The 288,358-nt window shown below is 42.3% G+C and overlaps 1 protein-coding gene across 1 annotated transcript; it reads right to left on the bottom strand.

Moving 5' to 3' along the window:
- Positions 1–63,668: 63,668 nt before the first annotated feature.
- LOC129820879 (follistatin-related protein 4-like) lies at positions 63,669–281,259 on the bottom strand. The gene is made up of 16 exons (XM_055877954.1): positions 281,000–281,259; positions 273,485–273,629; positions 247,306–247,339; positions 184,572–184,814; positions 129,466–129,656; positions 126,779–126,899; positions 92,145–92,311; positions 88,498–88,618; positions 87,289–87,450; positions 83,679–83,813; positions 82,031–82,057; positions 80,951–81,069; positions 78,899–79,048; positions 77,739–77,846; positions 68,295–68,404; positions 63,669–68,126 (listed from the first exon to the last, which is right to left on the bottom strand). The coding sequence occupies exons 2-16, from the start codon at positions 273,626–273,628 to the stop codon at positions 67,418–67,420; spliced, it is 2,541 nt and encodes an 846-aa protein (XP_055733929.1). The 5' UTR covers position 273,629; positions 281,000–281,259; the 3' UTR covers positions 63,669–67,417.
- Between the last annotated feature and the right edge of the window lie 7,099 nt (positions 281,260–288,358).

The following is a 288,358-nucleotide window of genomic DNA, read 5'->3' as shown; positions in this document are numbered from 1 at the left end:
TTCCAGCAGCAGATTATGATCGATAATGTCTAACAAAACAACCCCCACTGTATAATCGGTTTCTCTCAGCCAATCATCAGTAATTTGTGTAAGTGCTGTGCTTGTTGAGTGTTCTCCCCTGTAACTATTCCCCAGGTCGTTGCTGTAAATGAGAACGTGTTCTCAGTCAATTTACCTGGTAAAATAACGGATAAATACAAAATAAGCATGCTAAAAGTCTGTCAATTTGTTTACTGTAAAATATCATTGTTGGTAACAGGCTGATTGGTCAGCTATTTGAGCCAGTAAAGGGGGCTTTACTATTCTCAGGTAGCGGATTGACTTTTGCTTCCCTCCATGCCTGAGGGCACACACTTTCTAGTAGGCTTAATTTGAAGATATGGCAAATAGGAGTGACATTATCGTCCGCTATTATCCTGAGTAATTTTCCATCCAAGTTGTCAGACCCCTGTGGCTTGTTATTGTTGATAGGCAAAGAAAATCCCCCTCTTCCACACTCGCTTTACGGAATTCAAAGTGACAATTATTTTCTTTCATAATTTGGTCAGATATACTTGGATGTGTAGTGTCAGCGTTTGTTGGTGGCATGTCATGGCTAAGTTTGCTAATCTTGCTAATGAGAAAAGTATTAAAATAGTTGGCAATATCAGTGGGTTTTGGGATAAATGAGCCATCTGATTCAATGAATGATGGAGCTGAGCTGGCTTTTTTCCATAAAATGTAATCGAAGGTGCTCCAAAGCTTTTTACTATCATTCTTTGTCATTTATCTTTGTTTAATAGTGTAGTTTCTTTTTTATTCAGTTTAGTCACATTTCTGAATTTGCAGTACGTTTGCCAATCGGTTGTGCAGCCACACTTATTTGCCATTCCTTTTGCCTCATCCCTCTCAACCATACAATTTTTAAATTCCTCCTCAATCCCCTGGGAGTTAAGAGTTTTACAGTCATTTTCTTAATGGGTGCATGCTTATTAGTAATTGGGAAAAACAATTTCAGAAATGTGTCAAGTGGAATGTCTCTTTTGCTCCTCATTACACACCATAGACAAACAAATATTCTTTACATCAACAACATAGGAATCACTACAAAACTTGTTGTTTGACCTCTTATACACTATATTAGGCCCAGCCTTTAGAACTTTGGTTTTCCTAGATATGGCTACTATAATGTGATCACTACATCCGATGGAGCTGGATACTGCTTTCAAGCACATTCCCGCAGCATTAGTAAAGATCTGATCAATACATGTTGATTTCATTCCTGTGCTGTTTGTAACTACCTTAGTAGGCTGACTGATAACCTGAACCAGGTTGCAGGCACTGGTTACAGTTTTAAGCTTTTTCTAGAGTGGACAGCTTGATAAAAGCCAGTCAATATTTAAATCACCCAGAAAATATACCTCTCTGTTGATATTACATACATTATCAAGCATTTCATATATGTTATCCAGATACTGACTGCACTTGGTGGTCTATAGCAGCTTCTCACAAGAATGGGCTTTAGGTGAGGCAGATGAACCTGTAGCCATTTAACGTCAAGAGATCCTTTCTAATCTTTACAGGAATGTGGTTCTGAATATAAACAGCAACACCCCCACCACTGGCATTTCTGTGTTTTCTGTAAATGTTATAACCTTGTATTGCTCCCACTATCAAATGTATTGTCTAAGTGAGTTTCAGAGATAGTCAGAATATGAATGTCTGTCACGGCTCAGGAGAAGACCCAGATGCAGACAGTTTTGAAGTAGCAAAAGTTTATTACAAAAACGGGGGCAATGGCAGGCAGAGGTCAATAGTCCAGGGTGGTGTGACAAGGTACAGAACGACAGGCAGGCTCAGGGTAGGCAGAATGGTCAAAAACCGGGAAAGCTAGAAAACAGGAACTAGCGACAGAAGCACGGGGGGGAAACGCTGGTAGGCTTGACGAAACAAAACGAACTGGCAGACAGAGAACAGAGTGTGACAGTAACCCCCCCTAGGGGCGCCACCTGGTGTTCTACCTGGGTGCATACCTTGTTAACCGGGGTGCCGGTGTTGGAACTCAGCGATAAGGCCTGGGTCCAGGATGTCCCTAGCGGGGACACAGCACCTCTCCTCCGGGCCATGACCTGGAGGAGAGGTCAACCAGGTATATCCCAGTCAACCAGGTATTGGAATCCTCTGCCCCGCGGTCAAACCATCAGAAGGCGCCTCACCGTGTACTCCGGTTGGCTGCCGATGAGACGGGAAAGAGGGGTGGGCCTAGAAACAGGAGACAAAGGGCTGTGAGATATAGGTTTAATCCTAAACACATGAAAGTGGGATGTATACGGAGGGTACGGGGCAACAGAAGACAAACAGCAGAGGGGCTAATAATCTTGAAGATGGGGGGGAAAGGGCCGATAAAACGGGGGGGAAAGAGTTTGCGGGACTCCACCCGGAGGGGCAGATCCCGAGTGAACAGCCTGCCCGAAATGATACCGGGGAGCCGGAGTCCGGTGGTGGTCCGCTTGGCGTCGATACCTGGTGGTCGTCTTGAGAAGAGACGACTGGGCTCTCTTCCAGGTACGGTGACAGCGGCGGACAAACATCTGGGCAGAGGGTATGCTGACCTCTTGCTGCGGAAAGAGCGGGGGCTGATAACCCAGGGAACACTCGAAAGAGCCCAGTGGCAGAGCGAGGGAGAGTGTTGCGGGCGACTTCAACCCACATGACTTGCTGGTTCTAGGTGGTGGTGTTGGCGGAGACAAGGCAGTGAAGAGTCATCTCCAGGTCTTGATTGGCTCGCTCCGGCTGGCTGTTGGACTGAGGGTGGAACCCGGAGGACTGGCTGGCCGATGACCCAATGAGCGTGCAGAACGCCTTCCAGGACGAGAACTGAGATCCCTGGTCGGAGACCATGTCCACTGGGAGTCCATGGATCCGGAAGACATGTTGCACCATGAGCTGGGCCATCTCTGGCAGAGGGTAGCTTGGGGAGAGGATTGAAGTGGGCGGCTTTGGAAAACCGGTCCACTACTGTCTGGATGGCGGTGTTACCATCAGACGGTGGAAGACCCATGACGAAGTCCAAGGATATGTGAGACCAGGGATGGTGAGGGACAGGCAGTGGTTGAAGGAGACCAGCCAGCGCTTGCTGAGGAGTCTTGTTCTGCGCACAGACCGTGCAGGTGGTGACAAACGCGGAGATGTCTGGGATCATGGTAGGCCAACAAAAGTGTTGCCACACAAAGACCAGGGTCTGATGGGAGTCCAGGTGTCAGGCAAACCTGGAGGAGTGGGCCCACGCCAGGCCTGAGGAGCAGACAGCGTCAGGAACAAACATCCGGTTATCTGAGCCCCCCCCCCCCCCCTCCGGGGTTCGGCTGGGAACGCTGCTCCTCACGGACCTGCTTTTCTATTCCCCAGCTGAGTGCGGTCACCAGGCACGAGGTAGGAAGAATGGTCTCGGGGCTGAGGGTGTAGCCACAGGCTATAGAGGCTTGACAGCGCATCCAGCTTGATATTCTTGGATCCTGGTCAGTAGGAGAGGGAAAAATTAAACCGGGTGAAAAGCAGGGCCCACCTAGCTTGCCTGGACTTGAGACGCTGGACTGTGCGGAGATATTCCAGGTTCTTGTGATCCGTCCACACAATGTACGGTTTTTCCGCCCCCTCCAACCAGTGTCTCCTTTCCTCCAACTCCATCTTCACTGTGAGAAGCTCACGATTTCCCACATCGTAATTCCTCTCCATGGCGTTGAGGTGATGGGAGAAGGCGGTGCAGGGATGTAACTTGAGGTCCAGGGCAGAATGCTGGGACAGGAGAGCCCCCACTCCGACATCCGAAGCATCGGTCTCATCCACGAACTGACGGGATGGGTCAGGATGAACCAAATATAGTCTACCTGGCTGGCATGAAAACGAACCACAGGGAAAGCGTCCTCCATTCGCTATTTGAATTCCCCCCCCCCCCCCTTGCCTCTGTTTTGAGACAGATGCATGATAATGTCCCATTCTAAATCAAAACGATTTTCACACAAAGACTAAATAATATATGTAAAGACCAGATTAAATCAAGAATAGTCTGATGGGTGACAATATTAGCTTATCACATGTGAATTATATATTATCACTTGTGAATGATGCCCAATTTAAGGCAATAAACAAGTCACAAACCGGTTCCGGGATCCCCCCCCATCAAAAAAGCTGACTAGCATAGCCTAGCCTAAAGCCACAGGGATATCATATAATAAAATGTTCGTTAAATCACAAGTCCAAGACACCAACTGAAAGATACACATCTTGTGAATCCAGCCATCATTTCTGATTTTTAAAATGTTTTACAGGGAAGACACAATATGTATTTCCACCATAGCAAAAGACACAACTTTTTTCCCCCACCATTTTTTTCCTGCATAGGTAGCTATCACAAATTCGACCAAATAAAGATATAAATAGTCACTAACCAAGAAACAACTTCATCAGATGACAGTCTGATAACATATTTATTGTATAGCATATGTTTTGTTCTGAAATATGCACATTTTTCGGTATAAATCATAGTTTTACATTGCAGCCACCATCTCAACTCTCACAAAGCAACTAGAATAACTACAGAGAGCAACGTAAATTACCTAAATACTCATCATGAAACATTTATGAAAAATACACAGCGTACAGCAAATGAAAGACAAAGATCTTGTGAATCCAGCCAATATTTCAGATTCTTTAAGTGTTTTACAGCGAAAACACAATATAACATTATATTAGCTTACTACAATAGCCAACCACACAGCAGCATTGATTCATGCACGTTAGCGATAGCGAATAAACCAGCAAAATATATTACATTTTTCACTTACCTTCTCAAAACTTCATCAGATGACAGTCCTATAATATCATATTACACAATACATATATTGTTTGTTCGAAAATGTGCATATTTAGCGGCACAAATCGTGGTTATACAATGAGAATAGTAGCCAAGCTGCAAAGAAAATGTCGGGAGAAATCTTGGGAGAGGCACCTAATCTAATCAATAACTAATCATTAACTTGACTAAAAAATACAGGTTGGACAGCAAATGAAAGATACATTAGTTCTTAATGCAACCGCTGTGTTAGATTTTTAAAATTAACGTTACTACGACATACAGCGTGCGTTAAAGCGAGACCGCACCGAAATTAATGGCGGAATAGTAGTTTTACATTTTTCAACAGAACAACGAATAAACATCATAAATAGTTCTTACTTTTTGATGAGCTTCCATCAGAATATTGGGCAAGTTGTCCTTTGTCCAGAAGAATCGTTGCTCGGTTGTAGATTGTCGCCTTCAACTTTGGAATTAGCAGTAAACATTAGCCATGTGGCGAAGACGTGTCCAACTCACTATAACGCAGCACTAAGAAAATTCCGAAAATCGCAATATACTGATAAACTGATATAACTCGGTTTAAAATAACTACATTATGATGTTTTTAAAACCTATATCGAATAAAATCAGAGCCGGATATATCTAAGGCCTATAACGGGAGCTTTCCAGAATGCCATCCTGAGGTCTGTCTCACGTCATGGCGAACGTTGAAAAGAGTGCACCCCACGTTCCAAGACCCTTTATATGGCCTCAGATCTGCCTAGCAACTCCATTCCAATTCTCACTGCTTGCTGACATCTAGGGGGAGGCGTATGCAGTGCATGTCGACCAATAGAATACATGCAAATTAATAAACTGACCCTGGAACAGACTGCCTGATTTCAGATTTCTCACTTCCTGACAGGAAGTTTGCTCCAACTTGAGTTCTGTTTTACTCACAGATATAATTCAAACGGTTTTAGAAACTAGAGAGTGTTTTCTATCCAATAGTAATAATAATATGCATATTGTACGAGCAATAATTGAGTATGAGGCAGTTTAACCTCTACAGAGTACCTAACCCGGATCCGGGAGCACCCCCCACACCCCCCACACTGATTAGCATCGCTAGCATAGCGTCACAATTAAATAGTAGCATCTAAATATCATTAAATCACAAGTCCAAGACACCCAATGAAAGACACAGATCTTGTGAATAAAACCACCATTTCAGATTTTTTAAATGTTTTACAGGGAAGACACAATATGTAAATCTATTAGCTAAACACGTTAGCAAAATGACACCATTTTCTTACTCCAACAGTTTCTTACTCCATCAGGTGCTATCACCAATTCGGCTAAACTAAGATATTGATAGCCACTAACCAACAAAAAAATTCTTAAGATGACAGTCTGATAACATATTTATGGTATAGCATAGTTTTTTTTTTTTAAATGTGCATTTTTCAGGTATAAATCACAGTTCTACATTGCAGCTGCAATCTGATATAGTGCTGATGCAGCTAGAACAATTACAGAGACCAACGTTATATAACTAATTACTTGTCTTAAAACATTTCAGAAAAAATACACAGCGTACAGACATTGAAAGCCCAACATCTGGTGAATCCAAACAATATTTCAGATTTTTTAAATGTTTTATAGCGAAAACAAAATGTATCGCTAATTAGCATAACCAGGCCAGCCAGAACCGGCTGGACGCGCCCGACCAGTTCACATGCACGACAGATATATGAAATAACATCGTAAATTGGGTCTTACTATTGCTGGTCTTTCATCAGAATGTTGATCAAGGTGTCCTTAGTCCTGATGAGTCGTTCAATCCATTCACAATGGCAACCTCCCCTCTTCATTTAGCCTGGGTACTGGTCGACTGGCACGGTCAATTCCCAAAGTTAAAAAACTCAAAGAACGGAACACGGCAAAACTCCCGAAAAAATTCTAATAATCTGATTAAACTATATTGAAAAAACATACATTACGGTGATATGGTCACATGTAGCAAACAAACTTCGACACGGAGATAGTTTTCATCCGTAACGTCAGCATAACAAAAGACAATGCCACCTCTGAAAACGCGCATCTCAGAAACCGGAAGTTGTCGGTCACGCTAAAGAAATAAGTCTTATTTCACGTCAGTACAAGATAAACAAAAAATTTCTCCTCTGACGTCTTCCAGACACCCGGAGGAAGAAGAAGGAAGTGTCATTCGGGTCATAGGTGGCGTGACCATATATAGGCAGAGCTTTGAAGCGAGCATACACATCTTGCAATCTTTTTCAGGCTCAGGGAAAGTGCTGTGAAATGACCTGTGTTTGACTCAGAGACTCAATTGGAACGGTTTTAGAAACCATAGCTTGTTTTCTATCCAATGCTATATGGTTATATGCATATAGTAACAGCAATAATTGAATAAGAGGCAGTTTAGTCTGTAGAGGCAATTATGCTAATGCGAAATAGCACCCCCTGTATTCTCAAGAAGTTAATTTGGGAACGAATTTTTACAAAGTGAAAACAGCGCCCCCATATTGACAAGAAGTTTTAAGACGGAGAATAGTATGTTCATTACCGGAGATAAATAACGAAGTGCACGCACTCACCAATGCGGGCCACAACACTACAGGCAAAATGGGAGCCACTTAAACGTCTTATGGCTGCAATCCCGTTAACAGGATGATATGACAGCAGCCAGATAAAGTGCAGGGCGCCAAATTCAAACAACAGAAATCTCATAATTAAAATTCCTCAAACATAGATGTATTTTATACCATTTTAAAGGTAATCTTGTTGTTAATCCCACCAAAGTGTCCGATTTCAAATAGGCTTTACAGCGAAAGCACCACAAACGATTATGTTAGGTCACTGCAAAATCACAGAAAAAGTCATTTTTTTCCAGCCAAAGACAGGAGTCACAAAAAGCAGAAATAGAGAAAATGAATCACTAACCTTTGATGATCTTCATCAGATGACACTCATAGGACTTCATGTTACACAATACATATATGTTTTGTTCGATAAAGTTCATATTTATATCCAAAAACCTCAGTTTACATTGGCGCCATGTTCAGAAATGCCTCCAAAATATCCTGAGAAATTGCAGAGAGCCACGTCAAATAACATAAATAGTCATCATAAACTTTGATGAAAGATACATGTTTTACATAGAATTAAAGATACACTTGTTCTTAATGCAACCGCTGTGTCAGATTTCAAAAAGCTTTACAGCAAAAGCACAATATTCAATAATCTGAGAACAGCGTTCAGCCACAAAAGGAAGCCATACAGTTACCCGCCAAATTGTGCAGTCAACAAAACTCATAAAAAGCATTATAAATCTTCACATACCTTTGCTGATCTTCGTCGGAATGCACTCCCAGGACTCCCACTTCCACAATACATTTGTTTTGTTCAGTAATGTCCAAATAGCTATTTTTGTTAGCGTGTTTGGTAAACAAATCCAAAGTCAGGAAGCGCGTTCACTAAAAGCAGACAATGTCAAAAAGTTCCGTAACAGTCAGTAGAAACATGTCAAACAATGTATTGAATCAATCTTTAGAATGTTTTTAACATAAATCTTCAGTAACGTTCCAACTGGAGAATTACGTTGACTTCAGATGTGCGATGGAACAGAGCTCCCTCTCATGTGAACGCGCAGTCAGAGCATGGTCAGGTCATGGTAGACCTGACTAATTCCTGTCTCCTTCGGCCCCACTTCACAGTAGAGGCATCAGACAAGGTTCTACTGTCACGTTCCTGACCTGTTTTCTGTTAGTTTTTGTATGTGTTAGTTGGTCAGGACGTGAGTTTGGGTGGGCAGTCTATGTTTTCTGTTTCTATGTTGGTTTAAAGGGTGACCTGATATGGCTCTCAATTAGAGGCAGGTGGTTTTCATTTCCTCTGATTGAGAGTCATATTAAGGTAGGTGTTTTCACACTGTTTGTTGTGGGTGGTTGTCTCCTGTGTCAGTGTTTGTCGCGCCACACGGGACTGTCTCAGTTTGTTTGTATGTTCGTTCTTTTATGTAGTCAGTTTTCCTGTTCATGCTTTCTTCGTGTTTCATGTAAGTTCGTCGTCCAGGTCTGTCTACGTCGTTTATTGTTTTGTAGTTTGTTAAAGTGTTGTCGTGTTTTTCCGTTTTGTAAATAAATATTATGTCGAATTCAAACGCTGCATTTTGGTTCAATCCCTGCTCCTCCTCTTCGGATGAAGACTGTTGACATCTAGTGGAAGCCGTAGGAAGTGCAAACTCATCCATATCCCACTGTGTATTCAATAGGGGCTGGGTTGAAAATCGACCAACCTCAGATTTCCCACTTCCTGTTTGGATTCTTTCTCAGGTTTTTGCCTGCCATATGAGTTCTGTTATACTCACAGACATCATTCAAACAGTTTTAGAAACCTCAGAGTGTTTTCTATCCAATACTAATAATAATATGCATATATTAGCAACTGGGACTGAGGAGCAGGCAGTTTACTATGGGCACCTCTGGGCACCTTTCATCCAAGCTACTCAATACTGCCTCTGCAGCCATAAGAAGTTTAAAAAACTACAAATTCTAGCTCATTTATCAAAAAACAAGCCTGAAACTCTTTCTAAAGTCTGTTGACATCTACTGGAAGCCCTAGGAACTGCAATCTGGGAGGTATTCCATTGATATTCCCAAAGACAGCCATTATAATGAGTGGTGAGCTCCAAAAAGAAATCCTGGATGGATTCTCCTCGGGTTTTCACCTGCTATATCAGTTCTGTTAAACTCACTGACATTATTTTAACAGTTTTGGAAACTTTAGAGTGTTTTCAATCCAATACTACCATATGCATATCCTAGCTTCTGGGCCTGAGTAACAGGCAGTTTACTTTTGGCACCTCAGTCATCCAAACCTCCGAATACTGCCCCCTATCCCTAAAAATGTATGACTTCTCCAAAAGCTAATTGCAGTCAGCTAACCTGGAGTCCAATCAATGAGATGAGATTGGAGATGTTGGTTAGAGCTGCCTTGCCCTATAAAAAAACTCACAAAATTTGAGTTTGCTATTCACAAGAAGCATTGCCTGATGCGAACCATGCCTCGAACAAAAGAGATCTCGGAAGACCTAAGATTAAGAAGTGTTGACTTGCATAAAACTGGAAAGGGTTACAAAAGTATTTCTAAAAGCCTCAATGTTCACCAGTCCACGGTAAGACAAATTGTCTATAAATGGAGAAAGTTAAGCACTGTTGCTACTCTCCCTAGGAGTGGCCGTCCTGCAAAGATGACAGCAAGAGCACAGCTCAGAATGCTCAATGGGGTTAAGAAGAATCCTAGAGTGTCAGCTAAAGACTTACAGAAATTTCTGGGATATGCTAACATCTCTGTTGACGAGTCTACAATACGTAAAACACTAACCAAGAATGGTGTTCTCGGGAGGACACCATGGAAGAAGCCACTGCTGTCCAAAAAAACATTGCTGCTTGTCTGAAGCAAAAGTGCACCTGGATGTTCCACAGCGCTACTGGCAAAATATTCTGTGAACAGATGAGTTGTTTGGAGAATACACAACACTATTTGTGGATAGAAAAGGGTACAGCACACCAACATCAAAACCTCCTCCCAACTGTAAAGTATGGTGGAAGGATCATCATGGTCAGGGGCTGCTTTGCTGCCTCAGGGCCTGGACACCTTGCTATCATCAACAGAAAAATTAATTACCAATTTTATCAAGGCGTTTTGCAGAAGAATGTTAGACTATCTGTCCACCAATTGAAGCTCAACAGAAGTTGGGTGACGCAACAGGACAACAACCCAAAACAACAACAGAATGGCTTCAACAGAAGAAAATACGTCTTCTGGAGTGGCCCAGTCAGAGTCCTGACCTCAACCCGATTGAGATGCTGTGGCATGACCTCAAGGGAGCAGTTCCCACCAGACATCCCAAGAATATTGTTGAACTGAAACAGTTTTGTAAAGAGGAATTGTCACGCCCTGACCTTAGAGATCCTTTTTATGTCTTTATTTTGGTTTGGTCAGGGCGTGAGTTGAGGTGGGTATTCTGTTCTATGTTCTGTAGTTCTGTTTTGGCCGGGTAGGGTTCTCAATCAGGGACAGCTGTCTATCGTTGTCTGATTGAGAACCATACTTAGGCTGCCCTTTTTCCCACCTGTGTTTGTGGGAAGTTGTCTATGTTGTTGGCACTATAGCATTTAGCTTCACGGTTTGTTTTTGTAGTGTTTATTGTTTTGTTCGGCGTCATTTTTATTAATTAAAGAAAATGTATGCTCACCACGCTGCACCTTGGTCCTCTTCTTTTCATGGCCATGACAGGAATGGTCCAAAATTCCTCCTGACCATTGTGCAGGTCTGATCCACAACTACAGAAAGTGTTTGGTTGAGGTTATTGCTGCCAAAGGAGGGTCAACCGGTTATTAAAATCTAAGGATTCACATACTTTTCCCACCCTGCACTGTGAATGTTTACACGGTGTGTTAAATAAAGACATGAAAACGTATAATTCATTGTGTGTTATTAGTTTAAGCAGACTGTGGTTGTCTATTGTTGTGACCTAGATGAAAATCAGATAACATTTTATTCAGAAATCCAGGTATTTCCAAAGGGTTCACATACTTTTTCTTGCCACTATAGATTTATTAGACTTTTTAAAATGTAGATGTTCCAAAGGTCTGTATCAGTGGCTTGTAGGCTATGTGTGGAAGCCAGGAGTTGCTAAATGCGTTTATGTTAATCAATGGTAAATTACCGTGAGACCGACAGTTATTTGCTTGACAATCACCGGCTGACAATTTCAGGACTGCCGCAGTCCTACATGCGACCATCATTGATTTGCCATGCTCCTCTTGCTGTGCTCCTTCAACTCCATTATCAGATGGGGGAGGAGAGGCAGGAGATGGCTCCCTTGGCAAACGAACACCGGGAAACACTGGCCAGTCGGATAAAGACAAACAATAAGGCGGAGATGCATCCAACAAGCGAGAACGGCGCCCAACCACCGGTGTAGAAAAGGTAAACATTCCACTCTGCGTTTTCCCCAGTTCCTTACGTAGGCTGACGACCTGCGTGATCAAGGAAGCCATCTCAAGCCTATAATCCTCGGCAAGCAAACAAATGCCGCATTGTAACTCTGAATGATACAGTTTGTCCCAAAACAAAGCGCAGTAGATACAGCCCTGGAACCGTTCATTGACTTCTCCAGACTTGGAGGTCTCCATTGGAAAACTCATCTGGGACTAATTTTGTTAGCTTGATGGCTAGCGGTTGTTTCAAGCGGACTTTAACCTCTCAGTTAAGCGGGATTCCGGGACAAGAAATAGCGGGACAAGAAATAGCGGGACAAGAAATGGCGGTCCTAGCTGTTAAAAGCTACCCGCGTTGCGGAATCCATGCAAATACAAGTTCGGTATTTATGTTGAACAAATATTGGTTATGTTTTAGTTAAAAATAACAAACCAAGTGTTTCCAGCATACAGTGTCCAGCTGCGCACTCTGACGTCAGGCAGAACAACAGAAATGAATAAGCAGCACAACCAGATGGACTTTGGATGGGGACAGCCAGGAGTCCTCAAGTCTGGTAGTCCTGAGGGATGGTCATAGGGCTCAGGTCCTCCGGGAGGGGAGAGGGAGAGCGAGAGAGAGATGGGAGGATTAAAGGGAGCATACTTAAGATCACACAGGACACCAGATAAGACAGGAGAATTACACCAAATATAACAGACTGACCCTAGCCCCACAGCACATAGACTATTGCAGCATAGATACTGGAGATTGAGACAGACTGGGCCCTGACCCTCCCTGACGATACCCCCAGACAGAGCCAATCAGGCAGGACATGACCCCACACACTTGGCCAAAACACTGTCCCCACACCACCAGAGGGATATCAAAAGCCCATGCAGATCTCCCCTACCACAAGCCCCCACTGCATCATTCCTTTCCCTCCATCTGTTCCCTTCATCCCTCCTTTCCCTAATTTCCCCACTTCTTTTCCATCCCTGTCATCCCTCCATTCCTTCCACACCCAACACATGGAAATCAGGCCAAGAGATGTACCATTCTCTAAGTCAGGGCATCCCTCCTTCCCTCCCCTCCACTCATCTAATCTTTCCCTCCCACGCACTCTCCTAAAGCTGTCTGCCTTCTGCCGCCATGGGATCAAAAGAGACCTCCTTCTTCCTTCCATGCCAATTCTAATGATCCCAGATCTGTGGGATCAATTTAAAAAATGAAAGTGAGAGTGTGATTTTTCTTTTTAAACTCAGTGTGGTTACACTTCAGTATGGATGTTTGTGGTTATGACACAGCAGTATTGGATGATGCCTCCTTCTGTACATGTCTCCCTACCGAGAATGGAATTGACAGAGACGGGAGGAATGGGTGGAGTGCTGCTAGCTTCTGTACTCTGTCTCTGACTGTGTATTTACTGAGACTCTGCAGCTGCAGACATCGTGTTCAGAAGAGAGACAAACATGAATTAAGCTGCGCAGCAGTATGAACTAGATTAATTTAAATGTTTTGACACCAGAACAAACGTGATGCTAAAGTAATTGCCTCAGCATACCATGCTTGTATGCTCGTACTTTCTGCCGCGCCGCCCTGATAATGCCTCCAATAGTGCATTAGTTGTCTTTGATGTACTGCAGAATAGACAATAGTTTGCTGTTTTCTCACTTTGAAAATGTTCTATTCTGTGTTAATTAACCTCTCCGGGGCATAGCCATTACAACTGAGGTCTGATCATTGTTTAGAGGTCACGCACAACACATTTATAAACTACAGTCTTTCTCAATGAGAACAGGTAGGTGGCATCCCCAAATGGTACCCTGTTCCCTGCATAGTGCACTACTTTTTACCAGAGCCCTATGGGCCCAGATCAAAAGTAGTGCACTGTAAAGAGTGCAATTTAGGATGCAGCCATATTACTCAGCTGTTTCAGATGTCTTTATATCTTCTATCAACTGATCATGTGTAAACTGGGATGTTCTGGTCCGTTGAGAGAAACCATTACATCTTTTAGACAAGCCAATGAGAATCCACTTTTGGGAACGGTCCTCTCCACAATCCATTTTGACTTAAATTATAGTAGTTTAGTGGATATTGATGTCTTGATACTGCACTCTGGGCTAGCTGGGCCTATGGAAGGAATTACCAGCTCTCATTAGATGAGAAGGCCTCCGGGTATGAGAGGGATGAGATATCAGGTACGCGTTGATGAAAAGGTGATTATGGCGTTTTACCTGGATTTAAGGATTCTGTGAAAATCTAGACTTAAATACCAGGGGGAAAAAATGTAATGATCTTCCCAGTTTCTTCTGGACGAAATCATCACCGATACTGCCATGTCTTACTGTACAGTGTCAGTGGTTTAGTATACAGTAGCTGCTGCTACGATCGCTGTAATTTACTGTGTGATGTCACTGTGGCTGACCATGTGACCCCTTAGAGTGACATATCATCTCAGTATTCTGGTGACAACAGTCTGTGCAGTATAGAAGCTGTTGTAAACATGTTTGAATGCCCTTCGGGATTTATGTCTGGTCATTGACCAGCAGAGTGATGGGTGAACCAGAGATGGAGGCTGCTATTAGCTAACAAATAATTAGATTTTTCTGCCCAGGCCCCTCTTAAAGGCACATAAAGCAAGAGGGAGGAGGGAGGGTGGGAGGAAGGAAGAGAAAGTCTCCTCCCCACAGTTGAAGACGGTAAGGCTAGGGGGGAGATGGGTGAGGAGGAGGAGAGGTTGGCTGGACAGGCCTCATGCTGAGTGGACCATAGATGCAGCCGTGTCTTCTGTCACAGTGCCAATATCTTGTGGTGAATCCCAGTGTGGTATTCCATTCCTATACAAAGGCATTTCACAGTTTAGAAAGTGATTTTCCAACTAGCAACTACAGCTCTGCTGGTGAGAATGCATTGCACCAATGTATTAGTGGAGCCTCTTCAGAAGAAGTGGAGGACCATCCTTCTCAGTGAATTTAATCAAAATGAAAATAGTGAAAAATATGAAAAGTTATCATTTTTAGATAAAATGATACTAAATGTATTCACTCACCAAATAATTGATTAAAACACACTGTTTTGCAATGAAGGGCATGTGCTGACCAACTGGCAGGTGTCTTCACTGACATTTTCAACATGTCCCTGATAGAGTCTGTAATACCAACATGTTTCTTGTGCCCAAGAACACAAAGGCATCCTGCCTAAATGACTACAGACCCGTAGCACTCACGTCCATAGCCATGAAGTGCTTTGAAAGGCTGGTAATGGCTCACATCAACACCGTTATCCCAGAAACCCTAGACCCACTCCAATTTGCATAATTTCCAAACAGATCCACAGATGATGCAAATCCTATTGCACTCCACACTGCCCTTTCCCATCTGGACAAAATGAACACTTATGTGAGAATGCTATTCCTTGACTACAGCTCAGCGTTCAACACCACAGCACCCTCAAAGTTCATCACTAAGCTAAGAATGGTGAGGTGATGAGGGTAGGTAGCAACATTTCTGCCACGCTGATCCTCAACACTGGAGCTCCGGGTGCTCAGCCCCCTCCTGTACTCCCTATTCACCCACGACTGCATGGCCAGGCACGACTCCAACACCATCATTAAGTTTGGGGACGACACAACAGTGGTAGGCCTGATCACCGACAATGACGAGACAGCCTATAGGGAGGAGGTCAGAGACCTGGCCGGGTGGTGCCAGAATAACAACCTATCCCTCAATGTAACCAAGACTAAGGACATGATTGTGGACTACAGGAAAAGGAGTGAGCTTGAGAGCTTCAAGTTCCTTGGTGTCCACATCAACAACAAACTAGAATGATCCAAACACACCAAGACAGTCGTGAAGAGGGCACGACAAAGCCTATTCCCCCTCAGGAAACTAAAAAGATTTGGCATGGGTCCTGAGATCCTCAAAAATTTCTACAGCTGCAACATTGAGAACATCCTGACAGGTTGCATCACTGCCTGGTACGGCAATTGCTCGGCCTCTGACCGCAAGGCACTACAGAGGGTAGTGCGTACGGCCCAGTACATCACTGGGGCAAAGCTGCCTGCCATCCAGGACCTCTACACCAGGCGGTGTCAGAGGAAGGCCCTGAAAATTGTCAAAGACCCCAGCCACCCCAGTCATAGACTGTTCTGTCTACTACCACATGGCAAGCGGTACCGGAGTGTCAAGTCTAGGACAAAAAGGCTTCTCAACAGTTTTTACCCCCTCGCCATAAGACTTCTGAACAGGTAATCAAATGGCTACCCGGACTACTTACATTGTGTGCCCCCCCCAACCCGTCTTTTACGCTGCTCCTACTCTCTGTTTATCATACATGCATAGTCATTTAAACTATACACTCATATACATACTACCTCAATTGGCCCGACCAACCAGTGCTCCCTCACATTGGCTAACCGGGCTATCTGCATTGTGTCCCGCCACCCACCACCCGCCAACCCCTCTTTTACGCTGTTGCTACTCTCTGTTCATCATATATGCATAGTCACTTTAACCATTAGTCACTTTAACCATATCTACATGTACATACTACCTCAATCAGCCCGACTAACCGGTGTCTGTATGTAGCCTCGCTACTTTTATAGCCTCGCTACCGTATATAGCCTGTCTTTTTACTGTTTTATTTCTTTACTTACCAATTGTTCACCTAATACCTTTTTTGCACTATTGGTTAGAGCCTGTAAGTAAGCATTTCACTATAAGGTCTACACCTATTGTATTCGGCGCACGTGGCAAACTTTGATTTGATTTGAGGTCTACAGTACGCTCAACAGTTCTGTCTCTGAGCTGTTCTTATCTATTCATGTTCTGTATTATGTCATGTTTGATGTTTTGTGTGGACTCTATGAAGAGTAGCTGCTGCTTTCGCAACAGCTAATGGGGCTCTTAATACAATTTAAATTAAAACAGCACTCTGTAGGGCAACACCATGGTGTAGCCGGAGAACAGCTAGTTTCCGTCCTCCTCTGGGTACATTGACTTCCTCAAAAAACCTTGGAGGCTCGTGGTTCTCACCCCCTTCCATAGACTTGCACAGTAATTATTATGACAACTTCTAGAGGACATCCGCCAACCTATCAGAGCTCTTGTAGCATGAACTGATTATGGTGTCCACCCAATCAAAGGATCAGAGAATGAATCTAGTACTGAAAGCATACGCTACAGCTAGCACTGCAGCGCATAACATGTGGTGAGTAGTTGACTCAAAGAGAAAGACAATAGTTGAACAGTTTTGAACATATTAATTTCTTAAAAAATGAAGAAGCAAGAGAGAGAAAGAGAGCTAGCTATATTTTTCACTTACTTAGCTAGTGAATGCAGCTAGCTAGTTTAGCCTTCTCAAATACCCAACTCAAATAGAGAGTGATGCTATATTAGATAGCTGGCTATAGCTATTTAACACTGGAACTAATCCAAGTCAAGGTAAGCTTTTGGTTTTATTATTTTTTTGCCACTGGGGCCCGCAGGTGTAGCTGCTAAACTGCTTGCTGCATACCTTACTGCATGATTGTATCGGGTATTACTAACGTTTTAGTTCTAGTAGCTATGTTGACTGTGGTGACTACGATGTAACCTGTGTGTTGCGCTTAGCAGTTATGATATGAAGACTTGGCTTGGAAAGATTTTTTCACCTGGTCACAGACAACTGATGTGTTGTGCACTGAAATCCACAAGCGAAGGGAAAAGGTGAGAGGAGGAGAGTGCGTAGATGCAAAATGGAATTATACAACTATCAAAGGGATCATGCTGTTTGTATGTGGCTGCTCTAAAAGTGAACTGTGTTTGCGTGTGATACAGGGATGTATTCATTCGGCCGATTCAGTTGAAAAATGTTTCTTAAACGGAACCAAACTTGTCCAATAGGAACTCTCGTTTGCAACTGTTGGACTAATGATAACGCCCTAGATCAGCTAGATGCAGGCAAGAGTGTGCAAGGCGGTATTGATTTACTAAAACGTCTTTCGACCTGTGCACCTGCGTTGTAAACCTTATTAATTCATAGGCTAGGATGGGTATAGGGAAAATTTGAGTATCATGTAGTAGCCTTAACCTATCGATGTTACATTGTGGTGGGTGAATGGAATACGAATGCCAGTCATGCTGGCATAGAATGCTGTAATAGAAATAAGGCCATGCTCATTAAAAAAAAGAATTGTCCTCCCTCATCTTAAACACCAACCACCATGGATGTAAAATGATTTCCTCCAACGTCCTGCAAATTGTTGGATTGCAAGTCATGTCTTGTCTGTAAATTGAGGACAGAATTGTCACAATTGGTTACATTCACTGAAAAACATGACAAGGGCTCAAACCATTCAAGCTAATTTGTGACCTTGAACAAAAGAGACAGCATGATTTGGCTCATTGAACTGTATAGCTAATAGCAATGAGTAGTACTAGCTGTACTAGTTGTCATTGTTAAATTAAGCAGCATTGTGACACAATATTTCAGCAAACAATGTTCTGCTTTTCAAACACAAGGTTCTGTTCTCAATATCCTCAGACCATTTCCCTTTGTTTTAAAATGCAGAATCTGCCCAAAAGTCAATATTGGTGCATAGCATCACCCTGAGAATGTTTTGTGCCTTTATTTAACTAGGTCAGTTAAGACAAATTATCATTTAGAATGATGACTTACCGAGGAACAGTGAGTTAACTGTTAAGATTTTTACCTTGTCAGTTTTGGGATTCAATCCAGCAATCTCCCGTTTACTGGCCCAACACTCTAACCACTAGGCTACCTGCCACCCCATGATACTGAACTGTATTTCTATCCTTAATCCAGATTATTCTAAGCATTTTTGGCACTGATACGAGTATTGTTTCATTGTTGAGCAAATGGCTCAAGTTGACAGAGAATATGTTGTGCAAATGTGCCTTCTAATCGTAAAACGTATGTTTTAATCCCCCACCGTTTCCTCTGGTACATAAAAATGTTTTTTCTTTAAAGGGATGTACAGTTGAAGGTGGAAGTTTACATACAATTAGGTTGGAGTCCACAAATGTCTTGTTAACGCACTACAGTTTTGGCAAGTCGGTTAGGACATCTACTTTGTGCATTACACAAGTAATTTTTCCAACAATTGTTTACAGACAGATTATTTCACTTATAATTCACTGTATAACAATTCCAGTGGGTCAGAAGTTTACATGCATTAAGTTGACTGTGCCTTTAAACAGCTTGGAAAAGTCCAGAAAATGATGTAATGGCTTTAGAAGCCCTAACCCTAACCCATTTGAGTCAATTGGAGGTGTACCTGTGGCTGTATTTCAAGGCCTACCTTCAAACTCAGTGCCTCTTTGCTTGACATCACGGGAAAATCAAAAGAAATCAGCAAAGACCTCCACAAGTCTGGTTCATCCTCTGGAGCAATTTCCAAACGCCTGAAGGTATCACGTTCATTCTATACAAACAATAGTACTGTTAGGAGTGTGTATCGGAGGAGAAGTCAGGTGCAGGAGAGCAGAGTGTAGTGAACAGGCAAACTTTATTTCGGTCCATAATGACAGCACAAAGTAACATAAAATGTGCCCAAACACGGAACATAGACAAAAAGTAATGCGCGTAACAATATCCACAATTCTAAAATACACGTAACACAAACAATTTTACACAAAGACATGATGGGGAACAGTGGAATAAATACATATGGATGGAATGGAAACCAGGTGTGAAGGGGACAAGACCAAACAAATGGACACATGACAAATGGAGCGGCTAGAAAGCCGGTGGCGCCGACCACCGCCCGAACAAGGAGACAAGTATGCAAGTATAAACACCATGGGACCACGCAGCCGTAATACCGCTCAGGAAGGAGACGCGTTCTGTCGCCTGGAGATGAACGTACTTTGGTGTGAAATGTGCAAATCAATCCCAGAACAACAGCAAAGGACCTTGTGAAGACGCTGGAGGAAACCGGTACAAAGTATCTATATCAACAGTAAAACAAGTCCTACAATCGACATAACCTGAAAGGCCGCTCAGCAAGGAAGAAGCCACTGTTCCAAAACTGCCATCAAAAAGCCAGACTACGGTTTGCAACTGCACATGGGGACAAAGTTCCTACTTTTGGAGAAATGTCCTCTGGTCTGAGGAAACAAAAATAGAACTGCTTGGCCATAATGACCATCGTTATGTCTGGTGGAAAAAGGGGGAGGCTTAAAATGCGAAAAACACTATCCCAACACTTTACAGTTGGCAATATGCATTGGGGCAGGTAGCGTTCTCCTGGCATCCGCCAAATCCAGATTTGTTCGTCGGACTGCCAGATGTTTTCTGGAGTGATGAATCACGATTGACCACGTTTCCTCTGCTCCAGACTCCAATGGCGAAGAGCTTTACACCACTCTAGCCGACACTTTCCATTGCACATAGTGATTTTTGGCTTGCTCTGCCATGTAAACCCATTTCATGAAGCTCCCAACGAACAGTTATTGTGCTGACGTTGCTTCCGGAGGCAGTTTGGAACCCGGTAGAGTGTTTTTTACATGCTACGCACTTCAGCACTCGGTGGTCACGTTCTGTGAGCTTGTGTGGCCTACTACTTCGCGGCTGATCCGTTGTTGCTCCTAGATTTTTCCAATTCACAATAATAGCACTTTAAATTGACAGGGGCAGCTCTAGCAGGGCAGAAATTTGACTAACTGACTTGATGGAAAGGTGGCATCCTATGACATTGCCACGTTGAAAGTCACTGAGCTCTTCAGTAAGGACATTCTACTGCCGATGTTTGTCTATGGAGAGTGCATGGCTGTGTGCTCGATTTTATACACCTGTCAGCAACAGGTGTGGTTGAAATAGCCAAATCCAGTAATTTGAAGGGTGTCCACATACTTTTGTATGTATAGTGTGTATATTTTTTTTTTTGTGTGTGTGTGTGTGTGTGTGTGTGTGTGTGTGTGTGTGTGTGTGTATATATATGTATATATGTATATATATATATATATATATGTATATATGTATATATGTATATATGTATATATATATATATATATATATATATATATATATATATATATATATATATATATAACAGTCATTTGAAGCACAAGTAAAACATCACAAAACACCCAGAAAAGCACAAACATTCCTCCACAAATATGTCCCCAATCAATACATTCAATTGCCAGAACGGCACCAGAATATCAAGATTAAATGTATTTTAAATTTTGTTCCAGCAATACGGTACATTAAAACTAAATGCAGATTTACCTAGCTCGGTGGAGACCCTAGGAGCCCCATGAGTTAACCAATCATGTGAGTGGTTTAGGCAAATCAGGTGTCTATACTTCAACAACAAATTTAGATAAGGCGTATGTTTTATGACGTAGGGCCATGTAAACAGAACGGGAGTAATGTAGAGATCTAAGGGTCTTTGGTGAAGTCCAGCCTAACCTTTGGTGCAGGATGCAGTGATGAGTGTCCAACTTTTCCACCTGTAACAAAACAAAAGGCACTATGGTAAATGGCATCCAAAGGTTTGAAAGTAGTAGCAGCTGCGCTTTGATAAGTAATGTCACCATAATCAAGAACAGGTAAATAGGTTGACTGAATCATCTGCTTCCTTTCTAGTGCTTAGTGAAAAATATGTTTCCGTAGGAACACTGAACCAGCTCATTTATAAAACGTCAAATCCGTATCAATCCAAATGCTCAAAAGTATTTATATGCGGGAACACATTCGATTGGAGAACCATCTAATGATTTGAGTATGTAGTGCATCGGAAACGTTCTTACAAGCGTTTAAAAACCATGTATTTCGTTTTGCTGGTATTAAGCACAAGTTCAAAATCAGCAAGGGGTTCCTGCGTACATGGCCGTGGAAAGTAGAGGTGCTGAGGGTACTGCAGCACCCCCTGAAAAATCTGAATATTTTTTGGGGGTTTGTTTTGTTCGTAGTGCACTGGGACTTTACTGGCCCTGTATTAGCACACCAGTATAGATATAGCCATCTGTAGTGCATACATAATAGTATCATCCGCATATAGGTTAACTTTACAATATTAAACAGATTGACCAATGGTGTTTTATATAAATAGTGAAGAGAACAGGTCAAAATCGACCCCTTTGGTACACCTTTATGTACATCAAGAAATTCAGACTTAAACCTTAAGTCACTAAGATAATCATGAACCACGAACAGGCGTCAGAGCTCAGGCCTATCGAGGACAACTTATTCAATAAAATAGCATGATCAACAGTATCAAAATCTTTTGACAGGTTCTCAAACAAAGCAGCACATTTCATTTTAGTGTCTAAGGAATTGACAAGATCATTAACAACTAAAGTGATTGCTGTGATAGTGCTATGCCCAGGCCTAAACCCTGATTGGTTTACATTCAAAATACATGTATTTATTATATACATATATATATATTATATATTATTTATTTAATTTTTTGAAGGGTGCATGATTATCCACAATAGTATTGAAGACACCTCCAAAAAGGCTGACAGCTAAATCCGGTTCAGGGACAGCTGAACTACAATCAAGGTCACTAAAATAAAGATTGTGTAAAAAAGCCTGTTCACTGAAGTTTTTAAAGTTCCTCCTTGTGATGACACAAGACTTAGATTTTTGTATTCTTACATCTCTAACACAAAGAACTGGGCAATCGTAACGAATATCTCAGGGGGCGAAGACACCGGTAGAACAATATTTCTCTGGTGTATTCGTTAAAATAAGATCAATCAATCAGAGTTGACTTTGAAAGGTAGTAGGCTTAGTCACCGGCTGGGTTAGGTTTAGATCATTACACATGGAATCCTTTCTATTTTTATATATCTATGGTGCGTTTAAAAGCCCAACTTGCGGTGGATGCTTGCTGTTGTATAATCCCTCCATTCACTGAGTACTTGTCCTAAATGTCACCCTACAGCATATGGGCCCTGGTCAACAGTAGTGCTCTATATAGGGAGCCATTTGGGACATATCCACTGTGTTTCTTACTGGGTTAGTTACTAGTCGAGTCCTTATCTGTAGATACGCTGAGTCTTCTTGTGCTGACCTAGCACTGATGGCCCACTGAGTGCATGTGTAGTCAATCTGTCAGGGTAAACCCTTATGTCTGACTGAGCTCAGCGCAAATGTCTATTTCTATCTCTATGTGTTTGCTTTAAAGCTACAGCATGCTAAGTACGCTATGAAAATGTGCATTTTCAGAATACGCATGTTATCACTTCCTGATTAACCAAGTGATTAACCACGTTCTAGTTTAAAAATATAGATGAGGTGGGACTATGAGGCAATATGCTGCACAACCCTGCAAGGTGCCCATGATACTGGAACCGTGAAAGTGTCTGGCTGTCTCTGGGATGGCTGTTGGCGAGACTAACTTCATGCTGTAACTTCCATTCTACACTGGAGGTATGAACTACAGTACACACATTCTACGTTCTAACCTTCCATTCTACACCGGAGGTATGAATTACAGTACACACATTCTACGTTCTAACCTTCCCTTCTACACCGGAGGTATGAATTACTGTACACACATTCTACGTTCTAATCTTCCATTCTACACCGGAGGTATGAATTACAGTACACACATTCTACGTTCTAACCTTCCGTTCCACACCGGAGGTATGAATTACAGTACACGCATTCTACGTTCTAACCTTCCGTTCTACACCGGAGGTATGAATTACAGTACACACATTCTACATTCTAACCTTCCCTTCTACACTGGAGGTATGAATTACGGTACACACATTCTACGTTCTAACCTTCCATTCTACACTGTATGTTCCATTTATGAGGATTGATGCCCAGGTTACAAGTCACTTTTAACTAATAGTTATTGTATTTCAACATGCTCACTAAACTTGGTAAATAGAAGTAAATAATCTTTCTTATACCTCGACCTCTTTCCTGTCTCCACCCTACACAGTGGCCTGCAGTGTCCCTTCTGTTATTTTCAAGCTGGGGAGAGAGCAGAGGTAACCGGCATCATCACAGACCCCTACTGAAAGCTAAGTGTGACTGCTGAGGCACACACCCAAATAAGACCATTACCTGGGAATCACACCTCAATAAGATGACTGATGGCCAGAGCCTAGTGGAGAGCATGAGGCTGTAAAGCCTGCAGTTTTGGGGTCTTGTGTCATCCAGGGAGTCTGGTACAGGGTTATTGAGCCCTCTGCAACAACATTAGGCTGGCACAGGCATGCATCACACACTCTCTTCCCAGCGCTGCAGGTGGAATTAGATCATGTGAATGTTTTGAAAGGGGGAGGATTGAGGGCTCGGGGCAGTGCAGTGCAGAGATTGCCCAATACATCATATAGACTCCATCATAGGACATATGACCCATTAAAGGCTTTATAATTGAGTTCTCCTATGTGTGTATGTGTGTGATGGTCCATCATCTCTATCTTTCATACCAAAACTCTGAGGCAGTTGTTTGAAAAGAGGCACATTAAGATCAAACGAGTGCTAGGATTTCACAGTTGATCACACAGTTCCTACTTTCTTACACTATCAGAGAGGTTTCCTGGCAAAATCAAGGTCTACTAGTGGAACAGAGTATGTGCAAGCGTAAAGTAGACTTCCCCTGAATGTAAAAAAGAAAATAAATTGAATTCTATGCACAGCAGGGCCACTCCTGTAAGCACCGGTAGCGTGGCACGCTACAGCAGTTTCACACTGGGCGCTCTCAGTCTCGAACAGTGCCGCAATGGTGTCTGTCGCTCCCTCCTCCTGCTGCATATGGAGATGGAGTTCGGGAGGCAGATTGACTCCACTCCCAGGCCGCTGGAGCAGTGCGGCAGCACGGCAGATCGGCGGCAGATCTCGAAGCCTCGTCTCCCCGGAGTGTGCTGCCTGAGTGGAGGCGGTGGTGCTTTCGTCACAAATGGAAAACAATGATAGTCGCTGAGGAGTGCCAGGCTCGACTACAACACTACACACTGCTCTAAACAGGAGAAATGGAGCAGTTTGTCAAGAGGGGCTTGAACAAATTGTAACCGATTATCTGTCTAGGAAAGGACTCGATGCATTATTTGGGGCGATGTGGTAGTGACAATTGAAGTTCCTCTCTGTCCTGCTCTAACTTGTGATCCCTAAAGAGAGGCTGTATCACTTTGAATGAATGGCAGGATTAGAGTTTTGGAGGATGCAAAAGACAACCATGTTCCTCACTCTCATCATCCTTAGTCAGAATCGTCGGCGGCGTCGTCGTGAAACCTTTTACAGGGAAGCCCATTTATGAAAATCTGTTCAGTTGTGTTCCTCTCGATGTAATATGTAGGCAATGTCTGAGGATAAAAACAGAGGTCTTCTGTCAAACCACGAGAGAGAGAAGGCTGGACAGGCGGAGTCTTTGTTTTTTCTCATCTTCTATTGCAGCCTTTCAAGTAGCCCCTCCATCCACTTGGGATCTCATGGTCATTCTGCTTGTGTGTTTGATTGGCAGTCTCTGCCGCAGCAACATGAAGCCATGCTATCTGTTCTTGACACTTACCTCACAAACCAGTGACAACCAGTGTTTTAGGGATGAAAAATAGACCGCATGGGCTTCATAATGACCACTTCTACACTTTACTGACCTGAGTATGTGAAACACTGATATAAAATGAAGACAGGAACTGAGTATACTTTATGTTTCTCTGTCTTTTCCCCTGGGACTCTCTTTCCTCTATTTTCTCTCTGACCTGATGTGTGGGTGTTTGTTCACCTCTCTCCATTCAACACCTCCTTGATTTGAAAATATATATTTTTTTTCTTCCAGACGTCTTCATATGATCGTCTCCATCACCTTGAGAAAATGTACATTGGCAACATGAAAAGCTACAAATCAATACTTGTATAATGAAATGTTAATTTCACTCTCTCCCATGGTCTCGGGAGCACAGGAGGAGAAAAGTGCGTTACTGTTGAAAGACCCAGAGGACTAGTCAGACGGAGACCGACCACCACACCCTGTAAGACTATGCTTAGCTGAATAAAGTCTCAATGTACAACATATGGCTAACACAGTGATGACTGACAGAGCTTTCCCTGGTTTCATACTGCACATCTCATACAGGCAATAACCTTGGGCATCAAACATTTGACTGTTACGCTGGCTGCTGAGGTAAAACCAGTCATATAAAATGGGAGATTATGTTAATGTGAGGTGCTTGGATGATATGGTCTAGTTTATGGTGCATAAAATTGCTGTCAAAATATACTGGGAACATTAGCAACAGTTTACTGTTTCTCAGCCTCAAAATCCACATCAGCCAATTAAAATCGTTGGTGTAGTTCCCGTGATAAAACGCCACTTGTTCGCTTTTCCCATCAGATAACCTGGTCAAATTAAACCCTATGCCAACATCACTGTTAGACCAAAAACACAGCTTCATTTCTTATGTAGGCTAAACTTACACTGAGTACACCAAACATTAGGAACACCTTCCTAATACATTTGGAGTTGCACCCCACCCTCTCGCTTGCCCTCGAAACAGTCGCAATTCGTCAGGGCATGGACTCTACAAGGTGTCGAAAGCGCTCCACAGGGATGCTGGCCCATGTTGTCTACAATGCTTGTATCAAGTTGGCTGGATGTATCAAGCAACGCTGAATGGCTGGATGTCCATTTTTGGCTGGTGGCTGATGGCGGACCATTCTTGATATACACACAGGAAACTGTTGAGCGTGAACAACCCAGCAGCGTTGCTGTTCTTGACACAAACCAGTACGCCTGGCACCTACTACCGTACCCTATTCAAAGGCCCTTTCATTTTTTTTCTTGCACGTTCCACTTTCTAAATGGCACACATACACAGTCTGTCTCAATTGTTTCAAGGGTTCAAAATCCCCCTTTAACCTGTCTCCTCCCCTTCATCTACACTGACTGAAGTGGATTTAACAAGTGACATCAATAAGGGATCATAGCTTTCACCTGGATTCACCTGGTCAGTCGATGTCATGGAAAGAGCAGATGTTCGTAATGTTTTGTATACTCAGTGTAAATGTACAACTCTTAGTATGCATTATTATAATCATCTACTCTGTCACACATGCGTTTTGAATCGAGCATTGAGTACCAGCAGTGAACGCTTGACGCAAGGGGGCTCAAACCCAAGTCAACCACTTTAGCAGTGTGTGCCACCTTGAAGCAATGGTTATGGCAAGCAAAAACGTGGGATTTTGTTATATATGTGAAAACGTGAACATTTTGTCTAATGTTAGTACTAGTAGCTTAGTCAAGGATGTATCAATGCAATATTGGCACACAATGTTTTGTTACAGAACAAAAGTAAACCTTTGTTTAAAATATCCCTCTTGTGGCCAGGGTTGACCTATTTTAAATCTGCTGTATGTCATTTTGTGTGTGACCTGACCAAATTCACATAGTAATGTGAGTTATAGATCTGTCATTCACATTGAAAGCAAGTCTAAGAAGTGGCAGATATGTTCTATGTGCGCTATTTCTGTGCTTCCCGTTCTTAAGTTTCATCTTTTTCTTCTTTTAGCAACCAGGAAATGGCGGAACGATTTCTGCATATTGCACCTTTAAGAAATGCCATTGTTTGGTGGATATAAAGACTCTTTGATAGGCTGATGCAAAATGTGTTGTCAATTGGTAAGGTTAAGTCTAATGTGCCAAGTTATCTGATGAAACCAACTATAATGTAGCGTTCTATCACGTGCAAGTAAATTGATTGCGGGGACCGTAGCAGTGACTCTAAATCCTGTGATCTATTTTGTCTTACCTTTTTTATATAATTCTATTTTTTGGTTCCTCAGGACATTACATGGAATTCTCTCCCCATATCAATCAAATGAACAGTAATTTGAGTCAAATGCTCCAGACCAGACAAGCATCAAACAAGCTCATCCCAGTGGACTGGGTCGATACCTGCCTTGTAAACATGCTGTTCATTCCACTCCGACAGAAAGGGTGTGTGAATCATGCTCCAAATTCACTTTGCCAACAACTAAATCACTCTCTTGACATCTTAACTGGAAAACAATGCAACAATACGTTGTTACATGTTGCCATGTAAAGGCTTTGTCCGGATTCAACGTGACATTTAGGAAAAAAGGATTTTATAGAAAAGCTGGATTATTTTCTTCTTGGGCCTTATTTTCGATCAGGCACCAGCCTTCCCTCCCTGGAAGCCCCCGGACTACTTTGTGTGCTCTGGGAGGGCATTAACATTCATAAAAAAACATGGGCTGTTGTGCGCCGGACTCCATTTCAAATGGTACAATGGGCTAAACAAGGTAAAACACGCTGTGCTGTACATTCTCTTGGCCCTCAGAGCTACAAACATCAACACAATTGCCTTCATTAGTCAAGGTCTCAGAATTTGTTGTTTTGCTTGTATTGCTTTGTTTCGTGTGTGTGTGTGTGATTGTGTCTCGCATTGGTGGGAATGGTGAGTATATGTCAAGCCTTCTTAAGCGACTCAAAGTCAATAGAAAGTCCCAATCTCAAAGTCACAGACAATACAACTTGAGAGCATGATAGGAGATGTAAAACAAATCCCTGCAGGCCCGGGCCTCTTTAAATCCATCTGTGGCCACTAGGGTGCAGTCATAATCCCTATCAGGGCTTTCTTCCTCCACCCAGGGCCTGCTCTGCTCATTCTTCCCCTGGCCTGTAATGACTTAATCAGAGGAAAGGCTCAGGCTGCCGCCGCGTGTTTCAATAATGCCGTCCAGAGAAGCTCCACTCTGGCACAGGGACTTATTGCACCATGAGGAGAGGAGGGCGATAGTTGTGTGAGGGAGGCGAAGCCGGCTGAAGGCGAGCTGCTGGATGCTGGAGCGGTTGACTCGAGGCTTATAGGCTGCCTGCTTGCCTGATGCCGTGTTTCTCTTTATTTTGAGGGGAGTGATTGGCTGCAGATTTGATTCCCGAGTGCAGCCATGTGTTGAGAGAGATAAGGCTCACATTGTGACTCATACAATGGGCCACTGGGACAGGTAACGCTCAATTATGGCACATTTAGATCACGTTTACCATGAACGCCCAACTCTTTTCTAATGCCGGGCCATCCTCCCGGCCAATGCCATCCCAGCCTGTACCTCCCATGTTTCTGCCAGTGTTCTCTATCACCTGATCTGATCTCCTCATCGGCGGGCCTTTGTCAATGGCTGTCCCCCCCCCGCCCCTCTGATTACTGGACTGAACTCCAACCAAAGAACCCTGCAGATAAGCTATCAGGCGGTGGCATCACACAGAGAAGCCATCAAACCATGAAATGTGTGTCTGTCTGGGCTCTGTGTTGAGGAGGGAAGAAGGGGAGAGAGGAAGGCTGCATGGGCAACACACTCAGTCTTCCTCTCTCTCTCTTTCCACAGAAGGATGCAATACCCTCTGAAGCCAGCTCTATTAGGAATACATGATGCCCCACAACCCCTCTGCTCCCTCTACCGCCTTTTCTCTCTCTCTCTCTCTCCCTCTCCCTCATCTTCTCTCTCTCTCTCTCTCCCTCTCTCTCTCCTTTCCCTCTACCTCTTCCCCCACCCTATCCTCTCCTCTTTTCTTCTCCCGCTCCTCCTCCCTCTCACTTTGCAGAGCTTCTGAAATATGTTGAAAGCGGCCCTTGGAGGCTTTTAGAATTGGAAAACAAATGGCATAATTCAGGAGAAAGCTCTACAACTCCTGGCTGTTGGCCATCACAGCATTTATTTATTTATTTAAATTTGGACGAGTTCTAAAACTTACCGTTTTGCCACCAGCTGAAAATGAAAAGTTTTGATTGCGTTTTGTTTAATTAGATGTAGGTAGTTGTTGCGTACCAACAGCAGTTGACTCTCTTTTTAATATATGTCTTTCTCCAAAGGCACCCGTGATAAACGAAAGACTTTCAAATGCTGTTGCTTGTTTCATATTGAAGTAGAGGGAACGATTCAGGTCAACATGGGAATATACAGTGCCTTCAGAAAGTATGAATGCCCACTCAGGAACATTCACTGTCTTCCTGGTAAGCAACTCCAGCGTAGATTTGGCCTCGTGTTTTCAGTTATTGTCCTGCTGAAAAGTGAATTCATCTCCCAGTGTCTGGTGCAAAGCAGAACGAACCAGGTTTTCCTCTAGGCTTTTGCGTGTGCTTAGCTCAATTCCATAAAAAAAATGTATCTTGAAAAACTCCCCAGTCCTTAATGATTACACGTATACCCATAACATGATGCAGCCACCGCTATTTGAAGAGTGGTACTCAGCAATGTGTTGTATTGGATTTGCACTTTGTATTCAGGACAAAGTTAATTGCTTTGCCTATTTTCTTTGCAGTATTACTTTAGTGCATTGTTGCAAACAGGATGCATGTTTTGGGAATATTTGTATTCTGTACAGGCGTCCTTCTTTTCACTCTGTCAATTAGGTTAGTATTGTGGAGTTACTACAATGTTGTTGATCCATCTTCAGTTTTCTCCTATCACAGCCATTAAACTTTAAGTGTTTTAAAGTCACTATTGGCCTCATAGTGAAATCCCTTATCGGTTTCCTTTCTGTCCGGCAACTGAGTTAGGAAGGATGCCTGCATCTTTGTAGTGAATGGGTGTATTCATATACCATCCAACGGGAAATTAATAACTTCACCTTGCTCAAAGGGATATTCAGTGTCTGCTTTTTAAAAATATCTACCAATAGGTTCCCTTCTTTGCAAGGCATTGGTTAACCTCCCATGTCTGTGTTTGAAATTCACTGCTCGACTGAGGGACCTTTTTTGTACGTGTGGGGTACAGAGGTGAGGTAGTCATTCAAAAATCATGTTAAACACTTTTATTGCACACAGAGTGAATCCATGCAACTTATGTGACTTGTTAAGCATATTTTCCACTCCTGAGCTTATTTAGGCTTGCCATAACAAAGGAGTTGAATACTTATTGATTCAAGGTATTTCAGCTTTCAGTTTTGTATTAATTTGTAAAAAAATATCATAAACATCATTCCACTTTGACATTATAGGGTGTTGTGTTTTAGCCAGTGACAAAGCATCTAAATTGAATACATGTTCAATTCTGGTTGGAACACAACACAATTAGGAAAAAAGTAAAGGGGTGTGAATACTTTCCGAAGGCACTTGGCTTGGCTGGTCTAGCAGACTGTGCAGTGACACATTGAGCTGCTGTGGTGGAGTCTGGAACTATCCCTGATGCGTGTACTGTAGTATGGATGGGTTTAATGTGCCACTGTCATGTCCAATGTACATGGCTTACATTCTTAGGATAAGGAATCAGTATTTGCAGTATTTACCTTGCAGTCCAACCAACGTGCAATAATTGAAAAACAATTTGTTATGTGAGAGGTAGGCCATGTAGCCACTCTTGGAGAACAATGGTTGTTTTCCAAGACTGGCTACATGTTCTTGATGACAGCTCACACATTAAAGTTATAGGTTGTCATTCCATATAATTTTCTAATGTTTATGTTGGTAATTAACTGTCTTATCTGCACACGGACCTGGAATGTAAAAGCCACATCTAATTTGTTTGACAGCCTGCTGCCATAGCAACAGTTCTTTATATACGCTGTTTGTGAATCAAACCATGAATCGGTTTAATCTCTGTGCACCACTGTTTCCTGATCATCAGAATGCAAAATAGAGTAACAGTATGTAATGTATTTTTTTAATATACTGCAGTCACAATGCTCCTCACATCTGGCTCTCATAATTGAGTTATGTCTGAATCTGTGTTTAGACAGTATAGTAGATGGTACTTGACTTGTATGTAAGCGGTGTGCTGCCTTAGCCACTTCATAGGAAAGGAGAACTGGTGATTGTTTGTCAGTATGCTGAATTGCCCATCGACTGCTCTGCTCGTCGGACCCTACCCTCCCTCCCTCCCTCTGTTGATCTGACATTTCCCTCCAAAAGGCCATAGATGGAACGTCTGTTGGTTGACACTGGGTGTGGGGAAGATTCCACAATTGATGGTATTTCAATCAATCAATCGTAAAATGAGACTTCTAGAGGGTCGCTCTGTTTTCCACTCTGTGTTTTGGTTTTAGTGTACTCCAAAAAATGATTTATTAGTGTCCGCAGATTATCTGAGATGATCAGGTCTTATGTTGATTCACATAAACTGCAGAGGAAGTTATTCATTTACACTTTGGGGGGTTAGCAAGTTTGTTTACATTTTCTATACTTTTGACCATTTCTGTTTAGTTTGAATGAAGCTCACAACTCAATATTTTGTGGGGAATATCATCTCAATATCCCATGAGTGTTATTTATCCCCCAACCTAAAATCTGTGTCAATACAATTTCATCTGAGACCAATCCCATTCTCTAGGATGAAAGTACATCTGCTCTGTGCCCTGGCCTGGTCTTCACTGTTTTCCCTCAGTCAGAGACTAATGTCCAGAGATACCCAGGCGGACCTGGGCAGAGGGAGATCAGGGCAGTGTCCCAAATGGCACCCTATTCCCTATGTAGCGCAATACTTTGGTCGAAAGTAGAGGACAATATAGGGAATAGGGTGCCATTTGGGGGACAGCCCAGGACAATGCTAGCCGGGGCCTCGTGTCTCCCCATCCCTCTCTCTCTGTCAGTCTGGACCTTAGCTGCCTGGCTGGGAGACTGGCACAAAGCAGAGGGCATGGCTGCGGCCTGCCTGCCTGTGGGTTTAGATCAGCTTCTCCATCCTTCACCACTAATCTCCTGGAGGCAGGACAATTGGCCACAGAGCGATGACATCTTACACAGAGTGGGTGCCTGACTCAGTTTGGCGACGAGTCGCATTTTGAGGGATGCGAGTGCTGCACACACTGCACATGATCTGGCTTTGCGTCAGATCGCTCAATCCCGTTGCCACTCGTTGTTGTTTTAGGAACACTGACTGAACAGACTGACCTAGAAAATGGTCTCATTTTTATTCATGCACTTCTTATATGCTTGTTCTCTATACCTGAAGAGAAAATCACCATGTACTTTAACTCAGCAGTAGAAGCAATAACCAAGCATTTCCCCCGCCACTGTTTCGGTAAAAAGCTGAGGGATGGGGCTGGAGAAACGTGATCAATCTCAAATTCATAAACAGAGCTTTGGATGCAAGGTCTGAGCATCCACGATCTCAAACATGATAGTTTTTTTTTATTTTTTATTTTTTATTTTTATTTTTTTATTTTATCCCCTTTTCTCCCCAATTTTCGTGGTATCCAATCGCTAGTAATTACTATCTTGTCTCATCGCTACAACTCCCGTACGGGCTCGGGAGAGACGAAGGTCGAAAGCCATGCGTCCTCCGAGGCACAACCCAACCAAGCCGCACTGCTTCTTTAACACAGCACGCCTCCAACCCGGAAGCCAGCCGCACCAATGTGTCGGAGGAAACACCGTGCACCTGGCCCCCTTGGTTAGCGCGCACTGCGCCCAGCCCGCCACAGGAGTCGCTGGAGCGCGATGAGACAAGGAAATCCCTACCGGCCAAACCCTCCCTAACCCGGACGACGCTAGCCCAATTGTGCGTCGCCCCACGGACCTCCCGGTCGCGGCCGGCTGCGACAGAGCCTGGGGGCGAACCCAGAGACTCTGGTGGCGCAGTTAGCACTGCGATGCAGTGCCCTAGACCACTGCGCCACCCGGGAGGCAAACATGATAGTTTTAACCATGTCGTGAGGCTATACAGTGTTTGTCAGAACAGCCTTGATTCATTAGGGCATGGACTCTACAAGGTTGTAGCAACTGCTGATTGCCTCTTTGAATATCACTCCATGTCTGTGGCTTTGGGATAGTTAAAGAGTAAAAATTCAAAAGGCCCTCGCACATCTGAACTCTCTTTGTTGCAGGTGCATGGTAACAGTTGAATGAGATGAGAAAAAAAGAATCCTGCACACTGCTCTTGCGAGTATCACTGCTCATTTCTAAGCTTTACGTGTCGGCCTCGAGGCCTTCGTCAGAGCTTTCGTGAGTGTTCACAACCTGTGCCCTTATGTAGGCACTGAGTACCAGAAGAAAGATAACATCTTATGCCAATTAAGAACTTGCTAACTGAACAGACGTCAAGCAATAAGGATAAGGAAGCTAACTGACACGACAGAGATCATACAGTGCAGAAGATCAAGGATGACATCCTCTCATTGAAACCTCAGAGTACCAAAACAAATGGAAGAGCCCTTCTGGCTAAATCTTCACAGATTCTTCCCTCGCTCTCTTCAGAGTATTGTAGTTTATGATCCTGCTCATTAATTTTTCTTAGTCTAAACTAGAAATCGACAGATGGGTGCTATCCGTGACGCTGTTTAATGTACTCGCTATTGTTGTAGTCGCCATTGTGCCCCTGATCTGAGCAAAAACAATACAACGTGTTGAGGGAAGTGTGACTATTGAGTTGAGGGAAGTGTGACTGTTTCATTAGTGGGAGGTAGTAGAGCAGGGTCTACTGATGACTGCTCATGTTTAAACAGATATGTCAGATCCAGAGAGATGTGTTAAGCTACACAGACAAGTTAGGAGGGAAGGTGTGAGTGTGTGTTCTCTCTCTCTCTCTCTTACCCTATGATTTTGCTATTAGATGTTCATTGTTTCTTTTGAAAAAAAATGTATAAAACAATTGTAGTTTCACCATATTAAAACGAGAGTTCCGTTCATGTTACAGGGTTGACCTTAAAATGAGGGACAGGTTTTTTTTTTTTTATTACCTTAAAATGAATCACTAATCACATGAAATAAATAATAATCTCTAGGAAATGACTTTGTTGAAGGAACAAAATATCCAAGGCTTTACAATGATGGTGAAAACCTTTTGAGGTTAAGTGGGTTAAAATCCTCCTATAAGTCACAGAGAATGCATAATTTTTGCACTTTAGCAAGTCCTTATTCATATTAAAAAGACTGATTGAATTTTACATGTGATCTTTATTAAAGGGCACTTTTTTTAATATAACAGGCTTTTAAAATTCCATATTGGTGCACAATTTCTACTTAAAATATCAAAGGGACACAAAGGACTCATTTTGTGGATGACCCATTAGCTTCCCGCTTGGCACATACACGCTGGTTGAATCACCACTGTTTCTACATCATTTCAATGAAATCCCGCTGAAACAACGTAGAATAGACGTTAAATCGACGTCTGTGTCCAGTTCATTGCCTTCACAAAATTTTAAGAATACAGAGATTGCTGAGAAGCAGCCTTGGCATACATCATTCAGAAACCATATTAAAGCCCAAAGAAGCCATCACCGAAATTAAATCAGATAACAGGCAGAAAGGTCTGTATATCATGTTCCCCCAGACAAGCCAGCTGACACCCATATCCATCCTTGGTAGTGGATTAGCTCTTACTACTTATAATTCATGGACTCAAACACATTTCTTCAACAAAGACAACAAAAAATGGATGAAAATGTGCGTTGGGAAGACTTATTTTCGCCATATTTTATATACAGGTAAATGCAAACAAATGCATCATCTTCAAACACTGCAAACAAAGCAAGCACGTTCAAATGTTTTCGATTATTTCAATGCAAAGTTTTTGTCACATGAAGTGAGACTGGGCAGTAAGCAGTGCTGAGCAGTACTAGCACACGGATCCTGTTTGTACTTCACTCAGACACCGGTGATTCTCTCCTACTCTGGTGTGTGTTTGGTTTCTCTTAAGAGCAGGATTTGAGAGGCTTAAGGGTAAGGCCTCAAATACAGATGAAAGAATAGTCCCTCTACTCTCTGCACTAACCTGAGTGCTTCCCGTACTGACTGTGGGCTATGAGGATTTCAAAGCAATACAGTCTAGGTTATATAACAGAATTATGTGAGTCAGACAATGATCAACATGACTCCATGTTAATGATGATGTAATTTACTTGCATAGGAGACACCCTCATTTCTTCTTTTTCCTAATCATCAAAACACAGTTGGTTGTGTGCATCTTGTTGAATGTTGTCAAAAGATACCAGCATTAACTATTTACCTGAGGTGCAACCTGTTAATTTACCATTTTTGACATTCAACATGCGTACAGTGCATTCGGAAAGTATTCAGACCCCTTCCCTTTTTCCACATTTTGTTATGTTACAGACTTTTTCTAAAATGTATTAAATACATGTTTTAAGAAATACCTTATTTACATCAGTATTCAGACCATTTGATATGAGACTCAAAATTCAGCTTAGGTGCATCCTGTTTCCATTGATCATCCTTGAGATGTTTCTCCAACTTAATTGGACTCCACCTGTGGTAAATTCAATTGATTGGGCATGATTTGGAAAGGCACACACCTGTCTATATAAGGTCCCACAGTTGACATTGGATGTCAGAGCAAAAACCAAGCCATGAGGTCGAAGGAATTGTCCGTAGAGCTCTGAGACAGGATTGTGTCGAGGCACAGATCTGGGGAAGGGTACCAAAACATTTCTGCAGCATTGAAGGTCCCCAAGAACAAAGTGGTCTCCATCATTCTTAAATGGAAGACGTTTGGAACCACCAAGACTCTTCCTAGAGCTGGCCGCCCGGCCAAACTGAGCAATCGGGGGAGAAGGGCCTTGGTCAGGGAGGTGACAAAGAACCTGATGGTCACTCTGACTGAGCTCCAGAGTTCCTCTGTGGAGATGGGAGAACCTTCCAGAAGGATAACCATCTTTGCAGCACACCACCAATCAAGCCTTTATGGTATAGTGGCCAGACGAAAGCCACTCCTCAGTAAAGTCACATGACAGCCCGCTTGAAGTTTGCCCAAAGCCACCTAAAGGATTCTCAGACCATGAGAAACAAGATTCTCTGGTCTGATGAAACCAAGATTGAGCACTTTGGCCTGAATGCTACACATCTATGGTGAAGCATGGTGGTGGCAGCATCATGCTGTGGGGATGTTTTCAGCTGCAGGGACTGAGAGACTAGTCAAGATCAAGGGAAGGATGAACAGAGCAAAGTACAGTGAGGTCCTTGATGAAAACCTGCTCCAGAGTGCTCAGGACCTCAGACTGGGGAAAAGGTTCACCTTCCAACAGGACAACAACCCTAAGCACACAGCCAAGACAAGTGGCTTCGGAATAAGTCTCTGAATATCCTTGAGTGGCCCAGCCAGAGCCCGGACTTGAACCCGATTGAACATCTCTGGAGAGACCTGAAAATAGCTGTACAGCAATGCTCCCCGTCCAACCTGACAGAGCTTGAGAGGATCTGCAGAGAAGAATGGGAGAAACTCTCCAAGTACAGGTGCGCCAAGCTTGTAGCGTCATACCCAAGAAGGCTGTAATCCCTGCCAAAGGTACTTCAACAAAGTACTGAGTAAGGGGTCTGAATACTTATGTAAATGTGATATTTCATATTTTTTTTGTATAGACATTTGCTAAAATAAAAAATAGTTTTTTGCTTCATCATTATGGGGTATTGTGTGTAGATTGAGGGGGAAAAACTATTTAATCCATTTTAGTATAATGCTGTAACGTAACAACATGTGGAAAAAGTGAAGGGGTCTGAGTACTTGCCGAATGCACTTCGTGTGTATTGAGCGATCAGAGAAGTTCTCAGTCCTGTGGTTGCACAGCCAGACTGGTAATTGGAAAATCAATGAGGAAAATTTGAAATTAACATAATGTGGCGACGTGATAAAGTCAGACATTTGGAAGGTGACTGATGAAGCAGCTTAATTTATAGCAATGTATAAATTAACAGTTCTTCTGAGGACAGTTCCTGTAAGTCTATTTCTGAATATTTTTTTACATTTCTATCTATCTAAATCTTTATTTGTCAGTGGGATCATATTATAGAGTGTGTACATGCAATGTTAAACAGTTATGTGTACAATGCCCCATATATGGTGTCTGTTAGGTTAACAGTAAGATGCTTCTTTACTCTGCAGGTACCATTTGAACAACATCTTCCAGGATTGTCCCATGGCTGCCAATGTCACTAGCCGCGGTGGCCAGCTAATCCTACAGTCTGAGACACACCTGGCTGTCTGAGGTAAGTTTCTGGTTTCCGTGTTCGCAGATGCGTAAGTATCTTTTTGTCGAGTAAAACGATGGTACAAGACTGTGTACAGACCCCTCTGCGCACTCAGTGTATGCGTTGTATAATACTTTGAATTTCCCTGTATTTGGGTGGGAAACAGCTGTGAATGAGCTGTAGCCTATTGCGTGTTTGTGTTTGAGTTGTTCAAGAATGTGAAACAATGTTATGTCTGTTTTGGTGCTTTTCATTAAATCATGTATGCTGTTTCTTAGGCTATGGGATAGAAAATACATTTGTTAATTTTTGCAGAATATTAGGCTTAGATATAGGCCAATAGCCTACAGACATTTGATCAGTTAAGGAAATATACAGTTCATGTGAAAATATTCATATCTGGTAAAAGGCTGGCATTTCTTCTATAAAAATGTGACTATTTGTCAGACAACTATGTAAATGGAGGCATTGTGATTTTAGAGACATAAAGTAACAATAGCCTATCATTAAAGGGTCTGCAGTCAATTTGTTACTGGGCTCACACCATTATCATCATTAGACTATTCATATAATTGTAATTCAACCAAGTCACCTGTACAATTAGATCGCCTACCATTTCTTTCCATTTACATCAGTGAGGAGAGACACATTGGGTCTAACAACATTTATCTAGGGCTATAATTGAATGTTTCTTTTTCATGAAATGGCATTCTAAATGTCCTGGATAATGGAAAGGAAAATAAATATTGTTGGGTGTTGTGCGATAGCCTATACACAATTGCGCACAGTGAACGTTAACTCAATACTTTGAAGTTTTCTTACAAGATCCTTCTGAACATAAAGCAGACAATAGCACTTTTAATCACTTGACTGTCATTCAGAAAATGATTCACTGAATCCGCTGATGACAATATAACTATGTAGGCCTGACTAAACAGCTGGCCACCAACTGCATAATTACTATCAAAACCACATGCATGGGAAGTTGGTTTGAGTAAGAGGTACTGACCGAAAAAAAGTACCTTTTATAATAAAGCATTTCATGCATCTATGCAGACTAACAATACAATTCCTAATGTGATAAATAGCCTAATCGTAGGACATGATCCGATAACAGTATTACTGCAGCCTAATTTAATTTAACTCATGGCTGTTTGCAAAAAAGGTCTTAATACACAGCGTGCACATTTCTTTGTAGCCTACTGCATATTACAAAGGGTGTGTAAGAGAGAGTGTGAGAGAGAGCGCGAGAGAAAACGACAGGGGTGTTGTAACTAAATAAGTAAAGAAGATAAAACTGAGCACAAAAATAAATGGTTTGAGGACCTTGGACAGCGATGGGAGCCGTCAGAGAAAAGAGCTCACCTCTATCCAGCACCGGCAGGGCCACGCCCTGTGTTGCGGGCTAGTGGGCTAGCTACAACTAGATCTCACAGTCTCACATCAGAATTAGATGTTTATCTTTGATCCTCAAATGTAACATTTCTAAGTTGTTCCAAACGTCAAATTTCAAAGTATTTAAGGTTACATTTAGGCATTATCTCCAAACTTTTAAAGTTCGGGTTAAAACGCAAAAATCTTAACGTTAGGTAATAACTCCAAATGGTTACGGTAAGGGTTAAGGTTTGGCAAAGGCTGAAACAAAACTCTCAAAAACAACTTTGTATGGCTGGATTCAAACACACAAGATTTGGCACTAGATACCAGATGCTTATGCCCATTCATCATCTCCATGCCCTAACAAAACCTAAACCTACTTTAATCTAACAGCGTTCACTGTTGCCAATAGTGGCCGGTTTCCACGTCATCTCCCGACGTCCTCAAACATGGATGAACGTCGAATACTGACTTGTATCATGGCTGCTATTACCCTGCATGGTCAATCTGACCTCTGCGGTGGCCGTAGAGCATTTACTGAGATGCAGAAGTCAGAGTATTCTGGGAGCTGTCATAAGCATCCAATACATTGGTCTGCACCGCACCACTCGTAGTGATTTTAGGGCTGATCTCTACAGCCAGCTAGTTACACGCAACTGGCTAAACGAAAAGACAAGACCTTACCTCCCTGAGATTATGGAGTCCATTTCCCGGTGCTTGACATAGGAGCTCAGCCAAGATCGCATGAAGTAAAAAGACTACACAGTTTTCCCACCTGCGTCACCATCCCAAATCTCCCCATTGCCCCCCAGAAAAATATGCCTATATTTAGGCTATTGTTTATATGTGTATTCCACAATATGCTGAGGTGCTCTGAATTTGCATGCGCAAGCCAAGTGCCACCACTATGTTCAGTAGCATTGTCAAAGCCCTAAAAAAAAAGTCTGCAATCAAGTTCAAACAATGGCCATGATGTGTTTACAGTACTGCGTTGGTAATAAACCATCATTTGTTTGACTGAATGGTGATCCTGTTGCTTCTGCCAGCCAGCCACATCCCAGGCAGCGGCACCTGATTCATTCTAGCTAGTAAAAACCACAGAATAATAATCAAGAATTGTCAACATCCATGACAGCTTAGAATCTGGAGGTAAACTGTCTCCCCATATTAAGTTGACTTTGGCTTGCAGTATGACAGCTTGGATACAGATGATATTAGCAGCTTCTGGCGTGTTTAGCTTGGTACCTACAGTAGCTAGCCTAGCACCAATGCAACCAGCCTGAAAACAATGACCAGAAACTGCAATCATTATCAATATTCTTTGCAATAATTTAGGAATCCATGTGACTAAGTATTATCTAGGCAGAAACTTGTTGTTCTCCTATTGAAATGAAACTTCAGTTCATGAAAATAACTAGCTACGTACGTAGCTAGCTAGGTAACGAACTAAACAAGCTAGCCAGCTACCTCAAAATCAAATCTCATTTTATTTGTCACATGCTTCGTAAACTAAAGGTGTAGACTAACAGTGAAATGCTTCTAACAATGCAAAGTTAAAGATTAAGATTAAAAAATATATACAAAATAGTGACCTATCCCTGTTGCCCCAAGCTAGCTTCATCTGGCTAGTATGGCTTGACCGAACCGGAGTTCGGCCATCATCCAATACATTAACAATGCATTAATATGGCATTTTGTAACACAGAAAAAAACTATTAATACATCCCCAAAATGCATTGAATAAAGAAAATTAAATAAAGCTTATTAAACCATTGGTCTTAACGCATGCTGCAGGGCCAGGTGTACCGGCAGTCATAAAACAACAAAAGTGGCCTTGTGCTCCAGGGTGCCGCTGATGAAGGACCTCAGCAGGGCATGTAAGTCCAATGTGTCCAGAATGTCTCGGTGAACTTGGATAAGGGTCAGGTGTTTCAGCCTTTCCTGACTCATTGTCCTGTGTACCCACATATTTAGCCGGCGAAGGGTTGCGAAAGTCCTCTCCTAGGACATGACAGAGATCGGAAGACAGAGGCACAGTTTGATTAGGGTTTCTCCTTCTCTGACGAGACCTCTCGTTTGTGGGTAAACTTTGGCCAGAGTTGAAGTAACCTCTGGGACAGCTGCATGGGGTATTTTAGCCGCGTACCTTTTATATCGTTCCTCCATTCTCCTGTATCTCTCCTCGCACTGTTCCATTGAATCCCAGGCGGGCTCCGGCACTCTCCCTGGATCGATCGACCAACTCTCTATTTCCTCTCAGGTTGTTTTCCACTCATCCTTCTCCCGGGTCCATTTTTCCACAATGCTGTTCCTCCCTTTCACGCTGCTTGGTCCTTGTTTGATGGGTTATTCTGTCACGATCGTCGTATGGTGGAAGAGAGGAGGACCAAGGCGCAGCGTGAAGTGAATACATACTACGTTTAATGACACAAAACGAAGAACACTTGACAAACTAAACAAAACAACAAACCGACGAACATGACGCTAAAGCTAAACAGTGCAGATACAGGCAACTGACATAGACATAGACAATAACCCACGAACTACCCAATGAATATGGCTGCCTAAATATGGTTCCCAATCAGAGACAACGATAGACAGCTATCTCTAATTGAGAACCAATCTAGGCAATCATAGACATACATAGACCTAGACGTAGACACTGCCCCATAAACATACAAAACCCCTAGACAATACAAAACACATACATCCCCCATGTCACACCCTGACCTAACTAAAATAATAAAGAAAACAAAGATAACTAAGGCCAGGGCGTGACAAGATGATTGATTAGAATTAAGCTTACAGAACATTCACTTCTATTTTTAGAAAGTAGATCAGACGCCTTGACTTTTTCCACAGTAGATCTGTATTCTACACTGAAATATCCCATTTACAAAAGTATTCAGAACCTTTGCTCAGTACTTTGTTCAAGCACCTTTGATAGCGAATACAGCCTCGAGTGTTCATGGGTGTGACGCTACAAGCTTGGCACACCTACAGATCCTCTCAAGCTCTGTCAGGTAGGATGGGGAGCGTCACTGCACAGCTACTTTCAGGTCCCTCCAGAGATGTTAGATCGGGTTCAAGTCTCGGCTCTGGCTGGGCCATTCAAGAACATTCAGAAACTCCTGTGTTGTCTTGGCTGTGTGATTAGGGTTGTTGTCCTGTTGGAAGGTGAACCTTCGCCCCAGTCTGAGGTCCTGAGCGCTCTGGAGCAGGTTTTCATCACGGATCTCTCTGAACTATGCTCTGTTCTTTTTTCCTTGCTCCAAACTAGTCTCCAAGTCCCTGCCGCTGAAAAACATCCCCACAGCATGATGCTGTCACCACCATGCTTCACCGTAGGGATGGTGCCAGATTTCCTCCCAACATGGAACTTGGTATTCAGGCCAGAAAGTTCAATCTTGATTTCATCAGACCAGATAATCTTGTTTCTCATGGTCTGAGAGTCCTTTAGGTGCTTTTTGGCAAACTCCAAGCTGGCTGTCATGTGCTTTTTACTGAGGAGTGGCTTCTGGCCACTATACCATAAATGCCTGATTGGTGGAGTGCTGCAGAGATGCGAGAACCTTCCAAAAGGACAACCATCTCCACAGAGGAACTCTGGAGCTCTGTCATAGTGACCATCGGGTTCTTTGTCACCTCCCTGACCAAGGCCCTTCTTCTCCTATTGCTCAGTTGTACGGGCGGCCAGCTCTTGGAGGAGTCTTGGTGGTTCCAAACTTCTTCCATTTAAGAATGGAATGCTGCAGACATTTTTTGGTACACTTCCCTAGATCTGTGCCTCGACACAATCCTGTCTCAGAGCTCTACGGACAATTCCTTCGACCTCATGGCTTGGTTTTCACTCTACCATGCACTGTCAACTGTGGGACCTTATATAGACAGGAGTCTTTCCAAATCATGTCTAATCAATTGAATTTACCACAGGTGGACTCCAATCAAGGGTCTGAATACTTCTGTTACTAAAAAAAAAAAAAAAAAAAAACCTGTTTTCACTTTTTCATTATGGGGTATTGCGTGTAGATTGATGAGGAAATGTTTTCATTTAATCCATTTTAGAATAAGGTTGTAATGTAACAACATGTGGAAAATTTCAAGTGGTCTGTTTTTGTTGCTAAAACAAAAACACATTATCATAATAAAGCTAGCAGCCATTTCACCAAAACAAAAATACATCTTTGACATTTTTGTATTTTACTAGATCGCCTTTTACCTGATAGCTTTCATATAGCCAACAGACGTTTCTCCGTGTTTGCACACGCGGTGGTGAGAGGATGAGATTGAGAGGATGAGTACATCGCGCACTGGATGAGATTGTTGTGGCAGAAGAGGTCTTGCAAAAATGTAGCGCTGCGCTGTACTGCTTCATTCACAGATGATTGCCTCTTTGTTTTTGTGAGCGCTGCTGTAGCTGATGACCAATTGATCACGGCCTCGGTGGTGAATGGCCTAAAAGGTGCTACAACGTTTAGTCTGGAAACTCCAAGTCTCAGCGCCGTCTCTAATTGAAAAGTAAAATGCACAGCCATATTGTCTCAGCTTTTAATTCATTTACACAGGAAAAAGGGGTGAAAAGGCATCATAGACAGGTTTCCTATGTGGGTACCATCACTCAATATTATCTGTGCACTCAAGTTCTCAGGGTATATTGTCTTGTTTTCCAATCCTTTCACCTTCTCTCCCCGACTATTTGTCCTAGCATTGATAAACCGATATCGGAGAGTGGTTTCTCATTTCTTTCACTCAGCCTTGTACTCAATATGGTGCATGTACCTTGTCAAACTAGTGACAGCGTCATATGAGAGAATTTAAATTATTAAGCATATTATGTTTTTGTCCAGACAAGAAATACGTGATGACCCCTGAGACAATGCATGTAGTATTTCCATATTTTAGAATATGCTTTTATATTCATTTGAAAAAACAAGGGTATCTCTGTTAAATGTATTTTATAGCATAAGGAAGTGACATTTCATCACTCTGGTCCGAGTGGTTGAACACCCTATGTGACGTATCTGGCAGGCAAATAGATAGCCTAGATGATAAATGAAGAAAAGTCAGAGACAAGAAGTCACGAGCTTTCATCACACAACATTTTCTGCGATTTCCTAACAGAACACAAGAGCGTCAGTATCTTAAGTGTGAGGGACAAGTTGTTTCTGTCGATGAGCAAACAAATACCTGCCTGTCTGACTGCCCTGATAATGAACAGGCTGAGGAGTCTTTTCATAACATATTCACTGAGACACGATCCATTCTGCCTGCCTGCTGTCAACAAGGCTGTATCCTGCACCTATTAGCACCTTCGACTTAACATGCCCGATTACATTTGGCTTTCTAAATGCGACCTGTGAAAGCACCCGTGTTAACACCTTGTATAGGGTACTCAGGTGTTAATGTGTCTCCATATGAGATACGTTGACATCACTTGAAAAGCAGGTAACTGCCAAAATAAAGGAAACACTTGAGTAAATGAGGGACACAAAGTATATTGAAAGCAGGTGTTTCCACACAGGTGTGGTTCCTGAGTTAATTAAGCAATTAAAACATCCCATCATGCTTAGGGTCATGAATAAAAATGCTGTGTGTCTCAGTCACCAGATCTCAACCCAGTTGATTCTGGAGCGGCACCTGGGGCCGTGTTTCCATCTCCATCAACAAAACACCAAACGATGGAACTTCTCGTGAAAGAATGGTGTCGCGTCATTCCAAAAGACTTCCAGACACTTGTAGAATCTACGGAAGGCGCATTGAAGATGTTCTGGCAGCTCGTGGTGGCCCGACGCCCTATTAAGACCCGTTATGTTGGTGTTTCCTTTGTTTTGGCAGTTACCTGTAGGTCTAAATGGGTTTAGAATAACAATTAAGTACAATTGATCTCATAACACTGTTTTCATATAAATGCTCACATTTGCTGTATTTCTAACGGCTATATTTAATCTGGACCGTGGAAGATCTGCATTAGAGCGCAATATACATTTAAAGATATTTATCTGATTGAGCCGATTTATATGCGGCATTCACAATGAACGCGGACTCCGCGAATGTGGGAACTTTTCCTTGGAATGTTGATTGAGCTGCGACGCCGATCATCCGCGGTCCAGTATGAATCTAGGCCTAAGTGTCTTCAGGTTTTAAGATCTGCAGGAAAAGATCCTTGAATCCTTTCGGCTCTGCAACTTTCCCTACATGGAAGACACAGCACCTGTTCAAAATGCTCTGCTCCATGCCATCCGAGCTACCCTGTCGTGACCCTTTTTTAGAGTCAAGCAGAGAGTTCCTTCCGCTTTTGATACTTTCAAGGAAACATAGTTAGCTGATGAACTTTGTGCTGTCTGTATGTTTCCCCTCCCGTTACTTTCACGTCCTACCTGGCAATCCAAAGAAGACTGCCTGCCAGCTCTGAGGGGTAATTGGTGGAGGATTTTCTTTGAAGATTACACCTGCTTATGCAGCATTGTCTGTCTAGCTGAAATGACACGGTTGAACCGTGGGTCTATCCTGACACACAGAAGCAGCTACTGCAGCAGCAGCGCCGCAGCGGAGAGATGGAGTTAGGTTGTCAACTATTTTGCAGGTGCTTTTGTAGGAACACATCTGACAAACTCTGCAGCACTTTAACGCCACTTTATCCCCATTTTACACCAGGTTATTCCAGCTGCACGAGAGCAACCCTGTCAGAAAATAAGAGCCCTCATCAATTATCTATAGCTTCTCAGAAAATATTTTGGTGAGGATTTTAGCTCCAGAGTACAGTAGCTTCTTGTGGGGTTTTTTCAACTCCTTTGAGGAATTACTCACACAGTTGTACTTTTGACTGTATTATGATTAACCACAGTGTGAAAGGATAATATGTCAGTCCTTCAAAGGATTTGTGATTCAATGGATTTATTTCAAATTGTGAGAATACAATTAACTCCCGACCTGGAATGCCTTAGGCTTTAGGACTATTGTGAAGTGCGTACTAAACCAGAAAAGTCTGATATCCAGAACAAATATATTCACATTTTCCAGAGTTTACTCTTTCACACAATTGTACCAGGTCAATTAGACGAGGAAAGAAAGTAAATAGGGGACAATGACTTCATTACGTACATTTATATCACCCACTGGTGTAATTAACATGCAATTACATATCTATTACACCTCTATTACACTGTACTCACTTACCTCCAGCCTTACTGTGTCCTCATTTGCTCCGTTTCTTCCTCCCCTAATACCCAAATGAATTGGTGATGACAATAAGTGGCTGTCAGTTCAAAGTCCACCCACTTTAGCTTAAACTTCCCTTTCATTTCCTCTTTTGGCGGCATTCATGCATCAAGTCAATGCACTGTGACTCGGCACCGGCAGAGTGGAATCAAGGGTCAAGGTTTTCAATCTTTGGCTGCCCCCTTCGGGATGCCTCAATGCAACACCTCAGCAGCTCCAAAATGGGATTTTGTTCACTAAATCCATCAATGAACCCCCCCCTATTAGTGCCTCTACCCTCTGCTTGCTCAACACCCCTCCCCTTCCCTTTATTCACCACGCCAGGCACAGCTGGGTAAATGCCATGCTGTCAGCGCTGCGGCAAAACATCCTTTTCATTAGGCCCCATGATATTACCACAGCCGGCCTTGTTAAGATTTTATTTACAAATTTCTCTCAATACTAATTTCCCTTCCGTCTCTCCTTCATAAGGATTAACGTGGTGTTTATTGGGGAGTGTCAGATAATGAGCCTCTGACTTGATTAGCGTACGACAGCCGGTGAAGGAGGGGCCAGGAGAGAATCCTTCTCTGCTCATTGATCACTTACCCCATGGCAGCCATATCTGACGCTTGCATCAATAAAACATATGCAGGGGAAAACAGCAACGGAAATGAAGTTTGTTGATATTACAGTGTTCGTTCTCGGCTCAGCCTCACTCCGCTGAAGAATGAAGTCTTCTCGAACTTAGTCACTTTAGAACTCATTTACACAAACGGATTTGAATAGCAATATGCAACGGGGGCTGTAATCCTTATTAAATTCTATAACTCAAAGATTTAATTGAGTAGAAAAGAGAACATGAATCTGTTCATTAAACATTTAAGCCATCTGTTAAAAAATAAAGTCATAATATAGTTCTTGAGGATGACAGTAGCAGCAAGACCATGGATTAAACCTTTATAATATCTAGAACTGCATGTTTTATGTGGGGTACATTGACGTGGTGGTCATTCAAAAATCATGTTTATTCTTAAAAGTCTAAGCTGTTTGGGGGGGGGGTTTAGTACCCCTTTTGGTCTCTAGCTGTACTATAGCACAGAGAAACGCATTGAATAACACATTCATAAATGGCAAAAAGACAGTCAAAATAAATCATAAGAAACGTTTAGGAATATATATATATATATATATATATATATATATATATATATATATATATATACTAAACAAAAATATAAGTGCAACAATTTTACTGAGTTACAGTTCATATAAGGAAATCAGTCAGTTTAAGTAAATTAAATAGACCCCAATCTATGGATTTCACATGACTGGGCAACATGTAAAGACGTAAAGTGGGGAGCCAGGCCCACCCACTGTGGAGCTAGGCCCAGCCAATCAGAACGTGTTTTCCCCCACAAAAGGGCATTATTACAGACAGCTGTTCGGGTGGCTGATCTCAGCTTCTTGATATGCTACTCCTATCAGGTGGATTGATTATCTTTGCAAAGGAGAAATGTGCACTAACAAGGATGTAAACAAATTTGTGCACAAATTGTAACATTTCTAGGATCTTTTATTTCAGCTCATGTAACATGGGACCAGCACTTTACATGTTGCGTTTATATTTTTGCTCAGTATACTGTATATATATATTTTTCTACTCATATTTAACCCCTTTTTTTTGGGTAGGCACAAAACTACCTTCAAACTTCCATTCATCGTGTTCGTGAGAATCTCCCCTTTCCACAGCGGCGTCACATTAGTTTGTAGCCCAAACGGTTTGGACGCCACAAACAGAAGTTGGCACATTGATGGTAACGACTTCAGAGGAGTACCCTGGCACTTGTGGGGGTCGTAGAGCAAAATGGAGACCTCCATCGTGTTCGAGAGAGTATCCCCTTTCCACAATGTAGGACAGACCGTTCAGACGCTACAGACAGTTTCGTAAGAAGACCGATTTTTGGGATGTCTCATGGTCTGACAAACACCACTCTAGCTCTGTCACCTTTCACCGCAGACGTGGAAGTGCGACATCGGCGGATGCCGACATATCTAGGTTAAATTGACAGATTTTCATGGGGATTTGTTTATTATGTGACTCTAAGGGGTTTGCACTATTATTCCACACAGTGAGCCCATGCAAGTTATGTGACTTGTTAAGCACATTTTTACTCCTGAACTTATTTAGGCTTGTCATGACAAAGGGGCTGAGTACTTATTGACTCAAGACATTTGTAGCTTTGGGGTATTGTGTGTAGGCCAGTGACCAAACATCTCAATTTAGTAAATGTTAAATTCAGGCTGTATTACAAAAAAAATGGAAACAGTCAAGGGTTATGAATACTATATGAAGGCCCTGTATACCTAATACTCTGGCTGAATACAATCTAATGTCTAAGCATTTGTAATTAGACAGTTTTAGCTCCTCCAATCCCACATGCAGAGCGGTGCTGGTTTGTAATGGCTATTCCCTGGATGATTGCCTGTTGAAGGGGAAGAAGTCAAACCGCTCAGCAACTCACAATGATCCTGTATCAGAGCCACAGTTAAGGACATCGCTGGGGCTGCTATACTGTCTGTTTTAATATGGCTGCTCTTTTACTGGTTTGAACTGATTTACAGTATTGGTTAAAATATGACCTTATGTTCTTTTTATGGTCTACAACAGGGGTATTCAATTCTTACCCTACGAGGCCTGGAACCTGCTGGTTTTCTGTTCTACCTGATAATAAATTACACATACCTGGTGTTACAGGTCCAAATCAGCCCTGATTAGTGGGCAACCATGAAAAAATGCAGTTGAACGGGCTTTGAGGTTGAGTTTGAGGGGTCTACAGTATGAACATTGCTTGTCGATTTAACGTTGAGCCTTTTTGTGGCCAACTTATTGACAGCTACAGTAGCATAGCACATTGCAATCGGGTTTTGTCGCTTGCTCTAAGAGATAAGGTGACTTGTTTTGTTATCACAGTCATTTACCACGTATAATGGCATTAATGTTAATACATCGATTGACCCTCCTCTCTCTTTCCTTTTAAGAATAACATAAGAGTAATGCTGTCTGCAGAACTACTTAGAGGGCTTGAGCTTATGTTGATGTTAGTCCTGGATGTCTATGGAAATGGGGACATCCATATACCCTTCTATGGTCCTAATGAAGATATAATATGTCATTAGGAAGCATGCTGCTTTACTGCTGCTCGGAAGCCTACATCTAGCACTCGTTCCTTTAGTTCTCTGATATTTCCAGGAAAATGTGTACATTGTCCTTCAGAAACAGAGCACGAATCCAAACAAATAAAACCAGTGGACAATACTCCACGTCAACGTCACAGGTTTAGACTTCATCCAATTCACTTGACCTCAGCATGAAATAGTTACCTTTTAGAATGAAGTATGGTTGGTGTCTTCAAAAGCCAGATCAAGGGTCCTTCAGCAGACTTGGAGAGGAATACAGGCACACTGTTCAAACGCTGCCCTGCTGGTGTTTCTAAACTCAGAAGTATATGCCATATACAACATACACATTAGAGGACCTTGCTTGTCCTCAGTATAATGGAGAGGCAGCATCATTCTCATTCTGACTTGTTTGGGAATGCTGTCTGCTTATTATTACTATTGTCAGAGAGAGACACAGAGAGACAGACAGGTAGAAAGAGAGTGAGAGAGAGATACAGAGAGAGACAGCAAAATACAGAGAGCGAGACTGAGAGGGACAGAGAGAGAGAGAGTGAGACAAAGACAGACACAGACAGAGAGAGACCGAGAGGGACAGAGAGAGAGAGACATAGACAGACAGAGACCGAGATAGACAGACAGAGAGACCAAGAGAGATAGACAGAGAAAGATAGACAGACACAGAGAGAGACAGAGAAAGACAGAGACAGACAGAAAGGTAGACCTATTTAATTCCGGCTGTATTCTCAGAAAACATGGCTGTCTAACCATATCCCTCACCATGACCAGAAAGCCAGAGAGAGAGGCAACAATGGCCGCAGCAATGATCAAATCCGAACTAGGTGCAGCTCTAGGTGTCTCCTCTAATAAGCATAACTTGGTTTCAGCCACGCGAGAGCAGAGAGAGGTTGCTGGAACCAAACCATGTTCTGTCATGGAACACATTCATCATAACGTACCGTTCTGATTATACTGTTCCCTGAAGGAGGGCAACGATGTACGACACATCACTATGGGGGAGTCGCATTCGTGCGACTTTGACTGAAGAACTACATTTACACCTGAGGAGGCCAATGAAAACCGTACCTCGGTGGAAGCCTTGCCTTTCAAGGTCATAAGGATTGAGGATTGGATTCATTCCTTAAATTCAGTACCGCTCTTCACCAAGCCCAGAACCGAGCAGCGCGGGTCCAAACAGGTGTTGTACCTAATTTTCCTCTTTCAGGGAACTGTAGTTATACTCATACCAGTATGTTCCCTTTCAGTCGATACTCTCGGTGAAACACATCACTCTTGGCCCAAAGCCGACCCCAACAGATACCAAATGAAATGGTCCATGGCAGACTGCCCAGACCTCCAACCCGCAAAAAGCGGTAGCATTGGTAACGCGCAAACTGCGTGCTGCCTAATGACAATCTCCTGTTACTTGTCCGCCTGCCGCTAACTCTAGCAGGCTTGTAACCACTCATGCATGTCGCACGTGGCTAGTTGATCAGGGCGAACACTTCATTGAGACAATGCTGAAACATCAATCCTTGGGCAAGTAAGTGCCACATTTTCATTTGTGTCAATCAAAATGAAAGAAAAGTTATCTTGCAAATTCAGCAGGCTATCGTGTTAAAAATACTTTTAGAAGTGCCATCTTTATTTTATTACTTTGGTGTGGTTATCAATGCATGAGCAGCTTTTATCCCACCAAAATAAATTAATGAAGTCACACAAAAGTTTACTGTGCGTGAAGTTTGAAATGCATTTGTCATTACTAAATGTGTAATGTGATAGGTATTTAACACAAAATGTATTAATTAATGAATCTGATTAATACAATATTTAATCAGATATATCTTCCTGAGATGAAGTGGATGATGATGCAATCTTTCCTAGAGGGAGGGAATCTGATTTAATTGGTCCTAAATGTAGTTAGCCCTTAGTTAGACTACCCGGAGCAGGTTAGATCTGAAGGATTCGTTGCTATACAAATGTACCTGGCTAAATGGTGAGACACTTTCGTGGTACCGGTTATCCCAAGTTTACCTAAGAGTTGACCAAAGTTACCTTGCTAACTCTTCAAACTACATTTATAGTATAGGCTCTGGTCACCCAAACGGATATTCCAGATCCACTCAATGTAGGCATGCAACCCCCGTTGAGCAATCGTAGGAGGAGAAAAAGCAAACAGCTCAAAGCTAATGATCTGATGGACATAGGACTTTCGGGGCAAAGGTTGCCATAGGACGCAATGTCAACTATGGGTCTCCAGGGGTGAACTGAGTGGAGGAAGGGTGTACGGATAACGCGTGGAGGTCCCCAACATGTTTAGCCGTGGCCAAAGCCACGAGCAGGGACATCTTGTAGGAGAGGATCTTCAGATCCACAGCCTCCAGTGTTTCAAAGGGGGACTCACACAGAGCATCCAAAACCAAAGCTAAATCGCAAGAGGGAGCAATAGGTTTAGAAATTGGCTCACACCTTTTATGAACCGCACCACCAGGGCATGAGGCCCTGGAGTGGCACCTTCAGTTCCCACATGACAGTCTGAAATAGCCGCCATGTACACTTTCAAAGTGGAGAATCCTGTAGGAACATTAAAATGTCTCCCAGAGAAACTATTTTGGCACCAAAGCTTGCATGCCTGCCACTTATATGCCCTTGTGGACTGAGTAGTAGCAATCCCCTCTAACCATCAGATTGGACCTTCCAGGGCTAAGCCCACTGATCCAAAATCTCTGGCCGAGGGTGCCAAACCATGCCTGGGACAACAGATCCCAACGCAGGAGGAGTTGGCTCCAGGATCCATCTGTATGTTGCCTGCAGCTATGATGTATAATAGGAAGGAGTTGGTGGAGCGATAGAATTTGTATTTCGCCGCTTTGACGAACGTCTGGTTCTCCAGAAGAAATTCTGGAGGACTTTATCGGACATGTCAGACATGTTCTTGAGGGAGGATGTCATTAAGGTAGACGAACACGAACCGGTTCAACATGTCACAGAGAATGTCTTTAACCAGGACCTGGAACACAGCAGGAGCGTCAGTCTGAATGGTATCAGCAAGTTTTCGTAGTTTCCTGCTAGCCGTGTCAATGAAGGTCTTCCACTTGTCCGCTTTCCATATCTGTACCAGATGGTAGGCGTTCCGGAGGTCCAACTTGTAGAAGATGGTAGCCCCCTGGAGAGGCTCGAAAGCCGAGGCGATGAGTGGAAGCGGGTAAAGGTTTTTAACCGTGATGTCATTCAGGCCACGGTAGTTGACACACGGGCCCAGGGTTTTGTCCTTCTCCCCCGCTGGCGAATAGATACCCAATTGAGTCAGGGAGTCCTCAGTGTACATTTCCATCGCCTTGGTCTCCGGACCCGACAGGGAATAAAGCCGCCCCCACGGTGGTATAGTTCCTGGGAGAAGGTCGATGGTGCAGTCATAGGACCAATGTGGAGGAAGCGAGGTGACATAGACCTTGCTGAAAACCTCCCAGAGGTCCTGGTATTCTGCGGGGGCGGTGGAGAGGCTTTTCCCAAGCCCGCAGGAAGATGTCCCGGGCAGGCTGTGCCGACTTCAGGCAATGAGCGTGGCAGAACGTGCTCCAAATCTTGATCAAACTCACAGTCCAGTCAATAAGGGGATTGTGTGTCTGGAGACCTGAAAACCCCAACACAACGTGTACCTGAGGGGATTCGATAAGTAGAAACTAGATCGACTCGCTGTGGTTGTCTGACAAAAGCAGGTTGATACGAACCGTGTTGTAGGTGACTCTGCCAAATGATCGCCCATCCAGCACTCTGACGTCCATGGGAATGGAGAGGGGTTGAATGGGGATTCCTAGCTCAGACACCAGGTTAGCGTCCATAAAACTCTCGTCGGCCCCAGAGTCAATGAGCACCCGGAGATATTTGGACCAGTCACCCCACAGCAGGATGACATGGAGAGGGGTACGGGTACATTCTTTGTAATGCCCATCAGCCTACTCGCAGCTCCTGATGAACCAGGTCTTTTTACAGGACAGGTCATGACCTGTAGTCCCACAATACACACAGCTGTTGGTGTTCAGTCTGTGTACCTGTTCGGCAGGAGGCAATCTAGTTCTGCCAAGTTGCATAGGCTCCGGAGGATTGGTTGGTTGGGGAACTCGGGTAACCTTGGATTCTCTCGGCAATGTCGACACCGAGGACTTCCAGGATTCCTCGGAAGTCGAGTTGGGATCCATGGACGAGCGAGGGGGAGTGGAACAGACCTCTTCTCTCTTCTATGTTCCTGTAGTTGCCCATCGATCCGGATGGTCAAGGCGATGAGAGAGTCGAGATCGATGGGCAGCTCCCGGGCTGCGAGCTCGTCTTTCACCTCATCCGATAACCCGTGAAGGAATGTGTTGAGCAGGGCTCCCGGGTTCCAGGCACTCTCGGCGGCCAACGTGCAGAAATCGACCGCATAGTCTTCCACACTACGGGAGTCTTGACATAGCCGGAGTAGCTTCCGAGCAGCCTCTCTCTCTGACAACAGATAATTAAACACTTTCTTCACCACCGCCATAAACTCCTCTAGACTGAAACACACGGTGGCTTGTTGCTGCCACACCACTGTAGCCCAGGCGAGAGCCCTCCTGGGCATCAGTGTTATAAGTTACACTACCTTAGAGCAGTCTGAGGAAAAAGAAGAGGCCTGTAGGTCAAAGATGAGGCACTGGCCGAAAAATGCCTGACAGGTCTCTGAATCTCTAGCGAAGCATTCCGGAGGAGGTAAGCAGGGTTCTCGGGAAGCCGGGGTGGGTGGTGGGGATACGCTGCTGACAGTGGGGTTACTGAGAGGCTGGGAGGTTACAATAGTGGCTGGCTGTCTAATAGACAATTCGCGGACTTGCCCCAGCAATGTATTTTAAGCACGGTCGTGGCGTTCCGCCAAGGTCTGGAATCCTTCCATAAGACCTCGAAGTAACTCGTCATGTCTCCCAATGGTGGCTACTTGGGAGGAGACTGGGTTGCGGAGCTGGTCTGAGTCTGCTTGGTACTTATGGCTAGTTCGTACTATCACGACTCATGATAAGACCCAGATGCAGACAGTTCGAATCACAGATGTTTATTGTCCAAACGGGGGGCAGACAAAAGACAGGTCAAGGGCAGTCAGAGGTCCGTAATCCAGGGCAGAGTCAGTAAGGTACAGAACAGCAGTCAGGGTCATGGCAGGCAAAGGTCAGTAATCCAGGGCAGTGTCAGACAGGTACAGAACGGCAGGCAGGCTCAGGGTCAGGGCAGGCAGAGTGGTCAAAACTGGAAAATCTAGATAAAAAGGGCTAGAGAGAAACCGTACAGGAAAAACACGCTGGTAGGCTTTACGGGACAACTCGAACTGGCAACAGACAAACAGAAAACACAGGTATAAATGCACATGGGATAATGGGGAAAATGGACGACACCTGGAGGGGGGGTTGAGACAAGCACAAGACAGGTGAAACAGATCAGGGTGTGAGAATTTGACTTGGTGAAAAACAGTTTTTTGGACATAAGATGCTTACCACTTTTTCCATGTGGTTTCTTCCTTCACAGAAATGATGACCTCTTCCTAAATATTTAGTCAAATTGTGAATGTTGTGTATGGTTTCCTCGAAACAAGGGGTGACTCAACTAACCCTTTATCTCAACTTACCCCACTCTCCCCTACCGAGAGTACCGACTGAAAGGGAACTGCAAATTGCTGTACCTAGCCTGGGCGCCCTGTCTGTTTTTGCTTTAGAAAACAAATCTATTGTTCGTTGTCAGTCCATATAGTCACAAATGCTATAGATATGGTGACCAGGCTACACATGTATAGGAGTGATGATGTGTAGGAGTGATGGATACTGTGGTTTAGAGAGGCAACATAATGACCTACCCAATCAAAACTGTATGTGAAGATATGAGAGTGAGTGTAATTACATTTCAATCATAAATGAAGAGACTTGAAGTGATACCTCTCATTTGGAAAGAATTCTATGTACTCTACAGTGTGTCTTTGTACATTGTCAGAATTACATCACACCATAGCCTCATGTTCTCAAACAACTCATTATAATGAAGTATATTAAACATATTAATATGAAACTACTGTACAAAATCCCATTCAGACAAAAACATATTGAATATGGTCTGCATAACTATCCCTACCTACCAGTCACACATAATTGGAGCTTTGCCAAGCATCCACTACAAATCCAGTATTTTCACATATTTTCTTCACATCATCTCAAAGTTCTTATTGTGATGAAACATTTACTTCTTTTTCCCTGGGACCATCACAATCTCATTGCCAACTTTTCCCAGGAGAGCCTGGAAGACTGCATGATGGATCGAACAGTTCTATCCTGGTGATGTTTGGAATCCTGGGAGATGGTGGCGGGATGCGCCCCAAATGGAACCCTCTTTCCTTTATAGTGCACTACTTCGACCCTGCCCTTGTCAAATGTACTGCACTATATTGGGAATAGGGTGCTATTTGGGACGCTAGGGGTGTGAATAGGGTGGTAATTGGCCGTGTGATCAGATTCACATGCTCTGTGGTTTGAGTCGACACACTGATCCGGTCGGCTCTGCCTGGGAAGGGAATGAGTGTCCTGGGAAACCTGATGCTGACGGAGAGGATATTGACAGCGTCCCTCACAAGCACATTGGTATGAGTAATGGACATGGATCGGAGACCATGTTGAGCACCGAAGCCTATATATAACGTGAACTTCCACAGGAGTGAAGGCCATCTGCCAGCCAGCCACCTCAGCAGTGGTCTGAAACTATGAATGACAATGGCCTAGAGAGGGACAGGGACTGAGCTTCTGCAGAAGGGGTCATCAGGTAATTGACTAGTGGCGAAGAACCCGTGATTCATCAAGATTGTCACAGACTCAGAGTGTGAGTTAGACCATTACATTCGGGTGGTCTCTATTGAGTGAATGTGTGCATGCAATTTTTTTTTAAGACCTAATTTAAAAGGTAAAAATGTATTACCTTTAACATAGCATGAACACAACCAGTCATAATATTTTCATCAGATTGTCAAACAAATCACATCAAAAAGTAGGCTACCTGTACATGTTCGTCCACTCCAAGGTATTTCCAGCCTACAAATTGTATGTATACTCGCGTCACTTGATTAATGAGAATAGACATCTGCTACAAAACACCAGAAAGTGTGCCTAATAACATTCAGTGATTGCCATTGATTAGGCCTATATTAATTGATGTATCTTGCTGACAAATCTAAAAAAATTGTACCCTAAAAAGTTGGGACAGCTGAAATGGGGCTGAAACTGTCCCGGGAAAAACGGGATGGTCACCCTAACACACATAGTCAAGTTACTAGACTAGGCCACAATGTGTATTTCAATGAACTTCAAATAGGTCTACCGGTATTTGTATTTATTACAGATCCCCATTACTTGGATCCCCAGCTACTTTTCCTGGGGTCCACCAAAATGAACCCTCCTGTTGTGTTCGTTTCATGTTAATTAATTCTGTGTTCCCGGTCCAAAATGATCGCCCCATTATAGCTGACTCTAAATCCATAATAATACATATATTATCACCTAATGTTGTGTTAGACCTTTTAATCAAATTAAGTTCCTGTGAACGTTACAAGTTTTGAACTTTTATCTGATATTCATTGACTTGAGCTCATACAACTCCTTTTTGAGTAAAAAAAGCATATGGATTATATGTATGGATTATTTTGACAATAACAAATACTAAGATGAAACATATTATGATATTTATCACAAACTTACTTTGTGTTAAAGTTTATCAAGGACTCTCTCCTCCTCACCAGTGTCATAATCAAAGATACAGTCGAAGTCGGAAGTTTACATACACCTTACATACACCTTAGCCAAATACATTTAAACTCAGTTTTAAACAATTTAAACATTTAATCCTAGTGAAAATTCCCTGTTTTAGGTCAGTTAGGATCACCACTTTATTTTAAGAATGTGAAATGTCAGAATAATAGTAGAGAGTATACTTTATTTCACCTTTTTATTCCTTTCATCACATTCCCAGTGGGTCAGAAGTTTACATGCACTCAATTAGTATTTGGTAGCGTTGCCTTTAAATTGTTTAACTTGGGTCAAACATTTTGGGACCCTCCCGCAACAAAGCACCCCCACAACATGATGCTGCCACCCCCGTGCTTCACTGTTGGGATGGTGGTCTTTGGCTTGCAAGCATCCCCCTTTTTCCTCCAAACACAACAATGGTCATTATGGCCAAACAGTTCTATTTTTGTTTCATCAGACCAGAGGACATTCTCCAAAAAGTACGATCTTTGTCCCCATGTGCAGTTGCAAACCGTAGTCTGGCTTTTTATGGCGTTTATGAAGCAGTGGCTTCTTCCTTGTTGAACGGACTTTCAGATTATGTCGATATATGATTTGTTTTACTGTGCATATAGATACTTTTGTACCTGCTTCCTCCAGCATCTTCACAAGGTCCTTTGCTGCTGTTCTGGGATTGATTTGCACTTTTCGCACCAAAGTACTTTCATCTCTAGGAGACAGAATGCGTCTCCTTCCTGAGCGGTATGACAGCTGCATGGTCCCATGGTGTTTATACTTGCGTACTGTTGTTTGTACAGATGAACGTGGTACCTTCAGACATTTGGAAATTCCTCCCAAGGATGAACCAGACTTGTGGAGGTCTATAATTATTTTTCCGAGGTATTGGCTGATTTCTTTTGATTTTCCCATGATGTCAAGCAAAGAGGCACTGAGTTTGAAGGTTGGCCTTGAAATACATCCACAGGTACACCTCCAATTGACTCAAATGATGTCAATTAGCCTATCAAAAGCTTCTAAAGCCATGACATCATTTTTGGGAATTTTCCAAGTTGTTTAAAGGCACAGTCAACATAGTGTATGTAAACTTCTGACCCACTGGAATTGTGATACAGTGAATTCGAAGTGAAATAATTTGTCTGTGAACAATTGTTGGAACATTTACTTGTGTCATGCACAAAGTAGATTTCCTAACTGACTTGCCAAAACTATAGTTTGTTAACAAGAAATTTGTGGAGTGGTTGAAAAACGAGTTTTAATGACTCCAACCTAAGTGTATGTAAACTTCCGACTTTACCTGTATGATCAAGAGCCTCACATACAGTATATCATTTGGTCATTGTGCTGCCACAGAATGAATTGTGAGCAAGGCCTCCAAAAAGCTTTATATATGAGGGAAAGATTATATTGGGAAAAGGTTCCCATGGGGGTTGCCATGGAAGCCAAGAAGGGGAGTGAGTTGTGTGTGTAGGTACTCAAACACACATGCATGTGGGGGTCTGGAGAGGAAGTCTGTCCATCTGGTGAATGGGCATGTGCTTGAACTCAAATTTAGACACTAATTGTAGTCTCATCCATTAATTTCTAATGACCGATCATTTTTGACCAGGAACACGACTGGTGTACAAAAGTTAAATAAAACACCCAAAATATAATGAAAATCATCAAAATGTATTTTGTGCGTTCAGATGCCGTGTGTGGACAAAATCATGGAACTTTATGACATCAGATTAAATGAACTACATTTTTCAGACAGAAAACTTGTAAATCGGTCCAATTCGACCGGAACACAGCAGGAGGGTTAAGGCAGTTTATACAATTGTAAAAACATTACAATACATTGAGACTGTCTGCCCTAAGGCCCCTACTCCACCACTACCACATATATACAGTACAAACTCCATGTGTACGTGTGTGTATAGTGCGTATGCTGTTGTGTGTGTGTATGCGCCGATGTTTGTGTTGCTTCAGTCCCCACTGTTCCTGTTTTTTTAATCTGTTTTTAAATCAGATTTTACTGCTTGCATGAGTTACTTGATGTGGAATAGAGTTCCATGTAGTCATGGCTCTATTTAGAATTGTGCACCTTCCATAGTCTGTTCTGGACTTGGGGACTGTGAAGAGACTTCTTGAGGCATGTCTTGTGGGGTATGCATGAGTGTTCGAGCTGTGCACCAGTAGTTCAAACAGACAGCTCGGTTGCATTCAACATGTCAATACCTCTCATAAATACAAGCAGTGATGAAGTCAATCTCTCCTCCACTTTGAGCTAGGAGAGATTGACATGCATATTATTTATGTTAGCTCTCTGTGTACATCCAAGGGCCAGCCGTGCCTTGCCTTTGACTTTGACAGTTTACAATCCAGGGTAACTCCAAGCAGTTTAATCACCTCAACTTGCTCAATTTCCACATTATTTATTACAAGATTTAGTTGAGGTTTAGGGTTTAGTGAATGATTTGTCCCAAATACAATGATTTTAGTTTTAGAAATATTTAGGACTAACTTATTCCTTGCCACCCACTCTGAAACTAACTGCAACTCTTTGTTAAGTGTTGCAGTCATTTCAGTCGCTGTAGTAGCTGACATGTATGGCGTTGAGTCATCCGCATACATAGACACTCTGGCTTTCCTCAAAGCCAGTGGCAATTCATCAGTAAAGATTGAAAAAGGTAATGGGCCTAGACAGGTGCCTTGGGGAATTCCTGATTCTATCTGGATTATATTGGCGAGGCTTCCATTAAAGAACACCTTCTGTGTTCTCTTAGACAGGTATCTCTTTGTCCACAATATAGCAGGGGGTGTAAAGCCATAACACATACGTTTTGCCAGCAACAGACTATGATCGATAATGTCAAAGGCCGCACTGAAGTCTAACAAAACAGCCTCCGCAATCTTTTTATCATCAATTTCTCTCAGCCAATCATCAGTCATCTGTGTAAGTGCTGTGTTTGTTGAATGTCCTTCTCTAAAAGCATGCTGAAAGTTTGTTGTCCATTTGTTTACTGTAAAATAGCATTGTATCTGGTTAAACACAATTTTTTCCAAAAGTTTACTTATGGTTGGTAACAGGCTGATTGGTTGGCTATATGAGCCAGGGAAGGGGGCTTTACTATTCTTAGCAGAATGACTTTTGCTTGCCTCCAATCCTGAGGGCACACACTTTCTAGTAGACTTAAATTGAAGATGTGGCAAATAGGAGTGGCAATATTGTCCTCTATTATCCTCAGTAATTTTCCATCCAAGTTGTCAGACCCCTGTGGCTTGTCATTGTTGATAGACAGGTTCTTCGCCGGTAGCCAGTGATGTAGTGGAAAACATAGGTGGGTATACTCTGATTGCTGGTCACTGTGAAAAAGTAACGCTCATTAAACTTTCAATACATTTTTCAGAAAAGGGTGGGTAAACCCAGAACAGGTAGCTTACATTCAATATAATACATGAGATGAATCAAAACATGTTTAACACGAGTTATCCATAATTTATGAGTTAATGTTTGGAGTCTTCACAGATCGTGTGACATAAAACACTACCTTTCCTTACGTTAATGACATTTATGACATGTTTGTAATTATTAAGCATTTAACATTTGTGTAATTCAATTGTTAAATGCTTAATAATGACAAAAAACACATTGAACTTAACCCTGTACGAATCATGGATCTTGGAGATCTTGAAATTCACTGTCAGTGTAACTATACCTACGTAACGTTTCACTATGTTTTGCCGTGAAAACAGTTCTCATGGGCACACAAATCCAAATAATGTAGGCATATTACATTGCGAAATCGAATGCGTCTAATCGAAAGGGTCAACTATAGGCCTACTGTCAATAACGTACTTGTGGGATGGATGGGATGTGCATTGGTGTCTAGCTGTAGGCTAGTTGTCTAGTGATATTGTCGACCATCATCAGCTGATCCAGGAAAGAAGACAAGCATTGATAGAAAATCATAACGCAAAATTAATGGTCTACTACTTCGCGCCACAGACGACACGGAGAACACCAGCGCACCTGGAAAAACAAAGCAATGAGTACTCTAATTAGCTGACTGACAAAAGGAAACAATGACAAATCAACGGATAAACATAATGCATTGGAATAAAGGCATGGACTATTTCCATCAAGGATTCATGGCAAACAACTGGCGAAAATGAGGAAGTACAAAGGGAAATGCACGAGTAAAGGAGCTCAGCTTTGGTCAAAATGTTTCACTACTGAGTGGACTGCTCAGCCACATAGAAATACATGGTTTACATCATGATAGAGCAACCTGGTCTCAGAGCATTTCATACTATTCTGTATGTACATCTGAGATACTCCATTAGTATGATATGTTTTTTATGGTATGTATTCATTTGTGGATGTCCATTACCCATTTTGTATGATATGTTACGAATTACAATTATAAGCTAGCTACAAAGTATGTTGACACTTGCTCGTTGAACAGCTCATTCCAAAATCATGGGCATTAATATGGAGTTGGTCCACCATATTTGCTGCTATAACAGCCAAGGACAGTAAGGATTTCCACTAGGGGTTAGAACATTGCTGCGGGGACTTGCTTCCATTCAGCCACAAGAGCATTAGTGAGGTTGGGCGTTTAGGCCTGGATCGCAGTCGGCGTTCCAAATAATCCCAAAGCTGCTCGATGGGGTTGAGGTCAGGGCACTGTGCAGGCCAGTCAAGTTCTTCCTCACCCATCTCAACAAACCATTTCTGTATGGACCTCACTTTGTGCATGGGGGCATTATCATGCTGAAACAGGAAAGGGCTTTCCCCAAACTGTTGCCACAAAGTTGGACGCAGAGAATCGTCTAGAATGTTATTGTATGCTTTAGTGTTAAGATTTCCCTTCACTGGAATTAAGGGGCCTAGCCCGAACCATGAAAAACAGCCCAGACCAGTATTCCTCCTCCACCAAACTTTACAGTTGGCACTTTGCATTGGGGCAGATAGCGTTCTCCTGGCATCCGCCAAACCTAGATTACTCCGTCGGACTGCCAGTTGGTGAATCGTGATTCATTGCTGCAGAGAACGTGTTTCCTCTGCTCCAGAGTCCAATGGCGGGGAGCTTTACACCACTCCAGCCAACACATATCATTGCGCATGGTAATCTTAGGCTTGTGTGCGGCTGCTCGGCCATGGACACCCATTTCATGAAGCTCCCGATGAAGAATTTGTGTGCTGATGTTGCTTCCAGAGGTAGTTTGGAACTCGGTAGTGAGTGTTGCAACCGAGGACATACAATTTTTATGCACTTCAGCACTCGGTGGTCCAGTTCTGTGAGCTTGGTGGCCTACCACTTCGCGGCTGAGCCGTTGTTGCTCCTAGATGTTTCCACTTCACAATAACAGCACTTACAGTTGACCAGGGCAACTCTAGCAGGGCAGACATTTGACGTACTGACTTGTTGGAAAAGTGGCATCCTATGACGGTGCCACGCTGAAAGTCACTGAGCTTTTCAGTAAGGCCATTCTACTGCCAATGTTTGTCTATGGAGATTGTGTGTCTGTTTGCTCGATTTTATACACCTGTCAGAAATGGGTGTGGCTGAAATAGCCGAATCCACTCATTTGAAGGGGTGTTCACATACTTTTGTATATATAGTGTATGTTCCGAATTTGCAAAACATAGAATATCTTTCAAATCGGCAAAACGTACAATATGTTACAAATTTGCAAAACATATATGTTAAGAATTCTAGCTAGGTGGCTAACGTTAACTAGCTCGTTAATGTTAGCTAGGCTAGGGGTTAGGGTGAAGGTTAGAGCTAAGTTTAGGAGTTAGGTTAAACTGTAAAGGTTAGAGGAAGGGTTAGCTAAAAGGGTTACGGTTTAGGTGAAGGGTTAACTAAAAGGGTTAAGGTTAGGTGAAGGGTTAACTAACATGCTAAGTAGTTGCAAGTAGTTGAAAAGTTACTAGTTAGCTTAATTGCTAAAGATTCAAACTCGCAACCTTTGGGTTTCTAGACGTTTGCGTTATACACCCACCCATCCACTCAGAGCAACCAATTTTCGTTTTTGCATTAAATAACCATCAGTTTTATACAACCATACTAAACGGAACATATCATCCTATAGTGACCACCTAAAGTTGGAGTTTTGTTGCATTTAGGGGAGCTGAGCCCCCCTGGCCCCCCCGTAATTCACACCTTGCACAGACTCCTTGTCGTCCATGCAATTTAAAGGCAAAGTGATGTGGGATTGTGGAATCAGTTTACCTTTGGTCAACCATGTTTCATATTCTAATTTTTACTTCAGAGGCAATGCATGTTCACAACAGAAACAATCTTCGCGTGCTCTCTTTTGTCCTCTGTTTTGGCATCCATAGATTGGGTGATGAAATAAATAGCATCTAATGAAAATTTGGTTCCATTCTCATTATTTGCCAATTCTGTAGCATGTTCCTAAAAAATGGAATGGTTAGAAGAAAATACGCTTCTTAGTAAATACTCCATTTTATATTTTATTGTAAAACTGGGGGGAAAGAAAAATTACATCCCAGGCAACACAATACAATATACAGTACAGTATGTCATATCCTTACAGTCAATGCTAATTAAAATACATCACTGGTGAGCTGGGTCTTGTCTGTGGGTAGATAATATGAGGTATAGATACTGGTTCCATACATTTCAGTTCAGATGAAGCAACTCAAAAATATATAAAAAAAATCTCAGAATATTTTAATATATTATTGTACAGAGGAAATTTAGGTGGGGAAAAAAGCATAGGAGTCATTAAAGGGAGACTCCACTCAAAAAACGATATTTTGGTATTTTTTTTCATTAATGCACTGTTGATACAGTCCCAAAATGTTTTGCATGTCAGCAGTCAAGTTTTCAAGACAAAGGATTTTCAAGAAGCAAAGTGTCACGTGCCACATCATCATGATGTTTCAAAACGCATCACCAAGTGGACAAATTCAAAGAAAATACTAAAATATAGTTTGAGTGGAGTTTCCCTTTAACAATTGGAGGAGAAGTAATACATGTATACACCCAGACTGTTTTAACATCTTAGGAAAAATCTACTCACAAAACACATACATCATACAACAGTTATTGCCTTAACAATGAGAATGTGTTGCATAGAGATAAACCAGCACGGATACAGCTACAAGCCTTTAAGGTTGCCTAGGTTGACAAAGATCTTAGAACAGCACACATTTATCCTCTAATTTAGGCCTCTTGTGTTGTTGATATTTATAAAACATTTGACATATCTGCTGATTTGAATACTCTTAGTTGAGCCTATATGAATTCATATCTGACAACTACGTGGTTTTTAGTGCTTAAAGAACTGCGTAGCTCTGTTAACAATGTGAGATTTAGAGGCAGGCGTATCTTGCCGTTACTTAGCCAGTTACTGAGGGATGGTAACTCAAGCCCCGTTTATACCTGGTGCTAACATGAATTCCTTTGTCCTGGTCACATTCTGATTGAGCCCACAGTTTTAGGCAGCAGTAGACGATTAGAAGATGCTTTGTGATCTGATTGTTATCAGATCTTATAAATGTAAACGGACAAGATAAGGACAAGATCAGGACAAGATCAGAACGAAGGATGCATGTTAGAGCCAAGTATAAACAGTGATAAAAATGTATGTTTCAGCCACATATCAGCACAATGCTAATATATTGTTAGTGTTTAGTCAATGTCACTATACAATATAGTTTTGTCCTAATAGTAAAGAATGTCTGCTGACTGGATGGGTTTTTTCTCAGTCATAATACTGTCGCTCTAGTTAACAAGAAGTCCCCCGTTGAGACTGGTCATTGTCTCTGCTGAAGAAGAGCTAGTATGTTGTCCTGGGGCAACTCAAAACCCATTACCACTGGACAGATCCTGACTCAACTCAACAGAAAAAACATAAAGTGCTGCTGTGTTCGCCATTGGCGGGTCTGGGCCACTCTTCTGAGCATTACAAATGGTACTCCTCATTTAGAAACGACTCTTGCCTGGTTTCAGACAGAAAGCTACACTGGATCGATTGGGCTTTGGATGGAAGAAGAGTATTGTAAAGAGAGTCAGATGTGACAAAGGGATCTCTGCAATGTTTTCAGACCTGTGCTGTCCAGGTGTCAGGATGACATACTGTATGAGAAACTGCTGCACGAAAGAGCCAAATCCAGAAGCCCAGATATCAACAGACTCGTAACAATTTGATGTCACTGTAGCTCTAACAACTTGATGTAATGAACGTTGAAATACATATACAGCATCAGTTTGGGGTTATACACCATAGTTTGTCCTCACATTAGCAACAAACATTTGTGTTTTGGTGAAATTTGTCCCTGAATATTCACATATTTTATGTTCAAAGTAATTTATAATGTGACACAGCTGCACGTTTTTTTTTTTGGTCATTTTATTAGATTATTTTACAAACCATTTCCCTCATAAACAAGAACACACCAAAAGCATAAAGAAAACTGGACTCGTTTGAATGTGTTCTAAACAAGAACAATTTATATCTACAACAGTGTCTCTAATGTCAATATCATACCAAGAGGTTCAGGTTTGCAGCCATGGTCTTGGTTAGAGGCCAGGTATGTAATATACGTGACATTTTCACCAGCAACTGTACTGTTTGTGATCCCGTGTACTTGAAGGCCGGGATTCAATCAGAGGCGCATCGATGATAAGCACATTGCACTAGTTGTAATGTACCTTTTAAAAGGCAATTTTCCTGACGATTGTGGATATTGCATTCGCTGTAAATGCTGCAGAAATTACCTTGTCGATAATGCACCTTTTGATTGAATCCCAGCCGAAATGCTCTTAAACAATATTAGTGAGATGAGCCTCAACTCTCAGTACATGCATATGGAACACTCAGTTGTGATGATGCCTTTGGTGGTGACTCGTATGAATTATTCTGAAGTTACTCTGTAATGGTGGCAAAATAAGTACTTTGGTCTGGGCGCCTGATGCTTTTTGATGGCAATTACTGAAATGTTTTTTTTTCCATGACCGCAAAATAATTGGGCTTCAAATTGGGCTTTTTGAATATATATTACACATCTCTGCCTCACTCCTGGAATACACACATATTTCTCTCTCAATACAACAGTGTTCTAAGAAATGTCATCAAGCCTTTGCTTCTGTGTCAGATTGAGCAAAGGCAGTAACCGTAGCAACACATATCTAAATCGCAAACATAAGCAACACATCTGTTAATCTTGGTTTGTGTCTTTTTTTTAAACAGTCGAGTTTTGCTATCACTTGCTCGTCACATACAGTACTAGCCAACATTAGGGTTACGGGCACAGCTACTCCTTATGAGGGAAAGCTGTACTTCAGTTGTGGAGCAGTTGAAGAATGGAAACTAAGCTATAGGGAAACTGGATACACAGGACTTACAATACCTCCATGCTGATGAACAAGACCCTTACAATGCTAGACTTAGTGGACAGAGGACTAAGAGGTCACTGGATCAAAACTGGAAGTAGGCTTACTGTGTGAGAGAGGGTGGGGGACATACTATACCATATATATTCTTTGTACAATAACATGTTATCCACTGATGGGTTTTCTACTGTATGCTATTGGATACTGTTCTTAGCTAAGGGATGGGAAAGTATTCTCTTTGGAAAGTAACAGGTCATGACTAATACGGTACAACATGTTTCAAGCCAACCTGTATGTTGTTGGTCAGCATGAGAGCTTTTACAGAAAGCGTACAATAACATGGACAAGGACAAAGGCGAGTAACAGGGTGCTGTGGTTTTGAAAAGGACCGCAAACACATGTATACACTAGAGGCAGACAGACGTCTTGTTGGGACTATTTGCAGTACTGGTGAACGACAAACATCTCGAAACCAAAAAGCTTTAGTCTAAAAAAAGTGAGCGTTGTGCATAGTTAAATTTTCAAAATGTCATCATTATATCCCTCCTGTTATCTGCAGTGTTACAAGGAAGTGCAATGTACAACTCCTCTAAGTTAAGTACACATAGATCACAGTTGCACTAAAGGAACTCACCACCCACCTTCTCCCCGTAAAAATACCATAATATGATTTTCTAAATATTTTTTTCAATTACTATTTTTTGTGTACTTTTGTTACAATAACCCAGGCGTGTGTTCCTCCCGCTCAGTCCCATGGTTGAGTCCACTTATGTCCATATATATCTTAATTAAGTGTTTTGGCCTGATCTCTCCCTCTCTTTCTCTCCCTCTCCCCTTCTTCCCACTCTCTCATACCTCTCCCACCCACACCACTGTGTTCCCTCTCTTGATGTCTGACACCTCACAGTGGGGCGTGTTCAGTTTGCCGTTCACCACAAAGAGGGATTCCGCTGAGGGAGTGACCAAGTACTGGCCAAACAGTCCGCTGGACACCACCACCCTGTTGGGCCCCCCCCAGGGCCAGGTGTGGTGTGACAGGGGCTCCTTGAGGCTTCTGAGGACCTCAGTGTGCCCTGTCGCCAGGTCAGAGAAGAACAGGTCTGTGCCTGAGCCAGAGGCAGCTACCACAGTGTACTGGTTGGACTTAGTGAAGGAGGGCTGGAAGATCAGGTCGGACACAAGGAGAGAGGTGTCCAGCTCCCGGCTCAGACCCAGCACCCCCTGGAAGGACACTGTTTGAACTCTGACCTTGCCGCGCTGCTGGTCAGGGGTGATGATGTAGCGGCCGTCCGGGGACACATAGGGTTGGCCCGTGATGTTGAGGTTGGGCCCAATGACAGTGTCGGTGACACTGTCGATGAGGAGCTGTGGCTGGGCTGACGAGGGGTCCCTGCTCTGAGACTGGCACTGAATGAAGTAAAGGCCACTCAGGTGTGTGTAGGCCATGCTGATGGGCACACAGCTGTAGTTCTTCAGGCTGATGGTTTTGACTCGGTGGAAGGTCTCCAAGTCAATCTTATGCACTGCAGGTTCAGATTTGAGGAAGACGAAGCCAAACCTAAGACGACAAAGTTCAAGGGTAAGGTTAATGGTCTTTTTTGAGTGATTACGGTGTGGTTAGGATTCTCATTAAATTATAATTTGCTCTTTTTTCCTCCATTTGAGAGAGATCGCAAAGATGAGGTGGTGAGGTCTCCAGTGTTAAAGGTTAATGGGCCTTCTGTACCTGACGTGTGTGATAATGAGGTTGGTTGGGGGGATGAAGAAGTCATCAACCCTCTGGAAGGGGGTGCGGATGGTGTGGTGCACCTCTCCAACACTGGCCTGGGGAATCACCTAGAACAGAGTAGTCAAAGGAGAACATGAGAACAGGAAATATACAAGTACAAGTGTCACCTATCTGGCAAGAGAACATAAAAAGAAAGCATGGGTTTGAGCGTTTACTTAAACATTACAGCGAAACACTTCGAAGGCAATGTTGCCATATACTCTGAGCTCCAAAAGTACTGGGAAAGTGACAGACTGTCAACTTTAATTTGAAGGTATTTTCATCCATATCGGGTGAACCATTTAGAAATGACAGTTATTTTTGTACATAGTCCCCCCATTTTAGGGGACCAAAGGTATTTGGACAGATACACTTATACAGGACCAGTCAAAGGTTTAGACACACCTACTCCTTCCAGGGTTGTTATTTATTTTCTACATTTTTTTAATAATAGTGAAGACATCAACAATATGAAATAACACATACAGTTGAAGTCGGAAGTTTACATACACCTTAGCCAAATACATTTAAACTCAGTTTTTCACAATTCCTGACATTTAATCCTAGTAAAAATTCACTTTTTTAGGTCAGTTAAAGATCACTGTATTTTAAGAATGTGAAATGTCAGAATAATGGTAAAGATAATTATTTATTTCAGCTTTTATTTCTTCCATCACATTCCCAGTGGGTCAGAAGTTTACATACACTCAATTAGTATTTGGTAGCATTGCATTTAAATTGTTTAACTTGGGTAAAATGTTTTTGGTAGCCTTCCACAAGCTTCCCACAATAAGTTGGGTGAATTTTGGCCTATTCCTCCTGACAGAGCTGGTGTAACTGAGTCAGGTTTGTAAGCCACTTGCTCGCACACGCTTTTTCAGTTCTGCCCACAAATGTTCTATAGGTTTGAGGTCAGGGCTTAGTGATGGCCACTCCAAGACCGTGATTTTGTTGTCCTTAAGCCATGTTGCCACAACTTTGGAAGTATGCTTGAGGTCATTGTCCATTTGGAAGACCCATTTTTGACCAAGCTTTAACTTCCTGACTGATGTCTTGAGATGTTGCTTCACCATATCCACATAATTTTCCTACCTCATGATGCCATCTATTTTGTGAAGTGCACCAGTCCCTCCTGCAGCAAATCACCCCCACAACATGATGCTGCCACCCCGTGCTTCACGGTTGGGATGGTGTTCTTCGGCAAGCAAGCCCCCCCCTTTTCCTCCAAACATAACGATGGTCATTATGGCCAAACAGTTCTATTTTTGTTTCATCAGACCAGAGGACATTTCTCCAAAAAGTATGATCTTTGTCCCCATGTGCAGTTGCAAACCATAGTCTGGCTTTTTATGGCGGTTTTGGAGCAGTGGCTTCTTCCTTGCTGAGCGGCCTTTCAGATTATGTCGATATAGGACTCGTTTTACTGTGGATAAAGATACTTTTGTACCTATTTACACCTGCATCTCTACAACGTCCTTTGCTGTTGTTCTGGGATTGATTTGCACTTTTCGCACCAAAGTACGTTCATCTCTAGGAGACAGAATGCGTCTCCTTCCTGAGCGGTATGACGGCTGCATGGTCCCATGGTGTTTATACTTGCGTATTATTGTTGGTACAGAAGAACGTGGTACCTGCAGGCGTTTGAGAATTGCTCCCAAGGATGAACCAGACTTGTGGAGGTCTACATTTTATTTTCTGAGGTCTTGGCTGTTTTATTTAAATTTTCCCATGATGTCAAGCAAAGAGGCACTGAGTTTGAAGGTAGGCCTTGAAATACAGCCACAGGTGCACCTCCAATTGAATCAAATGATGTCAGCCTATCAGAAGCTTCTAAAGCCATGACATAATAAGCTGTTTGAAGGCACAGTCAACATAGCGTATGTAAACTTCTGACCCATTGGAATTGTGATACAGTGAATTATAAGTGAAAAAAATCTCTGGAAACATTTGTTGGAAACATTACTTGTGTCATGCACAAAGTAGATGTCCTAACCAACAGGAAATTTGTGGAGTGGTTGAAAAACAAGTTTTAATGACGCCAACCTAAGTGTAATTAAACTTCCGACTTCAACTGTATGAAATCATGTAGTAACCAAAAAAGTGTTAAACAAATCAAAATATATTTTATATTTGTGATTCTTCAAAGTAGCCACCCTTTTCCTTGATGACAGCTTTGCACACTCTTGGCATTCTCTCAACCAGCTTCATGAGGTAGTCACCTGGAATGCATTTCAATTAACAGGTATGCTTTGTTAAAAGTACATTTTTGGAAATTCTTTCCTTAATGCATTTCAGCCAATCAGTTATGTTGTGACAAGGTAGGGGTGCTATACAGACAATAGCCCTATTTGGTACAAGACCAAGTCAATATTATGGCCAGAACAGCTCAAATAAGCAACGAGAAATGACAGTACATCATTACCTTAAGACATGAAGGTCAGTCAATGCGGAACATTTCAAGATCTTTGAAAGTTTCTTGAAGTGCAGTCGCAAAAACCATCAAGCGCTACCACAAAACTGGTACTCATGAGGAACGCCACAGAAAACAAATACCCAGTGTTACCGCTGCTGCATAGGATAAGTTCATTAGAATTAACTGCACCTCAGATTGCAGCCCAAATAAATGCTTTTCAGAGTTCCAGTAACAGACACATCTCAACATCAACTGTTCAAAGGAGACTTCGTGAATCAGGCCTTCATGGTCGAATTGCTGCAAAGAAACCACTACTCAAGGACACCAATAAGAAGAAGAGACTTGCTTGGGCCAAGAAACACGAGCAATGGACATTAGACCGGTGGATATCTGTCTTTTGGTCTGATGAGTCCAAATTTGAGATATTTGGTTTCAACCGCTGTGTCTTTGTGAGACACAGAGTAGGTGAACAGATGATCTCAGCATGTGTGGTTCCCACCGTGAAGCATGGTGATGGTGTGGGGGTGCTTTGCTGGTGACACTGTCTGTGATTTATTTAGAATTTAAGGCACACTTAACCAGTATGGCTACCACAGCATTCTGCAGCTATACGCCATCCCATCTGGTTTGCGCTTAGTGGTACTATCATTAGTTTTTTTTTAACAGGACAATGACCCAAAACACACCTCCAGGCTGTGTAAGGGCTTTTTGACCAAGAATGAGAGTGACGGAGTGCGGAATCAGATACCTGGCCTCCACAATCACCCGACCTCAATCCAATTGAAATGGTTTGTGATGAGTTGGACGGCAGAGTGAAGGAAAAGCAGCCAACAAGTGCTCAGAATATGTGGGAACTCCTTCAAGGCTGTTGGAAAAGCATTCCCCATGAAGCTGGTTGAGAGAATGCCAAGAGTGTGCAAACTGTAATGAAGGCAAAGGGTGGCTACTTAGAAGAATCTGAAATCTAAAATATATTTTGATTTGTTTAACACTTTTTTCGTTATTACATGATTCAATTTATTATTTCATAGTGCTGATGTCTTCACTATTATTCTACAATGTAGAAAATAGTACAAATAAAATAAAACCCTTGAATTAGTAGGTGTGTCCAAACATTTGACTGGTACTGTAACATTATTAAAGTAGTCAAAAGTTTATTATTTGGTCCCATATGCCTAACACGCAATGATTACATCAAGCTTGTGACTCTGCAAACTTGTTGGATGCATTTGCTGTTTGCCCAATAGAAATGAATGGTAAACAATGTATTGTGTCGATGTGGAGTAAATTTAATTGTAACTAAGAGTATAATATTTTTCCAAACACTTCTACGTTAATGTGGATCCTATCATGATAACGGATATTCCTGAATGTTACGGATATTCCTGAAAGTTACAGACGTACAAATATCATACACCCCAAAAAATGCTAATCTCCCCTGTTATTGTAATGGTGAGAGGTTAGCATGTTTCGGGGTTATGAAATGTGTGCGTCTAACTTTCTCACTCATCGTTATTCACGATTCATTCAGGACTATCCGTCATCTTGGTAGCATCCACATGAATGTTCGAAGTGTTTAGAAACATAGTTCTATTCTTATTTACAACAAAAGGGAATCCAAATTGACACATTACATTTTTTGCCATTCATTTCTGTTGCTGCCTGAGCAGAGATGAGATATGATGATGACTAAGGAATGAAGAATTATAAAGTAGTCAAATAAAACTAAGTAATGTACACAACTGAATTTGTATTTTTACTTTATAATAATTTCCTATTTTCTATGTGGACCTGACAAAGACAATGGAATATTTTCAATGTTTCGGCAATTGAATGTTCACTATTTTTGGCGTTTGCATTAAAACACTCTAATCATTTTTAATGTCATTATTTAACGTTAAAAATCTCAAACAAAATTGAAAACCGTGATCATTTTTGAAATAATCCAACCGAAACCCGAACTGATCTCAAAAAGCACTATTCGCTAAGCAATAGCTTACAGTCTCCACTTTATCCTCATAGTCATTGTATCATTTCAAATCCAAGGCGCTGGAGTACGGAGCCAAAACAACATCAAATGTGTCAGTGTGTATTGGGCAGTATAGTTAAACGGATGATATATGGCCTCACCTCAAGACCTGATAGACGAAACGTATTGGCTAATGGTTGCTTGAGAAGATAGCAGCTTTATCTGTGTGTATCTCACAAGTCAAAGGCGGCCGTCTGACTCATCCATTTCTCATTGGACGATCTATCCATCCACTTTATTTGCCCCACCCACTATGTACAGTACATGACAAATGCTTCATCAGGTACCCTACGTTATCAGGTCACTGTCAAGGACTTGTGGGCTGTTTATGTAACCACTGCATAGCTCGGCTTGTTTAAGGAACCCCAGTAAATATTTCATGTAGAAGGTATTTGAATAAAAGGGAAAACGACTAAAGACACTAATCTGAAGTATGTGCCATCCCTACTGAAGCTCTAAAACCATCATTGTCAGTGGGGGACCTGCTTTTGTATTTTGCAGTCTTCCTATGAGCGAACTATACTGACAATTTAAAAAAAACGTTTTAACGTAGCGCCCTTTGCCAGTGCAGTCAACAGAGCTACAGAGCCCCGGATGTAACAAAACAGAGGGGTTTTAGAGAGAAACCTTGTCAATAAAGAATGTCATTAGAAATGTTACATTGTTACAATGGTGAAGAGTTAATGAGATCCCACGTCATATAAGTCATGTCTAATTGGGAAGTTATGCTCTCACAGGCTCACATCATAGAAGTCATGTCTAATTAGGAAGGTATGCTCTCACAGGCTCAAATCATAGAAGTCATGTCTAATTGGGAAGTTATGCTCTCACAGGCTCACATCATAGAAGTCATGTCTAATTAGGAAGTTATGCTCTCACAGGCTCAAATCATAGAAGTCATGTCTAATTGGGAAGTAATGCTCTCACAGGCTCAGGATGCTCTAAACTTCACACCAGCACCCTGGCACATATTGGTCATATGCACCATGTTACTGTATTTTACCTCAGCTATTATTTTCTCTCCTGTATTACACCTATTGTACTTTAATACTGAAGGGAAATTGGTTTGTACTGACTGAGTACCTTTTATATTGAACTGTACTTGCTTCAAGGCAGACTGGTGGATCTCCAATGTTATTAAGAAATGCTTTATATATTCTATACTGTAGGTCCCCACTTTACAAGAATATTACACTGTTCTTACACTATATTATGAGGGTAAAGTAATGGGAAATTGTACTATAAATCCAAGTTTATACTAATATCCAACTCCTGAGATAGACCTGCGTCCTCTCCAGGGGGTGTACTTGTACATCAAGCTGCCTCAAACAGGAGATAGGATCGTACTTCTATGAGCCGTTCCGGCTCACACAAGCCAAGGCTCGTGCAAACCTACTTACTTACTGATATCCAACTAGCAGACCTCTACTGGCCAATTCCATTATCCAAGTATCTATTACAGTTGCATCTGTTGATCATGCTGAAGTTTCAACATATTCCAGCGTTTTGCCACTGTTATATGTTGTAAGCTCATGTCACCATGTTCCTAAACCCTAGTTTCATAGGTAATTATCTAATGATCCTGTAGCCAAATTTCAACATATATACTAAACAAAAATATAAATGCAAAATACAACAATTTCAACGATTTTACTGTGTTACAGTTCATATAAGGAAATCAGTCAATTGAAATAAATTAATTAGGCCTTAATCTATGGATTGCACATGACTGGGCAGGGGCACATCCAATCAGAATGAGTTCTTCTCAACAAAATGTCTTTATTACAGACAGAAATACTCTTCATTTTCATCAGCTGTCCAGGTAAATGGTCTCAGGTGATCCCACAGGTGAAGAAGCCGGATGTGGAGGTCCTGGGCTGGCGTGGTTACACGTGGTCTGTGGTTGTGAAGCCGGTTGGACATACTGCCAAATTCTCTAAAACGATGGTTGGAGGAGGCTTATGGTTGAGAAATTAACCTTAAATTCTCTGGCAACAGCTCAGGTGGACATTCCTTCAGTCAGAATGCCAATTGCACACTCCCTCAAAACTTGAGACATCTGTGGCATTGTCTTGAGTGGCAAAACTGCACATTTTAGAGTGGCCTTTTATTGTCCCCCAGTACAAGGTGCACCTGTGTAATGATCATGCTGTTTAATCAGCTTCTTGAGATGCCACACCTGTCAGGTGGATGGATTATCTTGCAAAGGAGAAATGTTTACTAACAAGGATGTAAACAAATTTGTGCACAACATTTGAGAGAAATAAGCTTTTTGTACATATGGAAAAATTCTGGGATCTTTTATTTCAGCTCATGAAACATGTTGCGTTTATATTTTTGTTCAGTATATATTGTAGCCTAGGACTTTATTTCCTGCAAAATCACACTCATCCCACTGTAAGCAAGCTTATAGCCTACTGCTGAAAGAGGAGGCAAAGAGGGGTGGGCTGATCAGCTGATCATAGCGAATGTAGATGATGTAAATCAGCTAGTTACCTATGCTGTTGAAACAATCTAACTAGTGTTAGTCTGTGGTTGGCGTTTGTTCGAGAAGGGTGCAGCTGCAGACCAATATGGCGACCGAAGTACGGGCGAGTGGGTGTGTCGAAGGGAAAGTAGTGGCCGTGAGGAAAGGAGTGGGTGTGTAGAAAGGAGTGGGTGTGTCAAAAGGAAAGTAGTGGGCGTGTGGAAATGAGTGGGTGTGTCGAAAGCTGTGGGTTAGACGGTTTTGACTGAGCTGTGTTTTTTTTCTTACTGCGCAATTACTGTACATTGAGTACCATGAGAGTTTGGACTTCTGTTTTGAAGCAAGAGGATGAGTCTGAGTCGTATTTCACTGTTGGTTCTACACAAATAATTGTACATTTCCAGATATAAAAGAGACTATTTAAAAAAATAATAATAATTAAGTACTGATGATGGGTGTAGTGTTGCTTGTATGCCCACGCTTACTGTGACTGCCACCCATGCCGTTGCCTGACAACAGTGCTTGGCAAACGGTGTTGTTGCCATTCATGCCCTCCCAATTGAGTAGTAGACTGCGTGTATGTATCAAGGTTACATCTAGATTGTGATCAATATGAGTTATTTCCTGTGTAGGCTGTTATCCTAATTGAAATAAAATCTTGGGAGGAGACAAATGACCGTGTTAGCTGCACAGTGGGAAGCCCATCGATACAACACTGATGCACTAGTCATTCGCACTGGCTTATCGATGCCGTGCATCCCAATCAGCCGTGCAAAACGGTCTCGATCGGCAACAAATCTGTCCACACTGGGCCTCAGCTACCCATACCTGGTTTGTTCTGCCGCTGACATCTACCTCGTAGGCCTACTAACAAACACTCAAATTGAAGCCTTTCCTGTGCCCGACAGTGAGGTGACACAGACAACTCAAAAGGGAGACACTAGCTACTACACTAACGTTTAGCACTGGTAGCTTCTGCCAGCAGGACGAGTGCAATATGTGCTCGCAAGGGGACATTTTCCAAGATACAGTTGTTTTGAAATGAGCTAGTTTGATGGGCAACTCATTTTTTTTTAAAACAAGAGAGAAAATACTTAAACTTAAAGACTTAACGTTAAATAAAAAATGTAATAATGAAAAAATGCCACCAATCTGAAAGGGGACTTTTCTCATAGGATGGAAAAAGAGCAGGTGCTCAGGCACTCTTAGATCTCTTTCGGTGCATCTGCTTGATTAGCGCACATTTCTCTCTCTGTGGTCCTCTGTAGCTTAGTTGGTTGACCGTGGTGCTTGTGATGCCAGGATAGTGGGTTTGATTCCTTGGACCACCCAGACTTAAGATGTGTGCACGCATGACTGTAAGCCGCTTTGGATAAAAGCATCTGCTAAATGACATATATTACTATACTACCTCTGCCTCAATTGCTGTCTCTGAATAGCCAGCATTGGCACGTGCATACGTACACAGTGAGACCCGTCTGACAGTTAGAAAGGCTGTCCCTCCCCTTTCAACATCCCTGCGCCTTCATTTGTTTGATCTAATAAATTGACCATCTCACTTGGATGTTTGCTTAGAGATATTGAGCTAGTAAAAAAAGGAGGTGTTTAAATGTTGAATTGGAGAACGGAGTACTGCCTGTGCTCAGGTCAATTACTTGCATTCCAAGTAATAATAATGACATTGTCAAGCCATTTATCTGCTGTGTGATCCATATGCCCCACAGTCAGTTATGCAGATTGCCTGAAATTGAATTTTGGACCGAATGATTCAAGCCTCATTTTGTAATTATTCATTACTATTGAGCGGCAACAGAACGCCAGGCGTGTTTGAGTAGTTCTGACAATTCACCCGGATGCTTATGCAGAGCCGTTTTGAGAATTTACAACACTTTGAAGAATGAACAGAAAATTCACTTTGTTTGAGATAGAAAAGTGCCTTCCAAAAGTGCCACACCTCCTCTTTATTTGAGACACATTGCGTCTCGGTTGGTAGTGAGAACATATTAAGATTTCACAATGAGCTCAATCTGACAAGTGCTCATAGCCTCTCCCTTGCTAATAAGGCTGTTAGCAAGGGAGAATATTGACTACTGACAGACAGAGCACCTCACAAGATTTTAATAGAATTCCAAAGGAAGAGCAAAACAACAATAAACACGTTGTGGCCATTTTGCAAAATGACAATGTGGTCCCTCAGCAGCTGTAGTAAGCTGTGATGCTGTCCTCGGTTACCTCAGCCCTATAAATACTATTTAGTATTTTATTAGTCCCCCCCCCCCCGGGCCTGTAATCATCCCTGAAGTCTCCAACACATCCTCTCCAAAGGGACTGGATCCCATGTCTACAGTGCCACAGCTGTAAATTGTAGTTTGCTGACTGGTAAACGTTAAATACGATTAAATACTCACACAAATAAAATACTTGCTCATACACACATGCACACAGACACACGAAAGGACAAACATACACAAGTGCACACCAATAACTCCTTACCTTTAAGGTTGGGTGGGACTTCTGCATGCTGCCCCAGCTTAGCACCCAGACCTGGTCATGTGACTTGTCATAGAGCAGCTTCACTGGGAAAGGATCTGTCTCTACCGTCTTGAGAGAGAGAGAGAGAGAGAGAGAGAGAGAGAGAGAGAGAGAGAGACACACACAGAAGCGTGATCTTTTTCACCTGTCCTTGTGATTGTTTCTACCCCCTCCAGGTGTCGCTTATTTCCCCTTGTGTATGTATCCCTGTGTTTCCCTGTCTCTTTGTGTCAGTTCGTCTTGTATGTTGAAGTAAACCAGCGTGTTTTTCCCCGTGCTCCTGCTTTTCTATTCTCTTCTAATAGTCCTCCCGACCCCCCCCCCCCCCCCCCTCCCTTCCCCATCCCCACCCCCAGTGAAGCGCGACAGAGGCATGTGTTCAGTAATGGGAAGCCAGCCTATTTATTTTCCACTGGTCAGCTATGTGTCAACAGCACTCCCACCCTGAGACCCTCAGAGGAGGGGGGACTCTGACGCTGCCACTCACATGTCAGAGAAGGGGAATGAGGGGGGAGGGGGGGGCAGAGTGCACCAAACAATGTGACATACAGGCAACTGACCGCTCGCCACATCCCCCCCGTATACTCCTAGTTTGTTACAGACACATCTCACCCACTATCAGCTCACTGTTCTTTTACAGCCATTTTTTTTTTTACAGCATTTCTCCAGCTAAAGTTATGTTTCATTTTTTATCATGCTCAGTATCTAACATCATGCAGTGTGGCAGTAAACGAAAATGACGTTCGTAACTGTGAGCTACATGTTGCTGTTGATGCGTCAACACACGAGCACAAGGAGGGTGTTCTTGCCGTCTCTTTTAAAAGCCTCCCAGAAACGTCTCCGTAAAGAGTGGAGACTGCTGAGATAGAGGGTGAGGTACAGTAGGCAGAGCGAGATGAAGGGAGAGAGGAACGGGATGATGCATTAGCCCCCTGCCCTCACACACACCAGTGAGGGTATGGCGAAGTGTGACAGAGCTTGGCGATTGGGAAACCACTAGCGTATCTGTTTTCAGCCCTCTTCTTTCCTTCTCTCTCTCTCTCTCTACCCATTGTACCCAAAAGCCTTGGGGGACCGCTCTCTAAACAGCTTATAGGAGAAGATTAATAATACCAACCAACCTGCACCACATTCTGGGCCTGGGTGTCGATGACCAGCAGGCGTTTCTGAAGGGGCTGGGTGACGTAGATGTACTTATCCCTCACACTGACCGCTGAGGACCACACACAGTGTTCCGGAGACACACCTTCACTTTTAGGGCACATCTCCTCCTGGAGAAAGAACGGCATGGAAGAAGAGAGAGAATTGAAGAATGAAAGATGGGAAGAAGGGAGGAAGCAGAAGAAGACGGTGATGAAGAAGAAGAAGAAGCGGCAGAATAGAAGGGAGAGTGGCGAATCCACAGTTAATGACATAGCTTCCACACACAGGATAGGGCCATCATATGCAGCAGAGAAAATGCTGTTTACAGCAGCAATGGACTAACACATGCCTTATTAAGTTTGTATTGATATGTAATACAATTACAGCAATCTGTACAACTTAAATCCCTTAGGAAAAACAAGCAACTTTTTCCAACTTAAGCCCATTACTTTGGGAGAGTGATGTTCTCTAGTACAGTATATTACAGACGTGCAGGGTTACTGTGAGCTATTGACTTGGGGTCTTTGACTAATGGACATTCGTAATCTCATAACATTTAGTGAACGGAGGGCACAGATATTGGCAATGAGTTGTAGTGGAGTGTGTGTGTGTGGGGGGGTGTACATCTGTACAGTGCATTCGGAAAGTATTCAGACCCCTTCCCTTTTTGCACATTTTGTTACGTAACATCCTTTAAATGTATTAAAATCCTTTCCCCCCTCAATCTACACACAATACCCCATAATGACAATGCGAAAAAAGGTTTTTAGAAAGTTTTGTCAATGTATTAAAATAAAAAACAGATACCTTATTTACATAAGTATTCAGACCCTTTGCTATGAGACTCGAAATTGAGCTCAGGTGCATCCTGTTTCCATTGATCATCCTTGAGATGTTTCTACAACTTGATTGGAGTCCACCTGTGGTAAATTCAATTAATTGGACATGATTTGGAAAGGCACAGAACTGTCTATATAAGGTCCCACAGTTGACAGTGCATGTCAGAGAAAAAACCAAGCCATAAGGTTGAAGGAATTGTCCGTAGAGCTCAGAGACAGGATTTTGTCGAGGCACAGATTTGGGGAAGGGTACCAAAACATTTCTGCAGCACTGAAGGTCCCCAAGAACACAGTGGCCTCCAACATTCTTAAATGGAAGAAGTGTGGAACCACCAAGACTCTTCCTAGAGCTGGCCGCTCTTTGCCTGAATGCTAAGCGTCAATTCTGGAGGAAACCTAGCACCATCCCTACGGTGAAGCATGGTGGTGGCAGCATTATGCTGTGGGAATGTTTTTCAGTGGCAGGGACTGGGAGACTAGTCAGGATCGAGGGAAAGATGAACGTAGCAAAGTACAGAGAGACCCTTGATGAAAACCACCTCCAGAGTGCTCAGGACCTCAGACTGGGACGAAGGTTCACCTTCCAGCAGTACAACGAACCTAAGCACACAGCCAAGACAATGCAGGAGTGGCTTCGGGACAAATCTTTGAATGTCCTTTGAGTGCCCAGCCAGAGCCCGGACTTGAACATGATCGAACATCTGACCTGAAAATAGCTGTGCATCAACGCTCCCCATCCAACCTGAGAGGATCTGCGGAGAAGAATGGGAGAAACTCCCCAAATACAGGTGTGCTAAGTTTGTAGCATCATACCCAAGAAGACTCCAGGCTGTATTCGCTGCCAAAGGTGCTACAACAAAGTACTGAGTAAAGGTTCTGATTACTTATGTAAATGTGATATTTCATTATTTATGCATTTATTTTTAAACCTGTTTTTGCTTTGTCATTATGGGGTATTGTGTGTAGATTGCTGAGGATTTCTATTTATTTAACACATTTTAGAATAAGGCTGTAACATAACAAAATGTGGAAAAAGTCAAGGGGTCTGAATACTTTCTGAATGAAATGTATATCTGTAAGAGTGAGGCTTATTCCCTCTGGATTAGTATATGTTTAATATCATCTCAAGTCATAAAAAGTCCACCAATACATGAATCATTATCCTCTAAAACATGTACAGTATGTACTCACATAGCTGGCCATGATCCTCTCGGTGCACTTTATGTGTCTGCGTATCTCACACTCGCTGGGCTGCAGCACCGTGATGCCCTCATCAGAAAACACATAGAACATGTTCCCTACGCTCAACCCTGGGGAGATAGGACATAACAATTGGTTCAGCTAACATTCAAGAGCCTACCAGAGCCTACAGACCCTGTTAGCAACACCTGAGCCGGTGAATGACTGGTGGTGTTGTCAGGCATTTTGACAGCACAGTCAGTCTCCGTAAACAGCATGTCTAGCGAGTGAATTGTGAGACTGTCTTCTCAAACTTGATAGCCGCTATGAGCGCGAGAACATTTTGCAGGCCAGTTACCTGACCCTAAACGACAGCTGTTAACTAGACAACTGCTATTCATGCTTTGGAAAAGCACATTGTGTGGGGATGGATGGCAGGTTACATCATACTGAATGACAAGGTGAAATCAACACCGTGAGTGCTGCTGACACAGTCGTGACGTGAAGGCCAGTGGTGCAGTCTGCATCGGGGGTGCAAAGGATTCAAACCGTGGGCCTCTCTCATGCTCTCTAATCAGCCCAAAGAGTTATTCTCTAACACACGTTTTGGTGTCACAACTAGATTATACTGTTCTGAGGAAGAGTTATGTGTGCTGAAGTGTTGAGGCAGGCCTGTAACAAAACTGTTTTAATTGTGTGTATATTTTCATGGTTAAGTCTTGTGAAATGATGTTTTCAGCAAGAACACATACACACCAATCATCATTCAGGATGATATAGTAAAATGATGGAAATTAGAAGTAAAGTTGCTAATTAGTGGTGTTTTACAAATTACGTTTTATTCTTGCGGATTTGTGTTCTACACAAGCATTTCGCTACACCCACAATAACATCTGCTAAACATATGTATGTGACAAATACAATTTGATTTGACATATACTGCATATAATGAACCTACTCACCCTACAAAACATAGGCATTCAGAAGAATGTTGGTCAATTATAGAGAATGTTGGTCAATTATAGAAGTTAATTTAAAAGAACAGAAAATAAGACATGGTGAAAAGTGTTATACAACAGTAGATTTTAGTACCTTCCTCCCGCCACAGTATGTTTGCCACTGCAGCATCAGCATCCGAATGACAGAAGAGAGGGAAAGAGGGAGACAGAGGAGAGAGAGAGAGAGAGAGAGAGAGCGCATGTCATATCAAGTAATTTCAGAAAAAGTGGGACAGAAACACATTTAGCAAGAGTATTTTATATTTTAATTGCATTTGAGGTCTATCTAAACCCAAAGGCTGTAAAAATGTTTTATATATATATATATATATACACTGTACATACAGATCCCATACAATAAATCAGATACAGAGCATTATAATTTATTTGTTATAACTTCTGTTTCTGACACTTTCTACCAGAGGTGTGGACTCGAGTCACATGACCTGGACTCGAGTCAGAATCGAGTCCAAATATGATGACTTGCAACTCGACTTTGACACCAATGACTCGTGACTTAACTTGGACTTGAGCCTTTTGACTCGAACTGACTTGATACCCTCCCCAAGCCCAAATGTAAAAAATTGTGCAGCGCATCAACTCTTCATTTAACGGATTACAGTTTGAATCGGACAGCAGCCAATCAAATTGTGCCAGCTGAGAAAAAGTTGCGCTTGGCAGTGCAGAGGAACTTCGGTGGGTGAATTCAGACGGAGCCCTTGGAAAGATGATACCCCAAATTATTATTTTCGGATATAAAGACTATGATGTAGTCAACAAAAAACGGATTGCAACTTGCAAAACATGAAGAAAATTACAGATGGAGGCACAACAACTTCCAACTTTGTTCGACATTTGAAGCTGCAAAAAGAACGGTAAATTGTGGCTAATATAGCCGACAGCTATATATAAATTTGCTAGTGTAGCATGTAGGCTAACGTAACGTTAAATCAATGACCCTCCACACAGTCAGTCAGTGCGGGAACGTGATCATTACACCCAAGATTGGGCTACAACTGGCTAGGCAGTTGATAACCTAAATCCTGCCTGATGTTACTGCTGTTCCTAAAACCATTGACATACGTTAGCCTACTGTAACCACACACAATGAGGGTGTGTGTGTGTGTGTAAGGTTGGGCGATGGCTACCCATGGCTACCCATGTATTTCCATGGAAATATAAAGTTTATTTGGAAAGTAAAAAATATATATATTTTTTAAAAGCATTCATGATTTGTGTAAATGTAATATACTAACTATTACTCTTGTTTAAAATATGAAATAGTATTACATTTGGTGAAGAGCACATTATGACTTGTTTAGGACTCAAAACTCAAAGCTTAGGACTTGAGATTTGTTGGTCTTGACTTGAGACTTGACTCGGACTTTAATTTTTATTTTATTTATTTCACCTTTATTTAACCAGGTAGGCCAGTTGAGAACAAGTTCTCATTTACAAATGCGACCTGGCCAAGATAAAGCAAATCAGTGTGACACAAAGAACAACAGAGTTGCCTGTCTTGACTTGGGACTTGACTTGGGACTTGAGTGCTAAGACTTGAGACTTACTTGTGACTTGTAAAACAATGACTTGGTCCCACCTCTGCTTTCTACAGCTTAATATTTTCGTTCATTTCATGCAGATATTGCAACATGCTAAATTACTGTCTACATTTTCATTGCCAAAATTGGCTTTTGAAAATCCCAGAGGCATTTTTCCATGTTCTACTCTCAGCCACTTACGTGTCTTTCTGGCTGAGTCCTCCACAAACAGAGACGATATGTCCTCGTCCACCCCCACCTCGTTCTTAGCAATGCAGGTGTAGGCGCCTGTGTCCTCATAGCGTACACTGCCAATGTGGAGCTCGCTCCCATTCGCTGTGTTAGAGATGAGCAGAAAAGACAAGTGTTAGCTCAGCCCCACGTTTCTACACTGATACACATTTTCCATGGCTGTTTCATCCTCCCACCTAAAAAATGCACACCTAAAAATGTCCTTTTCTAAATGAATCAACAAAGATAATCTAAGTATCCACCTACCTGCGCACACACTTCTCACTAACAGAAGCCATTGACGCCAGAACCCTTTTGACGACGTCACAACAACACTTTATCAAAATATACTTTGACTGAATCGTCTCTGTTCTGTTCCCAGAGATCTAGAGTGTCAGTTGAAGGTGATGTCTCCCAGGACACAGTGAGTGCTATCATCAGAGGCATCCCTCTCTGACGGTATCACTAATGTGTGTGTGTGTGTGTGTTAGATGTATCAGGTAAAGGTGATGTATCCCAGGGCACAGTGCTAGCATGAGAGGCAGCAGAGGTATTCCTAGCTCTCTGACACTAGTACTCAGCCTTTTTTGGATTTACAGCATGCTCTCACACTCACATCCCTCCCTCCCTCCATCCTCACGCTGCTGCTGTTGCTGCATTGTTGCCTTGATCACAAGGCAATCTTCACAACACCGCAGAGGAGTGAAGGACGCCTGTGTCAGACAGCTGCTTTCGACACGCCGCGTCAAAGATCATGTGCCAGTCTCTCCCCTCATCTCTCCCTCTTGCTGTCCTTTTTGATCCCCCTCTCTTGAGCTCTCTCCATGTATCTCCTAAATGTGGAGTGGCAGTGTAGAAGCAGTGGAGAACTTCTCAGTGCTACAAAAGACCTGACTGAGCCATGGCCTGAGACTTAAACCCTGGACTAATGTAAACAAACAACTTCCACAGGACCCAATGCACAGATGATGCAATATACATTTATTGAACTAGGCAAGTCAGTTAAGAACAAATTCTTATTTTCAATGGTGGCCTAGGAACAGTGGGTTAACTGTCTTGTTCAGGGGCAGAACAGCAGATTTTCACCTTGTCAGCTCGGGGAATCGATCTCGCAACCTTTCGGTTACTAGTCCAACGCTCTAACCACTAGGCTACATGCCGCCCCCATTTAGAGCAATGTAGATAACAAAAGTTATACCACCTTATAAACAGTCCTTTTTGTTACACTATACCTCATGTTAGTGAAATGCACACTTAAATGGATGATGTTTTTACAGTAGTTTGTGTTCAAATTGACTTTTCTATCTAATCTTTAGGGAGGAGAAACATAATGATGTAAAGTGTGGGCCTCCCGACATTAAACACCAGACAGTGTCGTAATTGCCTATTATCCATAATTATGCCTTGATCAATTTTAATGCATAACCACTCAATTAATAATTTGCCTATAGTTAGACATTGATTTCTCACTTAAAATGTTGTTTTTGTGTTGAATTTATAACAAGGGAACAGAGATATTATACTGTGATTTCAGACTTGTAGAACTGTGTGGCACCAGGGGGTAAATGGAAGGTTTTAGTGAGGTGAAATGTTGAGAATGTGTCAGATAGAAATTAAATATACAGAGCTGATATATATATATCAATATTCCAAATGACAGAGGATGATGTTGGTTCTACATAATGCATTTCTATCTGATTTCAGCAGTGTTATGCCTTCCTAAATATCCCCCATGCAGCTGTCCATTCAGCACCATCAGTAACACTAAGCAGTCATGAACCTTGGAGAGCACCTATTCCTAACAGCTGAGCCTCTTGAACACTCCCATTGTAAATGAAGGGGATCCTGGCAGCATAGCTAGGCAGTTTACCGACAAAAGCTATGTAAAAAAATAAATAAACGTGTAATGGAAACAGCAGCTATAGGAGAAATGTTTTGTAAAGATCGACAACATTTTTATCAGTTCAGTTAGGGGTGGATTTTTCTTTTGTCTAATTTTCTTTATTGCGACAAATGACGGAAACAGTGCTTTTTGAATAAATGATGACTGCCGAATTATTTTGAAGGGACGTGAACCTCCACTCCACATTTGTTTCTAAATGCCTACTGCTCGTTAAATCTACTGTTCAACTATAATAAAAAATAAAATAAAAATCTTTGCAGAATCATTATCCTGACTTTCAACAATGGCTGAATTGCTTCGCCTTGCTTTTCTGGTTGACTGGATGCAAGTTTCACCATCCAATTATTGCAGATCTACAGGAGTGCACGGTTCACCATGGCACGGACCGTGGTGATACGTTGGCACATGAGAATATGGCAAATATCAGTCAAATCTTGCATTCTATCCATTTTGGCTTTTGCAGGCTACCTGATACATGAAACAGATTGGTGGGAGGGCATACAGTCTGTCGACAATTTATTCATGCAGAATTTACTTAAACTAATGAAGGAAACACTTCAACTTTTTATTTTTTTCTCAACTACATTTTCTTCAACTACACACATATAAGGGTCAGGGTGCCACTTGAGACTATAATTACCGTCATTTTTATTTGACATTCTAGATTTTTGGGATGTCATTAGCTCCAGCTGTTTTTATCGACACAAACGCACCGCAGCAGTCAATTGTCACATCTATTTTCTATGCAAACCTTCTAAATGTCAACAACAAAAAATCACTGGACAACATGGGAACATAGCTAGTGAGTACTGTAGCCTCACCTTTACATTGGCAAGAAAGATTGTGAGCTCTAACATTAGCCTCTGAGTTGGAAATCTATTCACTGAGGCAATGTTGAAAAATTCATGGCAAATGTGTAGAGTATCACTCTCTAAAACCACCATATTCTGTAGACTTTTGAGCACGCTGTTAAACCTTTTACTAGGTACAAGAGTATCATCAGATCTAACAATTAAATGAACATCCTAGAATCCAGCTCTAAACTGAGCTGTGAGAGTCGGCCAATCCGTGAAGCTGGAATGCAGGATGTTAATGTCTGTGTGAAGCTTTCAGAACCTCCCCTGTTTAAGCTGCATCTGAAGCCTGACAACAGGCTATTATCACAGGTAATGACCCACACGCAGCCTATAAACTGCCATCTAACGAGGGTTACTCCATAAAAGACGCTCACTTCTGTCCCCTCGGAAATTGAAACTTCCGTTTAACTTCCCCACATGGCTGGTTGCCGTAGGTTTCATGTTCACACATTGTTGTTCCATCTATTTCTTTAATCTTCTCGGAATGGATATTTACTCTTCTAAAATCAGTGGCCTAAAGCAATCAACCGACAAAACAACAATAGTCAAAACGGTCACCATAATCTTAAATTTGGCAACACAGAAAGGTGTGACACAGATTGGCACCTAGTATAGCAACACCTCCATGGTTCCCTGCATAATGGGGTGTCTGGTAAACAGCAGCTGCTATGACGGTAATAATAGTCTCAAGTGGCACCCTGACCCTTATATGTTACCTATGGGCCCTAGTCAAAAGTAGTTCTCTATATAGGCAATAGGGTGTCATTTGGGATGCACTCAGTCTTGCCAGTGTGGGCAGCGAGGCAGCCTGGTGCCTTACCGATGAGGGAGAGCTGCTTGGAGGGTCTAGGCTGCAGGTCCATGCCGTTCTTCAGCCACAGGATCTTAGGGTCTGGGATGCCGTCGGCGTGGCAGTGCAGGCTGGCAGACACACCAGGCTCCTGTGCCTGCGTCTCTGGGTAGACCAGGATCACTGGGGGAACTAGATACACAGAAACACGCACACATGCACAGACACACACGTGAAAAGAGAGAGGCATACTTACAAAGAAACATCGATAGGAGTGGCAGGATGGTATAGAAACACACGCACACCAGGCACATCGGGCACACCATGCAGAAAGGATTTATTTTCACACCAGTACACTGCATTAAAACAGAGTCCAGCATGAGACATGTTTATAAGAGGCATGTTTACATGTTTATAAGACCAAATAAGATCACAATTGAAATACAAGGTAATTGTCTTCCAAGATAACCTGCCTTCCAGGAAGAAAACTTTTCTTCAGCTGAAGCCAGGTCTTAGATGCAGCTGTATCGTTTTTCAATTAGCCTAAATCCTGCCGTACAACACAACACAATCACGCCTATTGTCCCTGTTAATTGAAAATCATTTCAGGCTATTTTTCTCTATTCATATCTGCGCATGCAATGAATCAAAGCTCTGAGAATGGCGATTATTATCTTTGATTTGATATGGTACAGACGGCTCTCCCGGTAATCACACGTCATCTCGGCGGGAAAAAAATACTTATGTAAATGAGTTTGTCGAGCAGTGTGCTTTGATAAATGTCTGCAGCATCTGCGCTGCTTGCTGCTGGCTAGTTGATGTACTGTAGCTAAAACGGTTTACATGCTCAGGGTGGTATCAATTGAGTATGGTGAATAGAACGCCATGGTTACAGGCTTCATTTGCTTTCTATGATAGAATGTTGGACATGTTGGAATCAATGCCATGTTTGGTGATGTGAACCCTGTTGCCCTCACTAGAGTCTGAGGCAGGGGTTTACCAGTCCTGACCCTGGAAGGCAACTCTAAAGGTCCCTCCTCCACAAGAGCATCTAACTTTATCAAAATATTTGTTGTCTATTCAAGCGACAACAAAAAAGGAACGTAACGTTGAACACAGCAGTGATCGCAAACTGCAACTACTACACGTTTAGTCAGCTCAACATTCTGGTGACCACGTGCCAAACTAAAATCTGACTATGAAAGGACAGTGAAATGTCAAGTATGTGCCATTACTAACCATTCACCTGCAGTACATGGGTCTGGTAGAGCTCTTCATATCCATACGCATGACAGCTGTAGTTCCCCATATGAATGGTTGTCACCTTGGTGATGTAGAGGGAGCCGTCATCGCCAAAGTCCTATAAGGAGAAGAGGGAGGTGGCAGTGGAGGATGGTGAGAAAGGGAATAAGGGAGGGGAGGGGGGAGTTGGGGACGGATGGAGGGAGGGGGGGGGGGGAAGGAAGGCACACAATGGGAGCATGGAGTGATGGGAAGCATATTAGACAATGAATCAACGTGGTCCCTGGGTGTTGGGAGGGGCGTGGGGATTTGAGCCCCGTCGTCACGCTCACTCAGTCTGATAAATAGGAAGGGTTAAAAATACAAAGAACATTAGTGTGATTAATGGAGCCAGTTGTTGTTTTTCCGGACGCACAACTCACCTGGGGTTTTAGCAGGGGCTTAGGGAGGATTAAGAAACTAAATAGTGGTGTCCCGTATGTGGCGTTACAGACTGTGTGCAAGGCTACCTACCTGGAAACACATCTCGCTCTGAACACAGACTAAATAAAGCCTTAGAGTTTCTTGCCACAAGCTATTGTCCCACAATGTGATTTTAGATAGAAAACATGGCTACTCTCTTAGCTAACGAGGTGTGAGTGGATGAGGACATATCATCTCTAGCGATGCTTTTAGGTGAGGAAAGGCAGAGGATATACTTAGGACGGACTTTACAGAACATAGCAGAACAGTAGAAACTGCTTTAGAAATGAAATACTCTATAGTACAAGTACCTGTAGATCACAGGAGGTTGGTGGCACCTTAATTGGGGAGGACGTACTCATGGAAAAAGCTGGAGTGGAATGGTGTCAAATACATCGAACACCTGGTTTCCATGTGTTTGATGCCATTCCATTTGCTCCGCCATTATTTATGAGCCGTCCTCCCCTCAGCAGTCTCCCTCTGTGAGGTAGATATTAAACAGTAAACATTTTTTTCTATAGTATGTAGCCCTATAGGGGATATACTTAAATGTGTAATGTTGATTCGCATTATGTTGTCCAGTACAGGTTTATTTGAGATGCTTTTAATTACCTGGACATGTGTGTACAGTATGTGGGGTGGACCTGAGACTATAAATGCAATACAATCCTCTCAAAGTTACATTAAACAAGAGATGCTGAACACCTTGTTCACACTGTCATTTGGGTCTCAAATGATGGACCTTGTAGAGGAAAATGTGTTATAATAAAAAAGAATGTAAAGATTTAATACAGTGGGCGGAATGGCTTTACACTTACACAGTTAATAAGTTCCGCCTTAGTTTGTAAAGAAGCAAAATATTGTCTGATAAATGTTTCCTTTTGCTTTGTCTTTGAAAGCTAAACCAACCCCGATGCTTCCTTCTATCTCCCCTCCCCCTTTATAATACACACTAATAGTTGTCTATTGTATCCATAATAGCGTTTGTGGATTTTTCACAGCATTCCCAAACGGGCGCGTTTGACATGCTAATTAACATATGTTATAGCATAATTGTTTGAATAGAGAAAACTCACTACTTAATTTCATTGCTGAATTATTCCCTTGTGTTTCAGTAAAGGTTGGTCTGTCTGGAACTACTGGAGGTGATGAGTGAAACAAATGGTTTTCTTTCTCCGCAGCTATGACACAGGCAGTCCAATTCTGATCTTTCCCACAAATTATTTGACCAATCAGATCAGCTCATTTGCCAATAATTGGCCACAAGATCAGAACTGCGCAGCCTGTGTAAACGCAGCCGTATAGTGCCGCCCTCTCCTTGAAGGCAATCAAACCAGAGGGGAACAGATTTTATCTTTCCCAAAACACAACGCAATTACTTTGGAGAAAAGTAGCCATTCAATATGTAAAATGTCCCATTTACTAGTGGGAGAGAGAGAGAGAAAGAATAATACTGCTCTACCTTTACGCTGTAGCAGAGTGCAGACAAATGGGTCTGATTCCAGCATGGGCAAATTGCCACTCAGCCAGCGAAACGTTTCATATGTCAGAGTGCCTTTTGGGTTGGAATTTCAATCACAGCTAAATGTAATATTTGTTCATTGATTGCAAAATGAGATCATTTTCATAGCAAAACAGAACAACTCAAGTTGGCCTGTAAATGAATCTACTTTACGCTGACCTGAAGCAACAAATCACACACACGGTAACCCAACATTGCAGGCGTAGAAAGACACCTGAACGGAGTTCCCACTTCTGTTTTTCAGGGGAAACGGAGGTTTTGCTGAAAATACTGGATCCCTGAAAACCGGCAACATCCGCTTTCTGCCAACGCCGCTAAAGGTGCACACACAGAGACCAAAGGCCTTCCATCAGTAGGAATTATTTCCTTTGTTCTTAATTGAAATGCAGCGGTAGTGCACAATAGGAGGTAACTCTTCCCTTGCAAACTGTATGCATTACAAGAGCATAAAGCTGCCTAAGAATTACATGGGAACACATGATGCGGAGTGGCACATTGCTTATCTGTGCACACCTGCATGTTCTTGCACATCAGACATTACTTTGTGAACATGAAGGCATGAAAAATAACCTCAAAGTGGTAACTGACAACTGTAATTATCATCACACACTATTTACCACTGAATACTCCATGGCCACAGTAGCAGTAGCATGTAGCGTGTTGCACAGAGGACCTTTTTTCTCTCTCACTTCCTTGTCCTCCCCGTGACCCCGCCTATACACATGCCAGTTGACCTGCATGTCATTGTTTATTGTATTTCCGAGGCAACATAACAAGGCCAATTCGTTAACATGCAAATAGAGAATTCTAATCAGCTGGTGGATTAACAGAGTCCCACACTGTCAGCTGTGCGGATGAGCTAAACAACTCACCGGCGCCGCCACTCCATAGTTCATTAACCGCATGTAGCCAATTCCCATGCTATGCTATGTTGGGATTTGCTAATATTTATTTTGAACATGGTTTGTGCTCTTTCAGATCAGCACGACGCCTGGCAATGAGACCCACGTGCTACTGAGACCCAAATCATTACATCATTTCTAATCGAATAAATGATAGCTAAAAAGTGAGGAAAAACACAGACCTGTTTTTAATTGGAAATGGAAAAAAACAAGCTGGGAAAATAAGATGAATTAATGGCGTTAATGGGAATTAGCATTTCTTATTTACTTTCCGTGAACCTTTATCTAACGTTATTGATTATTCTTAGATTTCTTTCAGCGTGAAGAGCCCCTGTTGAGAGACACATTCTGAGGATAATCAAATATTAACCAACGTTCCAATTATAAAAGTTTTTTTCTAAAAACACACCACATCAAAGTTTACAATGTTGGACACTGGTTCAGTGTTTCACCTTGAAAGGCCAATGACGTTTAAAGACACTCTTATCTACATATCTACAGTTTTGGAGTGAAAGCCTATACAGTTTTGGGCTGTATGACTAACCTGTTTCAACCCTGTTCTCTTGGACTCTGGCTCATACTAGCATGACTTAATTCATGTCAAAACATGATTTTTACAGGGTCCTATAACTTTCCATAAATTCCCTGGTTTCCAGAAATCCTGCCTGGACACTACTGGATTTCCTGCTTATTCCCTTCTTATTCTGGGAATCCTCCAACCAGGACAACTGAAACTCTCTGACTCAGCCAATACTCACATTGATGTCCTCCAAGTCCAGGAAGTTGAGTATGATCCCGTTCCTCTTCCAGATGATTGGCGGCCGCAGCGTTCCCTGGATGGCACAAGACAGCACGGTGCTGAGGCCCACTGTTACCGTGGAGACACTCACTCTCTGGTCCTCAGCCAGGCTCAGCTGAACTACCTCTGTAGTCGGGGTGGGGCGAAGAGGGAGAGCGATAGAGAGGGCGAGAGAGACATACAGTAGGGGAGTGAGAGAGAGGAGAGGAGAGAGAGGGGGAGAGAGAAAGAGAGAGAATAGGGGGTGAGAGAAGAGAGAGGGGGGAGAAAGAGAGAAAGAAAGAAACAGAAAGAAAGACGACAGAAAGAGAGAGACCAATAAAATGAGCTGGTGGAACTGAACAAAAGACAGACTTTATTCATCACATCACAGAACACACAGTAGGGGATACAAACACAGCTGTGTGAGAGAGAACGGTGTCTGATCTGAGGACGAGAGCAGGACATTGTGGAAATATAATTTCTCTCATTAAGGAAGATTTACATTCAGCTGACTAGCAAGTCCAATTTGTTTCACCTTTAAGGAAAATCAAGAAGCACTGTTCCAGAGTGTCCCCGGGGCCCATATACAGGAAGGAAGAGAGAGGGATGAGAGAGGGATGGAAGAATGAGGGATGACAGGTAATAATGTAATAAATACACTGTACAAAACATTAGGAACACCTGCTCTTTCCATGACATAGACTGACCAGGTGATTCCAGGTGAAAACTATGATCCCTTATTGATGTCACTTGTTAAATCCACTTCAATTAGTGTAGATGAAGGGGAGGAGACAGGTTAAATAATCATTTTTAAGCCTTGAGACAACTGAGACATGGATTGTGTATGTGTGCGATTCAGAGGGTGAATGGGCAGACAAAAGATGTAAGTGCATTTGAACGGGGTATGGTAGTAGGTGCCAGGTGCACCGGTTTGAGTGTCCAAAACAGCAACACGGCTGGGTTTTTCACTATCAAATCAAATCAAATTTATTTATATAGCCCTTCGTACATCAGCTGATATCTCTAAGTGCTGTACAGAAACCCAGCCTAAAACTCCAAACAGCAAGCAATGCAGGTGTCGAAGCACGGTGGCTAGGATAAACTCCCTAGAAAGGCCAAAACCTAGGAAGAAACCTAGAGAGGAACCAGTCTATGAGGGGTGGCTAGTCCTCTTCTAGCTGTGCCGGGTGGAGATTATAACAGAACATGGCCAAGATGTTCAAATGTTCATAAATGACCAGCATGGTCAAATAATAATAATCACAGTAGTTGTCGAGGGTGCAGCAAGTCAGCACCTCAGGAGTAAATGTCAGTTGGCTTTTCATAGCCGATCATTAAGAGTATCTCTACCACTCCTGCGGTCTCTAGAGAGTTGAAAACAGCAGGTCTGGGACAGGTAGCACGTCCGGTGAAAAGATCAGGGTTCCATAGCCGCAGGCAGAACAGTTGAAACTGGAGCAGCAGCACGGCCAGGTGGACTGGGGACAGCAAGGAGTCATCAACAGTTTCTCGTGTGTATCAAGAATGGTCCGCCACCCAATGGACATCCAGCCAACTTGACACAACTGTGGGAAGCATTGGAGTCAACATGGGCCAGCATCCCTGTGGAATGCTTTCGACACCTTGCAGAGTCCATACCCAGACAAATTGAGGCAGTTCTGATGGCAATAGGGGTTGCAACTCAATATTAGGAAGGTGTTCCTAATGTTTTGTACACTCAGTGCATGTCTGAATGACCCTGGGTCAAAATTGGTTGGGGTCTTTAGGAAGAGTATAACTCATTCAATAAACAAAGATTCCCAGACACCGGACAGATATCTAAACAGAGGCGACCATGCATGAACTCCTGAGCAAATCCCTCTTCCCTTCCCACTCTGAAATGGATTGGATGGAAACAATTGGCTCTCTTCCCCCGTGTGACCTATATAAAATTACAATGTGCCATCCTCTCCTGCTGGTCTATACTTTCCTTACAGTCGGTATTGCTACAGTACATGACTTCAACAAACACTACTGGATATGCAGGCGAATCCAATGGTGATCAAATCCAGGTGATCCAAATCCAAATAGGTTTGACAGGTTTGAGACACACAATGTTGCTTCCTCTAGTCGACCCTAGTTCATGTTCAGGCTACAATACCTTGCATTTCGAAGGAGCTTGGCGAAGAGCTGCTCTGCTCGGCTAGTACATGCTTGTGACAAACCTCCCCTGCTTTTCTCGCAGAATCAATTCACGATGTTCTGATCCACCTCTTATAAAGGCTTACGTAAACCCGATTCATCAGGCTCTGAAAGCAGAGAGCCAGCGGAGCCCAAACACAACCTGCTTGAGAGGGAAACATTTACTGTTGCCGTCTAATGATCGCATTAAGCCAAGAACTACTTTGATTGCTACATTGCTTGCTGTTCCTTCGTTCAGTTACAAAACATACCAAAAGAGGTGAAACACTGAATTTATAGTAAAGTAACCAAGGGTTACATATAGGATTAGTGAAAAACTGAATTTATAGTAAAATAACCAATGGTTACTTACTGGATTGGTGAGATTAGGAGAGCAGATCTAATAGTGTGCCTTTTGGGGGCCCTAAGTGAGATAGACGTTTTAACGTTTATTTTCTGCAATTCTACACATTTTGCCATTAGGTGTAAAGAAAATGTTGCAGTTTTAAAGCAAGTGTTCTGCAAATCTACACATGTTGCCATGGGGCAGAGAGAAAGCATGTGGAGTTTTACAGCACATTTCATGCAATTCTACCCATGATTAGGCCGAATACAAGTTTAGATAACTGACTAGACTAACTCCCAATCTAAAAACTGTTAGCTGACATGGCTAATTGAGTGACTGTCAGTGACTCAAATATCACAAGTAAAACATTTCTAAATTGTACCTATTATGTATTCTACTATTCTTACTCTCAGTTTTAAGTTGAGGACCCCGACTGAGTTCCAAAATAAAACAGTATTCGTTTTTTTTTTATGATACGTTGCCACTTCCAGGTAGGGTTTAATCTATCCCACAGTAATTGGGGTGACATGGTGGGCTATGAGAGGTAGGCCAATGCAGAGCAGAATACATTGATTTGACATTGCTAGCTAGGGAGCCTACTCCTCACTACAACTGGCCTCTCATGTACACTGCATACCTTTATGTTACTGGTATCACAATATGCAGAGAGAAGGATTGTGCAAATGACTGAGTAGTCAGTTTCCATTTTTGTTCTCCAATGTTACATGTACAGTATATGAGTAGAGAGTAAAGTTGTTGAAAAGGACATATTCATTTGCAGGGTCTTGAGAGCTGTCTCCAAACCAAAAACAAAACTGAAGTGAAGAGGAAATTCGTCAACTCTTGAAGGACAGTGAAGGTTGATAAAACTGATAGATCATTGTTAAAACCAACACATTTCAGCCTTCCAAATTCAGCCATGATATATACACTTTGACACTTATGAGCTGAATCAAATGTAAAATTGAGAGTGCACTAAGATGGAGGTTATTGCAGAGACAACCTGGCAACTTTTCAAACCCACTCCGTCTAGAAATTCAGCCTACACTGTTTCGTCTGGCACAAAAGCAATACAAAAAAAACACCCACACAAAAATGTCTTCCATGTTAGAACAGTGGTGGGTTCATCTTTTGTTGGCTCTGAGCATTTCGATGTGAAATAAATACTGATGCCAAATGGAGATTTTGACTCCAGCTTTGGAGATTGTTGTTCCCTGAGGAGAAGCCTCTCTCCATCCAATTTTTTACCAGCCGACTACACAGGCAAAAGCCTCGTCTTCTGAAGAGCAGAGCGTGTGTGACAAAGGCAGACAAATTACATATCCACTGGCCATGCCTGCACGGTTCTCCCTGTTGGATAGGGTTGACATGACATTATCTCCTTAATGATTCCTAGGCTTTTAAACCCACCCAAAAATTGCATGTGTACGAGTAACTTTCCTGCAATTCACAAACTATTGATCCATCAGTGGTAACTGCTACCGCCTGCTATATGCGGTATAGCCAACATGGAGGATGCTCGTTTCTGGCCTCCGCTCCAGAAAATACACACAGAAATGTAAATGCAAAGTAGGAATGAGCTCTCCCTGGGAATAACTCATGTGGGCCTCTGAACGCAGCCCAGAAATCTCATCCCCTTTCTACTATATTACCTGGGGCCTCATGTGCCTAAATAAGACATCCCTGGAAACAAAACAGGGAGAAGAGAGCTTGGCTGTCTGCGAGGTGGGGGTACACAGGAATGAGAGTCGAGGAGGGAGCATTAGACTCGGTAAGAATTCGGCCTAAATGTTTGATTGGTCTCCATAGCTCCACCTCCCAAGCTCTCTGAAGCTTAAGGCAATCTGATTAAGTTGTCAGTGTTGTGGCTAAGGCAATTTGCGACCAAGCTTTAACTTCCTGACTGATGTCTTGCTGTTGCTTCAATATATCCACATAATCTTCCTTCCTAATGATGCCATCTATTTTGTGAAGTGCACAAGTCCCTCCTGCAGCAAAGCACCCCCACAACATGATGCTGACACCCCCGTGCTTCACGGTTGGGATGGTGTTCTTTGGCTTGCAAGCCTCCCCCTATTCCTCCAAACATAACGATGGTCATTATGGCCAAACAGTTCTATTTTTGTTTCATCAGACCAGAGGACATTTCTCCAAAAAGTACGATCTTTGTCCCCATGTGCAGTTGCAAACCATAGGCTGGCTTTTATGGTGGTTATGGAGCAGTGGCTTCTTCCTTACTAAGCAGCCTTTCAGGTTATGTCGATATAGGACTCGTTTTACTGTGGATATAGATACTTTTGTACCCGTTTCCTATAGCATCTTCACAAGGTGCTTTGCTGTTGTTCTGGGATTGATTTGAAATTTTCGCACCAAAGTATGTTCATCTCTAGGAGACAGAATGCATCTCCTTCCTGATCGGCATGATGGCTGCGTGGTCCTGTGGTCTTTATACTTGCGTACTATTGTTTGTACAGCCGAACGTGGACCTTCAGGCATTTGGAAATTGCTCCCAAGGATGAACCAGACTTGTGGAGGTCTACAATTTTGGAGGTCTTGGCTGATTTGTTTTGATTTTCCCATGATGTCAAGCAAAGAGGCACTGAGTTTGAAGGTAGGCCTTGAAATACATCCATAGGTACACCTTCAATTGACTCAAATTATGTAAATTAGCCTATCAGTAGCTTCTAAAGCCATGACATCATTTTCTGGAATTTTCCAAGCTGTTTAAAGGCACAGTCAACATAGTGTATGTAAACTTCTGACCCACTTGAATTGTGATACAGTGAATTATAAGTGAAATAATCTGTCTGTAAACAATTGTTGGAGAAATGACATGTCATGCACAAAGTAGATGTCCTAACCGACTTGCCAAAACTATAGTTTGTTAACAAGACATTTTTGGAGTGGTTGAAAAACTAGTTTTAATGACTCCAACCTAAGTGTATGTAAACTTCCGACTTCACCTGTATATATATTGTAACGACCCTGTGTTTATAAGCATGGATATCGACTCTGCCGCTCGAGCATGCTTTTGCGGCACAGACGATAGCGCGCTGGACTTCGGGCTAGAAGGTTGAGGGTTCGAGACCTGCTCCCTGCCTGTTTCATTACAATAGATATATATATATATAACAAGTATTTGATACACTGCCGATTTTGCAGGTTTTGCTACTTACAAAGCATGTAGAGGTCTGTAATTTTTTATCATAGGTACACTTCAACTGTGAGAGACGTAATCTAAATCTAAATCACAAAAATCCAGAAAATCACATTGTATGATTTTTAAGTCATTAATTTGCATTTTATTGCATGACATATGTATTTGATCACCTACCAACCAGTAAGAATTCCGGCTCTCACAGACCTGTTAGTTTTTTTTTAAGAAGCCCTCCTGTTCTCCACTCATTACCTGTATTAACTGCACCTGTTTGAACTCGTTACCTGTATAAAAGACACCTGTCCACACACTCAATCAAACAGACTCCAACCTCTCCACAATGGCCAAGACCAGAGAGCTGTGTAAGGACATCAGGGATAAAATTGTAGACCTACCCAAGGCTGGGATGGGCTATATGACAATAGGCAAGCAGCTTGGTGAGAAGGCAACAACTGTTGGCGCAATTATTAGAAAATGGAAGAAGTTCAAGATGACGGTCAATCACCCTCGGTCTGGGGCTCCATGCATGATCTCAGCTCATGGGGCATCAATGATCATGAGGAAGGTGAGGGATCAGCCCAGAACTACACGGCAGGACCTGGTCAATGACCTGAAGAGAGCTGGGACCACAGTCTCAAAGAAAACCATTAGTAACACACTACGCCGTCATGGATTAAAATCCTGCAGCGCACGCAAGGTCCCCCTGCTCAAGCCAGCGCATGTCCCGGCCCGTCTGAAGTTTGTCAATGACCATCTGGATGATCCAGAGGAGGAATGGGAGAAGGTCATGTGGTCTGATGAGAATGAGACAAAAATAGAGCTTTTTGGTCTAAACTCCACTCGCCGTGTTTGGAGGAAGAATAAGGAGGAGTACAACCCCAAGAACACCATCCCAACCGTGAAGCATGGAGGTGGAAACATCATTCTTTGGGGATGCTTTTCTGCAAAGGGGACAGGACGACTGCACCGTATTGAGGGGAGGATGGATGGGGCCATGTATCGCGAGATCTTGGCCAACAACCTCCTTCCCTCAGTAAGAGCATTGAAGATGGTTCGTGGCTGGGTCTTCCAGCATGACAACGACCCAAAACACACAGCCAGGGCAACTAAGGAGTGGCTCCGTAAGAAGCCTCTCAAGGTCCTGGAGTGGCCTAGCCAGTCTCCAGACCTGAACCCAATAGAAAATCTTTGGAGGGAGCTGAAAGTCCGTATTGCCCAGCGACAGCCCCGAAACCTGAAGGATCTGGAGAAGGTCTGTATGGAGGAGTGGGCCAAAATCCCTGCTGCAGTGTGTGCAAACCTGGTCAAGAACTACAGGAAACGTATGATCTCTGTAATTGCAAACATGTACCAAACATTAAGTTCTGTTTTTCTGATGTATCAAATACTTATGTCATGGAATAAAATGCAAATGAATTACTTAAAAATCATACAATGTGATTTTCTGGATTTTTGTTTTAGATTCCGTCTCTCACAGTTGAAGTGTACATATGATAAAAATTATAGACCTCTACATGTTTTGTAAGTAGGAAAACCTGCAAAATCGGCACTGAATCAAATACTTCTTCTCCCCACTGTATATACACACACACACACTACCATTCAAAAGTTTTGGGTCACTTAGAAATGTCCTTAAAATAACATCAAATTGATCAGAAATACAGTGTAGACATTGTTAGTGTTGTAAATGACTATTGCTGCTGGAAACATCAGATTTTTTTATGGAATATCTACATAGGCGTACAGAGGCCCATTATCAGCAACCATCACTCCTGTGTTCCAATGGCACGTTGTGTTAGCTCATCCAAGTTTATAATTTTAAAAGGCTAATTGATCATTAGAAAACCCTTTTGCAATTATGTTTGCACAGCTGAAAACTGTCATCCTGATTAAAGAAGCAATACAACTTGTCTTCTTTAGACAAGTTGCGTATCTGGAGCTTCAGCATTTGTGAGTTCGATTACACGCTCAAAATGGCCAGAGACAAATAACATTTTTCTGAAATGCGTCAGTCTATTCTTATTCTGAGAAATGAAGGCTGTTCCATGAGAGAAATTGCCAAGAAACTGTAGATTTCGTACAACGCTGTGTACTACTCCCTTCACAGAACAGCGCAAACTGGCTCGAACCAGAATAGAAAGAGGAGTGGGAGGCCCCGCTGCACAACTGAGCAAGAGGACAGGTGCATTAGAATTTCAGAATTTCAGAAGAAAGTGCTTTGTTTTTGGCCATTTTGTGCCAGTAATCGAACCCACAAATGCTAATGCTCCAGATACTCAACTAGTCTAAAGAAGGCCAGTTTTATTGCTTCTTTAATCCGTATAATAAGTAAGTATAATCAGTGTAGATATTCCATTAATAATCAGCTGTTTCCAGTTACAATAGTCATTTACAACATTAACAATGTCTACACTGTATTTCTGATCAACGTGATGTTATTTTAATGCACAAAAAATGTGCTTTTCTTTCAAAAGTTACCCCAAACTATTGAACGGCGGTGTATATCTTTTTTTAAAATTGAACCTTTATTTAACTAGGCAAGTCAGTTAGGAACAAATTATTATTTACAATGACTGCCTACCCCGGCCAAACCCTAACCCGGACAACGCTGTGCTTTTTGTGCGCCACCCTATGGGACACCCAATCACGGCCAGGGTCTGTAGTGACGCCTCTAGCACTGAGATGCTGTACCTTAGACCGCTGCGCCACTCGGGAGCCCCACAATATATATAGAGAGTCAGGATAGATCATTTCAGGTTATACAGAGTCAAGCTAGATCATTTCAGGTTGTATAGAGTCAGGATAGATCATTTCAGGTTATACAGTGTCAAGCTGGATCATTTCAGGTTGTATAGAGTCAGGATAGATCATTTCAGGTTATACAGTGTCAAGCTAGATCATTTCAGGTTGTATAGAGTCAGGATAGATAATTTCAGGTTAGGTAGATAGATGAATTAATAGATTCAGGATATCAACACCTGAAAAGGAATTTGTTTATTTTGCCATTCTTGATACATGCTACCTATTCTCCAATGCTGCCAAAGCTGCTTAGCAATGGGCTTTAAAGCAATCAGGTTTAAAACAGCTCTTAATTGGTGCTCTGTTTCCTCTTGCTGGGCCACATTCTTGTGACTGCATGGTTCCCTCAGTCCAATCCCTAACTGATAGCAATGTGCCACTACTGCAATATAATATCTGAAGAAAAGCAGCCACATTGGACCTAAAGTACAAACATGCATGCACACACACACAAGCACGTGCAGACACACACTTTTATGTGTCTTTTCAAAGCGGGGAGAGGCTCTATGCAGATATGCCTCCCCTGAGATCCCTCGGTGACTACAAACAATCCCTAAATGTGTTGCTGTACATATAAGCCTGGGCTGTGCAGGTGGGAACTGATACGATATGGTTGTTCTATTATCAATTAAAAACAGACAATATTTGCCACGTCCAGTAAAAGGACTTGCAAGGACTTATAAGGTATTGTAATTTCACACCAAGGCAAAGTGATAAAATACATAAATACACCAGCTAATACATTTTTGGTTCCAGGAACGGTTGGGTGAGGTAGAATTTGTATTTATTAAGAATCCCCATTAGCTGCTGCCATGGCAGCTGCTACTCAGACCTGGGGTCCAGCAACATGACCTCTTATTCCGAGAATGTTGCATACCGCAGCATTCCAGGAACAGTCTAACGAATTGTTAACTCCAACAAGTTCTAAAACGTTCTACGGAACATGAATTTATCTTAAAACCATAGACATTAAAACCAGTAGATAGTGATAGTGCCGACGTCATCCACGTATTCCTATGGAAAACTTGACTCATGAAGCCAGAAGTATTAGAATTTGAAGCGTGCCATATTGCTGAATGGGGCTGAATGGCACCCCCCAAAAAATGCTAAGGATCATGGTGAATGTGTTCGAGACTAGAAAATTATTGTGGTCGATGTAGTTGTTTTCATCGTGCCTGAGAGAGTCAACCTTAATGTCTATGGAACCTCCTCGTAGCCTGCCGGGCCTGTGATTGGTCTATGTCAGCACGTGGTCCTGTGTGACGACAAATGTCATAATAATAATTTACATAGGCTCTCTAGGGCACCGCTAGGTTGCTACACGGTAGCTGACCAGCAAAGCTTGTGACTTCACGCTCCAGACTGGACATTGGGGGCCTGCTTAAAACCCAATGGGACCCAGTAGAAAGAGGTCTCCACATGTTTTTGAAAGGCTTTTTGCTATAGCTGAGATGGCATGTGAATAAAATGTTTCCAGCACAACAACCTGAAGTTATTACCATTGGAATAATACATTCACTTCTGTCTCTCTCAGTTTTCCTTTAGTGCTCTCCCTCTCTTTCATTCTCTCGCTCATTCATTCATTCATTCATTCATTATCTCTCTCTCTTGCTTTCATTCTCTCTCTCTCTCGTTCTTGAGTTCTCTCTCTTTCATTCTCGCTCGTCTCTCTCTCTTTCATTCTCATCTCTGTTATTCCTCTCTCTTTCTTTAGTTCTCTCTCTCTCATTTTATCTTTGTCTCTTTCTTTAGTTCCCTCTCTTTTATTCTCATCTCTTTAATTCCTTTCTCTCTCTCTCTCGTTCTCGCTCTCTCTTCAATTTGAGGGATCTGAATGTGTCAGTTGGCGAGTGTGCTGGTAATTCATGGAGGGAAAAGAGAAGATGAGCCATCAGCAGCCCACTCATTAATCACACACAATCCAGAACCTTAATCTCCTCCACAGGTAAAGATGAATCCCTCCATTGCCTCTCGTTCTACTTCTCCTGTCTCACTTTTATTCTACTTCTGTCTCTCTCTCTTGTATTTTTCTATTTTTCTATCTTTCTCTCGCCACCTCTCCCTTTGCCTCTCCCTCTTTCTTTCTTTCTCTCGCTCTACCTCTCTCGGTCACTTTCTCTTTAAATGTGCCCCAGTGGCTCTAACAAAGCCAAGGTGGAGAGACTGACTGCGGCTCCCTGGCAGGCCTGAACTACAAGGAGAATGAAGCTTTTTATAATCACTAAGAATAGGAAAGGTCTGGATGATGAGAACAATCACATCATTAAACTACATTTTAAAAGTTTAGAAATAAGGAAAGAGTTCATTGATTGGGCAGGACCTATATCTCTAAGTGAACTCTGTAATATAGGCACAGGAGAATCTGCAATGTAAGGTCAATAACATACTACATTGCTGCTAGTCTGCTTATTGGTTTATTAACAAAAATAGCAATTTACATTTACTTGTAAATCGGTATCTAAATGAATAATAGCATGATGTTACTAGGTACTAATCTCTCACTTCGAATGCTCTCACTAGATTTCATGGAAAAATATTATTTTATGGAAAAATAGGATACAGAATGTTCAGACACATGCAATTTTACATTTTTCAATCCGTTATACTGCTTGTGAAACGGAGACAAAAAAAGCTTTGTAATTTGGGGAACAGTATACGTTACTGAGGATAACTGAGGAGAAATTCTATGTCACAGCCAATTGCCATTATTTGCTAAAGAAATCCATAAATCCTTATGGAACTCAATTTCCCGAACCATAAAAAAACAATTGTTTCCAGTCACATATTTTTTTATGGACTGAACGTTTGACTGAGAATGGGTGTCTTTCTCATGTACATTAAAAAATTCACAACCAATAGTTTATGTAAAACTTACTCTATTATAGATTAAGTATGTGATGGCAAATATTCAGCGGAGTAGGAAAAAATAGGTTCAGATAATGCACTGAACAGTTGGCAGATTAATCCACTTAATAAACAATACCGTTTTGTACCATTGGTATTTGCTCGTAGTGTGAAGGATACTTTTAACCTTGGACACAATATCTTCATCTTACAATAGTTGAGGATAGGCTTGTTTCCTAAAATGGAATCTGAAATTCCATTTTAGGATTTCTTTAGGGGGCTGGCCCATCTCAAGGCGTCCTCAGGTTATAAATATTTTCACCTTTTCACCTTTTTCTCCTTGTAAGGTACAAAATAAACAAAACATGTGCACACCCTCCACCCTCATAGACTTAACAAAAAAATTACCACAAATAACGAACTGTAGCGACCCTGTGGTTATAAGCCTGGATATTGAATTTGCCACTTCAGCATGCTTTTGGGGCACAGTCGATGCCACGCAGGACTACGGGCCAGAAAGTTGAGGGTTCGCCGAGCACAACGGATGAGCTAACTCTCCCTGACAGTTTCGAAAATCTGATTTTCAACATGTTTATGCAATATTTATAATTATCTAAAATATATGCAACAAATGTTCCACCAACAGGTTTCTGTGCCAATGCACCATAACCAATAAACAAAGCATACAGACTTCGGGCGCTTCAACATGGTTTGCGTTTTCAACGCTACAATCTGCATTGTTTGGATGCTGGAATTATATTTTGGACGAATGTGCGCAGGTAGCCTACAGGATACGTTTGAAGTAGTCTATAATCAGATGAAAACGTCATGACTGGTTGTGTTAATGCCACAAATAAGAGATAATACATTGTAAAAGTGAAATGACAAATATTTAGGCTATAGGATATTGAAGCGTTATGAATTCTAGGTGCGCGAGGAATAGCCACTCGGATTGGAGAGAAGGCAGAGCTCAGCGTCCTGAATAACTGGGCTTGCTGGAAGCATATGTGGCCACATAATTATAGGATGACTTGGTGATCGACAACAGACAGCGCATCTCAGTATCGGCACTTAAAATACAGTCAGACTGGCACGCTACTTTCGTAGAATGGAATGAAACATTCAAATCACGTTTGCCCTGTTATTCAAATGACATTTTCACTGCAGTTTACAGCCTAGAGTAGAACGTACTCACGTGAAAACAATGCAATGGGGTGTTGGAGGCTACTCTAGGTAGGATAATTGTATTGTCCCTAAACAAGATCGATAGGGCAGCTTTTTGAGCTGCCTGTCTCATGTCTTCACTGTTCTTTCATGCACAATGATGCACCATGTCCTCTCCACTTATAATGAAAATTAGTGCAGCTTTGAATAATTGTATATGTGGTATGATTGCTACTTAGGATATTGCAGATGTGGACAAACGATCCACCTACCACTATTGTCACTATGAATGGTGGATAGAGAGCAGGCTAGACCGTTAGACTGGTAGACTATATTGCTCTGTGTGGTTTAGTTAGTGTGTGGAAAAACTTAGTGCATAAGGGATGCACCAAAACACCTCGATATAGGGGAGGTGCATGCAAGCAGATGAGGAAATTTGGCTAGGATGGAAGTAATGGTATAGTAAAACCTGCAAAAGGGCAAAAGTAAACCCGGGAGAAAAAAACTCTACCCTCCCCTGTGCCAAATAAAAACCACAGAACCCTCCCCAAAGCCTAAAAAAACCCATAGACAACCTTCACTTAATACTGACCTCCAAGCGTTAGTGAGGAGCTACACATTCTCTGAAACTAATCTCCAACTAAATTTGGCTAGATCAAGCCTGATTCATTAAAGGCCAACATGCAATCTGGATATTCTTTAATCTGTAAAGCAGAAGCATTACAGATTCTGTGAAGGAAATGTAAAGGTAATTTACGATTGAGCCGACATACAGCATTTACTGTGAATGCAGTCTTCACCAACACATGAACATTGCCTTTAAATTTCAATCACGATGTAATGCTGAATTTCCACGATAACGGATTGAATAGAGCCTAAATCTTTTAAAAACAGCCAGCCAGAAGCATTTTCTTATTAAACAATGCTAAAGCCTTTGACAGGGGTAAATAGATTTTCTTGTTTTAAAGCCTTAAGGAGGAGGTAAGAGGGATTAATTGCCTGCAGCATAAATCTTTTTTATGGGTGCCACTGACTGACCTGACCTAGAGATGTTATTGGCTACCAGCTGAAGGTAGACCCAGTAAACACACACACACACACACACACACACCATCTCTTCTGCACCTCATGAAATGGGGTGTGTTTGAAATGTCTTCCAAAGCGTCAATATTAGACCTTGGTTCTTCTCAGCGTGTAGGAATCACATTGCGCCAGACAGTGTTTGGGTTTGAACATGATTTGCAACTTTTGAATTGAATTTCATTCCGCGTGTTATTCATAAAGCTAGGGGCCCGATTCCGTCAGATCCGCTTTAGCCGACATCTTCATAGCTGATGATTTGATGTGTCGGAGGTGGAACTGCGTTAGAGCTGTCAAATCCACAATCGACTCACGGTATCATACCTAAAGCGGACATTGCCATTGGCTGCACAAAGACGCAATAAGAGAAATCCCATGCAGCCTTGTTTACACTTTCAAACACTAAAATGTGAGATGTAATCTACACCTCGTTTAGGATGATATAAATCCTCCTTATTTCATTTAATGATTTTCATTATTTTTTATATAGCCTACACTTTCTAGTTCTGAACTTCTAACGCGAGTGGGACGGGTGTGGCTTCGTGACAAAGATCGCTTGACAGCTCCAACGCAATTCCACCTCCGACCAGGGGCGAAAATCTGAGATCAACCTTGGAGGGGACAATTACATTAAATTTTCTCAAGAGAAATTCCTGAGGGGGACACCAAAAGTAGTGCTGTAACACATAGCATACGTTGTTAAATGTATATTGAGGAACCATAATTCCTACAACTGGATAATTGATAGGTACAGTAGTTAACTGAAGGGTTTTCCCAACTTGTTCAAATGTTTAAATCATTATAATTCTACTACTAATAATAGTTATAGCAGTGCTCCTTACCAGTCCAGTATGTATGCAGGTATTCGTACTTACAACCAGCAATATCAAGAAAGGTCAGTAGGTGACAATGGTACTGTACACTGTATGGGTGTAGTTTTCATAAATACAATGAACATGGTGTGATCACATCTAAAATAATCTCCATTGAGAACCATCACAAAGTTGGTCTCCGTATTGAATTGACCTTTTAATTTGACTTTTTCTGATACATTTATATAGTCATTAAATATGTCCACCTGGCCTGAGTCTACAATATCTTTGCAAGAACAAAAAGCTTAAAATAAGTACAGTTCTAAAAGCAAAATAACTACTTCAATGAAAAACCAAAATAAATCAACCAAAATATCCTTCAGTCAGTGTCTCAACTCTTCAAACAGCAGCTATGGACAAGTATGTCGCACAAAGTATGCAATTTTAAATAAAATAACATGAAATAAATCATTTGTAAGTGTACTAAAAACTACTAAACAAAAGAACAACTATCAATTACACCATGGGTTCCAGTACCCCAAAAAGGTTGAGAACCACTGCTATACACACTACTGAACAAAAGAACCGAGCATATGTTTGCGGGTTTCCTCAACAACACATCAGTTGGCACTTTCGCAATGCCCTCGCCTGTTGTCTCCGACACCCTGTATAGCCCAATAAACTCCTTGTGAGGGACAAGGTCATGGTCAACATAACGCAGACAGACACTCTCCTGTTCAGCACCAGAGACATCTTGAGTACCATCAACAATTAATGAAAATTGTACAATCGGAAGAGACCTAATCTCAGCTGCAATGCCTCGAATGACTATTGGCCATGATGTTCAGAATTTCATTCTGTGCTTTGGGGCCTGTGTACATTGTGGTACGCTCTGTTAACCACTTCAGTAAAATGGGATCATCCTCTTCTGCCCTAAGTTTCAAAATCTGGTATAAATTCCCACTGTCATCCGTGTGGCCTCTAAAGGCTTGTCCCTGTCTTACTACATGCCGCACCGAACTAACAATTTTCATCAAGCAATGCCTTGCGTCATCCTGCTGTTTACCCCACGCGCTGGACATAACTGGACACTGATTGGATTTAGCTGGTGTGCTGTTACAATTACAAAGTGGCGGTGGGTTTGGCAATTTTGATGTGCTGTGAATTTTTCAATGCCTTTTCTCCAGTTCCTAAATCCTGCACTAACGAAGGCAGCATCAGCTCTTTGGCCAAAAGATGGCTGGCTTGAAAACCCTTGGCTAAAGTGAAAACACAATACTCCTTTTATTGATGGATTATAATGTAGCCAGGGGAAATCGCGAAACCATCTCTCTTGAAACGTCAACACTCTGTTGGCAAGAGTTTGCGGTTCTATAAATTGTGGGTGTGGCTGATATGGTTTTGTGCCATCACTGTGGTAACTGGACAATGCTGTGCCACTGTCCCCTATACTGGTGCTGCTGGCAACAAGGGTGACACTTGGTCCTGCCGTGGCTGTGACACTGTCCTCTGAAGTCTCTCTCCCTGGCTCTTTCCCTTTCACCACCCTAACTGACTCAGTCTGTCTCCTAGAAAATAAATAAGGTGTTTGCCGTACTCCTAACTACCGGTACCCAAAACTACACAATTAATCACAACAGCAATACCATTGCCGTAAACAAATCTTAGTTTAGTCACCAGTTTAAGTTGAGAGTGGGGGTATCCATGGCATTTTCCAATTATGTCCCTATTTTACAAGTAAAAAAAATTGAGAACCTTTCATAATGTTGCCAAACAAAGACTCAACAAACTTACCTGAGACTCCCTGTCTGCCAATCTGTCCCTGCATATCTGTCCCCAGCTCTGCTGTCTGTGTGCCATCTGTTGCCTGCTCTGCCTAATGACATCATTGTGAAACATTTCCATTAGCATTTTACTTCTTTCTTATGAACATTTTATCAACTAGTCTTTGAGATATTAGGATACTAGAGTTCTTACTATGCGTTTTGGTGTACTGACAAATACTTTGATGTCCGTCTTCTTACTTTTTCTGCCATTTTTCTACCTGGCTGGCTGGCTGGCCTAGCTGCACACACACACATTTACACAACACATGCTGCAACCTTTTGTAATTGAAAAAGTTTGTTTCATATTGGCTGGCTTCCAACAATAGCTGAATTTGTAAAGCTAGCGAGCACCAATTCCGTTTCTGTGTGTTTGCTATAATCTTTGCTACCTGGTTAAATAAAGGTGAAATAAAATAAAATAACAAAAGTTCACTAGCGACAATTTATCTTTTGCAACGAGACCATTATATATATTTAAGACAATGGTAGAAGAGAGTGTAGTTCTGTTCTGTTCAGTTTGGACTTCAGTTTATTGCTAACCTTATCACAGGGACGTCGAAGCACTACAGCTGCATGCTGATCTTGGAATAAACTGACGATAGCAAAGATTCCATCTTTGACGACGCCACATAAATGGAATAGGTACTAGCTAGCTTGATAGTTAATGTTTGCTTTAGTTTGCGCGCTAGCTCTGCAAATTCAGCTAGTGTGTGAACCCTGCCAACATAAAAATAAATAAATAACATTGCTATGGACCTGGTATGGATTGACTGGATTAACCTCATGTCAATTACGTACATGTCCCTTTCGGACAGTAGATACGAACCCTTTATTACCTTGCCAGCTAAAGAACTGGCAGTGGATCAAACCATTGTGAGGCAAAGGGCGGGGGGGGTCGCAATCTTTTGAAATTTAAATGCGCTATTAAGTGTCTATAATCAGCACAAGTGCTTTCATTGCGTATTATTAATATTATTGAAATTACATAGTTATGTTTACAGTGATATATTGGGGGGGACAAATCATATTTTTCCCAAGATGGGGGGGTCGTGTCCCCCCCGCCCCCCCTGGAATTTCCGCCTATGCCTCCGACACAGCCAAAACATCAGCAATGCGGGTGTCTGCTATCACCGGTTAACACTTGATCTGATTGAATCTAGACCTAGAAAGGAGGATGGCGAAAGCTAAGTATGTGCAGGGAAATAGCTAAGTAAGCGTTGTGCAGTAATGCCACCATGAGACTTGAAGTACTGTTGTTCTGCCTTGGCTTTTAACTGACAATGAATGGCATTGATGGGGACGTTATAGTGTGTTATAGTACTGGGAATACTGGTTCAAATCTGTGGTCCACTGTAACAGAGACTGTGGTAAAAGCCTAGTAAGAACGCACAGCCGTAATCACCAGACATCTATCTCTGAATAAAATAAAAGAGGAGGCAGTAAATAAAAGGCATTAATGCTTTAATGTTACTAGTTTTTTAAGGTCTGTTGCATTCAGGTGTAATACATACTGTGCATGGCCAGCCCATAGATCTGTACACAGATAAAATAATATACTTCTATGGGAGCTAATGAATGCAGTATCACACTGTGACAAAGTGAGAGCACTTATCTTGCATTAGGCTCAGGCAGCGTAACTTTTTTCTAAACTAAATACTGAGGGAGAAAAAGTAGAAAACAGAAGGAAAGCGCTACTAAGGTACACAATAGTACATTTTGGTAGACAGAATGTGCTCTTTGGTAAAAGGGGTGAATTGGTCATCAAAAAGAAAGGAGAACCAAGGCACTCTTCATATAATTAATTAAAATGCCTTTATTTGTATGGCATGTTCAAAACATGCCATACAAATAAAGGCATGTTAATTAATTATATGAAGAGTGCCTTGGTCCTCCTTTCTTTTTGACGAAATACTGAGGGACTTAAAGCAGTTTTGCTATAGGTACAGAAAAATAACAAACATGTGAGACTGATATTGCTGTAAAAGTTAGTGTTTCAAATGAGTTGCTGCTATGCTAGCACATTAGCTAGCAAGTGTAAACATTAGCATGTGTGAGAACATTCCATTCAATAGCACAACACGTGTGTCACTGCTTGCAATAGCCTCAACCATTAGTGTAAGTCAGTAACCAACATAGGTGTCAGGCCCTAGTTCTTGTCATGTAGTAGGATGTCAGATCCCAGTGAGCTCGATGACTTGGGGAGAGGCTGCGGTCACATGTCACTGGCCTTGGGGCAATTGTCAGCCTCACCGCTCCATGGCGACACTTATCGTAGATGGCAGGGCAAGGGGGCAGACGGTGGGGGAATACACAGTCATAGGGACTCTGATTGGAGACAGTAAATGGGGGCTGACAATGCTCAGCTGTCCCAGTCCATGTGACTATGATTTTCCTCACCAATGGACATTTCTGTAATGCATGTCACTGCCATGGTCTGTGTGACACACTGATGGGGAGTCAGGTTGGATTTACGTGACGATTAATAATCAGTCGTCTGACTGATATGACAGGAAGCCTGTCCCTAGCTGTTTCCTCTGTTTGAGGACAGAATGGAAGGAAAAGAACATTCCATTTTCCTCTCAAGCAATAATCGCAAAGTGCAGTTTGACCTTGTCTGAAGTGTTTTTTTTCAAGTGAAAAATGTTGGGAACATCCTTATTACAGTGTAATTACATATGTTATTACACTATAATTACATATGCAATTACACTGTAACAATCATTGTAATTAATTGTAATAATGCATGGTTACACTGTAATAACTCGTGGTAATTGCATTCTGTAATTACAGTGGTGTTAACAACGAATGCTAGTTACCATGCTTGTTAAAGTTTCCGATAACATCCCAACACACCATATTTCAGCCTGCACAAACCACTTGATAAGTGTTAGCCAATTGAAAACCGATCACTTTTGCAATAAATAGCTATGGAGTATGATGCCCAGGCCCAATAGCAAAAACGGGTTCACAAACAGTTAACATTAAAAAAAACTTTAAAATGTTAAACCATTTCACTGTGCATTGGGTCAATTATTTTAATCATCAATTAAACATTTGTAAACACATTAATAAACAATTACGTTTAAAATGATGATAGTCATTCGTGATTGCCAAATTGTAAACCTATTATTAAGCTTGGTTGAATAATGCTTTATAAATGCACTTAAAATGGTCATAAGACAAACTTTTATTCCATTGTGTAACCTTGCAAGTGTTTCACCGTTGAGGAACATTCTCACGTTTGGCTGGGCTGCATTGGTGCAATTATTTATTTAGCGCAGGAATTAAGGCATCATGTCAAGATCTGCCCATCTGCGCAAAACCCTAGAAATAATGACGACCGCAAACGTGCCCAGATGTTGACATCGATATCATGTGAAAGTGCGCAAAGAACAGGGTCAAGAAGCAGGTCAGTGTGCACAGTGTTGTAGGTCAAAAACATCAACACTGGAGAGCAAAAGTATGTTTTCCATGCAATTTATTTTCATTTTTGGATACATTAATTCTGCTGGATGATTTAGCATTGGTATCTAGCTAGCTATTCACTAGCCAAATAGCTAGCTAACATTAGCTGGGCTCGATGGTTGTATGTTCTCTTAACCTACTCAGGGTATCCGTACTCAAGGGTATTACGTGAGACACACCCAGCATGTTAACGTTAGCTAGCTAGCGGCTTGCAAGCCTCCCCCTTTTTCCTCCAAACATAACGATGGTCATTATGGCCAAACAGTTCTATTTTTGTTTCATCAGACCAGAGGACATTTCTCCAAAAAGTGCGATATTTGTCCCCATGTGCAGTTAGGAAATGTAGTCTGGCTTTTTTATGGCGGTTTTGGAGCAGTGGCTTTTTCCTTGCTAAGCGGGCCTTTCAGGTTATGTCGATATAGGACTCGTTTTACTGTGGATATAGATACTTTTGTACCTGTTTCCTCCAGCATCTCCATAAGGTCCTTTGCTGTTGTTCTTGGATTGATTTGCACTTTTTTTACCAAAGTACGTTCATCTCTAGGAGACAGAACGCATCTCCTTCCTGAGCGGTATGATGGCTGCATGGTCCCATGGTGTTTATACTTGCGTACTATTGTTTGTACAGATGAACGTGGTACCTTCAGGCATGTGGAAATACTCCCAAAGATGAACCACACTTGTCGAGGTCTACAATTTGTTTTCTGAGGTCTTGGCTGATTTCTTTTGATTTTCCCATGATGTCAAGCAAAGATGCACTGAGTTTGAAGGTAGGCCTTAAAATACATCCACAGGTATACCTCCAATTGACTCAAATTATGTCAATTAGCCTATCAGAAGCTTCTAAAGCCATGACATCATTTTTGGGAATTTTCCATTCTGTTTGAAGGCACAGTCAATTTAGTGTATGTAAACGTCTGACCCACTGGAATTGTGATACAGTGAATTAGAAGTGAAATAATCTGTCTGTAAACAATTGTTGTAGAAATGACTTGTGTCATGCACAAACATGTCCTAACCGACTTGCCAAAACTATAGTTGTTAACAAGACATTTTTGGAGTGGTTTAAAAACTAGTTTTATTCACTCCAACCTATGTGTATGTAAACTTCCGACTTCAACTGTATATAGTTATTTTATGTTATTGAGTAGACCTATATCTTTGTTTAATCTAATTAATACAATTATTAAACTAACAATGAATATCCTTATTATTTTGTAAGAAATGTAAGATATTTACATTTTTATGTTGCAATAAAGTTGGCTAAAGTAGAAGCGGATATTTTGTTTGTTGGTATTTTCATTTGGTAATATGTAATTATATCGAAACTTCTCATAGATAACTATAAAGTTACACTTCACTTGAAATGGCTAAATCCTGTGTAACAACTGGTGACAACCTTGTACTCATGCAGATATTACAGTACATGTTATATGTGGTTTACTAGTGGGTTTATCCTCTCACTTGGATGGCAAAGAGGTTCAGGTTGTCATAATGGGTAAGTGGGTAAGTATTTTGTTTATATATAATATATAATATATTATAAACTGGGATGACATCTGTATGATAGACCCCAGTCAGTGAGGTTGACCTACAGTATATCTGTTGACCTGATCTGTTTTTGTAAACTCAACTAAGTTAACCCAGATGGTACACTTTTTGGGGGACAAGTGCTAGCAACAACATTGAGTGGAGCTAATTGAGGGTAGCTAATTCGAGCCTATTAAGCATCCAACCATTGTAATCTGGGACATCCAGCACATCTGTCTACAAGAGATTACAACCTTGTGGTAGTTATTACTGAATCGGATGCAGCTGAGAAGAAAACAAAGACTAAATTGGTGAATTTAGTGGAAACTTGCCTACTTGTAACAAGCATGGAAACAATCATTTTTGCTACAGACTGCAATTTCCACCAGTTACTTGTTGTTATTAGAGTGACTTGTTATAGTGTAATTACACATGAAGGACCCCTTAAGATGAAGTGTTACCGGTAACATTCGTTAACATTTATTTGTATTTATTTTGTCATATAAAGTGATGTGATACATCTCTTTCTCTTCTCATGTTTTCTCTCTGTATTGGTGGGCAAGGGAAGTGTAAAACAAAAGTGTATTTGAAAGTGGTATGGTAGTAGGTGCTAGGCGCACCAGTTTGAGTGTGTCAAGAACTGCAACGCTGCTGGGGTTTTCCACACTCAACAGTTTCCCGTGTGAATGGCCTTTGGTCCACCACCCAAAGGACATCCAGCCAACTTGACACAACCGTGGGAAGCATTGGAGTCAACATGGGCTAGCATCCCTGTGGAACGCTTTCGACACCTTGTAGAGTCCATGTCCACGAATTGAGGCTATTCGGAAGGCAAAAGGGGGTGCAACTCAATATTAGGAAGGTGTTCCAAGTGTTTTGTACACTCAGTGTAAATCTCTTTTAAATGTTGATATTTGTTGTGTTGACAACCAAACACAATTCAATATCACTAATTATCATTACATTTGAAATCAACCAGAGCTTGGACTATTGCATTGTCTATTTTTAGTTTAATTCTGGATTGAATTGAAACAATAGCTGTTAATTACACTGGGCTTGATTAAAACCCTGAATGGGGGACCAAAGTGTATCTGTACATAAATCAATTCTCCAGTAGGAGGTGCTGCCCAGGCTATTGTTACTTTTTCTGATAGTTGATATAACATTGAAGATCCAACGTTGTTTTAAAGGAACAAATTCAACCTATTTTATACAAGGTTTGCCTATGTGGAAATTTGGTTACCATGATGACATCATCCTGTGGTTGAAATTTCACCCTCAAAACAATAGTTCATGTTGCAGACTTTTTTCAAATCTAATGTATTTTCCACGTAGATTCCACGTCACACTACATTGACAAATTATGTTAAAAAAGTTGATTCAACCAGTTTGTGCCTAGTGGGATTGTTGTCCTTTTCAGAGCATTGTGGGACAGTGCAAAGAAGCTCAATTAGAGAACAATTGTCACGTACTGCAACTGTGTGACATGAAATAATAGCTTTAGTAATTAACCAAGCCATGAGAGCAAAGAGCAACATTCTGTCACGATGGGAAAGAAAGATAGTCAAAGGTTTCTAGAAAAGTTGATTAAGTTGATTAATTGCTTTGGGATCTCTCCTTGGAGTCTTGGCTCCCAGAGAAGGAAATCACTGGAGAATAGGTCTAGAAGTCACAAGGCTGCCACGTTATTACATTGGTTCTGTCTGCTGGTGTATGCTAATTATCTGACTTAAACATTCTTAATATTCCTCTTATTTGAAAAATTATATTATTTTGACTTGAAAATGTGGAATTAATTCCTACCAAAAAAATGAATCTGTAATACCTGATTGTACAGTGATACCAACATTACCACTTCATCTCAAATATAAATCAGTACACTGCCTTGCTGTTTCCACAGTTCACATAGAGGTAAGGACAATATTACAACATGGGCTATGTTTAAACATGGGAGTTCTGTAGGACTGCCTTGATGAAACACACAGCATTGGAAAGCTTGTCTCTTTGAGCTCTACCATTGAGCAAGCTAAATGCATGATTTCCTCAAGGCAAAACTATGTTGCTGGTAGTCTCTTAGCCAAGCAGGGATATACTGACATTGTCTCTGGAGGCCTGAGGAATTCAGCTGAGTTAGAGAAACAGCCAATTCTCTGGAGAATCCGCCCAGACATGTTCTTTCTCTTTTTCCACCTGCATCTTATACGCAGAGCGAGAACCCAAGCTCTACAAAGAGTCTACAGTCTGTAAACAGGAAGCAACATCAGGTTAACATTCTGCTCTCTGTTCATTATGGTTCCCTCCAGAACGGAGTCTGAGGCCAAAATGTCACCCTATTCCCTATATATAATGTACTACTATTGACCAGGACCCGTAGGGCTCTAGTCAAAAGTACTGCACTATAAAGGGAACAAGATGCCATTTGGGACACAGGCATTGACAGATCAGTGTTGTTTCCAGCAGATTACCGGTGCGTTGTGCAGGTCTGAGGCTGATCGATACACTGTTTAGCTCTGTAGACCTGGGAAACTCAACAACATGCAGCTGGGAAAGAGAGAGCTACAGTAGGCCTATGTACATGTGGATAGGACGAGCTGTGTAGGCTGCTGGCAGCAGAAACCATCTTTTGTCCCATTACCTCTATCCTGTTAAATAGTCTCTCTCTCTCTCTCTCTCAAATGGTATGAGCCAGGTGTACTGTGTTTGTCTGTTCAGCTCCTCATGCTCAGCCAAGGAAACCAGGTAGTGAGGTTTCTCTGCAGAGTTGTAACAGACAGCCATTGTTTGATAGTTGGATCGGATCTTCCAGGATAGATGGAGGCCTGCCAGACGGCTAGTGACCAGTCTCCCAAAGGCAGTGATGTTAAGCTTATCATCTGTCCAGTGGAGGAACAGATCAATGCCGCCCGACTCATCGAGAACGAGATGTGATTCGCCTGGGATGCAGATAGGTCGGTGAAGTTTGATAGCAGGTCCTGCTTCTGCTGCAGCTGAGCTAACCACCAGAGAATCTCTTCCCGAAGCTGCTAGATTGTGCAGCCTGGGCTCATAGACTAGACGTAACAGAATATGTGAAATCTGCGACACTCAAATGAGTATGAAATGTTACGTTTCGTATGGTTATTTAAGACAACACGAAAGGAAGGAGGCTGGTCGGTGTGGATGGGTAGGTGTATAACAATATATCAATCAATCAATCAAATGTATTTATAAAGCCCTTTTTACATCAGCCGATGTCACAAAGTGCTATACAGAAACCCAGCCTAAAACCCCAAACAGCAAGCAATGCAGATGTAGAAGCATGGTGGCTAGGAAAAACTCCCTAGAAAGGCAGGAACCTATGAAGAAACCTAGAGAGGAACCAGGCTCTGAGGGGTGGCCAGTCCTCTTTTGGCTGTGCCGGGTGGAGATTATAACAATACATGGCCAAGATGTTCAAACCTTCATAGATGACCAGCATGGTCAAATGATAATAATCACATACCTCGTTCAAAGGCATATGTAACAGTATAACTTTAAACCGTCCCCTCGCCCCGACACGGGCGCGAACCAGGGACCCTCTGCACACATCGACAACAGTCACCCACGAAGCAGCGTTACCCATCGCTCCACAAAAGCCACGGCCCTTGCAAAGCAAGGGGCAACACTACTTAAGTCTCAGAGCAAGTGACGTAACTGATTGAAATGCTACTAGCGCGTACCCGCTAACTAGCTAGCCATTTCACATCCGTTACACTCACCCCCCTTTCAACCTCCTCCTTTTCCGCAGCAACCAGTGATCCGGGTCAACAGCATCAATGTAACAGTATAACTTTAAACCGTCCCCTCGCCCCGACACGGGCGCGAACCAGGGACCCTCTGCACACATCGACAACAGTCACCCACGAAGCAGCGTTACCCATCGCTCCACAAAAGCCACGGCCCTTGCAAAGCAAGGGGCAACACTACTTAAGTCTCAGAGCAAGTGACGTAACTGATTGAAATGCTACTAGCGCGTACCCGCTAACTAGCTAGCCATTTCACATCCGTTACACATATACATATTTTGTCTTGCCCATCACCCTCTGAATGGCACACATACACAATCCATGTCTCAATTCTCCAGGCTTAAAAATCAATTTTTTTGAACCATTCTCCCTCCCTTTACATGTTTGAGTCTCATCACGGCCAACTTTAGCATTTTATCTAATTAGCAACTTTGCAACCACTTAGTACTTTTTAGCTAATTTTCAACTACTTAGCATGTTAGCTAACCCTAACCCTAACCCTAACATTAACCCCTAACCCTATCCCCTAGCCTAGCTAAAGTTAGCCATCTAGCTAACGTTAGCCACAACAAATTACAATTCGTAACATATCATATGGTATAGTTACATAAGACAAAGTTACAACTGGAAAAAATAAAAGCAGGGTGGTTGGTCAAGGTGGGTAGGTATATAACGCAAACGTCTAGCAACCCAAAGGTTGTGTGTTCAAATCGAATCATGGACAATTTTAGCTAATTGGCAACTTTGCAACTACTTACTACTTTTTTGCTACTTTACAACTACTTAGCATGTTAGCTAAACCTAACCGTAACCCCTAAACCCTAGCCTAGCTAACGTTAGCCACCTAGCTAACATTAGCATCAGCCAGCTAGCCACCTTGCTAACGTTAGCCACAACAAATTGGAATTCATAACATATCAGGCGTATTGCAAATTTGTAACTTATTGTATGAATTGCAATTTATAAAATCTAATGTGAATTGTAATTCAAAACATTTCATATGAATTGTAATTTGTAACATAACATACGAAATGAATGATGGACATCCACAAATCTTGCACCTATCGCATTTGGGCCTAGCCTTGAATAAAAACACTGCTAGCCTTCTCGCCAGTAGGGTCCCAGCCACAGGAGCTAACCGCGACATTCGCTTGTAAAATGGTGTGGATAAAAATGCTAATCCAAACCCTAATTTCTTCGTATAGTTTGAGATAAATTGCAGAAGATTAGGCTGAAAGACTAAAACAAACAAAGAATTGACATGCTAAAGAAATGAAAAACCCCGATACCACACTTCACAAAGAAAGTCCTGCAGGCTCTATTTTTATCTTAACCTGCAGCTGGCCCAGAACAGAGCAGCATGTCTTGCTCTTCATTGTAAATAGAGGGCTAATATTAATACTATGCATGCCAGTCTTTCTTCCGACATGTTTTTATGATAAGCATTAATGTGTTAGAAATTCCAAATTGTTTGCATAGTCAACTTACACACAGCACTGACACACACACTTACTCCACCAGACATGCCACCAGGGGTATTTTCACAGTCCACCAGGTCCAGAACAAATTCAAGGAAACGTACAGACTACAAATAAAGCAACACCTCACGGCACAACGCCTCTCTGCCATGTCACCAACTTGTGTGTACGCACTGCCATGTATGTGTAACTGATAGATGCGCGCACAGACACACACACACACACAATCTGTTAATGTTTTTAAATGTATGTCAATTGTAAAGTATTTTTACTTATGTCTTTTTAGTTACGTGTCGTACCCCTGTAAAACTAGCTGTCACCATTGGCGTTGGCTAATGGGGATCCTAATAAATAAAAATGTAACTGGACGTGACGTGTGAATGGATGAGTATTAGTATGAATAAGAAAAGTGTAATCACTCAGTGGAATTGGTTTTCTATCATAAGAGATTTTCCCTAATGAAAACAAGTCTTCATTGCAGTATCAAATACTAGGCCTGCGTTTTTGCCATCAAATACTATTCCGATTCCAATTTAGGAAATTCAGTTTATACTTAACCTCTACAGGACCCTGGGCTTGCACCTGGGCTGGAATAATACATTATGGCCTTTCTCTTGCATTTCAAAGATGATAGTTCAAAGATAATAGTACAAAAAAAAAAAAAAAAATTTATCTTTTACCAGATCTAATGTGTTATATTGTCCTACATTCATTTGACATTTCCTCAAACTTCAAAGTGTTTCCTTTCAACATGGCCATTACTTTACTCAGTACTTTGTTGAAGCACCTTCGGTAGTGATTACAGCCACGAGTATTCTTAGGTATGATGCTACAAGCTGCTACAAGCTACTCCTGCATTGTATTGGCTGTGTGCTTATTGTCCTGTTGAAAGGTGAACCTTTGACCTAGTCTGAGGTCCTGAGTGTTCTGGAGCAGGTTTTGATCAAGGATCTCACCGTACTTTGCCCCGTTCATCTTTCCCTTGATCCTGACTAGTCTCCCAGTCCCTGAAAAACATCCCCACAGCATGATGCTGCCACCACCATGCTTTACCGTAGGGATGGTGCCAGGTTTCCTCCAGACGTGACGCTTGGCATTCAGGTCAAAGAGTTCAATCTTGGTTTCATCAGACCAGAGAATTTAGTTTCTCATGGTCTGAGAGTCTTTAGGTACTTTTTGGCAAACTCCAAGTGGGCTGTCTTGTACCTTTTACTGAGGAGTGGCTTCCGTCTGGCCAATCTACCATAAAGGCCTGATTAGTGGAGTGCTGCAGCGATGGTTGTCCATCTTGAAGGTTCTCCCATCTCCACAGAGGAACTCCATAACCCTGTCAGAGTGCCCATCGGGTTCTTGGTCACATGGCTTGGTTTTTGCACTGACATGCACTATCAAATGTGGGACCTTATATATAGTGTGTGCCTTTCCAAATCATGTCCAATCAATTGAATTGACCACAGGTGGAATCCAAACAAGTTGAAGAAACATCTCAAGGATGATTCATGGAAACAGGATGCACCTGAGCTCAATTTCGAGTCTCATAGCAAAGGGTCTGAATACTTATGTAAACATTTTTTTTTATTGCAAAAACATTTTTGCAAACATTTCTATAAACCTGTTTTTTGCTTTCTCGTTATGGGATATTTCGTGTAGATTTCTGAGGATTACATTTTTTTTAAAATCCATTTTAAAATAAGGCTGTAACGTAAACATTTTTGGAAAAATTAAAGGGGTCTGAATATTTTCCTAGGGCACTGTATGTGAGGTCATTAGGCCTACTGACGGTCAATACTGATAGTGGATAATATTTAACATGATATAAATATGAAACAGAGAAAGTAGCCTATAAGTAAGATATTTGAGAGTACCCATTACTGCAAGTTAAAAGGCTGTACAATTTAAATTTGGCATAATGGCACAGCATTTCATAAACTTTGATGTGGGAAAGTTGATATGTTGATGTGCTTAAGTTGGATGCCATATGATTGGTTTCACAATTGTCTCCAGCAATATACAGTTGAAGTCGAAAGTTTACTTACACCTTAGCCAAATACATTTAAACTCAGTTTTTCACAATTCCTGACATGCAATCCTAGCCCTGAATTAGGTCAGTTAGGATCACCACTTTATTTTAAGAATGTGAAATGTCAGAATAATACTAGAGAGAATGATTTATTTCAGCTTTAATTTATTTCATCACATTTCCAGTGGGTCAGAAGTTTGCATACACCCAATTAGTATTTGGTAGCATTGCCTTTATTTATTTTTTACTTGGGTCAAACGTTTTGGGATGTCTTTCACAAGCTTCCCACAATAAGTTGGGGGAATTTTGGCCCATTCCTCATGACAGAGCTGGTGTAACTGAGTCAGGTTTGTATGCCTCCTTGCTCGCACACGCTTTTTCAGTTCTGCCCACAAATGTTCTATAGGATTGACGTCAGGGCTTTGTGATGGCCACTCCAATACCTTGACTTCGTTCTCCTTAAGCCATTTTGCCACGACTTTGGAAGTATGCTTGGGGTCATTGTCCATTTGAAAGACCCATTTGCGAACAAGCTTTAACTTCCTGACTGATGTCTTGAGATGTTGCTTCAATATATCCACATCATTTTCCTTCCTCGTGATGCCATCTATTTTGTGAAGTGCACCAGTCCCTCCCGCTGCAAAGCACCCCACAACATGATGCTGCCACCCCCGTTCTTCATGGTTGGGATGGTGTTCTTCGGCTTGCAAGCATCCCCCTTTTCCTCCAAACATAACGATGGTCATTATGGCCAAAAAGTTATTTTTTTGTTTCATCAGACCTATTGTTTGTACAGATGAACGTGGTACCTGCAGGCGTTTGGAAATTGCTCCCAAGGATGAACCAGACTTGTGGACATCCACCATTTATTTCTGAGGTATTGGCTTATTTATTTTGATTTTCCCATGATGTCAAGCAAAGAGGCACTGAGTTTGAAGGTAGGCCTTGCAATACATCCACAGGTACACCTCCAATTGACTCAAATTATGTCAATTAGCCTATCAGAAGCTTCTAAAGCCATGACATCATTTTCGGGAATTTTCCAAGCTGTTTGAAGGCACAGTCAACTTAGTGTATATAAACTTCTGACCCACTGGAATTGTGATACAGTGAATTATAAGTGAAATAATCTGTCTAAACAATTGTTGGAAAAATTACTTGTGTCATGCACAAAGTAGATGTCCTAACCGACTTGCCAAAACTATAGTTTGTTCACAAGAAATTTGTGGAGTGGTTGAAAAACGAGTTTTAATGACTCCAACCTAAGTGTATGTAAACTTCTGACTTCAACTGTATCTAAAACAATCGTAATTTATATTTATTATTCCCTCTTCCAAACGGAGTACTCATTTACCAAGCTCTTATCAATAGCTCCTATCAAGTTGTAAAGTACAGTGCATGAAGAATGGTGTTTTTTCTATCCGAAAAAATAAAGTAGATGTTTTTTCCACTTGGAATCAGTAGGTCCGCTAGGTCTCATTCATTGTTCCCTGACGTATAAAGGTTGTGGAATAATTAGGGAATTAAGTCAAGGTCAGAATACAGACACACCTTCATTTATTTGAACTCCACCTAAAACGAATAGCATGCTATTCTCATGCTTACAAATTCAAGTTTAGAATACACCAAGAGAAAAAAAGTGCCTAAAAAGGGAATTACATTCCATTTACCTGCTTAACTCAGGTCGGAATTGGGCCCTTACAGCGAACCCAGGGAAGCAATACAAGTACGATGAACACACTGTATCTTTGTTGAAGGCTTTGTTATCATACTCTTTCAAAAGGAGTTTTTTTTCTAAGCGGTTTTTATGTTTATTTGAGGCCCAGCTCTCCACAACAGTTTGGGCTGATCAGAGGAACACTTTTTCTTGGACAGACTCTCTTCTCCAGGGTAGGGGGGCTGGGGGACACACGCACTTGTTTTAAAGTTGCAGAGGGAGCAATGAAGCTCACAAAATGAATCAATCAATGGAGGCATGATAATGAATTATTTCCTTGCTGGAGCGAGAGATAAAAGAAGACCCCATGCTGTGCTGCTAACAGCCGGGGGGCCTCAGTGTGTGAATAACGGTGTGCCGGAGCCTGAGGACTGCTAGCAAAAATGTGATGGTGGAAAAACAACGAGATGGCGAGGAGGATGAAGGAGTAGTGGAGTCTGGGTGTTTAGGGTTTAGAGGTCAGGCCGTGCTATTTCCGGGACACGACTCCGATAAATTAGAGAATAACTATTAAAGGGGTAAAATTAAAATAGACATTAGATGACTGGTAGCACAACGGCTCTCCAGCGAATGTTCACCTTTGAAATGATCAACTCACTGATGATTATGGAGATAGGAAATATTAGAGTATGACATTAAGTTACAAGTGTTCTTTTATCATATATCTTGTATAACATTTCCCCAGGTTAAGAGAGTCTTCTATTCAAACTCAAGGATTGGAGTTTGGATTGGAGAATATTAAGACTTTCAATTAAATAGTAAGTTCTCATGTATATGAAAAGAAAGCCAAACACCCTTTCTGTGAACTCTGCGGAAGTCGTTGAATTTCACAATTCGTTTGCCTGGCAAAAAATGAGTTTCCAACATTTGCCTTTAATTGGTTACAGGCTGACAGGCAACTGCTGTTACACTAATGCGCTAATTTTTCATCCCATTTATAGATTCATATCACTGTCTGTGTAAACAAGTGGATAAAGATTCTGTCAGCCTAACAGGGATATCGATTTTATTAGCATTATACTGCTCTGCAATATCATTTGACATATGCTTGGATGTTTCTACTGTACAAAGAAAAAACCCTGTGGTATTTCACAATGTTGAAGATGTTGGCTCATATTTCTTACTTGAAATTTGATATTTATTGAAGTCTCCCGGTACGGAGATATTTTGCTTCGTCTTCCAGACCCACATTGTACCTGTGCATTTTAGGCTCATTGTAATCAGGCAATTTAATGAGCGTAGACACATTCTTTCTGTACTGTCCTCCTCTTCTCTTCTCTCCTCTCTATAGGGAGATGGCATTGTTAAATGTCTCACAAAATAGATTATTCCAAGATCAGAGGTACCTACAGTTGCCATGGAGACCCATTTTGCTTGTCTTACTCCGTTATGCAGAACAGAGTAATCCTCTGGCTTCTTGCCGTTCACCGTCTTACCGTTGGCCATATTTAAGGGGCTGCCGAGGGAAACTGTAAAACGGTGGATGTGTGGAGGAAGAGATGTGGTGACAGGACATCCTCTGTTTCTGTCATACCCAGAGACAGAGATGGTTATTAAGGGCTAACACAGCAAGCTGACAGAATGTAATTACCCCGGCACACAGCTGACACAATGAATGTGCCGGAAACCATACAAATATGGTATTGGCAATTAGCCGTGAAGGCCATGGAGTCGTCTAATGAGCCTTCAAATGAAACACCAACGTGGAACAGAGAGGAGCTGGAAGAGAGGAGCCAACCTGAGAGGGACGCAGGTGGAATAGACCTTAAGTACAGTTACCTTAAGTCACTCTCTACTATGTGCTTAGCTGCGGATAGTTCACCACTCACTGCAGGCTACAACTTCATGGGCGGGTTACTTGTTGGACAATGACATGCAGATATGATCGAGGTTGTCCACAGTGTCAGCTTATGATCTAAATTTAGGGCTGTTTCTTCACTTACTGTGAAAGTCCGAAAACCATGAAAAATGTGCTGCGACAGCTTTACGGTGACGGACGGCTGCTTTGTCTTTCAATGAGTGGGTTTAATTGACTATGCCTTTGCTAATGTAGTAATTTGCATCCCTTGAAAAGCTGTGATCTCCTTGGGATAAGCGTACCCTTCTGATGGCCTGTGTAATCTCCACCTGTGGAGGATAAGCATCACAGGCAGACAGGGGACTGGCGCGGGCCGCTCTTCACGACCTACACCCTACACGGTCATTCATGCTCCTCCACCGCAAAGCCTGCCCCTCAGTACATTCCATCACGCGCACGCACACACACGGACCCCTTTTCCTAGCCAATTACACTTGTCTCCCTTTCTTTCCCTCTTTCTTCATTCCCCCCCCCCCCCCCCCCCCCCCCGACCACTCTCCCCCCTCTCTGCCACCACACTCTGTTTCAGCCACTTGATTAATTAAGCAGATCTGCTGACGGTGCCTGCCAGCTCAGCTCACCATGTCCTTATAATTCCACTATTAACGGCAGCCATGAAAAACAAATAGACTCCCAGCGAAGGGAGCTCTGGGCACAATGCCCCCAACTCCAGCATTCCCCCCTCTCCCTTCCCTTATCCTCTTCACTCCGTCCCATATGGATGCCTCTTTTCCACTCCCCTGGGGCACTACAGTGCATCCCTCCTGCAGTAGAAAAGGTTTACAATGTTAAAGGGAGTACTACCACAGTATGTTTCTGCAAGTCTGGACAAGCATCTGCTTCAATGGCTAAAACACATGTGGTCCTTGAGGTTAATGTATCCGTTCACTCTAATAACAGCACATGTGTACCAGCCGTTCTCTAGTATGATCTACCTCTACCACATTGGGTATTTATTTACATTTTTTATTGAACCTTTATTTATGGAATAGATGAATACTACACTCTACCCACTGGGAACACACTGGTTGAGTCACTGTTGTTTCCATGTCTCTTCAACAAAATTACGTTGAAACAACGTGGAATAAACGTTGAATTGACATCTGTGCCCAGTGGGTAGGGCACACACAGAGCACATCTCAAAGTCATTATACCCTTATCTCAGCACCTCCGTAGGCACTGCGGCAGAGATGTGCGTTATTCAACGGCCATTACTTATTCTCCTTTGCGAAGAACAAGAGGTCTCTTCTTCCTTTGCCTGAGTTGAGCTCTCCAAACTTTCCATCGTTAGTCGGGAATACTACTTTCCAACGTTTCGTTAAATACTCATTAGGCAAAGATTCAAGAAGATCTTTTTTTCTGACTGTGATTATAGCTGTAGAGTTAAGCCCTCCTGTACAGCAAAGCCATCCTGACAGACCGGGGTAAAGGATAAAGCAAGAAGGTGTTGGAGAGAGAGAGAGAGAGAGAAACAACACTATGCTGAACTGCTACTGTCAGACGCCTAAGTAGATCACTGCAAATACTATCACTTCCTGAAGGGGGTGTCATGAGCCAAACTGAACTCGCATCTTTGGAATGGAATTTGTCTGCCTGCTATGGAACAGAACACTCTCTCTACACAGCAGCATCTGCAGAACGGGGCTTAACATTGAGTATTGCTGCCCGGTGTATCTACCAAGCATGGCATCTACAGGGGGAGGTTGTGTAGAAACACCTGAGCTTCCTGGCATCTCAACTTACATTTCCCTCAAGGGAGAACAACTCATCTCAGGAACATCCATCCATAGCACATAAGCCATAAACCTCCTCTTAATAAAACATTCCCACTCCTTGTTTTAGGTCTTATGCAGCACAACAGTTAACCTTGAACAATGTCTGATCAATCACATGTTTTATTAGTCCCAACCCTCTCCTTCACCTCCCTGTTAAACCCCTTACACCTTCCTCAAAACAGACCCACCGCCAGCCATTCTCACAGCCCATCTGGATGCTAAAAGGAAAGTAACTGTATAATGACAACAATGATTCCACTAAAACCCAGTCATTACTATGGTTAATGACTGTTGAGGCTTAATGGACCTGTGTTTTTGCCCCGATTGTGAAAGCCTTCAAAATGGTGCCATGCTGCCTACTGCTAATGGCCTGATTTATCGGCTTTGTCCAATTGGATGGACTGGCCATATAGGCCTGGGCTGTGCATTTTGGTGCTCACGTCGCATATTGTGTTTCTAATCACACCGGCTGAAATGTATGGTGTATAGATATCCTCTATAAAGCAACCTCAGTGATAGGGGTTGCTCTGTCATCTTCTGTTCCAGGCCAAATCCAGGCTGCCATATTGGCTGTGCGATTAGGCTTTATTAGGCCTGATGACCAGGTGCTCTCAACCACGGCTCACAGCTCAGAGGCCCATAATGATGCCTGGCCTGGCAAACAGGGCAGAGGATTGCAGGATTATTGGATTGCAGCGCAGCCTGAGTCAGGTTTATCTGGTCTGATCCGGTCTTATCCTGATGGGATGGGCTGAGAGAGGGAGAGAGAGAGAGAGAGAGACCGAGAGGGAGGTGGGGATTTCAAGCTGGACTTACGAAAAGCGGTGTAGAACTCGTGCAGAGTGAGGTGTCCGTCGTTGTTGTAATCATCGTAGCGGAGCAGGTCCTGCATGGTGCACTCCAGCAGACTGTCTTCTAGGTGCTCCTTCATAGAGATCTGGACAGGAGGATGGAAACCATAGGCTGTATTACATTCTATGATTCACATTCTAGTTCTATGGATATAAGCAATAGGACTAAGTCAGATAAAGTACATTATAACAGCTGTCTTCCTTCATTCACTTAACTGTCTTACATCTTCTCTTAACCCTTATTTTAGCCTTGTTCTATCTTATATTTAATTCCCTTTGGAAAAAGTACAGGTGTAAACTATGCTTCTGGTGAGACTGGTCCCATTCTGTACATCTATAGAGGGAAGGAGAACCAAAGTGTAGAGCTAGTCAAATACTGCTTAATTAACATACATATATATATATATATATATAACTGATCATGACATTTAGTGACATCTTATTTCTATTTCTTTGATTTCTCTGATCTTGGATGGATATTTCTCCCTTACATTTTTAAAAAATGTCTCTTTAAAGATTTCTTGGCTACGTGTCAACATGAATAATTGCCAACCATGATTTGATCAGATCTTTAATCAAATCTTCTAAACTGCTGAGATGTGAGAAATAGTTCATAATGTATTTCACATCGGTCCTGTCTCCTCAAAGTAGAAAAGTGCAAATTGCCCGTCCCAAATGACACCCTATTCCATATATAGATTTAAAAGTAGTGTACAAATTATATAGCGAATAGGGTGCCATTTGGATGTAGGCAAAGTATTTAATTTTAGTTTCACGAGACAAAGAGTGATGTCAGTTAGCAACCTGTTCTGTAAGCTAATAAAACACGACAGCTATTTGTCACAACACTGCAACTAAATAATTGGAAGTATCTACCTTCTAAAAAAAGATCACGAACCTAAACAGTGCTTTAATGCAGAAACCAACACATTCACAAGTTCTCGCATGTCACCCCACTCCTCCGCACACTCCCCTGGCTTCCATTTGAAGCTTGCATCCACAACAACACTGTGGTGCTTGCCTACGGAGCAACATGAGGAACTGTGCCTCTCTACCTTCAGGCTATTCTCCAGCCCTGCCAGTGGAGGCTCCTAAGAGGAAGAAGGGGAGGACCATCCTCCTCAGTGAATTTCATAAAATGTTTAATTGTAAAACATTTTAAAAATTTTCATAAATATAATCACGTCACCAAATAAATGATTAAAACACACTATTTTGCTAAGAAGGTCTACAGTAGCCTCAACAGCACTCTATAGGGAAGCACAACGGTGTAGCCGGAGGACAGCTAGCTTCCGCCCTCCTCTGGGTACATTGACTTCAATACAAAACCGAGGAGTCTCATGGTTCTCACCCCCTTCCATAGACTTACACAGTATTTATGACAACTTCTGGAGGATGTCCTCCAGGCTATCAGAGCTCTTTCAGCATGAACTGACATGTTGTCCACCCAATCAAAGGATCAGAGAATGATATAGTAGTGAAAGCATAAGCTACAGCTAGCTAGAACTGCAGTGTATAAAATATGGTGATTAGTTAACTCAAAGAGAGAGAATGAAAATAGTTGAACAGTGTTGAACAAATTAATTTCTTCCTAAATGAAGGAGAAACAAGAGAGAAATAGAGAGATTGTCACATTTTTCACTTTCAGTTTCACTTAGCTAGCAAATTCAACTAGCTAGTTTAGCCTACTGAAACACCCTGCTCAAACAGATGTTAGCTAGCTGGCTATGACTATCCAACACAACACTGGAACTCATCCAAGTCAAGGTAATCTTTAGGTATGACTAATTTTTTGTCCCCGGGGCCCGCTGTTGTAACTGCTTACTGACTGTACACTGTAACTTTACGGCTTGATTGTAGCGGGCTTACTAATACGTTAGTTATATTAGCTATGTTATCTATGGTGACCATGATGTAGGCTGTGTGTAGCGGTTTGGCTTGGAAAGCTTTTTTTTCCGCCTGGTCACATACAGCTGATGTGTTGCTCGTTGAAGTTCACAAGCGAAGGGAAGAGCTGAGAGGAGAGCGCATAGATGCAACAAGGAATACAAAGTGGCTGCTTCATTCCGCCGATTCTGTTGAAAAAGGTTTCTTAAATGGAAGCAAATGGAACAAAACAGGGATAAACATACCTGAATTTGTCCAATAGAAACTCTTGTTGGACTAATGATTACACCCTATATCAGCTAGATGTAGGCAAGAGTGTGCAAGGCGGTGTTAAATGTCACTCAGTCCATGTGTCACTGTCTGTGACCTCAAATTTGCCTCTCGACCTGTGCGCACCTACGTTGTAAACTGTCATTCATAGGCTAGGTTGTAGCAACCTCATGATGGGTATAGGGAACATTAGAGTATCATGTAGTAGCCTAACCCTATCGCTGTTACATTGAACTGGGTGAATGGAATATGAAAGAGGGTCATCCAAAACGCTGCAATTGAAAGAAGGCCATGGCTCATGAAAACATTTTTTTTGTCCCCCCTCATCTTAAACGGCACTGACCGCCACTGAACCCTACACCCCAACCCGAGCCCCTTCTGGCATAGGACTAGTAGAAGTAGATCACACATGGATGGAGATGCATCCAATTAACACCAGTTAGTGTGGCTCTGATGCCCATCTTAATCCAATTCTCACCCCAGAGAAGTACCCACCTGCTCCAGCTCGTCGCTGCACAGACGGCCATCCCCGTCCATGTCCAGGTACTTAAACATGGTGTCCACCAGGGCTCTCTTCTGGTCCATGTCTCTCTTAATGTTCCTGTCCTCGCCATTCAGGCCTTTAGGCTGCATATCCAGCAGCATGCTCTTCAGCTTGTTGTAATCTGCCATGGTGCACGTGTCTCCTAGAACAACACAATACAGACTTTAAATTAACCTCAATTAGGTTCGAATGACCTTACCGCTGCAGGACTAAATGATTTTGGAGGATGGTTAAGTGTGTAAGAGTGAGTATATTAAATGTGTGTGTTTGTGTTTGCGTGTGTGCGTGCGTGCGTGCATGCAAGGGTTCTTGCTCGCTTGAGTGTGTGTGGCGGTGTGCGTATGTGTGTGCTTGCATAATGTGTTTTCGCGCAGGGGGTCCAATTAATTATGTATAATCCTCCAATCCACATGAAAACAAAAGGTAAACATCCTCATTGAGATGCTTTAGACAGTTTTGTCCTCTTTCACTTGCTGAGGGATTACCACCCCACGTTTCAAACACAGCATCACATCCTGCCTGACTGCTCAGCACTCTGTCTCCCAGCCCGCTGATGAATATGTGCAGAGGAATGGAGGAGCCATGATTAATCAAGTGCAGCTGAGAGTGTGTTTATTCCTTACTTGAAATAAAATTGTGCAAACACAGGCCACCCGCTGTGGGCATCTTTAGAACTTGATGTGAATGGAGAGCATTGCTCCACTCCCCCCTTCCTCCCCCTTCCTTCCACCAGCTGCCTGTGAGAGTTGACAGGAGGTGGGAGGGGTGCCTGTGTATCTCCGCCAAGTGATGAGCGCACCAAATATTAAAAGCTCATTGATATGAATAAGTCATTAGAAAATGTCTCCCGATCGCTGCGAAGAGCCATACCCCCTCCTGCGAGGACCGGGGCCTGATTGCAATGCCTAATTCAGAATAGACATCAACATCAATTACAGCTAATAAATACCACAGAAAGACAACGGTGTACAAGATGCAGGCATCCAAAGCGTCCAACCTGCATCCCCCCTGGTTCCCCCACCCCACTGTAGCACTGATGCCTCAATGTCCTATCCGTTCACCCTCATGTCACTCCTAAACTCAACAAGACTTCTGTAAAGCCTCTAAAAGGGAGAAATGTCTCCTACATTACGTTACGTTTCGTTGCTTTTTGGTGAAGCATGCGGGCTGCCTGATGACTAAATTGGGTTCCTTTCTCTTCAGTGACAGGAGGGTTAACTGACATGCTACGTGAATTGTTAGCACCTCTCGTTGGAACACACGACCGACCCAAACAAACCACACTTCAAAACACTTTTACCACCTCTATTTTGCCTAGCCACTGCATTGTCTGTATGCCTCGAAACTTGTGTCGTTGCAAAGACCTGCCGCTGGCACTACTCTGGTGCTATCCATTAGCATGACAAGGGGTCATTTCAATGCACCAGCCCTTTCTCTCTGACTACATTCAGTGGCTGATCAATCATTGATCAACCTGCCACGAAGAAGGGGAGGGATTCAATTTTCGACTTTTCAAATCGGGTAATGAAGTACATCTATCAAGGCGACTTTGTGAGGAGAAAGGTCGACGGTGATATAGGTTAAGTTGTTATGACACGCTATTAATCCAAGATCCTCGCTTTTTTCGGGGTAAAGATCTTATGACCTTTCACAGACACACCCCACCATCCGCATCAGTCCGAGGCGTGTGAGCAGCAATAACGTCAAGGTCTCGGCTCAATCCCTGTCCAATGTTATTCCGTCTGGGGGGAATGGAGTGTGCCACTTGTTGAGATGAATGACCTTATTTTCCCTCAATGATGTCCTACTACTAGTAAGTCTTTCTTATTCTGCTGAAGACAGCAGCTGAGGGGCTGAAATTCACAGTACTCCCTGTTTGAGATGTTAGCTGCTTAAAGATGCACTCCAGAGCTTTTGTAGTTTTGAAAGTGGTTCTCACTTTCAAAAGGGAGTAATGAATGATCTACGGGACTTTAATGAGAAGCTGCCAACCTTTTGATACAGGATGCAGTGATGCGTATTAAAACTGTCACCTGTAATCAAGCGAAGAGCGCGATTGTAGACGGCATCCGAAGGTTTAAAAGTAGGGGCTGCTGCATTCAGATATATGGTGTCACCATAGTCAAGACCTGGCAGGAAAGTTGACTGTACAATCTGCTTTGATCTATTTCTAGAAAAGAAGCCTACTTAATCTCTAGCTTATCCGTATGTTTTTTAAACATCAAATTATTGTTAAACCAAAAGCCCAGAAAAATATAGGCGGGAACCTACCTGATTAAAGAACCATCCAATGCATAAATGTGTAAGCCATCTGAAATACTGTACTTCTATGAGAATGACAAAATAGCATACATTTAGTATTTCTGGCATTCAATGTTTTCTCCGACCTTTATTTAACTAGGTAAGTCAGAAAAAAACACAATAAATGTACAAAGACATAATCCAAACTAAAGAATGGACTAACTATAAAAATAAAAAACTACTAAAAATAATCGAATTTAATTGAAAGAGGAGGTGTCTGAAGACCTCTCATGAGCGTTTCTTAGCATCAGATCCAAGAGAGTAAAAGCTTGTTTTAATACATCAACTGTTGAAACCTTACTACAATCCCTCAAGGGTGTGAGCAGTGCTCCTGTTTGATTTATGACGGCTTGACCTCCATGGGCTGAGATGATTGGGTTATTTAAGCCATGCCATCTGTGTCCTGCTAATGGAAAAAGATTGACTTGCCTCTTAGGTAATTATGGAGATGATAGATCCTTTCCGCATACGTGAGGGACATCAGGTCGAAAGCAACTGTGAATCAAAGCATGGACCAGGGGTCCTTTGAGGGTTATCTGTTGCATGGACATTACCCTCATTGAGACATGAGCCCATTAAATACTTGCCTGTTTAATTTAGACCTAAGTCTTCACAGTGACAGCCTATAACTATGGCCCAAAGCTAACTAAAGTAGCCTGCGATGCAGCAAATAACGGGAGCCACACAATGTATGAGAGAGAACTCTACTTCTGTTCTCAATCTGGCTGGGTAAATAAAGTGTACGCAGACAAAAGACAATCAACAACAGAGGCCATTTCAAAATCTCATCTCTCTTTTCAGCCCAACTCAGCAAATCCTGAATCTATGCTGTTACAAAGCTGCAAGAATTTGACTGTAGTGAAACTGGACTGATTGTCGTAAGAGCTTTGCCAAGGGAACATTATAACATTTGTTTTGTGAAAATTGTACTGAGGGACAAAAACGACAATGGGTGTTTATCAGAAGAGCAAGCCAAAAGGAAAGGCGAGCTACATAAGAGAAGCAATCAATGTTCCAAACACGTTTTGAGATCCCAATGTTCATATTATTTAAATGGTGGTGCCATGGTGTCATGCCTTAAGTATTGCTATTTGCAGAAACTTTAACTTTAACAGAAAGTTCAAACACGGTTACATTTAATTTCAATTTTGGTAATTTTCTATGAATTTGTTCTGGTTTGACATTGAAAATGTTCTCAAATAGTTCAGAGAACGTTAAGAAACAAAAAAAAAATGGTGGGAATTTCAGTACTTCTGTCACGCCCTGACCTTAGAGATCCTTTTTATGCCTCTATTTGGTTTGGTCAGGGTGTGATTTGGGGTGGGTATTCTATGTTCTTTCGTTCTATTATTTGTATTTCTATGTTTTGGCCTGGTAGGGTTCTCAATCAGGGACAGCTGTCTATCGTTGTCTCTGAGAACCATACTTAGGTAGCCCTTTTTCCCACCGGTCTTTGTGGGAAGTTAACTTTGTTTGTGGCACATAGCCTTAAGCTTCACGGTTGTTTTGTATTGTTTATTGTTTTTGTCTGCGTCATCCTAATAAAGGAATATGTACGCTAACCACACTGCACCTTGGTCCTCTTCATTCGACGGCCGTGACAACTTCAGCATAACTTTTCCTACAGGTTTTCTCATGATTCTATTAAAGTAATGTTCTCAAATTGTCAAATTCAGAGAATGTTCTAAGAATGCTATTTAAAAACATATACATTCGGTTATAAGCATCTACAAAACGCTCTCTAAATGTTCACTTCTGTTCTCAGAACTTTAAAAAATGTAATCTGTTTTACCGGTCAGGAAACGTATGGCTTCGTAACCACAACCAATGTGAAACCAAAAACCTAGGTAGCCATAACTTCCAAGGAAGCAAATGTGCTAGCTGGGTTATATCATATTATAATATTTTCAGATCAATGTCATTGATTCGGAGAACAGTAGTTTGACAGCCATTGAGAAGTAATCTCAATAGCTCTCCCAACATTTTAGTCACGTCTTACATTTCCAAATGATGCCATTAGATTAGCTGAGTAAAGACATCCAGTCTTCCCCCATATGTTCTGCCGTCATGATGTGTGTGTGCTTGGCAAACCTTATCTGACTCACTGCACCTTGGGACAGGCTAAATGAGAACTCATTGCAACATGAGAGTTATTGGCAGAGCAGTGAAGGAGAAATACTATAGGGGACTGATTGCTGTGGAAACCTACAGTGCTGAAACCGTGCAACGGTACTATATGTGACTCGTTTCAGGAAACTAGGTGTATGTCGCGCATCTACTACTACATCACTAATCAAAATGCCTTCTGGAACATGTGAACTTTCATATGTCTTAATAACAAACTTGTATGCCATCTGTAAATACAAATAAAATGGTTAAATAGCGAGCCCGGTTGGTTTAGCCACGGAAAAAGACAGGAACCGTCCCGATTGCCATGATTGGCTGAGATAATGGAAGGACTGGACATGCCGAGAGATGAGTTTGGATTGGTCTGCCATGAAGCACACTTCTGTCTATAACATGAGCAGCTGGGTATGTGTAGGCACTCCTTTCTAACACAGTTTTTTTTAAAGATATCTTGAAGAACTGCAAAAGTATTGCTTATGCTCTCCACTTTCTGGAAGACTCAGTTTTGAAATCAGTGGAATGCCCGGTGGAAGCAGAGTACGATAACTAAGGAGATAGAGAAAATTCAAGCGTTTGATTGCAAAAGTGGAGGGAGTCCAAAAGAGAACACAGAAAGTCTGTTGTATAAAACACCTGTCTCTGGATTACATCTTCAAACTAAGGGCAACCATAGCATCCGTGACAGAGAGGGAGAAGCATTTATCCATGTATACGGGTAATAGAGTCTAGCTAGCTACATTTTCAGATATTATACATTTATAATTGTCAAAAGTCATTTTCATTGCAAGTTAAAGCGTACCTAAGATGGCTAGCTAACGTTAGCCTAGTTTGTTTGCTTTAGCAACCTGTAGATTCATGCAGGGTAGTAATATTATGAGTTGGGATTATGGAGCTACACTATGAAAGAAAAAAACCTTCTGTATCCTGTGCATGTGACAAATAAACTTAGATTTGATTTGATATACTGTGTGTTTACCAGAGATGGTAATGTGAGGAACAACATGACCTGCACCAAAGTCAAATTACGATATAACGTTAGGTCAACGAGACAGAGTCCACGTTCTAAAATTCTCTGGTCGAATGCCCTATTCTATTTTGTCACACTCACAACCGTAAGCTATTTTCTGTAATTAGCTTGCCATTAATTTGTAAATAATGATCTTGTTGTGAGTTTAATTATTAATATATTTTTAAAACTAGATATAAAATTAAGACATTGTCAGCTATATGATATCGTCATTATTTGAACTGGCTAGCCAGCTAACTTCATGTTAGCTAGCAAGTTGGAAACAAACCAAAACATTGTTTAGAAAGTTGCTTTTAGTTGCCTGGTTTGCTAGATTGACATGTACTTAGTTTTTAAATGGATGGGTTCTTTGGTCTTAAAATACACTAGTTGTGCTATTTTGGACCACTGATGTCATGCAGCCTGTTGCTTTGTGTTTATATTTTTCATAACGACAACGACAAGTTTGATGTAGGATGACAATATAATGTTCATGATGTCCCTGCGACAATTGTGTACAGACATGTCGATAGAAGTAGTATAAACCAGCTTTTAGTCTTGAAATCTTCTGTTGTTTGGTACACTACTGTACTCACTGTTCAGCACATGACCTCACATGTGAATCCTTAAAGAGATGGGTGGGGCTAAGACTTAAGATGGTGTGAACAATGCTGAATAGGTGTAGACAAAGAGCTCTCCAGAAGGTGTACAAAAATATTCAAGGGACATTTTCTCAAAAGTGGGGTAACTTTGAAAGCAGAATTACTTTTCCATTGTTCCTCAACTATAATGTATGATATACCATTTTCTAGCTGAGTCTTTACTTTTGTGCAATGTAAAAAACACAATTTCAAATTTTGCTACATAGGACCGAATCGAGCCAGTCGGTCACATATGCTAGCTGCACCTCCCTCTCCATCTCTAAAATCCCAAATATAATATTTTTTTGTGGAGTCTGGATCAAATAGTTATCCAAGTAATAGCCCAGTTCAACTTCAAAGTACAAAACATGTCCACCGGACGTGCTACCTGTCCCAGACCTGCTGTTTTCAACTCTTAATGATCGGCTATGAAAAGCCAACTGACATTTATTCCTGATTATTATTTGACCATGCTGGTCATTTATGAACATTTTGAACATCTTGGCCATGTTCTGTTATAATCTCCACCCGGCACAGCCAGAAGAGGATTGGCCACCCCTCATAGCCTGGTTCTTCTCTAGGTTTCTTCCTAGCTTTTGGCCTTTCTAGGGAGTTTTTCCCAGCCACCGTGCTTCTACACCTGCATTGCTTGCTGTTTGGGGTTTTAGGCTGGGTTTCTGTACAGCACTTAGAGATATTAGCTGATGTACGAAGGGCTATATAAAATACATTTGATTTGATTTGGCTTCAGTGATATAAGACAGGAATATGTCTCAATTTCCAAATGGCTGAACACCAACACTTGGCAATCCTTAACAAACATTTTTTTAAATAAAATGAAAAATAAAAAATACTTGGTAATCCCGAATTGGGCTGATCTAAAATGGAATGTGCAAACAAACACTTTACAGACAAAAGTTAATAGCATTCAAAGTAATCAAATGTACTCTGTTATGCAGGATGGCCCACATGAGAGGAAGGAGAAGAAAACGTCTTGTGAAAAATTAAGAATATGGGCATTAGATTGTGTCTGCAGTTACAGAGGTAAAAAAGCAATACAAAAACAATCGCTTCACTAGCATCATAAACTGCACCGATTCCAACCTAAACAAATCCTTCTACTGTAATGAGATTGAATTCTTGAAATTGTTGTAGAAATAAGACCAGGAAAGTAGCCATCCCGATATACACATTATATTACTATTTTCCCCAAAGGGCAGAAAAGTACAGTAATCACAAACTAGTAAAACACCTTTTTTCTACTTTATAGTCAAGTTCAATCATGGTACATCACGCCCCCCTTTGTGAGTGTTTATGACGCACTGCAGGTGTAATGTACAGTCCGGTAACTTTCACAGTCCTTACTCCTTCTATGACCCCTACACCACCTTACACTTTAACAATATGTTTCTCAATCACCCAGTTAAATCACCAACAAAATCAAACTCAGAAATAAACCACACCTAGCAGTCCTTAAATAGAGTTGCACTTTCCCCTGCCATCGCTCCGCTTATAGATTAGGAGTACAAGTGTAGGGCGTATATTCGATTTTTAGCATACATTTTTCCCACCATACCTTCAGTGTAAACTACATTAATCTCCTGGCTTGTCCTGTCTGTTAGCTGAGCTGGGGCTGCAGACTGCCGTCTCAGGGGGAAAGAGGGTTTAAAATGCCTGGCTAGCTGCTTAGGACCGCAGCCTCAGCGAGACCCATCCACACTGAGACCAAGCACAAACAGCCATCATTAGCCTGCTCCGTCACACGGATGACCTTCAGAGGCTTGAAAGGGAGATGGTCAAATGACTTGGGGAAAGGTACAGAAACTGTACTGTGTGCACTGTTGCAACTGTAGGCTGTATGTAAACAATCAATGAGTGTAAGTCATATGTTAGAAAATAATATGGAAACCTAGCAACAAGATGAAAGATACCGAATTAACTGCAGAGGTGCCCGACTTGTGCCCGATTGCTTAGACTTGCTCAGTGTATAGCAGGGAGAGCGAGAAAGTTAATAACCAGTTGAGCTGACAGCCATTCTACAATATTTTGCTATGGATTTAGTCATCAATCAAGCAAGAGGGCAATATTTTATTCATGTTGTAGTGTCTCCCCTCCCCTCTACACACCCCTAGAAAGATATCATGACATTTAAACAGTGACCGTCCCTCCTATAGACAAGCGGAGAAGGACTGTGTAAAGGGCATCTATTTTGTTGTTCTGAGCAGATGCAATATGTTTGCTTCCACACAAAACTACTTCTTTACTTATTTTAGGTTTAAGGAAGTGTGTAGATCGCATTCTTTATCGTAGAGCTATGAGAAGGATGTATTTAAATCAGCCTGCTCGAGACAAATTCAGTGATTGCTTCTGCCGTAAAGTAGTCGAGCTAGATAAATGTTTTTTATAAAGGACCACCCCGTTGACGTAACGTTGCGCCGACCACCAGAAGGCGGCAAATACACGTTTAGGACGTTGACATGGTCATAGGTAGGTCTGGATGGCTATCTTCTGACTTCTAAAACGGTGAGAAATCAATAAAACCTCTAATCTAAACATATACATATTTATTTAAGCAATTCTAGGGCCCGATTTCAGGAACTGTCAGCTTAAGAGGATTCATTAAATAAGAGACATTTACAGTACTTGGATGATACAGTTCAACTTTGGACAACAGAAAATATTTTTGGACTTTCAATAAATGAGTGATTAAAAATGACAGTATAGGCTAACAAAACTACTCTTCAGCTTTTGACCAGGAGGCAATAACAAGGACAATGGGTTCCTCTCTCTTTGCTACAGTATGTTACCTGACTCTGGAAAAGCATTATGTTCATTTACAATACAGTGGAATAGCAAAGCAGTAAGAAGACAAAATGAGGAAAAGAAAGTGAGAGGGCAAAGAAAACATATGGGGGACAGCCCTTTCATTCTCTCATGACTTCCATAGTCAGAAAGAGAAAGAGAGATGCTATGTCTCCCTTTCATCTCAGAGTTTTGTCTTTCAACTAAATTTTTATCTTTGACTGTTTGCCTCAAAGAGGAGTTTTCATCTTCTCTCTTCCTCGCTGCTGCACGGAGAGGACATTTTTCTCATGTAAATGTGGCAGCTTCAACAGCTAAGTAACTACCCCCATGCATATCCACCTGCCCGGAATATGCAACGATGACACTTAAATGCAAAATCATTAATATACTTCAGTCGTATGACATTGATTCAAGACAGGGCTCTTTTTTAAAGGTGTGAAAAGAAATCTGGGAAACTTTTTTTTTTTTTTTTTTACAGATGCTTAGATAACCTGCTTTAACACTTGAAAAGAGAATAACCAAATTTCCATATACTTTTGGAAAGGAGGGTATGGGGATTAGGTGGTAGGCAATTGTCATAGCATCCATTTGTTTTACTTTTGTGAATAACTTTGTATAGATAAATATGCTTTGTTTAAAACACATTTGAGCTTCATTCAATTCAATTATGTGAGGGCCAATATCAATGCTTGATTTGCAGTATAGTTCAAGTTGTTTATAACTCTTATGTTTCAGCTCTAGGTTTGTTTCTTTGATTCTTTTTCAAAAGAAGGCAAAGTAGTTTGCTGTTTGATTTCCATGTTTCAATCCCCATATCTACACAATCATGTTCACTTTCACCACATTAAGCAATTATTGGAAGCTCATTTCAATGTGTGCTTATGAAAAGCTGCAATTACTGTGTGTACCTGTTCCTCTATTGCAGATCCATGCAATCATTGTTGTTCCAATTTACAGATAAACAATTACAGTATGATAATGTTTGCTACAGAATAACTGCAATGTTTGGTAGCAACTTTAACAAAAGTACACCGCATAATTCGCATTATACTTTTGATGCTTCTTAATTAACCTACCATGTCAGTGTTTCACAAATACAATTTGTTCTCAGTTATCTATTTCAGTGAATGAAGGATACTGAAATACCCAATGATGGCATATCTATTTTTAACAACAAAGTCAATGGTGGAAAAGATTATGAAAAAGCATGCCAACTTTGTTTTATCAAACACATATCAACCTCGTTAAATTGTGTTCTAATATGTCTACTCTTCACTTTCTGAAATAGCCATACAGTACTTACCAAACTCAGACACAGGGCCAAGTGCTATGTGAGTTTGCAGTGACCACCAGAGCTTCCATTAGACTAAAACATCTGCCAGTGAACGCCAACTCTCACTAATGCCCTGGACTTTGCTATTGACCCATGAAACCATTACTCTCTGATGCAAACTTCAGGAGCAATATTTAGAATAAGCTGTTCCTATGACAGGTAATATAAGTGGACTGCACAAACACCTCTGAGGAGGAGGTGCAATCTGTCCTCAAGCACAGTAGGCTTACACAGGTTACTGCATTCACACTGCTGGCTGATATGAAAGAGCACCTTCTGTCATGCAAGAATGCTGATTTTAAATAGAATAAAAAATGCCAGAATTTAGAAATTTTTTGCATTCACATCCCTTCTGGCACTACATTAATGAGCAATATTTTCCTTGTCATAGATTGTCTCCATTTATTTGACGAGGAAAGATACCACCACCACCCCCAACTCCTATTGTTTGCCTGGAGGTGCGTTGCATTGGTAGCAGTGGATTGATGTCGAGTCATTAGTGGTTTACACTCGGAGCTCCTCAACCTCCTCCCTCTCTGTGCCAGCAGGTAGAAATAGTGTGAGGGAAAGTCATTAACCATGGAACAGAACTAATGAAGGGATAAATTAACAAAACAACAAAGAAATACAGCATGGTTTACCCTGCCTGGCTCCTACCTGGCTGCAGGTTCGTTATACTATCTGTGTTAGAAATGTCTGCAACGGGGAAGAAATCTTTGAGGAAATGCAAGAAACACATTTTTGCCGATGTCTCGTTGACTATTAATAATGAGCTGACCTGGTTGAACACAGTGAGTGATTCAGACCACACCACCTCATCTATATATAGAACTGTGTGAATGTTGAACAGACAAATGTATCATTGGCCTGGCCAGTTAAGCATGCACCACCTCAACCACAGTCCCTTCAGAGAATTGCCTCTAAAACTCTGACTTTTTAGTGGCTCTATGAAATTCTCTTTCACCCCCATGTTGTGAATCTATACCAGAATATGGATTCCCGCTGTTGGATGGATTTCCAACATTAGAATCTCATAACTGTGAGAGTCACTCTTTTAGCATGAGGTTGTCAGATAGAATGGCATGTTTCAAAGCAGGGGTCTAAAGCTATTAAAATACCCATTGGTTCCCTGTCCCCTCAAGATCACCAGTCGAGCCTCTATCCCCCAAGCCTGTCACTCACACCAACACATTTAAGAGGGGGTAATCTCAGAGGTCCATGGAATTGACTTCTAAATGGACGCAACACGATTCATTCTCTTATTTTTTCCCTTTCCCCCCACCTCTTTTCAGGGGCTTCGTCATTAGGCCCGGGCTTGACAACGCAGGCTAAATGAACAGGAGACTCAGACAGGGAGGAATGTGGGTCAGGATGATAATATGCAACACACAATGGCAGCAGAAGCACTGTTTCCCCCGGAGCTACAGCCTCTCCATCCCACAGCCCCCCTGATCATCCAAGTGACTAATTTGAGAACATGGAGGAAGAGGAGTCCAACGACAGATACCCTAATTAAAGAACCTGACAAAAGTTTGTAGGTCCTCTGTGCCTGTAATATATCTAGATTAAAGACTGTGTCTGTAATGAAAACAAACAGAAACAATCCTTGGGGAAACAGCAGAGCAGAATGCAGTCTGATATTATTAGAGATTGTTGCAGTTTTGGAAAGGCCTCATATTCAGCAGAAAAACAAGAATAGGCCTTTTATTCAATGTACCCTTCAATGCTGAAATGCTTTGGCTGATTCCTGTCCTTAAGAGACAGTTAAAAGGCTCAGACCTGTGTTCAAGTACTATTTAGGAGATGTAAATTATTTTCACAGACATTTTTAATTATGTTTTTGGATATTTTTCTTTAAAAATACCAGTGGTTGAATATTGGAATGTATTTAAAAATACATTAGGAAAGTATTGGCATGTATTTTCAGATACAAATATTTAAATACACCATAAATATTAATACTCCCAGGTCTGTTTGGTCCTAGGGGTATTTGAAATACTGTATTTGTAAATAAATATTTGAAAATAGTTTCATAAAATTCAAAAATAAGTAGCTGATTTGGCCACATTATGTGGAAATACTCAAATACACAGAAAATACATATTTAAATAACAAAATACTTAAATATGCATGGATTTGAACCCAGATCTGTCTAGGCTACCCACAATAAACTATTTAGATGTCTTGGGTCTTTTCAAAATGTGTTTGTGACGGGTAAAATGGGACATAGAATTCTAAGAAAGCTCATGAGAATTCTCATTACAAACCATTAGCATCCTCATCATCAACCCATACTACTGTCAGACTGCTCTTCTCTGTATCACGGAGGCGCTCCGCACTGCTAAAGCTAACTCTCTTTCCTCTGCTCTCATCCTTCTAGACCTATCGGCTGCCTTCGATACTGTGAACCATCAGATCCTCCTCTCCACCCTCTCCGAGTTGGGCATCTCCGGCGCGGCCCACGCTTGGATTGCGTCCTACCTGACAGGTCGCTCCTACCAGGTGGCGTGGCGAGAATCTGTCTCCTCACCACGCGCTCTCACCACTGGTGTCCCCCAGGGCTCTGTTCTAGGCCCTCTCCTATTCTCGCTATACACCAAGTCACTTGGCTCTGTCATAACCTCACATGGTCTCTCCTATCATTGCTATGCAGACGACACACAACTAATCTTCTCCTTTCCCCCTTCTGATGACCAGGTGGCGAATCGCATCTCTGCATGTCTGGCAGACATATCAGTGTGGATGACGGATCACCACCTCAAGCTGAACCTCGGCAAGACGGAGCTGCTCTTCCTCCCGGGGAAGGACTGCCCGTTCCATGATCTCGCCATCACGGTTGACAACTCCATTGTGTCCTCCTCCCAGAGCGCTAAGAACCTTGGCGTGATCCTGGACAACACCCTGTCGTTCTCAACTAACATCAAGGCGGTGGCCCGTTCCTGTAGGTTCATGCTCTACAACATCCGCAGAGTACGACCCTGCCTCACACAGGAAGCGGCGCAGGTCCTAATCCAGGCACTTGTCATCTCCCGTCTGGATTACTGCAACTCGCTGTTGGCTGGGCTCCCTGCCTGTGCCATCAAACCCCTACAACTCATCCAGAACGCCGCAGCCCGTCTGGTGTTCAACCTTCCCAAGTTCTCTCACGTCACCCCGCTCCTCCGCTCTCTCCACTGGCTTCCAGTTGAAGCTCGCATCCGCTACAAGACCATGGTGCTTGCCTACGGAGCTGTGAGGGGAACGGCACCTCAGTACCTTCAGGCTCTGATCAGGCCCTACACCCAAACAAGGGCACTGCGTTCATCCACCTCTGGCCTGCTCGCCTCCCTACCACTGAGGAAGTACAGTTCCCGCTCAGCCCAGTCAAAACTGTTCGCTGCTCTGGCACCCCAATGGTGGAACAAACTCCCTCACGACGCCAGGACAGCGGAGTCAATCACCACCTTCCGGAGACACCTGAAACCCCACCTCTTCAAGGAATACCTAGGATAGGATAAAGCAATCCTTCTGCCCCCCCCCCCCCCCCCTTAAAAGATTTAGATGCACTATTGTAAAGTGGCTGCTCCACTGGATGTCATTAGGTGAATGCACCAATTTGTAAGTCGCTCTGGATAAGAGCGTCTGCTAAATGACTTAAATGTAAATGTAAATGTACTATGTCCCGTCTTTGTTTTACCAACTTGTCGTCATTCTGAGCAAGAAACCTTATCCCCTTCCAGCAGTTGAGCTATGTTGTCTCTCTTGAGCCTTTTGATATTCTAAAATAATGAATCATTAGGGAAACGAACACATTTAAAAAACAAAACCAATTACCAGCTCAAACATAGGATTAAGGCTACAGTATCACTCAGCCTCTCTGGGGTACAGGGAGGTGGTACAAATTACTAGTTGTCAGATTAATAATTAATTAAAGCCAAGTAAAATAATCCACAGAGTCCCTGGCCACAAGAGGGACTTTGATTAAAAAAGAAACCGCAGTAGTCTAGTTTGACATTTTGTAATACCTTACGCTGTAAAATTATGTCAGGTTGAATAAATCGCTTTGCTGCTTTGGTAAAAACATAAAATTACACTCAACACATGTATTCATTTGTTGTTGAACTAAAATGTGCTACCATTTGGAAATCATTATCGGTTTCTGTAAAATACTGAAACAACGTGTACATCCAACCTCTAATGGCTCAATGGTTACAAATGCAAAAGTTTTATGTCTGTAAGCACTTTCTATTTAATGTCAACCATCTTGATGATATTTTAATTAAGGAGAGATAATCGTATTAAGCTTGCCAGCCCAATTCTCTGATTAAATCTAGGCTGTCTCCTTTGTAGATAGACTAATAGATTATATTAATCCAACAGTGGACTGCACTCATGTTCGCAAGAGTGTTCTCAAGATACCATTAGAGAAAGTGTTATCAGATAGTGTTCTATTGTTGATGACAAGCCAACACATTTATCTTTGTTAGCATGACATGCATCATTCATTCCTTATGTATATGTACAGCACCAGTCAAACGTTTGGACACACCTACTCATTCAAGGGTCTTTCTTTATTTGTACTATTTTCTACATTGTAGAATGATAGTGAAGACATCAAAACTATGAAATAACACATATGGAATCATGTAGTAACCAACAAAGTGTTAAACAAATCAAAATATATTTTATATTTGAGATTCTTCAAAGAAGCCACACTGTGCCTTGATGAGAGCTTTGCACACTCTTGGCATTCTCGCAACCAGCATCATGAGGTAGTCACCTGGAATGAATTTCAATTAACAGGTGTGCCTTGTTAAAAGTTAATTTGTGGAATTGTTTTCCTTCTTAATGCATTTGAGACAATCAGTTGTGTTGTGACAAGGTAGGGGGGTATACAGAAGATATCCCTATTTTGTAAAAGACCAAGTCCATGTTGTGGCAAGAATAGCTCCAATAAGCAAAGAGAAATGACAGACCATCATTAGTTTAAGACATGAAGGTCAGTGAATCCAGAACATGTCAAGAACTTTGAAAGTTTCTTCAAGTGCAGTCGGAAAAACCATGAAGCGCTATGATGAAACTTGCTCTCATGAAGACTGCCACAGGAAAGGAAGACCGAGTTACATTTACTGCAGAGGATAAGTTCATTAGCCTCAGATATCTGCAAACAACTGCACCTCAGATTGCACCTCGTAGAGTTCAAGTAACAGACACATCTTAACATCAACTGTTCAGAGGTGACTGTGTGAATCAGGCCTTCATAGTTGAATTGCTGCAAGGAAACCACTACTAGAGGATACCAATAAGAAGAAGAGATTTGCTTGGGCCAAGAAACACGAGCAATGGACAATATACAGGTGGAAATCTGTCCTTTGTCTGATGAGTCCAAATTTGAGATTTTTGGTTCCAACCGCTGTGTCTTTGTGAGACGCAGACTAGGTGAACGGATGATCTCCGCATCTGTGGTTCCCACCGTGAAGCATGGAGGAGGAGGTGTGATGGTGTGGGGTGCTTTGCTGGTTGCACTGTCATGATTTATTTAGAATTCAAGGCACATTTAACCAGCATGGCTACCACAGCCTTCTGCAGCGATTCGCCATCCCATCTGGTTTGCGCTTAGTGGTACTATCATTTGTTTTTCAACATGAAAATGACCCAGCACACCTCCAGGCTGTGTAAGGGCTATTTGACCAAGAATGAGAGTGATGGAGTGCTGCATCAGATGACCTGGCCTCCACAATCAACCAACCTTAACCCAATTGAGATGGTTCGGGATGAGTTGTGACCACAGAGTGAAGGAAAAGCAGCCAATGTGGGAACTCCTTCAAGATAACCTCCTTCAAAATAACCTTCATTACTGCTAGACAATTGCTGTTTATAACTCCAGACTGTTTGCATGATAAGAGTCTGCTGTCCTGAGGCACATCTCTGCCTGTTTAGATGCTGGCCGAAGAGAAAAAGGAGCAGGAGAGACAAAAAGGAGAAAAGTTGTCAAGTTCAACTAAGTGAGAAAAGATTACTGCTTAAGACTGCTACAAATCTTGCTGATGCAGTCAAATTGCAATTGGCTGTACCAGAGCCATATTTTACATGAAATGTAATGTCAGATGTGTAATTTTGCTCTGAGGTCCCATTGGTGATACTCTCATCTGCTAAGTGAAGCGATGTGCAACATTAGGGGCTTAAATTAAAGAACAGTAAAGATAATTGAAGTTGTAGCATGGCATGACCGTATTAGATATGACATACTTTGGCCACAGATCAAAGACACTTCATATTGTCCCTGCCAATGAACAGGTGTTTCTAGGTAGGGGAGGTCATATCGGGACAACTGTGTGTCCCAAATGGCACCCTATTCCCTGTATAGTGCACTCTTTTCTATTTTTTTATTTTATTTTACCGTTATTTTACCAGGTAAGTTGACTGAGAACACATTCTCATTTGCAGCAACGACCTGGGGAATAGTTACAGGGGAGAGGAGGGGGATGAATGAGCCAATTGTAAACTGGGGATTATTAGGTGACCATGATGGTTTGAGGGCCAGGTTGGGAATTTAGCCAGGACACCGGGGTTAACACCCCTACTCTTACGATAAGTGCCATGGGATCTTTAATGACCTCAGAGAGTCAGGACACCCGTTTAACGTCCCATCCGAAAGACGGCACCCTATACAGGACAGTGTCCCCAATCACTGCCCTGGGGCTTTGGGATATTTTTTTTAGACCAGAGGAAAGAGTGCCTCCTACTGGCCCTCCAACACCACTTCCAGCAGCATCTGGTCTCCCATCCAGGGACTGACCAGGACCAACCCTGCTTAGCTTCAGAAGCAAGCCAGCAGTGGCATGCAGGGTGGTATGCTGCTGGCATATAAGAACCCAATGGGGACTTTGGTCAAAATTAGTGCACTAAATAGGGAATAGGGTGCAATTTGGTTAGCACACCTGCTCTTCTTCCTACAGTATCACAGGTGAACACAGGTGTACACACTCAAAGCTAGCATTTCAGATTAGTTTTGGATTTTGAAGAGAATAAGACATTACCATGAGGAATTCACACCGTTCACACACATCCACATGAATTCACATAGAGGCGAGCGTAAACGTATGTTTTGTTAATACGGTAGACACTGGCTAGGACAGATTATGTATTGCTGCAATGTTATGCAGTACGGAAGAAATGACTTATTATGGCATCGGTGGCAGAGTATCACCTTCCCAACGTCACATGTGTTGGGTTTTATAATAATAATAATAATAGCAATAATAATAGTCATATTAATATCACCACCACCCCTCCGCCAGCAGACAGTCATGCAGCAGAGTCAGAGACGTGAGGTGGAAACATCATGGACGCCTGCCTAGCGCGTCGACCAGGAGGGAAGGAAGGGATACTGTAACTTTGATTGTGTCCCAAATGGCACCCTATTCCCTGGTCAAAAGTAGTGTACCACATAAGGAATAGGGTACCATTTGGGACGTAGTCACTGTGATCTGAGCGCCCCTGTTCCCCTGCTCTCCTTTCAGTACCACGACAAAGCTCATTCCCTTCTGCTCCAACAGCTGCAGCTCTCGGCCGTGACTCGGTACATGCCAGGGATCAGTCACTTCATGATTTAATAAGTCAAAAGACACTTTGACTTTGCCATTGTTTCTCAAAGCACCCCTCCGCCTCCTTCGACCCCCCCCCCCCCACCCCCACTCCTGCCCGTCATCGATGTGTGTAGTGAGTAAAGTAGGATGGCAGTCTTAACCCGGCCTGTAAATAATGCACATCTCACAAAGCCCTGGTTCGAACCGGGAATTACCCAGATGTCTGGGCACCTGGTAATAGAATTTAAATGCTGCCAGTTGTCATGCTTGCTCGTTTCAATTTACTGTTGAAGTAAACAGGTTTCAATTCCACTTTATTTTGGCCGTGTGTGAAATCAATCTTTGTTTAATTGTTCCCTGTTACTTCAGGGGCTCGTGCCATTTTGACTAATAGCCTTGTAGTGAAAACATTGAGGGACACAGGAAGAGGGCCAGTGTTGATAGGGTGAACTAGCCTTATGTTACTAGCTAGCTATAGCTCCTCTATGCCATGGCCATCACACGTTCTTATATAAGTCACATCTAAATTTCAAATGTGGCATCTTGATTGATGAATGATATTCATGAAGGTTCCCAGATGTGTCTGGAATTATCATAAAATTGTGCTGAATATATGCAGATTGATCTAACGCGACATCTTGAATCAGATCCATAGCCAGAAACAATAATAGCAAGTGTCATTAAACGGTGCTTTAAAGCTCATTTCCATACACACTTACGCACATTCGGGCCCTTATTTGTCAGCTATTGCAGAAATTGGGATACCTTCCTTCCATTTTGAGGATCATAGGGATAAAGGTGAGGTTTTTAATCATTTCCGAGATGGGTGAAGTTGAACACTCTCTCCTCCTAATCTAATGTATCACTCTCATGTAGTCAGTCTAAATGAAAAAGACAGCAGCAGCTCACATCTCAGTGAGATAGCGCCCCAACTCCATCCAGAAGACACTCACTCTACCAACCTGGGTCCCGGGGACACCCACCGTAGACACAAGTTGCTATTCCCTATATCGTGCACTCTTTTAACCAGAGCCCAGTGGCCCTACTTTAACTAGAGCTCTACTCAAAAGTAGTGCATTATATATGGACTAGGTTGCCATTTGGTACGCGGCCAAACTCTCCACTCACTACCACCTGATCCAGGACGAACCAGATGACGGCAGCGTGTCTGACACCACAGGTGCTTTTGATGTTGTACAGATGCTCTGCTGAGCAACAGGCGCGTGAGTGACTGACAAGCTGACCACACGTCAGATGCTGCTGCCTGGGCTACGAGAGAAAACATGGCTGGCCTGACTGATGACGGGCGGCAGGAGAACTACAAGGAACCCTAATATGTAGGGTATGCGTCCCAAATGGCACTCTATTCCCTATGTGGTGTACTACTTTTGACCAGGTCCCATAGGGATCCCTGGTCAAAAATAGTGTACTATGTAGGGAAGAGGGTGGCATTTGGGATGCATTCATAATACACTCACAAAGTGCTACACACAGAAAGGATACTGACATCAAAGCTGTCCCGGCAGCTGCTCTCAAAACAACCATGTCAGAAGTTCACATATAGTTGGTGATGGAGTAAATGAGTGTATCTTCCCGGAGGAGAGAGTTGATGAATCAACGACGATGCTCTTCAGATCCCTTTGTTGGTGTGTATGCTGTATTGTGTGCTGTAGCCTTCTCCATGGTAGGCCAACCCCATGTTGAAATGATGACTGAAAGTCAAAACTCATCAGGCTACTCATTAAATTAAATGACAGGTGTGTTCTAATAATTATGACTGGTATTATAGGGCAATGTTGAGCGTAATTATGATTATGTAGTGTCACATGCAATGGTTAACTACACATTTTTACAATCGCCTGATACCGCTAACCATATCAGAACAAGAATATCGCTTGGCAAACATTTCCATAGTACACACTGGGTGTGCTGCTGCCAGCGGCCCTGATATGATGAACTGTGTTTGCATAGGGCAATATTTTGCTACCTGGAATGCCGTTGCTCTTTTACACAGCTCTGTCCTGGAGCCTGTCTTGCTCTTTGGAGGGATCATCATGCAATCTCTACCATATTGTCCTCGGGCACCTCCACTCAAGTGGAATCCTATTCATCAGCGCCCTTAATGAGCTCACAGCACTGTCCCTCCGCAGAACACACCCAGGTTGCATCCCGAATTGCACTCTATTCCCTTTATAGGGCACTACTTTTGACCACATTCCTATGAGTCCTGGTCAAAAGTAGTGCTCTATAAAGGGAATGCAGTGCCAGTTGGGATGCAAACACTGTCCCTCCACACATACCCAGACCAGGGTAATGGAGACAGCAGCTCATCCTTAAATGATGCTTAGCTGATGCCATCTGAACCCAGTAAGCTACAATAGGCTATATACACTCCTTCGCGGGACATGGTGGCACCGCAACAAAATGGAAGATACAACATGTATATTGTAACTAAATAATTGGGGACCCTTAACAAGTAGGTAAAGAAGTTCCTATACAAAACGTTTCCTGCGCAGTTGTGTGGAATAGGTTATGATACATTGGTAAAGGAAAGTGCAGAAAAATGAAATACATGAATTGACTTATAAAGCTTGGATTTAAGGGAGAAGTTGAAATTACGCAATTGGTACCCAGGGGAAATGGGGGAGAGTCATGCTTTTTAATTACATGTTTCATTTAGTCCTGGGGAGGATCCTGTAATTGTAATTGTTCCTAGGCCGTCATTGAAAATAAGAATTTGTTCTTAACTGACTTGCCTAGTTAAATAAAGGTAAAAAAAAAAAAAAAAAAAAAAAAGTCATATTGCTCAAGGTTTGATAATTAGTTGCTTATTATATCTCGATGTGTGCCCGATGCTGCCCCTCAGCCCTGACTCTCTGCTGGGCGTGCAATATCTAGTGCGCCTAGTGTGGTCTCAATCAAAAGGATCCATAGCCTATACTATAGGCCTAGGCTATAAAACGAGCATGCTCGGAGAAGCACAGGCCCAAGTTATATTTCAAAGAAAATGTATTTCCTTCTTGAGTTTTTGCACTGCTGGGATGGTGTATGTAAAATTAGGTTACACTGCATTACACACTGCAATGGATAGCCTACCCCAATCATGAGCCCCGGCCTGCCCTGCTCTTGCTGATGTAAACCCTTTTGTGCTGCCTAACCAATGGCTGTGCTGTGTACGGTGGCACTTCAGGAGGCGAGTCAAAGGCTTCTTCCGAAAATAATTGTTTTATTGGTTAAAAAACAAAATCAATATCTGTGCGTGCAGACTAGGACTACTGGTGTCCTGTTCGGTTTGAGAGGGAGAGCGTGAAGATGAGAAGGAAGACTACTTGCTAGTGCTATAATTGATTTTAATAAAAACAATATGTTTCATTGACCATATTGAAGCTATTTATCAGTGTAATTGACCTTTTTAAAATTTTATTTAACTTGTATTTAACTAGGCAAGTCAGTTAAGAACAAATTCTTATTTACAATGATGGCCTACTGGGGAACAGTGGGTTAACTGCCTTGTTCAGGGGCAGAATGACAGATTTTTACCTTGTCAGCTCGGGGATTCGATCCAGCAACTTTTCAGTTACTGGCCCAATGCTCAAACCACAAGGCTACATGCTGCCTCAAAAAGCCATATTGAGTAATTTACATAACGTACATTACTATGAAGAGGCAGACATGGAGATAGACAGTGCATGGGTGCTGAAAGTAGGCTAAACCGAGAAGGCCTAATTCGTTTAAACAGTCGTCAATTTAATTTGACTTCAGGCTACTAACAACAATAGGGCTTTGCCTATTTCTTCCTATTCAAGAAATAAGAGGTAGGCCCACCTGTTTGACAGACTAAATTATAGTCTACTATCCAGGGCTCGAATTGAGGGGATATGTAAGGGTGTGTATTGTGTTTTACGCTTAAGAAAATGGCTGAAAGCAGAGGCCTACCACTTGTTAGCTTAAGATTTCACAAAAAAATGCAATAGACCCAATTATATGAAGTGATCTATAACAACGTTTTATTCCTGAATAATTTCTGCTAGAAACAAGCTGTAAAATGCCGGGAAAATACGTGACTCACGTCACGTTGGCATAAATGATTCGGGAGACAGGCGCAGCAATGTGTAACAGGGTTTTTTATCGCACCCAAGTTACGGCGTGCCGTGTAAAGGCACGATGACAAAGACCAAACGAACTGTATACAAAACACAGGGTAGAAACCCAAAATAAAAGAGCGAGGAGTACCTCGAATAAGTAACACAAGCGCACAATGATTAACACATGGGACGATACCCGTAATCATCTGCGCAATCCACAATGGCACGAAAGCCAAAACACACAGCACAAGTACTCACACGCACCAACGGACATTGTAACAATAAATCGACAGCCCAATGGAAACCAAAGGGCACATATATACAAATACTAATCAGTGGGAATAGGGGACAGGTGTGCATAATTCAAGTTCCGGAGGGAACCGTGACAGACTCGATGTATATGGGATATATTTGGTTTGTCTCTATGACATTCAGAGGATGCACTACAACTTTCTATAGCCGAGGAGAATGTGCAATTCTGTCACTATGAATTAACTTTCAACATTTCAACAGGCTATTAAACAACAAACTAACTCTAAATCAGCCAGGAGCAAGCCAGGTAGCATAAGAATGATTTATTAATATATGCGACTTGTTTCAGGAAACTAGGCATATGTCGCGCATCACTACTTCAAAGGAGAGACATTTGAACATACAGTAAACATTATTTATTTATTTTTTTGGCAGAAATGCCTTCTGGAACATGTGAACTTTCATGTGCCTTAATAACAAAAGTGTAAGCCATCTATAAATATGTATAAAATAGTTAAATTACGAGCCTAGTTGGTTTAGCCAAGATAATGGATGGGCTGGACATGCCGAGAGATTAGTTTGGATTGGTCTGTCTATAACATGATCTGCTCAGTATGTGTAGGTAATCCTTTCTAACACAGCTTTTTTGAAAGACATCACGAAGAACTGCAAAAGTGTTGCTAATGTTCTCCACTTTCTGGAGGACCGAGTTTTGAAGTCAGTGGGAAGCCCGGTGGAAGCAGAGTATGATATTTAAGGAGATGGAGAAAATTCTGGCGTTTGATTGCAAATATGTGGAGGGAGACGAAAAGAGAACACACAGAAGGCTGTTGTATAAAACACCTGCCTCCGCATTGCATCTTCAAATTAAGGGAAACAATGGCATCCGTATATATATATATACATACACACACAGAGTGTACAAAGCATTAGGAACACCTGAACTAATTTAGGCTTGCCTAAACAAAGGCGCAGCATATTTATGCATCAACTATATTTTATTTATTAACTCTCACATTTTTCATCCACTTTGACATTAGAGTCATTTGTGTAGATTGTTGTCCAAAAAAATACAATTTTAATCCCACTTTGTAACACAATAAAATGTGAAGAAATCCAAGGGGTCTGAATAATTTTGCAAGGCTCTGTAAATGTATTCTATGCTCGCTTCGAGGCAAGCAACACCACAACCATGCACGAGAGCACCAGCAGTTCCGGACGACTGTGTGATCACGCTCTCCATAGCCGATTTGAGTAAGACCTTGAAAAAGGTTAACATTCACAAGGCCGCGGGGCCAGAAGGATTACCAGGACGCGTAATCAGAGTATGCGCTGACCAGCTGGCAAGTGTCTTCACTGACATTTTCAACCTCTACCAGGCCCAGTCTGTAATACTTACTGTACATGTTTCAAGCAGACTACCATAGTCCCTGTGCCCAATAGCAACAAGGTCATCTGTTTAAATGACTCACTCTGTAGCACTCACATCTGTTGCCATACAATGCTTTGAAAGGCTGGTCATGGCTCACATCAACACAATCATGGACACCTTGGACCCACACCAATTCACACACCTCCCTTTATTTAAAAAAAAAATCTAACCTTTATTTAACCAGGAAAAGCCCATTGAGACCCAGAGTCTCTTTTTCAAGGGAGACCTGGCCAAGAAGGCAGCAACAATCAATAGATACAGAATTAAAACATACAACAATACAATACAACAACATGATCCAGGCTTAAAAAAAACCTAACAGATCCACAGATGATGCAATCTCTATTGCACTCCATACAGTGCTTTCCCACCTGGACAAGAGGAACACATACGTGAGAATGCTGTTCATTGACTCCTGCTCAGCATTTATCAACATAGTGCCCTCCATGCTCATCACTAAGCTCAGGACCCTGGGACTGAACACCTCCCAATGCAACTGGATCCTGGACTTCCTGATGGGCCACCCCCTAGGTGGTGAGGGAAGGAAAAAACTAATCCGCTACTCTGACCCTCAACACGGGGGCCGCTCAGGGGTGGATGCTTTGTCCCCTACTGCATGGCAGTGCACGACTCCAACACCATCATTAAGTTTACTGATGATACGACAGTGGTTGGCCTGGTCACTGACGACGATGAGACCTGGCAGAGTGGTTCCAGGACAACAACATCTCACTCAACGTCAGCAAGACAAAGGAGATTCATGGACTATAGGAAACGGAGGGCCGAGTACGCACCCATCCACATTGACGGGGCTGGAGTGGAGAGGGCCGAGAGCTTCAAGTTCCTCTGTGTCCACATCACTAGGGAATTATTGTGGTCCACACATAGCAACACAGTCGTGAAGAAGGCACGACAACACCTCTTCCCCATCAGGAGCTTGAAAAGATTCAGCATGGACCCTCAGATCCTCCAAAAGTTCTACAGCTGCACCATTGAGAGCATCTTGACTGGCTGCATCACCACTTGGTATGGTAACTGTTTGGCATCCGACTGCAAGGCGCTACAGAGGGTAATGCGTATGACCCAGTACATCACTGGTGCCTAGCTCCCTGCCACCAAGGACCACTATACCAAGCGATATCAAAGGATTGCCCTAAAAATTGTCAAAGACTTCAGCGAGTCAAGTCATAGACTGTTCCCTCTGCTACCACAGTGCAAGCGGTACCAATGCACAAAGTCCGGAACCAACAGGACCATGAACAGCTTCCACCCCCAAGACTGCTAAATAGTTATCCAATGGGAGCAATTTCCAAATGCCTGAAGGTACCACGTTCATCTGTACCAACAATAGTACGCAAGTATAAACACCATGGGACCATGCAGCCGTCATACCGCTCAGGAAGGAGACGCGTTCTGTCTCCTAGAGATGAACGTACTTTGGTGCGAAAAGTGCAAATCAATCCCAGAACAACAGCAAAGGACCTTGTGAAGATGCTGGAGGAAACGGGTACAAAAGTATTTATATCCACAGCAAAACGAGTCCTATATCGACATAACCTGAAAGGCCGCTCAGCAAGGAAGAAGTCACAGCTTCAAAACCGCCATAAAAAAGGCAGACTACGGTTTGCAACTGCACAAAGATCAGTTGGGGACCAGTCCTCTGGTCTGATGAAAAAAAAATAGAACTGTTTGGTCATAATGACCATCATTATGTTTGGAGGAAAAAGGGGGAGGCTTGCAAGCCGAAGGACACCATCCCAACCGTGAAGCACGGGGGTGGCAGCATCATGTTGTGGGGGTGCTTTGCTGCAGGAGGGACTGGTGCACTTCACAAAATAGATGGCTCATGAGGAAAGAAAATTATGTGGATATATTGAAGCAACATGTCAAGACATAGTCAGGAAGTTAAAGCTTGGTCGCAATGACCTCAAGCATACTTCCAAAGTGGTGGAAAATGGCTTAAGGACAACAAAGTCAAGGTATTGGAGTGGCCATCGCAAAGCCTTGACCTCAATCCTATAGAGAATTTGTGGGCAGAACTGAAAAAGCATGTGCGAGCAAGGAGGCCTACAAACCTGACTCAGTTACATCAGCTCTGTTAGGAGGAATGGGCCAAAATTCACCCAACTTATTGTGGGAAGCTTGTGGAAGGCAACCCGAAACGTTTGACCCAAGTTAAACAATTTAAAGGCAATGCTACCAAATGCTAATTGAGTGTGTGTAAACTTCTGACCCACTGGGAATGTGATGAATGAAATAAAAGCTGAAATAAATGATTCTCTCTACTATTATTCTGACATTTCACATTCTTAAAATAAAGTGGTGATCCTAACTGACTTAAGACAGGGAATTTTTACCAATGATTAAATGTCAGGAATTGTGAAAAACTGAGTTTAAATGCATTTGGCTAAGGTGTATGTAAACTTCTGACTTCAACTGTATCTACCTTATTTACCACGTACCCCTGCACATCAACCTGGTAATGGTATCCTGTGTACATAGCCAAGTTATCATTACTCATTGTGTATTTATTTTATTTATTTATGTATTTACTATTTTTCTATTATTGATATGTTTTCGCATTGTTGGTAAGGGCCGTAAGTAAGCATGTCACTGGTAGTCTACACCTGTTGTTTAAGAAGCATGTGACATATACAATTTGATTTGATCATCAATTCTTGATTTCTCTCGCTTTCAAGGTTTTGATGGGCAGTTAGGAATGCCTTCATTTGCACTGCTAAATGCAGTGCTAAATATAGTCTATTTTATTATTTGGTCCTGCCGTACATACCTACACGCACGCTACGGTCACAAGACGCAGGCCTCCTAATTGTCCCTAGAATTTCTAAGCAAACAGCTGGAGGCAGGGCTTTCTCCTATAGAGCTCCATTTTTATGGAATGGTCTGCCTACCCATGTGAGACACGCAGACTCGGTCTCAACTTTTAAGTCTTTACTGAAGACTCATCTCTTCAGTGGGTCATATGATTGAGTGTAGTCTGGCCCAGGAGTGTGAAGGTGAACGGAAAGGCTCTGGAGCAACGAACCGCCCTTGCTGTCTCTGCCTGGCCGGTTCCCCTCTCTCCACTGGGATTCTCTGCCTCTAACCCTATTACAGGGGCTGAGTCACTGGCTTACTGGTGCTCTTCCATGCCGTCCCTAGGAGGGGTGCGTCACTTGAGTGGGTTGAGTCGCTGATGTGATTTTCCTGTTTGGGTTGGCGCCCCCCCTTGGGTTGTGCCGTGGAGGAGATCTTTGTGGGCTATACTCGGCCTTGTCTCAGGATGGTAAGTTGGTGGTTGAAAATATCCCTCTAGTGGTGTGGGGGGCTGTGCTTTGGCAAAGTGGGTGGGGTTATATACTGCCTGTTTGGCCCTGTCCGGGGGTATCATCGGATGGGGCCACAGTGTCTCCTGACCCCTCCTGTCTCAGCCTCCAGTATTTATGCTGCAGTAGTTTATGTGTCGGGGGGCTAGGGTCAGTCTTATATCTGGAGTACTTCTCCTGTCTTATCCGGTGTTCTGTGTGAATTTAAGTATGCTCTCTCTAATTCTCTCTTTCTCTCTTTCTTTCTCTCTCTCGGAGGACCTGAGCCCTAGGACCATGCCTCAAGACTACTTGGCATGATTTCTTGCTTCTTTCTGTCCCAGGTCCACCTGGCCGTGCTGCTTCTACAGTGTCAACTGTTAGGTTTCTTCCTAGGTTTTGGCCTTTCTAGGGAGTTTTTCCTAGCCACTGTGCTTCTACACCTGCATTGCTTGCTGTTTTGGGTTTTAGGCTGGGTTTCTGTACAGCACTTTGAGATATCAGCTAATGTAAGAAGGGCTATATATATATATATATATATATATATATATATATATATATATATATATATATATATATATATATATATATATATATATATATATATATATACATACATTTGATTTGATTTGATCTACCTTTATTAGTGCAATGCGTTTGCATGTCTTTCAAGCGGTTTCCTGGCTCCCATTCCTCTGGTGGTCTTAATAAATCATCCTTTTAAATGCAATCTTTCATTCAATAATTTCCAGATTCAGAAAGGATCATTCGTAAGGTAATGAATGACAAGGCTGGACTTTAGCAGTAATAGAGGCTTTGAGAAGAGCGTTTCCTTAAATCAGACATATGGAAAAATGTAATGGATATTAAAGTTGTGCATTACAGCATTAGGGAAAAGCGGACACATTGTGTTTTTTTTTAAGTGAGTTTGTAGCTGTTCATTTTGAGTTAAGTATTATGAAAAGGGAAATGTAAACGCTGGTGAAACAAATAACTCTAAAGCAGTTGTATTGTGTAATCTAAACAAAGTGCTGAAATCGCAATCACATTCATCACATGACCAGTAGACAATATATTTTCAAAGCCGTAGCTGTTCTTCTCTCTATTACAAAGCCAGAAAAGCAATAAGGTCTGCCATTGATTTGTAGTATGTTGAGGCCTTGGGAGGCACCTGATTTATATTACAGTGATTTGTGTCGTTACTTGAGCTTTACTCTGCGTTTACTCCACATAGATTGATAAATAACTGTAAAATATCAGAAAGATTATGTTGACATAACACTACCTGGTGTGATCAATAAACTCTGCCAATGTCCTTTATTTCCCATGGAACTACACTTATTTCATTGGGGGGAAAATGTAACATGCTAAATTGGTGGTATGAAGTGTACAAAGAAACCTAGCCTACCGTCTATAATTGAAGTGTCACCTAGCAAATGCGCGGAACTAGAATACTACTACTATGCACAATATGCTTTATAATCTGACAACTTCCTGGCAATCCAAGACTTATCCCCAAAATGCTCATTGTGTGTAATGACTTCCATGACCATGTCCTTACTTGCTCCTTGGAATTCCACAAGCCCTGCTCTATGCTTAACCGATTCACAAATACAACTCCGAGTCTCCAAGGAATGCTCCCAAAACTATATCAGCGGGTACAAGCTCTCTTTCAAATGCAATTTCATCTCTGACAACATTTTACCACATTGTCTACAAATGCTGATGAAATTGTCTCTATTCATGCGTGAAACAATCAGAAAACGGCTGATGTTTGTCTCACCCCCAACTGGCACAATATTTGTGAACGGCGGCCCAAAATAACACTCTCGTCAAGACTCATGCCAAGTGTCTTTCCATTCTGCTCTAGCTGTACCATATGGGGTGGAATGTGTGAATAGTTCTCTGTGAAACACTTTATAGTAATTAACATCTGTTCCCAATGAAACCGACCTGTTGTAGTAAGTGTAAAGGTTTAAAACCACAACCTGTTTGAACAGGTTGCTATTATCTTATGTCTCGCTGTATAATCGAAATTCAAATACTGTGTCATATAACACGTGAGGTAAAAAAATACTACTTGAATGCGCATTAGTCGAGGAAATACACTGTCTAACTGTCTAATCAAGCAGACATTAGATTGGAGTAATGGGTTGCTCTTTAGGTGAGCCGATCAGACACCAAGGGCTTCTCTCCTGTGCTATGTGCTTGAGTTTGAGCCATGGTGGATAGGGCACTAGACTGCTGTGAGGTGGGGATATGGCACTGCTACAGTATGTCTCAAATGGCACCCTATTCCCTGTATAGTGCACTACTTTTGACCAAGGCACATAGGGCTCTGGTTAAAAGTAGTGAGTCTTACAGGGAATACGGTGCCATTTGAGAGGCAGACCATGTATCCTCCATAAACCCAGTAGTCTTAATTTACCGGTGAATTGTTCAGTCTCAGTAATGAACCCCTCTTATTAGTGCCTGAGACCTGCACACCTCTAGATCAACCACAGGAGCCCTGGTTGTCAGCAGCGTTCAGGTTCACACCAGCAGGATCCTAGTCATGTGACTCCACATGGTCTCCACATGGGGTCCAATGGGGGCTTTTGGTTCCTCCTGGCTACAAAACTGAGCTGCTAGTCAAAGGAGCATCGCTAAAGGTGATAGGTCGGAAGATAACAGAGGGGGTAGTTTCTAGGAACAAGGCCCTATTTTCGTAGAAATGTGAAAGGTGAAGATGGGCAAACCATTTGAAATTACAGTTGTTTGATTAGCGTTCATTATGCAATAAGGTAAGCAGAGTGGTTACAACATGAAGTAAAACATTCAAGTTTCGAGCAATTGAGTATACATTTTCAAAATGCATACTGCCACCAGCTCACATTGCGAGGTGGTGGGTGACATTCAAGTGCATAGCCTGCCTACCGTTGCCTATGCACTTGAATGGCGAATGGGAGGCTCACTTCGATTACCAGTTGAGAGATAAAAATAGTAGCTGATTTCAACACTCGAATGTATTCAGGATTGTTGCGCAACCGCAGGGCTTATAAAAGCACGTTTCACTCCAGCAGCAAAGAGCTGAGGAGCTGCAGCAGCAGCAGCTCTAGCATTGTCTAACGAGATTTCCCACTCAAAATAGGCTGTAGCCTGTCTGAGAAGTATACACATGCCCCAATTTAATTAACCCACAGACCGATAAGCATGATGGTAAAAATGTTTTCCCATCGACTGATAGTTCCATCAATTAATAAATAGCATTATTTTGCAAAGGGCATTGTTTTTTCTCCTGGTCAAATTGGATGGCAACATTTCTATTTATCAACCTTTCACTCTTTTATTACAGGCTAACAGAAACCCTGGTATTTTGCGTGTTTGTGCTTTGTGTACGTGTGTATGTACGTTTCTGTCAGTCCACAAGAACAAATGGCAGCGTGTAGCAACAAGTTGGCTACATGCAACACTTCATCAATGTGAAAACCCTCGCTCACGTCTTTACATCCATTTCCCAAGTCATGTCTATCTCCTGTGATTTCTCAAGAGGCTCATAAAATATATTAGCCCGTAATGTGTTATGAATTGCTTTACGGCGGCCATTTATACCTAGAACACTGCCATAATGACAAAATGTCTTACGGAGTGATTCAGAATGGATAATATATTAAGCTTGTCAGCTGTTGACATTTATTTCTGATGCCCTTACCTGCTTGTAAATTTGTAATTAACATTGTTGATCCTTGTGTGTTGCTAAATTAAATCATGGAGATCCAAGGGACGACTTGGTGCCGTTATTGATAATGGCCCTCAATTTATTGTGAACTCTTAAAGCGTCAAACTTGGCTCAGTGCGATGCACCTGTTAGACAAATTAAGCACTCAGACAATGCGCAGTGACATACATAATTATTCCACCGACTGCAACCAGGAATAGGAGATCTTATTTACTCTGCTCGTGATATACTACCGTGGCTTATTTCAGCCGCCAAAACAATGAAAGCTCGCTCTCAAACAAGCGTTGAATTCCATCAAGCACGAGACTATGTTCTACTATCGAACCATATTCTCAGACACCTTTCTCATTTCTCTTTTAAGAACATCAGAGAACCTGTTGTATGAGTGATTTTGGAATCATGTTGATCATTTTTCCATTCTTTGCAGGAGCGGGCAAAGTCATGCAGTGGCCTGCTTCAACAGACTCACCAGGGATGAAAAAATGACTCACTGTATTATACAGATTATTGCAGGCTCATTGAAGGGAAGATTGGGGTGTACCCGTGGGATAGTATTTCAGGTTGGTACATGGTGTCAGGGTACACTGTGCATCAAGAGGCCTGGGCCTTGAGGCCTGGAGGAGGGTAGGAGAGAGTGGAGAGAGCTAGCTGGGGCTCCAGGGACCAAGGAGGGAAGTGGCTCAGACGGTTTTGCCGCAGGGATCTCTGGTCCATTGCTCGATGTATGCTATTAAAGGAGCACAGAGATGGGAGTCACCTCTGTCATCTCATGTCTAATGGGGGGAGTGTGTACCTCCTGTCATTGGACCTCCTCTCTAATGACCAGTGCAGTGTTCCATAGCAAATGGCTCACTGGGCAAAAAAATGTTGTTTTTATTGTGTGTGTTTTTGACCCTATTTTCAAAAGCAATTTCTAGTAATGCTATGAGTATTTTGTGAAAGTGACCCATAGCTATTAATGGTTGAATTTATAATGCTCATTGCACAGGTTTAGAGTGTGGCAAAATTAATACAGAGAGAGAGAGAGGATGAGGTACACCTCATAAGTCAACCACTGATAAGGCCAGTCCAGGCAGCACCAGCCTCAGCCCCCACAGGTACAACCACATCTGAGTATAGATAAGAGAATCATTAAAACAATACAAATGTTTGTGTAGAATCACTGTCACATGCCGCTATTGCGATCATTACCACGGGTAATAATGAACCAGGAAGAGGGAGGTGAAGAGAGGGAGGAAGGTATCTGTTATTCCACTCAATCATGCAAATGGGAAAGTTGGGCAATTTACTTCCAAATGAACTCAACACTCTTTCCACTAATAAGAATTGCAGATGAAGTAAAGCGGTCAAGATAATTATCAACTTCACAATCAGCACTCTATCGGGAGAGAGGATTATTATAGCTGAATAAAAAGACACGCAGGGGAAAGAAACCGTAGATTGTTAATCACAGTAATATGTTTAACAAAAGGTCATTGGGTTGGCTGTGCTTTTTTTTATTTTTTATCTTTCTTTAAAGTAATTACTCATGTTTTATTGTATTATTGTATTTCTGGTAGGAATGTAGTACCTTTGTTATGTTAGAACTCCCATCAAGAAACTGAGTTGCAGTCCTGCCCTGGCACTTCTCTGATTATAGCCTTCATCAACATACCACTGTTATACATTATTGCTTCAAGAGCGTGAGTAATACCTAGGGTTGCTAAGGTAGGTTATATTACTGGAAACGTTAGAAGTTTACCAGTAAACTACCAGAATTTGGGTGTCTTTCAAAGATTTTATTTTATGTTCGTGGTCTGTTGATATCTCTCTAGTGGTGTGGGGACTGTGCTTTGGCAAAATGTGTGGGGTTATATCCTGCCTGGTTGGCCCTGTCTGGGGGTATCGTCGGACGGGGCCACAGTGTCCCCCCGACCCACCCCTGTCTCAGTCTCCAGTATCTATGATGCAATAGTCTATGTGCCAGGGGGCTAGGGTCAGTCTGTTATATCTGGTGTAATTCTCCTGTCTTTTATGGTGTCCTGTGTGAATTTAAGTATGCTCTCTCCCCTCCCGGGGACCTGAGCCCTAGGATCATGCCTCAGGACTACTTGGCCTGATGACTCCTGGCTGTCCCCAGTCCACCTGGTCGTGCTGCTGCTCCAGTTTCAACTGTTCTGCCTGCGGCTAGGGAACCCTGACCTGTTCACCGGACATGCTACCTTGTCCCGGACCTGCTGTTTTTGATATCTCTCTCTCCCGCACCTGCTGTCTCGACCTCTGAATGCTTGGCTATGAAAAGACAAATTACATTTACTCCTGAGGTACTGACCTGTTGCACCCTCTACAACCATTGTGATTATTATTTGACCCTGCTGGTCATCTATGAACGTTTGAACATCTTGAAGAACAATCTGGCCTTAAATGACCATGTACTCCTATAATCTCTACCCGGCACAGCCAGAAGATGACTGGCACCACTCAGAGCCTGGTCCCTCTCTAGGTTTATTTCTAGGTTCCTGCCTTTCAAGAGAGTTTTTCCTAGCCACTGTTTTTCTACATCTGCATTGCTTGCTGTTTGGGGTTTTAGGCTGGGTTTCTGTATAGCACTTTGTGACATCTGCTGATGTAAAAATGACTTTATAAATACATTTGACTGATTGATATGTAATCTATCACAAGACATCAAGTGGCCCTTTTGGATAATTCTGATTATCACAGACGTGTGTATTTATCTCTGGCCCTCTGATGCCTTTAAAAAATAATAGAATGACAAAGCTGATAAATATTATTCTAAATATAAACCATTGACTTAGCTAATACCAATGGTGTTCAATATGAGGATTTCTGCATGAAATGTCCTTTATAAACATGGACACCATATACAGTGCCTTCGGAAAGTATTCAGACCCCTTGACTTTTTCCACATTTTGTTACGTTACACCCTTATTCTAAAATGGATCAAATTAAAATTAAACCCTTAGCAATCTACACACAATACCACATAAGAACAAAGCAAAAACAGGTTTTTAGAAAACAGACATAAAAAAAATACCTTATTTGCCCTAATTATTCAGACCCTTTGCTATGAGACTCGAAATTAAGCTCAGATGAATTCTGTTTCAACTGATCATCCTTGAGATGTTACTACAACTTCATTGAAGTCCACCTGTGGTAAATTCAATTGATTGGACATTTGGAAAGGCACACACACCTGTCTATATAAGGTCCCACAGTTGACAGTGCATGTCAGAGCAAAAACCAAGCCATGAGGTCAAAGAAATTGTCCGTAGAGATCCGAGACAGGATTGTGTCAAGGCACAGATCTGGGGAAGGGTACCAAACAATGTCTGCATTTAAGGTCCCAAAGAACACAGTGGCCACCATCATTCTTAAATGGAAGACATTTGAAACCACCAAGACTCTTCCTATAGTTGAACACCAGGCCCAAATGAGCAATCAGGGGATAAGAACCCGATGGTCATTCTGACAGAGCTCCATAGTTCCTCTGTGGAGATGGGAGAACCTTCCAAAAGGACAACCATCTTTTCACCAGGCCTTTATGGTAGAGTGGCCAGATGGAAGCCACTCCTCAGTAAAAGGCACATGACAGCCAGCTTGGAGTTTACCAAAAAGCACTTAAAGACTCTCAGACCATAAGGAACAAGATTCTCTGGTCTGATGAAACCAACATGGAACTCTTTGGCCTGAATGCCAAGCGTCACGTTTGGAGGAAACCTGGCAGCATCCCTACGGTGAAGCATGGTGGTGGCAGCATCATGCAGTGAGGTTGTTTCTCAGTGGCAGGGACTACAAGACTTAATATATATAAATACATATAATTTAAAAAAATCTGAATCACATTGTAATCCCGACGGCATTGCATGTACCAAAATATATATATATATATACACTGCTCAAAAAAATAAAGGGAACACTTAAACAACACAATGTAACTCCAAGTCAATCACACTTCTGTGAAATCAAACTGTCCACTTAGGAAGCAACACTGATTGACAATACACTTCACATGCTGTTGTGCAAATGGAATAGACAAAAGGTGGAAATTATAGGCAATTAGCAAGACACCCCCAAAAAAGGAGTGATTCTGCAGGTGGTGACCACAGACCACTTCTCAGTTCCTATGCTTCCTGGCTGATGTTTTGGTCACTTTTGAAGGCTGGCGGTGCTCTCACTCTAGTGGTAGCATGAGACGGAGTCTACAACCCACACAAGTGGCTCAGGTAGTGCAGTTCATCCAGGATGGCACATCAATGCGAGCTGTGGCAAAAAGGTTTGCTGTATCTGTCAGCGTAGTGTCCAGAGCATGGAGGCGCTACCAGGAGACAGGCCAGTACATCAGGAGACGTGGAGGAGGCCGTAGGAGGGCAGCAACCCAGCAGCAGGAACGCTACCTCCACCTTTGTGCAAGGAGGTGCACTGCCAGAGCCCTGCAAAATGACCTCCAGCAGGCCACAAATGTGCATTGAGAGAGTTACTTACCCGAAGTCTAACTGCACTCACAAGGTTATTTTTGGCTAGCACTGGGGTAGCTACAGCGTGCCTGAGCCACGCGGTAGCTGCTAGCTAGCTAACCTATTACTAGCCTCGCGGCTGTAGTGTTCACGCTGTGCACATTAGCTGCGAGACTTCTACTAGCTAGTTTATGCCTATCTAAAGCCCAGGGCTTACACATTGTTTTAACAACCGGCGTCTCACCATCAGCTAGCTCTGTTCTATACAATGGGCTACTGCTGCCCCATCCCAAGACGAGCTGAGCAAAGCATTCAAACTCCCACGTTCTTGCACTTGTAGTTCCATGATTGCGTAGTAGGAATTTTACCTTCTATGCATCAATTGCCCGGGAAGGGAACATGCTCAGGAAGCACTCGACAACCCCAAGTCCTATAAAGGATTGTAAATTGCTGTCTAGTCGCTGATGTGAGTAAGACCTTTAAACAGGTTAACATTCACAATGCAGATTACCAGGACATGTACTCAGAGCATGCGCTGACCAGCTGGCAAGTGTCTTCACTAGGGCTCTTGCAGTGACCATATTATCTCCACATCAGCAGTTATGACCCCAGTAAAATTCCACGTGACCGTTGAGTCACGGTAATCTCCTCTTATGCACCTGGACATGCATTGGTAGTACCCAAACTCGCTAAAAACCATCAGGACGCTAATGGCCTGGTACTCAGTGCTCTATTGTCCTTGTAACCACACTGAAATCAACGCAAATGCAATCAAAAACCCTATCAAACACATCAATAAACAGTGTGTGCTTTTAAAACTAACCTCACTGTGATTGATCAACTTGAGGAAAGAAGTTCAACAACATGTTGAAACTGAGTGTAAAACATGGTGGTTGCAGATGTTGTTTCAAAGCCTAAAACAACTAAATGGACAGCGCTTTCGAAGGTGATGAATATTTCAAAACACCCATATGCATATTAGAGTTCATGCATGCACATAGGCCTATGAGCCCTAGCCAGAAAAAAAAAATGAATTAAAACAATGATTGTGCCCTTATATAATACATAGCCTACTGCATATTACACATGGCAGAAAAACACCCCAAAGATGAAACAAATTCTAGTAAGTGTGGATTGTATTGTTATGCGTACTGGATGGACTGGTTAAGTTATGCTACACTCCAAATGTTCTATTCTCGAGTCTGGGAGAGAACGTATAGGCCTGTTGGTTCATTGATTGTGCAGTTGGCTAAGCTTACTATTATAGTGAATTTATATTTGGTTTTGAATAGCCTGGTAATCGGGCATTTTCATCATTAACAGGCTGAAACATTCTCCTCCTCTCTCTCCTTCATTATTTTCTCTAGCGCACAGAGGGAGGGCCTGTCAACGGTTTAATTAAATATGTTTGGTTGTGAAAACATGTTACTATCGATGTTCTCGAAACAGATTTCAATAGGTTTCCTAAATTAAGCACTGGGTAAATGCAGGAACAGGGTTGGAGAGCCCAAGGCATTGGGCATACAGTAGCGACATAACGTACAGTAGGCCACCTCATATTCTGTTCTTCTGAAATACATTTTCTTCATATCAAAGTGTTTATTTAGATCTGCCTAAAATAAATAATGGAGTACATTCAATTGATTTATTATAATTTTTAAATTGTAGATATTACAAAGGTGTGTGCATCAGCAGCTTGTATGCATGAAGGCCTGGATATTCTAAATGTGTTTATGTTAATTAACTGTCAATTACCGTGAGACCGGCAGTCTTTTGCATGGTCTTCCTAGTCTTCACTGACATTTTCAACCTCTCTCAGACCCAGTCTGTAATACATACATGTTTCAAGCGGACCATCAAGAACATCATCCCAGACACTCCGGACCCACTTCAATTCGCATACCGCCCTAACAGATCCACAGATGAAGCAATCTTTATTGCACTCCACACTGCTCTTTCCCACTTGGACAAAAGGAACACCTACAGAGAAGGCTCAAATCAAATGTTATTGGTCACATACACATGGTTAGGAGATGTTAATGTTAATGCGAGTGTAGCGAAATGCTTGTGCTTCTAGTTCCAACCATGAAGCAATATCTAACAAGTAATCTAACAATTTCACAACAACTACCTTTTACACACAAGTGTAAAGGAATAAATAAGAATACGTACATATAAATGTATGGATGAGCGATGGCCGAACGGCATAGGCAAGATGCAGTAGATGGTATGGAGTACTGTACTCTATACCTATGTTCATTGACTAAAGCTCAGCGTTCAACACCATAGTGCCCTCATCACTAAGCTAAGGACCCTGGGACCAAACACCTCCATCTGCAACTGGATCCTGGACTTCCTGAAAGGCCATCCCCAGTTGGTGATAGTAGGTAATAACACATCCGCCACGCTGACCCTCAACACGGGGGCCCCTCGGGTGCGTGCTTAGTCCCCTCCTGTACTTCCTGTTCACCCCTGACTGTATGGCACTGCATGGCTGTTCACGACTGTATGGCACTGCATGGCTGTTCACAGCACCATCATTAAGTTTGCGGACAACACGACAGAAGGTAGCTCTATTTGGTAAAAGACCAAGTCCGTACTGTATTATGGCAAGAACGGCTCAAAAAAGCAAAGAGAAATGACAGTCTATCATTACTTTAAGACATGAAGATCAGATAATCTGGAAAACTTCAGACACATCTCAACATCAACTGTTCAAAGGAGACTGTGTGAATCAGGCCTTCATGTTTGAATTGCTGCAATGAAACCATTACTAAAGGACACCAATAAGAAGAAGAGACATGCTTGGGCCAAGAAACACGAACAATGGACATTAAACCGGTGGAAATTTGTCCTTTGGTCTGGAGTCCAAATTGGAGATTTTGGGTTCCAACCGCCATGTTTTTGTGAGACACGGTGTGGGTGAACGGATGATCTCTGCATGTGTGGTTCCCACCGTGAAGCATGGAGGAGGTGGTGTGATGGTGTGGGGTTGCTTTGCCGGTGACACTGTGATGATTTATTTAGAATTCAAGGCACACTTAATCAGCATGGATACCACAGCAATCTGAAGCGATACACCATCCCATCTGGTTTGGGCTTAGTTGGACTATCATTTGTTTTTCAACAGGACAATGACCCAACACACTTCCAGGCTGTGTAAGGGCTATTTGACCAAGAAGGAGAGTGATGGAGTGCTGCATCAGTTGACCTGGCCTCCACAATCCCCCGTTCTCAACCCAATTGAGATGGTTTGGGATGAGTCGGACCACAGAGTGAAGGAAAAGCAGCCAACAAGTGCTCAGCATATGTGGGTACTCCTTCAAGGCTGTTGGAAAAGCTTTCCAGGTGAAGCTGGTTGAGAGAATGCCAAGAGTGTGCAAAGCTGTCATCAAGGCAAAGGGTGGCTACTTTGAAGAATCTTAAATATAAAATATATTTAGATTTGTTTAACACTTTTTTGCTTACTACATTATTCCATTTGTGTTATTTCTTAGTTTTGATGTCTTCACTATTGCTCTAAAACTTTTGACCGGTAGCGTATTTATAAACAGTGCATTCGGAAACTATTCAGACCCCTTGACTTTCCACATTTATATAATTATTTGTATTATTTACATTTTTATATATGTATATTTTAATGTTCTTTAACTTCTTTAACTCTGCATTGTTGGAAATTGACCCGTAAGTAAGCATTTTACTGTTAATCTACACCTGTTGTCTACAGAGCACGTGAATAACATTTTTATGGGTTTGAGTAGGAGGAAAAAACACTCCTCTATCTCTACCCCCTCCCTCACCTCTTAGTCACCGACGAGGTTGAGGCTCAGCCCCCCACAACTGAGCCCAGCTGAGGTGAGGTTATGGACAGCCTCTATTACCTCCCATCACTGTCTAACGACGTAGTGTCAGGGGAAGGCAGCTAGGGGATGACGAGGATGATGACAGGATGAATCTCGTGGGTCTCTCAACTTTGAGACTTAGAGGGCAAAGACACCGCTCTTACCTTCTCTCAAGTCCTACCTAAGTCAGTTCGTCAAATCTCTGCCCTGCTGGAGCTGCCCTGGTCAACTGTAAGTGCTGTTATTGTGAAGTGGAAAAGTCTAGGAGCAACAACGGCTCAGCTGCGAAGTGGTAGGCCACACAAGCTCTCAGAACGGGAACGCCGAGTGCTGAATAGCGTTGCGCGTAAGAATTGGCTGTCCTCGGTTGCAACATTCACTACCAAGTTCCAAACTGCCTCTGGAAGCAATGTCAGCACAATGACTGTTCGTCTGGAGCGTCATGAAATGGGTTTCCATGGCCTAGCAGCCGCACACAAGCCTGAGATCACCATGTGCAATGCCAAGCGTCGGCTGGAGTGGTGTAAAGCTTGCCGTTATTGGACTTTAGAGCAGTGGAAACGCATTCTCTAGAGTGATGAATCATGCTTCATCCTCTGGCAGTCCGACAGATGAATGTTGGTTTGGAGGATGCTAGGAGAACTCTACCTGCCCAATGCATAGTGCCAACTCTGAAGTTTGGTGAAGGAGAAATAATGGTCTGGGGATGTTTTTCATGGCCCCTTGGTTCCATTGAAGGGAAATCTTAATGCTACAGTATAAAATTACATTCTAGATGATTTTGTAGATGAAGCAATTCCCCTGCAGCAATGTTCCAACATCTAGTGGAAAGCCTTCCCAGAAGAGTGGAGAATGTTATAGCAGCAAAGGGGGGACCAACTCCATATTAATGCCCCTAATTTTGAAGATGTTTGTGTCCACATACCTTTGTTCTAGGCTTTATCAAAAGTATACTACTGTACTTATAATAAAACAAAAATATCATGAACACTGTTTACTAGGCAGTCATTTCATACAGCAGTTTTTGGTATCCACAACAGTGAACATCAATAGCCATACAATCGTTAATTTGTCTTTGTGATGCCTCCATTCAAGTTGAATAAAAACATCTTATGAAACGGGAAGCTGGTTTGATTATACATGGACATAATAACGTATAGCATAGATATCGGACCTTCGCCAGATGGTAGATCACCAGTATTTGTTGTATTCAAAAAGTTAGATGCTTAAATTTTAAAGATGAAATCAGAGCTCAGTTTTAGGGATTAGGGATTCGTTCTGCTGTTGCTGATAACCCTCAACATATGAGTTAAGGAACTGGACTTTGGGGATGCAGGCTGCAGACACCTGGGGCAATACAGGGTTACCTCTGAGAAATCCAGTGATTGTATTGGTTCAGTTGCCAATCTAAAGCTCTGCCCCGTGGTCACACATCTCAGCGCAGGCAGAGTGGAAATATTTAATCTGACAGATCACATTTCACAGGATGGCCATGTGTGTATTTATCCAAGCCCGCAAGGTCAGGGAGAGGAAGAGGGATAGCGGAGAACTGGGTCGTGAAACGGCCCTGCATGTTCCCAATTTTACTCCCAACTTTGAGGATGATCAAGTATAAATAAACTTGACACCCATAGAGATAAGGTGCGTGGGGCACAATGGCATAACATTTGTTTGTTTTTTTGTAGCTAAGACAATTTTGTAAAGAGCCTCGTAGGATTGTTGTAAAAAGCCCAGATCTGTCAATGATAACAATGGGACGAGGAGGTTGAGGCGGAGTGATAGAGTGGGAAAGGCTTTGTGCAGTCTAGCTTTGTCCTTAAGAAGTTCTGATTACAAACCGTACACAATGAATGTGTGGCACCATTCAAAAGGTTACAGTGCCTTCAGAAAGTATTCATAGCCCTTGACTTATCCACATTTTGTTGTGTTACAGCCTAAATTCAAAATTGAGTAATATAATTTTTTTTCTCACCGATCTACACACAATACCCCATAATGACAAAGTGAAAACATGTTTTTAGAAATGTTTGCAAATGTATTGAAAATTAAATACAGAAATATATAATTTACGTAAGTATGTATTCACACCCTTTTGCTATGACACTCCAAATTGAGCTCAGGTGCATCTCATTTCCTTTGATCATCCTTGAGCCGTCACTACAACTTGATTGGAGTCCACCTGTGGCCAATTAAATTGTTTGGACATGAATTAGAAAGAAACACACCTGTCTATATAAGGTCCCACAGTTGACAATGCATGACAGAGCAGAAACTATATCATATCCAAGGAACTGTCCATAGATATCCGAGATAGAATCGTGATGAGGCATATACCGTGCCTTCAGACCCCTTGACTTTTTCCACATTTTGTTGTTATGACACACCGCCCCAGACCATGACGGACCCTCCACCTCCAAATCGATCCCGCTCTAGAGTACAGGCCTTGGTGTAATGCTCATTCCTTCGACGACCATCACCCCGGGTAAGACAAAACCACGACTCGTCAGTGAAGAGCACTTTTTGCCAGTCCTCTGGTCCAGCGACAGTGGGTTTCTGCCCATAGGCGACGTTGTTGCCGGTGATGTCTGGTGAGGACCTGCCTTACAACAGGCCTACAAGCCCTCAGTCCAGCCTCTCTCAGCCTGTTGTGGACAGTCTGAGCACTGATGGAGGGATTGTGTGTTCCTGGTGTAACTCGGGGAGTTGCTGTTGCCATCCTGTACCTGTCCCGCGGGTGTGATGTTCGGATGTACCAATCCTGTGCAGGGGTTGTTACACGTGGTCTGCCACTGCGAGGATGATCAGCTGCCCGTCCCGTCTCCCTGTAGCGCTGTCTTAGGCGTCTCACAGTATGGACATTGCAATTTATTGCCCTGGCCACATCTGAATTCTTCATGTCTCCTTGCAGCATGCCTAAGGCACATTCACGCAGATGAGCAGGGACCCTGGGCATCTTTCTTTTGGTGTTTTTCAGAGTCAGTAGAAAGGCCTCTTTAGTGTCCTAAGTTTTCATAACTGTGACCTTAATTGCCTACCGTCTGTAAGCTGTTAGTGTCTTAACGACCGTTCCACAGGTGCATGTTCATTAATTGTTTATGTTTCATTGAACAAGCATGGGAAACAGTGTTTAAACCCTTTACAATGAAGATCTGTGAAGTTAATTGGATTTTTACGAATTATCTTTGAAAGACAAGGTTTAGTAGCCTAAACCTATCCCTGTTACATTGAACTGGGTGAATGGAATATGAATGACAGTCATTCAACATGCTGTAATAGAAATAAGGCCATGCTCATGAAAAAAAATGTGTCCCCCCCCTCATTAAAAACGTCACTGACCGCCACTGCTCTGTAGCGCCATCGAGGGCATTACTGCTACCATACCAAGCAGTGATGCAGCCAGTCAAGATGCTCTCATTGGTGCAAGTGCAGCTGTATAACTTTGAGGATTTGAGGGCCTCTGCCAACCTCCTGAGTGGGAAGAGGTGTTGTCGCGCCTTTTTCACGACTGTGTGCCGACCATTTTAAGTCCTTAGTGATTTGGACCCCTGAGGAACTTGAAGCTCCCGAACCCACTCCACTGCAGCCTTGTCGATGTAGTTGAGGCTGTGCTGGCCGCTAGTCCACGATCAGCTCCTTGGTCTTACTGAGATTGAGGGAGAGGTTGTTGTCCCGGTATCACACTGCTAGGTCACTGACCTCCTCCCTGTAGGCTGACCTCCTCCCCCTGACTGACCTCCCCCCTGAGTCAATGCATGTTAGACTCACATTTGGCAGCGATTACAACTGTGAGTCTTTCCTGGTAAGTCTCGAAGAATACACACCTGGATTCTGCAACATTTTTCCATTATTCTTTTGAAAGAATTTCTCTCTCTGTGAAATTGGTTGTTGATTGTTGCTAGACAACCATTTTCAGGTCTTGCCATAGATATTGTAGTAGATTTAAGTAATACCTGTAACTCAGCCACTCAGGAACATTCACTGTCTTCCTGGTAAGCAACTCCGGTGAAGATTTGGCCTTGTGTTTTAGGTTATTGTCCTGCTGAAAGGTGAATTCATCTGCCAGAGGAAAGCAGACTAAAATCCATTAGGATTTTGCCTGTGCTTAGCTCCATTTTGTTTATTTTTTATCCTGAAAAACTCCCCAGTCCTTAATGGTTACAAGCATGCCCATAACATGATGCCACCCCCAATATCCTTAAAATAAAATATATATAACAATATAACTCTCAATAAACTATAGAGAGTGTTACTCAGTAATGTGTTGTATTGGATTTGCCCCAAACATAACACTTTCTATTCAGGGAAAAAGGTAATTGCTTTGTCACAGTTTTTGCAGTAGTACTCTAGTGCCTTATTGCAAACAGGATTTATGCTTTGGAATATTTTTATTCTATAAAGACTTTCTTGTTTTCACTCTGTTATTTAGGTTAGTGTTGTGGAGTAACTACAATGTTGTTTATCCTTCTTCAGTTCTCATATCACAGCCATTATACTCTAACTTTTTTAATGTTACCATTGGCCTCATGGTGAAATCCCTGAGCCTTTTCCTTCCTCTCCGGCAACTGAGTTAGGAAGGACGCCTGTATCTTTGTAGTGATTGGATGTAACATCAAAAACATAATGAATTACTTCACCATGCTCAAAGGGATATTCAAGCTTTTTTTCTTCCTCACCCATCTACCAATAGGTGCCCTTCATTACGAGGCATTGGATAACCTCCCTGGTTTTTGTGGTTGAATCTGTGTTTGAAATTCACTGCTCGGCTGAGGGACCTTACATGTAATTGTATGGATGGGTTACAGAGATGAGGTAGTCATTCAAAAATGATTTTAAACAATATTATTGCACACAGAGTTAGCCCATGTAACTTATTTTGTGGCTTGTTATTAAGCAAATCTTTACTCCTCAACTTATTTAGGCTTGCCATAACAAAGGGGTTGAATACTTGACTCAAGAAATTTCAGCTTTTATTTTTGTAGTCATTTGTAATAATTTTGAAAAACATAATTCCACTTTGACATGATGGGGTATTGTGTGCAGGCCAGTGCTAAAAACATTGAAATTGAATCCATTTTAATTTCAGGCTATACCACAACAAAATGTGGAAAAAGTCAAGGGGTGTGAATACTTTCTGAAGGTATATACAAATCTACCTCAGGTCACTTTGCCTGTAGATAATGTTTATTTTTTCTCTCTCATTTTAGTTAAGCTCTGAAACAATTTCACACAGACCAGGAAATGTCGAGGGAAGCTTGACAGAGTTGCTAAAATGCCTGTCTACACATCATTGGGAGAATGAGAGAGAGAGAGAAGGAGAAGGGAGAGGTATTTCCGCTGCAGATAAAATAAGTTACTCACTAATATAAGGGATGCTGGCACACAGTGACTGCATTACCAGATTGCAGTCTACACCACAACTGAGTTGTGAGACGTTTCTTTACCCTCTGCATTTCTTTACCCTCTGCTCATAATTGAAGGGGGGTCTGACAGGAATGTCATATTCCAGTAAGCTATATGTTTAAAAAGGGTTATATCAAATATCATTTTGCTATTTTATTTGGAATTTTAAGGCCGCTTGAAGTATAAAAAAAAATATTATTTACAATATATTGTTTATGAAAAAGTTTATTTGGCCTTACTGCATATATACTTACAGCATACAGCATATATACAAAAACATTGAATAACACATTCACTACATGGAACAACAGATAGTCCCCCAAAAAATCGAAAGGAACTTTGTTCTGAAGTGTCTGTCCTATATCTGAGAGATATAAAAACAGGAAACATTTGTACTTGTTTTAACATATATTTAAGCCCTTATTGTTGGCACTAAACACTGTAAATATATACAGTACCAGTCAAAAGTTTGGACACACCTACTCATTCAAGGGTTTTTCTTAATTTTCACTATTTTCTACATTGCAGAATAATAGTGAAGACATCAAAACTATGAAATAACACATATGGAATCATGTAGTAACCAATAAAGTGTTAAAAAAATTCTAAATATATTTGAGATTCTTCAAAGTAGCCACCCTTTGCCTTGATGACAGCTTTGCACACTCTTGGCATTATCACAACCAGCTTCATGAAGTAGTCACCTGGAATGCATTTCAATTAACAGGTGTGCCTTGTTAAAAGTCAATTTGTGGAATTTCTTTCCTTCTTAATGCATTTGAGCCAATCAGTTGTGTTGTAAAAAAAGTAGGGTTGGTATACAGAAGGTAGCTCTATTAGGTAAAAGACCAAGTCCATACTGTATTATGGCAAGAACGGCTCAAAAAAGCAAAGAGAAATGACAGTCTATCATTACTTTAAGACATGAAGATCAGTTAATCTGGAAAATTTCCGACACATCTCAACATCAACTGTTCAGAGGAGACAGCGTAAATCAGGCCTTCATGTTTGAATTGCTGCAATGAAACCACTACTAAAGGACACAAATAAGAATAAGAGTTTTGAGATGTTTGGTTCCAACCGCCGTGTCTTTGTGAGATGTGAGATGGATGATCTCCGCATGTGTGGTTCCCACCGTGAAGCATGGAGGAGGAGGTGTGATGTTGTGGGGATGCTTTACTGGTGACACTGTGATGATTTATTTCGAATTCAATACACACTTAACCAGCATGGATACCACAGCATTCTGCAGCGATATACCATCCCATCTGGTTTGGGCTTAGAGGGACTATCATTTGTTTTTCAACAGGACAATGATACAACACACCTCCAGGCTCTGTAAGGGCTATTTTACCAATAAGGAGAGTTATGGAGTGCTGCATCAGATGACCTGGCCTCCACAATCCCCTGACCTCAACCCAATTGAGATTGTTTTGGATGAGTTGGACCGCAGAGTGAAGGAAAACCAGCCAAAAAGTGCTCAGCATATGTGGGAACTCCTTCAAGACTGTTGGAAAAGCATTCCAGGCGAAGCTGGTTGAGAGAATGCCAAGAGTGCGCAAAGCTGTAATCAAGGCAAAGGGTGGCTACTTTGAAGAATCTAAAATCTAAAATATATTTTGATTTATTTAACACTTTTTTGGTACTCTACTTCCATTCATTTTTTTAAAACTGGTACCTGGGGACCTTCAGACGAGTCTTGTGAGGCCTAGTGCAAAACATCCAACATGTACAGTACGTGTTCATGAGAGTATTATTAGTGTGTAGCCCAAACTGTTTGCACGCTACAGACAGAAGTTGGCAGATCTGCTGTACAGACTTCAGATGAGTCCCAATATTATTGTGGGGGTTGTAGAGCAAAACGGATAACACCATTGTATTCGCGAGAGTCTCACCATTACGTTCGCGAGAGTCTCACTCTAGGGGGTTATTAAAGCAAACTTTTCAAAGTTGTGCCCAGCAGCTTTAGCGGCCATTTGTTTTTATACTGCCATTAAACTGATGAGCGAAATGAAGGGGATGGGCCAAATGAATGAATTTGTCACTTCTAGCTTGTTCTGAGGTGTTTGCCAAGAACGTGTAAAGAAGTCCATTATGAAAAGCTGTAAAGCATGTGCATGGAGATAGTAAAACAGAAAAACACTTTACTGTTTAAATGCAACCAGCAGAGGAGAGGAATAGATAGTCACTATGACTTAGTGAGAAAGAGCGAGAGAGAGATTGAACAAATAAAACTACAATGTACACACTACCTATGGGGTTAAAACTTGGGGTACTTTGACATCGCAAAAAAGCACATTAGTTTCAATTAAATACGCCTGACCTCTGACACGTTAGAAGTCTCTCCCGTGCTGGCAGAAATAGGAAGGCATTATTACACTCACACTGAAAGAGATTGATTTCGGAGCAACATTACTGTTTTTTTCAGTTTACCATACATATCTCGAATTTCAATTACAGCGGCATATATGAAGGCCAACAGGCAATTGAAAGCAAAACACGGCTGGCTTTATGGTGCTGGAAAGGAGAGTTGAATGAAAAGGCAAAGCAGATGAGCGATACCAGTATCTTAAACCATGAACACACAGCACACTCGATTTTCAAAAAGGATGATTTTGTTTTCCCCCACTGATTGTGAGGGCATGTGTATGGAGTGACAGACAAGGATTAACAGATCTTTGAGGGAGAGAGGGCAAGGACGATGGCTCCAGAGCTCCGGGGTCTTGGCATGAGGGGTACCAGTGGCAGCCTGTTTCGGGGAGACGCCAGGGGAAAACACCAGGGATGCGTCCCAAATGGCACCCTATTGCCTGTATAATGCATTACTAGTCCACATGGTTTGGGTCAAAAGTAGTGCACTATAAAGGGAACATGATGCCATTTGGGACACACGACTGGGTCTGGTGTGAACAGTATGTGGGCTGACTGCCTCGTAGCCACTGAGAGGGGTTTTAGCATTAGGCTTGGGCAATATCCAAATGTCATATCATCATACTGTCCTTCTCTCATCCCGGGATTTACGGTATTAATGGCATAGCAAACAAGGGGGAGCTAAAAAAAACTCTACTCCCAGAATGTTAACAAAACTAGCACAAACTAATAGCGAAAGCACATAGACGCTGTAAGCTAAATGCTTACGAGCGAAAACTATGATGAACTTATTGCAGAGACAGGCAAATCCAACTCATAAAGTTACGCAAGCATAGCTAGTAGATACCAAATATCATTTTTGGTGAGTTTGGACATTTACACGCGAAAGTGAACAAGATAAATTGTGCAACTGATCAAAGTTGTGATGCATGCTTTTCTGAAGGAAGAGCAGCATTTGAACAAGGAGCAGATGGGAGAAGAACGAAGGAGAAAAAAAACTCTAGTAGGAAGCGCAAGGAAAAACATGGCAGCTGTACAGATAACTCATCCATAGCTCTTTGACTTCTGGCAGGATGCCATTATAAGATGTCGGATGGCATACAAGTATAACTTCATCACCTCATGTGTGCCGGACAACAGAGGCTTGCCAATAGAACGCAATAGATATAAAAGCTCCTGCCTTTTCTCCTGTTGTTCTATTTACAAAACAAACATGTGACTGGCTCAACTGTTCTGGAGAATTACGGTAAGCTTCATCATGTAAAATAATGTGACAGGTGAAACGAAGAATGCAATATGCTTTATCTCCTAACGTCTTGCACAGGTTGACTGCAGGTGTTAACTTAAAAAGTAGCTACATATATTCCAATTGATTGAAAAACTAGTTTTGACGGTATTTAAAAACCATTGATGTTACAAACAGAAAGACGGCACAATGTCCCATAAAAGCAGGCTCTTATAACCTTTAAAGCACCATGCACTGCAAAGCTGTCCCAAGACGCCCCTATTGACCCATAACACTACAATGCCACAGCACAGCCATTTTGTCTAAATGGTGACCGTAAGCGCATTCCGGTCTCCATCTACGGCAGCATACGCAGAAGAGAGAGTAAGATATCTGGGCTGGGAACGGAGCAGGCAGGGACCACTGGGCTGTAGTGGCTCTCTAGTCACAGTGCACGTGAATGTTCACCAGCATGTACAGCAGTCAAAAGACCTTTCTATTTCCATAGGGGAGAGTGATGTTTATGAGGCACTCCACTAATGGAGGAGCTGGGGACATTTCTATCTGGGACAGGGCAACCATTTCCACACAGAAAATACTACTTTCATATAATGAATCTGTGGGGAGGAATCAACTTAATGAGGTGGGCATGTGTTCGTGACGAGGTTTTCAGAGGAGGTGGGCACGTGTCCGTGGGGGACTGGAGGTGTTCAGAGGGGAACTGAGAAGGATGGGAATTGTTAGAAGGCTCGTTAATAACAAAACTGTAACAAATAAAGTGCTGTCAAGGGAGGCCTGGGGCATGGCCACATCACACCTGGCTAGCAAAACACTTAACAGTCCGGCCCTGATTAAGAATAAGTAGGGATGGAACTTTCTCAGGCAGTTGGATGTACCCTGCACAACTTTACAACATCAGTGGCATGCTTAGCTTAATATTTGTAAGTCACGTCACATCGACTTTGCAGTGAATGACATTGTGTACCTCCCAAATGGCACTCTGCTCCCTATGTAGTGCACTACATTTGATGAGGGGCCCATAGTGCAATAATATTTCTGTCAAAAGTATTGCACCACATTGGGAATAGGGTGCCATTTGTGACGCAGATGTTATGTGCTCCATAGTTATGTTCGGGGATTGTCCTGATATGGGGCACCATTAATGTAGGGGACCATAGTGTTGGTTATATTACACAGTTACAAGCTTGAAAGTAAGAAAACTACAGACAAATACAGTATATAAAATGTCAGGTTTGCGTGTATAACTTACAAGTGATTCATATTTATACTAATGAGAATAAACCAAGATGATGATGTAGGTATAAAATTACATTATGTGAAGTATAGTCAGTAGCGATTTTAGCAAGTAAATCTTGGTGGGTAAAACAAAAAAATATATATATTTTTAGATGCATGCCAGCAAAGCCACTACACAACACAACACTAAACAGTACATTAGTTGCACTATAACGGCGACAAGCGGTGTCCACAAACTGTTAGGGCCTACATAAAGCTGTCCCAACAGCAGAGCTTTCTTTTCAGCACCATGGAGTGAATCCTTACCCCTGCTACACCTGACTGCCAGCAGAGCCTTGTCTGGCAGCGAAACAATTCATTCAGCCTCATTTACTGCCTTTTAAAAGAATACAGCTGATATGGCTAGCCATATCTCCCTGGCATATTACATAGTTTAAACAGCAGCATATAAGACATTTTTGGACTCACCTTGTTGTGCCCGGCGGTCCTTCAATGGCACATTTTGTCATCAAAGAAAAATATTTACAATTCCGCGTTGGTTGACCGCTCAAAACGTATTTTCCCAGTCTGACTTCCCAGTCTGACTTCCCAGTTGCAATGCTTGTGGTTAGCCACGGTCACGATTCCTTCCAAACAACTCATTGTTGAATTTGCGATTTCCAACTTGTTGTGTGATGTTTATGTCCAATGGTTGATGTGCACTGATACATTTTATCTATAATTTATCTTCATATGACAAGGATTAAAAAGGATTTGCCAGTAGATTGTCTACTTGATTTATGATGATGACTGCTAGCTAATATTTTGAAAGTAGATTTTGACATGATCAGTCCAATCAAAGCTACTGTAGATATAACGTGATTTGATGTCATTTTATCTGTGTCCAATGACCTTGAACCTTCTTGGAAGGGCACTTCTAATGTAACTATGGCAGCACCCAAAGGGATCACATTCTTGATGTCTATCTACCCTTACGAAAGTTGGGTGACAGTGTCCCCATGAGTGACAGAACACTGAGCCAATCACAGTGCAATGCTGAGCCAATCATGGTGCAGTGCTCCTATTTTCTGCTGGCCTGCCACACCACCACAGAAAGCATTGAAGCTGCCTGTTTGTATGCGGCTTTATTAACTCAATGATATATATATATATATTTTTACATTGTTTGCAAACTGATATGTGACACGTATTAATGCCAAAATAACATGCAAAACAGGCAAGCCCCCCCACCAAAAAAGCTTTAATATATATATATATATATATATATACATTTAATTTTAATTATTTTTTTGCAAAAAATGTGGGGCTTAAAACAGGTGGGGCTCTGCCCTGAAGGACGGGTCGCCACTGAGTATAGTGATGTGCATTTGAGCCATATACTTCAAAGTACTCATGTACATTAATGGCTCTGTACAGTGTAAGGAGTATTTTAGACCTCTACTTCCCGCTGTGAACCCGGGTGGCCCTGCAAGTGGCTGGCTGAGGTTTCAGGCCCTGTTCACGCCCTGTAAACCTATCTCCTCCTCCAAAGCCAAGTGTTTCTGTAACTGAGCTAATGGCCTCAGACACAAGGGGCCAAAGATCAGCAGTCAATAAGACAGACACTGAAGGAAAGAGTGTCCACACTCTGGGCACATGGTACAGTGAAAAAAGCAGGTCTGATGGCTAATGCAATAACCACAGCCAGACATCAAACCAAGAGGAACGATAAGAGCGTCCAGATACTGAAAGCTCCGGGACGGAGAGAAGATGAAAAGAGGAGGAGAAGTTTAACTTCCATCCAACGCCGGCTGCCCTAATTTGTCTGACGTGTGACGTGTCCGATTGATCATTATCGGGAATCGCGAGGAGCGGCGATGGCCCATCAATTGCTTGTCTCTAAAATCGGCCCGACCCTGGGTGAGTCATTTTTAAATGCAATCTACAGTTTAAATCTGGGGACCAAAATAGCACCCTATTCCCTATGTAGTGCACTACTTTTGACCAGGGCCCATATCAAATGATGCATTTTTGGGTCGCACCCTGTGGGTTTGTTGTAATGTCCCTCCGTCTGCGTTGGAAGTCCTGCGAGCATCGGATTGGGCTGGCTGAATGTGAACAAGCACTCTGTCGGTCGGCCTAGCAGCTTCAGAGACCTCCCACTGGGCTGCAGGAGAACACGCTGTGCTTTGTTGTGCTTGCCACTTTGCAGTCAATCAGGAGATGAAAGCTATTCAAATAATTAGCCATGTTATGTTTGGAGTGTTCTAGAATAATCAGCCATGTTAGTTATATTAGTTCTGTTTGGAGTGTTTTAGCGAGTGTTGTTTTAATCAAAGGATAGATCAGGAAATGGGCCTGACCCGGGATGTTGTTCGATGTTAATCAGAAGTGAAGACAAGGGAAAACAAAGTTGTTATCTTGTTTGTATCAATTTCAAAACAAGCAAAGGGGTTGTGCTATAGGGTAGTTTTCCGACCAGTTTTTTAATTGTGTAATGGCTCTGTGGGTAGTCTGCGTGTGGGTAGTCTGCCTGTGGGTAGTCTGCCTGTGGGTAGTCTGCCTGTGGGTAGTCTGCCTGTGGGTAGTCTGCCTGTGGGTAGTCTGCCTGTGGGTAGTCTGCCTGTGGGTAGTCTGCCTGTGGGTGTGCTCACAGGTGTACGTGTGTTTAGCGTGCCTGGATGTGTTTGGAGGGAAAGGAGATTGCTGAAGATTTATTGTATTCCCATCAGCTACAGTATTCGTTGACATAAAGTCACAACGGAATTTAACAAAAGTGTTAGCCAGGATTCCATAGGCATTTCTAGAGCCCTCCACAATCGTATCTCCAGCTTGTCACAGGCCATGAACCAACAGCCAAAGGCTTACATCAATACTATTGAGTGGATTGCAGGCTGCAATCTCTTCCTATTGACATCAAAAATGGGTTGAAAACAGGTTGAAAGAGTATTTCTGTGTAGGGGGGGGGGGGGGGCAGCAGAATGAGGTGGTAAGGGGTGGAAGCCTCCTTCTCAACCTTTACTCTATCCATAAGGAAAGCTATGGTAAAGCTACACGTGGGTTTGGTATAGTTTTCTATAGACAAGGGACTGTCATTCCAATCCCCTTCTCCCTAACTGATCTTGTCCATAATCAGTCCATCCGGGATGTTGCGATTCTGCTACTAAACTGACCAATCACCGCAGCACAAAGAAAAGGGCTTTTAATTTCAACCAATCACCCCACATTTAATCACCCCACATCACCCCCTATCCACATCGACCGGGCAGCAGTGGAGAAGGTGGAAAGTTAAGTTCCTCGGCGTACACATCACTGAAAACTGAAATGGTTCACACACACAGACCGTGTGTGCCTCAGCCTCAGGAGGCTGAAGAAATGTAGCTTGTCGCCTAAAGCTCTCACAAACTTTTACAGATGCACAATTGAGAGCATCCTGTCGGGCTGTATGACAGCCTGGTACGGCAACTGCACCCCCCGCAACCGCAGAGCTCTCCAGAGGGTGGTGCGGTCTGCACAACACATCACCGGGAGCAAACTACCTACTCTCCAGGAAACTTACAGCACCCGATGTCACAGGAACACCAAAAAGATCATCAAGGACAACAACCACCCGAGCCACTTCCTGTTCATGCCGCTATCTTCCAGAAGGTGAGGTCAGTACAGGTGCATCAAAGATGGGACTGAGAGTCGGAAAAACAGCTTCTATCTCAAGACCATCAGCATGTGAAACAGCCATCACTAGCACAGAGAGGCTGCTGCCTGCATACAGACTTTAAATCATTGGCCACTTTAATAAACGGAACACTAGTCCCTTAATGTTTACATATAATATACATAATAATGTTTACATATCTTGCATTACTCATCTCTTATGTATATACTGTATTCTATACTATCTATTGCATCTTAGTCGATGCCGCTTTGCTCATCCACATATGTATATATTCTTATTCCATTCCTTTACCAAGATTGTGTGTATTAGGTATTGTTGTGAAATTGTTAGATATTACTTGTTAGATATTACTTGTTAGTTATTTCTAACAACTGTCGGAACTAGAAGCGGAAGCATTTCGCTACACCCTCAATAAACATCTGCTAATCACTTGTATGTGTCCAATAACATTTGATTTGAATATTTACACACGTTTTTCCCTTGTCAGCAAATTTGTGACAAAATATTGTTTCTATTTTTTGCCTGCAAATATCAATGCTGCTAAGGGCATAATACTCAACCGTTTAAAAAGTTTAATGGAGGACAGCTGGCTTCCAGTCATTATTTGATCGAGGAATACATTCTTGCCCTGTTTTCTGTCTGTCGGCAACTGAACCCTTCAATCCCATGCTGAATATTTAGTGGTAATTCATCAAATAAACACCTGAGTCTATTTCTGTGTGTTTAAATACTGATCATTTGATAACAGTAGTGAACGTTTGATAATGACCACTTGAGGTAATAATGCTGTCATAAAATACATGACCTAATTCAAAGCATTACCTACATTTGAGCATGACTATTTATGTGAGCGTCTTCCGTTCCCGCTGGCTTGCGGTGCAATGGTGATCAAGTGTAATGTGGCGATTGAACACCTGCCTAATTTGGATTAAGCATGCATGGCAGTGTCTGCCTGGGATCTCTGGCGCTCTAATGTGAGGTGACAGAGCATTTCTACACATTCACTGCTCATGCATAAGCACCTCTCTTAACTAGCCCGGTCCCAGCATCGAATGACACCACTGTAAACGATGTAGGGTACAGTGCTACTCACTTCTATTTATATCAGCATAAGGCCAATAATTACTGCATATAACTGTCCCAGTCAACATTGGAAATGAACTTAAGAGTAAAGAGGGATGTTGCCCCCTCAGCCAGAGTCATGAACACATTTTTGTAGCTGGTAAGGACTGAATAAATGCTACTTATTGGTATTCACGAGGAAATTCCTTTCACCACAAGAAGTTGTAAACAGCAAGACACAGCCGTCCTCATCCCATATATACTTTGCTTTGTATGGAAAGCAGTGAACAGTATCAACAGGCAGTGGAGTGGCCCTTTACCGACCTGTAGCTAGGACCTGATGGCAGGGGGTCGAAGCAGTGATGGAGTGGGTGGTCTGCATTGTTGATAAAGTAGGCGGTTTTGGTTGAGTTGCACATTCGTTCAGGAGAGAAGGGACTGGGAGTCCAATGATTATTGATGCAGTATTTGTAATCCGTGGTGATTTGTTATGAATTGAAGCTGTTAGCAAACTGAAGTTGCAGATACTACTGTTTAGGTTTGACAGAAAATGTGTTTATGTCAGATATTACTGGGATGCGTATGCAATACTTTGAGTTACATATGACAACTGAACATTAACTTCAAGAACATTTCCAATGTACAAGTCTGCCATTTGGCTTACATTACTCTACCATTGTTAATGACTTAGTAGGCTTTGTTCAGTTTTAGAAATGTTCTCAATTAATTATTTGAAATAAACCCCAATAGAATATAAATGCATGTAGAAGCTGAATATAACCTCAGAGACTGCTTCCATAAAACGACACCACACCTGTCAGTGAATTGATACGGTTCCCAGGACAATCTTGAGTGCCAGGACACAGACAACGTGATGAATGTTGCACAAATGATTTCCCTCTTTCATTTCTTTAATGCCCCATTTGTTTGACTCTGTCTCTATTGAATGGAGTATTCCAGTCATAAGTTCTAGTCAGCCCTCGCCGTTTTTGTTTGTATTTTAGGGAGGAATTGTGTGTCCTCAACTGACATAGTTAGCACAACTTCTAGAGAATGTTTTGTTTGTGACTCACAGTCTCAGTTTGTGGATATGATTGTCTCCCAGCTTTGGGTTTTAGAGTTCCTTTGATTCGTTAAACAATTTTGCAATTTGACTTGTTTGATGTCAGAACATCAGCATGTCCAATAACAACATCAACACGGTGTGGAGATGTGGTTCTACCTTTGAAGAAGCAGTCCTTGCTGTGCACCACGTAGATCCGTCTCTTCTGAAGGCAGGCGGTGCGGTACACCTCACAGTGGTTCTCGTAGAACCTTCCATCAGAGCCGCACACCGGCACAAAGGTGGGTCGACACTTCTCCTGGCACACACACTCTGCCCGGCCCGTCGACTCCAGCAGCACACACTGGCGGCCCCTCCCGCAGTTTGTCCTCTTGCATGGCCCTCCATTTGACCCAGAGTGGACTGGGAGAAACACAGAGAGAGAGAAACCAGAGTTTAGGTTGGAAGAAACAGAGACAGCCTGGAATAAACATTCAAAAAGAAACCCAAGGTTGGTAAAATGCCAGTAGACTATCATTCTAAGACGATCCAGTAAGAAAAGATAAGAAGGATGGTTGGAGAGGTTGTGCTGGTCAGAATATGAATCACTTCGAACACCTGTTGTCTGCTTTCTAAAAGGAAAGTGAAAAAAACACCTTGTTTATTCAAGGCACTGGTTGCGCCAGGTTGGCTCTGAGTGTGTATAGATGTCCATTACATTTCTCAAATGTCTGGTCAATTAAAATCTTTCCTGTCATGTTGTCAGGTGCCAATTTTCCCTAAAGGAAACTCTGAAATGGCATATTGTTTTTATTAAAAAAATAGTGACTTTCCATCCAGGTGGACTATCAGTAACATTTCAACTATCTACTAACCTTAACCCTAGCTATAACCCTAACCCTTATTCTAACGCTAACCGTAACCTTAGCACGCAGTTGCTTATCAACAGATAGTACGAAAATCTAGACTATCCAAATAAAGTGTGACCCAATATTACACACACACACACACACACACACACACACACACACACACACACACACACACACACACACACACACACACACACACACACACACACACACACACACACACACACTTAAACATTCTGTGAGATCAGAGATTGTACCTTACCCTTCCTCACACGTCCTTCTTAGCACCTGTCAGTCCTGAACCCCTCACCATGGAGATCCTCCCACTCCCTTCTGATTCAATCTATTTGCATTTAAAGCAGGGAAAAAGCTGCTGAGACTTGCAGCCACTCCACCTTGGATTGATCTTGCTAGGCCCCAGGCCCTAGAAGGGACCACTCCTGGAGAGATCTGAGCTGGGATTTATGGGGCCTGGGTTTGGAGTATAGGTGGCCGCTAGATTGAGGTTAGGAGCTAGGCTGGGGGAGAGAGGGGAACTGGATTGGTTTTAGCAGCATGGCTGGGGGGGAGAGAGGGGGGGCTGTGCTGGAGATAGCAGCATTGCTGGGAGAGAGAGGGTAGCTGGTCTGGGTTAGCAGCTATAGGCTGGGGAGCATAGTCATAAACTAGACGTAACATAGTAAATGTAAATCGGGTACACTCAAATGAGTATAATATGTTGTGTTTGGTAAGTTTACATAAGACAGAAGGTTACTTAAGTAGGGTGGATGGTTGGCGTGGATGGGTAGGCATATACCGTGAACGTCTAGAAACCCGAAGGTTGCGCTTTCAAATCTCATCATCTCAATCTAATAGCTAATTAGCAGCTTTGCAACTACTTAGCATGATAGCTAACTCTTCCCCTTTCCAACCGGAGCATTCTAATTTTGGATGAATAGTTATGATGGTTACAGTGGCTTGCGAAAGTATTCACCCCCTTGGCATTTTTCCAATTTTGGTGCCTTACAACCTGGAAAGAAAATTGATTTTTGGAGATGCTTGTTTCACAATAGAAAATATTTTGCAAGAAATAAGAAAAATAAATAAATAAAACTTGAGCGTGCATAACTATTCACCCCCCCAAAGTCAATACTTTGTAGAGCCATCTTTTGCAGCAATTACAGCTGAAAGTCTCTTGGGGTATGTCTCTATAAGCTTGGCACATCTAGCCACGGGGATTTTTGTCCATTCTTCAAGGCAAAACTGCTCCAGCTCCTTCAAGTAAAAAAAAAAAAAAAAAAAAGAAAACTTGAGCTTGCATAACTATTTTTCCTCCTGAGAACTATTGTTCCTCCTGTGCAGGGTGAACCTGGTGTTTGTCTACATTGAGCTGACAGAGGTCTGGGCTTTGACTAGGCCATTCCAAGACATTTAAATGTTTCCCCTTAAACCACCCAAGTGTTGCTTTAGCAGTATGCTTAGGGTCATTGTTCTGCTGAAAGGTAAACCTCCGTCCCAGTCTCAAATCTCTTGAAGACTGAAACAGGTTTCCCTCAAGAATTTCCCTGTGTTTAGCGCCATCCATCATTCCTTCAATTCTGTTCCTTTCAGAACACGTATATATATACTGAGATCATGTGACAGATCATGTGACACTTAGATTGCACACAGGTGGACTTTATTTAAATAATTCTGTGACTTCTGAAGGTAATTGCTTGCACCAGATCTTATTTAGGGGCTTCATAGCAAAGGGGGTAAATACATATGCACGCACAACTTTTCCGTTTTTTTTATTTTTTATATTATTTATTGAATAAAGTTATTTTTCATTTCACTTCACCTGTATGGACTATTTTGTGTATGTCCATTACATGAAATCCAAATAAAAATCCATTCAAATTACAGGTTGTAATGCAACAAAATAGAATACTTTTGCAAGGCAGTGAAAATGCCTTAATAACACTGCCGTCCAATCACCAATTTTATTTCAGACAAATGCCATTTACGCATGACAACATGAGCTAAAAATAAATATAATTGGTTTAGGACTTTATGTGCGGGAACTTTTATTTTTACTTCAATGAAAAATCTCAGAGCAAATCCTGGATTTGCCTCAGTGCCCTGATAGATGACTGAAAGGAGAGTGGCTCTCAAGTTCTATTTTGACAGCTTCAAAGTGGAAACCAGGTGGATCAGTTGAGGTAAAAAAAATGTTAAATTAAGACAACGTTTTATCAATCATGTCACTTAAATGACAAAATATTTTGCAGCGCTGAATAATGTTGGTTGCAATGCTGCTTGAAGAAGCAGCAGCTTGCGTTATTAGCTATAGCTCTAGCTATCTATCCTCTCCCTCCATTTCTGAATACATTTGTTTCTTTCTAGCTGGCAAAACAAGTGAGCATCATTTTCTGTGTGTACTGCCAAATGTCGATTACATAACTACATTTGCCACTGGTATGGGCTAGTAAATATCCTAAACCTAGCCAGCTAGACAGTGATAGATGCAAGCTAAAACCAGGGAAGGGGAATAAACAATTCACTTTGTCTCATCTGCTGGAAGCTTGCTAATGTTCACACAAATAGGTTTTTCCATATGTAATCGATGAAATTAGATTTTAAGTCCATAAAGATTGTAATTGTGTGGATATTATCAAAAAACTCCCTCTCTGAATATAGCTACCATGTAAAAGATGGCTAGCTATGCTCCAACTTCAGTCTATCAGCTTTTCTGACATGGTTTTCCTGCCTGGCAGATACAGTGTCTGTTTCTACTATTGTACTATTACTGTACTAAGGTAGTTAGCTAGCTAGATTACTAAAACTACTAAATCCTAACTTAGCTAGATAGGATAGCATATTTTGTGTTTGGTTCCACTATCACTGTCCTTCATCCACCACACATTCATCTAGACGCAAGCAAATTGTGATAGTGTTTGCTATAAATCAGATGATGTCATTCTAATCCACAATCCTTTAGTAAACGTTTTTATGAGGGACAATCCCACCCTCACAGGAGTGACAGGACACACACACACACACACACACACACACAGGACAGGCAGGTGAACATTGCCTGGCAGGGAATCGACATTCGGCCAGCCTGCTCACAGATCTGTTCATCCTATTGTATGATTGTTGTCATGCCATGTTAAAACATTGAAGTTGGCTACACATAGGAGTTGGCTATTTGGCACAATCTGATGGAAGACCAAGTCCTATCCAATGTTATTGGTCACATACATGTGTTTAGCAAATGTTATTGTGTTATTGCGGGTGTAGCGAAATGCTTGTGTTTCTAGTTCCGACAGTGCAGAAATATCTAACCATTAATTTCTAACAATACACAACATATACCCAATACACACAAATCTAAATAAGGAATGGAATTAAGAATATATAAATATATGGGCGAGCAATGTCAAAGCGGCATAAACTAAGATACAGTAGAAAATGAAAGAATGCAGTATATACTGTACATATGAGACGAGTAATGCAAGATACGTATGTAAACATTATTAAAGTGACATTGTTAATGACCACACTAACATTTGGCTTATAGTCAGAACAGAAAGAGTGAAACTTCAATGTACTGGAGGACTACTCTAGAATACGTCGGCTTTGTTACAGGAAAGATGGAAAGGAGAATAGGATGTGATGTATGTTTGCGTAGCACCTGAATGTGAGGGCAAGCGGTTATGCATCGTAAGGGACGGAAATTGTTTTAGGTTGTGGCACTCCAGGTAGTGTGAATCATTGCGGACACAGTTACCTTTACTGGTGCCTATCAAAGACGTCTACACTGACACCCGTCTAAGGAATTTTGAACACAGGTCTGGCATTGAAAGATTATAAACTATTGTTCCTCCTGTGCAGGGCGAACCTGGTTTTTGTCTACACTGAGCTGACAGAGGAGCTGGGTCCTGGGAGAGGTATGGCTGTCTAACGGACTAATATCCTGAGGAAGGAATCTCACGAGCAGATGGTTCAGTATGTCCAAACACATGATGCAAATATTCAAGATTATACTCCATGCTGATGTTGAACAGAATAGAATACCCTTGTCAAACCAGATTGACCACTGTGCTCACGCTGGTTTCACAGAATGTGAGCTTGCCAGATCATGCTGGTTTAGGGAGGTTATAGAAATAGATCATGCTTGATGCCATGCCAACTGAAGACCCCCTCACCCCCCAGGTCTAAGACGCTGCCCAGTGTCGCTCCCCGTCCTCCCAACGCCTCCACCCTCGCCTCTCCCCTTCCTTCCCGCTCCTCACCACTAACCCCTAGCCTAGCTAACGTTAGTCACCTTGCCACCTAGCTAACATTAGCCACAACAAATTGGAATTCGTAACATATCATAAGATATATTTTATACATATTGTACAAAAATAGATGGACATCCACAAATGAATACATACCATATGAAACATAATATCACATCATACAAATTGGAGTGTCCCGGATTTACATGTACTATGTTACGTCGACCGGGCTGGGTTAAATGCGGAAGACACATTTCTGTTGAATGCATTCAGTTGTACAACTGACTAGGTATCCCCCTTTCCCTTTTCTTTCCCTGAGTCCAGGTTGGGGGGGGGGGGGGGGGGGGGGGCGGCGGGAGCTGGCGGGAGCATGGCTGGCGGGAGCAAAGGAGTGCTGTGCTGGAGTTAGTAGCGTGGCTGGAGGAAAGAGGGTAGCTGGAGTGGGGTTAGCAGCTGTAGGCTGAGGGAGAGGGGTGCTGGGCTGAGGTTAGTAGCATGACTACTTTTCTGGAAGGAGCAGCACTGGCTCTCAATCTTAACCTCAGAGATTCATTTTCGGAGACAGGTGGGGAATTATTGTCGGGGATTGATTATATTGGGTATCTGATTGGCATCACTCAGCATAATATTTCATTCAGACTTATTCAGCACAATATGTCATTGTTTGCTGTTCATTGTGTGGATCTAAACATAGAGGGTCATGTATTAATTCCCTGTTATGAAACCGCTCTAGCTCAAGACCTCAGTTCCTACTATTATAATCAAACAGTTGAAAAAACACAATTATACTAAAGGCAGATTCAATTTGTATCTAAACTCTAGGAAATATTTAATAACAAAGGTAAGGCTCCACAGTTGGAGGGTAAAAGTCCTTTAATTACATAAAGGAGACTCGCACACACACACACACAGAGAAAAAGAGACCTGAAAGCTGACCTGGCTTTGCCGTATTGATGTGTGATCTATCATAATGAAGTGTGAGGTGCCAGCCAGGAAGGGGAACAGGTACAGGACCCGAGGGGCGGGGTGGGGGGGGAAACAACATGATGGCCTTGTATCCAGTTCACTAATTGTTCTGCATGTCTCGGCAAATCATCTGTGGGAATGCAAACACCCCGGCTCCCCAGTGACCTTGTTGTCAGTGTCAAGGTCAGGGACGATTACTGGATCGTTTGTATTCTCCAAGCAGCGAAGATTAAAGGCTCAGCACCGTCCGGCGCCACTGGTTGTTTTTCTTCTTCACCTCCCCCTGTCCTTTCCCCACTCTCTTCCTCACTGTCTTCCTCACTGTCTCTCATTATCTTTGCAGAATAGGCCACAATAAAAAAAAAACGAGAAAAGTTCTGGGGTCTGGTGTTTAAGGTCTTGCGGGCACGCTGATCCGTACAGTAAGCCTTTCTTCTCTACTCCCGCGGGCCATGTAGCCTTCAGCTGTGACTAGCTTGAGAAGCTAAAGTGTCATTTGATAATCCTCTCTGTTAAGCTGCAGCACAATGGTTCGACAAGTTCAACCAAGCCTCTGTGCCAATGGCAGTCAGTACAGGCTGACTGACCAGCAGCGGCAGGGCCTCACATCTTTAGTCCCTGCATTCAATTTCCCCCTATGGTCATTCCCCTTTTCAATCTATTAGTCCCCCCTAGCTGAGCTCTAATGGGCTTAGGCAGAATCTAGACATTGTCCCTCATCATAATCATAGACTTCGAGAATTAATAATGAATAATTAACATGTTTAATTTTCTTTTTGCAAATGTATAAAAAATATACCCAAATATTATATTTACATAGGTTTTCACACCCCTAAGTCATTACTTTGTAGAAGCACCTTTGGCGGTGATTACAGCTTTGAGTCATCTTGGGTATGTCAGCTTTGCACATTTGGATTTGGGGATTTTCTCCCATTCTTCCTTTCAGATTTGTTATGTTAGATGGGGAGCAGCAGTGAACAGCAATCTTCAATTCTTTCTACATATTTTCAATGGGAACCAAGTCTGGGCTTTGGCTGGACCACTCAAGGACTTTCACATTCTTGTTCTGAAGCCATTCCAGTGTTGTTTTGGCTGTACGCTTGTGGTCATTGTACTGTTGGAACTTAAAATCTTCGGCCCCAGTCTTAGATAATTTGCGCTCTGAAGCAAGGATTTGTGTGTATTTTGTTCCATTCATTGTTTCCTCTGTCCTTACAAGTCTTCCAGTTCCTGCCGCTGAAAAATATCCCCATAACATGATGCCGCCACCCCCATGCTTCACGGGAGGGATGGTGTTAGACGGGTGATGAGCTGTACCTGTTTTTCTCCAGAAATAGCACTTTGCATTCAGGCCAATGAGATACAATTTTGTATCATCAGACCACAGAATCTTTTGCCTTATGCTCTCAGTCTTTCATGTGCCTTTTTGCAAACTCCAGGCATGCTGTCATGTGCCTTTTTCTCAAGAGTTGATTCCATCTGGCCACCCTTCCTTAAAGCCCAGATTGGTGAAGTGCTATGCAGACTGTCCTTCTGGCAGGTTCTGCCATCTTAGCCAATGAACTATTTAGTTCTGTCAGAGTGGTCATTGGTCACCTCCCTGACTAAGATCCTTTCTGCCCAGTTTGGTCAGACTGCAAACTTGAGGCAGTCTTGGTAGTTCCATATTCCTTTCAATTTCCCAATGATGGAGATCACTGTGCTCTTGCAAACATTTAACACTCCATTATTTTATACCCTTTCCCAGATACAGTGGCAAGAAAAAGTATGTGAACCCTTTGGAAATACCTGTATTACTGCATAAATTGGTCATAAAATTTGAACCGATCTTCGTCTAGGTCACGACAATAGACAAACAGTCTGCTTAAACGAATAACACAAACAATTATACGTTTTCATGTCTTTATTGAACACACTGTGTAAACATTCACAGTGCAGGGTGGGAAAAGTATGTGACCCATTGGATTTAATAGCTGGTTGACCCTCTTTTGGCAGCAATAACCTCAACCAAACGCTTTCTGTAGTTGCGGATGAGACAGTCAGGAGGAATTTTGGAACATTCTTGAGATGTCTGGTGTGAACTGCTCTCTTGAGGTCATGCCACAGGATTTCAATCGGGTTGAGGTCAGGACTCTGACTGGGCCACTCCAGAAGGCATATTTTCTTCTGTTGAAGCCATTCTTTTGTTGATTAACTTATGTATTTTGGGTCGTTGTCCTGTTGCATCACTCAACTTCTGCTGAAACTCATTTGCTGGACATATAGCCTAACATTATCCTGCAAATGGTTTTGATACACTTGGGAATTCATTTTTCCGTCGATGATAACACGCTGTCCAGGCCTTAGGCAGCAAAGCAGCCCCAAACCATGATGCTCCCTCCACCATACTTTACAGTTGGGATGAGGTTTTGATGTTGGTGTGCTGTGCCTTTTTTCTCCACACATAGTGTTGTGTGTTCCTTCCAAACAACTCAAGTGTAGTTTCTTCTGCCAACAGAATATTTTGCCAGTAGCGCTGTGGGAAATCCAGGTGCACTTCTGCAAACGTCAGACCGGGCAGCAATGTTTTTTTTTGTACCGCAGTGGCTTCTTCCGTGGTGTCCTCCCATTAACACCATTCTTGTTTCATGTTTTAGGTACTGTAGACTCGTCAACAGAGATGTAAGCATGTTCCAGAGATTGCTATAAGTCTTTAGCTGACACTAGGATTATTTTTTAACCTCATTGAGCATTCAGCGCAGTGCTCTTGTAGTCATCTTTGCAGGACGGCCACTCCTAGGGAGAGTAGCAACAGGGCTGAAATTTCTCCATTTATAGACAGTTTGTCTTACCATGGACTGATCAGCATCAAGGCTTTTAGAGATACTTGTGTAACCCTTTCCAGCTAGATGCAAGTCAAGATTTCTTAATTTTAGACGTGTGTTTTTTGTTTTAAATCGTTTTAAGTCCAAATAATTGATTTGGCCACAGGTGGACTCCAATCAAGTTGTAGTGACATCAAGGATGATCAAAGGAAATTGGATCGGCCTGATCTCAAATTGGAGCATCAGAGCAAAGGGGTGTGAATACTTATGTGAGTGTGAGAGTTCTGTATTTAATTTTCAATAAAATTGCCAAGAATTTCTAAAAACATGTTTTCACTTTGACATTATGGGGTATTGCATTTAGATGGGTGAGAAAAATATACAGTACCAGTCAAAAGTTGACACCTACTCATTCAAGGATTTTTCTACATTTAAAAAAAACTATTTTCTACATTGTAGAATAATAGTGAAGACATCAAAACTATGAAATAACACATATGGAATCATGTAGTAACCAAAACAGTTGGTGTTCTTTAGTAGTGGTTTCTTTGCAGCAATTCAACCATAAAGGCCTGATTCACGCAGTCTCCTCTGAACAGTTGATGTTGAGATGTGTCTGTTACTTGAAGTCTGTAAAGCATTTATTTGGGCTGCAATTTCTGAGGCTGGTATGTCTAATGAACTTATCTTCTGTAGCAGAGGTAACTCTGGGTCTTCCTTTCCTCTGGTGGTCCTCATAAGAGCCAATTTCATCATAGCGCTTGATGGTTTTTGCAACTGCACCTTAAGAAACTTTCAACGTTTTTGACTGACCTTCATGTCTTAAAGTAATGACGGACTGTCGTTTCTCTTTGCTTATTTGAGCTGTTCTTGCCATAAAATGGGCTATTTTCTGTCACACCCTGATCTGTTTCACCTGTCTTTGTGATTGTCTCCACCCCCCTCCAGTTGTCGCCCATCCTCCCCATTAACCCTTGTGTATTTATTTCTACCTGTGTTTTCTGTCTGTCTATGCCAGTTCATCTTGTTTGTTCAAGCCAACCAACGGTTTGTCACAGCTCCTGCTTGTTTGCACCCTCCTGGTTTTGACCCTGCCTGTACTATCTCTGAGCCCGCCTGCCTGACCACTCTGCCTGCCGTCCTGTACCTTTGCCCTACCTCTGGATTACCGACCTCTGCCTGACCTGACCCTGAGTTTGCCTGCCGTCCTGTACCTTTCCCCCACTTCTCTGGACTACTGACCCCTGCCTGCCTTGACCTGTCAATTTGCCTGCCCCTTTGGGATTATTAAACTATTCGTTATCTCACGTGGTCTGCATCTGGGTCTTACCTTCATATCTCATAATCGTCTGTATACCACCCCTACCTTGTCATAACACAACTGATTGGCTCAAATGCATTAAGAAGGAAAATAAATTCCACAAATGAAGTTTTTAACAAGGCACACCAGTTAATTGAAATGCATTCCAGGTGACTACTACATGAATCTGGTTGAGAGAATGCCAAGAGTGTGCAAAGCTGTCATCAAGGCAAAGGGTGGCTACTTAGAAGAATCTCAAATATATATTTTTTTTGGATTTGTTTAACAGTTTTTTCGTTACAACATGATTCCCTATGTGTTATTTCATAGTTTTGGTGTCTTCACTATCATTATACAATGTAGAAAATAATAAAAAATAAAGAAAAACCCCTGAATGAGTAGGTGTTTCCAAACTTTTGACTCCATTTTGAATTCAGGCTATAACACAATAAAGTGTGAAATAAGTCAAGGGGTATGAATACTTTCTGAATCCACTGTATAATTAAATAAGCACAATGGAAAGTTGTAGGTAAAAGCCATGAAAATATTTAGCCTTTTTATGATATTTACAAGAGGAATGTAATCTAAGGTACGGACACAAGACTTCAGACAAGCATCCATCAAATTCTTAACAGATTGATATTTGCTTTATTAATCATTTTATGAAATAACAATCTTGTCATTTTGCTCCCTTCAGATGCATCATGTCACTGTAATGAAGGGGTATCTTCACCATCTATCTACAAGCACAGTACGTCAGTATACTCTAGAGGCAGACCACTTAAGGACACGCTCTGTGTTCAGTCAAGAAAATACCTCTCTTTATTTGTACCTGAGGCTACATACTGAGTCTGATTAAAGCCCGTCAACATTTAAACATCAAAACAAACTTTTTATCCAACCATCCCAAACCACAGAAGAATAGGTAGGGCCGAATCATTGAGTGACACTTGGAGAGTGGGACACTGCCTGGCCACTGTTCTAATTAGAGAGGAAGTGCCACTGCTCTGCTGGTGTGGGACTTCCTGTCTGTCCACAGTAACAGAGTAATCCACCCCTTCCGCACTGCTAGTCACATAGGCTAGCAGTACGGAAGGTCCTTAGGCTTAAGATATTGCAATTTCGTTGGATACAGTATGGACATTGTGGTTTCCAACGTGGCTTTTGAATTCAGTGCCTCACGTCGACTGATCTCCCATATCATTCTATTTGGTTTAAATCAGATTAACATAAATCCCATTCAGAGACATGGTGTCAAACATCTCCCCCCTCTGTATGACACAGTCAGGCAAAATGATTCTGACGGACACACTGTTTTGAATATCAATGGACAAGAGGCCAGAACTTGGGTGAGAGACTGTAGTGTATAAGATTAGTTTTCATGTCTGTGACATTGTGTCTATCGACCCCAATGGTCACATCAATTCCAAAAAGAGCTAAGAAATGAGAGGGGGGTGAAAACAGCCCAACTTGTAAACCTCTACGACCTCCCAGACATGATGATTTGGAGTTAATTCAATGAAGTTTACTTGACTTTGTGGTATCTGTCTTGACACTGGTTGGGTGAGAATTGCCGCCATGTCACATACAGTATCCTGAAAACAATTGTAATTTTATTAGTATAAAATGACTAATTCCAATTTAACGCTCTATTTTTTTTCTGACCCTCAAAGGATAGAATACTGAGCATACATTGCCAGTAGTTTGAGAGCGTTGTAAAGTAACTTTAAAAGGATGATTATGTTCAGTATAAATTTGAACTAAAACCATTTGTCCAATTGCCCATAAACTGCATGACTTTCATCGTTATAATATGTCATTCAATATCCTGCGCTTCTCCACGGGAGATGGAAATAGATATAAAACAAGCTAGACAGTGTGTATTCAAAACACAGTATCACTTTAAAAAGCATAACAAGTTCCAGAGGTCCTAAAACTTTGGTCGATTTTTGTAATGCAACTAACAAGGCAACTCCAGTGCAGATGACTTCTAAGAACAGGACATAGTTGACAAATTACACAAGGCCTGTCAATATCCTGCGTGTTATTAAAGTGAATTATCTTCCTCTCCCAGCATGATTATAAAGGATGGTTATGGAAAAGGTCATTAAGTGAGACCGTTAGCTGACTGCCTGTTCTGTTTATGAGCTGCTGCTGCTGCTCTGCCGCTGTCTCTGCAGATAGAACAACTTTCATTTATTAGTCATGAAGAAAGGCCATTTACCTTGGGTTGGAAATTGACCATCAGATCATATGTACTATTTTCAGATTCTCATCTGTTATATTCCAATTGTGTGTGTGTGTGTGTGTGTGTGTGTGTGTGTGTGTGTGTGTGTGTGTGTGTGTGTGTGTGTGTGTGTGTGTGTGTGTGTGTACACTCACGTGTGTTAAAGTATAGTAGCTAGCCATGCTGATGATGGATCTGCAGGTTCAGAGATGTTGGTCCAGTGCTGTAATGTTATTTACTGCCATCCCAGAATCACCAGGCGTTGAGCATCAGTCCACACCAGGCTCCACTCTCATTTCTCCCTATTAATTGCCACCAGCTACAGTAGGCCAACACTGACTAAGCCACACAATGCACTTTCTGCACAATCCTCACCGACAGCGGAGGTGATAAAATATGGTGTGTCATGAAAAAGCACAAGTCCAGTTCCATCTCAGGGGTGTATAATATACAAATAGATGGTGTTGTGAAAGCTAAGAAATGTCCCTCCTCTGTCCCATTGTAACGGCAGTCCTCCTCCTCTTCATCTGAAGAGGAGGAGTATTGAGGGAACCAAGGCGCAGCGTAGTGAAAAGACATATTTTATTAACGAAACACGAACTTGATTAAACTAACAAAAAACAACAAACGGTGTAGACAGACCTAGACGACTTACTTACATAAAACAAGAAAAACGCACGAATAGGAACATAGGCTACACAAACTGAACAAACCGTAAACAGTCCCGCGTGGTGTACAGACACAGACACAGAAGACAATCACCCACAACGAACACTGTGACAACGCCTACCTAAATATGACTCTTAATTAGAGGAACGCCAAACACCTGCCTCTAATTAAGAGCCATACCAGGCAACCCAAAACCAACACAGAAACAGAAAACATAGAATGCCCACCCAACCTCACGTCCTGACCAACTAACACACATAACAAACTAACAGAAATAGGTCAGGAACGTGACACCCATACAGCTACTGTATCTCAGAAATAAATTAGCCCCACATTTAGTAGACTTAAATTAAACATTTCCTTTTATTGCCAAAATAATTGGAATTGTATATTTACTGTAGGTGTGTCTGTGTGGGTTCTAGTCATACTGTCTGTGTGGGTTCTAGTCATACTCTCTGTGTGGGTTCTAGTCATACTCTCTGTGTGGGTTCAGTCATAGTGTCTGTGTGAAAACATGTTCATGTGTTATATGTAAAATGTGTTTTGTGCATTCTCATATTCAAAGGCAAAGTGTTAACTCGTTTTGACAGTATGTTACATATCAGAAACATGTACTGTGCGGGTGTCTCAGTGTGTGTACGGTACGCGTGTATACCTCTGTGTACATGCATGTCTATAATGCAATACGTCTTAATCTTATTGATCCCGGCTCTGTGCTGACACAACTCCTGCTCATCCCAGAGCTTTGGGAGATTGCCGGCCGAACTCTAACATCACAGTGAGGGTAGAGAGAGACAGGGTCAAGGGTACCTCACCTTTCACACAGCCAATCCCGACCTGGGTTTAAGCTAATTTGCTTCCCCTGGTCCGGAAATTTGGTCTGCAGAAAGTTATTAGTCTTGTTAAGTTTTTCCTGCAATTAGAATAAAAAAAATCATGCCACTATCATGCCACCATTTCATAACTGTAATAGCCGTAATGCACGGGTCTCTTTTAGTGGCATTCCTTGAACTTTGAGTAAGTCCTCTGGGTCTATTTCAGTTCAGATACAGGTCAGATATTGGCCACGTCTCTACCTCTCCCTCTCTCTCTCTCTCTCTCAAGCTTACACCTCCTGAGTCATATTATTTATGGCAGGTTAATACGCATACTGTGCTTTTAAATTACACAATATATTTTTAAAAGTATGCGGACACCACTTTCTGCCACACCTGTTAATGACAGGAGTAGAAAATCGAGCACACCGCCATGCAATCTCCAAATTTCTGCTCTGCTAGAAATGCCCCGGTCAACTGTAAGAGCTGTTATTGTGAAGTGGAAATGTCTAGGAGCAACAACGGCTCAGTAGCAAAGTGGTCGGCCACAAACGTGCACAGAATGGGACCGCCAAGTGCTGAAGCGCGTAGCACATAAAAATCGTCTGTCCTCGGTTGCAACACTCACTACCGTGTTCCAAACCGCCTCTACTTACTTACTGACTTTATTGTCCCCATGGGGAAGTTTTGTTTCAGTGTCCTGTACACATTTAAACAGGCCAATGACAGCTTTACACATTTAAACATTTCCCCATGGGGACAATAAAGTCAGTAAGTAAGTAGAGGTGGTTTGGAAGCAAAGTCAGCACAATAACTGTTTGTCGGGAGCTTCATGAAATAGGTTTCCATGGACGAGCAGCCACACACATGCAGATCGAGCAGATCACCATGCGCAATGCCCAGCGTCGAATGGAGTGGTTTAAAGCTCGCCGCCATTGGACTCTGGAGTAGTGGAAACGAGTTCTCTGGAGTAATCAATCATGTTTCACCATCTGGCAGTCCAAAAGACGAATCTGGGTTCGGCGAATGCCAGGAGAATACTACCTGCCCCAATGCATAGTGGCAACTGTAAAGTTTGGTGGATGATGAATAATGGTCTGGGTGTTGTTTTTCATGATTCGGGTTAGGCCCCTTCGTTCCAGTGAAGGGAAATCTTAACACTATAGCAGCAAATGGGGGACCAACTCCATATGAATGCCCATGATTTTGGAATGAGATGTCTTTTGGTCATGTAGTGTATCTCAGCTTGTAAAAGGTAAAAGGTAAAAGGTAAAAGGTCGAACATCAATCCTTTTCAGGAGCCAGAATTAGAAATATTGAATAAAACATCAACATTTCTTTCTTCTAAGCTGTCAGATCTAATGTTTAAATTATGATTTGCCTCAAGGCATCATGGGAAATTCAAGATGGCCAGGAATCATTCTTATCGGATTACAATAACGGGAGAAAACCAGAATGACAGACAGAAGCTCATCACCAAACACAACCGGGGGGGAAAAAAATAAAAAACCTGTACGAAATAGCTTTGACCGCTCTTTCCAAAGCAAACAATGCACTACATTGTCCAGCTGGAACCGGCATTCATCTTGAGCTCCCATCAGGCCCAGTCAGGTCTGTTCGGTGGGTGGGCGGTTCAGGCTGGATTGTGTTGACAGCAGCCTGTCATTGCTCAGGCGGTGGGGGGAGACGGGGGGCTGGCTGGCTGTGTGGAGGCCAAGCATCAGTGGGACCACCACAGAGAGTTCATCGCTGGATGTGTCTACTGTAAGAGTAGGAGGTGGACAAGGTGAAGCTATTGCTGGGGATTAGGGACTCTGGCTTGCAGGTAGGGAGGCTGTCTGTTTCTGAGAGTCGGCTAAAAATATGCCTCCTCTCTGCGGTATGTATGTAAGCTACTGTACTGTGAGTGTACAATATGCATTTCAGTTACAGTGAAATGGGTTCTGAATGAGGCATAAACCCCCGTGACCCTAGCCAGGAACTTTGAGGGCATTGTTTACAATGCTGTTTAAAATGTTTGACTCCACTAAACTTTGTCAGAATAACATATACCGAACGTCTTGAGGTTGTCTTTGGCTATGCATTAATATACCTTTTCAAACATTCAAATCATCAAAGCTACGTTGTCTACTTTCCTCTCTCACCCAACATGCATTTAATCACTCTGATATCACTTTTAAGTCAAACACCTCTCTTAAAATTGTGTTACGGGTTAATTTCGAATTTGAGGTCAGTCTGGATCCGTGTTTTTTTTAAGCTAGTGCTCAAAAGGAGGGTTCATGAAAGGGCCAGAACGGAGAACACTCACTCTCAATCAGATCACAATACATAATAGATAGCCCCTGTGAATAAGTGATGAAGGACAGCTATGAGAAAATGACTTGCTGCTTAGGGACACAGAAAAAAAGCCACAAGCTCTTTCCCGAGCACCAAAACATAGGCCAGCCTTCCAACACAATAAACTGAAACATAAAGGTATATGGTGCAGAAGTGGAGATATTTCATAGAAACTAGCATCATCGTCACTTAAACAGTGCCTTCGGAAAGTATTCAGACAACTTGACTTTTTCCACGTTATGTTACGTTACAGCCTTACTCTAAAATGGACAAAATAAAACATTTTCCTCATCAATCTACAAACAATACCCCAGAATTACAAAGCAAAAACAGGCTTTTCGAAATTTTTGCAAATGTATTAAAAGTAAAAACAGAAATACCTTATTTACATAGGTATTCAGACCCTATCCTATGAGACTCGAAATTGAGCTCAGGTGCATCCTGTTTCCATTGATCATCCTTGAGATGTTTCTACAACGTGACTGGAGTACAACTGTGGTAAATTCAATTGATTGGACATGGTTTGGAAAGGCACACACCTGTCTATAAAAGGTTTCACAGTTGACAGTGCATGTCAGTGCAAAAATCAAGCCATGAGGTCGAAGGAATTGTCTGTAGAGCTCGGAGACAGGATTGTGTCGAGGCACAGATCTGGGGAAGGGTACCAAAAAATGTCTGCAACATTGAAGGTCCCCAAGAACTTAGTGGCCTTCATTATTCTTAAATGGAAGAAGTTTGGAACCACCAAGACTCTTCCTAGAGCGGGCCGCCCAGCCAATTTGAGCAATCAGGGGAGAAAGGTCAGGGAGTTGAACAAGAACCCAATGGTCACTCTGACAGACCTCTAGAGTTCCTCTGTGGAGATGGGAGAACCTTCCAGAAGGACAACCGTCTCTGCAGCACTTCTAACAGAACAACAACCCTAAGCACAAAGCCAAAACAATGCAAAAATGGCTTTGAGACAGGTCTCTGAATGTCCTTGAGTGGCCCAGCCAGAGCCTGGACTTGAACCCAATCTATCATCTCTGGAGAGACCTGAAAATAGCTGTGTAGCACCGCTCCCCATCCAACCTGACAGAGCTTGAGAGGATTTGCAGAGAGGAATGGGAGAAACTCACAAAATACAGGTGTGCCAAGCTTGTAGGGTCAAACCCAAGAAGACTCAAGGCTGTAATCGCTACCAAAGGTGCTTTAACAAAGTACTGAGTAAAGGGTCTGAATATTTATTTAAATGTGATATTTCAGTTTATAGTTTTTTAAAGACATTTGCAAAAATGGCAAAATTAGTTTTTGCTTTTCACTATGGGGTATTGTGTATAGATTAATGAGGGGGGGGGGGGGGCAATGTAATCCTTTTTAGCATAAGGCTGTAACTTAACAAAGTGTAGAAAAAGTCAATGGGTCTGAATACTTTCCGAATGCACTGTATGGTGTGTTGTACGGCCCCGCTTTGTGTGTTTCAGATTTGAAATAGATTAGCAATTAGCATGCATGTGTAAATATACAGCACGTTGCTTTAATTTATTTAAACCAGCTGTCCACACAAGGAACCATGCAATACAGACATACTGTATGCCTGTATAAAATCTCGAAACGCAGTCGTTGAGTTGCCGGATTGCAATTAATCTTGGTTGCGTTATGTACTGCATGGGAAATGTCGACAGCCGTATTTGACCTCTGCCAACAGTGTCTGGGTCATAGCCTACAGACCATCAGGGCTATTTGCTTTCTCTTGGCCTGCAAATGTCTACTGTACTGTACTGTGGGGAACCATCTTGAGGAGTCTCAGGGTAATACTTTCAGGCTATTACCCAAACAATCCTCGCCGCTGCCAATTAGGCACAGCTGTCTTTTAATCAAGCCATTTTCTCAGAGCTGTTGGAGTACAGTTTCAGCTTCTCATTAATTGTTTACGTGCGAGGAGGCAGGGCGGAAATTCTTGGTCAGCTCAGAGCATCTTCAACAGCAGACTAATTCTATTAAAAAAATTGCTGATTAGCTGAACTTCACGGTGGTGTAATACCTGTCATCAAAACACTAAAATGTCCATTCTCTCCTCTCTGTCTTCATCCCAAATGACACCCTATTCAATTTGGGATGCATCCTGTCTTCAAATTACAGGACATAACAGCCACGGGAGGAAGTAGACTGGAGAAATATCTGAGCTGATCTGAAACTATGACCTGAAGCCAAGGATTCTTTCTAAAAAACTCCTCAAAACAAAGCAACGTAGAACATTCTCAAGATGCTCACATGCAGAATAAATGAAGAGTTTCATTCAAAAGCGTCATATATCCATTTTCAGGAATTGATCATTTAGCTTGTAAATGTTTGAAGAAATGAAAGATATTGGTGTGTTTTTTCACTATCTAATCATGGCATGGGGTTGGCCATGTAGTGTAACAAATATCTAGATTATTTATAAATGTACAAATTATACATTTATGACATCAATATTTCAAAATCAATACGTGAGATCTGTATGCAAAGCATTTACATTTGAAATGGTCATTTAGCAGATGCTCTTATCCAGAGCGACAGAAAGTGCATTCATCTTAAATTAGCTAGGTGAGACAACCACATATCACAGTACAGGATACAGGATACAGGATACAAACATACCATTCCAGTTAAACAATGGATGTGTAGTGTTTTGCAAAAAAAACATCTAAAATCTATCAATTAAAAACCTGAGAACAGTAATATCGTACACACATAGCGTTTTGGAAATAAACTTTTCAAATGTACTTTCTCCCATTACACTTAAACACACATTCTCTAATCCTCTAGTCTAACATACATGCATTCAACCACATACACACACAGCCACTCAAATGCATTACTTGGGTGAAAGTTGTTTGTCGAGTTAGCCGAGAGAGTCTATTCTCTTCAAGTGATGATATTATAAGTGCAGATGCAGCGCTTAGCTCACACAGCGCACCACATGGGAATACTAAAAGCACGCCCTGACCCTGTTGATCATTAATATTTCACAGGAAATCAGGGTTAAAATGAGTGCACCCTCGAGCAGCACATAATTTAAACACGGACCGGGAGACGCTGGTCTCCAACATCATAAACTTTGAATAAGACGCAGCCCTACTCCACCCAGCTTCTGTAGCTGTCCACGTGTTTCAACATTAGCTCCATTACGCTGCAAGTCATCCTCCATTTGGCTGCCGTTGGCCACCCTGGCTGGCTAACTGACTGGGTTCAACTGGAGCTGGCCGCCCTGCTAGCCGCCGTGGTGGGAATAGAGGCCCGTCATGGCCATGATGGTCTACATCCAGACTCATACAGCAGACTCCACAGCATCTGAAAACTCTACAGGGGTTAGCTTCCTTGTACCCTTTCCTTTAACCTTTCCTTCATCTGCACTGACAGGAAATAAGCACATTTCCAGAGAGAATCAAACATGTTGTTTTCAACAATGCCTTTTGATATTGCAGGAGACACAACGGTCAATCTAAGCGCTGGCGGTAGCGCTATAGGTCACAGCCGGAATTATGAGCACAATAGCTGTCAGTGGCACGGAAGGGCTGGGTTTTGACGAATGAACAAGTTGTAGGTGTGATGCGGGCTTGGCCACTCACTGGCAAATCAACGCCTGTGTTTGTCTCAAGTTCTGTAGGTTATTGACGGCCGTTGCATTGTCTTCAACTCCATTTCGGTATATTCTAGTCCTGGTCCATTGTGGATTGATGATATAGTTTATTAAATAGCATAAGCTACAGTAACGAGTAATAGCAAAAGTATTACAAAATAAAGTATTTGCTGTGTTGGCAGTCAACATTGTTGCAATTGGATTCAACAAACCTAGCACAGCCTACATGTCTTCTCAATAGAAGGCTCCTGTAAATTGCATTGAACTGTATGTGTGAGACAGGTTCTCAATTAACAAGATATAGCCTAGGCCTACCGTTGATACGGCATTATAGGACTGAAACATTTCACAAAGTTTGGAGGAGTGTGTCTTCGGTAACCGGATGAGAGGTGTTTTTTGGAGATGGGGATGGATACTTGAACAAGCAAAATTAAGTATACAGGTAGACATACAGTTGAAGTCGGAAGTTTACATACACTTAGGTTGGAGTCAATAAAACTTGTTTTTCAAGCACTCCACAAATTTCTTATGAACAAACTATAGTTTTGGCAAGTTGCTTGGGACATCTACTTTGTGCATGACAGTCATTTTTCTAACAATTGTTTACAGACAGATTATTTCACTTATAATTCACTGTATCACAATTCCAGTGGGTCAGAAGTTTACATACACTAAGTTGACTGTGCCTTTAAAAAGCTTGGAAAATTCCAGAAAATTCTGTCATGGCTTTAGAAGCTTCTGATAGGCTAATTGACATAATTTGAGTCAATTAGAGGCCTACTGTCACGTTCCTGACCTGTTTTCTGTTGTGTGGTATGTGTTTAATTGGTCAGGGCGTGAGTTTTGGGTGGGTAGTCTATGTTATGTGTTTTCTATGTTGGGTTAATGGGTTGCCTGGTATGGCTCTCAATTAGAGGCAGGTGTTTGGCGTTTCCTCTAATTGAGAGTCATATTAAGGTAGGTTGTTTCACATTGTTTGTTGTGGGTGGTTGTCTTCCGTGTCTGTGTATGTAGCGCCACACGGGACTGTTTCGGGTATGTTTGTTCGTTCGGTTTTTGTGTAGTCTGTTTTTCCCTGTTCGTGCGTTCTTCGTGTTACATGTAAGTGCTTACGTTCAGGTCAGTCTACGTTGTTTTGTTATTTTGTAAATCCTTCCAAGTGTTTGTTTTCGTGTTTCGTCGTTTGCTTTATTAAATCATTATGTATTCACAACCCGCTGCATTTTGGTCGAATCACTACTCCTCCTTTTCAGATGAAGAGGAGGAGGAATTACGTTACAGAACCACCCACCAAACCCAGATCAAGCAGCGGGTTAACGGACAGCAACGTCAGCAGCAGTGGGTCAAGGAGGATTGGACATGGGAAGAGATTCTGGACGGAGAAGGACCCTGGGCAGAGCCAGAGGAGTGTCGCCGTCCCAAGGCGGAGCTGGAGGCATCTAAAGCGGAGAGGCGACGATATGAGGAGGCAGCACGGAAGCAAGGCTGGAAGCCCGCGAGTACAACCCAAAAATTTAGTGTGGCATAGTGTAGGGTAGTGTGGCGAAGTCAGGTAGGAGACCTGCGCCAACTTCCCGGGCTTACCGTGGAGAGCGGGAGTACGGGCAGACACCGTGTTACGCAGTAGAGCGCACGGTGTCTCCTGTACGTGTGCATAGCCCGGTGCGGGTTATTCCACCTCCCCGCACTGGTAGGGCTAGATTGAGCATTGAGCCAAGTGCCATGAAGCCGGCTCTACATATCTGGCCACCAGTACGTCTCCTTGGGCCGGCTTACATGGCACCAGCCTTACGCATGGTGTCCCCGGTTCGCCTACATAGCCCGGTGCGGGTTATTCCCCCTCCCCGCACTGGTCAGGCGACGGGGTAAGGTTGGGCAGGCTCAGTGCTCAAGGGAGCCAGTACGCCTACACGGTCCGGTATATCCGGCGCCACCTTCCCGCCCCAGCTCAGTACCACCAGTGCCTACACCACGCACCAGGCTTCCAGTGCGTCTCCAGAGCCCTGTTCCTCCTCCACGCACTCTCCATATGGTGCGTGTCTCCAGCCCAGTGCCTCCAGTTCCGGCACCACGCACCAAGCCTCCTGTGCGTCTCCAGAGCCCTGTACGCACTGTTCCTTCTCCCCGCACTCGCCCTGAGGTGCGTGCCCTCAGCCCGGTACCTCCAGTTCCGGTACCACGCACCGGTCCTATAGTGCGCATCAAGAGTCCAGTGTGCCCTGTTCCTGCTCCCCGCACTAGCCTTGAGGTGCGTGTCTCCAGTCCGGTACCACAAGTTCCGGCACCACGCACCAAGCCTACTGTGCGCCTCAGCAGGTCAGAGTCGGCTGTCTGCCCAACGCCGCCTGCACTGCTCGTCTGCCCAGCACCATCTGAGCCATCTGTCTGCCCAGTGCCGTCTGAGCCATCTGTCTGCCCAGCGCCGTCTGAGCCATCCGTCTGCCCAGCGCCTTCTGAGCCATCCGTCTGCCCAGCGCCTTCTGAGCCATCCGTCTGCCCAGCGCCTTCTGAGCCATCCGTCTGCCCAGCGCCTTCTGAGCCATCCGTCTGCCCAGCGCCTTCTGAGCCATCCGTCTGCCCAGCGCCTTCTGAGCCGCCCGTCTGCCCAGCGCCTTCTGAGCCGCCCGTCTGCCACGAGCCATTAGAGCCGCCCGTCTGTCCCGAGCCGCTAGAGCCATTCGTCAGTCAGGAGCCGCTAGAGCCGTCCGTCAGTCAGGAGCCGCCAGAGCCGCCAGCCAATCAGGAGCCGCCAGAGCCGCCAGCCAGTCAGGAGCCGCCAGAGTCGCCATCCAGTCAGGAGCTGCCAGAGCCGCCAGCCAGTCAGGAGCTGCCAGAGCCGCCAGCCAGTCAGGAGCTGCCAGAGCCGCCAGCCAGTCAGGAGCTGCCAGAGCCGCCAGCCAGTCAGGAGCTGCCAGAGCCGCCAGCCAGTCAGGAGCTGCAAGAGCCGCCAGCCAGTCAGGAGCTGCCAGAGCCGCCAGCCAGTCAGGAGCTGCCAGAGCCGCCAGCCAGTCAGGAGCTGCGAGAGCCGCCAGCCAGTCAGGAGCTGCCAGAGCCGCCAGCCAGTCAGGAGCTGCCAGAGCCGCCCTACAGTCATGAGCTGCCCTACAGTCATGAGCTGCCCTCCAGTCATGAGCTGCCCTCCAGTCATGAGCTGCCCTCCAGTCATGAGCTGCCCTCCAGTCATGAGCTGCCCTCCAGTCATGAGCTGCCCTCCAGTCATGAGCTGCCCTCCAGTCATGAGCTGCCCTACAGTCATGAGCTGCCCTACAGTCATGAGCTGCCCTTCAGTCATGAGCTGCCCTTCAGTCATGAGCTGCCCTCTAGTCATGAGCTGCCACTCAGTCATGTGCTGCCACTCAGTCATGTGCTGCCACTCAGTCATGTGCTGCCACTCAGTCATGTGCTGCCACTCAGTCCGGAGCTGCCACTCAGTCCGGAGCTGCCACTCAGTCCGGAGCTGCCACCCAGTCCGGAGCTGCCACCCAGTCCGGAGCTGCCACCCAGTCCGGAGCTGCCATTAGTACAGAGTTGTCCCTCTGTCCTAAGCTACCTCTCTGTCCTGAGCTACCTCTCTGTCCTGAGCTACCTCTCTGTCCTGAGCTACCTCTCTGTCCTGAGCTGTCTCCTCTATGTAGGAGGGGCCTTAGTGAAGGTTCCTGGACCATGGTCGGGGGCGAGGGTCGCCACTCAAAGGACGCGAAGGCGAGGGACAAAGACAGTGGTGGAGTGGTGTCCTCGTCCACCACCGGAGCCGCCACCGCGGACAGATGCCCACCCAGACCCTCCCCTTGAGTTGTAGGGGTGCGCCCGGAGTTCGCACCTTGAGGGGGGGGTTCTGTCACGTTCCTGACCTGTTTTCTGTTGTGTGTTATGTGTTTAATTGGTCAGGGCGTGAGTTTTGGGTGGGTAGTCTATGTTATGTGTTTTCTATGTTGGGTTAATGGGTTGCCTGGTATGGCTCTCAATTAGAGGCAGGTGTTTGGCGTTTCCTCTAATTGAGAGTCATATTAAGGTAGGTTGTTTCACATTGTTTGTTGTGGGTGGTTGTCTTCCGTGTCTGTGTATGTAGCGCCACACGGGACTGTTTCGGTATGTTTGTTCGTTCGGTTTTTGTGTAGTCTGTTTTTCCCTGTTCGTGCGTTCTTCGTGTTACATGTAAGTGCTTACGTTCAGGTCAGTCTACGTTGTTTTGTTATTTTGTAAATCCTTCCAAGTGTTTGTTTTCGTGTTTCGTCGTTTGCTTTATTAAATCATTATGTATTCACAACCCGCTGCATTTTGGTCGAATCACTACTCCTCCTTTTCGGATGAAGAGGAGGAGGAATTCCGTTACACCTACCTTCAAACTCAGTGCCTCTTTGCTTGACATCGTGGGAAAATTTAAATAAATCAGCCAAGACCTCAGAAAAAAATTGGAGACCTCCACAAGTCTGGTTCATCCTTGGGAGCAATATCCAAACGCCTGAAGGTACCACGTTCTTCTGTACAAACAATAGTACGCTAGTACGCAAGTATAAACACCATGGGACCACGCAGCCGTCATACTGCTCAGGAAGGAGACACGTTCTGTCTCCTAGAGATGAACGTACTCTGGTGCGAAAAGTGCAAATAAATCCCAGAACAACAGCAAAGGACCTTGTGGAGATGCTGGAGGAAACAGGTACAAAAGTATCTATATCCATAGTAAAACCAGTTCTATATCGATATAATCTGAAAGGCCGCTCAGCAAGGAAGAAGCCACTGCTCCAAAACCGCCATAAAAAAGCAAGACTACGGTTTGCAACTGCACACAGGGACAAAGATTGTACTTTTTGGAGAAATGTCCTCTGGTCTGATGAAACAAAAATAGAACTGTTTAGCCATAATGACCATCGTTATGTTTGGAGGAAAAAGGGGGAGGCTTGCAAGCCGAAGAACACCATCCCAACCGTGAAGCACAGGGGTGGCAGCATCATGTTGTGGGGGTGCTTTGCTGCAGGAGGGACTGGTGCACTTAAAATAAATGGCATCATGAGGAAGGAAAATGATGTGGATATATTGAAGCAACATCTCAAGACATCAGTCAGGAAGTTAAAGCTTGGTCGCAAATGGGTCTTCCAAATGGACAATGACACCAAGCATTATTTCAAAGTTGTCCCTAAATGGCTTAAGGACAACAAAGTCAAGGTATTGGAGTAGCCATCACAAAGCCCTGACCTCAATCCTATAGAACATTTGTGGGCAGAACTGAAAAAGTATGAGGCCTACAAACCTGACTCTGTTACACCAGCTCTGTCAGGAGGAATTGGACAAAATTCACCCAATTTATTGTGGGAAGCTTGTGGAAGGCAACCTGAAACGTTTGACCCAAGTTACATAATTTAAAGGCAATGCTACCAATTACTAATTGAGTGTATGTTAACTTCTGACCCACTGAGAATGTGATGAAAGAAATAAAAGCTGATATAAATTATTCTCTCTAATATTATTCTGATATTTCACATTCTTAAAATAAAGTGGTGATCCTAACTGACCTAAGACAGGGAATTTTTACTTGGATTAAATGTCAGGAATTGTGAAAAACTGGGTTTAAATGTATTTGGCTAATGTGTTTGTAAACGTCCGACTTCAACTGTAAGTGTGTGCATTAGATTTTCAATTCAAGGCACTCTGATGAATAGACCATTTAAAAACCTTTTATGGATAGGCTACTTTGCAAGGCCAGGATCAAAACGACACAAAGCATGAATTGCTGTTGAACCAGCCTTCATTATAGTAGCCTATGGAGTGCTTGGTTTTTAATAATAGGAAACAGAAAACAAGCAATCCGTTTTTTTAAAACAACAACAATATTTCTAAATAGGATGGGGTCAGAAGCATGATATCATAAATCGCTTCTCTCGTTCCATGGCACTGTATGCACACATGGGCCTAAATGTCTTTCCATATTAAAATGTGCACATCTATACAAAATACTAGGCTCCTGCGAGGCAGATTCTCCAAAAATCTGCCGTTGACATGGCATTATAGGACCGAATAGTTTGGAGGAGCGTGTCTTTGGTAATCGAACGAGGGGACCTCTTTGAAAATGTGGATAGCCTACTTGAACAAGCGGAATTAAGTATGCAGGTACAGTTTGTGAATTGTGAATAAGATTAAGGGGAGGGTAGGCGCTTGGTTTTTAATCAAATTAAACAAAATGGGATAACTTTTTTTAATGTTTCTAAATACGAGATTCACCGGGACAAGAAAAGGCACATCTCTCCTTTCATGAGCACTGACTGTGTGTCATGGCTGGATACGCTGCGCGTCCTCTCTCAAATTGTATTACCGTTAAGACCTGCTTTACTTTTATGACCTGCTTTTTGTGGGTCTTAAAACTTTCCATTAGCGCTGAATGAAATTGTCACTTTTGCGCTTGTTTTTAAGGACACACCTCAAATATTTACACCCATCCCACAGCAGCACAAGTGAACTGATGCAAGACAGATAAAATGACGAATCTGGTGCCAGAGCGCCTGTTTTTACATGACACAATTGCAAACTATCGTGCGTTTGACACATAGAGCCCAACAGTCTTGTCTTTGAACAGGTATAACATAAAAAGGTTCAAAACTTAGGCAGCTAGTCTGTTTTGAGTAAACAAACATGACGTGTACTGTATCTGACGTTGGACAGAAATAAAAACAAACAGGTTACAGTTAAAGGTTTGGCAATGCAGATCACGTATGCTATATTTTCATTTTTATGGAGTTCTTATAGCCTTATTTTCCCTTTAACTCATTTCAATACGAAGTAAGAGAACGTACTCAACAACCATAATTCTAGAAGTTAACCTGGACTTTCCTCATACATCTCAGAAATGGGGGGGGGGGGGGGGGCGGTTGTATCACATTTTTCTACCACGTTGTTGTTGCTGCTTTAAAGCCATACCCAATGTTTTCATTTGTTGTTGAGGTTGGATGAGTGAATAGTGCTCACTACTTTAGGTGTGCACACAAAATCCTGTGCAGAGCGAAAGTGAGAATGTGTTTCCATGAGGAAAATATTATAGTCATCTTATACTACTAGACAATTGGTCACTTTGAAAATGAAGCCAACAACACATCCACGCAGAACAGTTTTTAGATCATGCCTGCTCGCTAGCTGAAAGACACCTGACTCAGTTCATAGTTTCCATTGCTGACATCTTCTTCCTAATCACCTTGAATAATATTCACTAACATAACTCTGATGTTAACATAGCTTGAAAAATGACAGCGCGGAGTCTAGTTCAACTTTCTCGCTCGAATTCCTTCCACGTTTCAAATGTAATACCCCCTGTCATTGTTATGGATCCATTATATTTTGGGGGAAAGCTTTCAAAGGAATGCCTGTCTAACTATGCAAATGATTCAGTACCGTATATCTGAAGACTCCAGAGTATTTGCATTTTGTAAATGCTGTCAGATATTTTTTAAGTGGCTTGTATCCTCCGCAAATCCCTTTAATATATTTTATACTCCCCTGTGTGCAAGAAAATACGCAGAAATATTGATTGATGACACAGTGTAGACAACTTGCTTAGGCTGGGAAAGATGCAGCATAATGGATGAAAGGGTAAATACACGCTTGAATAAATCAATATGGAGTTTGGGTGTTGAGCGAGGGGGTGAAACCATTGTGCTGGGTAAGTGTGAGGGCTGGTTCTCAAAGGAGAGACCAAGCCGCTTTACTTGGCACAGGCTAGTCAGAGGGGTAAACGCATGCCACTATTCTAACACACATAAACACGCATTGCCGCACATACACACTCACACACACACACACACAGTCTTCTCTCTCTTTCGCTCTCCCTCTCTTCTCTCTGACGGACCCCTGGCAGGCAGGCCTCCCCGGATGACCAGGGTATGACGATGAGGGGAGACAATTATACAATCACACAGCACGTCCAATAACGCGCACGTGTTGCGATGACTCTCAAATGTCTCTGTAACGTCAGGGATTAGGGGTAAAGAAATTCCTTGAACGTTTTGTTCTTGGGACGTGTCCGTCTGCTAGCAATCTCATTGCTTCATCCAGCCGGTGGAGAAGCCAGCAGGAAAACAAGGCACGCAGTCAAGGAGAAAATGAACTGATCAGAGAGGGGGAAATAGAGCACTAACAGGCCAAATATATAACTCCAGAACTCTCAGGCTTTGGCTCTCATAGAGTTACTGCTGTATACAAAGAAAAAGGCTTGCATATTTCTATTGTGAGATTTGTGTACATCACATCTAAGAGCTGCAAATTGCTGATGGCGTCTGTCTAACTGCCCTTTCGATGAACGCGGCATGAATTGTGAAAAGATGTGTCGACTGACAAGGAGGATGTATAAAGATAGTTAGAGCAGGCGGGTACATTCGCTGTGATTTCATATGGTGGGAAGTGTACTGTATGTTTATACAATATGCTACTGTGTTTGGATACTGCAATCAGGGTGTGATCCAAATTGAGTCTGATTTCAGAATACTGTAGTAAAGCCTCAGTATAGCCTTGTTGTATCCTACGATCGTTCTCTCACTCGACACTAATGCTGAGGAGAAACGGAGTAAATCAACCAGCTGTCAACCACCATGCTGTGGGCAGTACATCTTATGACACAGCTGCTTTCAAAATATCAGAACCACAAACAGATGGGCCCCCAACTAGCACCGTCTCCAAAAGCACAAATGAATAGAAGATCCATTCTATTACAGGACTAACCTTAAATCTGTTTCAAGTCCTTTCCTTATTGCCGCATTCATCAAAAGGGCAGTTAGACAGACCTGTTTTAGCTCCAGGACTCGGTCCCCGTGACAGATCCAGATCATAACTTAGCATGCCATTGTGATTTCTCTTTCCCTCTTGCTTTTCTTCAATGGCCGACGCCAAGGAATAATGAAGTGACTCGCAGCACTTTTACTCCTCATAATGGCTAATCTAAAGATCATTAGTAACAGTAAACGCTTGACTTGTGTTATTTATTATGCTGTTCTGTTTCCTATTAAAACTTTGCTGCTCTTTGATTTATGCAAAGGTGCCTCCATGCATGTGCATCTTTAATGGATGCCGTGCGATCTCTTGCCAGTGAAGGATCTCAGTGGCGGATGAAATTGCTTTCATGTAGTGGGTTGCCATCATCATGGGCACGTTAAAAACTCAAGGTTGATTTCGACCAGGGGAGCAAAAACAACATTTCTTCTGCAAGAGAACATTTATCCTGACTGCGTGTTTATAGCTGTGAGTATGTGCTTTGTTTTGGTCAGAGCTGGGCAAAAAAAAGTTGTATTTTGTAGTTTATTTGCAAATACCAACATTTCAAAAACTCGAGGTAGTCGAATATAGAAAATCCACTAAAACTTTAAAATCAATTATTTATTTTTGATATTCAAATACAGGTTTCAGAAAAACCCCAAATAAACTCAACTTCGTTTATTTTCAGCAAACTTAGCATGCGTAAATATTTGTATGAACATAACAAGATTCAACAACTGAGACATAAACTGAACAAGTTCCACAGACATGTGACTAACAGAAATTGAATTATGTGTCCCTGAACAAAGGGAGGGTCAAAAGTAACTGTCAGTATCTGGTGTGGCTACCAGCTGCATTAAATACTGCAGTGCATCTTCTCCTCATGGACTGCACCAGATTTGCCAGTTCTTGCTGTGTGATGTTACCCCACTCTTCCACCAAGGCACCTGCAAGTTCCCGGACATTTCTGGGGGAAACGACCCTAGCCCTCACCCTCCGATCCAACAGGTCCCAGACGTGCTCAATAGAATTGAGATCCGGGCTCTTCACTGGCCATGGCAGAACACTGACATTCCTGTCTTGCAGGAAATCAAGCACAGAACGAGCAGTATGACTGGAGGCATTGTCATGCTGGAGGGTCATGTCAGGATGAGCCTGCAGGAAGGGTACCACATGAGGGAGGAGGATGTCTTCCCTGTAACGCACAGCGTCGAGATTGCCTGCAATGACAACAATCTCAGTCCAATGATGCTATGACACATCGCCCCAGAACATGACGGACCCTCCACCTCCAAATCGATCCCACTCTAGAGTACAGGCCCCGGTGTAACGCTCATTCCTTCAACAATAAACGCGAATCCGACCATGTACCCCTGGTGAGACAAAACCGCTACTCGTCAGGGAAGAGCACTTTTTGCCAGTCCTCTGGTCCAGCGACGGTGGTTTTCTGCCCATAGGCGACGTTGTTGCCGGTGATGTCTGGTGAGGACCTGCCTTTAAACAGGCCTACAAGCCCTCAGTCCAGCCTCTCTCAGCCTATTGCGGACAGTCTGACCACTGATGGAGGGATTGTGCGTTCCTGGTGTAACTCGGGGAGTTGTTGTTGCCATCCTGTACCTGTCCCGTCGGTGTGATGTTCGGATGTACCAATTCTGTGCAGGGGTTGTTACACGTGGTCTGCCATTGCGAGGACAATCAGCTGTCTGTCCCATCTCCCTGTATCGCTGTCTTAGGCGTCTCACAGTACGGACATTGCAATTCATTGCCCTGGCCACATCTGCAGTCCTCATGCCTCCTTGCAGCATGCCTAAGGCACATTCACGCAGATGTGCAGGGACCCTAGGCATCTTTCTTTTAGTGTTTTTCAGAGTCAGTAGAAAGGCCTCGTGTCCTAAGTTTTCATAACTGTGACGTTAATTGCCTACCGTGTGTAAGCTCTTAGCGTCTTAACGACCGTTCCGCAGGTGCATGTTCATGAATTGTTTATGGTTCATTGAACAAGCATGGGAAACAGTGTTTAAATCCTTTACAATGAAGATCTGTGAAGTTATTTGGATTTTTACGAATTATCTTTGAAAGACAGTGTACTGAAAAAGGGACGTTTCTTTTTTTGCTGAGTTGATATGATCATTAGCACATGGTTTGGAGTGCTTTCAGATATGAATCTTAAATCATAGCCTACAATTAAATACTTATTGATTGAGAAAATAAAACATGCTAAATGTTTAACATTTATCAATCTAAATAATGGAAAAACAATAGAAATGTAAGCCAAACATATTTTGTTTTATTGTTGTACATTTTCTTTGAAATTAAATGGAAAAGTTAAGCACAGAATGAAAGTAAGTAATTATTTTGCAATTATTTTGCCATTTTTGCATTGAGGCATATAGCTGGATCTACACAACTGGCTTGGGACATGAACTTATGATAAGCCACATTTTTAGGACCTGAAAACCTCCTGATCTTTGAGTAAACGGTCACTTTCAGGCACATGGACATATCTCAACATTAGAGTAGAACGCTTCTGCAGTTCCAAAATTGACTAAGAAATACCTTTTCATAATGAGTGAAGAGTCATACTGTACCACCTGACATCAAGTTCTTATACATCCGAAGTAACTTTGATACAATAGCAACATTGTTGTTACATAGGAATTTAGAAATTGCTTTATAATCACATAATAATGGAGTTATTACATAAGTGGAATAAGGAACAGTCACTATTCCTCTTGTGTAGAGCAGTTACAAAAACTCTCAACTTATTGCTATGCAATTAAAAGGCAATTACCTAATTAATGCTCATAAATTGACGCTCCAAGAGTAATGACAGTGTTATTACACAGGCACAAGAAACAGTTTGATGTTAAGTGTTACTGAGACTGCTAAAAGTATCAAAATATGTCTTTTAAGTGTTTAAGGGAACTAAATGTCCCAAAACTGCATTCTTGAATCAACTACGGCATTGTTATTTTGTAATTACGGAGGTCAAACCCACTGCTGGTGTGTGTGGCCAAAGCCCTCTATTGTCATATGACCATGGCACCGGTTCCAATCCAAGTGCCAATGCCATTTAGCAAACTCCAGGTGGTGCTCTGGCCAGGTGACATGAAAATACAGCTATTTGGCCACGCAAAGCAATGATGGATTTGGCCTTTGAAAGAACAATTCACATACAGAAAATCTCATTCCTACTTTAAAATATGGTGGTGGATCTTTGATGTTATAGAGCAATTTTGCTTCCACTGGTGCATTTTTGCCAAAAAACCTGGTTGCCTCTGCCAGGAGGCTACTTGGCTGCAAGTGGATCTTTCCAATAAGACAACAACCCTAAGAACACATCAAAATCCACAAAGAAGTGGTTAATTGACAACAAATTCCAAATGTTGCAATAGCCATCTCAATCCCTCCCAATGTGTTCTCCAATCTCATAAAACATTTTAGAAGAAGGCTCAGTCTCATTATCCTCACAAGGGGAGGGTGCTGGAGTACTGAAAACAGGGTATCCTATCATTTTGACCCCTATATTTTAATACTTGCTTAACAAAATCTCTTTCTCTGAGCAATTGTGTAATCACTTTTTATTCAGTATTTGTACTTATTTTATCTAGTTTTTTGTTTGCTCATCTTTTTCAGGGGGTCAATAATCTTGGACCCCGCTGAGAGCATCGATGTATCCCTTAGTCATGCGTGTAAAATGCATTAAATCTCATGTCGATCAAAGTTGAATACACCTGCCATGGCTAGTATTATAAAAAGGTCTTTTTTTTTTTCCTCCTTCCTGTTGGTTTAATTTTCCGCTCCCCAGACAGGACATTGTCACGTTAAAAACAAACTTCCTGTGCGATAAGTAAAATAATAACAGCGACGCTCTTCAAAAGCAAATCACCAAGCAAATCACCATGACATTTTTGTGCCGATGGTCTTGTCTGTGATCCATATCGTAACCTATAAAAGCCAATGGAGACAGATGGGGCTGCCTGGCCCTGAACAATGCTCTGCTGACTGCAGTCAACCATGCAACTGGTGATAAAAGCAGATGTTGTCACCATCACCCAGCCCTTTCCCAGACCCTGTCACAGGGGAGGACCCTTCACTAGGCTCTTCCTCCTGCTCGGCTCTCCAGTCTGCCCAGTTTGACTGGGATGAGTCCCAAATGGCATAATATTACCTATATTGTGCACTACATTTGACCAGAGCCCTATGGGCCCAGCTTTCCTTTCCTTTTACTGCTATTGAGCGATATGATGTGTGGTGGTTGCTGAAATAGCCCTGGCATCACTAGTCGGGGTCACACGTCTAATTTGAGTCACCTCGGTGAGCAGCTGTCCATTGTCTGAGCTGCATCTGCCTCCTTAGGTTCTAACAATATCAGTCAAACCTCTCATTTCAATGTGTGATGTCAGGTCAGGATCAATGGTAGGGAAATAGAAATCTCTGAATTATGAGCCACGTGGGAAGCAAAGCTGTATCATAGGACAGATAAGATAATCTCTCCCTCTCCCCCTCTTCTTCTCTCTCTCTATCCTCCCTCCTTTCCTCCATCCATAACTCTGCAGGCATTCATTGATGGGATTCATAATACACAGTACCCCGGAGCACTGGTTCCAAATGTTTGGATTCTCCTGGCTGCTTTCTTCTTCCCAGGCACGGTTAGTCACACACCTGATATTAAAGCCGCTGCCATGTGAAATGCTGTGTAAGCACACGGCGAGGGAGAAAAACAAATATGATCAGAGTTCAAATTGATTTCCAAGGAAAACGGTCTGTTCTCAAGCACCACTGGAGCTAAACATGCAGCAACATTATTGAGCTGAATTATAGATCAGATGTTACGAATCCACACATCCATCTAGTCACAAGTGCATACCTAGAAGGTAGTCTCGTAAGGATGCGCACTCCATTGTGGCATGATAACATAACGTCGTAACCAAACCTTCTATTACTAATATATTAACCTTATAAACACCATCAATTATCTTTTGTCATGACATGATGTTGTAGTATAGCTTCATTCTAACAGTGGTCAGTTTAATGCTATGGTCAAGACGGGCTCTCGCAGTACTAAGGCGTGACAAACTACCCCCTCGCCATAGGAATCCAAGTCATACCATTAGTTGACCTTCTGCACATAAGCTCTCTATGAACTTCAATCCCCTCCGATTGCGGTTGATTTGTACAAAACCCCGGCCAATTGACTGCACTCTGAAATCAGGGACCCATAGTCCCCTGTGACCCATAAAAACTCTCCCTCTTGCCTCCTGGAGAAGACACCACCATAGAGGAAGAGCACAGACTGGATATGGCAGATCAAAATGTGTGTAGCGTCAAACCACCATGCATAATTTGTCCTTCAGGCCAGGCATAAGGAAAGGAGGGAAGGTGGCAATTAATGAAAACAAAACCCCCAATCCTCCCAGGACTGTAATTCACTGGCTCTCTCTCTCTCCTGATAGCAGAGCCTGCCTGCCTGCTTGCATGTGTATGCATGTGAGATCCCCAGATGCTGTCACAGCTATAAATATCACTTATCAAGCTAACTGACTGTTCTCTGGGTGGAAAGCAGGGACTGAAAATACAGGCACAGGTATGATTGCTTGCCCAGACGAATGGCATCCATCAACTCTCACTAACTTTCATATTCATCCACAATTTGCCTCTGACAATGCATCGCTATCAGCTTGGTCTTGTGTGCTGCTGTGTGACAGGCCTGCCTCCTCTCTGATTCTGCCTGCCTCCTCACTGTGCTGATCAATGAGTGAGGAAGACGTGGGAGATGGGGAAGATAGGGAGCGAGGTGGGAGAAAATGGATACCTTTGACTCCCAAATCTCCAGTTCCCTCTACCAAAAAAGACTCGGTGCACACTCCCCATATGGCAGGCCTGACATTTCCACTAGGCCCGTAAGGGAAATCTCACAGTACCGAGACATGTAAACCCTCCTGTAAATCCGGCGTCGGTTCCTACACAACGGGGGGGGGGGGATTGAAAATATTGCAGCAGCTCCCTCGGCCGTTTTCTCCTCGGAACCCCCAGCCTTTACGGCTCACCTCATAGAATATGCCTGGCACTCCTTTGCGGCTTGATGGCACCCTGCGATCTCTCCCATCCCTTAGTCCAATTAATCTGAGGAAGTCTAAGGTCCTGTGCTATTAATGACAGATTTTGGTAGAAAAAAAACTTTTTGGAAAGGAGCGTTCTGATGGCCCCCTACCAACCTTCTCCCTTTACTATCATCCACCATAAAAGACGAAGACACACTGAGAAAAGAAAGATAGAATGTGTTTAGTTCTCAGCTGGAGTCTTCCTGTATCTTTGTGGAAGCCCCAACCACTGTGCCTCAAACACACACAGAGAGAAATCTAAAGTATGAGACAAGAAAGAGAAAGGCTCATCTGGGTTTGTGATTGCGACTGATGATTGTGATAATGTTCACATACTGCCAAAACATAGCTACAGAACATGTACGAGCATGCATAGACACTTTTTAAAGGGGCAATCTGCAGTTGCTACATCCATTTTTGGATGATGTACCAATTGATGTACCAATCAATGTACCAATTGATTCTTGAAGAATATAACTTATTATTGCCTCATGAGCTTAGTTCAACTGCTGTGTCCCATCAGAACCCAACATTTAAGCTTGCTTGATTCTTTGTAAACAATTCAATTGTAAGCAAACACTATATACCTCAAAACATGGTTAAAACGATCATTTTGATATCATGGATGGTCAGTCTTTGTATCTACAGCTCTGTATATGAATTTGAGAGTGATTACATTACTCCAGCCTCCGCCCGCAGCTTTTAACCGAAACAGGAGCGGGGACTTGCTTTGTTATTGTTTCAACTGCCGATTGCAGCTTTAAGATACAAAATAAATGTTCCTATGCTTGCAGGCTGTGGCCTTTCCCAGAATGTACTGAATCATAAGCCTCAGATGTATCAATGCGTCCCGGTGAGATATGAATTCGGAAGTACACTATTTATTCCATTTTAAATTATACTGTCATATCAAAGACTATGTAGCCCAGTTTATAAACACATACATATAATATATTCTGAATGAGGAAATATATTGTACAACACAACCCTGCCAGTCTTGTGGAAGGTGATTGAAATGAGAACAGCATGGAACTGCAGTAAATACTCTGACAGCACAGTTGCTCAGCCCCAGTTGAGTCCTGTATTCTGTATTTTGCTGAACAGATACTGTACCTTGGTATGAACACACAATGCTAATGATATGCTAATCACATGGCACCGGGTATTGTAGTCGACTACAAAGCAGCTCCATTCAACACCCCACTACAGTTGTAGGATTTTCATTTGATCACCCTGTTGCAGGAGAACTTTCCTGCAATGCGGAACATTTAAAGCTCATAGTGTATTTGAGGTCCTAAAAAAGCTTCTGAAATTTCAGATTTGATTTTCCCTTACGAGAAATGTATCAACCCCTACAAAAATATTTCTGAATATGTTGCCAAATCTGACAAATGCTCAGTGTGCTATATGATCAGCCTTTAGTGCAATCAGTTTCAAGTTTCAACGTTTATTTGTTAAGTGCACAGGATACAGCAAGTGTTAAACAGCACAGTCAAATGATTACTTGCGAGCTCTTGCCCAACAATGCACTAATAAAAGCAATAATATTGATATGAAAAACACGAGAAATATGAGAGAAGAAAAAAAACTGAAAACAAACGCAAGTTACATACAGGTCAGTGTCAGTGAAACAGTCTTGCTTCTGTTCCTCTGCTCGCCCCAACCTAGGCTCGAACCAGGGACCCTCTGAACACACAGACGACCATCACCCTCGAAGCATCATTACCCATCGCTCCGCAAAAGCCCTTACAAGGGAAACAACTACTTCAAAGGTCTCTGAGCGAATGGCATCACTGATTGAAACGCTACTAGAACACACCGCTAACTATCTAGCCATTTCACACCGGTTACACCAGTGCCATTATTACAATGTGCAGGGCTACTGGAGTGATTGAGGTAGGTACGTGCATGTAAAGAGGGGGAAAAGTGACTGGTAACAGGATAAATACTAATGGTAATAATAAATCAATCAAAAACAATTTTAATTGTCACATGCTTCGTAAACAACAGGTTTACACTAACAGTGAACACAAACAAATTAAATAATAATAACAGGGAAAAAATTGGAATATAATACACAATGAGCAATGATAGCTTGGCTATATACATGGGGTACCAATACCGAGTCGATGTGCAGCGGTACGAGGAAATTGATGTAGATATGTAAATATAATAAATCAATATAGCAGCAGCGTCACGGTAATCGTAATCCATATACTCCCTATAGCAGCAGCGTGTGTGTGTGTGTGTGTGTGTGTGTGTGTGTGTGTGTGTGTGTGTGTGTGTGTGTGTGTGTGTGTGTGTGTGTGTGTGTGTGTGTGTGTGTGTGTGTGTGTGTGTGTGTGTGTGTGTGTGTCTGAGTGGATAGAGACCTGTGGAGGAGCATAGAGTCATTGCAGTGCATTATGTTGAGACAATGGCACAGTATACTAGTATGCTAGACTAAGGTCATATGGCTCTGGCAAAAGTAGTGCACACTATAGGGAATAGGGTGCCAATTGGGCTGAACTCATTGTCCACCGCCCAACCAATAAAACCAATTACTACACTGCTCCTCTCATCTATTCTCATATTCTACCTTTACTCCAGGTTCATACACCACTGAGCATTTTACAGAGGACTGAGAAATGAGACCTACTTAGGGAGCGGTCGAAATTTACACAACTGTTACCCGGAGCTTTATGAATGCTTTATGCTAGAAACGAGCTGTAAAATGCCGGGGGAAAACGTGACTCCGATGCATATCAGATATCTTTGGTTTGTCTCTATGACATTCAGAGGCCTTCTATAGCCGAGGAGACAAAACATTTACTTTGCTTGGGAAGTAATGTGTGATTCTGTCACTATCAATTGATGTTTGACATTTCAACAGGCTATTAAACAACATACTAACTCTAATCAGTCAGGTGCAAGCCAGGTAGCCTAAGAAGGAAAGAAAATGTATTATTTACGCTATATTATTATTATTCAAGTCTTTAGCCTGCCATTTAAGAAATCAATTGTGAAGCATTTGTTACACACTACAGGCTGGCTAGAGCACTCAGCATTTCAATAACACATCAACAACAGCACTTCAAAACAATGCCTATAAATTTCATATTTAGGCAGTATAAATTGAAATGTAAATCAATAAATTACACAAAAATGCCTCATTAGGCTATACAGTCATTCTACAATGCCTTTGAATTCACTTTTAGAAACACGAGTTTGGCCAGTCTTTGGTTTGAGGATCATGTGGTGAGCTATGCATTCCCAGTTTGTTAAGAGCATCTGCTAGGCTAAATGATATTCCCGTGCCCTAATCACGGTCAACACAGATATATTTTGTAACAACAACATCATGGAATAAAATAGAATAAATGACAAAATGATAGTTTCCCCAAATGAAAAAAAAGGTGCATACAGGCCTACCTGGTGGTATGCGGCTGCTGTGTTCAAACAGCGAATGGCTTTGTCTTGAATTCATTGATGAGCAGATACTTCAGTTGTAACTGGTTCTGTTCCACAACATTTCTTACGGTTGATAGACAACTTTAGCACTGTTCCAAACTTAGACTATCTTCTTTTTGAACAATACCCTGTATAGAAATCATAACGTCTCCGGTGCTGCAGCATGCGCTCATTCGTTGTCATGCTCTGTTGTGGTATTCAAATATATTCTGCTCGTCTCCAGTCATGTAAAATGACATAGAATTGCATGAAATGCATTTATAAAAGGCAATGTTTTTGCAGATCGCAAATAAGATCCTAGATTCATTCAATGTTTTTATTATAATGAATATCTTTTCACCACTACCCTGGTCTGTGAATCCACAACCTTCTGGCTACTTTGCCATGTAATGCTTACAAAACAAAAACCTGCTTCCAAAACTGCATATCTAAGGCTCTGCTCTGTCCTAGGAGTGAGAGTAAACGGTAGGCATGTTCTCTGCTATCCACTTCTATGTTTTAATTATTATTTTGGGTATAGGGGAGGGTCACTTGTTTGTTTTTTTAACAGTTCAGGGAAGGTCGGGTAAAATGTTCTTTACTGAAGGAAGGGTCATCCACTTTAGGAAGGGTCCGATTTTCTCCAGGTATCCCTCATCACAAATAACGCACAGTCCCTTACTGGAGCTGTGCTGAAGTTGTCTTTGGGCGCCAGCATCAGCTCATTCATTTCCACACGCTGGTGAAGTCACTAGAAACGTCAGAGAGACTTAAGGTGCCTTTGGGGTTAACCTCTAAGTTTAGCTACTGTGCACCGACCTAATCCAATAAAGATCAATATCTCCACCTTGGCACTAAAGTAGATGTGAGAGTTGGAGCTGGGAAGCTGCAAACTGCTCTCAGCAGCTTTGGGTCTGGCTGGGCTGCATAGGGATGGAGTTACAAACAGGGAACAGCTATAGAGGCCCGTTGTGCATTGTTATTCCATAGGGTCAAATGCCAAATAGAAGCATTTACTATTTATGGTCATAATGTTGGTGGTCCATGGAAACAATGTTTTAGGTGTACTGTATGTGTGCACAGGGGCGCAACTTTCACTGGGAACAGGGGTGCCATGCCCTGCCCCACATTCTGAAATTGAATTTTTGTCTCCCCTCCTGTTATATCATTGCACTGTGATACAAAACCAGTATCAGTGTGCTTTAGGACCATGAAGACGCCTCAGAGTGGTCGGGTAAGCTGTTTGGCGGTGTCAGCCTGCTGGATTTAGGACCATGCCGACAGGCTGTGTGAAGGCAAAGCTTCTGAAATGCTGGCTTAGGACCGGCATGGGAGAGTTGAACAGAGGCAGCTGCTGTCAGTGTGTATGTGTTGCGTTCCTTCTTTCTCTGAGTTGTAAAAGCAAGCAGAGCATAAACTGGCTACTCTTTAGTTGACTGATGTAGCTGGCAAGGTAACTGCTGTTTGACTTAACAGAAAAAAAGAAGTGTTTATTCCCAGTGCTGAGCTAGAAAGTGTAACTGACATGTTAGCTAAGGTTTTATCCCCTCTCGACTGAGGGGAATGAATTAGCTAGCTAATAGTAGCTACCACAACCAGTTCAGCTCTAGACTATAGTATTACGAAGTGGCTATATTATAACACTATCTAACAGCTGTTGTATGGAAATGTTTTGTAGCCTTTGTTTTGTCCCGTTTCAACAGAAGTAAATGAACTTGGTTAGAGAGAGAGCTAGCCAAAATTTGTCTAACTTTAGCTATTATTTTGCCTCAATTACACTTACGTTAAACCTGAATCAAACAATGAAACTAGCATCAAAACGATTGAAGACCGATATTCTGATGGGGTTTTTTGCGCAATGTGAGATATTACAGTCAGTATAACAATGTATAGTCAGTTTCCCTAGCTAATTCCCTACTTTTCACACAAACACAGTAGTGGAGCAGGTTGAGAGCATCAAGTTCCTTGGTGTCCACATCACCAACAAACTAACATGGTCCAAGCACACTAAGTCATAAAGAGGGCACGACAAAACCTATTCCCCCTCAGGAGACTTGGCATGGGTCCTCAGATCCTCAAAGGGTTATACAGCTGCACCATCGAGAGCATCCTGACTGGTTGCATCCCTGCCTGGTATGGCAACTGCTCTGCCTCTGACCGCAAGGCACTACAGAGGGTAGTGCGTACGGCCCAGTACATTGCCGGGGTCAAGCTTCCTGCCATCCAGGACCTCTATACCAGGCGTGTCAGAGGAAGGCCCTAAAAATTGCCATAGACTCCAGCCACCCTAGTCATTGACTGTTCTCGCTGCTACCACACGGCAAGCGGTACCGGAGCGCCAAGTCTAGGTCCAAGAGGCTTCTAAACAGCTTCTTCCCACCAAGCCATAAGACTCCTGAACATCTAGTCAAATGGCTACCCAGACTATTTGCATTGCCCCCCCTCTTTTACACCGCTGCTACTCTCTGTTGTTATCATCTATGCGTAGTCCTTTTAATAACTCTACCTACATGTACATATTACCTCAATTACCTTGACTAACAGGTGCTCCCGCACATTGACTCTCTACTGGTACCCCCCTGTATATAGTCTCACTATTGTTATTTTATTGCTGCTCTTTAAACCCTTGTTACTTTTATTTCTTATTCTTATTCTTATTTTTTTAACTGCATTGTTGGTTAGGGGCTCGTAAGCAAGCATTTCACTGTAAGGTCTACACCTGTTGTATTCCGCACATGTGACTAATAACATTTTATTTTATTTAAACATCTCTACAGGCTTCACAGTCATGCACAACACTATGCTCATGTCTTAGCAGGATCAGATGGTGACAGGTGTCCCAGCAGGGTCAGACAGCCAGGGAAGACCAGTCTACGGAGCTCAGAGGAATTTTTCAGTAGGCCTATATTATAACAAAATCAGTGACTGCATACAAAGTTCCATCTTGAGTTGATGGGTAGGCCTATAGTTGCTACATCACAGGGGATTACATTTAAAACTACAGTCTGGAATCTGGGAATAACAGTCATTTCAATTATTTAACCATTGATTTTATTATTGGATAATATAATGTATAAATGTGCACCAAGGTCATTCTTTTTCATGCCTCATCTTAACAGGATCAGATGGTGACAGGGGTCTCAGCAGGGTCAAGCAGACCGGGAAGACAAACTGTTTTAAAGCAGTCTGACAAACCTCTAAAGTTGATTCAAGGGTTGATAGAGGCTTTTCACGATGACACAAAACATGTCAAACTAAAATGTGAGGAAGATCTGGGAAATGATGAATGAATACAGATATGTTTGAATGCCCAGTCATGTTCATATAGTCTCATAGATAAATGACTTCAGTTTAAGACCACCTATAGAACGTACTATACGCCCGTGAAACCAAATAACATGCACTCAGAAATGTTATTAGTCTGCTAGAGGTGTAAAACATGTTACGCTCCCCATCAAGAAAAACAAAAACTGTCACCAAAACAGAAAGGGGAACTAAAAAAGTAACTGACAACAACAAAAATTCAACAGGTGGGGTTTTAGGAGGGGTGTCCACTGAAAGTTGACTAGCAAGAACTGGAACCTTAAAGACACCCACCATGAGCACCCACTAAATTTACCCAAGAAGAGGCAAACAAAATAAAAACCCACAGCAAAATTAAAGACAGGAAGCAAACCAAAAAATGGAGCAAAACAGAAACAGGGATGATCAGATAAAGGATAGCCTGTCCAGAAATCAAATTGGGCGAGCCAACCCTCCACGTCTCCCAAGACAACTGGAACACTGGGCCGGCCACTCTTAGATAGCACCTGGTCCAGCACAGGTGAAATACCTTCCCGCTAACAAGATGAACAACCAGCACAGGTGTAATACATACTGACTAACAAGAAAATAACTTCCATCTCACAACATGATCAACTTAAATGCGTAGCCTTCTGTAACGGGTGTCTAGATCTTCCTCATCACGAGGAGAGGAGAGAAGGATCGGAGGACCAAAATGCAGCGGGTTGTGAATACATAATGAATTTATTGAAAGACAACGACGAACACGAAAAACACTTGGAAAATTACAAAACAACAAACGACGTAGACTGACTTAAAACATGAGAACTTACATAAAACATGAAGAACGCACGAACAGGTACAGACTACAACTAACGAACGAACAAACAAACCGAAACAGTCCCGTGTGGTGCACAGACATGGAAGACAATCACCCACAAACAAACAGTGTGAACAGCCAGCCTATATATGGTTCTCAATCAGAGGAAAACGTCAAACACCTGTCCCTGATTGAGAACCATATAAGGCTAATTACAAGTGACCTAAACATAGAAACACAAAACATAGAATGCCCACCCCAACTCACGCCCTGACCAACTAAACACATACAAAAATAACATAAAACAGGTCAGGAACGTGACACCTTCTCCAATATAAACATGAACTGTGTTCGAATACCCAAACTAACATACTGTATACTACATACTTAATGAGTATATACTACATTCTATAAATTATTAGTTCATTTTAGTATACTGGAAACGAACGGTATCGTTTCAGTTGAGCGTACTAGAGCTTCGCCTGTCTACTGGAAGTTGATGCCGTTGCTATGCAACCGCGAGCTTGTTAGTTTAACAAATGACTAGCTAAACATTTTACGATTTTGTGTGTGTTCGTCAATTCATCCTGGAGTGCCAGAGTGCACTCTGGGCCTTTGTAAATCCCGAGCATTGTCAGATTGTCTGTTCCGGCATGAAGAAGTTGCGCAAGATGGCATACCATACTACCATGGTGAACCAAACTCAGTATCTCTTGTCAAAGTGTAACTGGAACGACAATTTGAGATTGACCAGGCCTGGGCAACTCCAGTCCTCGGGGGCCTGATTGGTGTCGCACTTTTCCCCCGATCCCTAGCAAACACACCTGATTTCAACTAATTGCATTTTTAACTGAAGATCATGATTAGTTGATTTTTGGAGTTAGGTTAGTTAGCTGGGGCTGGGGCAAAAGTGTGACACCAACGAGGACTGCACTAGACCAATCTATTTGCCCAGAAGTGGCACAAGAACGCCATTTCCTCATTAGAACATCTTCTCTGTCAAAGTAACCCACACATACGTCATCATAGTGACTAATGAGGTGAAACCAATCGGTGCACCCCACGTGCTAAGGTGCTAACGTCCAAATTGAAAAACCAAAGCCTGTAACACTTTCCCTCTTAAGACAGCAAATATATCCTATATTTTTGTTGGACAAGTTTGCTCACAACCAACAGAAAATAACTTCCATCTCACAACATGATCAATTTAAATGCATCGCTACTTAAATGTGTCGCCTTCTCCAGAATACATATGATGTCTACTGGCTGTCAATACTTAAATACCAGACTGAACAGCCACCATTTTTTGTAAATATACAGTACCAGTCAAAAGTTTGGACACACCTGCTCATTCAAGGGTTTTTCTTTATTTTTACTATTTTCTACATTGTAGAATATTAGTGAAGACATCAAACTATGAAATAACACACATGGAATCATGTAGTAACCAAAAAAGTGTTAAACAAATCAAAATATATTTTAGATTCTTCAAAGTAGCCACCCTTTGCCTTGATGACAGCTTTGAACACTATTGGCATACTTTTTGTTATTTTCATTCTATAACTGCCTAAAGCTGAAGTTTTGAGAAATGGGTAAAATCACATACTTTTCTATAACTCCCATCCCCTTGGAACTAGCCCAACCAAAACAAAATGAATCCAAAACTACAAAGTGCGCAGTCAAAATAAATTTTGAGCCAGGGCTACACACTGGCTAAATGCAAAACTCAAAGCTTATTGACTGCCCAACCTTGAAAGCCAATCAGCAACCAAGTTGTCCGTACCACGGACATGTCTGATTGTTATGGTCGTGTGAAGGCTGGCTGAAATCTGGCAAAGAGTATGTTGTTTTATCTCAGCATGTCTACAGATTCTCCCTTCTCCCTGTTTTTGTTTGCTTGGAAATATTGATACTGGAGCCTTATTAGAAGAAACTGTGTAATGTAGCATTTATAGCTGCTAAGAAATGCATTACCATTAATTGGATGGTTGGTTATCCTCCCACAATGTCACAATGAATGGCAGAAATGTGAATTTATATATCACTAGATTTGAATTATTACTAGATTAATGGTAAACGTGGGAACTTTCATAAGGTCTGAATGCCTTATATGGAATACAGTACAACTAAAGGAGTCTGCATTGATAACATTCCCACGTCACGTTTTTAATAGCTGCTGGGTCCTGGCCAGGCCGTCCTGTGGGTTGTCACTTTGGCCTTGGCCTAACACACCTGAAACAAATAATGATTGTTTGACTAAGATCCTAAAGCTGATTTGGGTGTGTTGAGTTGGGGTGCTGCTAGTGGCAGGACGGGGCTACCCAGCTATATAAAAAAAAGCTCTACAGTACTATTTGGCCATATGACATTAATTATGTGGAGCAGGTATTCCCAAACTGGGGTACACATAATGCCGTCAAGGGTTCGCCAAATAAAAATGTTTCACATTTTTTCTTCACATTTTCAAAGTCCATTTATATTTCTCGCCTGAGTAGCCTCGTTTCACTGCCAAAAATAAAATGAAACCATTTAGTGTTCAGCGAAATAACAACACAATGTCAAATACAGGTAGCCTAGTCAAATAATTAACATCCAATCACATTAACCGTTACTCTCTCGCGGGAATTCCACTAACGGTCCGTATGTAGCCAAACATAGCTTCTGCTCATGTTGGTATCTATACTGATAGCGCAAAAGCCATGACAGGGAGATATAGTGGACTGGTAACTCGCGTTCAAGCAGTTGCTCCAGACGCCACTTGGGTACACTGCAGCATCCACCAAGAGGCTCTTGCTGCCAAGGGAATGACTGACAGCTTGAAAGATATTTTGACACTACAGTGAAAATGGTTAATTTTGTTAAAGCAAGACCCCTGAACTCTCGTGTATTTTCTGCACTACGCAATGATATGGGCAGCGACCATGTACCGCTTTTACAACATACAGAAGTGCGCTGGATATCAAGAGGCAAAGTATTAACACATTTTTTTTAAATTGAGAGATGAGTTTAAAGTTTCCTTTACTGACCATAATTTTCACTTCTCTGACCGCTTGCATGATGACGAGTTTCTCACACAACTGGCCTATCTGGGTGATGTTTTTTGCGGAGAGGGACTCTCCGCAACTATTTTCAATGTGCGGGACAAAATTGAGGCTATGATTAAGAAGTTGGAGCTCTTCTCTGTCTGCATTAACAAAAACAACACACAGGTCCTTCCATCATTGTATGATTTTTTTGTGTGAAAATGAACTCAAGCTTACGGACAATGTCAAATGCGAAAGAGCGAAGCACCTGAGTGAGTTGGGTGCACAATTACGCAGGTACTTTCCCGAAACGGATGACACAAACAACTGGATTTGTTATCCCTTTCATGCCCTGCTTCCAGTCCACTTACTGGTATCTGAACAAGAGAGCCTCATTGAAATTGCAACAAGTGGTTCTGTGAAAATGTAATTTAATCAGAAGCCACTGCCAGATTTCTGGATTGGGCTGCGCTCAGAGTATCCTGCCTTGGCAAATTGAGCTGTTAAGACACTGATGCACTTTGCAACCACATTCCTATGTGAGAGTGGATTCTTGGCCCTCACTAGCATGAAAACTAAATACAGGCACAGACTGTGCGTGGAAAATGATTTAAGACTGAGACTCTCTCCAATACAACATTGCAGAGTTATGTGAATCCTTTCAAGCACACCCTTCTCATTAACCTGTGGTGAGTTATTCACTATTTTCGATGAACAAATAAGGTTTTATATGTAAGATGGTTAAATAAAGAGCAAAATTATTGATTATTATTATATTATTATTTGTGCCCTGGGCCTATAAGAGCTTTTTGTCACTTCCCACGAGCCGGGTTGTGCCAAAAACTCACACTCATTCTTATGTTTAATAAATGTATTTTATAGTGTGTGTGTGGCAGGCGTACAATGATGGCAAAAAACAACATTTGAGTGTGCGCTGACCCTGGTGCTAGAGGGGGTACGCAGCTGGAGGTTGAATGTTTGAAGGGGTACGGTACTATAAAAAGTTTGGGAACCACTGATATGGAGGATGTGCTGTTTCTGTTTATATGTGTAGGTGTTTCCAAACCTTTCCCTTGTGGGATGTTTATTTTTTTAAGGTGGGAAGGAAGTTGTGTCGGAGAGAGTTGAGTAATTGACTAGAATGGTGGTGGTCGGGGGTGCAGGCGACTCGGGCTGGCTGGGCGGTCTGGCTGAAATTTGATATAAAGGATATCTTAATAGAGACAATCAAAAGTTAAGTCTGTGTATTTCATTTTTTTAAAGAGTTGTTCATTTCTTAGGCTATTGGTTAAAGGCGCAAAACAATATTGAATTGTCTTTGATCTCGTTCAGTCTTATCAATCACTTAAACATACTTAATAATGATCTCTTACCTAGCTTGATGACTGGGGGTGTTTTTCCTTACTTTGTGTTGTTCTAAATAGAGACGGCCATGGGTCATATGAGATTGTGTAGAAATGCAGAAATCGACCTCTAGACAGCATGCTATGTTATGTCCTCTCCACTTCTAAAACCAAAGTTGCGCCCCTGTGTGTGCATCCCAAATGGCACCCTATTCCCTGTATAGCTCTATTGGCCCTGGTCAAATGTAGTGCACTATATTGAGAATAGGGTGCCATTTGGGAGGTAGCCTATTCCATGTCGAACTATAAAAGGTAGAGGTGACAATGATTGGTGAATCCATGAAAGAGTCATAGACTTAACAGTCCTTATGTGTATGCTTAGCATTTCCATCTCATCAAGTTGCTATTTCAACATGGACCTATTCCTCAAGCCAAGCTAAAGCTGGGTGGGTTTGCCAGAATAAGTCACTTCCCCTTTAATGCAAATAGCAATGAAAAAATTGTGTGAAATGATCTGCTCTTCCTCACTAACTTGCCATCTTTCTGTAGTCAAATATTTTAAATATTTAAAGCTTTATTGAAAAATGATGTGTTTGGATTGATGTGTGATTTATCTGTCTGACAGTCCAATATAAATCCACGATTCTCCGTCCCTGGCTGACTAAATAATATTGAGATTTGATATCAATTATACATGAATGTAATTACACGTTGTACATTATTCCCTCTAATAAGACAAAGTGATGGGATAGTGGGACTCAACAGGCTTTTTATTACTATGTGAGCAGCATGTCCATCTTTGCTATGCCGTATTATTGCGAAAAGTTAAATTCCTATCAATTTAGTCTCACATTAATAAATTGCTTCAAATGCTTTCTCCCTTTTTAATAGAGGTCAGAGTCATTTTTATGTGTCATTCTGCTGAAAGCGAGAGAGCGATAGAGAGATAGTCTTTATTAAGACATTTAACTTTCTGTCACACTCAGTTAACATGCAGGCCGTTGGATCTCAGAGCCTCACTACTCTCCAATGGAGGGAAATAGACACTAGCAAGCATTTACATGACTTCATTCGTCCTATACAGATAAATGCTAAATTCATATTCAAATACTTTGCAATTTCCGAAAGTGTTTGTTTCTCCCCTTTAAACAAGGTTTCTACAAGTCCTCTCGTAGTAAATACGCACAAGTTTGTTTCCCCCTGTAAAAACTACAATCCTAAACTTTTCAGTCATCCCCTGGTCACTGACATTCTCAGAACACGGCCAATGAACATCAAGGACAAAGGAACCAAGGAACACTAAAACATGCAAAAGGCATGTCTTTGGTCACAGGTTTTTTCCCCCTCTCTTTTACTCGACAGACCTGACTGCTAACATCCTCCCTGATATTGCTTTAAACACCTCAGCGACAACTTAAGAGACTTGTGTGTTTTTCATCAACTAAACCCCCCTCTCCACACACATATAGCACAGGAAAACGACATGGCCCACAATTATACATCCCACACAGAGCAAGGGAAGAGGAGAGGACTGCAACAGAGCTAACTCCAGCGTTAAAATATTCACAGACAGCATTATTAATATTTAATATTCTACTAAATCTGCTTTATTGTTACCAAGCTAAGCAGTGTATAAATCAGGTTCTCTCAGCAGCCGAAAAGAAAAGGGGGAGAGATGGAAAAGAGAGAAAGAGAGAGTGAGAGATTGTGTGTGTACGTGTAACAGAGAGCAGGAAAGAGAGAGAGAAACTGCTTCTATACTATTATGAATGCATATGCTGTCATCAATGTCATGTTGGTAAATTGCAATTAGACAGAGGCCCTGCCACGTGCGCTCAGATTAATAAAGCCAGAGTAATGAGGGCAGATCTCAGATCTGTAGAGGGAAATGGCCACACACACTCACAAACACGGAGCGAAAGAGAGAGAAAGAGAGAGACCTGACCTCTGTCTCTACAGCTACCCACTAAACACACCTCACACACAATAACCAGGAAGGTACTGTATAACTATATATGGCAATTACTGAAGTGACAGTAATGATTACAAACAGGCATAGTTGCAGTGAAGTCATGGTAACGCCTGTGTTTATGATATAAAACGGTCATCCAATGAATATAATATGAGGATACGTTGTATATGAAATAGTGTGCTAGAAAAGCAATAGTACACTGCACAGCTTGACCTCTGTGCTGTTTACTAACCCAGTGACATACTAGACAGTATAGGACGGCTTTAGAAGACATTCTAGTTGATTCGTTTATCTGCGGCATATGCTCCTATAGATAAGCTAAATGACTTTAGCTTATTGCAATTGCCATTTACACTACGACAGTTGATTTGAAAGTCAACACACATGTAGGATCTTAATTTGACCATTATTGTCGTAGCAAAATAATCCTGCAGCAACAGGATTTTCACGTTTAGTCCATTATGCCGCTCGATCAGTGGTGAGGCTAGTAGCTGGGCAAAAGTAGGCTGCATGAAAAGTGCTACACTGTCAATTTAACAGTGTGCTAGTGCAGGTTTTCAGTGAATTTATGTAAATCGGGAAGCTCATCTGCAATTCTCAGGAACAGAAAGAGTGATCCTACATCTGTGTATGTGGCATATAATTGTCAGTGCTATATCTGATTTCACACTATCCTTATCCTATGCATGCATGCCTGCAGAAATTTCATTTTTCCTTTCCCTTACAGATGCCCTTACCCAATGACACGCCTAATTCATTCTCTGGCCTATTTCTGCGGATGGGATTCTTAACTGACGGTTTCACACCTGGGATACATCCTGCCCACTGTTACGCATGCTATTTGCACAAATTGCTCCATTTGTGTTTGAATATGAAATACATTTGCAAAAAGGAATGAAGGCTCTCCTCTGAGAGGGTTGAGATGGGAGTGGCATTATTCTTTACTGCATTTTTAGCTGGATGGGTAGGAAGGCTATAATGCATGTAATTGCTTGAAAAAAATGCAATCTTGATTGCTACTGTATATCTTAAGCACTTTTCCGAGTCATACGATGTGATTCGTAAATTATTATACAGCGTTTGTTTTGAGGACTAAATACAGTGGGTGTTTCTCAATATGCATTCTACCGTGCTCCGGGCACAAATTGGAGTACGGAACAGTCTGAGTATAAGTCCAAATCAAAGTATGCAAAATGGAGCACGGAGGGAAGTTTTCAGATGCATACTTTGTACACACATTTTGAAACATGCATTGATGCAGGCTTCAACTGAAATTCCCAGGATTGTTGGCGTAATGTGACGCAACCACGCAACGGCACAAAAAGTATTGAAAACAATGGCGGCTGGTTCAGTGCTGAAGCAAGAGAAAGTGAACTCAAACTTCGGATTGAAATGTAGTCCATTCACATCTCCTAGTATGTTGCCTGACTACAATATGTGACCCACCACCTCGATTCGGTTGTACGTAGCAAAATTTGAAATTGTGTTTTTTACATTGCATAAAAGTAGAATGTCAGCGCTAGCAAATGGTATATCATACAATGCAGTTGAGGAACAATGGGAAGGTCATTCTGCTTTGAAAGTTGATAAACTTGTAACCCCACTTTTGAGAAAATGGCCTGTGAACGTTTTGCTACATCTACTGGAGAGCTTTTCTTTGTTTACACCCATTCAGCATTGTTGACACCCTCTTAAGCCTTAGCCCCACCCATCTCTTTAAGGGCTCACATGTGAGGCCATGTGCTAAACAAAGGGAGTAAGTTAGTGGAGAAAACAACCAAAAATGTCAAGACCAAAAATTGTGAAAGTAGTAGCAAAAAGTAGTAGTAAAAATACACTATCTAGTCATTGGCCCATATCCTAATCTGATTTTCGTGCAGGTCATGTTGTTTTTAACATTACTGTCTCTGCTAAACACACACTATATAAAATAAAATCTAAGTTTATTTGTCACATGCACAGGATACAGAAGGTGTAAATGGTACAGTGAAATGGTTACTTTCATAGTGGAGTGATTTGTTTAGACATTAACAATTAACCATAATCCCAACCAATACTAACATGCACAATGCATGAATCTGCACTTAGCTAAAGCTAACCAACGAAGGCTAACTGACGAGGAACTAAAAGCTAGCTAGCATTAGCTACCCACGAATAATTCACACCTAACATTGGCCTTCTACCTTGTATAACAACATTCGTTTTAGACTGTATTTTAAATGTAAAACTTGCTGGCTAGGCAGATTATTAAAATTCACATATAGATAGGTGATATTTATGAAGTAAAACATTTGATTTGTGTATATCTTGTTTAGTCTCTAATTGCCATTGTCCTGGCTGGAAGTAGGTTCAGTGAATGAGAGGTGCAGCATGAGGTAATAAGGTAGGGGGAGTGCGAGTGCTTTTCAAGTGTAATATTTTATGCGTGCTCCACACTCCTGTCTTCACAAGAGCATACTCAAAATAACTTGTTTTAGCATACTTGTCTCCGGAGGAAAAGGGTGACATTGTTGCACTGCTTTTAGAATATCAGGGTTTATTCTCAGATGTACCAACTCAGGCAAATCTACTAGAGCATGACATTGACATTGGGGACTCTGCCCCAATCAAACAATATTCCTATTGAGTGAATCCTGAAAAGAAAGAGAATCTCCGCAGTGAGGTGGAGTTAATGCTTGAGCTCGGGATTACACGACATGGGAACAGTCCGTGGAGTTCGCCCTGTATATTAGCACCTAAGATGGATGGGTCTCTGCGGTTTTGTTCTGATTTTCGGAAACTCAATGCCGTTACTAAGTCGGACTCAAACCCTTGCCCAGGGTCGACGATTGTGTGGACCGTGTTGGCGCTGCTAAGTGTTCCAAAGACTTGTATGCTTTTGTCACTCCCGATGCATTGTTTTCCAACCTTTGTCTTCCGTTCGGGTTAGCCTCCTACAGAATAGAGAAATACAAAGACCGTTTTGGTCTCTGCACCGGTGCCAGCTGCTCCAGATTTCCGTCGTCCATTTGCTTTGTACACCGATGCCAGAGATGTAGGAGCAGAGGCTGTGCTCCTACAGAAAGACGATAAAAATGTTGAGCACCCTGTGGGGTATTTTTCAAAGAAATTGGCCTGAAATCAAAAACACTCTTCGACTATCGAGAAGGAGACGCTCAAATTGGTACTGGCTCTTCAACACATCAAGGTTTATGCTTCGGCCTTTGCCCCTATGTTGTCTATACTGATCATAACCCTCTCGTTTTCCCATTTCCTGCAAAAATCGAGCTCCACGAAACACCGTCTCATTTGCTGGAGTCTCATATTGCAGGAGTTTTTCCTTGAAATCCACATGTTCGTGATAAGGCCAATTAGTTTTTTCCATTGATATTTCTCGGTTGGACGTTAGTATGTGGGGCGCACCGATTGGTGTCACCTGGTTACTCAGTATGTGTGACACCATCTCGTTAGTCGGAAGGTGTTTCACCTGTGCTGGCACTGCTCCAGCTGTCTTTAGAGGTGTGGAAGGTTGGCACCTTTAGTTGGCTTTCCCTATTTGATTCCTAGAATAACAATCCTTTATCTGATCTTCACGGTTTTTATTTTCCGCCTCTTCTTGGGCAAGTGTTTTTCTTGCTGGGGAACGTAACAGATCTATCAGCCTAGATGTATCCACTGCCTTCGACACTGTGAACGATCCAATCCTCCTCTCCACCCTCTCAGGGCTGTGTGTCTCAGGCTCTGCACACTCTTGGATTGCATCCTACCTGGCAGGCCACTCCTACTAGGTAACGCGGAGAGGATCTGTGTCTGCACCACGTACTATCACTAATGGCGTTTGCCAGGGCTCGGTTCTAGGCCCTCTCCGACTTCTCTCTATACACCAAGTTAATCAGCTCCCTCGTATCCTCACATGGTCTCAACTACTTTTCTCCATTCCCCCCTTCTGACACCCAGGTGGCAAAACGCATCTCTGCGTGCCTGGCAGATATCTCAGCTTGGATGTCGGCCCACTACTTCAAGCTCAACCTGAACAAGACTGAGCTGCTCTTCCTCCCGGGGAAGGCCTGCCTGCTCCAAGACCTCTCCATCACAGTTGACAACTCCATGGTGTTCCCCTCCCAGAACACCCTGTCGTTCTCTGCAAACATCAAAGCAGTGACTTGCTCCTGCAGCTTCATGCTCTACGACATCCATAGAGTACGACCCTACCTCACACAGGAAGCAGCACAGGTCCTAATCCAGGCACCTGTCTAGACTACTGCAACTTGATGTTAGCGGGGCTCCCTGCTTGTGCCAACAAACCCCTGCAACTTATCCAGAACACTGCAGCCAGCCTAGTGTTCAACCTTCCCCAGTTCTCCTATGTCACCCCGCTCCTTCGCACATTCCACTGGCTTCCAGTCAAAGCTCGCATTCACTAAAAGACCATGGTGCTTGTCTATCGAGCAGCAAGAGGAACTGCCCCACCCCACCTTTAGGTTATGCTCAAACCCTCCACCACAACCCGAGCACTCCGTTCTGCCACCTCTGTTCCCTTGGCCCTCCTGCTCAGCTCAGCCTAAGCTCATCTCTGTCCTGGTGCCCCCAATGGTGGAACCAGATTACCCATGAAGCTAGGACAGCAGAGTCCCTGCCCATCTTCCAAAAACATCTAAACACTAATCCCACAGCACCCTCTCATGCCTTTTGTAAACTAACACTCACACTTGACTTTTCCCCCCCTTACTAGCTCTGACTTTGCTAGAAAATGAACATACCATGACTGTGATATGTGGTTGTCCCACCTAGCTATCTTGAGATGAACGCACAAACTGTCAATTGCTCTGGATAAGAATGTCTGCTAAGTGACTCAAATGAAATGAAATGTCAAAGAAGAGCAGATTGATGACATAAACATAGGCCTTATGAGCTAAGTCAACATTTAATCTATTATCATGGTCGTGGACACGTTCCTCTTTCCTATATAGATTATTCATTTGACTTGGTCCATAGGGCTCTGGTCCAAAGTTGTGCACTATAAAGGAAGAAAGGGTGCCATTTGAAACACAGACCATATTGACACAGACCACTGGCAAGGGATTATTTGTAACATCTCCACTCCACCGATAAGACAATACGTTTCCCCATTTTTAAACAATGCCTTGGGTTGTCACATAAGGCACTTAAGCGGATCTTACCAGCAATATCATTTTATGACTATGGTCTAATGGTAAAGGAGCGATGGGTAGGTAGATGGAGTTAGGAGAGATGGGAGGAGAACCTCAGGGGAAATATTTGAAGTCAGCCCAGTGTGGTATGGCACACTGCATCATGCAGACATACTTCTTCATCATCCCCGACAATATGATCCCACCTCTGAGAAGAGATGATATCCTCTAAAATAATTTAAAAAAATCTAAAACACTGTACGGAACTCGGTGCTTAAAGTTAATCACAAGACTGTGTAGAAATGTCAAAAAACTGAATTGTCAAATGACAATTGCTAGCATGGCTGTGTAGCTAGAGTGTTGCCACAGTGATGATTGAGCATGGTAACAACCAGCCCTGAAACTTAAGACTGTGTGGGCGGGAGGATGGGAGGGAGAGTTTGACACTGATTGTGCTGACTGGCATTCTCTCACTTACAGCCACTAACACTCGGACTGACCAAGACAAGAATCAGATTGATAATGTGCCTTTTCCTGCCTATTTTCGGTTCCAAGCACCATTCTCCGAGACTATAATAATATTATGTGAACGCATAACACACACAGAGGACTTCCATGTCAATCAGTCAGAGCGAGAGAGGGAGACTAAGACATTTTATGTTCTGTCACAATCTTACCATGCAGGTCACTGGATCTCAGAGCCTCACTGCTCTCCAATAGAGGGAATTTGATACTGTAGCAAGCATTTACATGCATGACTTCCCTCGTCCAATATTGTTAAAGGCTAAATCCATATTCACAACTGCAGTTTACTAAAGTACGAGAGTGTGAGAGAGAGTCGTCCACCAAATTACCTGGACCAGTGTCAAAATGACATAATGGGACTATATAACATGAGAACATCATTTTATATCATACACTGTGTGTAGAAAACATTAAGAACACCTTCCTAATATTGAGTTGTACCCCCTTTTGCCCTCAGAACAGGCACAATCCGTCGGGGCATGGACTCTAAAAGGTGTCGAAAGCATTCCACAGGGATGCTGGCCCATGATGGCTTCAATACTTCCCACAGTTCCCACAGTCAAATTAGCTGGATGTCCTTTGGGTGGTGGACCATTCTTGATACAATTGGAAACTGTTGAGCGTGAAAATCCAGCAGCGTTGCAGTTCTTGACACCCTCAAACCGGTACCCCTGGCACCTACTACCGTACCCCGTTCAAAGGCACTTAACTCGTTTGTCTTGAGCCATTCACCTTGCCCATTCACACATACACAATCCATGTCTCAATTGTCTCAAGGCTTAAAAATCATCCTTTAACCTGTCTACTCCCCTTCATCTACACTGATTGAAGTGGATTTAACAAGTGACATCAATAAGGGATCGTAGCTTTCACCTGGATTCACCTAGTCAGTCTATGTCATGGAAAGAGCAGGTGTTCATAATGTTTTGTCAACTCAGTGTAGAGGGCAAAAAGCATTGATGTGCCACCAATATAGCATTACCACTGCTGTGTGTTTTAGGAGGGGGGGAATGAGTTGAGAGATTCCTAGTGAATCATCTGCTAATGAGAATTTCCTTACGTTCATTCAGCATGCTTCTATAATTCTCTTCTAAAACACAGGCAGAATCCATACTCTCTGTATGCTCTCTGTTAGCCCACACCGTCTTCAAAACAAACAAGGCATGCTTCCCAAATGGCACCCTGTTTCCTATATAGTGCTCTACTTTCAAAAGTAGTGCACTATATAGGGGATAGCTTGCTATTTGGGATATAACTAGGGAAACACAATCTTTTTTATTCGTTATTGTCTCTAGTGCTGCGGGTGTTCTCTCTCCCTGCTACCTACCTGAGCCAGTTTCACGTTTGTTGAGTTATAAATAATTCAGTGTTTTAATTCCAAAGACACTCGCAGATATTCTCAAAAGGAGCTACCCATCCACTGGTATAGTTCTATAGCTGGTTATTATTCCATACCAGGATTCACATCCCGAAGGTTCTACGAACAGTAAATATGGACACTATACAAATGCAGTACCATAGCAAGGATCCAACACAGACGGTATTATTTTATGTTATGGTGTTATTTTAGGACGAATCTCAGTAGAATATTTGCATCGCTTGCTAAGATCAGACTGTCTGTCAGATGCACCAGGGTGCTTTTACGCTATGACTTGCCAAGAACACAAAAGGAGAGGACGTAGCTAAAGAGCTTCAGAGATGCACAAATTGCGTATTGAATTTGAAAAGCACACATTCAAAGCGTGCATCTTGGCAGGCTCATATCCTCCCAGACTGCCAAAATGAAGACACTGGTAATTGCTTGTCAAATTTAGAAAATGATGTAGAAAATACAAATACTGTATTAGAACCGTCCAAATTCTATTATTTGCCTCGTTTAACTCATTTTCACCTCACATGAGCACAATTCAGTGGTTTTGAGTTTGTGATTTTCAATCACTAAGCCTCAAGCCATCAGCCAGAGGCACGTCTGTCTGTCCCCTGTGAACAAAAGAATGCACTCCGTGTGGATATCTCTGAGTGGGAGTGCTAGGCAAAGTCACTCTCTTTGTCTTTGCAAAGTGCAACGACTTAAAAGAAAATAAAAATCCTGAACCCTCTTCAAAGTGTAACATAGACAAAGTCTTCGCCGCACCTTTAATACGCCTATCTTCTCTGTCTAGACCTGCAGTCTACAGCTGGTGGTTGTAGAAGGCTTGGTCACATATGGAATTTACGCTCTAGCTGAACTATGATACTTTCTCAGAAAGACAACTTGAGATATATTTCCTAGGAAAAAACAACAGCATCAGTCTCAGTCAAAACGTGAATGAACACATCTGACAAAGAAAAAACTCCCTCCGACTGTTTCAATGGCACTGTGTGTCTCTGACACCAAATGCATATGCAGGCATTGTGCAGAGAATGTGTTTACTGAGTCATATAACCTGACTTGACAGCATCTTATTAATATTTCCACTTCCCCTGAGGTATGCAAATATGCTTTGTCCTTTGCAGAGTGACAAAGTGCTTCTAAGGACCTTGCTGCCCGGATGAGATCCCCATCTCGATAACTTATTCTCAGAACTCCGTCAGGCAGAGAAGCAGGGAAGATAGGAGCACATACTGTAGGAATTCAAGGCAATCATTTATTTTCCCACCTCATAAAGCAGGGTGTGTGTTGACGCCAGGCAATACAGTTCAAGATAAAGGTAAAACGTGTATCTTCGGGGTAATGCCACCTAACTGCTCAGGCTGAAAACACTGTGTTGCTGTCCCTCCGGAGACGAGGCAGTGTGAGTCAACGCAAATCTAAATCACAACCTGTCTCATCTGTGAACACCTCACAGATGGCTCAAGTCACAGAGGCTATTGTGTTTATATTCACTTCCACATTAATTCAATTACCTATTTCATATCACCACAGATCACATATACAGCAGTGGAGGCTCCTCGGAGAAGGAAGGGGAGGACCATCCTCCTCAGTGAACTTCATTTCAAAAAGAATAGTGAAACATTAAAAACGATAATAAATACAGTAGGTCTACAGTAGCCTCAACAGCACCATGGTGTAGCCGGAGGACAACTAGCTCCTGTCATCCTGTGGTACATTGACTTCAATACAAAACAAAAACTTGGGAGGTTCATGGTTCTGAGAAACAAAAGAGAGGGAGTGAAAGAGAGAGCTAGCTATAATTCGTAGTATATATATTTGTCACTTACTTAGCTAGCATTGAATGCACTTAGCTAGCTATGTTAGCTAGCTGACTATGGCTATCCAACACTAACTCTTCCAAGTCAATGTAAGCTTTTGGTTTGATTAATTTATTGCCTACCGGTGTAACTGCCTACTGTTGACTGTAGACTGTACTGCATGATTGTAGCGGGTTTACTAATGCATTAGTTCTAGTAGCTTTGATGACTATGACATGACAACGATGTAGGCTATGTGTAGCGGTTAGCGGTCATGATATGACGGTTGGGCTTGGATTTTTTTTTTCTCCTGGTCAAAGGCAGTTGATGTTTTTTGCACTGAAGTCCACAAGCAAAGGGAAAAGGTGAGAGCAGGACAGCTTGTAGATAGATGCGAGAAGGACAGTGAAAGGGGTGTATTCATTGCGCCAATTCTGTTGGAAAACGTTTCTTAAACTGAAGGAAATGGAACAAAACGGGGATAAACATACCTGAATTTGTCCAATAGAAACTCTTGTTTGCAACTGTTGGACTAATGATTACACCCTAGAACAGCTAGATGCAGGCAAGAGTGTGCAAGGCGGTATCGAATATGTCACTGAATATGTCACTGTCGGTCACCTTGATTACTCAAAATTCTCTCGCGTACACTTTCCTTCATAGGGTAGGTTGTAGCAACTTCATGATGGGTACAGGGAAAATTAGAGTATCATGTAGTAGACTAACCCTATTGATGTTACACTGAGCTGGGTGAATGGAATATGAATGACAGTCATCCATTAAGCTGCAACAAAAATAAGGCCGTGTTCATAAAAAAGAAAAGTCATCCTCCATCATCTTAAATGGCACCGACCGCCACTGACGTACAGTATAATGATGGTGTTATGATTTCAAAATATATCACGCGATGATGACTTGTACTTGCAAACCTAACCTGTTGAATGAGATATTGTCATCTTATCCTTATTTTAAGTGTGCAAATAATGGCAGCGTTAGGTCTCTTAAGCCTTGTAAAGCAGAGCAGCATTGTAACTCACAAGCTGCTTACAGATCAAAGCCAAGTTGCAAGGTTGTTTTGATCCCCCTTTAAAATAACAGCTATCTTTGTGTCATTTTTCCCCACCGTTCCTTTCTGTGATCTTAGCGCGTTCCGTGTTAATATCTCCAGCCCAAACAGACACTGCAGGGTTCCTCCCAGTTCTCCCCAGTCAGAGGAAAGTGCTATTCAGAGTTTCACTGCCAATGTAAGGCTCTCCAAATCCCCAGAGAGTATGCTGTGCCCTCCATAAGCCCTTCAACTGGATCTCAGGGCATGCTAAGTACAGAGCTTACGCTTCTGGTACAACTCCCTTTGTCTTTAACTTTCATACTTTAAGTCAAATCAAAGTACGGAAGTGTTACTGTACCTACTCAATTTGAGTATAGTGATGCTGGGGAATGCTTGTAATTCCTGGGCTTGATCAGAATGGACTTGGAAATCAGAACATTTATGGGGAAAATCACAACTCAAAAGCCATTCAGAGGGCTACTAAGTGCATTTACCAAGTCTATAAGGTGGAGGCATTTCACAAAAGGCCTATTATATTTAACTATTTTGATTACGTTTCTGATGGAGTGATTTCTGTGCGGCATTTTATGAACTCTATGCTGAGTAATCTTTATTGTTCTTCAACATAATGAAATCATATTTCTTGAGATTTATGACGTGACTATCTGATAGTGACTCATAACCGTCAGTAGTGAAATGATCCATAGCGGCAGTTTTAATCATTAGAGATGACTCTTTGAAGTAGAACCTGAAAGTGTCTGTCTGTCTATCTGGATCGCTCCCAAATCTTGCGGAGTTTAATTGAAGGCCACACAGAGAACGTGTGTTATTTGCAGGAAATGTAGCCTATTTCCAATGTTCACTGAGAACTCCTATACTTGAGTAAAAAGAGGGCTGTAAAATTACGTGATGAAACAGGACTGTTTTGGAGCAATAACACTTCACATTCCTTTTGAATTTGAATGAGTTTAATGTGTTAAGACATCGAAGGAGAGGATCTGTGGAATTGAAACGGAGATGGGTTATCTGGCTCGGTGGTTTAATGACAAAACACTCACACCTTGGTATCTGTGAGGATAGCCTCCTCCCCTCCTCTACTCTCCTCTCCTCCTGCCCCTACCTTTCCAGTCATTTCCAGCTTGTTAGAGAGTCCCTCTGTCTGCTTTGCCCTATCTAATTCCCACCCAATTACCGTCTAAATGAACCACAGGGCTGCTTAACTTGGTTTGCCTCTTCCCATTGTTTAATTTGTGATGGTAACGAACCCTGATTAATCCTCAGTAAAAGGTTCATAAATTAAGCACTCAAGGCCAAATGAATCACCACCTATTCATAAGATAAATGGACAATATAAATTTAGCATATTACCTAAACAAAAAAGAGAAAACATCTGGTGATCACGTTACATTTCATTCTGTTTCTGTTCTCTGTACAGCCTGACCTTTTCCGTTGCTTGTTGTGTGCTGCTAGCCAGTAAAATGTCATTTATTTATGACTTCTGTCTGAACCGACAGAAGACCACCATGCCATGTTTGCACCACCACAATTTTCCCAGGTAATGTTGTCGTCTCTCAAGCAAAACCGGGGCAATTTGATTAATGCCGTCATCTCCAAGTTAGTAGCAGACACGACAATACAAAACCTTGCCATACAGAGAGAGAGAGAGAGAACGAGAGGAGAGACCAAGGCAGCAGTTAGCCAAAGGGTGAGAGAGAGATTTCTGCAGTTATTCCCTTACAAGGAATAAAGGACAAGACATGCTTTTTTGAAGGTGGGGAAGTTTAGCATACAAATAGATAGTGAATAATTAGTCCCAGGAGACGGATGGATCACCACACCATGTGAATAATTCCAACACATTCTAACACAATCGGTCTGTTCTTAAATGGCAATGAAGAATGTTGTCACCTGGGAGGTGTTGTTTCCTTAACTTAAGCCATTTGCCATGTGTTCTAACTCTCTCTAAGGTCAGAAACACAGCCTATGTGCTATAATACACAAAAGGGTTGCTGTGAGGGCAACAAAAACTATACATCGACAACAAATACTGTACACACTTTGAATATAACATTCCAATGCACACTGAGATTGGCTGTAATCTTGAAACTCTACTGAACAAAAATAAAAACAACATGTAACAATTTCAAAGGTTTTACTGAGTTCATACAAGGAAACCAGTCAATTAAATGAATACATTTCACCCTAATTGATGGATTTCACATGACGGGGTATACAGATATGCATCTGTTGGTTACAGATACCTTTAAAAAAAAGTAGGGGCGTGGACAGTGGTGTAAAGTACTTAAGTAGTACTTTAAAGTATTTTTACTTAAGTTGTTTTTTCGGGTATCTGTACTTTACTATTTATATTTTTGACAACTTTTTACTCCATACATTTTCCCTGACACCCAAAAGTACTCCTTGCATGCTGACCACACTGCTCCCGTCGCAAAATAAATTTAAACATACATGTTATTCAATTATTGCATCCACACTGTTTGCGCGCGCCAACGAGCGTCTGCGTTGCCAAGCGCTAAAATAGAAGTCAGTTCTATTTATGACACTGAACGCGGTGCAAGTCCTGCCTCTCCCATCTCCTCATTGGTTTATAGAAGCAGATACCCACATGTCATCTCCTCATTGGTTATACCCACGTGGGTGATTGAAAGATGAACTGAGTTCGGTCGGTCGTCGTGGTAACTATGAAAGTTAGATGCCAATCACCATATAAAGTCCAAAGAAGAAAAAGCCTGGAAGGAGGAGAGATGACTAGAAACGATTCGGTTGACCGTTGTATGTGTGGATTAACTGTCGGAGTAGAGGACCTTGTGCATTTCAAGTTAAAAAACAACTCAACGTTTGTATCGCAGGACAAATCAGCTAGCAACAGCAAGCTAGCTAAATAGGACAAATTAGCCAGCAACTGCAAGCTAGCTAGCTAAATTGCCATAAATGTTTAAAGCTTTTCGACCTGTCTCCAAAATAATATAATTAGTTCAGTTTCTTTAGATATTTCCACCTGCGTGTCGTGATCGCGTTTGGTGTGGGGGGACAAAATCAATTTGCACACGATGACGCACGTGCCTGGCCGGTTTGGGTACGGTGTTATATTTTGAATGCTTAGCAGGACAGGAAAATGGTTCAATTCGAACAGTAATCAAGAGAACATCCCTGTTCATCCCTACTGCCTCTTATCTGGCGGACTCACAAAACACAAATGCTTCATTTGTAAATTATGTCTGAGTGTTGGAGCATGCCCCTGGCTATCCGTACAATTAAAACAAGAAATTTGGCCATCTGGTTTGCTTAATATAAGGAATTTGAAATTATTTATACTTTTACTTTTGTATATTTTAGCAATGCATTTACTTTTGATACATTTAAAACCAAATACTTTTAGTAGGACAAGTAGGACAATTGGGTATTTTTTCCACCACTGGGCGTGCATGGTTATGCATTATCATACTGAAACATGAGTTGATGGGTGCGGATGAATAGCACTACAATGGGCCTCAGAATCTAGTCACGGTATCTCTGTGCATTCAAATTGCCATAGATAAAATGCAATTGTGTTCGTTGTCCGTAGCTTATGCTGCCCATCCCATAACCCCACCACCAGCATGGGGCACTCTGTTCACAATGCTGACATCAGCAAACTGCTCGCCCACACAACGTCAAACACGTGGTCTGCGGTTGTGAGGCCTGTTGGACGTACTGCCAAATTCTCTAAAACAACATTGGAGGTGGCTTATGGTAGAGAAATTAACATTCAATTCTCTGGCGACAGCTCTGGTGGACATTCCTGCAGTCAGCATGCCAATTGCGCGCTCCCTCAAAACTTAAGACATCTGTGGCATTGTGTTGTGTGACAAAACTGCACATTTTAGAGTGGCCTTTTATTGTCCACAGCACAAGGTGCAGAGTATATCAACAAAACAAATCTAATCACAAAGGGTACTTTTGAGATAGGAATAATTATATTTTTAATGTTGGATACATTCATATGAATTTTCTTTCTTCAGAATATAGACATACTCTGCATTTTAGAGCACACCATAAGGAGTACAATGACAGATGTTGTCTGTACCATGTACGGTTCACAGATCATAGGGTCTTACAGGAGGCATGTACTGTATAGGTCCTCCCCCCCCAAAAAAATGGTGATACAAATGTAAAAAGCATGTTAAACATTCTTCCTCCCAATGAAGTTATGTAAATTGCCAGAACAATCTGCGATACCAAAAATATTTTCGGGCCACGCTGGCGTGGAATCGCCCAAATGTGATTTAAATGATCATCTTTAACCCAAAAGATGTGTCAGTAGTGTAGAAGTAGATTTGATACTACGTAAAACCTTCAGTGCTTTCCCCAAAGAGGGCTTCTATAGAATGTACTATCAATGCTGTTCACATAACCTGCACCAACATAAAAGGTTTATGCCATCGATAAACATACTGTATTTAAGTGGTGCAGTTTGGTTGATTACAGGATACTTACATGGATCGGCAACTCCGTCAGCTTCTCCACTCTTCTGCAAAGAGAGAGAGCACAACACAAAGTGTTACTATGGGCCTCAGACAAAACCCTGGTGTGCTTCTCAGCAAAATATTGTGCCACGTGTAACATATGTTTTTCCTCTCTGAGAAAAGACCAGTCGAATTGAGAAAGGTTTCACACTGTTTCTGAGGTAAATTCATTCATCCTCTTGCAAGATGACAGGTGTCATCCCAGTTTGCCTGTATATCTGTCAGGATGATGTAGAGCTCAAGAAGAAACATGCCTGTGAAGTTCATATTTATCCGCAGTGCAAGTAACAAAGACCACTTTGGGCTTCTCAGAGCAGCTGTTGGGATTATGTACATCCCCCACTGCCAGGCAAAGATATCTGCATAATTAAAGTGCCAAACACAATAAGGGCCGGGGAATTTAAATAGATGGAAATCACTCTGAAGGGTCACAGTCAGGAAGTTTAAATGAATCATTGCAGGCTGGGTGGTTGAAAACAATAGAGAACTGAAAGTAAAGCATGACACTGTGATCTTCGTCTGTACCATCATAAAGTCAGTAGCTTTATTTAGATGACATTACAAAAAGCTACAACAACCTGTGCATACTGTAATCAGTGCGTAATAGTACTGTAATGTCAAGTACTATTTAGGTGTTTTATAAATGATGTCTTACTGCGTTTGACATGGTCATGCTGTTTTTAGCATCTGTGTAGAAATAGCAGGTCTCTGTTGCCAGTGCACAATACATTTGACCTCTGTTTTTGGAAACCATGTCATACAGTATGCAGCTTATGTATAGTAAGTAGGCATATGTCCACACACAGCCCATGAAACCAAAACAATGTCTCCTCTTACATCTTTGCATGCCAGCTGTTGTCCACCATATTTGACGTGATGCGTCCCTCACTCTAAATCTGGCCTGTAATGAGCTTGACAGATAAAGCATATGTGTCTGATAGCCTTCTTGGCAGCGGAAGCAGAGAGCCCTTGGTCCTTGGAGACTCTGTGAAGAGACACCGCTGCCTTTCAACAGAATGTGCTTCCGTGTGATTAGAGACTTGGGCCAAGTCAAACCCTCGTCTCATGCCATCTGCCTGTCTTAATTGCAGACGTGAATCCTCATCATCGCAGAGTAAAGCGTTTGGACTGATCAAGGGTTTTCCATAATTTCAAGAGGGTCCTGTTTATTCAGTTGATTAGAGACTGTCACTGGTTTCAGAACCACTGAGGAAACTCTGTCCGCTCTTAGAGAGACACAGATACTGTATATGCTCTAGGTCTAGACTCAATCAGTTAGCCAATATCTGTGTATTTTCTGCAGCTTAGCTTCCATTTAAACTCCCTAGATAGATTTAATTGAACATCACACAGCACCCATGCAGACATTTCTTTGGGGAGAGGCACAATTGTAACAGCAGGGCAATTCAGCCAAAGCTGTATCATTATGGATGCTGGTAGAATATATGCCTCTCGTATGCCTCTGTTCCTCTCCTATAAGGGTGCTGTGCAGCCAATCTCATTCATAGGTCCATATGCTTATCCACTCTCTTTAATTTAAGCCAACAGTGTGATTTAGCTACCTGTGCCAGATCAGCTCGCTAGACAGCACACACACGACAGCAGACAGATGGCCGGCAACAATTAGACTCTGATAAGGAAGAGCAGACTGTACAATATAAACCTTAGTTGAATACCTGCAATTTATGAAGATCAAATTTAAAATAACCTTTCAATTGCCAAGGGTATACATTTCCTTCAGAAAGTATTCATACCCCTTGACTTATTGTTGTGTTACAGATGGAATTCAAAACCCCATAATGACAAAGTGAAAACATGTATTTAGAAAAGTTAGCAAATTTATTGAAAAATAAATACAAAGAAATATAGTTTACAGAAGTATTCACACCCTATTGGTGGTGATTAGAGCTTTGAGTCGTCTTGGGAATGTCTGTATCAGCTTTGCACACCTGGATTTGGGGATTTTCTCCCATTCTTCCTTGCATATTTTCTCAAACGCTGTTAAGTTAGATGGGGAGCTGCAGTGAACAGCAATCTTCAAGTCTGGGCTTTGGCTGGGCCACTCAAGGACTTTTACGTTCTTGTTCTGATGCCATTCCAGCATTGCTTTGGTTGTATGCTTGGGGTCATTGTCCTGTTGGAACGTAATTTTTCCCCCAGTCTAAGGTCATTTGCACTCTGAAGCAGGTTTTCTTCAAGGATTTGCCTGTATTTGGCTCCATCCATCCTTTACTAGTCTCCCAGTCCCTGCCTGTGAAAAACATACCCATTACATGATGCTGCCACCACCATGCTTCACAGTAGGGATGGTGTTAGACGGATGATGAGCTGTGCCTGATTTTCTCCAGACATAGCGCTTTGCATTAAGGCCAAAGAGTTTTAAAAAATTCTCATCAGACGATAAAATATTTTGCCTTATGCTCTGTCTTTCAAGTGCCTTTTTGCAAACTGTATCTTTTTCTCAGGAGTCGCTTCCATCTGGCCATTCTCCCATGAAGCCCAGATTGGTGCTGTAGAGACTGTTGTCCTTCTTGCCGGTTATGCCATCTCAGCCAATGAACTCTGTACTTGTGTCAGAGTTGTTGTACGGCCATCTCTAGGCAGAGTCTGGGTAGTTCCATATTTTTTCCACTTCCCAATGGTGGAGACCAATGTACTGTACTCTTAGAAACTTTTAACACTCTACAAATTGTTTTATACCCTTCCCCAGATATACAGTACCAGTCAAAAGTTTGGATACACCTACTAGTTCAAGGGTTTTTCTTTATTTTACTATGTTCTACATTGTAGGATAATCAAAACTATGAAATAACATCAAACATCAAAACTATGAAATAACACATCAAAACTATGAAATAACACATATGGAATCATGTACTAACCAACAAAGTGTTGAACAAATCAAAATCTATTTTATATTCGAGATTCTTCAATGAAGCCACCCTTTGCATTGATGACAGCTTTGCACACTTTTAAAGTGGTCCCTCCTTTAAAAGTTGTGTCATACTGCGGCACACCTTGCGTGCTGCTGCAGCATTCTGTGGCACGTTATTTAATTCTCAGCCGTTTTTTCTGTTACTGCAAGTTATTGCTAGTTTGACCACCAGAGGGCATCTTTGCGAAACATGTACCAGTCATTCCGTACTGGCATTACCAGAGAATTTAAAACCTGTTTTGTAATAACATAGTATATGGGATTGATTTTAAGAAATTTGGCTTAATTAATTGTATTAATATTATGGTGTTTTATTAATTAACGACAAACAAAACCCTCAGGGGTTACGTTAGGACAGAATGGAAAATATGGCGATGTACAACATGACAGTTGGGGATAGGCTACAGGATTGGAGGATTCTAAATTGTTTGCCTTCATTAGACAACTTTGTTCCAATATTTATGTAAATCAGTGACATTTATTCCCATAGTAATTCGTTATGGATCCATAACTAAATCAACATCTGCATTTTGAAAGAGTATTTATTTTTTATCATTATTTTATTGACGAAATGTGTTTATTAGACTGCTGTGCAGTCTACAATACATACTGTAGTAAACATGGGAAAGTGCCTAATTCCTTACATAAGGGAGAGCAGGCCATGTCTGTACTACAGAATGCAGGGCACGTAGGAGACCGGGTTTCAAATCCCTGTTGGGGAGGAAGGAGTAGGCTGTCCTTGTAAACAGGAATTTGTTCTTAACTGATTCCATATGTGTTATTTCATAGTTGTGATGTCTTCACTATTATTCTACAATGTAGAAAAAAGTTAAAATATAGAAGAATCCTGGAATGAGTAGGTGTGTCCAAACTCTTGACTGGTACTTGCTGGAACGGAAAATGGCGGTCGGCAGTACAGTACTGGGCTATTTACGAGGAAGGAGTAGGCTTTCCTTGTAAATAATAATTTGTTCATAACTGACTTTAGATAAAGGTTACACTAAGGGCATAACATTTCTGCACCCTAATTTTCAAATTCTTGTCTAACCAATACCCAAATGGAGATTAAGTGAAATATAAACAAGGGCATTTGAATGTTCTTTTTTCTGGTTATTTTATTTTATTCACGAAAGCATGAAGATGAAATACTGTACTGCTGTTTTGAGTTAGAAATGTAACACTTTAGAGTGCTTAAGCATCGAATACATTGCAGGTAGGGGGATGTTCACACCTACAGTAGCCGAGTTATAAAAAGTCTATTGTCATGCTAAAAGTAACATTTGCATGATGGTCTACACTTGCTACAGTTGTGAGGTCTTCACTATTATTCTACAATGTACAAATTGTAGAATAATTAACAGTATATCATTTTTTAACAGTATATCTAAAAATATTTCTTTCAATGATATGACTCTCCGCCAATAATTACATTTAAAGGATTGGAGGACTCTATATTAATATCTAAGGGGCATTTTCTGTTAGGATCTGTGAGAATATCTAAGGGGCTTTTATATAATTCTAAATGAATTAATAATAATCGCTTTGTTTAAAAAGTAATGATAGTTTGGAGATTTTGTTTCCATTTAACATAGAGTGAGCGAGAAAAAGGCAATTCTTGAACATGGGGTGAGACATTCTCACTAATTTGTAAATAAAGCCAGTTATTTAGAATTATTTATTTCTGGAGAAACCTAACTTGATTATTTAGCAGACATCACTTGCTTATATTCAGTCAACACATATCTTAGGAATATCATGGAATATTTGAACATTTTCGTTTCTTCATGCTTGTCTCAGAGCAGCGCGAAGCGGGATTGTGACTCCATCTCGTTCCTCGCCCTTTTCAAAGCGTGAGTGAGTCAATAACTATTCAAGCCATTGACTAACTGATGAATGAAGATGATGAGGGATCGGCAAAGGCAATCTTTAATCTGCGGGCATCACGGCTCGGTAAGAAATGTTATATGTAAATATACAGTTGAAGTTGGAAGTTCACATACACCTTAGCCAAATACATTTAAACTCAGTTTTTCACAATTCCTGACACGTAATCCTAGTATAAATTCCCTGTTTTATGTCAGTTAGGATCACCATTTTGTTTTAAGACTGTGAAATGTCAGAATAATAGTAGAGAGATTGATTTCTTTCAGCTTTTATTTCTTTCATCACATTCCCAGAGGTTCAGAAGTTTACATACACTCAATTAGTATTTGTAAGCATTGCCTATAAATTGTTTAACTTAGGTCAAACGTTTCGGGTAGCCTTCCACAAGATTCCAACAATAAGTTGAGTGAATTTTGGTCCATTCCTCCTGGCAGAGCTGGTGTAACTGAGTCAGGTTTGTAGGCCTCCTTGCTCACACACGCTTTTTCAGTTCTGCCCACAAATGTCCTACAGGATTGAGGTCAGGGCTTTGTGGTGGCCACTCCAATACCTTGACTTTGTTGTTCTTAAGCCATTTTGCCACAACTTTGGAAGTATGCTGGGGTCATTGTCAATTTGGAAGACCCATTTGCGACCAAGCATTAACGTCCTGACTGATGTTGCTTCAATATATCCACATATTTTTCCTGCCTCATGATGCCATCTATTTTGTGAAGCGCACCAATCCCTCATGCAGCAATCACCCACACAACATGATGCTGCCACCCCCGTGCTTCACGTTTGGGATGGTGTTTTTCGGGCATGCAAGCCTCCCCCTTTTTCCTCCAAACATAACGATGGTCAATATGGCCAAACAGTTACATTTTTGTTTCATCAGACCAGAGGAGATTTCTCCAAAATGTAAGAATGTTGTCCAAATGTGCAGTTGCAAACCGTAGTCTGGCTTTTTTACGACGGTTTGGAGCAGTGGCTTCTTCCTTGCTGAATGGCCTTTCAGGTTATGTCAATATAGGACTCGTTTCACTGTGGATATAGATACTTTTGTACCTGTTTCCTCCAGCATCTTCACAAGGTCCTTTGCTGTTGTTCTGGGATTGATTTTCACTTTTCGCACCAAAGTATGTTCATCTCTATGAGACCGAACACGTCTCCTTCCTGAGCGGTATGACGGCTGTGTGGTCCCATGGTGTTTATACTTGGGTACTATTGTTTGTACAGATGAATGTTGTACCTTCAGGCGTTTGTAAATTGCTCCCAAGGATGAACCAGACTTTTTTCTGAGGTCTTGGCTGATTTCTTTTGATTTTCCCATGGTTTCAAGCAAAGAGGCACTGAGTTTGAAGGTAGGCCTTGAAATACATCCACAGGTACACCTCCAATTAACTCAAATTATGTAAATGAGCTTATCAGAAGCTTCTAAAGCCATGACATAATTTTCAGTCATTTTCCAAGCTGTTTAATGGCACAGTCAACTTAGTGTATGTACACTTCTGACCCACTGGAATTGTGATACAGTGAATTATAAGTGAAATAGTCTGTCTGTAAACAATTGTTGGAAAAATGACTTGTGTCATGCACAAAGTAGATGTCCTAACCGACTTGCCAAAACTATAGTTTGTTAACAAGAAATTTGTGGAGTGGTTGAAAAACAAGTTTTAATGACTCCAACCTGTGTATGTAAACTTCCGACTTCAACTGTATATACATATATATATATATATATTTTTAAATCTCAGAACATTAACCATGTGTGATCGCTAGTTTTCTACTGTTCTGTAGGCTGTTCTGTTCTGTAGGCTGAAGGCACTGCATCAGATTCAATTCACACAAGGCTATCACACAAAGCTAAGTATGTGTCTGGTACAATGGGGGTGGCAGGTAGCCCGGCGAGTAGGAGCATTGGGCCAGTAACTGAAAGGTTGCTGGATCGAATCCCCGAGCTGACCATGTAAAAAAATCTGTTGTTCTGCCACTGAGCAAGGCAGTTAACCCACTGTTCCCCGGGTGCTGAAGACGTGGATGTTGATTAAGGCAGCCCTCCGCACCTCTCTGAATCAGAGGGGTTGGGTTAAATGCGGAAGACAATTTTCAGTTGAATGCATTCAGTTGTACAATTATTGCCCTTTCCCAATGGAAGTCCTTATGACAAATACTAAAGTAACAAACCTTCTGGCAGCAGAAGATTCTGGAAAATCTCAACTGACAAATTACTTTCCCCTGAATTCTAAGTTCCCCCTGCATTCCATTTGTGTCATTAGTGGGAGAGTTGGGCATCGTTGCTGCGTGCTTTCCCTGATATTTAAGGGCATGATTTGTCCTCTAAGTGTTCCTATTAATTGTAATTACAGTGCCATACTTCCTGAAGATGGAGGGAGACAAAAGAGTTCCACTGAGTTTTTAAGAGCTTCTTACATTACCAGATATTTCCCTAATTAAAGTGCTAATCGCTTTCCTATGGGAGGGCAAGACAGGTCAGACTAAGAGAGGATGCAGGCTCACTGCTAATATGGAGCCACGTGCTCAGGCCACTCCACTCATGGAGTGGACAACTTTCCCCCAGACTGCCGCCGACGTGCCCCGTCCATGTCATTGCCTGCCTAGTAGTAACCTGAAAACACCTCCAGTTTGAGATCTACTTAATATAATAGCTCTGGGCAGTGTTGTAGTCGAGTCACTAAACCTTGAGTCCGAGTCGAGTTCCAAGTCCCATGTGCTCGAGTCAGAGTTGAGTCATGAATCCCTATGGCTAAGTTCAAGTCAAGTCCGAGTCATCAATGTTCGAGTCACGAGTCTGAATCACTGAGTCTGAGTTTTGAAGTTCGACGTGGTTCCGGTCTTTTATTCTATTTTTCTATTACATATTTGACATTGCGCCACACTCTTTGCACACTCTGCTGAAAAACATTTTAAAGCAAAACTAATGATTCAGGGTTCTGTAGACATATCTTTACTGCAGTTATTTCACTCCTACTGCCAGCTTGCCGGTGTTGAGCCGAAAATCTCCCGCCTGACAGAATTTTCCCCCCCATCGAGTTCTTCATTGTTGCGACTTGCTTGCTAGTTGAGATTTCTGCTCTTCACTCCATTGTCAGTTTAGCCTACATTTCACTGATCGTAGTAGCAGAAAGCGTTTCTGTCTGCAGTTTTTGGTTTGGCTATTTGTTTCAAGTGTATGTGGCGTTTCTAGATTGTATGGCGCCCTGGGCGAACCCCCCCTTCAGCACCCGCGCAAGGGGGCGCCCCGTGCCTCCCCCGGCAAGATGCCACCCTGGGCGGCTGCCCTTGTCGCCAGTACCTAAATCCGCTACTGATTTCTATTAGTCTATAAATAAATCTCTTTGCCAAAATTCGTCATCTCTCCCATGTCTTATTCGACTAATATTTTTTGAAAGTGTAAGGATAATAATTCACCCGTAGTTGTTCTGAAATGTTTATTGCTTGCCAACATTTTACTCCCTCTATGTTTAATATAACACACATACATTCATTATTCATTTCGGTTGCCTATCCTGATGTGTACAACAGAAGTATTTGGCTCTAGCCACAAAATTAAGGAAATTAGAAGGGTGTGGGGGGGGGGGGGGGTTCTGGCAGGGGGGAGATTTTCGGGCACAACAGCTGAGCAGAGCCTGCCTGTCTGTCTACACTCATCGCAGAACAGCAGAACAGAATCCTACCGCAGATGAAATATCAGCATGAGCAGAGAAGCACAAGATTGAGTTTTCCCTTTACTGGGAACACTATCAACTTTCCTTTTACTGTGGGAATTGTGATCGAAGCAACGCAATATTAGCCACTTTCAATGCAACATACGGAAACAAAATTAACTATGTAAGATATTTTGTTGTGGGCAGAACGCATTAGAGTAGGACACGATTTCATTGACAATAGGCCCGTACTCTACACAGACCGGTGTGCCATAACCAATCTGAGCTGCAGTAGGCCTACGTGCAAATGGTTAGTTTTTTTTTTTACAACACGAGCGGTCAAGAGTAGATGTGCTTGTTTTGAGATCAAAGCGAGAGCGACATGTAGCGACGTGTGTACATTTGTTCATATCCTTTGCTAGTTATTGAGATATTAGCCCAGTTATCAATCATTTGTAGTCAGCAATAGGGGTGTGATTGCTTTCTACAAGAGCACAAAACGTGTGCATTTCTAGGCTGCACTCCAAACACTTACATGACTGACCCTCTCCCTTCAGCCCTCAATTTAAGTGGACGCTTCTGATTACGTTTCATGACGTCTGACGAGTTGACACTTGCACGGCAAAGGGAATAATGAATGCACTTTAAATGGGCCGCTACTTTACTATATATATTTTTGACAACTTTTACTTTTCCTTCACTACATTCCTTAAGAAAATATTGTACTGTTTACTCCATACATTTTCCTTGACACACAAAGGAACTTGTTACAATTTGAGTGCTTAGGACAATAGTACAATTGACACACTTATCAACCAAACATCCCTGGTCATCCTTACTCTGATCTGACGGACTCAAGAAACCCCCATCTTCGTTTGTAAATGATGACTGAATGTTGGAGCGTTCCCCTGGCAATCCATAAAGAAAAAAGAAAATGGTGGTGTCTGGTTTGCTTAATATAAGGAATTTGATATGATTTATGCTTTTACTTTTGATACTTAAGTACATTTTAGCAATTACATTTACTGTTGATACTTCAGTATATTTTAAACTAAATATTTTTTTACTTTTACTCAAGTAGAATTTTACTGGGTGACTTTGACTTTTAATCGAGTCATTTTCTATTAAGGTATCTTTACTTTTACTCAAATATAACAGTTGGGTACTTTTTCCACCTCTGCATAATTTGTCTGATTCTCTGTAATAATGGTATGGGAATAATTATGCATTTTATTTTGCAAAGTGAATTCTAGCCTCAGTGTTTACAGTAAATGCCCGCCGGAAGTTACACAGAATTTTCACTATGTTCAAGTTTGCGCTCAGCAGACCTGAAATTTGCTCATTGATTAAAAAAGGGAACATTGGTCACGAGAAGGCGAATCCGAGTCACCAATGGTTGAGTCCAAGTCGAGTCACAAGTCCTTGACTCGAGTACAACATGGCTATAGGTTTAAAAAGTCATTGGGGGCCATACTTGCAAACATTAGAAAAAGTTCAAGTTTTATTTTAAGTTTAAGCATCAGCCAATTAAAATCGTTGACAATGTTGCACGTGATCAATAGCTACATATAAGCTGCTCCCAATAGATAACCTGGCACATTCAGCCCTATGCTAACCTAACCAGGTGGCCGTAATTATTTCCTGTAACAAATTCCACATCACCCTATCAAATATCTTAAACGTTTTATCTTCCAACCAATGGCATTTCTTAAAATAGGTCAACTTGGCCACCAGAGGTACAGTATATATTTAAACCTCCTGTTTCAAGGTTTAATTTTGTTCCCCTTTACTTGGTCTGTCTCAAGTGCAGAGTGACAACATCGCATCCTTGACTAGGCTACTTACCAACGTTACCTTAGACAAACTCCATCAGGTTTGTTTTAGCATATATGACTAAATCCCACGTTTTTGCTTATCCATTTCACATACAGTACGAGGCAAAAGTTTGGACATACCTACTCATTCAAGGGCTTTTCTTTATTTGTACTATTATCTACATTGTAGAACAATAGTGAAGATATCAAAATATTTTAGATTCTTCAAAGTAGCCACCCTTTGCCTTGATGACAGCTTTGCACAATCTTGGCATTGTCTCAACCAGCTTCACCTGGAATGCTTTTCCAACAGTCTTGAAGGAGTTCCCACATATGCTGAGCACTTGCTGGCTGCTTTTCCTTCACTCTGCCGTCCAACTCATCCCAAACTATCTCAATTGGGTTGAGGTCAGATGATTGTGGAAACCAGGTCATCTGATGCAGCACTCCATCACTCTCCTTCTTGGTAAAATAGCCCTTACACAGCCCGGAGGTGTGTTTTGGGTCATTGTCCTGTTGAAAACAAATTATCGTCCCACTGAGCGCAAACCAGATGGGATGGCGTATAACTGCAGAATGCTGTGGTAGCCTTGCAGGTTAAGTGTGCTCTGAATTCTAAATAAATCACACCAGCAAAGCACCCCCACACCACTTCCTCCATGCTTCATGTTGGGAACCACACATGCGGAGATCATCCGTTCACTTACTCTGCATCTCACGAAGACACAACGGTTGCAACCAAATGTTAATAAGACCAAAGGACAGATTTCCACCGGTCAAATGTCCATTGCTTATGTTTCTTGGCCCCAACAAGTCTCTTCTTATTATTGGTGTCCTTTAGTAGTAGTTTATTTGCAGCAATTCGACCATGAAGGACTGATTCACGCAGTCTCCTCTGAACAGTTGATGTTGAAATGTGTCTGTTACTTGAACTCTGTGAAGCATTTACTTGGGATGTAATTTCTGAGGCTGGTAACTCTAATAATCTTATCCTCTGCAGCAGAGTTAACTCTGGGTCTTCCTTTCCTGTGGCGGTCCTCATGAGAGCCAGTTTCATCATAGCGCTTGATGGTTTTTGCAAATGCACTTGAAGAAACTTTCAAGTTCTTGAAATGTTCCAGATGTCTTAAAGTAATGATGGACTGGCGTTTCTCTTTGCTTATTTGAGCTGTTCTTGCCATAATATGGACTTGATCTTTTACCAAATAGGGCTATCTTCTGTATACTACCCCTACCTTGTCACAACACAACTGATTGGCTCAAACGCATTAAGAAGGAAAGAAATTCCACTAATGAGCCTTTAACAAGGCACACCTGTTAATTGAAATGCATTCCAGGTGACTTACCAGACAGCTCTACAGAGGGATAAGGGAACATTACATGATCCCAATCTGAATGTTAAATACCGGTTAAATACCTCATGAAGCTGGTTGAGAGAATGCCAAGAGTGTGCAAAGATATCATCAAGGCAAAGGGTGGCTACTTTGATGAATCTCAAATCTAAAATATATTTTGATTTACCACTTTGTTGTTTACAACATGATTCTACATGTGTTATTTCATAGTTTTGATGTCTTCAATATTATTCTACAATGTATAAAATAGCAAAAATAAAGACAAACCCTTGAATGAGTAGGTGTGTCCAAACTTTTGACATGTACTGTACATCCATGTGCTTTTACCGACAAAAGGTAAAGCAGATCTATACAACATTGAAGTTCATCCTACAACATAACAAAAAGTCAAGAATTTTGTGGACTTGTGAAATAGCTGTCATGTACTTTCCTGGTGGCACACACCGCTAAAGTGGTTGACTCAAAAACAATCGTGCTCATTAACCGTGGGTTCGAGGCCCCTTTTCTTCGAGCATTTTTGTTAAGGAAAACAATTTTAACTGCTGGTCGACGCATGTGACAAAGTGGATGATTATAATAATGCATATATAACATTGTACCCTACACGTAGAAATGTAGCCTACGCGTCTATGTAATATAGCCTACAGTAGCGACGATTAATTAGGTAGCAGTGCCAATAGTCTATGTGTCGGTCTGCAAGACGGACTCCCAACAAGAATCTCCTCATTAAATGTATTCGTAATCTTCTTTGACAAGGTTTTGGCTGCGCTTCTCTTCACAAAATATGTAATTCCACATTTCAAAGATTTTCTTTTATAGCTCAGCTGGGATTTGAACTTTCCGCAGACGGCGAAAATCACCAGGAGCCAGGCTCGCAATACTGTGAGCTAATCATCCAATTTAACATTCATGTGTGCTTTAGTAACTTTGATTAGCAGATGGTGCTGTTTGACTGATGTTATGGACACTCTAATGGAAAAGTTTTCTATCAGTCTAAGTACGTCAACGATTTGAATTGGCTGATACGGAATTTGAAACGGACATAATCACGGCCACCTGGTGAGGATAACATAGTGGGCCAGGTTAGGTAATTGGAATAGCTATCATGTAGTCTTTGATCACGTGCAACCATGTCAACATATTTTATTGGCTGATGCTTGAACTTAATGACATGCTCCGAAACTTTGGTGACCACTAAACATTTTTTAAACCTCCCGCTTTGGACTGGATGTGTCAATGTATAGTTCAAACATGCATAATCTATGAGCAGAATTACTGTTTTACTTCAAATAGCCATGACATCCCTAGTTGGAAAGTTACTTTTCTGGAAGCTGTGCTGCGCAATTTTCCCTTAATATCCCCCCACGTGGACCAGCCCCCTAACGATTCAAGTTCCAGCCAACGAGCTTCAGGCCCTCGCCATTTGAGAGACAGCTAGCAAGATGCACACACAGCAGAGAGAGAGAGAGAGAGCAATGACGTTGCGCATGTATTGGGACATACAGTTGAAGTCGGAAGTTTACATACACTTAGGTTGGAGTCATTAAAACTTGTTTTTCAACCACTCCACAAATTTTTTGTTTTAACAAACTATAGTTTTGGCAAGTTGGTTAGGACATCTACTTTGTGCGTGACACAAGTCATTTTTCCAACAATTGTTCACAGACAGATTATTTCACTTATAATTCACTGTATCACAATTCCAGTGGGTCAGAAGTTTACATACACTAAGTTGACTGTGCCTTTAAACAGCTTGGAGAATTCCAGAAAAGGATGTCATGGCTTTAGAAGCTTCTGATAGGCTAATTGACATAATTTGAGTCAATTGGAGGTGTACCCGTGGATGTATTTCAAGGCCTACCTTCAAACGCAGTGCCTCTTTGCTTGACATCATGGGAAAATCTAAAGAAATCAGCCAAGACCTGTCTGTTCATCCTTGGGAGCATTTCCACATACCTGAAGGTACCACGTATCTATACAAACAATAGTACGCAAGTATAAACACCATGGGACCACGCAGCCGTCATAGAGCTCAGGAAGGAGACGTGTTCTGTCTCCTGGAGATGAATGCCCTTTGGTGTGAAAGTGCAAATCAATCCCAGAACAACAGCAAAGGACTTTGTGAAATAGGACCTTGCAAAAGTTACTATATCCACAGTAAAACGAGTCCTTTATCGACATAACCTGAAAGGCCGCTCAGCAAGGAAGAAGCCACTGCTCCAAACCGCCATAAAAAACTGGTGCACTTCACAAAATAGATAGCATCATGAGGGAGGAAGATTGTGTTGATATATTGAAGCAACATCTCAAGTAATCAGTCAGGAAGTTAAAGTTTGGTCGCAAATGGGTCTTCCAAATGGACACTGCAGTCTTCCAAAGTTGTGGCAAAATGGCGTAAGGACAACAAAGTCAAGGTATTGGAGTGGCCATCACAAAGCCCTGACCTCAATCCTATAGGACATTTGTGGGCAGAACTGAAAAAGTGTGTGTGAGCAAGGAGGCCTACAAAACCTGACTCAGTTACACCAGCTCTGTCAGGAGGTATGAGCCAAAATTCACCCAACTTATTGTGGGAATCTTGTGGAAGGCTACCTGAAACGTTTGGCCCAAGTTAAACAATTTAAAGGCAATGCTACCAAATACGAATTGAGTGTATGTAAACTTCTGACCCACTGGGAATGTGATAAAATAAATAAAAGCTGAAATAAATCACTACTATTATTCTGACATTTTCACATTCTTAAAATAAAGTGGTGATTAAATGTCAGGAATTGTGAAAAAACTGAGTTTAAATATATTTGGCTAAGGTGTATGTAAACTTCCAACTTCAACTGTATGTGACATGGTAGATCATCTTTGGGGACCACTTTTTCTTATTTTCCTAGATCTTTAGTCAGCAGCATTCAAAGATCCGGAGCTTCCCGAAGCTTCTGCACATGAGTATATTCTTTACTTTACACGCAGACAACAGCCTACTCAGGCGAATGGTGCTTGTTTAAGAAAGTTAGGTCAAAGATGAATCAGTGTCTGCAAGATTACATAATCATCAGAGTATTCTACATAACCGAACCAATTATAATAGTATAGTACAACATTACTTTAAGAAAAAAACACTGCATTCAATCGTGCATGATAGTTTTACCGGTGAGACATCCATGCAGCGTCATTCTGCATAGTAACCATTTAAACTCAATTAGTTTCATGGGGATACGCATTTAGATCTTCTTGAGTCATACAGTATTGTTTCGAAGTAGCCTACAGTGTTGTGTTGAATTATGGAGTGAATGAATTTTAAAGCAGACGGTGTTAAAACAACCACACCAGAAGAAATTCACTTCCTTTAGCTGAAAGACGAAGACCAGAGCTTACCCAAGATGTTTCACAACGATTTAAGTATGTTATATTTAGGCTTGACGTGACAAATCAAACTGCCCAGTGTGAATACATTATATTTTCCTATGATATGACATACAAATTATTTTCAGCCTACGTTTCATTTCAGGGCTGTTTAAAAAAAAAAAAAGAGACCACCCACCAGCATGGCATTGTTAATTAATGAGAAACAGCTGCAAAGCTATTCCTCTTCGTGACTGAGATTTGGCCTTGTGTCCACTTGACTGTCTGAGCCATGGAGAAAATCAAAATAGGGGGTGCAAACTTATGTTTTTGCACCTCCACTTTTAATTACCTGAATATTATCATCATCCATTGGATATTTTATAAATTTTCACTTATTTTTTGAGTCTTTTTAAAAATAATATCTGACCATTTTATGAACGGCATAAGTGAGTGATATGATAGCGTTTTGCAGGATGAATGGTTTTTACCACAACATTTTTGCTTTACTACACGCTCCACTACTTTGATTGGTGTAACGTTAGCTAGAAAACGTTAGCAAGTGTCTATCCAGAAAATGAAGAGGCAAATGTGATAGAAAATTCAAGGAATATATAGTTACGTGTTATTTGCGGCGTGCATGACCATGAGCAAAGTCATTGTAGCCTATCATTTCACTTCCCCTGTGAGAACCATGAGCACGGGCTGATTTGACTTTGCTGCCTGCCAGCAGCTTTATGGAAGATGACACAACAATGGATAATAATCAAATTCTCAATTCCCCTCAATTCATATATATATATAAGTGGCCTTCGTCATTCTTCAGAGGTGGAACCTAAATTAGCATTTTCTTTCTAGGGCAGGAAATTACATTGAAATAGTGGTGGCAACTAGCCTTGGGCGGTATACCATATTCCGGGGTATTTTTTGAATATTTGTAGGTACTTTTAAAATAAATACTTGCAGTCAACTTGTGCAATGCGTTAGGGAGATAAAGGTTGCGTTCTTCATTTCACCTGTCATATAAGCTTCAGAATGAAAAATGAACAGTAGTCACCGTCACGTGGTGTTTGTTTACAAGCACACAACAATGAGAGACCGGAGCCTTGTGAGTCAGTCACTGTTGTGCAGCACTCGCCAGATGATCTAGCTAGTTACATTATGGAATTCACAACTAAATGTTTGCCAGCTAGATATAATAGCTATTAAGTTAACTGTCTAAAATGTGCAAACCATATGATTTGGTTAGCTAATTTAGTAGCTAGTTAGCCATCTAGCTACCTAAAGCGTTAGCTTCTTCCAAAATCAAGCTTCACTTACTAACAGCAGAGAATCCCCTCCTGGATCAAGAGCCATGCTGTCTAATATTTGTTTTGTGCATGCAGCAAACAGTGAGTAGTATTTTTTGTTACTTGTATAACTTTGTCTGTCCTACAAATAGTTTAGGTCAGAGACCGTATAAAACTTTCGCAATCCGCTCATTAGCATTTTGTTACCATTCTCTATGGAATTGTACATGTATTTGCTAGCATTGCTAACTTTTAGATTACAGAGGCCCAGTGGGGTTTAAAAATAGTACCCCTTGTGTTCAGTGCCGGTATTAGAAAATATCCCAGTATGGCACAAGGTCTGTATGAAGGAACAGTATGACAATCTGGATACCGTAGCATAGCCTACCTGTGTGTTTTTCCTAGTGGCGCATGCTGTGGTGGTGTTTTTGTCTTACAAAAATGTTATACTTGGCTATTATATTCTGTTCTGTTATGTAGAATACTGTGATCATTATGTGATCTCACAGACATTGATTCAGGTTTGATATAACTTTATTAAATGAGCACCATGACTGTTTGCCTGAGTAGCCTGTTCTCTGCACATAGAGAATACACATGCAGAACGTGATCCACACACGAGCATAAGCTTCGGGATGTGCAGTGGACTTTAGTGCATCACGAAAAAAGTTGGATCCGCAGCCACTCCGTAAACTAAATAGTAAACTTTTCTAATGTTCGCAAGTATGTCCACATTGTGTTTTAATGGAAGACCTACAAACAATGATTTGCATTAACAAGCAAAAATGCCTATTTGCATGATTTTATCTTACAGGTTCAGCAGTGTAGTTAGCTCTACTGGTGAGCAGGTGTTAGTAATGTGGATTGATGGTATAATGGCGCTGGAGGGGATGGCCACCATTTTACAGGCTCTTTCTCTTTTATGCGCTAATCCTACATTTTTTGGGACAAAGTTTCGGCCAACATTTCATATGATCGGAAGTAGCGTTTTTCTGGACATCAAAACAGCGATTACTAACCTCGATTTGGATGAGGACTTCTATTTCAACAAATCGGAGGCGAAGGACATAATGCCTTTCCCAGACCAGACCCAAATCCCCATCCCTCAGAGGAAGCAAAGGCGTTGCTATAGGAGTGGATAAGTTGCCATTACCCTCCATTCTATTGGCGAACGTGCAATCACTGGAAAACAAACTGGATGAGCTCTGTTCAAGACTATCCTATCAACAGGATCTGATGAACTGTAATATCCTATGATTCACCGAGTTGTGGCTGAACAAGGACATGAAAAATATGAATGTAGATAAACCAGTCGCCTTGATGCCTTGATGCCAGCAAGTTGAGTGTACACCTTCGGAACGTGAACGTTCTCAGAAAGCTTTGAGGATCCGTAGCCTTGATGTCTCTCTGCTGTTGGTTTTGTGTAGAGCCTTTCTGCAGTCAATGACCAAAAGCACGCTCTTTGGCCTCATGTGTGGACTGTTATTCATATTTTCAATATGTAATTACCTCAACCAAATCGAGATGGTTTGGGATGAATCGAACCGCGGAGTGAAGGAAAAGCAGCCAACAAGTGCTCAGCATGTGTCTGAAATCCTTCAAGACTGTTGGAAAAACATTCCAGGTGAAGCTGGTTGAGAGAATGCCAAGAGTGGGCAAAGCTGTCATCAAGGCAAAGGGTGGCTATTTGAAGAATCTGTTTAACACTCTTTTGGTTACTACATGATTCCATTTGTGTTATTTCATAGTTTTGATGTCTTCACTATTATTCCACAATGTAAAGAATATAGTACAAAACAAGAAAACCCTTGAATGAGTAGGTGTTTTAAAAATTTTGACCGGTAGTGTATGTCAAACGGTTTTGTTATAGTTCAGTCTTCTGTGACGTATATAAAGTGTAGTATTGGGATGTAAACTCATTTCAAATCTATATCTGACATGTTGAAACTAAAACTCAGTTTAAAACGGGTGGATTCAGAAGTTCTCACCTTTACCCAAACAGTTCCTTCAACACGACAGGAGCATCAAGTAAATCTGCCTTTTCCTTGTCTGAGAGGCTGGACAAGTTGAGCCTCAGGGCCCTCTACCCACCACCACATGGCTCATGGCGCACCCACAGCCTTGGATTGCAATTCTGGAGATTCGGAGGGTAAGATCTGCAATAACGAAGATCTCGTCCCATTGGTCTTGGCTGGCTGTGCCTTTGACTAAGAGAGTGCTCGATTGGCCTGGCACACCAGCAGTAGGGACATTGCATTCAAGCCAGTACTGATCGTGCCGCAGACATGTAGACCTTTCGAAATATAGAGGCGGTGAAAGCTCTCCTTGTTCGCAGGGAGAGCAGTGGCGGTCATAGACGAGGCACTGGGGTTGAGGTGGCTAGCCAGTGATGGCTCAACCACCGGCGGTTTGCCATGGCCCATCTCCTCCATGCCAACAAAGTGCCTGGTTTGGAATTTGCTGGACAAGGGTTTGTCCCAGTTACGTTTGGCTTACGCCACGCATGCTGGGAACGCTGGGAGGAGCTGTTTTCCCGGGATGGTGCGAGACCACGGGTGCGGGCCAGTCGATACCAAGTCTGGTCTCTGCCCATTTACAGACATCAATACATCTGAATTGCGACTAATAGCCTAGCTAGTTGGCATGCTGCTAGCCGGAGAACGCACATGCGTTCTTTGTCTTGCGATGAACAAAGCATGTCTCTCGACCGTCGAGCTGTGAAGCTAGGGGGGTCAGTCTAGTTAAGGCAGCCCGTGAGCGTGTTGTTCTAAACGCGAGAGGAGAGCGAACAATTCTACTCTTGAGGTAGAAACGTTTGTTTGGTGTAGCTAGCCTTGTGGCAAGTTACACTGGTTAGCTAAGTCTTGCGGCGAGAAATAGCCCTTTGTGTGGTTAGCTAGCCTTGCAGCTATCTAGCCAAGTTAGCTAAAGCCTTTCGATCAGTACTCAGCACTATCGACAGGACCGGAGGTTCTACGTTCGGTAGTGTCAACCTCACAGTTTGCCTAAGAACCGCTTAGTAGGAAGACAGGAATCTAGTCGGGCTGAGGAGAGATTTTAGAGAACGCAGTCACTTCCGCAAGGAAGAGAGTCGACAATGACCAGTTGGCGGGCGAGTGGCTCCCTTTATTTAGGAGAGGGGCTCACCTCATGTGCCACTCGACCTGTCTGTCTAGAACAGAAACTGTGTGATTTGGATTTTTCGAGCTTGTGACCTACCCTAAGGTGTATCCCATATGCGACACCTCGAAACGAGCATTAGAAATAGAACCACGTTTCAAGTGTGCTCAGGTTCTGTATGTAATCTGTTGAGTCAATTTGATCTTGCTATTACACTGAACAAAAATATAAACCCGCCTCACCCAATGTGGTACGGATCTGTTATTTTTATTCCTTATAACTGGAACCTCCATCAGGAGCTAGCCAGCTACTAGTCTTTGTTATCCACGGCTAGCGGCCTTGGTTTCATGCATGTTACATCAGAAGCCTCCTCCCTAAATTTGTTTTATTCACTGCTTCAGCACACTCCGCCAACCCTGATGTCCTAGCTGAATCCTGGATTAGGAAGGCCACCAAAAATTAAGACATTTCCATCCCCAACTACAACATTTTCCACCCAGATAGAACTGCCAAAGGGGGAGAAGTTGCAATCTACTGCAGAGATAGTCTGCAGAGTTCTGTCATGCTATCCAGGTCTGTGCCCAAACAGCTTCTACTTGTAAAAATCCAACTTTCCAGAAATAAGTCTCTCACTGTTGCCGCTTGCTATAGACCCCCCTCAGCCCGCAGCTGTGCCCTGGACACCATATGTGAATTGATTGTCCCCCATTTATCTTCAGAGTTTGTACTGTTCGGTGACCTAAACTGGGATATGCTTAACACCCCGGCCGTCCTACAATCTAAGATAGATGCCCTCAATCTCACACAAATTATCAATGAACCTACCAGGTACAACCCTAAATCCGTAAACACGGGCACCCTCAATAGATATCATTCTGACCAACATGCCCTCTAAATACACCTCTGCTGTCTTCAGCCAGGATCTCAGCGATCAGTGCCTCATTGCCTGTGTCCGTAATGGGTCCGCGGTCAAACGACCACCCCTCATCACTGTGAACTGCTCCCTAAAACACTTCAGCGACAGGCCTTTCTAACCGACCTGGCCCGTTGTATCCTGGAAGGATATTGACCTCATCCCGTCAGTAGGGGATGCCTGGTTATTCTTCAAAAGTGCCTTCTTCGCCATTTTAAATAAGCATGCCCCTTTTAAAAAATGTTGAACTAAGAACAGATATAGCCCTTGGTTCACTCCAGACCTGACTGCCCTTGACCAGCACAAAAACATCCTGTGGCGTACTGCATTAGCTTCGAATATCCCCCGTGATATGCAACTTTTCAGGGAAGTTAGGAACCAGTATACACAGTCAGTTAGGAAAGCAAAGGTTAGCATTTTAAAACAGAAATTTGCATCCTGTAGCACAAATTCCAAAATGTTTTGGGACACTGTAATGTCCATGGAGAATAAGAGCACCTCCTCCCAGCTGCCCACTGCACTGAGACTAGGACACCCTGTCACCACAGTGGCATAAATCTACAATAATCGAGAATTTCAATAAGCATTTTTCTACGGCTGGCCATGCTTTCCACCTGGCTACCCCTACCCCGGCCAACAGCTCTGCACCTACACAGTCAGTTAGGAAAGCAAAGGTTAGCATTTTAAAACAGAAATTTGCATCCTGTAGCACAAATTCCAAAATGTTTTGGGACACTGTAAAGTCCATGGAGAATAAGAGCACCTCCTCCCAGCTGCCCACTGCACTGAGACTAGGACACACTGTCACCACAGTGGCATAAATCTACAATAATCGAGAATTTCAATAAGCATTTTTCTACGGCTGGCCATGCTTTCCACCTGGCTACCCCTACCCCGGCCAACAGCTCTGCACCCCCGAACCCCCCCCCCCCCCCCCCCCCCGTAGCAACTTGCCCAAGCCCCCCCTCCGCTTCTCCTTCACCCAAATCCAGATAGCTGATGTTCTAAAAGAGCTGCAAAATCTGGACCCCTACAAATCAGCAGGGCTAGACAATCTGGACACTCTCTTTCTAAAATGATCCGCCCCATTTTTTGCAACCCCTATTACTAGCCTGTTCAGCCTCTCTTTCGTGTCGTCTGAGATCCTTAAAGGTTGGAAAGCTGCCGCGGTCACACTCTAGACCCAAACTGTTACAGACCTATATCTATCCTGCCCTGCCTTTCTAAAGTCTTCGAAAGCCAAGTTAACAAACAGATAACCAACCATTTCGAATCCCCCAGTATCTTCTCCGCTATGCAATCTGGTTTCCAAGCTGGTCATGGGTGCGCTTCAGGCACGCTCAAGGTAATAAACGATATCATAACCACCATCGATAAAAGACATTACTGTGCAGCCGTCTTCATCGCCCGGGCCAAGGCTTTTGACTCTGTCAATCACCATATTCTTATCGGCAGACTCAACAGCCTTGGTTTTTCAACTGACTGGCTCACCTGGTTCACCAACTACTTCTCAGATAGAGTTCAGTGTGTCAGATTTCAGTGTGTCAAACAAGTCAGTATCTGGTGTGACCGGGCATTTGCCTCATGCAGCTCGACACATCTCCTTCGCATAGAATTGACTGTTGATTGTGGCCTGTGGAATATTGTCCCATTTCTCTTCAATGGCTGTGCGAAGTTGCTGGATATTGGCGGGAACTGAAACATGCTGTCATACACGTCGATCCAGAGCATCCCAAACATGGTCATGGGTGACATGTCTGGTGAGTATTCAGGCCATGGAAGAAATGGCACATTTTCACCTTCCAGGAATTGTTTACAGATCCTTGCAACATGGGGCTGTGCATTATCATGCTGAAACATGAGGTGATGGCAGCGGATGAATGGCACCACAATGGGCCTCAGGATGTCATCATGGTATCTCTGTGAATTCAATTTGCCATCAATAAAATGCACTTGTTTTTGGTGTCTGTAGCTTATGCCTGCCCATACCCTAACCCCACCACCAACATGGGTCACTCTGTTCACAACGGTGACATCTGCAAAGCGCTCACCCACATAACGCCATCTGCCAGGTACAGTTGAAACCGGGATTCATCCATGAAGAGCACACTTCTCCAGCGTGTCAGTGGTTATCGAAGGTGAGCTTTTGCCCACTGAAATCTGTTACAATGCCAAACTGCTGTCAGGTCAAGACCCTGGTGAGGACGATGAGCACTCAGATGAGCTTCCCTGAGACGGTTTCTGACAGTTTGTGCAGAAATTCTTTGGTGGTGCAAACCCACAGTTTCATCAGCTGTCTGGCTGGTTGGTCTTCGACGATACCGTAGGTGAAAAAGCCGGATGTGGAGGTCCTGTACTAGGGTGGTTGCACGTGATCTGCGGTTGTGAGGACGGTTGGACGTTCAGCCAAATTCTATAAAACAGCGTTGGAGGCGGCTTAGGGTACAGAAATTAACTTTAAATTCTCTTGCAACAGCTACTGACAGGAGTATAAAATCGAGCACGCAGCCATGACAAACATTGTCAGCAGAAAGGCCTTACTGAAGAGCTCAGTGACTTTCAACGTAGCACCATCATAGGATGCCACCTTTCCAACAAGTCAGTTCGCCAAATTTCTGCCCTGCTAGAACTGCCCCAGTCAACTGTAAATGCTGTTATTATGAAGTGGAAATGTTTAGGAGCAACATCGGCTCAGTAGCGAAGTAATAAGACACACAAGCCCACAGAACGGGACCACCGAGTGCTGAAGTGTGCTGCATGTAAAAATCCGCTGTCCCTGGTTGCAACACTCGCTACTGAGTTCCAAACGGCCTTTGGAAGCAACGTCAGCACAAGAACTGTTTGTCTGGAGCTTCATTAAATGGGTTTCCATTGCCGAGCAGCCACACACAAGCCTAAGATCACATGCGCAATGCCAAACGTCGGCTGGAGAGCCACCATTGGACTCTGGAGCAGTGGAAATGCGTTCTCTGGAGTGATGAATCACGCTTCACCACCTGGCTGTCCGACGGACAAATCTGGGTTTGGCGGATGTCAGGAGAATGTTACCTGCCCTAATGCATAGTGCCAACTGTAAAGTTTGGTGGAGGAGGAATAATGGTCTGGGGCTGTTTTTCATGGTTAGGGCTCGGCCCCTTAGTTCCAGTGAAGGGACATCTTAAAGCTACAGCATACAATGACATTCTAAACAATTCTGTGCTTCCAACTTTGTGGCAACAGTTTTGGGAAGGCCCTTTCCTGTTTCAGCATGAAAAGAGTGGAGGCTGTTATATCATCAAAGGGGTGACCAACTCCATATTAATCCCCATGATTTTGGAATGAGATGTTCGACGAGCGGGTGTCCACATACTTTTGGTCATGTAGTGTATATTGGCCTCTTCTGTATGGTATGTATGTCTGAGAAGTAACAAAGTGCATATCGTCATCTGTAAGTACTCCATGCAGATACCACTGGGGATGTCAAAATAGAGATGTCTTAGTGAATTCCCTGTAGGTCTCATGGCTTGATGTCTTGACTATAAGCTTGAGTGGGTTAAAAAACGAGTTACACTGTAGACTGCATCTGTATCATGCTAATCTCAAACATCACTGTTTCCCAAATTCACCCTCTCTCTTATCCGTCCTAATCTTTCCCGTGTTCCCTAAATACGTCTCAATCATATTTCCTTTTTTCCCATACTCTCCTCAGTCGTATTGTTTATTCTCGTCCCCCTCTCTGCGGAGCGAATCATGATTATAATCCAAAAGGTAAAATTTGAATTTGATTCTGAGATATGGCTTTGTGAGCTGCGAGGCTGTTATGTGAGGTCACATGAGAGAGAGGGCAGCTGATGCCTTATGGCTGACCTTACCAGAGCCAGGTGGCCTGATGGCCTAGCATGGTGGCTCTTCTCCAGTCGCCCCAGGTGCTGTGACTGCACCAGGACAATGGAGGCTCTGCCTGGGATTTGTCAGCTCATTATTTACCCAACAATTACCTAAAGACGGCCCTAAGGAAACTGTACATCTATCTCTATCTCAGTCTTTCAAGTTTAATTTCAGGACTGCCAGTCAGAGTTGTTTCATATGTTTGCTTACATTTAGCATCGTTTCTGCTGTATGCTGGCCGGGGAGGCTTAATTTGATTCACTTTTTCATTCCTGAAGGCTCCTGCTCTGTTGCATATTGATGCAGTCCGATCCACCACCACCATCACCCCAGGGATGACTTTAAACTCCTATGCCAATTGACCGCTTTTGAGTTCCCATTTCCTGGGATAGATGGGGATGCCAGGGAATGTGTTGTTTGCATTGAGGGATATAAGAGGACAGAACCGCCTGAGCGGTGACATTCCTCTGCTGGCTTCCAACTTGGCACGGTGGCACCCCACGGGCCAGCCAGGCCAACTGCAAGAACAGACTAGGGGAGGTACAGCATGCTTATTTTCACAACGAATTGGGAGACAGGTGGGGGGCGGGGGGGGGGTGGACAACACAATGTTTCCTAGATGCTCTGTGGGACAATTGATTCTGGGTTTTGGGGGAGGTAGGGCTTGTAATGATTTCACCTGTGTGATTAATGTGCAAATCTACAATAGAACTTCACACATCTCTACCAATAGCTCTGTTCATGCATCACAACCAGACATTGTCACTTCTCCTTTATGGGTTTTAGGGCAGGCTCGTAGATATTTTGTAAACCCATACCAAGGAAGTGATTGTCGGGCAAATGTGTGTACATGCAAAATATTCTGAACCACATTTGAAAGAGACAAATGATAGCATGACAAGAGAGAGTCCTCCTGAATGTTTGTGCTGGGTAATTGATTAACACACTCTCTGCAGCCAACTGGGCCTCCTCTCCTTGGTGGAGAGAGAGAGAGAGAGACAGGTAAGATGAGGACGCCTGTGATTGCAAGGTAACTAAGCAATCCTCTGTCAAGACCACCTGCAGTACCACATAAGGAGACAAACACTCAAATGCCCATGTTGAGCAGGGAGAATATTTCAATTCAATTACACAACAATTGTGCTATGTACAGGTAACTGCCAAAATAATGGAAGCACATCAGTAAATGAGGGACACAAAGTATATTGAAAGCAGGTTCTTCCACACAGGTGTGGATCCTGAGTTAATTAAGCAATTAACCTCCCATCATGCTTAGGGGTCATGTAGAAAAATGCTTGGCAGGCCATTATTTTGGCTTCCATGGCTATGCCCCCATAGGATGACAATACCCATCCACAGGGCACAAGTGGTCACTGAATGGTTTGATGAGCATGAAAACGATGTAAACCATTTGCCATGGCCGTCTCAGTCACCAGATCTCAACCCAATGGAACACATATGGGAGATTCTGGAGCGGTGCCTGAGACAACGTCTTCCACCACCGTTACCCAACTCCAAGTCATGGAATGTCTTGTGGAAGAATGGCGTTGCATCCCTCCAATAGAGTCCCAGACACTTGTAGAATCTATGCCAAGGTGCATTGCAGCTGTTCTGGCGGCTCTGGAAGTTCGTCGTGGCCCAACGCCCTGTTAAGACTTTATGTTGATGTTTCCTATATTTAAGCAGTTACCTGTATATATTTATATAAGCTTTATTATGCAAAGCATACAATACTTTCTGGGGAGCTGGGGTGAAAGAGAGAGGAAGAGGAGGAGAGTCAGACAGATGCAAGGATAAAGGGGCTTCTAAAGACAGGCAGAGAGAAGAGTAACAGACACAGACAGAGAGATTTATTCAGAGGGACAGGCAGACAGAGCGTGGTTGAGGGTGATAGAGAGGTTAGAAAGAGACAGACAGAGAAAGAGGGTGACAGAGAGAGTGACAGAAAGAGACAGGGATACACAGAGAGTGACGCATACGGTATGTTTACCCTTGTCTGTGGTCCCTGGGAGGTGTTCTCTGCTGTGTTTGCTGTGTCCATGCTCCTGCTCCCTTCAGCCAGCCAGCAGACAGAGGCAAAGGTTCCAAGCAGGACAGGAAGTGCCCAAACACACAGCCAACCCATCAGTTTCATCCTGTCAGGAAAAAGAGCATGACAACAAATGTCACACCGTCGCACCTGACTGACTACTGCCCCTCACACACAGCATGGAACAGTACAGCAATTTACAGCACAGCACAGTACAGTACAGTACAGCAGTATAGCACAATACAGCAGTATAGTGCAGTACAGCAGTATAGCACAGTACAGCAGTATAGCACAGTACAGCAGTATAGCGCAGTACAACAGTATAGCACAGTACAGCAGTATAGCGCAGTACAACAGTACAGAGCAGGTCCCTCTTTCACGGGCTGACAACTTAGAATCGCATCAACTCATTAATCTGGATAAAAGGCACTAACTCAGAGCTCAGAGGAGCCCTCTGCTTAATTGGCTGGTAATGTGACTCTCCATACAGTCATATTCCTGTGAAAAAAAGATCTAGTTGCTTTGAGTGTTTTGAGAGTGTTTTTCTCTGTGGTAGCTGGATGGTTGAGCAAAGTGTATTCATTCAGGGTGATACAGGGTTGCATTGTAGAGTGACTCATCAATGTGTGGGCAGTTCCTGTATAAACAGTGTTTCCTGCAACCATAGGCCTATAATGTGTAAACACATTGAGGCTGTAGAGCGTGGACAGACTCCAGCGTTGATGGGTTCTGGGAGAGGAGAGGAGAGGAGAGCTTGCCCTTGTGAAATGAATCAACAAAAGAGATCTGCCAGTCAGTTTGTTAATGTGCTGCTGCACTGACATCAGCTCCCCCAGAGATGATTGTAAAATGAAGACGTCATTCATCACGAGAACAAACTTTGGGGGAAAGTAATTATTCAAGCAGCATTGTTTAGAATACCTCAAAATGCTTAAAAGCATATAAAAGTTATTGATGTTTGGCAAAACAAAATTTCAACAAGTATTTGTACGCTTGACTTGGATTAGGGTAAGATACAAACACGAGTCAAAGTCCTTGACGCCTCCAGTTTACGACTCACTTCTCATTGTTAGAAATGTAGCATGGCTGTAAACCTTGCACAGGCATTGCCATCATGTTGTATTTAGCGTGTACCTCCAGTACATTGAGTGTCGGTGGGTCCCTCCTCATTGCAAAACAGCCACTAGCCTAGCTCTACCTCTGCCTCTGCTGCTGCCTGCTCTGTTTTTATGTGTCCTGGTGAATATCTCCCCTGACAACAGTACGGACATGTAGTCCCAGGGGGCTTCCTGTGAGGGCTTCCTGTGAGGGCTTCCTGTGAGGGCTTCCTGTGAGGGCTTCCTGTGAGGGCTTCCTATGAGGGCTTCCTGTGAGGGCTTCCTATGAGGGCTTCCTGTGCCAACTGATCCTGTCCACAGGCGGCAGATCATCTGCTACATTCATAGGCTCCTGTCATCATCACTTCCTATTTCTTCCCGCCGGACGGCCGCCTCACGAGCTCACGTGCAGCTACAGTGGTCAGAGCCACCAACCAAGCAACAGAACATATGCAGACAATCAGGCAGTCTTAAGCAGTGCTGCAGCACTCTGGCATAATTATAAATGGCAATGGCCTGTTGCAACAGTTACTCTTCTTTCAGCGCCTTCCACCCTGCAAAGCACTTAAACAGGGGGAGGTCCAAAGAGAAAAATAACATCTGTGACCATAGTGGTGTATGTCTGCTGCCCCAATGCAAGCGAGAAGGGCTTTTTCTGTAATAAAAACCCAGAGGCTAGCGGAGGAGAAATATTGCCAGTCTGACGCTGCAGCAGCTTCAGAAAGCACCTTTAATGAAAGATGTCTTTATAGCGCAGAGCAGGGCCACCAAGGGGATTGCCTCCCTGTCTTGTTTTTAGAATGCTTGGATGGCTTGTACATTTGCTTTGTGTTTCTGTGGGTCACAGCAGCAGATACATGGGGAGAGCTGGGGAATCAAACTGCCCGTCAACAGGAGGCACGGGGGGGGGGGGGAACTCATTTTTTACCCTCTATTGTACTGACACCGGCTTAACAGAATAAATTCTTCGACAAAATTTCATATGACAAATCAACATGATAAATCTCAACCATTTTGAAGTGTATCTAAGGTGGACGTATACAGCCTGTGGTGCACCAGGGAGATAAGGTTATAAACGGCTATTTAAACTAATGTAAAGGTTTAATATGCCAGTCACCTAAAACAGAGACTGACAGCAAACTGCCTCCCCTAGCCTCTGAGTTTTTTGTGTTCATAACAAAACCGTTTGATATTGCCAACCAACTTTTTTTTGACAAGATTAGCAATCTTAGGCATGACATGCAAACAACAAACACAGAGCTTGGATAGTTATGCATATTGGACCAAATAATGAAAGACAAGCACTATGGTTTTGAGTTCCGCAAAGTTGGTGCGGAAGAGGTGATTTATTTATTTTATTTTTTGCTATCTATAAATAAGTACCAGCCACCTGATACTGACAACCTGGATGGTAAATTGCGGAATACATTGCAACTCCTGTTTGCCACATCTTAAATTTAAGCCGAGAAGACGGTGTGTGTCCTCAGGCCTGGAGGGAGGCAAAGGTCATTCCGCTGTGCAAGAATAGCAAAGCACCCATTAATCGTTTAAAGAGCCGACCAATCAGCCTGTTACCAGTGCTCAGCAAACTTTTTGAAAAAATTTACAATGTACAAATACAATGTTATTTTACAGAAAACAAATTGGAAATGGACTTTCAGCATGCTTATAGGGAAGGGCGCTCAATATGCTCGCCACTGACACAAATTATTGATAATTGGCTAAAAGAAATTCATAATAAGAATATTATGGGAGCTTTTTTGCTTGACTTCAGAACAGCTTTTGATGTCACTTAAACAATGTAGGTGATATGGATATACATCCTCTCCCTTATCATGGATTGAGAGTCATCTAATAGAACACAGAGGGTTTTCTTTAATGGAAGCCTCGCTAACGCAAATTCGGTTGAGTGTGGTGTACCGCAGAGCAGCCGGCTTGGGACATTATTGTTTTCTGTTTTTACGAATGACCTTCCACTGACCTTAAATAAAGCCTGTGTGTCTATGTACGCTGACGACTCATCAGTATACACGTCGGCTATGACAGTAAAATAATGAACTGACACCCTTAACATAGAGCTCCAGTCAGTTTTAGAATGTGTAACTAGGAATAGGCTGGTGTTAAATATCTCTAAAACTAAACCTCATCGAGATCTATTACTGAATTTTGTGGCAATTGAGCAAGATGAGGAGAATACACTGCTGTGTATAACCCTAGAGAGCAAGCTGTTGTGGTCAAAACATATAGACTCAATGGGGGCTAAAATGAGAAGAGGTCCGTCCATCATAAGGTGTTGCTCTGCTTTCTTGACATCTCCTACAGGCCCTAGTTGTGTGGTCAGGTGAGGCAAGGAAGTACATAGGCAAATTGCAGTTGGTCCGGAACACAGCAGCACATATTGTGCTTAGATGCACACGGAGGGCTCTAAATTGAGGAGAGATTGACTGCATCACTAATGCTCTTTGTGCGAGGTGTTGAAGGTACCGAACTGTTCAAGCAGTTGGCACACAGTTCGGACACTCATCGGTACCACACAAGACATGCAACCAGAGGTCTCTTCACAGTCCTTAGGTCCAGAACAGAGGCTGGGAAATGCACAGTGCTAAATAGAGCCATGACTTCATGGAACTATCTGCCACCCCAGGTAACTCAAGCTAGTAATAAAGCCAGATAAAGGGCTGTGCCTGGTATATTGGCCATATATCACAAACCCAGGGGTGCCTTATTGCTATTATAAACTGGGTACCAACGTAATTAAATATTTTGTCATACGGTCTGTACGGTCTGATATACCATGGCTGTCAGCCAATAGGCATTCAGGGCTCGAACCACCCGAATCATTTGGTGGGTGCTTATATTTGTCCTATGTGTTTTTTGCATATCCCAACTCCCCCTGAGACACCCTCGGAGAGTGGGGTGCCTCAACCATTATCAACGGTAACCCTGTAGCAATTAAAGTTAAGTTCCTGGCTCAAGGGCACATCTACACATTTTTTCACCTTGTCGGCTTGGGGATTCACACCAGCGACCTTTCAGTTACTGGCCCAATGCTCTTACCGCTAGGCTGACTGCCTCCCTAACGGATACTTCTCTCTGCCAGAGCCCCTATGACTGTATGGCGACAGGATTGAAACAACAGCGCTCAAAGTTGTATTGTTTTATTACTCAACATGCTGACTGAGAGAACATTTACAACAACACAAAAACTCATCACAGTTTTGAATGGATAAAACTCTTACCCAACACTAAAAGTCTGGTGAAAATATGTTTGCAAATTCTCCAAGTAACTGCATTTTCACATCTAACAGCACACAGATAACGACTGACGACACACTTGCTTTCCAACACAATGTGAGAGTTTCAATAGGAACTAGGATCCTCAGAAGCTAGCGAATAGCCTTTCTGGGAGACCTCACTGTTAATTATTGTCTGCTACTTGCTCTTCTCCCCGCTCCATCTCTATAGAAAAGAGTCTCGGAGATCTACGGCCCAGTAAATAAGAAGACACAGCTTAATACCATGGAAGACACCTGTCCTCTCTGCTGATATTGCCATTCCTTTTGACAAGATTCTGGGACCAGGTCTGTAGCCTAAGGGTGTTAAAGCTCACATAAACCTTGTCAGCTAGTGGGAGACACACACCGTGACTTGTTAATGCCAGAGAAGAAGAAAAAACAAAGAAGTAGATGAAAGGATATATGTCGGGAGTAAAGCAATAGCATACTACCGGGTGGTCTTGTCTTGCAGATCAAGTAGTGATCGTCTGAGAGTCGGAGGACTTTCTGATATCCTGATATGCCAGCGAAACTGGCATAGGAGACGTATGTCCCTCTCTCTAATACATAGGTATTGAAGCAACCCATCACAGCTCCCTTACTCAGCTCTCCTCAGTATTAGGCGGATTCTGTGATTTCAGAATCTAAACAGTATAGGCGATGCACTGAGCTCAAGCCATTGGCTCTAAATGTGATACAGCAGAAAAGATCATTCCAAAAGTTCAACGAAAGTGATCAGAATTACAAGTGAATAACCAGCCATTCACCATACATTGGACGTGTGCGCTTAGGGATTTATGAGTAATATTGGTCTCTGTTCTGTTCGGTGTCTTACGTATTAAATCCATAAAGTAATAAGAGTTAAGACACTACAGTCTCATTATGTTATAGCTTTCAATACAATGTCCTACAGTAGCTAAGACATTATTAACGTATTAAATAATTGTTAATAATGGCATTTCATAAGTTAAGTAAACAAGTCATGGTAGTTCTGCTAGTGCAGCGGTGGCCCGTGAGTCATGCTCAATTATTACTCACAGGTTCCTATATCGGTGCGTGAGTCAATATATTAGTAATATGAATGCATAATAGAAACACATGTATTGCACATTAGCCAGGATCAAAGTGACTTGAATTATACATCAAGCAAATATTTATGTTTAGCACTTGAGCCTTTATTAAATATGTTCCACTTTGTAAATTAAATTATTCAGGTCAATTGTTTTTTTGCTAGAATTTTACTGTTCAACTGAGAGAGACAGTAGCACTAACCTAAATCTATTGGATAATGACATTGATTGCATATTGATATTATCATGCTGATTACAATGTAAATCCGTTTCAGCTCCAGCCGAATAGCAATTGCAAATAGCAAAGATAAGTGCGGCTACATTTGCATTCAAAAGGTACTCTCACTACTTGTGTGTAAAATTGTGTCAATCTGTCAAAGTGCTAGCCACAACAGTGTACAACAGGAGCAGAAACAGTGACTTTGTCAAAACGAATCCTAAAAATAATTGCAACTCTAAACTGTAACATCCACTCCCCATTTCAGCTTCTCAACATGCTACCAACCATGATCAATGAGAGAGCAGCAACCCTACTATTGCTATTTCTAATCAAAGGCCCCCACTCCCTCTGCAGAACTTTAACACAAATATAATGGCCCACGTATTCCCCACTGGGATAAGATAAGTCCTTTGTGGAAATCAGGGCGATAAAAGTATCTCTATGGAGTAAATGCCTGAAAACAAACTTCGCTTCAACTCCAACCATAGTGTTGGAGGAGAGGATTTTGACAGTGCATGAGTCAACATATCATATTTTCCATAGAACTGCAAAGGCAATAATCTGTGGGACACGGAACAGTAATGTTTCTCAGTTAATAAGGTATTGAATTGGATTTTCAGCTGAAACAAACGTCCGCGAGTCACCTAGTAGTGCAGTTAAAGTTGTTCTATAGACTATGGATGATGAGAATAAAGATAAAAGTATGATTAAAAATATATATGCTAGCCATCATCCCCCTTGCACGTTTTCTTCCCACGGCTTATGCATTGACTGAAAGAAGCCCATAGGAGTGAACGGATTTATTTCAGCACCACGGACAGCTCTATTGTTAACGCCATAAAGTGCGCAAAAGTCATTCCTACACACCATACACGCTGGTGCACACTGTTTTCTCATAGCTACCCAACTTCTCGCACAAGCTACTAGGTAACTGTAAAATGACAATGGTTTTGGATAGTGTACAGAATGTATGGCCACATGGATTTGACGCTGCCTCGGGACACCTTTAAAAGTAAGACCCAGTGCTATCGTCTCTTGTTACGTGTTCCCTGTACAATCATTTTACTATAGGCCTACATGTTTCATGAGGCACCTCACGTTTAACACAAATACATTAGGGCTGAAGACTGTTTCAGGAGAGTACCTCGTGCCCTGCCAAGGAGTCACACTATAGGGATCGAGGATGCCTAAAGGTGGCTGATGTAATTTGACTAGTACTATGCGGCGCACATCCAGAGCATCCCAACAGAATTCAGTGACAGAGGAAAAGGTGCTAGTAACCTTTCCCGTCCAGGAATACATTTCTGTTATACGGTGTCAAGGTATATAAGATATGTCTCGATAGGCTACATTAACTAATACATCCTTAAGAAAGCCCCTGGAGTACGACATACTATAAGAATATAGCTTGGTAACATATAGCCTAGTCAACCTAAAACTAACGTATTGTTAACCTTAAAAGCTGCGGTGTCGGGGAAGAATAGTCTACCTCAACATGTATAAGTGTATAGTAGGCTACCATTACTGTAATTGACATCACACCGATGTGTTGATACTTAAAATGGTTTAAACCTAATTTTACGACAGTACATTTTGGAGTAGCCTGTACTGCATAATGAATGCATTTTGTTTTCTTCAATTATTCAGAAAAATTATTACAATTTCCAGTCGCATTTGTCTTCATTCATTAGTACTCTTACTCAATTACGCGCAGATATTACAAAACGCCCAGATAAAATGCAACCTACAATGCATCACTAAACAACTAAAAAGTATTGTCCATTTCTTCCCTTCAAGCACAATTGCCTACTTACCAGTCGTATTCCACTAGTGATGAAAAAAAAAATATGCCGGCAAATATACCACCACAGGTGTATGATTCAGTTTAGGTGTCCAAACACTTTCTTAGTTCCAGCCTCCGACGGGTTGCAGATTCGTCTCGTGTGCGACGGGCTTTATTGAATTAGGCGAATAAGCATGCGTTGGATGTTCGCACTTCTAGCAGCGGCGCTCCATTCTCCAAGCTCTGAGTGGCTCTCAATACTGGCTTGCCCTATTTCAACGGCTTCAGTCTACACTTCTTTTGACGTCACTAGCTGCATACAAATATCTGCAGATTCTGCGCCATGAGCGACACCTGTGCCCACGTTTACGTGGCATGTTTGACCTGTGAACCTTGACCAGGCAGGTAGCCACCGAAATTGAACATGGTTGTTACCTAAATTAGGCAGGATTATTCGCCAAGGGATGATGATATGCCAACTCTTACAATTCATTATGATGCCATCATAAGAAATTATATATATCAGTGTTAAAGTTACCAATATGTTCATCTACACAATATCAGCAGTCTAGCGACATTAACTTGTTTTATTTGCTTGCCAAACAGTACTGGCATGGCATTGAATTGGCAGACATGCTCTGTCATTGATATGACATGCTGTTTCCTCCACCTTGTCATAGCAGTGCCAAATCTGTCACAACACACAGATCCTTATATAACTACTGCATCAATGACTAATCAACATCAGTGTATTACGTTTCAAAAGCTATTAGATACAGTGCATTCATAAAGTATTCAGACCCCTTCCCTTTTTCCACATTTTGTTATGTTACAGCCTTAATGTAAAACATTTATAAAATTGATTAAATACATTTTCCTCATCAATCTACACACAATACTGCATAATGACAAAGGAAAAAGTGTTTTGCAAATGTATGAAAAAAAAGAAGATCTTATTTACATAAGTATTCAGACCCTTTGCTATGAGACTGAAAATTGAGCTCTGCTGCATCCGGTTTCCATTGATCATCCTTGAGATGTTTCTACAACTTGATGGTAAATTCTATTGATTGGTCATGATTTGGAAAGACACACACCTGTCTATATAAGGTCCCACAGTTGACAGTGCAAGTCAGAGCACAGATCTGGGGAAGGGTACCAACAAATGTCTGCAGCATTGAAGGTCCCCAAAAACACAATGGCCTCCATCATTCTTAAATAGAACAGGTTTTGAACCACCAAGACTCTTCCTAGAGCTGGCTGCCCGGACAAACTGAGTAATCGAGGGAGAAGGACCTTGGTCAGGGAGGTGAGTTCCTCTGTGGAGATGGGAGAAACTTCCAGAAGGACAATCATATCTGCAGCACTCGACCAATCAGGCCTTTATGGTAGAGTGGCCAGATGGTGGCCACTCCTCAGTAAAAGGCACATGACAGCCCTCATGGAGTTTGTCAAAAGGCACCTAAAAGATTCAGACCATGAGAAACCAGATTCTCTGGTCTGATGAACTGGGAGACTAGTCAGGATCGAGGGAAAGATGAACGGAGCAAAGTACAGAGAGATCCTTGAATGAAACCTGCTCCAGAGCGCTCAGGACCTCAGACTGGGGCGAAGGTTCACCTTCCAACAGGACAACGACCCTAAGCACAGAGCCAAGACATTGCTGAGGTGGCTTCTGGACAATTCTCTGAATGTGCTTGAGTGGCCCAGCCAGATTCCGGACTTGAACCCGATCGAACATCTCTGAAGAGAGCTGCAAATAGCTGTGCAGTGACGGTCCCCATCCAACCTGACAGAGCTTGAGAGGATCTGCAGAGAAGAATGGGAGAAACACCCCATAAAATACAGTTGTGCCAAGCTTGTAGCCTCATACCCAAGAAGAGTCAGGGCTGTAATCGCTGCCAACGGTGCTTCAATAAAGTACTGAGTAAATGGTCTGAATACTTATGTAGATGTTACATTTTAGCTTTTTATTTTGTATAAAATTTGCAAACATTTCTAAAAACATAATTTTGCTTTGTCATTATGGGGTATTGTGTGTAGAATGATGAGGGGGGGAAACAATTGAATCCTTTTTAGGGTAAGGTTGTAAACGTAACAAAATGGGGAAAAAGTCAAAGGGTCTGAATACTTTCAGAATGCACTGTATAGTAACAAAATAAAATAACAATAATGAGGCTATATACAAGGAGTACCGGTGTCATGTAAAAATCTTCCCAGCCTGAAATAGCTCCCAATCGTTCTGATTTTGTTGTGATTGTGACGTCATGTTGTAAAATTTCTCAGAGCGTGAAAATGTTCCCATTTCAATAATTGCACACACATCTCTTTGAGTGAATGTCTGAGCTTGTGTGAATGTCTCTCACACCCTCCCTTGCCCTTGATTTAGCTAGCCAGCATAATTAGCTGTCAGTTGGTCAAGATGGCTTGTTCTCAGAGCTGTGCAGTTTTAGCTTGTTTGTATAACTAAATAAATGAATATAAAAGCTAGGTTTTAGTCAGAGGATAAACAACTGTTTCACATCTCCACTACTTACTTTTGATCACCGAATATATTGAGCTAGTTATCTGCCATTCCGTGCGCCACATGATAGGCTACACTACCTAGCTAGCACAACTTGCTAGCTTCTAACCTTACCTACCATCTCTCACATTACCCAAAGCCAACAGTACCATGGTAGCCTCTCTGCTGGAGCAATCTTTGAGTGGAAAGTAAATGGCAGCGATGCTAATTCGTGGTAAAGCCAAATCTACTGTCAACACCACTACTAAAGATTTATATAACTAACCCATGGTACTGCAATTTCTCAAAATAACCTGTTTTTATTGTCATTTGTCAATTCACTGGCCTCTAATGTCGTAATGTCTAACTGAAGGCTCGACTGTGTGGCGTGTGTGTCTTCCAAGTTTGTCGCCAGAATATTGCCAAGGAGAAAGAAAGCCCTTGATGTAATCTATGGCCATATGCTTAATTAGTAGGTTGATAACAGAAATTGACAGTCCAAGATTTGAGTGAACAGATTTTATTTCAGGGTATGAGGGGAAGAGACATTACAGGCTATCCAAAAGAAAACTATCATCCTCCCACTGGCAGATATCAGACCAAAAGCATTAGATGTAAAACCTGCATAAACAAGTCACATCTCCGTGATCTGCTGTCTTATAGCAGGTGTTTGACACTTTAAAAAGCAAATAAAATGAGTAGATATGATTGAGATGCTGACCAACAAAATAAACTTGTACATTTCTGTATACGTCCAACTATTTGGGTAATAGAATGAGGAAGGCCAATTCTGAACTATTGGCATAAACAATAAATTGGGCAAAATACCAATTGGCAAAAAAATATCAGAATTGGGCTGCCTGTGTAGACTCAGCATATGTGGCTTCCTCAATCCTCCCTGAAGAAGGTGCTGAAATGAAGGTCAAACTGATGCCGTGAAGGGCCTGGTGCACGTGTCGTGTCAAACTCATTCCAAGGAGGGCCGAGTGTCTGCAGGTTTTCGCTCGCCCATTGTTCCTGATGAATTAAGGTGACAAATTAGTACGGAACTCCGCTCACCTGGTTGTCTAAGTCTCAATTGAAGGGGAAAACCAAAAACCCGCAGACACTAGGCCGTCCATGGAATGAGTTTGACACCCCTGGCCTAGTGTCTGCAGGTTTTAGTTGTTCCATTCAACTAAGACCTAGACAACCAGGTGAGGGGAGTTCCTTACTAATTAGTGACCTTAATTCATCAATCAAGTACACTACATGACCAAAAGTATGTGGACACCTGCTCATCGAACATCTCATTCCAAAATCATAGGCATTAATATGGAGTTGGTCCCCCCTTTGCTGCTATAACAGCCTCCACTCTGCTGGGAAGGCTTTCTACTACACGTTGGAACATTACTGTGGGGACTTGCTTCCATTCAGCCACAAGAGCATTACTGAGGTCGAGCTCTGATTTTGGCCGATTAGGCCTGGCTCGCAGTCGGTGTTCCAATTCATCCCAAAGGTGTTCGATGGGGTTGAGGTCAGGGCTCTGTGCAAGCCAGTCAAGTTCTTCCTCACTGATCTCAACAAACTATTGCTGTATGGACCTCGCTTTGTGCACGGGAGCATTATCATGCTGAAACAGGAAAGGGCCTTCACCAAACTGTTGCCACAAAGTTGGAAGCACAGAATCGTCTAGAAAATCCTTGTATGCTGTTGCATTAAGATTTCCCTTCACTGGAACTAAGGGACCTAGCCCGAACCATGAAAAACAGCCCCAGATCAGTATTCCTCCTCCACCAAACTTTATAGTTGGCACTACGCATTCAGGAAGGTAGCGTTCTCCTGGCATCCGCCAAACCCAGATGGTGAATCGTGATTTATCACTCCAGAGAATATGTTTCCACTGCTCCAGAGTCCAATGGCGGCAAGCTTTACAACACTCCAGTCGATGGCATTGCGCATGGTGATCTTAGGGTTGTGTGAGGCTGCTCGGCCATGGAGACCCATTTCATGAAGCTCCAGACGAACAGTTCTTCTGCTGGCGTTGCATCCAGAGGCAGTTTGGAACTGTGAGTGTTTCAACTGAGGATAGAGGATTTTTACGTACTACGCACTTCATCACTCGGTGGTCCCATTCTGTGAGCTTGTGTGGCATAACACTTCGCGGCTGAGCAGTTGTTTCTCTTAGACGTTTCCACTTCAAAATAACAGCACTTAGAGTTGATCGGGGAAGCTTTAGCAGGTCAGAAATCCGAATGAAGAAGTCGGGGCATTCATACTTCTTGCAATTCACGAAGCAGCCTTTTGTGAAGGAAGTTGTCAAGGAAGTGTTAACACATTGTGCACGAGGGGAGATGTTTGCGTTAGACATGACATTAATTACTACACTTCTAATGCATTTGTATAATCACATCCTTCGTCTCCATTTGTGATACTAGCTCTGTTTCTGCTTCTAGCTGGGCAAACCTCGTGACTATATATGGATCCGCTGAGCTGAAAAAGAAAAAAAGTGACCAACATAGCACTTACATGGTTATGATTAGAAAGTGTTAGACTTTTCATGACCAATGTTTGACATCAGTGACAGTAAGACTACGTACATCGTTTGCAAACTCCCCTACACAGTCAGTGATGATGTTCTCCACAAGTCCAAAATCAATAAGTGTGACTATTGACTATTGAAGCGATCTCTGTTCCCTATTTGCCCTCCAAGGGTTCTGCAATTATCCAATTGCTGAAGAGATCAGGCATGGTTAGGGCATACTGGTTGCCAGCCGCGGTTCTCTTCTCAAAAGGGCCTATGAGATCGAGATCGACCATTCATTTAAGCCTTTCAATACACTCAAATTGGAGGAATTGGTGCCTCTAGGACATTTCAGATGTTTTACTTAAATAAAAATGTCTGGTTTTTATGCTTTTTTTTGCTTTTTGTGTATTGTTGTGTATAATAATGTGTATGTTATCGTGTATATGAATTTGTAGTTTAATGTGTTTATTGTATTTTATTGTGTAATGTGGTGCTATACTGGACACATCTGAAAAAGAGACCTTGGTCTCAGGAATAGGTACTCCGGGGCCTCAACAGTGGAAGTCCAGCCCTGGGTTGGGTGATCTGATCCTAGATCTGTGGCTAGGGGCAATCTCAGACCACTTCCATCTCAAGCTAACCTCCTCACATTTGTCGATCTCTTTTTAAATCTCCATCTCTATCCACTCACTTCCTTTTTCCTTCTCACTTTCCCTCAATTAACCATTGTCTTTAAAACGGGGAGAGACAACGCATGACGCAATTACCTATCCTTACAACATACCAGAATGGGGCCTCCATCAAAATTGCATACAGCTCTGAAATATTTATGCTCAATGTAACATTTATCAAGAAAAGAAAGAACTTTATTAGCAGTGCAAGCCTTTTGGTTCCATGGACTGCTGCAGGCTGGATAAGAAGAGAAGGCCACCGTAAGGAGAGAGACGCAGAGAGGAATAGAAGGACAATGGAGGGAGAAACAGAGAGACAAGGGAGAGAGAAACAGAGAGACAAGGGAGAGAGATCCAGAGAGAGAGAGAGGGTGAGAAAGAGAAAAAGAGATGGGGGGAAAGAGAAAGGGAGAGGGAGGGAGGGAGGGAGGGAGGGAGGGAGGGAGGGAGGGAGGGAGGGAGGGAGGGAGGGAGGGAGGGAGGGAGGGAGGGAGGGAGTTGGTGAAAGGGAGAGAGGGAGAGAGAAAGGGACAGTGTATTGCATTTCTAAATAGATAATCAGGGAAGATATTTGAACCAGTACACAGTTATATCTGATTGGAGGGGAGTTAGCTAGCCTGGCTGACATGACTCACAGCGCAGGGAGAGTACTGCATTTACAACAGCCTCTTGTCCAGCCCAGTGTGTCACATGGTCTGGACAGGAGGCCGTTGTAAATGCAGTATTCGCTGAGCTGACACATTGATTGGTTCTCTCAAATGTTGTTGTTTTATTCCTGGGGGTTTAGACCTCTCGTTGTTTGGATTTGAAAATCCAATAGTTGTAATGGAAGGAGGCGGTATGTAGCTGTGCGTGAGGAACACACAGAGGAGAAGCAACCAGTATAAGCACAGCTCCCGTCATTACCGACGCCTTGTGCCGACAACACCAAAACAGCCTTTCCAGATGCTGAAGTCACGAGGACTTCAAGTTATGTGCAGGCCAACCTAGGAGTTAGCGCCCCTTGCTTGGGATTTTCATATGGATTCGCAGACAGTATTTCATGATTAGAACCAGTGCTTATAGCCTTCCATTGCCTGAAACAGCTCAACGAAACAGACACTTTTAGATACCGCAAAGCACAAAATGGTTGCTTCAGACGTACAACGTCAATGATAATAGAACAAATGTTTTTCCTAGAAGGTGATAAAACACTATCAAGGAGTCTGTGTTGACCATATTTCTTATCTAGGAAGTTCCAATGGACATATTTCGATGACTACCATTTGGCAGTGGAATTAAATCACACCTATCCTTCATTTACACGGCATCATTGGACGATGCATTGAATATAACTCATTTGTAACCCTTGGTAGGTAAAAGGGGGTTTAGCGCTCAAACAACTGGAATGGAGATGCTACCTTATATAATGACGCATCAGAATATAATGACGCATCAGAATATAATGACGCATTAGAATATAATGAAGCATCAGAATATAATGACGCATCAGAAGTTGAGACACGACACTCTCCATTATAAAAAGATGTTTATTAGAAATCCAGAGTTAAAAACATTGTGGGATGTTTTGGTCAGAGACCTACAGTACCAGTCAAAAGTCTGGACACACCTACTCATTCCAAGGTTTTTCTTTAATTTTACTATTTTCTACATTGCAGAATAATAGTGAAAACATCAAAACTATGAAATAACACATACAGAATCATGTAG

Source organism: Salvelinus fontinalis, chromosome 2 (assembly GCF_029448725.1).
Source record: "Salvelinus fontinalis isolate EN_2023a chromosome 2, ASM2944872v1, whole genome shotgun sequence".
In the NCBI taxonomy this organism is placed as follows: Eukaryota; Metazoa; Chordata; class Actinopteri; order Salmoniformes; family Salmonidae; genus Salvelinus; species Salvelinus fontinalis.
This window is presented reverse-complemented; position numbering and strand designations above follow the sequence as displayed.

Excerpts from the sequence above, each read along its gene's own strand:
- LOC129820879 (XM_055877954.1), bottom strand. The coding sequence starts at position 273,628 with ATGAAACTGATGGGTTGGCTGTGTGTTTGGGCACTTCCTGTCCTGCTT. Across the intron at positions 129,657-184,571 it reads CAAGGACTGCTTCTTCAAAG|GAGACACGTGCACCATGGCA; the intron begins GTAGAACCACAT and ends GTGTTGTTCTAG. Across the intron at positions 77,847-78,898 it reads AGGCCCAGAATGTGGTGCAG|ACGGTAGAGACAGATCCTTT; the intron begins GTTGGTTGGTAT and ends CTCTCTCTCAAG.